The following is a 247,018-nucleotide window of genomic DNA, read 5'->3' on the forward strand; positions in this document are numbered from 1 at the left end:
AAGGTAACTATTTTTAACAGCACAGTTAATTGTGATTAATTTTTTAATCACTTGATAGCCCTATTTATGCTTCAAGTTGTGATAAGAAGAAGCTGCATACCAAATTTGGTGGTCCTAGTTCTCACCATTTAGCAGTAGTTCTTAAACAAATGGACTTACAGACAGATGGCATACAGACAGACTCACAAAATCTCTCAAATATATAGTAGGTGTCAACACCCAGGGCTTCAGTGCTCTAAGCATGTGCATTATGTTTGGGGGGTACAATCTATGGAAAGTATTAGAAATTAAACAGACAGTAAAAATAATTTGTTTCTTAATTTGCATTTTGTATAGCAAAAATTTAGAAAAGTATGATTGACTGTGAGCTGGACTGAGGAGATCAAAATTGTATATACCTTTAGTTTTAGTGTCTGGTAATGTACTTTTTTGTTGCACAGCCAAACGGCAACATGGAATATTGATACTAATAACAGTATTAACCTTACGTTTCTTGGAGCACGCTTATTACTTCTGAAGGATTGCTGAGTATGATATAGTACATACTACTAACTGGCTTGGCTCTGATTGCCTTTGAGACTACTTCTGCCCTTCGGCCTTTACCCTTGCATTTCATCAAGTCACTTACTCGTGTCTGAAATTACTTTGAGATGCTTTGTTCTTTATTCCCAGGTCTGAACTCCAGTGAATGTGTAACCAGGGCTCTTTTTCTAAATAACTCACTCATGATTTGGTAGGAATGGAGGGTTAGTCTGATCTTGCAATTGTGGCTTGGGATTTATTTGCATTTTATTGTTTATCTGTTGTCTTTTTAAAAAAATGTCACCACCTTGGGTTGGCGTATTGTCAATATTTATATATTTAATTATAGTCAAGACTGGATATATATTGTTAAGTTCTCTGGTAAGATGATCTATATTATATCTTTTCAAAATCCAGTTCAACTAGTGGTACTAACATTATTTTGTAATAACCTCAATTATGTTGATTAGATGGGTTGATTCATTTAGCACTAAATCCACTGACCTGATGGAACAGTGTTCTGAAAAGTGTAGTTACACACACAATTTAGGTTTCTTCTTCAGAATATCAATGCTTTCAGGAAAGTTGTATTGGTTAAAAGCTAGAAAGCTGAGAATTGTTTATTATTTACTACCTCAGGTTATCCCAGAAGACATACGTAATAATCTTGTAGAGGAGCTTCCTCAGCCACGGAAAATCCCCAAGAGGTTAGATGAATATACACAAGAAGAAATAGATGCCTTTCCAATACTCTGGACTCCGTAAGTATCTTAAAAACCCTTGAAAAGGACATTTCTGACTCTAGATGCTATGCATCAATCTTTAAGGAAACAGATGAGAAAAAGGTTGATTATCACTCTGGGGCATGTTACTTTTTCATATTTACATAATATATAGTTTTGTATACAGTTCATACTTTCAAGTTTGGCTTTTTTTAGGCATGCTGCTAGAGAAGGAAATATCTGCAGTAAACTTTCCCTTCTCTTTCCCTTCTCTTTGTTTTTAATATAAAGAGAAGGTGAGTCTGAAAATTGTCTTTTCCCATTCCTTGTGTATGATTCTCATTCATAGAAAGAACTTCCTTAAATTGTGGATTTGCTTTGCATTACATTATGCAGTCATTAGGCATAGCTGAAACAAGCCTTCACACTTCATCCTATACAATGAAACCATTTATACAAATAAATTATTATTTCTTTGTAGATATTATATGAGGGGGAAAATTAATTTTACTAAACTACAAACCTTCAGACCAAATGTTTGACAAAAAGCATGTCATTCATTCACTTTGATTAAAACTTTCTTTTACCATGGAGAGGTTTTTGTTTTTTTCTTTTCCCATAAAGCTGCAGTAATACGTATATTGCATGTCAATTTACAGTATATTTTAGTTACTAGATTAAAACTCTGATGAGAAAATTCTAGTTATGTTGCATGGAAAATCATCCCTCCAACCCCATGTTCTCTGCCTCTTTTTCCTTCATAACACTCTCATATTGCCCTACTTGTTTCCTCAGACTTGTTGATCGCTGTGCAAATAAGTTGTACTGTATGTCAGATTAAACTGTATGACAATCTCCATTTTCAAATGTTATAGTAAATAGTCATTAACATGCATGAAATTCAAAGGGAAAAAAAGTATTATCAGGAAACAGTGTGCTTTGTGGAAACATGATGACCAAATTATAGCCTCCTGTCCTGTAGCCTGGGAAGAGTGGGCAAAGAATCCCAGGAAAAGGGGGGAGAGAAACATGAAGTATAACTTTTGCAACACTCCCAGCTTCCTAAAAATCTCAAGTGTTCACATTCCCCAGCTCCCGTACCACCAGAGCCTAGTTATAGGGGAGGTTTTCAGCACCTTGCTCCCTGCCCCACCTAATGTAATGTCTTGTACAGTTGATTTGAATATCCTGAAAGGTGCATTTACTTAAAGCACTTACCTGTGCTCATATCTGCCCTAAAAGCAAGTAGAGATTGAATTTATCCCAGAATTAATCCTTGATGTGTCCATGAACATATTAAGAAGTTGGGATTATACCAAAACATAATGAGACAAAATATATCTAGGAGTATGTAGTTTAAAAAAACCTCAGCTCATCCTTTAATTCAGATTTAAAACTGGTGAATTTTAATATTGGCAGTGCACCACTAATTATTTTTTTATTAGTGTGCTTTGTGATTTCTGAAGTGGCATGGTCTGGGGGCAGTCAATGAGAACAGGTTCTGTGGTTTGAAATGTAACTTTTTGGGAAGATCTAGACTACCAAATGCAATGTAAAGACAATATGGAATTATCAACGAATGTGAATATCACTGTTATATTCACAACCAGTTCTACTTATTATTATTATTAATATTATGCATTTGTGTTGTATTACTGAGTCAGGATTAAAATCCCTGTGTGCTAGGAACTATATAGGTGTGTGTGCAGAGACAATCTCTGCATTGGGGAGGTTACAATCTAATATTAAACAATAGATGAAAATGGGGAAAACTATATTTATATAGGCTAGGCGTGCAAATGGCATGAGGGTTCCAAATAATTTAAAATGGCAAGGGTTTTCAGCAAGCAATACAGGTCCTTTAACTAATTAGCATGGAATGCTGGGATAGGATTTGCTGATGCTTATTTGTATCATTGTAAAATTTATATAATTTCTAAAAGATTGTATTGAGAGGCAGCAGGCTGCTAGTGCTCTTAAAAGGCTAAGAGCCCAATATTGAAAACAGTTACTCCTCTGCATTGACCCACACTTGGTCTCATTGGTTCCAGTAGATGAGTAGATGAAACCCTTAGTACTTAACACTTTGATGCTAGCATGTAATAGACTTATTTTTTGTCTCAGTGTTTGGGTAATTGCTGCAGATTCTTAATACTGTAGTGTATTTGTGATTTAGGTTGCATTTAGTAATGATAAAGTATTGGATAATAAGCAAAAGGTCTTTTCAAACAAAGTAATTGACGACAAAGAAAGGAGGAAATATTTTTTAAAATACAAAGTTCAAAAATACGTGGAGGCACAAAAGAGAACATTTTACTTCATAAAAATAGTCCCATCGATAGCTTCTTAGTAGAGAAAAGGAAAAGCAAAATGTTTAAAAATATTTTATTTTTTACAAGTAAGAAAAAAATAGTTTTTAACATTAATTTAAACAAGGAAAAATCACTGGGCTCCTATTTAAAATTTATTCAAACAGGGTTTGCCATCCACAAAAAATAGTATCTTCTTTTCCAGTGGTGGCCAATGTCAGGTGCCCCAGAGGGAATGAACAGAACAGGTAATCATCAAGTGATTCCTCTCCTGTCACCTATTTTCAGCTTCTGACAAACAGGCTGCAGACACCATTCTTACCTTCAGTGGCCAATAGCCATTGATGGACCTATTCTGCATAAATTTATCTAGTTCTTTTTTGAACCTTGTTAAAATTCCGGTCTTCACAACATTCCCTGGCAAGGAGTTCCACAGGTTGACTATGCATTATGTGAAGAAATACTTCCTTTTTGTTTAGTATCAGAGGAGTGGCTGTCTTAATCTGAATCTGCAGAAGCGATGAGGAGTTCTGTGGCACTTTATAGACTAACAGATTTATAGGAACATACGTTTTCGTGGGCAAAGACCCACTTCGTCAGATGCATGTACTTTTGTTTGTTTTAAATCTGCTCCCTATTAATTTCATTTTGTGACCCCTAGTTCTTGTGTTACGGGAGCAAATAAATAACTTTTTCTTGCTTACTTTCTCCACACTAATCATGATTTTTATAGACCTCTATCATATTCCTCCTTTGTCTCCTCTTTTCCAAGCAGAAAAGTCCCTATTTCATTAATCTCTCCTCACATGGCAGCTATTCCAAACCGCTAATAATTTTTTTTGTCTTTTTCTGAACTTTTTCCAATACCAAGATACATTTTTTGAGATGAGGCGACCATATTTGTATGCAGTATTCAAGATGTGGATGTACCACGGATTTATTTAGAGGCAATAAGATATTTTTTGTCTTAATTTCTATCTCTTTTTTCATGTTTCCTAACAATCTGTTTGCTTTTTTGACTGCTGATGCACATTAAATAGATGTTTTCAGAGAACTATCCACAATGACTCCAAGATCTCTCACAAGAGGTAATAGCTAATTTAGTTCCCATTATTTTATACAAATAATTGGGATTATGTTTTCCAATATGCATTATTTTGCATTTATCCGCATTAAAATTCAGCTGCCATTTTGTTGCCCAATTGCCTAGTTTTGTGAGATCTTTTTGAAGCTCTTCACAGTCTGCTTTGGATTTAACTACCATGAACAGTTTATTATCAGCTGCAAATTTTGCCATCTTACCGTTTACTCCATTCTCCAGATCATTTATGAATATGTTGAGTAGGACTGGTCCCTATACAGATCTCTGCGTGATACCACTAGTTACCTCTCTCCAAGAGCCTTTGATAAGGGATCTTGTCAAAGACTTTCCAGAAATCTAAGTATACTACATCTACTGGATCCCCTTGTCCACAGGCTTGTTGACCCCTTCAAAGAAAATTTGCCCCATGCTGAAATTAGACTTACTGATCTATAATTGTTAGGATCTCCTCTAGACACCTTTTTGAAAATTGGTGTCATATTAGCTATCTTCCAGTCACTTGGTACAGAAACTAATTTAAAGCATAAGTTACAAACTCTTGGGTGAATGCCATCTAGTCTTGGTGATTTGTTACTGTTTAGTTTTTATCAGTGTGTTCCAAAACCACCTCTAATGACACCTCAGTCTGGGACAGTTTAATCACCTAACTAGAATGGCTCAGGTTTGGGAATCTCCCTATCATCCTCAGCCATGAAGACTGATGCAAAGAATTTATTTCATTTTTCCACAATGACCTTATCATCTTTGAGTGTTCCTTTAGCATCTCAGTTGTCCACTGGCCCTACTGTGGTTTAGAAGGCTTCCTGCTTATGATTTATTTAAACCAAATTCTATTACTGTTTGAATTTTTGGCTAGCTGTTCTTCAGATTCCCTTTTAGCCTTCCTCATTATATTTTTACACTTCATTTGACAGGGTTTCTGCTCTTTTCTATTTTCCTCACTAAGATTTAACTTCAACTTTTTAAATGAAGTCACTGCTTCTTTTACTTGGTTGCTAAGCCACGATCACCCTTTTTTGGTTCTTTACTGGGTCTTAAACTCTGCCGCTCTTTTAAATTTACCATCTACAAATATGTAAATTTTGCACATAAGAGCGCCTTTTTCCTATCTGAGTCAGAGGCGGTGTTCAGTACAGTCTCTGCCTTTTTAGTTTCTGTGACATACTACACTAATGTCTCTGCATCTCTTCCTTGTCTCTCAAACAGCTTCATTCTCAGGAACCCTTCAGTAATTTCAAATAGTGATAACTAGTCATAGCCCACTAGTCATAGCCCTGTTACACATTAACTGAAAGAACTGAGCCTCCCTTCTTAACAAGGCCTTCTTTAACAAGAAGAGAATTCAGATAGTTTTCCTTTCTGCTGCTAAAAAAGGAGCAGAATACTTAATCCCATAAGGAGAGGACATCAGAACAATTAGTATAAAAAGGTAGGCTTGAAAGAGAGCTTGAACTCCTGGAAGAAAGTAGACTCTAGAGCAGTGGTCCCCGACTTTTTGGGGCTGCCGGGCACCTGGGGGCGGGGCCACACATGCACCACACACCCAGGGCCTGCACCACGCATGCGCCATGCGCCCGGGGCAGGGCTGGCCCTGACACTCGGGGGGTGCACATAAATGCCCTGACAGGCGCCATGGCACCACATTGGGGACCACTGCACTAGAGCATGGGCAGCCAACCTGAGGCTTGTGAGCCGCATACAGCTCTTTGATTAAAAAAAATGCGGCTCCTGCTGCTCAGGCTGGTGGGTGGACACAGGCCAGTGGTTCTGTGCCACATTCCAGCAAGTGGTACCGCTCCGGCCAGTGGCTCTGTGCCGCATTCCAGCAAGCTCACAGCCAGCCGCTCAGCACACGCGCCCCAGTTGGAGGGAGACGCACGTGGCTGTAGTGGCAGCTCCAGCACCAGGCATTAGGTTAGAGCTATGCTGGCAAGCAGGGAGCTCAGCTGTGTTGTGGGACCAGGAAAGGGCTGGGAAACAGGCGCAGGGCTCAGCAGGGCTGCAGGAGGGGGAAGATGCCGGGCGCCAGGACTCAGCTGGGCTGCAGGAGTGGGGAGGTGCTGGGCACAGGGCTCAGCAGGATGGCGGGAGGGGGGAGGTGCCAGGTCCCAGGCGCTGTGCTCAGCTGGACTTCGGGAGCCGGGAGGTACCAGGCGAGGGGCTCAGCTGGGCTGCGCGAGAGGGGGGAGGTGCCAGGAACTGGGTGTTGTGTGTCAGTTGGGCCACCCAGGGGCTGGACTCAAGGGGAAGGAGGGAGAGAGGGAGGAGCAGGGAACCAGCTCTGGACTCAGCAGGTCTGTGGGGATTGCAGGGAAACAGGGCTCAGCTGGGTTGATGGGTTTGGAGAGAGGGAACAAACAGGCAGCTCAGCTGGGCTGCAAGGGGGAATGCAGGGAACTGGTGGTGGGCTCCTCTGAGTTGTGGGGGATGGCCTTTTGGTGAGGTGCAGGGCCGGCACCACGCACCTCCTGCACCCAAATTCCCTCCCAGAGCTTGCACCTCTCACCCCTTCCCAGTGCTTTTTTTGTGATGGTATGTCCCGGGATCATGTACCTGCACCTATTTTTTCCCTGGCATGGCTTTTTTTTTTTTTTCTCAACAGCCCTACCCCCCCCCCCCCCCACACACACACACACACCCCACACCCTGGTACATGACTCTTCACACTCTATCCACCGCTATTTTGGCTCTTCATCTCTAACGGGTTGGCCACCCCTGCGCTAGAGGATAACGGTGACTAAGCTGGAAAAGGGAAGCTGAGGTGTCCTAAATGGAAAGTTGTTTCCCATGCCCATTGTAGACAATGATTTAAGAATGTGATTTTTTTTTCTTAAAAGTTCTATAAATTTCAAATGTTGGCAGGTTTATGATGTGAAATTATGAGTCTGTTACTCCTCAAATGAAGCAGCTACGTAGACATCAGTTATTTGGCACAAAGAGACACCTAGTGTTGTGTTAGGTATGAAAATGCTATTTCAAATATCTCCAGGGATGTGTTGCATTACAAGGGGTACAACCCACAGGTAGTAAAGCATGTAAAAGGCCTTTTATTCTAAAATGTAGGTATAAGGGCTGTTTATTAAATGGAAAATTATAGGTCTTCTTCTAGCTGTCAGAAGAGGCTCAGAAACAAAGTTGTAAAGATAATTCACTTGAGAGATTAATAGGCTTTTAAATACTTTTGTAAGAATGTATTAAAGTACTATACTATGTTTAGGAGATTTTTATAATGGCTGTCAGTTATATCATCTGAAAGTTGTTTTGCTGCCTGCAGCCATTACTAAGACTGAAGATTTTTGGAGCAAGGAACTTCTTTGTTCTGTGTTTGTGCAGTGCCTAGCACAGTGGAGTACTCCCATAATACAAAGAAACAACAATTTTTGTATAATAATAATTTTGGGCTGTGGTCTCTTTAGATTTCATTGAGCAGGATCAGGCCTTGTCAGTATTTAAAACCTTGGTACAGGTTTTAAATACTGAAAGAGTGTTAATTCAGTAGCACTGCTTTTGTCAATCCTCTTTCCTTAGAACGATAGCAGACAGACGGTGAGTGAAACAGCTACTCCACACTACCCGTCCAGCAAGGAAGATGGCTGAACGTGGGAATGGGGGAGGCCTCAAGCCCCACCCTTTCTGCCTGAGACCCACCGCTGTTGCTTATGGCCTCCATGGGAGCCAAGCCCCGCATCACTGTGGAGGCTGCCCCCTACCCCCAGCCTTGGCAGCCTGAGGCTCCACTTCACCCCAAGCATTGGGAGGGTGATCAGTATATGGCCCTGGCCTTTCTCTGGTCCCTTCTCCTACCTTTCCTGGCCCACCCCTCCTGGGACACAGGGAGGGTGGGCAGCCCCAACCTCCCCAACCCTTGAGCATGGGAAGGACTGAGCTTGAAACCCAGGCTGCCCCGGGAGGTTGGGGGAGCCACACTAAATGGGATGGGATGGGGTGCAGAGTATGGGCGGGGCAAGGTGGGCAGTTTGGGAAGGCATTGCCTACCCCTGCCTCTTATACCCATTGCCCATGCCATCCAGCTCAGGCCTGTTCTAGAGAGTAGAAGGAAAGTTTAGTTTCTGAGACAACTTAGTCTGGGGACTGTTGAAGATTTCAACAAGTGTTCTAGTGGCTTTTGATATTAAGTAAAACTATACTTTTGTATGTTGAAATTAGCTTAACAAAATATTCAGAAGATTAAAGTGATTTAATTTTGTGGTGCAGACACTAGGATGGAATTTTCTTCCTCTCCCGCCACCCGCTCATTGTGCAGTTAGCTACATACATTTGAGAGGGATTTCCTTTGCAGCATTAGAGTTTGAGCTAGGAATGTAAAAAAGGTTACAAACCAGTAACCATGTAAGTGATTAAAATCCCATTGGTTACATGGTTAAATGCTGCAGGCTCTCCTGGGCTGCCAGCCCCGCGGGATTGCTGGCCTCATGGGCTCCCGGCACTGCGGGCTGTCAGCTCCCTGCACTGCAGGCTCCTGGAATTTAAGCGTTAACAGGAACCAATGAGCTGATGTTTATCCGTTAACTGGTTAAACTTTTATAACCCAACGTTGAGCATGACGGTGCCAGACAAGATGGACCAGTGGTTTAATGTGTGTGCGCATTTGGCTAATATGATTTTATTTTACCAGATTGAAACTGCAGTTGTACAGGTCAATTTTCCTCTCCTCCTCTAAGATATTCATTAATATGAAGTAGACTACAGGTTGTTGCCTCCCTGGTCCAGCACCCTTAGGACTTGATTGGTCCCAAATGATAGAGTTTGCCGGACCAGGGGAGGTCAATTCCATCCCTCTGCTTATGGGACTGTGGGTTCTGCCAGGGTCAATCTGCAGACCTAGTGGACCTCCCTTGCCCCCAGGCCACTGGCTCCCAGCTACGCTGGCCAGTGCCCACTGCTGCAGCTCTGCTGTCCTGGGGCCATCAGGCTCCACTCACACTGGAGCTGCCACAGCTCCAATACCCAGGGACTGCCGGGGCTCCACTGTCCCAGGGTCACTGTGGCTGGGCTGTCATGGCTTTCAGGCACTGACACTGCCATAACTCCTGGGTGCTTGGGCTGCTATGGCTCTCGAGCTGCTGGGCTCTGCTCTGTGTGGCTGCTGGACTTGGTGACTTCCTAGTACCGCCGTGACTTCCCAGCTCCAGCACTGCCAGGACTCAGGGCATTGGGGCTGCTGTGGAAGCTGTGGCTCCGCTTCCCAGAGCCCCCAGGGCTCCACTCCCTGGGGCCACCAGGTCTTCCGCACTTTCACTACCCCAGGGCCAGTGGAGCTGCTGTGGATCCGCTGCTCTAGAGCCACCAGGGCTCCGCTCCTTGGGGCCATGAGGGCTGCCACAGCTCTGCTCTCCCAGGGCTGCTATGGCCAGCCCCATGGCAACTCAGCCCTCTGGTCCAGCAATATCCGTGATCCTGCCGGACCACAGATGTTGCCAGATCAGAGTGTCCTAGACAAGAGAGGTTCAACCTGTAGAAGGGTGAAAATTGATATATTTTATGCAATATTTTGAAACCAGAATATTGTTGAGATACACCAGAGTAAATTTAAAAAAAGGGATGTCAGCCATAAATCTGAATATAATTTCTGTGTTATCATGTTGCTGCACTATTTGTGCTAACCAAAATAAAACTAGGGAACTTGTTTGCTCTTTAATTTATAAATATCCAATCCTATTTTATTTTAAATGTATATTTATTAATAATGTCTTGTGCAAAACGCTTCACAGCTTGTCCCTTCTTGCCTCTTCCTTTTACTTACTTAAACATGCTCCTCTGAGTGTAGGAGTTTGGCTGAGCCAGTGCATAATTCTCTCCATTCCAGCATTTCTTTGATGGCCCTGTTAACTTTTGCCAAATTTATATAATTTTTGAAAAAGTTCCTTGGCTTAAAAAAAACCAAACCCTTCCATGTGTGATCAGAATTGTCTTGCTGAGGTCTTGTCTACATGCCCCAGTCCAACATAGCTATGCTTGCAAAAGCCTCGGTTATACTGGCAAAAAATCCTTTCTTGCTTACATAAGTTATTTAATTTGTGAACAAAAGCACTCTTTTGCTGGTATAAACTCATTTATTGCAGTCTTTGCATACACTTGAAAGGGTTACTGGTATAACCCCATACTGGCAAACCTTCCTAGTGTAGACCAGTTTATATCAGCAAAAGCACTTTCCTTTCAACAGTAGGGTTTTTGCTTATATAAAAATGTTGGCCTAAAAATTAATGTCCCTGTGTGAAAGAACTATACCAGCAAATTTTCTACAGTTGATCAGACCTCTGTGGTCAGTATCTTGGAAGCCTAATATATTGGTATCATGGAGTCACCAAGCCCTGCTCCCCCATTTGCAGTCGCATGTGACTCTTAGCTGGCAGGTAGAACAGAAGGTTTATTTGTTGACAGGGGACACAGCGTAGCTCAGATTTGTTGTTACAGGAACCAGGAGCAGTCAGTTTTTCTGCTGGCTGGGGGAGAAGGGAGCCTCGCTGGCCTGGAGGGCCGGGGCAGGAGCCCAGAGCTGGTTAGATGGATTGTACTAACTCACATTCCCAGCCACTGCTCACCGTCCCAGGCAGCCCCACCTCCAGCTTTGTCCTGTTTCCAGGCCCAAGTTGTTATTTGCTATCACCTAGCCCTCAGGATGTGAGAGACTGACATACTTCCACAGCGATATATACCAAAGGATACAATAAAAAATGAACACATATGAAAAGGACAAATCAAATTTCAGAACATAAGGGGGCTGGGGGGGAGGTAAATGTCTGTGAGCTAATGATATTAGAGGTGATAATTGAGGAAGCTATCTTTGTAATGTGTAAGATAGAGTCTTTATTCAAATTTAGGTGTAAAGTGTCGAATTTAAGCATGAATGACAGTTCAGAGGATTCTCTTTCAAGTGTAGTCTTAAAAGGCCTTTGAAGCAGGATGCAGGTAATCAAGTCGTTGAGACAATGTCCTTTCTGGTTGAAATGGCAAGAAACTGTTTTTTCTTTGTGATCCTGTCTAATATCTGTTTTGTGGGCATTGATCCTTAGCCGAAGCGTCTGAGACGTTTGTCCAATGTACATAGCAGATGGTCACTTCCAGCACATGATAGCATAAATTATATTTCTGGATGTGCAGGAATATGTGTTCTTGATCTTATAACTCGCTTGGTTAGGTCCAATAATGGTATCAGCAGAGTGAATATGTGGACAAAGCTGGCAACAAGGTTTGTTGCAAGGGAAGGTACCAGGGTTGGTATTAGTGTTTTCTTCCATCATTTGATCTGAGGAAGTGGGCCACGAAAGGTCATCACCTAATAAACCATCTTGTTAGTTTTTAAAGTGCTACATAGTTCTGTTTTTTGTTTCAGCTACACGAGACTAACACGGCTACATTTCTATGACTATTCCACAGCGAGTCATTCCCAGCCTCCCTCTCCTCATGCAGATAGTGCCGCAGTGCCACTCACACACGCAGATAGTGCTATAGTGCCACACACACTTACTCACTCACTCACTGCAGAGCAGCGTAAGACAGAAGGAATGGCAAACCGTGAATGCAAAACCAGAGTGAACTAAATTAGAGGTAAATTAGAGCTAAATAACAGCACAGACCTCTGAAAGCCAGGACTGGCAACTGTAAGCAAACTTTATGAGACTGTGGGAAAGCTGGCTACACCCATGATAAGTGGGCATCCAGCTAACTAAAATCATATCAGACTGCGGATGTTGCCAGATGAGAGAGAGCCAGAATAGAAAGTTCAATCTGTATTTGCAACATCAACTACAGTAATTAATTAATAAATGGTACTTAGGGAAAAGGTATGCCCTGAACAAGTGCAAACTTAATTTTGTATATCTTAAATATAATTATATACAAAACCAGTTAAATCAGAACTTTTCAGTACTACAAAGATAAAAACAAACCATTTCAATGTGGTAGTTTATTAAATATAAATGAAAGATAATGGTGACATTTTATTGTGTGATGTTCTGTCATCAGTTAGTAATAATGCCCTGTTCCTGTGATTCTGATTTTCTCAGAGATGCAGAAGAACACCATTATAATTCATATATACAGGCAGTCCCCGGGTTACGTACAAGATAGGGACTGTAGGTTTGTTCTTAAGTTGAATTTGTATGTAAGTCGGAACTGGTACATATTGTAGGGGAAACTCTAGCCAAACATTTTTTTTAGTTTTGGATAGCATAGGGAAAGGTTAACTCCCCTCTAATGTTTGTTTTGCTGTCTGTTCCCCTGTTCAGAAGACTTCACATCTATTTCTGTCCCTGTGACAAACTCAGGACTAAAGGAGTAACTCATCAAATACCAAACAGCTCTGCACCATGCTTTGAGCTAATAGCTTTATTTCCACACACCACCCAGGGTTCTAGGAGGAGGGTCCTTTTTTTGCTAACACAATGAGGCCAGCACTTTGTTTGTTTTGGTGGAGTCTTTGTTTGCCCAGGGAGCCCAGCATGTATAGGGGGAGGAGGGGCGGAGAGGCTGCTTTTGTCTGCTGTTCGGCAGCCTGTTGCTCAGGGGAGGGGGCAGCCTGTTGCTGGCAGGGGGGGAGGCGTGAGGCGTGCAGGATGGGAGGCCACGGGGGGGGGGCAGCGGGCGTGGGGAGGCACTTTTCCTCTGCCAGGCAGCTCTGCGGGATCCCTGTCCCTGTGGCCAGCTGCTGCAGGCAGAGGCCAGTTGGAGCCGGCCGAAGAGGAGGAGGAGGTGGATTCTAGGACCCAGGTGAGCGAGCCCCGGGGACGCTGCTGCGCTCCTGCAGGAGTTGCCTCACCCCGTTCGTATCTAGGGATCCGACGTAAGTCGGATCCACGTAAGTCGGGGACTGCCTGTATAGTATTTTTATTGGTTAACAGAATTGAAACAAAAAGTGACAGACAACTATAAAGTAAGTGGCCTGATTTTCTCATCAGGACTTGTAACTATTTGAGTTGCATTTATCCATTATCTTAAATTAGAAAGCTTATTTTAAATTTGCATAATAGAAATACAGACATGTTTGTCAGCTAGTAGATAAATCTGTTTAAAATCTGGCTTACTGCATCTTAAACTACACTTGGGGGTTGTTGGTTTTTTTTTGTTTTTTTGGTCTGGAAGCCTGAAAAGAACATGTAAGTTTTGAAAAGCCTTGCTTTCTTGTGATCTGAAATCTACGCATAAAAATCATACAGCGAACAATTGGCCTTCAGCATGACTTACTCAGCTCTCAAAATGAATTCTCCATGGGTATTCAGGAAGGAGGTTCAGAAGGTAAAAAGGAGTCAATGGAAGAAAACTCTGTCCCAGCAAGAGCTAATCATGAAACCCACTGTCATGAGTCACAAATCTGAAACCATTTTGACACTTGTAACACATAAGATTGGCATCTTTATTTTTAGTAAATGACCCATACAAGTAGGAATTTTTGCAGAGATGAATTCTTGTGGATTATAAGTAACAGGGAGCATTCCATAGACAGTGCACTCTACCAAATTCCTTTTCTTCTGAAAATCTTGTGGTAAACCAGCACAAGTTAATTCTGGCCAAGCCACATTTAACTTGTGTTGGTTTCCCTTCCATTCTGTCATACCCCCATCTCATAAATAGTTCAAACTAGTGATGATAGATATCAGGTAATTGAATAGGCATGTAACCTCATAAAATCTTAGCGGTTGCACAACTATTCAGTGGTCCCAGGGAGCAGGTGCAGCACCCAATGTGCTCCCGGCCCTCTGCCAACCCGCACTGCTACCTCTTAGCTGCAGCAGCACGGGATGGCAGGCAGGAGCTGGTCTGCTAGGGGAACCAGTTTAAAAACCAGCTTCCTGTGCAGACTGGCTGCCTGCTACCCCTGTGCTGCTGCCTTTGATACAGAGAAAGCAGCGCAGGGTGGCAGCAACCCCTGTCCACAAGGGTCTGAGCTCCCCATGGACAGAGACTGCTGGGAGGGGGAGCGGTGGAGGAGGCTGCTGCAAAGCAGCCTCGGTCCGCAGTGGTCTGGGCCCACCACGGACAGAGGCTGGTCCGGTAGCAGCCCCTGTCCACGGGGAGCTTGGGCCCACCATGGGCAGAGGCTACTTCACAGCAGCCTCCCCTGTCTTCCCTCCCTCCCCAACCCACGGGGGGCGCCTGATGGCAGCTGTAAGGGGCATGCAGTGTCCCCTACAGCTACCATCAGGAGCCGCGCGCCCGGCTCCAGCAGCGCCAGCCCCGCGGCGCCGGACAGCAGCACCCTTGTCCCCATGGCTGCGGGGCCCTGCACGGCCCGGCACGTGCGCCAGCGGCGCTGGCCGGGCCGGGCTAGGCAGCGCATGCGCCATGTGCCCCATGGGCGGGCCCCAGGCTTCGTGCTAGCAGCCGTGGCCGACATGCACATGCACTGTGCGCCCTGGAGGCAGGCCCGCACCCCCTGGGCGGGCCTGCGCATGTGCCCTGCACCCAGGGGCAGCGCCGCACTCCCCGGCCCAGGGCACCAAAAGGGCTTGGGCCGGCCCTGCCTCTGATGCAGAGGCTGTGGTGGGTGGAAAATGCAAGTCATTAACAAGATTAACTGGTAAGCCTAAGCTTATGAGTTAATTGTATAGTCGACTAGTCGATGACATCCCTAGTTCAAGGGCTAGCAATCAGGAAAGCACTTTGTTGGGACTTTGTTGCCAAGGAGCTGGAGCTGTGCAGAAAACCGTGCACCTCTATAGACGGCCTTTGTCTCTAGAAGTTCCACCAACATCCCCAAGCTGTGCATGCCAGGCCATCCAACCACTACCACAGAGGAGCAAATATCTTCCTTGTCCCTGACAATATAATTAATTATCTATGCAATCTCTAGTATAGTTAATGGTTTCCTACTTGGGTTTTCCCCACAACACATTTGCACTCAAGAGGCTGATATGATTTACATAAGCCAGCTATCCATAGAATCTTGTATTGCCCATTAGGATGAGTCCTGCTCCTGCAACACTTTATACTGCTGTGAAGATACAGACAGATATTGTAATAATAAAAAAACCTAGGAATTCTGATCTGAAATTTAAGAAGTTGCTGTGCTCAAATAGCATACTTTAGCTGTTTAACTTTACAGTATTGAATTACTAGGAGCCAGGGACAATAGTATCTTGCATATTGGAAGCTTGCAGACAGGTTGTAATTTTTCTGCAAAAAAAAGGTTTACAGAATGGTTGTAACTATTCTGCAAAAAATTCACAGTGTTGATCGCATACAACCATTACCAGCTGCCTTTCATACAGAATTGTTATTAATTCTTATGGAGTTTTTATGTATGTGAAAACTTTTTTGTTTCCTTATTCATACTAGCAAACAAAATCTAAACGAAGTCATAACCTGTAAATTCCCTTTTCACCTTTTCCATTCCATTAATCTTTGTGCAAGTATGTTAGCTTTAAGGCATTGACCCTTTATAGTGCTGATATGAATTTAATTCCCGTTTGAAAATTCTTGCATGTCATTGGTAAGACTGCAATGATTATCTGGACTTTCCATCTGTTTCTTGGTCACTTTCCTCAACTATGAGGGGGGATGATTGCCTGCAGGTGCAAAGAGAAATGCGGTTTGAATACTTCGAAGTTTTCAAACCAAGTGAGCACTGCTGACTCAGGAGCAGGCACTGACAGGTCATTTCTGTAGGAGTATTGGCAGTCTTCATATTTCCCCATTTAGTAAAGACAGCTTTAAAAATCATTGTGTAGAAGACCTGACAATAGTGGCAAGTGAGGAATACTTTTAGAATATGTATGCCATTGTTCAGGGAAAATCAGTAGATGACTCCATTAAGTTTGGCTTCATATCAGTTATTTGAAATGCATAAGACTGCGTAAAAGGTGTCAAAACTACCATTGTGATTTTGAAAAGAGGTTTTATAAAATGAAGATTCTTCATTACTTTTTTTTTAAGCTGGGTTGGAGAGAGACTTGCCTCTCCTCAAGAGCAGCATTTAATTGGCCTTATGTAGTGCAAAAACTTGGCAAACATGTAACTTGTTCTTTTTGGGGAAGGAACATTCATTTTGCTAATCATGTTGTGACATTAATCTTATTGCACGTAAGCTTTAAGGAGCATGTGCTTCATGCTGCCCTTAAGACCTACTTTTGAAATATTATTCTTTGAAAGATTGATATATGAAAAATTAATCTTGTCAAAAGGAACAGTGACTATTTAATGTAGAAGTACAGGTTGAACCCCCTAAATCCGGGACTCTCTGATCTGGCAACATCTGTGGTCTGACGAAACCGTGGATGTTGCTGGACCAGAGAGCCCCGGCGCCTGGGAGTGTGAGCCAGTCAGGAGTCCAGCGGTGGGAGCCCCACTATCGGGACTGGTGAGCCTTGTCCCAGTGCAGCAGCCAGTCATGGAGAGCTCTATCCCTGGCGAGCCCCATTCATCTTACAGCATTGGGGCGGAACCAAGCCCAAGCCCCATAGCAGCAGGACCAGAGACCAGTGGCAGTGGGGCTGGGGGGCCAGAGCAAAGCCAGCCAAAGGGATGGGCAGTGTCCTGGGAGGCCAGTGGCAGGGGACCTTCCCTAATCTGACAAATTCCCTCATTTGGGATGGGTCAGTTCCCGAGGGAGCCAGACCAGGGAGGTCCAACCTGTACTAAGCAATAATAGTATACTGCTTTACAGCATTTTTAATCCAAGTATGTTAATATAAATATTAACCTATTATCTTAAGACCACTGTGAAGTAAGCAGAGTTAGTTTGCAACTGTTTATTCTGACTGATTTTATAAAAAAATGTGTTTCTCCCACAGCAAGTTTTCTACATGGGCATTAAGATGCTGGTCTTCTTATGCGAGAGACTGCTGAAATCTTGCTGGTTCTATTGTGACATAGATAAATTAAAACTCAAATCTGGCCTTCACAAACAATAGCATCTCTTCTTGTTGCCTTTCTCAGACTGCCAGAAATGTGCTTTTGTTCCATAAAATATTGCTAGGCAGAAAGACATTTTAGTTGGAATGTGCTGACAAGAATGTAATAAAGATGGAACTGTATGGCAAGTATATTGCGACTTAATTGAACTAACTCTAGGAGGCAGGAAAAAAGTATTTGAAAAAATATTTTGTATTACATTGAAGAAAACAACTGCGTTTTCCTGATTTTTCTCGTAGTATGATAGTAATTAAAAGTGATGGATTGGTTGTTTAATTCCCAATTCATCATAGCGTGTATGTGAATTTGTTTTATACTTCATTCCATTTTTGTTCAATAAGCAATTAATTATTTCTATAAAAGTTACATCACTAGAGACAAAATTTGATGTTGAAAACCCCCCAAATCATTTTTTAAAGTAGTCATATGTGAAACATTTGTATGCCTACAGTAGCCCTGTGAGATTGTTCTCTCTCTTAGGTAATAATTTATTAGCCTAACTGACCTGACCAACTTCATTTCAACAGAGAGAAAGAGAAGAGAAGAATACTCCTTCAACAAGTATCATGTCTCAGCAAGAAAGACCTCAGTGATTCCTCTGGTCATCTTAGGGATGTCAGCGTGTAGTCGACTATACGATTAACCAATAAGCCCAGCCTCATCGGGTTAATTTTGTCAACTACATGCACTTCCCCCCTTGCTGCCTCTGTATCAGCGGCAGCAGGTGGGGGTAGTGAGAGCCAATGCTTGTGAGGAGCTGGCTTTAATCAGGTTCCCCATAAACACCGGATCTGCCTCCTCCACCCCCACAATGCTGCCTCTGATAGAGGCAGCAGCACGGAGGGTGATGGGGGGCATGCTGGAGCCAATATGTGGGGAGCTGGCTTTCAAGCAGGCTCCTCGTGCGTGCTGGCTCCACAGACTCGCCTTCTCCACCCCCAGCTCCTACAGAAGCAGAGGCAGCGGGAGGTGGGGGCAGGAGCTGGTGCTGGGGGGAGCAAACGTAAAACCCATTCCTCCCAGCACCAGCTTTGCAGTGCCACCGCCTCCCCCCCCCCCCCCCCCCCCCGTCACCCTGTGCTGCTGACTCAGTAACAGAAGCAGCAGTGGTGACACCAGGCAGCCAGTCTGCACAGGGAGTTGGGTTTTAAACTGGCTCCCCTGGTGGAACGGCTCCTGCCTGCCACGCTCTGAATAAACCATCCTCTGCTTTTTTGTTCCCTTATTAAGCCTAATATCAAATATGAGAATTTTGAACAAACTAAAAAATAATGAATAGTCTAGCAGCACCTTAGAGACTAATAAAAATGTAGATGGTATCATGAGTTTCTGTGGGCACAGCTATGAAAGCTCACGATGCCATCTACATTTTTTGTTAGTCTCTAAGGTGCTGCAAGGCTATTTGTTGTTTTTAAAGTTTTTTCCATTACAGACTAACACGCTACTCCTCTGAAAGTTTATAACAATTTTGGTTCATTGATTTATGGTCTTGCACTGTTCTCGTTTCTATCATTTTAACACTATTCTTGAATTATATCAGTAGGCCTTTTCGTTTGGACTGTTTCAGTCTTTGTCTCCCTTTGCTGCCTTTTCCCATCAGCATTTGTTGTTTTAGGTTATTGTGACATCTTCCTTACTTACACTCAGTTCTAACATCTGAACTCACAATTATGGTAACTATGTAAGACCCGTTATCATAACACCCCACTCCATAATTTCTCACCCACCTCTCATTGATTCACCAGTGCTCTCATTCTTCTGACCACTCAAAAGTGCTCTGTGGCGTGTTGGTAGTTCATACCCTGTCACAAGAAACATAATACTGGACTTTCAGCACATTAAACACATAGTTTTACCTTGTTGGCCATTGTACCCAAGTATGTAACGATGAGTGTAAAAGATTCCATATCATAATGTTTAACATTCCAGTCACAGTATCTAGATGAGTATTAAACAGGTGAATTGAAAAAAGAATCTCTAACCTTCTAATCTTAACATCTGCTTGAGAAAATGGTGTGATATATTAGGGATTTTCCTTTAAAATGTATCTTTTCCTTGTTTTCAAACTGCTTGGCTACGTCTAGACTGGCCCCTAATTCCGGAAAAGTCATGCAAAGCAGGTAAGTCAGAATAGGGAAATCCGCGGGGGATTTAAATATCCCCCTCGGGATTTAAATAAACATGTCCGCCGCTTTTTTTCCGGTTTGGGGAAAAGCCGGAAAAAAGCGTCTAGACTGGTGCGATCCTCCGGAATAAAGCCCTTTTCCGGAGGATCTCTTATCCCTTGAAAGTAGGAATAAGAGATCCTCCGGAAAAGGGCTTTATTCCGGAGGATCGCGCCAGTCTAGACGCTTTTTTCCGGCTTTTCCCCAAACCGGAAAAAAAGCGGCGGACATGTTTATTTAAATCCCGAGGGGGATATTTAAATCCCCCGCGGATTTCCCTATTCTGACTTACCTGCTTTGCATGACTTTTCCGGAATTAGGGGCCAGTCTAGACGTAGCCCTTATGTAAAAGCAATAGTGAAGACTTAATTCTTTTACTCTTTCATGGATTCCATTTTCTGCTTTATTCTGGAAACAACTACAGCGTAGTCAAAGATTTATCTTGGTGTTTACAAATACTAAAGCTATTATATGAGCCAGAGTACTGGAAGTCAATGATTAAATTTGGAAAATAAATAGAATGGTGCTTTACTATACAGCTACAAGTAGTAACACAGTATTACATTGACTTAACACCCTTCTTGCAAATAGTTACATAAATTCTGAATTAAAGACAAATTATTCAAATGAATGTACTTAAGTGTCTGTATAAATCCTGACTTTCATATCTGACTGGAAATTTGTGAATCTAACCTAGGCATGTACAAAACAGGTGTTGATGCAGGTTAAGGACTAAACAGTGATTTTTTTTTCTCTACGCTAGTCTTTTTCTTTAGCTTCCCAGAGCTGCTGCCACTGAATTAGATCCATCGCTGAAGGCAGTGATAAGACGATTAGTGTAGACAAGTTGTTGGAACTCTCAGTAGTTTTTGTTATCTAGCTGTAATAAATATTTTTTAAACTACAGTGGCTTCTCTACTCTTAGTGTTGTTGTAGCTTCACTGATGGAAGTACCAATGGCTCAATTTAAGGGAAAAAAAGACTAGTGTAGAATAGGGATGTTAAATTTCATTTAATCAGCTAATCGAATAGTCGATGGACTATCAATCGAATAGTCGATGGACTATCCATCGACTACTCAATTAGTTGATAAAGGGAGAAACTGCAGAGCTGCAACGGGGGTACGCTCCTAGCTCCAGAGTATTTAAAAGGCAGAGGCGCAGCAGGGGACCAGGCACGAGTCAGGAATCAGCTATTCTTGCTCACATTTGGTTCCAGATGCTGCACCTCTGCTTTAAAAGCCTTTAAAAGCAGAGGCGCAGCATCTGGGACTGGGCAGCAAGCAAGAAAGGTAGAAGGTTAACATTTACCAAGTATTAACTGCGACAGGTTGGATCACAGAGATCCTCTTGAGACTGTCACTTGATGAGCTGAGCATACCACTGAGCCCACCTACCTGCACTCTGGGCAACCCCAACTGTCTTGCCCAGACTCTGCCTTTGCTGGGGTTAAACCAGACTTTCTACTCTGGTGGTGGTGTGCCCTAGATGGCAAGTAGGCAGGCTTAGTAGTATGATCAGCCTATTAAGAGGCAATTCACGGGGATCTCTGTGACCCAGCTTGTCACATTAACTATACACAGTGTCTGGACAAAAACAGTGTTTTAAACTACTGCAGAGCTGCAGAGGGGGTAGGACCTGGACCCAGCTCAACCAAAATTCCATCCCTTCATTTGTGTGGGGGTTTTTTTCTTCTTGTTGCAGAGAGGTTGTCTCTCTCATGCAGGAGCTGCAGTTAACAATATACAGCAGATAAATTCTTCACAGGACTATTCTGTTTTTTAAAATATGTACAATATTTCTCCTCAGCCAGCAGATGAAGTTCTGAAACAGCACTTTTTAGGGGACCTAATTTCCTTTTTGAAGTAGTTAAAGGACTGGTACTTTCTTAGGTTTCACTAAAACAGTTTGTTTAAATATACAATTGCAATGTTTTACTAGGAGCGAGTGATAATGGATTTCCCTCTACTGTGGTACACCCTTCCCCAGATTTGTGTAGTTTATCAGCAAGGAGTTCTTTTTTTGGTATTAAAAAGTATCTTATAATTCTTTCTGAGTAGATCAAGGTTTTTTTAAGCTTCAGTTCTTTCTGTAGCAAAGCACTGATATCATCCTTATCAAATGCAGTATTTTTCACGGCTTAGCTTTGCCAGTGCCAAACACAGTCTGTAAAGTAGAGACTATTTCTTTCAAAAAGCAAATTACGAATAGCTGTGAAAGTCTAGTGTGACTTTAGAAAAGGCTTTAAGAACTTTTGTGTTTGCTCATGGTAGACTTTCAACAGAGACAAATCAGCTTTTGAGCTTCATTAGCCTCATACAGCTGGAAACTGGGGTTCCAATTCCTTTTGACTTTGAAACAATAAAATATAAATCCAAATTGCAGTATGCATGCAAAAAAACAACAATCTTGAATGTGTTTTCAGCCCGGTGAAAAGTTCTGTGGGACATTCAGATCTGTAACCAGTTAAACATATGCTTGACCTGCACAGACCGCCAGCTGACTAGACTGAAGTGTTAAGCTGCCATTCAAAGAGAAACACATTTCTGTGCTCAGGGAAGAGGAAGCGTTATTCTGGTGCATCAAATTATTTGGTCCATGCAAAAGGACTATGAAATACTTGAGAAGAGGCAGTTAAGAGAGTATCAGAGGCTTGTAACCCCTTTGTTTGTTCCTAGGCCTTTAGGTCACTATTACTAGTCTAGCCTAGTTTCATTGTCCAGGCAGATTGAAGTGCAAAACATAAACATCAGAAAAGATGCAACATAAAGTGGATTTTTAAATTCTTCACCTTTAATGGTTTATGATAATTTGAAAGTATAACCCAACTCTCAACGTAAAGCTTGTCTTGTTTTGTAGATGTTAAGATTTAAATATAAACATAAGTTTGGAGAAAAATGAATAGCAGTATTTAGTCATTTAAAGAATACTTTCATTTGAAGATGTCCTGTTATGTTTGTGAGTGTAGGAGCCAGTTAACCTACACCAAGTATCAAACAACTTACAAATTCCCAAAGCTATGCGGCTCTAACTCTGGTTTGGTGTATTATCGCAGGATTTAATGTGTTCATTTTTCTTTAAAAAAAAAAAAAAGCCAAACACCTATAAGATTGAAATTTCAGGCACCAGAAGTAAGGAAATTACAATACATATGGTGGTTACTGCATGTTTTAAGTAAGACATGTATTTTCTGTGCCTGTTTTACTTGATGAGATATGTATATATGTTTGTTTTCTAGACCTAAAGATTATCGGAAGACATAAAAAAGAAGTGAAAGAGGAACTGATGGCTTTCCTGATAAAGAAAAGTTCCAGAATCACATAAACTTGGAAGACCACATGCATCTTCATTATCCATTTTATGCAAAGGACAGATGTTTTTCAGGTACAAGGAAAATTTGTTTGGGGAAGATCACTCACCTTATGGAAACAGAGATAAACACCAAAACAATATTTTGATGTTACCTGTTCCAGAATGTATTGCATGAATCTGGCCTTTAATGTTGAATGTTAATAAAAGGATTTTTTAATTTCTCTCTATAGAACACCAGTTATCTTTCTGCATATTCATGTCCAATGAAAACACATAGTTTAAATATCCGTGAACAGTCTCAGACTAAAAGCTGCAGGACTTTGTGTCTCTTTTTCTCAAGGAATAATAGCGGAGAGTTGCTCTGGACATTTTACTCCCATGAACTCTAAAGTAATTGTAAACAATCTGTTTTACTGTCCTGCCAGAGCAGATGTTTTATTTGCACATATTTTATGATGTAATAGAATGCAAAGTCTAATTTTTTTAATCAAGAATTTTTGAACCTTTAAATGCTTACATGGCCTTTTTGGGGTTTCAAGAAACTTTGATTTGTACTATATAGGGAAGCCATTTGTCACTTTTGCATGTTTATTTATAACTAAATATTTTTTAACTAAATGCAAAAAACCCCAAAACTTTATCATGACATCTTTTATGCCCACTTATTCAGAAAATATTTTTCAGAATGGGATTCGGGAGAGATTTTGCTGAATGTGGCCCTAAGTGAATCTGCAGTTTCTATCTTAGCTTAGCTTAGTTTATTTTAGCTTAGCTTAGGTTTTTCCTACTGGAAGACAGACTGACGTTATGTGTCACTCTGCGTCCCACAGCCCCTTTCTCTGCCCTCAGCTGCATGGCCCCCTCTTCTCCATGTTCCGTGGAAGCTGCGAGCCATGTGGCCTCCCCCATGATCCAGCCTGCCCTGGCGAGGCCTGCAGTGGTGGCAGCCATGAGCTGAGTGGCTCCTGGGGCATGTGGCTTCCCCAGTGTTCTGGGGAGACTGCACGGCTGCCCTACTTTGTCCCGTCCCCACCGTGATCCCCTATCAGCTCTGCACCATACAGGCCACCAGGAGAAGTTATCTCCTTCCCGACAGTCCCTCCAGGCGGGCAGCTCCTGGAATTTAAATTGAACCATGTTGCTCCTCCACTGTCTGGGGTTGGGAAGGAGGGGCACATGGAGAGCCTGGGGGGCTCGGGAGGGTGCACACTAAGCCATGCTGAAGGCAAGACCTCTCGGGCTTCGGTGGGGGGCACACCAGAGCCATGGGAGGAGGGGGTCTCGGGTATAGGGAGGGGGCACGTAGGAGCTTCAGGGACTCAGGTGGGGGGTGGGCAGCACATGGGAGTTGTCTGACCTCTCATGGGCTTGGGTGGGTTGGAGCACACCAGAGGCGAGGGGGCCATGCAACCTCTTGGGGATTGGAGGGGCTTGTGGGGTCTTGGGTGTGGGGAAGGGGCATGCAGGAGCCGCAGGGAGGAGGTGGAGGCACCGGGGAGCCGTGCAGCATTGTGGAGTGCAGAGAAGAGGGGCGCGAGGGCTCTTGTGAGGGGCATGGGAGCCACGCAGCCTTGTGGGGACTGGGGCAGGGGCACGCGGGAGCCGCAAAGCCTCGCGGGAGTTCAGGTGGAAGGAATGGGAGTGCGCAGGACATGTGCACCATCGCCAGGGATGGGGGCACATGGGAGCCGTGTGGCTTCCCCCTCGCAAACAGAGCCATGTGGCCTCCCCCCTTGTGGACAGAGGGAGAGGGTTGGGCACCATGCCCTCCTTTACTTCCCACCAGAGGGAGAGGTCTGGCCAGCTGCGGCCTCGGCCCAGACCAACCGAACCCCCTCCACCCCTGCCCCCGACAGCCAGAGGGAAGAGAGCTGGGCCAGCCTCAGTCCGGATCAATTCCCCCTCCCCTGAGGAAGAGCTGGGGCAGGCCATGGCTGCTACACCTCAACCTGACCCTCCCCAGCGGCCAGAGTGGGGAGAGCTGGGGCTGCCTACCCCTATTAAGGGGGGTTGGTGAGCATAGTGAGCAGTGGGGTTCTGCCCCCTAGTAATATTGTATTAATATTAATACCAGCTTAACTTAAAAGTTAATCAATACTGTAAGCCATGCACTTAGTTTAAGGACATTTAAGTAATATCCAGACAGAATGAAAACTACTAGTCTAAAAGTTCCCAAATTGTAGCTCATAGATCACTGTTAGTCTGCTTTTACTTTCCAGTAGTCTGCTAAGAGCTGAAAGGTGGCAAGTGCTGATTCTTCCTTACTTTTACCTAATAAATTGTGTTGTAATTGTAATTTCAACTGAGTGCTTTCTTAATACTTTTTCAATACTATCACCATTCATTCTAGTGGGAGGTTATATCATTACCAATGGTAGGGAGTGATGGGTTCTACAGACACTTCATGGTGCAACATTAGGTTAATAAAGAGTACCGCACAGCTGGAGGCAGGCCAGAGACGAGAGCCTGCTTCCAGTCTTCAGCTCCTGGAGGGTTGGTTGAAGGCAAGATTTTCTTGGGTAATCAATGGGTCTCCTTTCAAAAGGACGGGAGGTCCAGGCACTGAACCACTAGTGTGGAACTATCCATTTAGCTTCTGTGCTTGGTTAGGGTCACAGCTTACCAGGAACCCTCTGACGAAAGAGCCCTACCACACCTTTGAAACAGCTCAGGTGTTTTCATTTCTTTGTGTTTGTTGGGAACCCTGGAGAGGGTGGACTGTCTGAGAGTCAGCTAGGGGAATGATCCTCCTACAAGAGGATCAGGATAACAATGTCTGGGCACTGCAAACCAGAGGCTGTGAGTGTGTGCAATGGCTCCATATTGGCCCCCACATGCCCTGCGATATTTACACTGTAACAGAGAGGTGGTGTCCGTCTGACCCTTGCTGCCTTAAAAATAAATGTTGATACTCTGAAAAATTTGAGAAACCCTGCATCTGGTCACAATTTTAGTGCAAATTGTCTGTTCATTGCTCAGCACTTAGTTATCCAGGAAAAAATATGAAGATCAGGCACAACCCCAGATGTACATTTCTGTGGCTTAGAAAAGGGCAAACCTGGATGACAACTCAACACTGGGTTGACTTCAATAGAGAAAGAGCCCACTGCTACAACAGAAATCCTACATAGGACACCAACTGTGAAAACCAAATAGACTGCATAGAATTATTTCTCTTTCCCTTCAAACCAAAATCTGCCCTTCAACTCTAAGGAAGATTAAGTTGTTTTACTTAACCTACATAAATGTAGCATTTTTCTTACTGATCCCAAACAATGAAGCTGAAGATGAGCAAAATTAAAGCAAAAATTCTAAGGGTCTGTTGCAGCAAATATTTTATTCCCACAAACAACCCCTTTGAAGTCAATAAGGCTACATGTGTACACAATGCTCCAAAGTGAAGGGGAAGGGTGGAATTAAGCCCTTAATCTAGTATTGCTTTTGAGGTTGAGGGTGCTGGATTGTATGAACGCCAATTTTTATTCCTTTAGTATGTGAAGGAAATTTTGGCTCTGTTGTCTATAGCCAAGGCATAAGTGAAAACACATTTTGTTTTGGTTGAAATGTATTTTTCACATCAGCCATTCCTTTGGCATTTAAAGGCACTGTCTATACTACCAGGTTATTTTGAAATAAGCTTATTCCTCTTCACAAGCAGGAGTTATTTTGAAATAACAGGCTTGGTAGTGTGGATGCTCGTCTTGTTATTTTGAAATAAGGAGTGGAGACCTGCTCAGAGGGACTTATTTTAGGAAACATTCTTATCCAGTGAACTTGCAGCCTAATTTCACAGTCCATTACTGCATAATAAAAGTATGTTTTTTAAAAAAGCATCAGACTTCTTGAAATAAGCCTTTTTTGTGTAAGGATAAAGTATATATTTTATAGTTAGGCACTGGATGTTTCAGCCATTCATCCTGTGTTAAATACTTCACAATCAGCAACTGTAATTTATTAGACCGTCTGGCAAATTCTGTAACTCTCTTAGGATTCAAATGGATTTTGGAGGAAACGGTGAGCCTGTGCATCTGTCTTTTACTTTTTTTGGCAAGTGCACACATTCAAAATAAAATATTTTTATACCTTGTTAGATGGGCACTACCATTTATTTTATCATCAGAAGACATGCTAGTTTACATATATTAACCTGCGTGTATAGAGGACTTTGATTATGGTAAGCCAATAAATCTCAACAATTTTAATATCAGGTCTGTATTTACAGGCTCAAGTTGTAAACTACAATAAATTAATTCATAATGTGATACATAACCAAAGTCATCCTCTAACTTGTATATTAAAAGGATTTATGTGCAGGGGGGGAGCTATAGTAGTTGATGCTACTATTCGAAGAATATGGAGCAAAAACATACCTAGCATAGTAATTATATATTGTAACTGTGAATACCATACATGAAGCAAAAAGTCCTGATAAATCTCCTCATTATGAGGGAGTCTTGAATCTATATCACTATTCTGAGATAGTTATTTGAATTTACATAATAGTAGGGTTATTAATATAAGGGCTTCAATAGTTTCCCTTGCAGAGAAATTGAAATACATTCCCCCTTTCTCTAATATATATATAATGTATGTATGCAATGGTTGAGATTATCAAACAGATCTAAGGGGTTTAGACACACCTATTAGCATTAATGGACAATATGTCTAAATCCCCTAGACTGCTATCACAAGCACAGTCTATGCATGTAATATGTTTGTATATAATATACACAACTAAATACTTCACATTAAAGACATCCTGAATCTTTTATTCATACAGCTCTTGTTAACCAGTTAGAAACAAACATTTCGGTTTCATTTTAGAAAAATCCCAAGTAGACCTGAACCAATAATAGAATATTACCTACTGCCAGTCACACGGAGGAGCTGACTGTTTCAGTCTGGGGTGTAATTTTGAGTACATTTAGTTAATGAGCCATTTTCAAACTGGTGTAGCTCCGTTAACTCCGAGGGCACCTTATAAGCAAAGTATATGCTGTAAACTATTGGTAACATCATAGTGTATATGGCTTTAGATCCACTTGTCTAAATAACACCCTTTCATCAACAACTGCAAAATACAGAACACATTATTGAGCTTGTGGAAGGTAGACAAAGATAGTCTTCTGATCTTTTTATAATTTCTGTGTGTCTGGTTTTGGAGCTTACATCCCAAGGTACAGGCAGCTGGGACAGGTAATTAATTCCCACTGTTTTAATATGCATTTTTTGAAGAGGTGGGGAAAGCTCTTTCGAAAGGTAAATGTGTAGGCTGGGACTTGGTTTACTGAGGTGTGCATATGAGTTACAGGAGTGGTAATGCAGACCAGAAAAATTCCATTTTAGGAAATGCACTTGAGTGGATTTCAGCTTATTCTACAGCGCTGAATCCACAGTTTAAAGCTGATGAATAGCACTCTGCCCTGAATCTGACTATACATTTTACTGCTCAACCACTCTTTGTATAGGCAACATTATATTATTCCCTAGCCTTGAAGCTACAGTAGCATGAATTTCTTTCTAACTCAGACATTGGAGGCTATGGCTTTTGAGTAGATTTATTGGGTCCTTCCCAAATCTCAAACAGAGATATCCTCTCTCTAAAATATCTCTACAAAGTTCTGATTCGTTTTTGCTACTGTTTTTCTGGTCATGCTACTAGCAAACTAACTTGAATACATTTAGTGAGACTTCAGAATGAAGATAAAAATTCTGAAATTCTTAAATATTTAAATACTAGTTAGAAAAGGTTCAAATGTTAGCACTAAGAATGTTTGTGTTTTCCATTTTGTTACAATGAAAGATGTATATGGCCATCGTCAGAACATTAAAATAAATACTAATGTGTGAAAATACTTTAGTAGCCTACCAGCAGCATACAAACATTTTTGGCTGCATTATTAGATATGTCAGAGTCAATGTGCATTCTAAAGTTATTTGCTAGGGCCTAATCCCAATAAGGATTTTGCCTGATTAAGGATTGTAGAATTAGGCTCACTATGCCCCAGTATTTTAAAAAAATGATGTAACTGACCTCTAACATTTTAGTGCTGTACTGGTACCTATTTGCTATATTTAATTAGCTAACAACAACTTGTAAAGGGAGCTGCCTGGATATGCCTCTCTCATAATTTGTTAATGATCTATACATAAGATCATGAAATCAACTTCAAAGGTGTAGTTGGGAAAATTAATACCTCCTAATTTGTCTGGAGGAAAAAATATTTTTGCTAGTCTGTGTGAGGCAGAGACTTGAGGATTTTCTGGCAAGGAATTACTGTGTAAGAATGTGCACATGTTCTGCCATGAAAGGTCAATTATTCTTTGCCATTCCACCATTCTTATGTAAAATGAAAGAAGTCCCAGTGAGAAATTTACAGTGCAACCTCTTCAGTTGCCAGCTTCAGAGCTTACCCTGACCTAATTGCAGGAGAATGTAAGAATTAGAAGGCTAAGAAATAACAATGCAGCAATTAAAGTTCTGAATGTAAACATATGGTTTATCTTACTTGAAAGAGCACTGGAAGATGAACCAGGAATGGCCGTATTCCTGGGGTGGGCAAAAGGGCCTCCCCGGGCTGGATCCAGCCCACGGAGACCCTGCTGCTCCCCCGCCCCCAGGCCAATTAAGGCCTAGGAGCGGAGGAGCGAATGAAGCCTTCTCCGCTCTGCCACCACTCTGAGCAGCGCACAGTGGGAGCAGTGTGGAGAAGGCTTTACTTGCTCCCCTATCCCCAGGCCTTAATTGGCCTGGGAGGCAGGGGAGCACGCAAAACCTCTTCCCACCCTGTCAGGAGCACATGGTGCTTTGAAGTGCCACTCGCTGCTCTCAGGGCAGGGGGGAGAGTGGAGGAGGCTTTGCACGCTGCCCCGCCCCCCAGGCCAATTGGCCTGGGGGCAGGGGAGCTGTGGGGTAGCGTGCCAAGCCTCTTCCAGGCATGGATACCTAGTGGGAAGGGAGGGCAAAGGGGCTCCCCCACTCCCAGACCAATCATGGAGCCATGATTGGTCTGGGGGTGGGGGAACCCAGACCCTTCCCATTTAGGCCTCACCCCTTCCTGTTTAGGCCCCGCCCCTTCCGGGGTGGCCTGGTGCTACTTCAAAAATTTTTGAAGTGGCCCCTGGGCAAAAATTATTGCCCACTCCTGACTTGCTCCTATGCATACAGGCTCTGGTAAATTAAGGCTTAATTTTGGGCCAGAGGTTTCTTCAGACTGTATACAACCACATTGTAGACTAAATGCCAATGATTCATCTCTCTTTATCTTGAGTCTTCCCTGGGGGCCACAAGCAAAGACTGATTGTCCTTAGCTGGATGAGAATGCAAACACACTGGCCTTTTTCAGGGGAAGGAAGACAGTGTTGAACAATAACCATGGTATCAACTGCTTCACTTTCACCATGCAATCTCTTGGCCCAAACACACAGGCATTTAAGAAACATAAGAATAGATACAACATAGAAAAGACAAATCTTATCAAACATGGATAAGAATAAAAAATGGAGTAATTATTAAATAAGAATTTTTTTAGGGCCTGGCACAATGGAGCCTTGGTCCATGACTACGTACTATGCTTCCCACTCTCCATCCCCCCTGTTTTGGTTCATCTTTCAAGTTGTGATAGAGAAGGTGCTTGAATGGTCAGTGAGCCCCAATGTTGTTCACCTGGTGCCCCTGATTGAGGAGATAATGGGCACATATGTGAACCAACAGACAGCTTTTAGAATTCCCAGTTCTGGGCACATGGAGCACATGAGTACAGTAATTCCTCATTTAACACTATAGATATGTTTCAGAAAATGATCATGTTAAGTGAAAACGTGTTCTGCGGGGTCAATTTTCCCATTGAAAATAATAGAAAAGATGGGGGTTGCGTTTCAAATGGTGGTGTCTGTTGGGACCGGGACATAAGGTTGGGGGAGAAAGTATTCTGGATTACAGCAGGGAGGGGAGATGTTTGGCTCTGGGGAAGGGAAGGGGAGGAAGAGGATTGGGTTGGGAGTATGCCCCTGTGACGGGTCTGCCGGGACCCACACTGCGTCCGGCGGGGGGGGGGGGGGGATCTCCGGGAAACGGCGCGGCGAGCCCTTTGCCACTTTGCAGGGAAGCAGGGAAGCCCTGCACAGCCGCCGGCGATGGGCTAGCTGGGGAAGCCCAGCCGTCAGTCTGCAAGCGGGGGGTGGAGGAGAGGGAGCAAGGCGTCCAGTAAGAGGGAGTCAGAGGGGAACGGCGCAACGAGTGGCAAATCCTCCGCCGCTTTGCAGGGAGGCAGGGGAAGCCCTACACAGCCACTGGCAATGGGCCGGCTGGGGAAATTGTGTTATTTTGGGGATGGTCATGTAATTCAAAAAACATTCCCTAAAAAAAATCGTGCTATCGCGAAAACTTGCTAAGTGGGCACATGTTAAATGAGGAATTACTGTACACAGAGAGAAGGACCTCACATCATGCAGAATGTCCAAGTGCTACAAGGTAAGTAACATTCTCTCTCTTAATTTTACAAGAGGTTATCATAATTGTTGCTTATTCTGGTCAGACGTCCAATTTGAGTAATATTTGCTCTTTTACATGTATCTGCATTATCATAGATTAAAGTATAGCATTATGTGAATTGATTTCTGTCTTGACTGGCTGCATTATTTGATGATCAAGTTGTCACAGATTCCAGTCCTTTGATATGGGGTTGGTATCTATATGCAGTGGTCTTCTAATGTATATTATATTTAATTATATTACATTATATTATATTTTATATTAGAAGCAAGAGGAAAACCAAGGACAGGGTAGGCTCATTGCTCAGTGACGAGGGAGAAACAGTAACAGGAAATCTGGAAATGGCAGAGGTGCTTACTGACTTCTTTGTTTCAGTTTTCATCAAGAAGATGGATGGTGACAGGATGCCTAACATAGTGAGTGGTAGTGGAAATGGGGTAAGTTTAGAAGTTAAAATAAAAAAAAAGAACAAATTAAAAATTACTTAGAAAAGTTAGATGTCTTAAAGTCACAGGGCCTCATAGAATGCATCCTAGGATACTCAAGAAGCTGATAGAGGAGGTATCTGAGTCTCTAGCTATCATCTTTAAAAATTCATGGAAGCATGGAGAGACTCCAGAAGACTGGAAAAGGGCAAATATAGTGCTCATCTATAAAAAAAAGAAGTAAGAATAACCCAGGAAACTACAGATCAATCAGTTTAACTTCTGTGCCAAGGAAGATAATGGAGCAGGTAGTTAAGGAATTCATCTGCAAACACCTGGAAGATAATGAGATAAGTAACAGCCAGTCTGGATTTGTAAAGAACAAATCATGCCAAACCAATACGAGAGCTCTCTGATAGGATAACAAGTCTTCTGGATAAGGGAGAAGCAGTGGACGTGGTATTCCTGGACTTCAGTAAAGCAGTTGACGCAACCTAGATGGGGCTACTATAAAGTAGATGCATAACTGGCTGGAAAACCATTTTCAGAGAGTAGCTATTAATGGTTCACAATCCTACTGGAAGGGCAAAACAAGTGAAGTTCCACATGGGTCTGTTCAATATCTTCATCAACAATTTAGATATTGGCATAGAGAGTATGCTTAAGTTTGCAGATGATACCAAGCTAGGAGGGGCTGCAAATGTTTTGGAGGATAAGGTCATAATTCAAAATGATCTGGACAAACTAGAGAAATGGTCTGAGGTAAATAGGATGAAGTTTAACAAGAGCAAATGCAAAGTACTCCACTTACGAAGGAACAATCAGTTTCACACACAGGCTACGTCTACACTACGATTTTTCTTGGAAAAAATATGCTAATGAGGGACTCATTTGCATATGTTGTGATCTCATTTGAATATTTTCTGCTGCTCCGTTTTTGTGTTGTGTTTTTGCACGAAAACAAGCAGTGTGGACATTTTCTTTTTGCGCAAAAACCCCTTTTCCTGCAAGATTGGTAAACCTCCTTTTTTGGGACATAAGGATCTTGTGGAAAAAAGGGGGTTTTGTGCAAAAAGAAAACGTCCTCACTGCTTGTTTTTGTGCAAAAACCCCAGTGTAAAAACGGATTGGCAGAAAATATGCAAATGAGATCACAACTCATGCAAATGAGTCCCTCGTTGGCATATTTTTGCCGAGAAAACTCGTAGTGTAGACGTAGCCATACAGAATGGAAAGCAACTGTCTAGGAAGGGGTACTGCAGAATGGAATCTAGGAGTCATAGTAGCCCACAAGTTAAATACGAGTCAACAGTGTGACACTTGCAAAAAAAGCAAACATGATTCTGGGATGCATTAACAGGACTGTTGTGAGTAAGACACAAGTCATTATTCTTCCGCTCTACTCTGTGCTGATTAGGCCTCAATTGGAGTATTGTGTCTAGTTCTGAGCACTGCATTTCAAGAAAGATGTGGAGAAATTGGAGAAGGTTCAGAGAAGAGCAATGAAAATGATTAAAGGTCTAGAAAACATGACTTATGAAGGAAAATTGAAAGAACTGGGCTTGTTTAGTTTAGAAAAGAGAAGACTGAGAAGGGGACATGAGTTTTCAAGTATCAGCAGTTACAAGGAGGAGGGAGAAAAATTGTTTTCCTTGACCTCTGATGATAAGACAAGAAGCAATGGGCTTAAATTGCAGCAAGGGAGTTTTAGGTTGAACATTAGGAAAAAGCTTCCTGTCAGGGTGGTTAAACACTGGAATAAATTGCATGGGGAGATTGGGGAATCTCCATCACTGGAAATATTTAAGAGCAGGTTAGATAGACATCTATCAGGAATGATTTAGACATCGCTTGGTCCTGCCATGAGGGCAGAGGACTGCACTCAATGACCTCTCAAGGTCCCTTCCAGTTCTAGTATTCTATGTTCAGTGTCCACATGCTGTATAGTTCAGTCAATATTACACATTCTATCTTTTGATTTATATTTAGTCTTTTATACCAGTATTTCTCAAAGTGGTCTATGGACCCACTCTGAAAAAGCTGCTATCAGGCTGCTCTGGTTTGTGTACTTAGCAGCTTTGCAGCCAAAGGGAGCTGCAGGAGGTGGCTCCCCTTGGCTGCAAATGGCGAACTGCAGCCAACGGGAGCTGCGAGACTCTTTGACTGTGGAGCCAGTAAGTAAAAAAATCGGAGTGGCCCAGTAGCAGCCTTCTCAGAATGGGTCCACGGACCACTTAAAGAAATGCTGTTTTAAACTGGTAGTTTTCAAGTAATAAATAGAAATTTAACTTCAACTGTGTACATTTTGTAGACCTTTATATTAAAGGAACAAAACAAACATATCCCAGCCTACTACTTTTGTCATTATGGTACTGTACTGAAGGCAAAAATAAATGACTTTTAATTACTCTACTGGGGAGAGTATCTATATTCTGTCTTTACACACTGCCATCTGAAGTTCACTTCAAATATTTGGAGCTAAAATCAACAAAATGGAGTGTAAACTTACAAAAGTTTTCATTTTTATTTGTGTACAAAACAATTGGAATATTTTCACAATAATTTATCAGCATGTTCCCATAGACTGCTATTTGTTTTGAATAGCTACTGTGGTAAAAAATCCAATTAACATAAGACTTCTTCGTAAAAGGATTTAACAGCCAGATATAAGGAGAGCTACTGGGAATGCAGTCTTTTCAGAGGTGAATTGAGGAAGGTTACTCTGCTAGGAAAGCAATTTATCAAAATATTAATGGAACGAATCATACGGAGAAACATGGACAGCAAGGTATTACTGAATTAACTTTTCTGAAATGTCTTAATTACACCTGCTATTGTGATGCATTTTTTTAAGATACAGTTTGAGCAGTATGTTTAACAGTACACAACAATCTCAGAGGTCTACAAATGACCTTTTCATCATCTTCTAGCACCAACCCACTAAAATACTAATATTTTCTGGCATGCAAAATAATTACAATTATTTGTTCTGCGGAAGTGGTTGTGTATAATTTTTTCCCCTTAACATATGAGCCTGTAACAATTTTCCATGATGATAATTTATGTAATTGGACACAAGCCTAAAATATATGCACATAAACTTTCCTTTTTAACAGTTCCTTAAGAGTGTTTTTTAATTTCCCTCTTGCGTGCTGGAGAGTTCACGCTTCTTTTTGATATTTTCCTTGCAAAGCGACTAATTCCGGGGGATCTCACTTCTTCAATGGTTTCCATCTCTTCCCGAACAGGGGTAAACTCTGGTTGAGGAATACGAGGTTCTGGATAGGAGGACTGGGGATATTGGGCTGGTTGGGGGTAGGACCCATGAACTATATATTGCTGTTGCTCACCATCATAAAGTTCCTCTGGGTCATAGATTTGGTAGGAGTTATGTGGCAATTGCACTACGGGGATGTCTTGATCAGTTGCATCACCGTATCCACCTTAACCCACCACCAGCGAGAGTATTCATATGGTTAGCACAAAAAGGAGGAGGGGAGCAGAAAATTAAAGTAATAATTAGAAAATTGGAATATTACATGTCTCTTTAAATACAATATCTTTAATTCACAAAAAGGAACACTGAAAACATTTAACACAATTAATAAGCAGGAGAGATTGGAAACAAAAACCTATCCCTCAACAGCCAAGTTAGTTGGAAACCATCACCAAAAATTACACCATTGTGCTTCATTACATATTAAGCCAATTTATTTGCTTTACCAGATTCCAATTATGTCCTAAATCTATGAATAATGGACAGAAAGGGTCAGGCAAATTTTAATTTTAACAGGACATGGAAGCTCAGTGCATATACAGCAGTTACAAAAAAGTCCATTAGTGGTGGTCAATATTGTTGATAAAAAGTAAAAGGCAGTTCAATATCCATTTCTGACCTTCAGTAAAATGAAATGAAAAATGCAACCTGAATGAGCCTTTCACCTTCTGGAGTGGAAGCCATTGTAAGGGATTGGGCCTTAAAACAGGAAATGAACAACAGGGGTGGGGATAGTGAGAAGAAAAGGATGGGAAGAGACGGACAACAAAAACATACATGTCAGTAAAACATAGAAACTGTCTCATGAATTTCATTTGTAGTGACTAATATTGTACTCAAGCAGAAAATTAAAGTTCAGTAACATGACTGTCATAATTCCTGTTAATTCCCCTTCCATTGCCATTATATATTGCAACACAAACCATTACAGTACAGGCACCCTAAATGTTACAGAAGGAATTTTAGAACAGATCCTGTCTTCTGCATTATGTTTCATTGGTTAATGATGAGCACGTGCATCCTCCTTTAGGTTACAATATTTTTTTGTTTAGTAGAGTTCATGCTTTCATGCTCTATAGAAGCACATGAATGAGGAAATGGTAGTTGAAAAGACTACAAATATAAAACTCCACTGTCACAAACATTAGAAAATGGACACTCAACAAACAAAACACTCAGTTGACATGTAGTAGACTCGTAATCTGACAGTGCCACAAACATGTACAAAACAATACATTTCATTAATGGTATAGGCCTTCTGGGTTTGATGTGAATTTTCTTATTTCCTAAGGTTACACTCTTCTCAAAGTAAATCCATATATTAGAACAGAATTAGACCTTTTTTTCCCAAGGAGTATCACATTTTAATGCAAGGCTTTATCAAAGGTCTCCATCTTACTTTGACTGCTAGTAAAAGTACTACACTTCCTTTTCATCCTACCCCACCTACAAAGCTGACTCCTGAAGACTGGATAAAGACTACTTACGCAGATGAAATGTACTCACCTCCCACATCATACCCAGCACAAGAAGAAGGATCACAGTAGCCAGGCTGGCCAGAGGGACCCTGTGGACCAGGAACGCCTGCATGACCAACTGGGCCTCGTGGGCCAGGGGATCCTGGTGGACCTGGGCTGCCAGTTCGACTTTCACCAGAAGGTCCTGCATAAAGTACAAGAATGAAACAAATAGCATCCCCAGGAAGAGAACATCCTACATCACTAAGTACCTGTTAGGATATCATGGCTCTGAGAGTGTTGTACATGCCGAGAGAGGCTGCTTAAAATTTCCCCAGCAAACTGGGGAGAATTGTGATTTCCCTACTTCTGATGAGCCTCGCATCCTCCCTGGATACTGCTAAGGCGTCTTTGCCAGACAGGGGGCTTTTTAGCCTGAAAGTTTATTGTAGTACTTCTGATGAGCATAAGTGTTACAGCCAAGGCTCAGCAGACTGCACCAAGTGTCAGATTGACCAGGCTCCCTTACCTCCTCCATTTCATATTGCACACAGAACACTATGTCTCTCTAGCAATCTACTCAGTGGGGGACATCTCTGCCCCACTGGTGTCAACCTATTTTTGTTCAGTTGATCCAGAATTCACCCTGTATCTTTAGCCCAGTGTTTCTCAACCAGTGCTACGAGTACCGTTAGGGATACTCGAGAGTATTCTTGGGGGGGGGGGGGGAGGGATACATCAACACAACTGAAATTTGGAGAAAACTGAATTTTTGTTTGAAGTTTTACAGTGCTTTATTACTTTTGTACTTTTTACACCCAAAAATGTCATTGTCCGCCTAGCTACAATTAAGTTGTTTAAACAAATGTGATGCAATATTAGAAAAAATTGTGTGTGTCTGAAAACTGTAGGTACTGGGGGTACTTTTTTTTAAAAGGGGTACTTTATAAAAAAAGGTTGAGAAACACTGCTCTAGCCCTCAATCCTTTATTCCACAAAAACACATATCCTTTAGGCAAGCAGTTTATTGCATGCAAACAGAGACTATGTGTGTGACTGACAGAGGGTCATCATGTTGTGATGCTGGATTGTGATGACACAAGCATTGTGACACTAAGGTGCCCAAAATAGATTTGGAACACAAAGATTCCTGCTGTGTAAACCCTCAAGGTACTACACAGACACCTGAAAAAATCCCAACTGCTCTGCAACCACTGATGGGTTACAGCTGTGTGTGAACCTATGAGCTCTAGAGAGTGATAACTTTACCTGGAGGCCCTGGTGGGCCTCTGGGTCCTTGTGTTCCGACACCTGGGGTGCCTCTTTCTCCCTTCTCTCCTGGTAAACCTATTGAAATATTAACAGAACACAGCTTGAACATAGAGTTATGTCTGATAATTACAAAAGAATGGCCATACTGGATTCATAAGCTGTCTGCATGCCTCAGTAGTCTTTCCCCAGATTGGCATTTGGTATCAAAAGGCCTAGGACAGGAAATGTGGGGTTCCCATCTCCCGCCCGCTACAGGCTAGAGGTGGGGGGGACCTAAGGCCCAGGGGCTGGATGCAGACCCTGGGTTACTTGGATCTGGCCCCCAAGGCTTAGGGCCTCTCTGATCATTGGGGAGCCTGTGCTGGCACTCCTGCTGCCTCCCCACAGCCCCTGCTCCCTGACTGATTTTTCTGTGGGTCAGCAGCCTTCGACCCCCAACAGGTTCCCCACCCCTGGGCTAGAGGAAGCACTATCTCTGTAGGGCTCTGCAGCACAGAACAGATAGATCACTTCATGCTTCACCAACTCCCTGCCTCCTACCCCACCGCCTGTGCAGGTCCTACACCGCCCTTCCACTGGCGGGCATCCTCAGTGGGCACTGCAGCCCCTTTAAGAGCAATGAAAAGGAGCTACAGCAAGGGACAGAATCTGCTCCCAAGAACAGGTAACAAGGCCCAGTATGATGTCACCAGTTCCATGCATCTCTGATGTCCCCTCCTGCCATAGCACTTGCACCTCTTCCAAACATGGCGAAACATTCCCTGAAGAAGTGAGCTCAGTATCTGACCTAGGTCATAGGAGACCACATAGCCATTAGGCTAGAAAAAGCCCTACGTTAACATATTTATTATCACCTGGACTACTCCTAGAGCATCCTTTCATACACTTGTTCTAAATCAGCTATCCCAATATAAGTAAATAATGTAGGAATGACCATACTAGGTCCAACTAATGGGCAAGCTTGCCCAGTAGCCTGCCTCTCAACAGCAGCCAATTCCAGATGCTTCAGAGAGTCACTAAAGCAGTGACTGATCCATCCTCTGTCGTCCGCTCCCAACTGCTGCCTTTTGGAGGCTGGGGCACCAGAACATGGGGTTGCATCCTGGACCATCTTGGCTAATAGCCATTGAAGGACCAAGCCTCCAAGAACATACTCACCTAAGCCTTTTTTGAACCCAGTCATACCTTTGGCCATCACAATATCCTCTGGCAATGAGGTCCACAAATTGAATGTGTGTTTTGTGAAGTACTTCCTTCTATTTTTAAACCTGTTGCCTCATCATTTAATTGGATGATTCCTTTCCCTCAGATTCTTGTGTTATATGAAGGTGTAAATAACACTTATTCACTTTCACTTAGTCACGATCGTATAGACCTCTATCATATATTCCCTTAGTCATCGTTTTTCCAAGCTGACAAATGTCATCTAAAGAAAGAGGTTGTGCCCATGAAAGCTCGTGATATTATTTATATATTTTTGTTAGTCTCTAAGGTGCTATAGGAGCATTATTTGTTTTTAAGTTTTTTTTAGTTACAGACTAACATAGCTTTTCTAAGCTTAATAGTCCAAGTCTTCTAAATAATTCCGTCACTCATTTCCAGTTTCTGGCAAGCATGAATTTATCTAATTCTTTTTTGAACCCTGTTGTAATCGTGGCCTGCACAATATACTCTGGCAAGGAGTTCCACAGGTTGATTGTGTGTTGTGGGGAAAAAATACTTCCTTTTGTTTGCTTTTAAACCTGCAGTTTATTAATGTCATTTGGTGACCCTTAGTTTTATGTTATAAGAAGGAATAAACAACTCTTCCTTATCTACTTTATCCACGCCTGTCATGATTTTATAACCCTCTATTATGTCTCCCCTTAGTCGTCTCTTTTCCAAGCTGAAAAGTCCCAGTTTTATTAATCTCACCTCATATGGCAGCCATTTCATAATCCCTAATGATTTTTGTTGTCCTTTTATGAAAATCTTTTCCAATTCAAATATATCTTTTTTGAGCTAGGTGACAAGATCTGCACACAGATATTGTGGGCGTACCATGGATTACTACAGAAGCGATATGGTGTTTTCTTTTTCATTTTCTATCTCTTTCTTAATGATTTCCAACATTCTGTTCACTTTTTTGTCTGCTGCTGCTGCTGCACGAGGGGATGTTTTCAGCAAACTATTCACAAAGACACTAAGATCTCTTCGAGGGGCAGCAGCTAATTTAGACTCTATCATTTGATATGTATACGCTAAGATTGTTTTCCAATGTGCATTACTTTGCTTTAATCAACATTGAATTTCATCTGCCATTTTGTTGCCCAGTCACCTAGTTTTGTGAGATCTTTTTGAAGTTCTCCTCAGTCTGTTTGCAACTCAACTATCTTAAGTATTTTTGTATAATATGCAAATTTTGCCACCTCATTACCTCTTTTTCCAAAGCATTTATGAATATGTTGAATAGGATTGGTCCCAGTACTGACCACTGTGGATTAATACCACTATTTATGTTTATCTATTCTGAAAACTGACCTACAAACTGCATGGAAACTTTTTAAAGACACCATAATAGAGACTCAACTTAATGAATACCCCAAAATAAATAACAGAGTAAGAGAACCCAAAAATGTCACCATGGCTAAACAACCAAACATGGATTTATGAAAGTTAAAATCTTTTAAAAACTCACTACCATTAAAAATGAAATGTTGCTTTTTAGCTATGCATAGGGATGAAATTCAGTGCCTGTGACCAACTCACTGCCTGATGGCTGTAATGCAGTGCCATTTGTTCTATGTCTAGGGGTAACATTAGAGTAAGGTCTATGTCAGAATATATTAAATGTGTAACCAAATGTTCCTTTTAGCATTTGAGGAATATTGCCAGAGTTTCCCCAATCCTGTCAGCCCTGACCTGGAAATAGTAATTCATGCCTCTATAATCGCTAGACTTGGTTACTGTAATTCTTCATTTCCTGAATTGCCTGCGAAGTGTATCAACAAGCTACCATAGCAGCTCAGCAGCTAGCATTCTGAGCACTTCGTAAGTAACTCCTACTCCGAAGTCCTCACACTGGAGTCCAGGATGATATCACATTCATTTTTAAAATCTTGCTCTTCCCACGACCCAGGGGCTGGGTTCTGCTTTGCTTATTTGATATTCTTCCCTTGGCTTTCTAAGACCTTAATGCAGGAGCTAGTGGTGATCCCATTGTTTAAAGTAAAAATCGCGAGGGTACATTTTTGCAATGTCCTAAGTCCCCTTTTAAAATAACTTTGTTCCGAGGATCCCCAATCATGTTGAAAGGCAATGGGACTTAAGTGCCTAAATCATTCAGGTATTTTTGAAAATTTTACCCGTGCTCTTTCTGCTGCACTACTTAGCAAAGCACCATATTGCCTGCTGCTCTAAGGCTTGCTGAAGTTCTGTCCCTTTTGTACCTCTGAGCTGAAGATTTGTCTTTGAAATCTGACATTTTGGTTACCATGTAACTTTCCATTTCTTTGTGAAATGCCAAGAAACACCTTGTGCGAATGGTTTTTATTGTACTGGGTATGTGGGAAGTAGTCTTAGATCGAAGAGATAAGCTACAACCCACATGCTAATTCCCATGGGAGCCTGCCACATAAACATATTAATTAATATGTATTTGATCAGGGGCTGAATTCCTCCTGCTTTTAAAAATGAGTTCTTCATGCCAACTTTTAGCTCTGGATTCCAAATGCAAAATTTTTGAGGTTTTACTGCAATGCCACAGCAGCTGCAAAAAAGGGAGCTGAACCCTCCATTGCACTCTGTTAGCTTTGCTGTGAGTACTGCAGCAAGGCAAATGCATTTAAACTGCCACAGACTAGAACAGAAATCCTCACTGTGGCAGGGGTGGATGTATGACAGCCATCAGAACCCCTACATCCCTCCCTGGTTCTCCACAGCACATTCTATCTGCCTGCCGTGGTTTGCATCTTGAGAGGCAGCAGAAGCATTTTACAAAATAATGATTTGTTTGGGTACCGGAGCAGCGACAGCACTGGCTTTAAGAAGGGAGCTAAAGGGGAGGGGCGCACACTAGGGATATTGGCAAACATTTATTTTTGTAAACATGTAACCTGTTTTTCTGTGTATAAAAGCCAGACCCATCCTTAGGGGTAGCAAGCAAGGCAACTGCGTGGAGCTCCATTCCTCAATGGGCATTGGATAGCTAAGTTGCTCAGGCTTCAGCTTGTCTTGGGTGATAGGGATTATGGCCCCAGGCTGCAGTTCTGTCCAGCAGGACTTTGGTTTTCTGCCCTAGGCCCTAGCAAGTGTAATGGTGGCCATACTTGACAGACACCCTGAAACCTGCCTGCAGCCCCTCAGACACTCCCAGAACTCTGGTTGGGAACCACTGCCTTAACACAATAACCCTTCTCCCCCTCCCCCAAGATGCATGGTCCCTTTCCAGATGCGTAGGCTCTACACATGCCTATCACAACATATGATGTATGTCATCCAATGCACTAAATGCCCCAATAACAACTATATGAGTGAAACCAGACAATCACTTTAGTCTCAAGTGAAACACAGAAAAAAGAAAAGACAAAAACAAGCTCTCTCATGTGGCTCACTCCCTGTCTGACCTTTCTGTTCTTGTCCTCAAAGGAAATCTGCAGAACACCACCAAAAGACAAACCTAGGAGGTTAAATTCTTAACTTTGCTAGACATTAGACACCCCATCTCAATAAAGACACTGGATTTATGGATTACAACAGCTTAACCTACTAATTCCCCTTTTACGGCCTATGACTGTAGAGGTGTTAGCAGGCCACTTCAGCTTGAAAAGTCTGTTAGAAAATGCATTAGCCACTTACGCTAAACCATCTGTCTCACCTTGTATTTAGCTGTGATGCTCCAGGTACCTTTCCTGGATGCAAAGAAGAGTTCTGTGCAGCTCAAAAGCTTATCTCATTCAACAACAGAAGTTGGAGCAATGAAAGATATTACCTCACACACTATATCTCTCTGCAAACAATAGAAGTACATGTTTGTTCTGGAAGTAAATGCTGGCAGTTGGAGCCGATAAAGTCTGCACGAATCATTACTTTTGTTCATGAATGTGACTATCCCACAGTAAACATCTGGAATCTATGTGTCTGATTAGCATTAACACCATTTTAAGCTTACATTAAGTCAGCAATAAAATTGTGTTTCAGAAAGCAACTGCCATAAGGGCATTCAAACCACAACCCTTCCCACACTCAATTATTATTATTTCACGTGCATACACACACACACACACACACACGTTCTCAAGTGTAATTAAATGAAAAAGCAATGGCAAATTTGAAACAACATACACTGTGGGCTAAACCCTGAGGTCCTCACACACACACAGTTTTTTTTTTAGTCTTTACTCAGACATAGTGTCACTGAAGTCATATGCATGGCAAGCACCCAAAGCAGCACAGCAGAACATGGGAAAATTTATCTACTTCAGTTGCTTGTGACCTAAACTTCCTCCTTAGCAAGGAGTAAAAGCTGAGACTAAGATAGCCTCCTCCCATCCTAAAACTCAAAAAGAGGGAGCCAAAGAGGGGAAAATGCTCTCTTATGGAGGAGAGTTCTCCAGAATTGTCTGTTGAGGGTGGAATTCATATATTCAAATATTCACTGAGTTTAAGTTTGAAAGGGATACACACATCATCAGGTAGGCTATCTTTTCTATCAGAGGCCATTAAATGTCACCCAGTTTGTGTTGAGCCCAATAACTTGTGTTTGGCTAATGCATATTTTTCTAAAAAGGCAAGCAGACCCAATCTGAAAATATCAAGATACAGCCTCTTCCCGAGTTACAAACAACTTACGGACCAAACACTTAGCTGTAACTCGATCCGTTCATAACTCGGACCCCAGTCAGTTACATAGCGACCGCACTGTTCATAAGCGCGGGTCACATTCATAACTCAGGGACCACTTTTACAACCGCTCCATGGGAACTTTGGTTGTAAATGTGAACGGGCGTAACTCGACCATTCGCAACTCGAGGACCAGCTATATGGCAAATCCACCCCTTCCACTAGTAGTTTGTTCCAATGGTTAATCACCTTCCCTTTTACAAATTTGTGACTAATTTCTAATTTGAATTTGTCTGGTTTCAGCCTCCAGTCATTGGTCTAGTCTGGTTTCAGCCTCCAGTCATTGGCTCAGCCTCCAGCAGAGATTGCTTCTCTGTCAAAGTAAAGAGCCCTTTACTATTCAGTATTTTCTTTCCATGCAAGTGGTACCTCTTTTGTGTGTCAAGAGAGATGATTTGAGATGTTTCAGTAATCATGTCCACATTAGTTCCAGTATCTATGTCCATATTAGTGAGCTTTCAGAGTTACTTGGTGTGAGTCTGAGATGGCAGTTGCATATGATCAAAGCAAACACTCATTTAAAATGTGGTCTACAGTTTGTGATAATCACACTGTGCATTGTCTATCTTCTCCCAAAGGGGTAAGGAATAACAGCATTTGCCACGCAATGTACTAAAATGGCTCAATGCAGACCACTGATTCCATGGCAGGTTGAAGAGTGGAAGTTCTTCTGCAGGGCCAGCAATGAAGTGTGTGTTTGGGCCACTAGCATTATCCCAGAACTCTTTCCAACATGCCTCAGGATTGAATGATGACACTTTGAGAGCTTTAACTCAACCCCAAAAGGCTTGTGAAATTTCAGATGTGTTTTCAGAAGGTTATGGAAAGCCTCATGAATTTAGGTGGGCTATAGTTTGGTTGTATTCATGAGCTGTATGCATGTCTCTCCAGATTCTGGATGGGGGTATATGTGTCAGACTGGGTGACCATTGACTAGTTGTTGATATTAATCTTCCAGTTATGATTCTCATTATGGAATTAAGATGCACATCCAGAGATTTGGTATGTGAGCTGCCCACCAAGACTGGTGCACAATATTCAGTGACTGAGAATACCAGTGCTAGAGTCATTGTTCAAAGTGTGGGTACATCTGCACTCCATGTCGTGCCTGCACATTTTCCAGATGGGGTTTAAGAGTCAAGTGTTGCAACCAGACATTTTGCACAGGACTCATTTCAGACCCATGGGCCACAAAAAGATGACAGTTAACTGTTCTTTGGCAGCTTTGTTATTTAGACAAAAGGATAATAGCAAAGTTTTGAGGAGTTGGGGGTGAAGATTCCAGTACTGTAAGTCTTCTGCCATTTTGCTGGGGTGAGTGGAGAGGGCATAGCCGATGATGGTGAGGGCTTTGCCTTATACAGCTGGAGCGATGTCATCAGCATAAATAAATGAACTTATGCAAAATTGTGTAGGGTAAATCACTTATTGTTGAACAGTAAAGGAGCCAGCATGTATGCCTTGAGGCAAACCATCATTGTGGGTGTGTATTTTGCTGAGTTGCCCATTCAGCAGGACAGCATATCTCTAGTGGTATATCATTATAGCCAAAAGTTGCATAGTGCTATGGTATTTGATGACTGCTGATGCCTGGAGCAATACATACTATATCATAAACAGGGTATACATTATAGAAGCACAAGGCTCATCTAGTCTAACCCCATGCCAAGAAGCAGGATATATTGGATCTAAAAATCTGTCATCACTGTTCCCATTTTTAGTTTCCACTGGAAGCCAACCCCCTAATGACTAGTAATGGAGAGAACAGTGTTGCAGCAACTTCATCCCAGTCTGAAACCAAACTGTTCCTCGGGCAGGATGACCTCAAACAGAGGTAAGATGGACTAGTGAAACCCTCTCCTTTAATTTGCAAATTATGGAGAGGAAAAATATTGGGCAATAGTTAGTGGCCTCCTTTGGTTCAGTATTCACCCATTGTACTCAAGTCACACCTCAGTCTTCCTTTTCATAAGGGAAACAGGTTGTCTACTATGCTCTCTAGCATAAGTAGTGTGCAGAGCTCAGAGGCAATTAAAGTAGATTGTTTTTCTGCACTCAACTGTGATACATTAGGTGTTTGTGATGGCACTGGCTTCTGAAAAAGGAGGTACAAAATCTTGAACTCAAGTCTCTTACAGGAAGAATGAAGTGATCATTGCAGGCACCATGTCTGCGAGTCCAAGACAGTTCTCAAGGTCTCACTGTCTTTGATGCCAAGGAGGAGAATACTCTTTTTATCTAAGGAGCTATTGTCCATGTTCAATGTGTGCCCTTGACATTTTAATTAGCAAAACTTCCATTGACTCAATGGGCCCTGAATTTGGTCCTCAGGGCTTCAGACATATGACTGTCCAATATAATAGGCTAACACAAATCCTTTTAAGTTAAGCCAGGCAACCAACTAGGTTTAAGCACTTGGCAGTGGCTGGGTTTAAGACACTTTTAGTGACAGCTCAAGCAAAGGGATTTTAATGAGACTGGGACAGAATTAGCACAACATACGTTTTGTACAGCCGTGTGAGACATTTTGTGAAAGAGAAGCAGTCTCGCTATAGATATAAAGAGAGTTGTACAGCCAGAAATTCTGAAAGCAAGTGCTGCATCTGTGCATATTTTGCTGCTGCTTTTGCTGTGAAGGGACTTTTTTAGAATTATAAATGCACATAAAAAAAACCTTAAGATTGCAATGAGACTGCACTTACTTATTTCTCTCTTTGGTTTCTCTTAACCACTCAGAAGCAAAGACATTAGCCCATAGGTCACATGCTAAACAACTACTGAACACAAAAGCTGAGGATACAGCCAAAATAAAACTTCTAATCTCTGCTGTGAATTGTTATTTTTGCAAATCCAAAAGTCATACAAAGTATGGTAGCCTACTACATTTTTATGAATAATACAATTCTGATAAATAGTATGAGATTGGTTGGCATTTAGAATTGGTAACAGGACATCTGACATTTCATCCCAACAGCCTTGGGTGACTGGAATGATGACTGACAGAATCTGGCTCCTTCTCATGTCCAACTTAATTGGCCACTAGGTTGGTGCAAGCCTCTGATTGGTAACTATAGCATTGTTAGCGGGACTCTCTATGGCTGCATCTAGACTGGCAAGATTTTGCGGAAATACTTTTAATGGAAAAGATTTTCCATTAAAAGTATTTCCACAAAAGAGCGTCTAGATTGGCAAGGATGCTTTTGCGCAAAAAGTGCTTTTGCGCAAAAGCATCCATGTCAATCTATACGCGCTTTTGCGCAAGAAAGCTCCGATGGCCATTTTAGCCATCGGGCTTTCTTGCGCAAAAAATTAAGGAGCCTGTCTACACTGGCCCTCTTGCACAAGTATTCTTGCGCAAGAGGGCTTATCCCTGAGCGGGAGCGTGAAACTATTTGCACAAGAAGCACTGATTTTGTACATTACAAAGTCAGTGCTCGTGTGCAAATTCAAGCGGCCAGTGTAGACAGCTGGCAAGTTTTTGTGCAAAAGCAGTTGCTTTTGCGTAAAATCTTGCCAGTCTAGACACACTCACTATGTTTGTGCACATATGTTGACATCTGTATTATCTTTTCAATAAATGCGGTAAATTGCCTCTTCCCCTAAAAAGATCCCATATGCTTTCTATAAGCATAACACACTGGCCAGGGATACACTACAGATCATACTTCTCAGTCAGTTGGGCACCATCCATAATCAGCTCAAGAGGAGGTGAGCAATCTCTCTCAACTACCCTTCCAAAAAAAAAAAAAAGAAGCCAACCTCCAGGGGCAGTAGGACCCAGTGGGAGCAAGAGAAGAGGAGATGCTTCCTCTCTGGTGCTGCAATCACAGCTTCCCATTCCATTCCCAGCCCTGCTGATACCACACATAGCTAGCTCCACATTGCTCCTTGAAGTCCCATTCCTCAAAGTTGAGCAGTGGGCAGGGTGAGTTTGAGTGGCAAGTGAGAGAAAGTGGCACTCTCGCCCCATGGCACACGTACTCTGGCTACCTGCTTCCATCAGTATTGAGCAAACACAACTCAAAAACCAGCCATGGGTTCTTGCTGTGATCCCAATGACTTGAGGTCCTGAAAGTACTAAGGGTGGACTTTGTGCCTCAGGGAATGAAAAGACTAAGGAACACTCTACCAGATAAACAGATAGGTCTTTGTCTCTACTTTCTGTGATTTTCAGTAACTTATAGTATATTTTCTGGTTTTAGATAGAGGGGCTTGCTTTCCAGAATTACTGATCTGGCACCATTTGTGAACATTAAATTAACTTCAGGTAAAAAATAAATAGAATGCTGCTAAGAGCATGCAAAGGAGGACATGATGAGCATCAAGATGTGCTAATGGCTGGCTGGAGATTTTTACCACAGAATTATGAATTGTGATTTGCTAAATAACAAATAAAAACGAAGCCTCAAGACTGATCAGAGTCGGTTTTGGTTCTGTTTATTCCCTCCTATGTATTGACCCAAGAGAGTTAGGCTATTTCAGTCTGGAAGCAGAAGAATTTTCATTTGCTGCTTTTAAACAGGTGGGACAGGGACAGAAGTGAAATCTGGGAACATATCTGAACTCTCCATTCTGCAATCAGCTTTACAGCCAGGAAGCTAAATATTTTTATTGCCCTTCCACAGAAAGCCAACTTTTCCTTGTTTGTTGATTAAATTAGCCTCTTAAGGGTGCAGGATCTGTGACCTCCTATGGAACAGATGTCTCAGAAGGCCAGGGATGTTTCTGCTAAACAAAATCTTAACTCCACAATTAATAATCAGGCTGAGATTAATTTCACTGGATATAATACATTTTTCTTCAAATCTCCCTAGCTTCTCACAAACTCTGCCCACCTCGTCCCATGATTTACTGTGCTGTGTTTCACAGCTTGGCTAACTGTCCTAAAACACATACTCAAAATCAAATATCCAATTATTTTGATTTTTTTTAACATTTTATCATAAAACATTTGATCCCAGTCCTTAAAGCAATCTAGTTTTAGCCAGAAGGCACACAGTAGCAGTATCAATTATTGGTATTAATCACGTCTAGTAAAAGTCTCTGAGGTGCTCCAGCTGACTGACTGTTGTCAATAGTGTGCTTAATAGATCTTTGCTTTATTTCCAAATCCAAATTAACAAAACTGCTCTCCTAAAGTGTATCTTAGTGCAATACTAGCAGCTGTTTCCATCCCCAGCAATAATTAATCCCCCCCCTCACATTTTTTTCCTCCCCCACCTCCCTCCTTCTCTTATTTATTCTTGGTTCTGGACTTCCAGCACTCTGGTCATCTGAAGAAGTGGGCTGTGCCCACGAAAGCTCATGATACCATCTACATGTTTTGTTAGTCTTTAAAGTGCTACCAAACTATTTGTTGTTTTTAAATTTTTCCTGTTACAGACTAATTTGGCTACCCCTCTGAAAAAATAATCTCACATTCTTGGGCACTATTTTGTTATCACAGACTATTACTTCTAGGGTACGTCTAGACTGGCATGATTTTCCAGAAATGCTTTTAATGGAAAAGTGTTCCGTTAAAAGCATTTTCGGAAAACAGCGTCTAGATTGGCACGGACGCTTTTCCACAAAAGCACTTTTTGCGGAAAAGCGTCCGTGGCCAATTTAGAAGCGCTTTTCCGCAAAAAAAAGCCCCGATCGCCATTTTTGAAATCAGGGCTTTTTTGTGCAAAACAAATCTCAGCTGTCTACACGGGCCCTTTTGCGCAAAAGTTTTGTGCAAAAGGGACTTTTGCCCAAATGGGAGCAGCATAGTATTTCCGCAAAAAGCACTGATTTCTTACAGTAGGAAGTCAGTGCTTTTGCGGAAATTCAAGCGGCCAGTGTAGACAGTTGGCAAGTTTTTCCGGAAAAGCGGCTGATTTTCCGGAAAAACTGGCCAGTCTAGACACAGCTCTAGGGTCTCCAGCATTTCTATCCTAACTGTATTACCCGTACTGTATTTCACAGATTAATTTTACAATCAATAACATTATTTGTCCCTTATTTTAATAGGATTTAACCCCTGTGCAATTTTTCAATACTCTAAGAAATTGTGCAAAGATTTACAGATCTCTGGAGACAGCTCTCTTGCAACAAACATTCATTTTCTTTCAGTCATCCCCTTTCAGTCAGTCCCTTGTTTGTTCTATCTTTCCATCTCCCTCCATTCTTGTCTCCTACCCCCTCTTTCCTGAAACCCATGAACAGTGTCTGTCATTGTTCATCTTGAGCACAGAAATCCATTACAGATAAGCTAACACTGAAAATCTCCTCTCCTTTTATACTGCAGTCATTAGAATTATGGCCTGGAGGGCTTAGAGACTTGTGGGGGAGGAAGGGCGGCAAGTTCAAAGGTCACACTGAAATCTTCTCCTCAGAACAATATAATATTTTTTTCTGGCTATCGAACACAACATCTGACCTATTAAGCTCCAGGATATGAACAGTCATTGAACCAATTTTTTTAATAAATGCCACTTGTTGGTTATTGTAATAACAAGAACAATGATACGTGGTTCTTCAGTAGTGCCTTCCCTGTGAGGCTCTCCAAACACTTCACAGACACTTACTGATTTAGTCTCACACCATGAGACTATATCTATTATTTCTGAAGTGCATCAAAGCATGCTGGATGTCTCACTGATTGGAAAAAGTCAGGCCCCCCAGAGTTTGCTATTTAATTAGACAAAACAGACTGAGGAAAGGACAATGGGACACCATATAAATACAGGTAAAAGGATGAAGGGGAAAATTGACAAGTGGCTGGTTAATTGCACAATTTCATTATTTGTTTTCTCCCACCTTCTTTATTATCATCTCCTTTTTACCGCCTGACCCTGACCCTCCTTCTGTGCCAGTACCCTCCTTCCCTATCTGATGTGTCTCACTATAGTATTATAATTCATGAACTTCTAGTCCAATTCATTTCAAATTTAATAGGAAAATTTTACCTTTTCCCCAGAACTAACTTACGACTTTTGAAGCTGATAGTCTTTGACTATAGTTCCTTCATTTGCAGGATGAAGGGCAAAAGTCAGATTTCAAAAGGAAACACATTTGGAGTTTGTAAACTTCCACAGCTTCAGAATTCTGCAAAAATGGAAGCCTTTTTCACCATGTGCATCTCCATATGATCATCAATTCTTAGTAGGGATATGATCATCAATCCCAAATGTCATTCTTCATCACATGGGGCTGTGTCTACATTGGCACCCCTTTCCGGAAAAGGGATGCTAATGTAGACTTCGGAATTGCAAATTCCGCGGGGGATTTAAATATTCCCCGCAGCATTTGCATTTACATGGCTACCGCTTTTTTCCGGCTTGGGGATAAGCCGGAGAAAAGCGCCAGTCTAGACGTGATTCTCCGGAAAATAAGCCCTTTTCCAGAGGATTTCTTATTCCTACTTTCAAGTAGGAATAAAAGATCCTCCGGAAAAGGGTTTATTTTCCGGAGAATCACGTCTAGACTGGCGCTTTTCTCCGGCTTATCCCCAAGCCGGAAAAAAGCGGTAGCCATGTAAATGCAAATGCCTCGGGGGATATTTAAATACCCCCCGGATTTTGCTATTCCAAAGTGTCTCATTAGCATCCCTTTTCCAGAAAGGGATGCCAATGTAGATACAGCCATGCTGTAAAAGTTGCATTAACTTGGTGACTAGCAGTCCCCATATCTTGCAGTATAACCCCAACATTGCACCTTGGGACCAGAAAACTACATTCACATGATAAAATTAAGTCAGGTCAGCAATGCAATCATACGATAGCAGCATGTATTCAGCCCACCTCTTTCTCCTGGTCTTCCTGGCTGGCCAGGATTGCCGGGAAATCCAGGTCTTCCTGATGCTCCTTGTTCTCCCTGCGGCCCAGGAGATCCAGGTCGACCTGGTTCACCAGGAGGTCCAGGGATAGTTCGTGTGGAGTCAGACTGACTTGGAATCTGGTTCAGAAGTGAATTATATCTAGCCATGTGACCTGTGTGTGGGAGGGAAAGATTCCACCAAATTTAAGACAAAATGGAAAATCTGGCCCAGGGGTGTTTGAAGGGGTAGGTTGGGAAAAGGGCCACTGGAAGGGGAAGAAGTTCAGACTGTGGTCTATGATGTATGCTAGATGTGGTGATGATAAAGTGTGTCTCTATGGCTGGAGAAGTAGAGTGTGTATACTCTTAGGGTATGTCTATCCTGAAGTCAAAGTACCTTAACTCAGCTTTTGGTGCTCTCTACACTGCAGGAAGTTGAAGGAAGAATACTCTCCCTTTGATTTCCCTTACTCCTCATGAAAGCATGGTTACTGGCATCAACTGGACTGCCCCTCTTACTTCAAATTAGCTGTCTTAACTAGACCGCTAATTCAAAGCCTGGAAGATTAACAGCAGCAGCTTTGATCCTCCTCTGTAATGCAGACATACCCTTAGGTAGCCCAGAGGGCAAGCACTGTTTGGTGGCTGTGGGTACACACTCTTAGGGTTTCTAAACTACCACCCTAGTTTGAACTAGGGTGGTAGTGTAGACATACCCATAGAGTGCAGGCACTCTTCAGTGGTTTAGAAAATACTCTGTTAGAAGGTAGCTACTGTTCAGTGGCCGAGTGTACATGCTGCCAGAAGGTAGGTACTGTTTCGTGGTAAACAATATACACTCACAGAGGATAGGTACAGTTTGGTGGTATTCAGTATACACTGCTAGAGGGTAGGTACTATTTGGTGATTTAGGAAATACTCTGTTAGAAGCTACACACTGTTCAATGGCCTTGGACACATGCTGTTAGAACTGTTTGGTGGCCCAGTGGATATGCTGTTCGAGAGTAGTACCGTTTGGTGGCCTGCAGTAAACAATACTCTTAGAAGGTAAGTACTGTTCAGTGGTGTAGGGGTTCCTGTGTTGGACAGTAGGTACTGTTCAGAGGTTAAGGAATAAGCTGTTAGAGGTGAGGTATCGTTTGGTGGTATAGGGGATATGATGTGGGAGGGTAGGTATTCAGTTGCCTAGGGAATGCTCTGTTAAGGGGAAGATATTGTCAGTTCAGTGGCTTTTAAAACACCAAAAATTTGAACATAAAGTATATTGATCTACTTACTTTGGATGATCTGTTCACACACCTGACGAGCAACTGCACGCACCATTGTCTGGGACTGAACATCACCCTGGATAACAACAAAACACAGCAGCACACTGCTCTTAGAGCACTTTTGTCTTGAATGAGCACAGAGCACCTGTGGGAGGTATGTCTTTATGGTCTCTCTATGTTGCAATTGAGGAAAATGAGGCACAAGGATTTTGTGACAAGAACGGGAAATAAAAAATTCCTGTTTCCATACAACAAACAAAAAAAGATCCTGGGATATGCTCACTGGTGCATACACATCATGTTACTTTCTTGTTAAATTTTTATTAATATTTAGAGAGAGGGATGGAGATCAGTGAAAAGGAAAAGTTTGTCGGATTAGATCTAAACTCATCCATGACTAAGAGTGAGGGAAGTGTAAATAACTAGAGTCGAGGGGTAATGGGACAAAAATCAAATTGACATTTACTTGTGGCTGTTAAATAGAGTACTTACCCGCTCACCCCTTTCTCCCTTTACACCAGGAGCACCCTGTTGAAAGATTAAACACAAAGTTAATTCTCACATTTCTCTCTAGCTCCAAGCACTTTATGTTTGCATCTCCAAATATGTGAGCATTACAGTAAAAGTAAGGAAAGTAAAAACTGAGTTTTGAAATCCTGTATAACCTGGCGAATGGCCAGCAATGTTCTCTTAAACATGCTCTTTCCTTTTCAATACTCAGTATTTCTCTTCTACGTGACCAAGTATCTGATGGTTACTTTTCCCAGCTGTTTTCTCTTTTCCCACTTATCTGTTCCTCATTTCTGGTCCCGAGTCTGGGAGGACTCATCCTTCCTAGGCCAGGTGTACACTAAGGGATAAAGTCAACCTAAGACATGTAGTTCCAACAACATGAATACTGTAGCTGGAGTCAACATACCTTAGGTTGTTCCACATTGCCCCCGCTGTAGGAGGACGATGGAAGAAACTCTCCCATCTACCTTCCTTACTCCTTGCAACTTGGTGGAATACTGGAGTCAATGGGGATGCCAGCAGCAGTCAATTTCATCATCATTTATCCTTTGGGCTCCTAATGGAGCATAGGGCCTCCGCAGTCATTCTCCATCTCTTGCGATCCTTAGCGATAGTCTTGATTTGATCCCACATTAAGTCAGCTGTTTTTTCTTCGTCCAGGAATCTTCATCGCCATGTTTGTTTGGAATGTCCCCTTTTCCTCTTTCCCTTTGGATTCCATTCCAACGTTTGTCTCATGATACATTCCTCACAGTTCTTATGCAGGATGTGGCCTGCCCATCACCATTTTCTCTTCTTAATCTGAACCTCCATTGGTTTCTGATTTGTTTTGGTCCCACAAGGTTTCATTTGGCACTCTATCATATCACTTTAGCTGGAGAATCTGTCTAAGGCATTTATTGAGCGTCTGAATTCTTAGTGTTGCTCTGGACAACGTGCCACACCTCCAAGCCATACAGCAGCACTGATTTCACATTAGAAGTGAAAATGCGTAGTTTGCTTCTTGTTGAAATGGCTCTTGTACCCCAGATTGGTTGTAGTATGGCAAAGGCTTGTTGCGCCTTTCGTATTTTTGCACTGATGTCCTCTTCAGTTACCCCATTCTTGCTGATAACACTCCCCAAGTACACAAACTGGTCAACCTCTTGCACTGCTTCACCTTCCTCTGTTGTTAATGTGCATCAACTTGGTCTTCTCTTGACTAATCTTGAGGCCCACTCCCTCTGCTTTTTCCTGTAGGTACTCTTCTCTTGCATGTGCTCTAATTTATCTGCGAGCAGGGTTAAGTCGTCTGCAAACTCTAGATCATCAAGTTTCCTAGTTTGAGTCCACTGGAGTCCCCTTCCTGAGTCAGCATATGCTGTTTTTGTGACCCAGTGTAAGACAATCAGGAAGAGTAATGGAGAAAGAAGGCAGCCTTAGCGTACACCTGTTCTCATAGACTCATAGACTTTAAGGTCAGAAGGGACCATTATGATCATCTAGTCTGACCCCCTGCACAGTGCAGGCCACAGAATCTCGCCCACCCCTCTTAGAATAATCCTCTCACCTATGTCTCAGATATTGAAGCCTTCAAATACTTTGAAGGCCCCAACATGCAGAGAGTCCTTCAGCTGTGATCTGTGCCCAATGCTACAGAGGAAGGCGAAAAACCTCCAGGGCCTCTGCCAATCTACCCTGGAGGAAAATTCCTTCCTGACCCCAAATATGGCGATCAGCTAAACCCTGAGCATGTGGGCAAGACTCACCAGCCAGACACCCAGAAAGTTCCCTATAATGAATGGTCAATTAGTTACCAAGATCATGTTATTTCATCCAACCATCCCCTTATCATAGAATCATAGAACTGGAAGAGACCTCAGAAGGTCGTCAAGTCCAGCCCTCCGCTCTAGGCAGGACCAATCCCATCTAAATCAACCCAGCCAGGGCTTTGTCAAGCCGAGACTTAAACACCTCTAGGGATGGAGACTCCACTACTTCCCTAGGTAACCCATTCCAATGCTTCACTACCCTCCTAGTAAAATAGTTTTTCCTAATATCCAATCTGGACCTCTCCCACCACAACTTGAGACCATTGCTCCTTGTTCTGCCATCTGTTACTACTGAGAACAGCCTCTCTCCATCCTCTTTGGAACCTCCCTTCAGGAAGTTGAAGGCTGCTATCAAGTCCCCCCTCACTCTTCGCTTCTGCAGACTAAACAGACCCAAGTCCCTCAGCCTCTCCTCGTAGGTCATATGCTCCAGACCCCTAATCATTTTGGTTGCCCTCCGCTGGACCCTCTCCAATGCGTCCGCATCCTTTTTGTAGTGGGAGGCCCAGAACTGGACACAGTACTCCAGATGTGGCCTCACCAAAGCCTGGAATTGTGACCTGGAATTTTACTAGACCCACTAAATCAAATTCCAGGAGATAAATCTCCACAGTGTCGATCTCCTGGTAAGTGAAAACAAACCCCTAAATATTGAGAGCTACTGTAGCCAATAGGATAACAAAGTATTATGGAAACATAGAGGGACTTATGTTCCCTTGCTGCTAAGTTCATCTTCCTCCTCGAACTGTATTCTGTAGCCTGGGCTATCTCTGAAATAAAATGCAGGCTAACAGCAGTGGAGCTGAAATCTACTGCACGGGTAGAAATGTACCTGCTTTTGATCCTAGCCATTGTGTAGTTCAGGTGGGTGTAATTCTGTTTTTCAGCAATTTTTGACCTCTCCAGTTTGTTTTTCCAATATTGCCAAGACTTCAGGGCCTCACATGACCCTCAGACTCTACACTTTAGACAAATTTCCAGCTCATGTGCCCATACTATTGTCATTACTTAAGTTCCCGACAAGTTTTAAATCTCACTAAATCTCTTCACTGGGCACTTAATTATTATACTGGTTGAGTATGATGAAGAGAGAGTTAGTCTATGATCTTTGCTTATATTTTATCATCAGTCAATATAGTCTGATTCAGCCAAATATTTCAAATGCTTCTGTTCGTATAAATCACTGAAGCAAATGGATGTTTGAAAAAAAAAATCTAACATTATTCTACAAACAAGCCAGACGAGCAGCTGGACAATATCAGATTCAAATACTGTTTGAAACATAAGATTATGACATACATCATGATCTATGAAAAAGTATTCTTAAGCAGGCTACATAAGGAAGCAAAATGTTAAATACATAATTTATTAACTCAAAATATTTAGCTGAATAGTTACACCAAAAAAGATCAACTGAAAAACTGCAAAATTGTCACTGGTGTGGAATTTATACCATCATTTTATAGGGGGTTTTTTACTTAAAATATTTTCTTTGATGTATAAAGAATCTTGACATTTAAATGACAGAAAAATTTAGCATTAGATCCTGAGCAGAATTAAAGGCCCACTGACATCAATGGGAAAACTTTCTGTAATTGAAGCTTGCAATTACATTTTAAATGTGTACCTGATTCTGATGTCATTCACTCCCATGTAAATCAAGGAGACACTCACAGAAGTCAACAGCATTACGCTGTTTAAAACCAGTATAAATAAGATCAGAATCAGGCCATTTTGAAAAAGTGCCATCTTTGTGGAAAATGTCAAGTCTAAGAAAGCAGCACATTTTATTTTCCTTAGTGCAATTTGGAAGGGAAAGACAATTAATCAGCTACACTCAGAATATGAATTCCTGTCCTGTATGCTTTTAACCCTTAAAAACAAAGTCTTTTCTTGATACTTTCCTGCATATATTTCTGCCCAGTATTTTAAGTCGGGCCAAAAACTAAACAAAAACTAAAGTAAACCAACAGTGGGATGTTTTCTTTAGTCATTAATTGCAATGAGTGTGAAGGTTTCATGAGCAAATGGACCACTACTCTTTGTAGCTCTTTGTTATGGATAATAGTGAAGATTAGAATTGAATAGCACAGCATTGCTAATATATTAGGATGTTGGCTTACTTACAGGGGGTCCAACTCCACCTTGTGGCCCAGTGTTTCCCATAACACCTGGAACACCAGGAGCACCAGGTATTCCCTATATGGAAAAAGAGAAAGCAAACAGTTATAACTGTAACATCCAACATCAATGAGTTTTTGACAAAAAAAACCTTAAACACGATTTTTTTACTGTATGGGCAGTATCCTAGCTGCAATAGTTCCACAAGGGTGCACTGGTAATTTGAAAAGTGAGACTGAATTCCCTTCTGATTTCTGAAGCCATAAGATAAAGCATTTATTTCTATTGTGTTTTCCTTTAAAACACAACCATGAAAATATAAATGAATTCCAAATTAATAATCCTTATTAAAGACCAGAAAAAAGATTAATGTACAAATTAAAAAAAATTGTGAATTAAGACTGCCAGCAGATAGCCTCCCTCTTCAATTCCCCATGAAATTGAAACAGTTTGGAGAACCCAACACTATTTGGAGAACCCACTCAATAGGCACAAGTAGGCGAATAAGAATTAAATTGTAGCTGATCTAGATGATCTTTGCACAGTGATGAATATCAATTCATGTAATGCATTAGTTAATGTCAGCATAGTGCTGCAAATAGGTAAAGAAACAGATGCTAAGCAGTACTTATTTATTTAGAACTAGAAGACTTACCCAGTGTAGCCCGGGTCTGGGACCATCCTGGGGTGGCGGGGGCTACATGGCCTGCCCACCAACTTCTCCCTAGGGTTGGCATAGTGTTGGGGGGACATGCGGCCTGTCCACCAGCTTCTCCTTGGGGGGTGGGGTGCTGCTCAGGCTGCCCAGTTGGCAGGTACCATGATGTTGACCAGCAGCTGCTCTCTTGTGGTTATACCCCTCCCTTTCCATTTGATGTAAAACAATTGTATTCCATACACATCCCATTGTCCTGGCACAACCAAACCCTGAGCTTGCTTTAAGTTATGGTAAAAGGAAGCTTCATGCCAAATTTGGTGGGCCTAACTCTTACTGTTTAGGAGGAGTTCTTGAACAAACAGACAGACAGACAAACTCTCTAAAATATACAGTAGATTATGGAAATAGCATGAAAGGACACTATTGCTGTTATTCAGCTAGTAACATTCTTTTTTTCAATGTGGTTACATAATTTCACGAAGGAGGGCTCAATCCTATAATCCATAATCAGCCAAACCTCCCATCGACTTCAGCATCAAATCTCAACCCAGCACTTGGCCTGAGTAATCAGGGAGCTGCTGAACAAAAAAAAAAAAAAGAATCTGCCCCTCCCCAGACTGCTGCAAGATTATGAACCAACCATGTGGAACATACTGCAACTTAATGTTCTGGAATCGTTGAAGGATTTCCACAGCAATGGATCCTTTGGCCTTACTTCTTTCCCTGCCCCACCTATGCCCCCATGCCATCCCTCCATATATAGGGTAACCATATCTGCTCTACTACCATGGCACTTCTTGTGGCTATCGCACCAGAGCACCCATATAAATCCTCAGATTAAATTTCCCAAATAGATTAGGTTCATTGCCTCTTTCCTTTTGGATTCTCATCTGATCACAATGCTACTGGCCTATGCTTATTAGCTGATTGCTGCAATAACCTGGAGAAGGACTAGTACTTTTTAGCATGCTCATGTCTTGTGAATTGGAACTAATTTTTAATAATAGTTATGCATTTTAATGAAAGGCAGGTGGGTACTTTGTATGTCTCAACATAATGGTAGCATCAATTCACAATTTCCTTCCTTTAGTTAAACTTAAAACCTTTAGTTACTTCAGATTGGTATCTTACAGGAGTGAAAAACAAAGTGGTAATGACAGTAAAAGTAGCCAAGGAATGAAGGTGGGAGGAGAAACCCAAAAGATAGCAGGTGTACTTTTACTTTCTAAATATTTTACTTTTTTGTCACTACCATGTAAATAATAGATTGTTTTATGTCCTAATTTCGGCCAGTTTTAATCTACTATATATTTGAGAGAGTTTGTCTGTCTGTCTGATGGTTCAAGAACTCCTAAATGGTAAAAGATAGAACCACCACATTCAAAATACAGCTTCCTTTTATCATAACTTAAAGCAACACAAAGGTTTGGTCATGCCAGGAAAATGGGATCTGCCTGGGATGGGATTGCTTCTCATAAAACCATACAGAAAAAAGACAGAATCACCAGACAGGTGAAAGGGGATGACTGGGAGTGCATGGGGGCAAACAAACCTCAGCCCCAAGCCTCCCAAACCCCAGTCACTTTAGGATGTGTGGGAGCGGAGGCTGAGGCCCCCACCCCAATTCATGCAGGAATATAGCTGGCCATTCCCCTTTGTCCAGGAGCGGGGAAAGTGAAGTTTGCTGCATTCCTTACTCTGGCTGGGGAGTGCAGGGAAAAGATGAACTGGACCTACCCCAGCTGAAGGACATGCATCCCGCCCCTGGCTGTGCCTGCTGGAGCTACAGTAGCCATGGAGAGGTGCTCTCCAAGCTGCTGCGACCAGAGATAGCTGGGGTAGTCTTCTCTCTCTGGGGAAGCCTGCATCCCCAGGCCAACCCCAGAGCAATGAAATTCAAATAGACATATATATTTTCGTTTTATTTTCCAAAAAACAAAAATTGAGTTAAGGACCTGAGCAATGCTGGGTAAATCTTCTAGTAAAATAATAAAGTAAAAGCCCTTGCACATTTCTCAGTGGTACAAGCCTTCAAATAAAGAATTCAAACCACAGATTGTGAATGCCTAAGGTGCATAGAGATTTCTATCCTATTCAGTGTTAATAGCAACAACTTTAAAGTCAGATTTTGCCAACTTTTATCACATTGTGTAGTACCTGACCCACTGATTTTATGTGCCCTTCTTGCAAAGACAGTAATACACAACATGAGTTAAGCTGGCAGAATCTGACAATTAGAGAATATTTAAAACGACCACAGAAAAATTGGCCCACAGTTCTCTACAACCCAGATACAAATCTCACTGGTAAATATGTCACTTCTAAATAAGAGGCAGATTTATAACTCACGAGACAAAATTTTCTCCTCAGATGAATGTGCACTGCGTCCACAAAAGCCAGACTCTGGCCTCTAGATTCTCTCAATTGTTTTGTGACATGTCTGAATACATTCTACAGAGCTTCAGCTGCAAAAATTGGCCCACAGTTCTCTACAACCCAGATACAAATCTCACTGGTAAATATGTCACTTCTAAATAAGAGGCAGATTTATAACTCACGAGACAAAATTTTCTCCTCAGATGAATGTGCACTGCGTCCACAAAAGCCAGACTCTGGCCTCTAGATTCTCTCAATTGTTTTGTGACATGTCTGAATACATTCTACAGAGCTTCAGGGCAATGAACTCTTGTGGCTCAGGTCAGAGAACAAATCCAGACTGGACCTTCCCACAAGAGGAGAGTCTCTGCCTCATCTCAATGCCAAGGGGTATTACTTCACCCTACACAATGCTGCTATTTTACTTACCACAAGATGGCAGTCTATTTATTGAGTGACTCAATCCCTCTTGCCATGGGGGAATCTTTATCTCTCAAGGTGATAAAGATACACTGCACCGTAGGTCGAAATAAGATATACAATTGGAGCTACGCAAACTGTGTAACTTATTTTGATGTTATTTTGAAATAGCTTATTTCAAGATTTGGCACTGTCTACACAGCACTTATTTCTAAATAAATCGCTATTCCAAAATGTCCCTTAGTCCTCGTGGGATGAGGTTTAGAGGGACATCGGAATAGCGAGCCAGTTATATTTCAAATAATGGGCACGCTCAAAAGACACAGAATAGCTATTTTGGGATACCTCCAGTATCCCAAAATAGCACTGCAGTGTAGACGTTGCCAAGGTAAGAACCCAAAGAACTGGCACAGCATGGTCAGCTCTCTGCCAAGCTCATGATTAATCAGAGTTCTAATCTGCAGTGCAATCAGCTATTTAGCCCCAGCTGGCACAGAGCAGACACCTACAATCCTGAAAAGACCCCAACATATACAGTAATGAATCCCACACATATAGTACTTACCACTGGCCCAGGAGGACCTTGGGGCCCTGTGGGTCCGTCTTTGCCAGGCAGACCCTGAGGAAGAGGAGCACATGCAAATTAATCAGTAAACTTCTTAGAAGAGTTAGACATGCCAAGATTTTGAGAAAGAAAGAAAGAAAGAAAGAAAGAAAGAAAGAAAGAAAGAAAGAAAGAAAGAAAGAAAGAAAGAAAGAAAGAAAGAAAGAAAGAAAGAAAAATTTAAGTGGGATAAAATGGGCTGGAGCTCTGCAAAGGGGTGGATTTCTATAACTAGGTGGATGAGAAAGATTGCTTAAAATTCACAAAAGAGCATTCTGAAAACTCTTATTAGAGATACCTGAACTGGAGCCCAGTCCTACAACTCTTCTTCACACAGATTGTTATTCATATGACTATGCCCACTGACTTAATGATGAGTGCATTATCAGAAGGAAATTTCATTGTCCAGAAATAGTGCATAGCTTTATTAGATACCACAGAGGCCCTGATTCAGGAAGCTGTTTAATGAGATTTCATCAGGCTTACTTATGTGCATGAAATTACACATTTAAGAACCCCCCTGATTCAGAGACAAAGACTAAAATTGCCCTCCGTATTACAAAGCAAACAACTCATGACAGAAAGTGTACAAATGTAGAAGAGGAAAGGATACTTATGCATATTAAACATGTAGCACATTTTTCATTAACTTACTCTAAATCATAACCTCATCAACTGTTCTGATAATGAATACAGAACCAGTATTTAGAAAAATTTACTGATTCTGAAAGCATTTATATTTGTCCACCAAAAGGCTTCCAACCCTAACAAGTTACAATATATTGTATCCAACCTTAAAAAAATAAATCACATAACGCAGATTTTCTTCTTTCCCTTCTCTACCACTTAAAGTCTGAGGATTTTAGCAATGGCTAGGTGATAAACTACTAGAAGCAATTATAAGAACTAAAGAAAAAAAGGAATGGTGATGTTACAGTGAAATAAATGCCAATCTACCTGAATCTACTTTTCAAGTCTATATAAATACTAAATAAATAATTTTAGCTAATTTTAAATCAATATTGATTTATACGAGGCCACAATTTCATCCAAAATATTGGAAGTCTGTCCAAGGGTCAGAGTGTCCATGCTACAAGTGTAAAAACTGCCACAGTTTCCTTCCCACCCTGCCAGTAAAATGGCAGGAACTAACAGTCAGCTTAGAAATGCTGTTTTTTCTTTGAGTGTAATGTTTTTAATTACACTTCATTTATTCCTGCTGAGCAATGCTTCTTAGTCTTCGCTACTGGAGAATGTCTCCTTCCATCTCCTTAAGGTGCATTTCTCTTGGCTCCGTTTCTGTATCTCTTGGCCATTTAAAATGGTCTCCTACTGTATTTGTTAGGTGTGAAAGCTGCTGTTTATAATATAAATTAAGTCAAACAGGTCTGTCTCAAGGAGCAGGATGGTGGTGAATATTCTTTGTACTAACCTACAAGTTAAAGATATATACCGGGGTGTTTGTTTATGCTACCATAAGGATTAGTCATTTTTTCAGATTATCTGGCAGCAGCTATGTGTTTTAGACTAATTCTGAACATATCCAGGATGAGGTGGCAGTGAACTGGAGGAATTGCTGGAAAAAAATGGAAATGTATTTCTATGGGCTGCTTATGCCACTAATTTGGAGTCAGTAAAAACAATGTGAGCTCACAGAATGGTACTCAGAACAGTAAAACACTGGGACACTATGCATTGTTTTATTGAGTTCTTATTTAACATTTTAACTTAAATAGTGCCATCTTTTGGACTTACATGGAAATATAGCATTATATTTCAAATGTGGTCATATTTAGTAAACCTTTTCTGAATTTGTTCCACATACTCATGTGTCCAGGAACCAGATATTTCAAATTTACATGCATGTAGGAGAGCTCAATCCACACTAAGGGTGTGTCTAGACTACAGGGTTTTGTCGACAAAAGTTCACTTTTGTCAACAAAACTATACCTGCGTCTACACTACTGCCAAGTTCTGTCGATATAACGTCGACAGAACTCGGCAGTTTTGTCGACAGTGGTAAACCTCATTTTACAAGGAATAATGCCTTTTGTTGACAGAGTTCTGTCGACAGAAGGCGTTATTGCATCTACACTGTCCTTTGCGTCTACACTCTCATGTCGACAAAGCGACTTGCTTTGTCGACAGAACTGGCTGTACTGTAGACGCTCTTTGTCGACAGAAGCTTTGTCAACAGTCTCTGTCAACAGAGCATCTGTCGACAAAAGCCTGTAGTCTAGACATACCCTCAATGTCTACATTTCAAAATTACCCCCAACTGTAGAGAAGTTTAGAGTTAACTGCCAATCAAAACTTACCATCATTATTTTGTGGGACTGATTGAGTTCAGGGCATATTTTGCCAGAGGTGCAGGTAAGGGGATGTGCCCTGGTGCACAGCTCCGGCAAGAGCTAGCTGAGCCAGCAGAGAGCTATTTAAAGAGCTGGCAGGGACCCGGATTGCAATAGGACAGTACCTGTAAGAAATTCTAAGTTATTTTCACCCCTGTATTCTGCTGTGGAACTCAAATTATGTATGGGGAACATGTCCATCAATGGGGGGGCAGGGAGCAAAGGGGGAAACTACAGGGCCCGGGGCTCCCAGCTGCCGCTACTGAGGTTCTAAGGGTTGTCTGTGGGGACAGGGGGCTGCAGTGCACTCTGGGAGGCCCTGAGGGCTGGCCGTCCACCAGTCTTGCCCACCACCCTAGGCACCTCTCTTTCTGGGAGTGCGGAGCCACTCTCTGCCATCTTGCTCAGGGACCCAGCAAGTCTGTTGGCGCCCCTGCTGGAGAATCAATGTCAATGATGTATTTGGGGGTAAAATGCTGCATTAGGAATTAAATTCACCCATGTGCAGAGGGCAGAATAAGACTTAAATCTCACTTAAGACTGTGGGTAGCATTCTAATCCCAGGGAATTACATGTGTTGCGAGTTTTGCCACAGAATTCAAAGGAGCCAAGATTTCACACTTTGAACATACATGGGGCTTAGCACTTTCTTTTTTTTTTTTTTTTGCCCTCAGCGGAAGGGTGATTTTCACTCTAACAGCAAACTATAGAGTCCTTCATGCAGGCAAAATTCTCACTGAATTACAGTAGTTAGAATTAGTGAGCCCCATCACAATATTTACTCACGCAAAACTGCTATGTGTGTCTGAGCAAAGGCTGCAGAATAGTGTCTAATGGCAGGCTTGTCTGAATACGTAGAATAAACTGAAACTCAGTGCCCATATGATTGAGGCGTCAAATAATTATTTTTGCCAGATCAAAAGCTGAAAAGCTAGCACTTGTCCCTTCTCAAATTTCACCAATTTCAAAGATTTTTGAAGTTATTTTGCATTAGTTTTTACCCTTGTGCTAATTCACAGTAACTGTGGCAGGCCTACGACTACCCAGTTAATTCAGTAAAATAAGGGCATCCCCATTATAAGTCACCCCAGTATACATTCATCCCACACTAAAGTCATTGACACTTGTAGGAACTGATGAATTATAAGTCCTCCCATTCCCCGCTCTTACGTCATGCAAAAAAAAATAATTGTGTAAATGGAAGTCAGTCGTGGGGAACAAATTCCCCACTTTAAGTTGTTTCACTATAAGTCAAGTTTTTTGGAGTGTATCTTGGACTTATAGCGAGGGCAGCTTTTACTACAGACTACCTCAGTAATGTCAATCTGCATCTGTGAGGTGATTCATAAAAGGGCTCAGTGTTGTTCTGGTTAAATAAAGCTAATCCAGGAAAGGACTAGTGAAGTGATTTCTGGAATCTTTTGCTGCTCAGAATACACATCCTTCATTGACTGTAATGGCAACATTTGGAAAGTCAACAGTGTGAGCCAAACTAGACCAGTTCTGCTTCACAGCACTTAAACACAGTAACACCCGCTTAATATCCCCCCTCCTTTGCAGCACTACAGGTGAAAGGGAATATATTTGTATCATCCCCTCGAAGAGCTAATAGGCAGCAAGTTTCTCTTTTATTTTTCATAGTTTAAAATGCAGAAGGCCTTGCATGGTATACTTTGCTAATCACCTGAATGTTTTCCTCCATTGTTTATAGTCTGCTGCTAAAACTTGTCTTGAAAATAAAAATTTGCTACCTTACCAATCATCGTTTTCTGTTCCACACACAGAGTGGAGCTGGTAGAAGTGTGCCACCATGGCCCAGATGAGAAAGCTTTAAAGGACCTGAAGGGTTAAATACACTTTCCCAGCTGGGCTAATTCTGGCAAGCAAGGTAAAGCTGCCCTCCCACCTGTTCCTGAGCTACTAAGACAGCCATGGAGCAGCTCCAAGGAAGGTCATTACCAGACATCACATCTCATCTTCTTGGCCACCTGGTGCTCAGCAGCAACAAGGTGAAGTGCATGCAATAAAGCAGTTGCCTCTGTCCAAGGCTATATGCCTATCTGCCAAATCATACTTGGCTGAAATCCCAAGACCAGAAGGTTGTTCTTGTTTCTCTGCCCAAGAGAAGTCTGGTGTGTAGAAGGAGACCAGAAGAAAAGGGGAAGGGGGGGGGGGGGGAGGGGAATATAAAAAAGCCACCAAGGAACAATGAGTGATGACAAAATCACAGATATTTGAGGGTAGGGAATTACTCAAATGAGCTGAGGAATGGGAGGATAGAGGAGGCACAGTCTCTCCTCTAATATCTTGCATGCAGGAGAGACATACCTAGTGCAGCATCCCTTAGAATGGTACTTTCTGACCTTACTCCTCCTTTGGCTACTAGCTCTGCCCTCTCCAGGGTGGCTTGCATCTCTCAGGAGAGAGTAAGTACTGTAAGTATGACTGGACTTTGTGCAGAGGCCATGAGGAACATGGGAAAAGAAAGCGCCTTTCTTTTTCTGCTTGCACACCTGCACAAGGACTAATCACAATCTTGCTCTTAACTTCATATCTCTGGCAGAAAAGGAAGAATTGAAAGGACAGGGGAGTCCAACTGGAATATATTTGTGTGAGGGGGGCTCACCAGCACTTTAATCTCAATTCAAGCATGCAGTCCTGCACAATTCAACCTAGTCCCTTTGTGCATGACATAGCCATGTCCAGGAGAGTGACTGTAAAAGCAGCACATATTGCCAGTCCTAGAATAATCACTCTAGTATGGGCAACTATAGGTGGAGAGGGAGGCAGCGAAAGGTTCCTTAATCCTTGAACATTTTCACAATGATCACATCACCAAGAATAAAACAGGCAGAAGCTATGTCGCCTTTCCCAACATCTTTATTTCTTCATTTATAACTGGAGGACTAAAGGTGAGCGAGGGGATTGTTCTCAGAATTAATCTGAAATTCAGATTTAGTCCAGATATCAGATTTGTTTAAAAATCTATCATGGAGGCTCAGAGTTTGTTTTATTAACAGAAAACAGATCTTTAACTCTGTTCCAGCCTTTAAAATGAATTTTAATCTCATGTCAGTGCATGAACAGTCAGTCCATTATGAAATTGATTTCTGTTCATATTTTATACACCTGATTCGAGGAATATACTCTAATTTTTTCTTTTAAAAGGAAACTACTGAAAGCTATGAATAGGAAAGAAATAGTATATATAATTTTAAAAGACCTTAGATAAGCAAACCAAGGATTAAAAACCCAACAACCCAGGGGAAAAAGTTTTGAATAAAAAAAAATTGTAGTACTGAATAAAAAAATAAAATAAGTGTAGAAAAGGAAGCAAAATCAGAGACTCCGATAAATAATGATTAGAAGCTTTGAGTATTAGAAAGCAAGACAAAGCAGAAAGGAAATAAAAGTGAACCCAAAGGGAAAACATTTTTTACGGACATTTTAGAATTAACGTCATACCAGCAATGATTCAGCAAAATGTCCCATTAGAATTTTGCAAGTGCTTTGATGAATCAGGTTCATTATGCCTCAGTCATTTTAATTATTAATTAACATTTAAAAAAAGTGATGGCCAAGCTAAGAATAATATGGAAAACATCAATTCTAATATAATTTTAGTTTTAGAGTATAGGCTCAAAAACTGTTTCAGAGGTTGGCTTACAGAAGGAAGCTTTGATAAAGAGACTATTATACAAAAAGGCAATTTACTTCTTTCCAACTTTCCAGTTTCCCTTTGCTAGTGCTGTGGTTACGCCTGTCAGAATTATAGCATACTCTATTGACGATGAGCTTTCCCTTCAAACAGACTGTGCAGTGAGATCACTGGACTGGATTCTCCACTCTTTCATGGGAGTTTTATGCCAGTTTCACTGAATCAGTGGAATTACACCAGCATAAACTAATGCAGTAGAGTAGAGAAACAAGACCATCATTCTGCATGTATAACATCACAGTCTGTTGCCATAGAAATCACCGTAGCATGACAATATAGCGCAAATGCCCAACACCGCACAATACAGAACAAATGTCCATCATTCCGTGTGTATAAAAATCAGTCTGTTCCCATAGAAATCACTGTAGCATGATAATATAGCACAGACACCCAATAATAGACCTGATTCTATAAGATCCTCAGAGCTTCCTGAGAAATACTGAACATGTTTAACTGAGGGACAATCATTGCCTCAAGAGCAGGGGAAACTAAACACAGCAAACAATTACGATCATTATTGAAAACGGAGACTATATTTAATTTCCCACCCTTAGTATAGACCACACTGGGACTATCTACAGAATAAGAGTTACATGCCTTTCCCCTCACTTAAATCAAGCTTTTGTCTATGCCGTCCTTTTTAAAAAAAATATCCCACTGTGGCTACACTCCCAGTTTAGCACCCCAGGTGGCACCACTAGTCTTGGAACTGCTGTCTGACATGTTGAGGATTAAACCAAGCACCCCTGGACCCAAAAGTATAAGCATCTACCATGAGTTAAAAAAGGCAAAGCTAAGTGGAGCTGCAGTAGCCTCATCCCTCTAGGGACTGGGCACAGAAAAGAACCTATGACACATTCACTAGAAGGTTACACAAACAAGTCACTGGAGACCACTGGCATTTTTATCACCACGTCACTTAAGTATGTCTACACAGTGGGGCTATTTTGGGATACTGGAAGTATCCTGAAATAGCTTCCCTGCATCTTTTGAACGCACCTGCTATTTCGAGACAGGTCTCGAAATAGCAGGTGTGCAATTTCAGCATCTCTGTAACCATTGTTCCATGAGAGTTAAGGGATGTCTCGAAATAGCGCATTATTTCAAAATTTGGAGCTGTGTACATATGCCAAATTTCAAAATACACTATTTCAAAATTAAAATTGAAATAAGATATGCAATTTGCAAATTGCGCATCTTATTTCAAGTTTAGGGTGCTGTTTAGATGCACCCTTAGATTTGCTCTGAGCAAGGTCAGTCAGGGCTGTACTTATAAGAACTCATCTCAACCATCCACAAATTTTAAAAACTAAGAACTAGGGGTCCCACAACTGGGTTTACCCCTTTGGTTACAAGTTCTTGTCTGTTTTTAAATGAGAAACCAGACTCCAACTGGACATTCAGCTTTCTCTTAAACAGCTAGGGGCTTTGATCTCCAGTCTCTGGGAACACACAAGCATCACACAAAGGGCACAGTGCCAAAAAGCTGGGTTTTTGCATATAGCCATATCCCCAGGAAACCCACAACACTTTTTGTCTGCGCTGGTCTAGTGCATTTCAGTATAGTTGTTTGCTCTCCTTACATTTGCCAGGTCTTGACTGTGCTAGTGCCATCACTCAAGAAATGGAAATGAGAAAGAGAAACTGGTTTGTTTCACCTTACCCTTTGACCTTGAGATCCATCCCGTCCAGGTGATCCTGATGCTCCTGGGACACCCTATGAATGACAAGGGGGCAAAAAATCAGACTGGAAGCAACCCTACATAATACTGTACAGCACAACCCTCTTTGTCTGGGCATGACATTAAATGCCCCCGGGATAAATGGAGCTTCAGATACTCAATAGGGTGACTCATAGTAGGATCATATTTATGATTCTGGCAAGATGGACATGCAGTGAAATACTCAGGGCTTATTAATATGCACATAAAATTAACCTTTTCAATTTTAATAGATTATTTAAAAGCAAATTAATGTTTACAGATGGCACCACTGTATTTCTCTAGTTTTAGCTCAATGGAGTTACATTGGTATAAATCAGAACCTTAAACTAAATCACTATTTCCATCTCTCTCTTTCAGTTTTTGTAAAGGCATGAGTTACCATATTGTCTGAACTTGGTGCAGTAATAGCAGAGGGGAAACCCTTGATCAAGCATCCAGTCCAAATAAATGAGCTATGTCTGGCAGAGTTCCACAGAGTTCAGATTAAACCCTTCTTCTCCTCCCGTGGGCTGCTGAGAGGCATTGGAGTTGATCCCAGACCACGCCTGCAGCCACAGGCATACAAAATAATCCAGAAGGTTGGAGAGATTGATTTATGAGGAAAGATTATGAGCGTTAAGTATCAAGGAAGACTGGAAATTGGGAAACCTGCTAACGGCTAACAAATATCTGAAGTGTATAAATATCGAGGTGGGAAAGGATTTGTCTAAGTTGATTGGAACAAGACATTGTAGCCAGGAGTAATATGATTAAACCAAGAAATGAAAAATGTAGGTTGCACATTAATAAAATTGACAACAGCAGGAATTGAGGATGTTGCACACCCATCGTAGGGTACACAGAATCTTGCAGGGTGGGCGAGAAAACGTAAGTATTTGATTTTTGAGTGGCAATTAAAAGAGCCTCCTTTTATGTTCTTGTTATCTCTGCATCTGCAACATTACAGGTTCCTATGAAGACACATAAATATTCATCAAGAGGTAAATATAACTGGACCGCTTGGAAATAGTGACCATAGTGTAATAAAATGCAACATTCCTGTGGTGGAAAAAACACCTCTGCAGACCAACACTGTGACATTTAATTTTAGAAAGGGGAACTACATGAAAATGAGGAGGTTAGTTAAACAGAAATTAAAAGGTACAGTGATAAAAGTAAAATCTCTGCAAACTGCAGAGAATATTGAGGCGATCTCCAAACCTGAGCCATTCTTTTAGGTGACAAATCTGAGGAATTGCCCCACATTGAGCTGTCATTATAGGAGGTTTCGGGACAAATTGATAAACTTAACAGTAACACATCACCAGAACCAGATGGCATTCACTCAAGAGTTCTGAAAGAACTCAAATGTGAAAATGCAGAACTAACAACTATGGTTTGTAACCTGTCCTTTAAATCAGCTTCCATACCTAATGACTAGAAAATAGCTAACATGAGGCCAATATTTTAAAAAGCCTCTAGAGGTGATCCTAGCAATTACAGACTGGTAAGTCTAATGACCAGGGCTTGACAAATAATGTAATCTACTTGCCTGTGGCGAGTAGATTACAACCCGGAAGGGCCGGCGCAGAGCAATCTGCGCATGTGCAGAACGATCTGTGCATGTGCAGAACGCAGAACCATGTGAAACCGCGTGGCTGGCGAGTAGGGCTCGCCACCACTTGGCAAGCCCTGCTAATGTCAATACCTGGCAAATTAATTGACACTATAGTAAAGAATAAAATTGTCAGAAACATAGATGAGCATAATTTCTGCAAAGGGAAATCATGTTTTACTAATAGACTAGAGTTCTTTGAGGGAGTCAACAAACATGTGGACAAGGAGCATGCAGTAGATATACTGTACTTAGATTTCCAGAAAGTGTTGGAGGGTTCTTCACCAAAGGCTCTTAAATAAAGTAAGTTGTCATGGGATAAGAGGAAAGGTCCTTTCATGGGCTGGCAGCCAGTTAAAAGAAAGGAAACAAAGGGTAGGAATAAATGGTAAGTTTTCAGAGTGGAGAGAGGTAACTAGTGGGGTCCCCCAAGGATCTTCCTTGGGACCAATCCTATTCAACTTATTTATAAATGATCTAGAGAATGGGGTAAAGAGTGAGTTAGCAAAATTTGCAGAAGATACCAAACTGCTCAAGATAGTTAAGACCAAAGCAGACTGTGAAGAGCTTCAAAAAGATCTCACCGAACTAAGTGATTGGGCAACAAAATGGCAAATGAAATATAATCAATTTGATCAATGTAAAGTAAAACACATTGGATAAAATAATCCCAACTATACATACGATATGTTGGGGACTAATTTAGTTACAACTACTCAAGAGAGAGACCTTGGAGTCATTGTGGATAGTTCTTGAAAACATCCACTCAGTGTGCAGCAGCAGTCGAAAAAGCAAATAGAATGTTAGGAATCATTAAAAAAGGGGATTGAGAATAAGACAGAATATTTTGTTGCCTCTATGTAAAACCATGGTATGCCCACATCTTGAATACTGCATACAGATGTGGTTGCCTCATCTCAAAAAAGATACACTGGCATTCGAAAAGGTTCGGAAAAGGGCAACAAAAAGGATTAGGGGTTTGGAATGGGTCCTATGTGAAAAGAGATTAAAAAGACTTGGACTTTTCATCTTAGAAAAAAGGAGACTAAGGAGGATATGATAGAGGTCTATAAAATCATGACTGGTGTGGAGAAAGTGAATAAGGAAAAGTTATTTACTTATTCCCACAATATAAGAACTAGGGATCACTAAATGACATTAATAGGCAGCAGGTTTAAAACAAACAAAAGGAAGTTTTTCTTCACTCAGTGCATAGTCAACCTGTGGAACTCCTTGCCAGAGGATGTGATGAAGGCTAGAACTTTAAATGGCATTCAAAAAAAGCTAGATAGATTCATGGAGTTTAGGTCCATCAATGGTTATTAGCCAGGAGGGGAAGAAATAGTGTCCCTAGCCTCTGTTTGTCTAGAGATGGACGACAGGAGAGGGATCACGTGATGATTTCCTATTGTGTTCCCTCCCTCTGGAGCATCTGGTATTGACCACCATTGGCAGAGAGGATGCTGGACTAGATAGACCTTTGGTCTGACGCAGTATGGCCGTTCTTATGTTTTTATGTACCAGAGTGCAGCATACGAGGTAGTCAGATAGCTCCTTGCTCACAGTTGGCGTCACAAAATTGCACCTCGGATTATTTGTTGGCACAAAAAGAGAAGCTGGCTCTTCAAAGTCAGGTCTTAAGTGATTTTCCCTGGGCACACAAATCAGTTACCAGGCCACAATAGATCTCAGAGGTTTAATTGATTCTAAATTGTTTGCCCTTTTAACTACACCACAGTGCCCCTCAATATCTTTGAATATTGACCACACCCAACACAACGGTGGCAATTACACATTCAAATATTACCCACTGAATGCTACTTTAAAGCTATAATATAGGGCAGTGGTCACCAACCGGTAGATTGGGATCTACCAGTAGATCTTGGAGCCTCTGACAGGTGATCCTGACTGGTTTGGCCAGGAAGATATCAAGCGCTGGCACTTCAGCTGCCCCCCTGCCCACTGTAACGCTGCTCCTGCCCCTACCTTGGAACTGCCCACCCGGGAGCCTCCTGCTTGTTGTGCAGGGTGTGGGAGGGAAAATGGGAGGTGCTGATGTCAGGGTGTCCCTCCTCCTCCACTTTTGAAACCCATCTCCAAACTGAGGCTATGTCTAGACTGCAGGCTTCTTTTGGAAGAAGCTTTTCCGGAGGAGATCTTCCAAAAAAACTTCTTCCGAAAGAGAGCGTCCACACTGCCAAAGTGCATTGAAATAGTGATCTGATTTTTCACCACATAGCGTCCATTCAGTGTGGATGCTATCTCACATGTAAGCTGTGATTGCTACAGGCACAGTGGCCACCAGGCACCTGTGCTTTTTCCTTTTCTATCAAAAGAACTCCCTCTTCCCCATCTACACACACCTTTTTCCAAAAGAGCTCTTTTGGAAAAAGGCTCCTTCCTCGTAGAAAGAGGTTTACTAATGTTGGAAAAAACCCTCTGTTCTTTCAATTTTTTTTGAAAGAATGTAACTGCAGTATGGACTTATGTGAGGTTTTTCTGGAAAAAGGCCATTTTTTCTGAAAAAACTCTGTAGTGTAGACATACCCTGAGAGAAAGGGATAGGGGGAGCTTGACAATGCAAATCTCTGTCACGCTCACACAGTGTGTGTGTATCTGTCATTCTCACAAACACTGCCCTTCACTCTCATCTCCCAACCCAACACATACGTGGGGGGTTGTTACTATTTTTACTGCTTGGAAAGTGGGTTAGTTTTGGTTTTTGACTGATCTGTGCATTTCATCATTTTCATTTCTCTTACACTTACATGTAATTCTTTGAGTAGCGAGTTCTAACACGCCTAACCTGTCATGTTTGGAGTAATTATCCCTGTGGTAATTGCTGATCCTGCAAGTGGATGGCATGTCTCTGCAGCCCCTGAGAGAGGCAGAGCAGGGGGGTCTCCACATGCTGTCCCTGCCTGCAGACACCACTCCTGAAGTTCCCATTGATCAATAACAGGGAGCCGTGGCCAGTAGAAGCTGTAGGCCCAGTGCCTGTAGATGAGGGGCAGCACACTGTGCCATGGAACCATTGCTGTACATGCCAGCTGCTTTCAGGAGTGGTGCAGGGCCAGGGTAGGAGTAAACCTGTCTTAATCCCACTGCTCCACCATCTGGAAGCCGTTTCAGTTAAACAATGCTCAGCCAGAGCCTGCTTCCTGAACTGTCCCAGTCCTGAACCTCTTCCTGTCCCAGACATGAGTCCCTCTGCACCCAAACTCCTTCCCAGAGCTTGCACCCTGAAACCCCTCCTGGACCCCAATACCCTGGGCTAAGCCAGGAGCACCAGCGGCCCGTGAGCCTAGGAGAGCTAGGCAGCTGCCTAGGGCGCCGCTGGCCCGGGCGCCCGATGATGACGTAACGGCCATTGACGGCCGTGCAGGCAGGGGCGCCGATTGTGCCGCCCTGCCTAGGGCGCCAGCTGCTGAAGCCGGCCTCGGGTCGCTCCTGACCAGGAGCCCCTCCCACACACCAAACCCCTTGACCCAAAACCAGCATCTGCACCCCAAGTCCCTACCCTGCCTGGTGAAAGTGAGTGAGGATGAGGGAGGAAGAGGGATGGTGTGAGCAAGGTGAGGCCTTGGAGAAGGGGTGGAGCTGGGGCAGGGCCTCAAAGAAGGGGCAGAATGGAAGTGGGGCAACAATATTTGGGTTTGAGGTAGATCTTACATTGCACTTAAATTGGAAAAAGTGATTTTGTGGGTAAAAAGGTTGGACACCGCTGATATAGAGAATACCTGTTGGCCAGGGAGACCACGATCACCTTTCTCTCCTTTTTCACCTGGTGTTCCCTGGGGATCAATAAATCACATGTAGTTAAACACATGCATTCCTGATTTCCTCCTAATTTCAAATGTTCTTTTCAAAACACAGCGCAAAAATTAACCACAGATTCATTTTTTCTATTAAAGAATATCCCAAAATTGTATCTGAAGAATTGGTTTGCAAAAAAAAAATCAATTAAATCTTTAGAGATATGGAACATAAAGAAAAGGAAACTCAGATTCAAAAGCTTTTAAATTATCCTGGCAAAGTGATAAACTTTATGTTACAAAGTGGACACATCTTCTTCTTCTTGTGAGAGAATTCGTTTCTCTTTGAGACTCAGGGAAATGTCCTATAGCAATGAATTCAACAGAGCTCTATAGAAATAAAAAAAGATTATATATATATAAACATGAGTAATAAAGAATATCATTTCTATAGGATTTTTTTAACCAGTAAATAAAATTTCACAGCAGGAATATAATTCTCTATTAAACTCTATACAAAGAATTGGAATTTATTCTTATAGCACATATACCCTTGGTTATATGCTCTGTTAAAAACACTCATTGCCCATGCCACTAGTCAGGCGAGGTGTGGCAGGCTTTTTTCTTTCCAGGTGCTCACCTTTTTATGGCCTCTCCCGCCCTGCAAAGATCTGTCCCTTCATTGACGTGGCCCTCTGGCCAGGCCACACATTCAAGTCCTCCTCTTTAGGGGGGATATACAGAGGGTCCCACAACAAGATAGCCTTCTGGATTAAGCAAGGGATTGACTTTCCCTAAACTTTGGGCTTCATGGTTAAGAGACTTCTATAGCTGGCCCCTCTTCAGGGGCTAGTAGGGGAACTTGGGCTAACCCTCTCCAATGAGTTCTAAAAGATTCAGCAGCAAGCAGCTAAATCTTGCACCCCAATCTGCTATGGGTCTGCCTTACTGGATTATTTCCTACTAATCTGCTCTCTTCCCAATAGGTATAAGTTGCCAGCTTTCACATGCTTTAAATAAGCACTCACTTTTCACAATAAGCCAAAAACTAAACAAATCCCATTTCAAAACAAGGCCAAAATAAGCTATGTGACTACAGAGTGCCCTCACTATAAGTTGCCCTGGTATACATCCGTTCCGCACTAAAGTCGTTGACACTTGTTGGAAATGATACATTATAAGTCCTCCCATTTCCTGCTCTTAAGTCGTGTAAAAAAAAACCCAGCAATTTGCACAAGTGGAAGTCAGCCGCAGGAAAAAAGTTCCCTGCTTTAAGTTGTTTCACTATAAGTCCAAGTTTTTTGGAACGTATCTTGGACTTACAGCAAGGATGGCCTGTACAACCCCCTGGAGTGCAGGCTGGGTTCTGGGACAGGGGTGGGCCCTCTATGCATCCCTGAACTCTCTCCCCCCTTCTCTGCCTTTGCCCTCACTTGCTCCTGCTTGCTGAGAGTTGATCAAAAAAAGAAGCAACAAGCCCAGTTTCTGCAGCTTTTAAGCATTTTTGGCAAACCATTTTTTAGTCTCTTCCCTTCCTGTGTGGGGTTTGTACTGCCCATCACAAGAATAATTAGAATAATTTCCTTTGAAACTGTTTTAATTATATTCCTGCTATTGAAATCCAATAGATTGGTTAAAAATGTGGTAGAAAGAATATTGTATTCTATTAAACTTCTTTAGATTTTCTACAAAGAAAAGGATGGGTTGATAGTCCTCAGAGACTATGTATATTCATCTACATGACATTTATTATTACATATTGTCATACATTATATATTATCTATTTTTATAAGGAGACTTGGCAGAATTCAATGTTTTAATTTGAAACATTTTTTGCTATTTAAATTTACACAGTTGCATATAATTAAGATTTTAAGCTGCTTTTTATCAATTTAAATTTTTTCCAGTTGCAGAAAATTATCAGAGGGCCAGAGAGTGGCGAGGTCAAACAATCATTGTCATCTAATGACAGTTGATGCTGAAATGCAGAAAAGTTAAACCTTTTATAACCATTAAAACACAAATTGCCAACATCACATATAAAAATGCAGGCAGTAGGTATCCTAAAATCAAACTCCAATGCATTCTCCAATAGCATTTTTCTTACTTTATTGCTCTGTAAATTTCTGTTATGGATGGAAATATTTTTCATCGGTTTGTGTGTGATGTTCACTGATAAAAATCTAATCCTTCCAAGCCTTTTAATAAGATAGCATGGGGATTGGTAGTGCAGGTTTTTAGCACCGCGAATATATCTCAATATTGGCACTGAGAAACCAGCCACTAAGACAGTATTTCAGGCTCTGTGCCTACTGATTCACTCCCTGACCTTTCTGTAAGCCTGCCAACAGGTGTACCAGTTAGTGTCAGTTAATTTAGATGATAGAGGTGGTTTTGGTATGTAAACATCTCTCCGCCCAGAACAGGACTAATATAATAAAAGTCACAGAATATCAAACAAAAAACAAACAAACTATGTTTTAAGTGTTCCTGCCACACACTCCAGCTCAAAGCATTTTTAAAAACTTTTTTAAACTAGATTTGGGTCTGAACCAAAAACCCATGGGCCAAACTCTCTTAGGCTACGTCTACATTGGCCCCTATTTTCCGGAGGATCGCGTCCAGATTGGCGCTTTTCTCTGGCTTATCTACAAGCCGGAAAAAAGCGGCAGCCATGAAAATGCAAATGCCGCGGGGGATATTTAAATCCCCCGCAGATTTGCCTATTCCAAAGTGCTACATTTGCATCCCTATTACGGAATAGGGGCCAATGTAGACGTAGCCTTAATGTTTAGTGAACTTCAGATCCAAATACACATCTTAATGTTGGAGCTAGTTCTTACCCATGATCCAGACACCTCAGACATTGGATCTCAAATGTGCAGCTCAGTCCAATCTCTTGTTTTATCTAAACTTTAGGAACAATCTAAAGTGTGGGTGCTGGCAAATTCCTGGGATAAAAATAAGTCCACAATTTTTCATTTAGATCTTACTGGAAGTCCTTGAATAGAAAGTCCACTTGGCCCTTGTGGTCCTGGAGGCCCTTGGGGTCCTGGAGCACCAACTTCACCACGAGGTCCATCTAGACCCTAAGACAACAACAGGGAAAACATAAAAGCCACAGACTCCTACTATACATATGAAGGGGGTATCTGTGCAGCAATAAATACCAATAGACTCAACTGCACCTAAAAGATAAGTTAATACTGCTGACAGGCCAAGAAGGCTCCCATTTACAAAGGCTTGATTCCTTTAGGAATGCAAAAATCCAGAGATATATGCTGACACAGATAGCAGCAGCACTATGCATTTTACTGCCCCTCACCCAGAAACAAACATGATGTGTCACCAGTATGACCCAGGAGATCAGAATGCTGTTCACACCCTAAACACCAATGGTATTTGACTACCCCCCTTTCTTCAAGAACATAACAGACATTCTAGATTTAAGCTCATACACACATACAAAAATCTAGATTTAGACACAAACAGACAAAAGCAAAAAAAAAAAGTGCATGTTACAAGTATAGTCATAGATTACCTTTGGACCTTGATCACCATGCTGACCCTTAGGGCCTCTGACACCCGGACCACCCTGTAAATCACATGATTAATATTATGAGAAAGGTCAATCCAACAAAAACTAAAACAAACAGTTCTTTCTTTTTCCTGAATCATACAGATTATTCTATTCTTGTAAGCCCCAATTCAGAAAAGCAACCCTATTTGGGCAACTATCTTGGTGTGTGCTTACATCTGATTTATTCATTGGGGTTTAAGCACATGCTTAATAGCAGTCCTATGAGGGATGGGCTTGAGCTCAGGAAAGTACTCAAGCCTCTATCATGGCCTATAATACACTAACATCCAAATATTGCTGCAGACTGTGACCCAGCTGGATACACAGGTAAACTTTTTTATTGTTAAAATGTTCTCTACATATGCTCTTTCAAATATCATCACAGTCTTAAAGGCCCATTTTCCAATTACTCTCATAATATTTTTATCAGACAAAACCGCTGTATGACCCATTGGGTTTGCTATGGCTTAGTTTCAGAGCCATCCAATTTCTTGCTCCCAATTTCTCCTTTTTCCATTTTCTTCACTGATGCCTGAATTTTTTAATCATTTGTTAACCACCTTCAGCCAAAATCCTCTTTTGTTAAGAGGATACTATAGCAGGCTGGAACTGTGTATTTCACAGGATGACTGTCTTGAGTGTTTCAGAGAAGTAGTCTGTTTCAGCAAAAACAAGGAGGACTCCTATGGCACCTTAAAGACTCACAAATGTATTACAGCATAAGATCTTGTGGACTGCGGCTCATTTCATCAGATGGAAGTGGAAGGTACAGTTTGTCAGGGATTTATACAGAGATGGGAGTGTTACATCAGTGCTTATGAGGGTAATTCAATCAGGATGGATGTGGCCCAGTTCCAACAGTTGATAATAAGGTGAAACTATCTAAAGAGTAAAATTACTGTATAATTACTGCTTGTAATGAGCTAGCCATTCTCAGTCCTTCTTCATACCCATTCTGATGGCGTCAAGTTTGCATATGCCTTGAATGTGTTTCTGATATACAACCAAGACATCCTGCCCACCTCATCTACTGGATGATTTTAATTAAATATTTATTTTTAAGTTTTTATATACTTTTAATAAAATATTCACTCATTGTCTCCCTCTTCCTGGCCCTTTAGATAATGTTTATCTTCTTAGACAATGAGTATTCCAGGGCTGGTCTTTGTGCTTGTAAATAATCTAGTACAATTAGACAACACTCCTCCTAAGGGTTTGAGGAGGTGCTACAAAATATCAAATAGCTAACAAAACAGTATAGCAAATGGAACTACTAAGTAGATAAAGGTTTACAAGCCAAGCCAAGCCTAATATTTACTTTGAGGCATAAGAAATCAGTGTCCTTTGATGCACAAAGCCAATATATGTAGTTATATATAAACATTATATTTTAGCTATGTTAAGGTTGCAAAATCAAGCACTTGTAAGCTAAGAAATGCCAGAATTAAAGCCACGTATGCAACTTTTCTTCTGCTTCTTTGTGTATATATACACACCACAATAGTTTTTAATTACATGATCACAGAATATTTTCCCATCCCCCTCCTCAGCTCCAAGTCTCCACAGTTCCACTCCCTCATCTGTTCCACATCCCAGTCCTCACCGCTCTATAAGTACAGCTCCCCCTGGCTTGAAGGAGTTTCCATTTAATAGCTCTTAGCAAACTCACTATAAAAAAAGGTTGTAACACCACTGCACTCTTTCCCTGGCTCCTCATCCCAATCTTGTCCAGCTACCTGTCTTCTGCCCCAACCCCTCCTCCTCATAAGCTTCTTTCTCCTCCTGCAGCTTGGGCAACAGCAGCAGATAAAGCACTGAAAGCATAGGAGAGAAAGAGAGAGAGAGAGTCTCCCTGCTTTCAGTTCCTGTACCCAGTGCCACAGTGGCTTCCAGAATGAGCAGTTGCATTGATAGTCCTGATCAGCCTCTGAAGCCTGGAGATGGGGCATATTTCACTAAAATTCTAAAATTTCTAAAAAGCTCATCTGAACTAAGATTTTCAGAGGCTCATAATTAAGTCAAAATTGGGTGAATTTTCATAGGACAGCAAAAGGCATGTCCTTGACTGCTGGACAACAACTTTAACCAATTTCAAGTCATTGTTCTAAAGTGGGGGTTTCAAACTCCAGTTTGTGGCTTGAAAGGGCAAGCCAATATCTGTCTGCAAGATGCTTTGTTTTCATGTGCCTCATCATGTGCAGGTGATCGCAACTCCCATTGGCTGCAGATTGTCATTCCTAGCCAATGGGAGCTGTGGGAAGTTATGCAGACAGAACAGTCAGTTTTAGGGCAGATGAGCATGGCTGTTACCCTGAGTGCCAACTTACAGGGGGCACCAAACTGTGATTAGCTGTCCTTTCCCCCCCCCCTTTTTTTTTATTTGTTCAGCCACTAAGGTCTGGGGAAGACCAAAACATTTTCGCTTCTGTTCTCAATTCTCTTTTGAATAAATTAAACAGCTTGAGCTCTTTAGCATGTCATTGCAAAGCATTTTCTCCAGCCCTCAAATATTTTTGGTGCTCTTTTCTGCATTATCTCCAATTTTTCAACACCTCTTTTACAAAGTAGGCACCAGAACTGGATGGAGTATCCTAGTATGGATTTCACTTGGCATGGAAAATTTTAGTCCAAATGTTTAGTCTGGCAAAATTACAAGCAACTGTAAACATGGAAAATGTCAGGTAACCTGAATTAAAGACATCACTATATGTGTTACCTATAAATTATATATTTTCTAAAGGGAATAAATGAAAAATATCCAGAAATTTCTTCATAAATGGTTGTGGATAAGTATAAAAAAATGAAAGGTCAATTTTTTAAGCTGATCTTTGAAATTTGTTGCACATAAGAAAAAAATCTTGGCTCTAAGAGAAAAATTCACATGAGGCAGGAAGTTTCTCTTTATTTCCCTGAAGCAATGTTAAACCAGACAGCTAGCACATGTAAATTTTGGATTCTTACTTGGCTCCTTAGAGATAAATAGTAGTTTTCTAAAATATTTTTTTAATTTCAGCTTCTAACTTCTTCCAGAGATTACATGTCCTACCTGACAGGCCAACAAATAAATATACATACTTCAGAACATCTAAAGACTAGGATAATAGGAGTCCTGTTGCAGTTAGATTATTCTCATGCTTTATTTTGGGTGTAGTTACCAAGTACCTTTGCTACTGAACAGTATTCCATATTATGGTTAAGAAGAGTAAATTATTTTATTGAAGATATGGTCTTTGTGATCACAGATATCTGTACGTAGGATTAACAACAGAAGCCCTTCTAATCAAACCTAATGTTACGCAAATGTCACGGAAAACTTTTCATCGTACTGAAAGAATTGATAAAAATTAATCAGATTCACTTGCATTTTCATTTTCCCGATCATCTAGGTGTCTTTTTCCTAGGACACTAATTTAATTTGTGTACATAGGAAATTAAACTTCAAAACACAGTTGATTGCTCTCTAAATTAAAACAAGACAATCGATTTTTTTCTATTGTGATAAACTAGACTTTTTTGTTTGTGTGACATCTGTTATCTCCAGTGAAATATTATCATAAGAAAGAAAGCTTCCTGTGAGTTCTTCAAGTTTGCACAGCTATAACTTGAGGGTTTTAAGGCTTGCACAAATGAGACCTTCACTAAAGTTAAGATTCTTTTATCTTGCATATCTAAGTTTTTCTCTTCATTATGGACTAAGTGGTTAGAGGCCCAACTTCAACAGATGACTACAAAAATAATTTGCCTCTGGAAATAATTGAGAGAGATCACTAGAAGTATTTAAGAACAGAATATACATCAGGGGAAACAAAGTAAATTAAAATCATGCTTCAGGCAAAACTGTTTGGATGAGATAATCCAGGAGGTCTTTTCCAACCTATGATTCTATGAAAAAAAATGTGTTTTTTAAATTTATGTACAAGCTAAAGAGACAGAAAGATCCAACTCTGTGAAAGAAAATGTACTTAAATGAAAGTATTAAAATTTATTACATGCCTTCCACCTTATTATTTGTATTTTCTTAAACCTAGAGGCTGTGTCTACATTGGCCCCTATTCCGTAATAGGGATGCAAATGTAGCACTTTGGAATAGGCAAATCCGTGGGGGATTTAAATATCCCCCGCGGCATTTGCATTTTCATGGCTGCCGCTTTTTTCCGGCTTGTAGATAAGCCGGAGAAAAGCGCCAGTCTGGACGTGATCCTCCGGAAAATAAACTCTTTTCCGGAGGATCTCTTATTCCTACTTGAAAGGAAGGAATAAGAGATCCTCCGGAAAAGAGCTATTTTCCGGAGGACCGCGTCCAGACTGGCGCTTTTCTCTGGCTTATCTACAAGCCAGAAAAAAGCGGCAGCCATGAAAATGCAAATGCCGTGGGGGATATTTAAATCCCCCGCGGATTTGCCTATTCCAAAGTGCTACATTTGCATCCCTATTACGGAATAGGGGCCAATGCAGACGTAGCCTTATTGTATAATAACAATTCCCTACTTTACAATATTCTATTTGATTAACTTATATAGTGCCCATTTTTTCACATTTTTACATATAAAATGTTTTAAATACTCAAAGAAACAATGGCACCCACACTGGGTAGCACCTGGATCATCAGTAATACAGCAATAAAAACTCAGCAAGCAAAAGGAAAACATAGAGGAGTTACCCACCATGTAGTAACTTTTGTTCTGTGCAATGTGCTATCTCAGTGTATAGTGCACTTCAGCTTGGACAAATGTTCCATGTGCTCACAACTGCAGATTTTTCCATAGCACTGCAGAGTCCATGTGACACAGACATGTGCACCCACTCTGCTTGCACTTTGCACCAATGGAGTAAAAAGGGCTCCCTTTTCAATCCGCAGTTCCCAGTATGGGAGGGTAGATAGTAGGTTACACATAGGATTAGCACACCTTAAAGAACTCATGTTACTGGAAGATAACTCCTTCTTCTTCCTCAAGCAATTGTCCCTCTATCTAGTGCACTTCAGGTGATTCATAAGCAGAGCCTTCATCAGGATGTGCGAAAGGGGGACTAGAATATTATGATACAACACACTGCAGAACAATACCGCCCAGAGAAGCTCCAACTACTTGTATCAGTGCTTAGCATTCAGCAAAAGTCTGAACTGAATTCCCAGCAGCTGCTCCACAATTGTCAGTAGCAGGAACATCTCAAAATGCGTAACTGGAGTCTGCTTACCTTATACTGAGGTGTCGTGATGTCCACACAGCAGGAGGCCAATAGGAGCAGACATCCCCATCGGCTTCCTTCACTCCTCGCAGATGGAGGAGTACTGGACAGCGGCAGGGGCTGCCCTCAGTGTTTGATTTATAGGTTTATACTAGACCCACTAAATATAATGCCAGAAGATTGACCTCCAGAGCATCAATCTTCTCATAAATGTAGATGTGCCCTAAGGGAAGCTACCAAAGCTGCCTGAACTCTAACTGAATGAGTTCTTATGTCACTGCCAAGTGATATATCGTTCATCTCATACCAAAGTAGGCTGCATCCAGAAATCCATTTTGACTGTCTTTGGGAGAAGATGACCTCACCTTTTATACTGTCACAGTTTAGGGTATCTGCACCTGCCTTCCTTTTCCACTGGCTTGTAAGGGTACCCACTCTAGGCTTCTGTCTCTTCCTCTTTTGGGCAGAGACTTGCCTCTCTCCTGCTCTTGATCTGGGGTTTTCCAGGTGCAATTCCCTGCCTATATTTTCTCTCTTGGAAAGCTGTAAACAGCTTTCATTACCCAGGTCACTGGATACCACACTACACTTTATAACCGTGGTCACCAACAGGTCGATTGCGATTGACTGCTCGATCATGAGGCCTTGACCAATCGCTCGTGCGGCATCCAGGCCTCCCCTTTATTTCCCCCCCACCCCCAAGAAGCCCCACTACCTACCGCCAGTGAAAATGGAGGTAGTGCCGGCTTCCCGCGGGTGGACAGAAGTCTCACACCTCAGCGCCACTTCCGGGGGTTACGGAAGTGTGCTGGCTGCTCTGCTGGGTGTGCTGGAGGAGGAGCATGGTGACTTCCCTGCACTGGTGCAGGAGGGGTGAGTCGGCCCTGGGGCGGGCATGAGCAGGGTTTCCCTGTGCCATGGAGGTTTGGCCTCAGGGCAGGCGCACGCAGGGGCTTCGGCCCCAGGGCAGGCGGGCGCGGGGTTTCTCTGCACCATGGGGGAGGTGTGGAGGGGGGAGTTGGGCCCAGAGAAGGCATGCACCAGCTTCCCTCTGCCGGGGGGAATCCTGGGAGGAGGCAGATGCAAGGGACTCTGCTTCCACTGGCACCCTGCACTCTGTCCCCACTCCCCTGCCCCCTGTTCCCACTACTCACTTTTCAGTTCCCTCTGCCCAGCCACAGACCTCTGTCCCCACTCCCCCTTCTTCAGCTACAGAACTCTGTCCCCACTCCTGTCCCCACTCCCAGAACTCTGTCCCCACTCCTCTGTCCCCTGCCAAAGCACCCACTAGCACCCTTCCCCAATACTATGTCCCCTGTTCCCACCAACACAGTTGGGGCCACATTAGTGAAGCTTGGGGGGGGAGGGGGTTGGAGGAGGGTTTTTTTTGCATCTCACTTGTGTGGCCCCAAATGACTTTTCTTGGGTCAGTGATCCCTGACTCAAAACAGGTTCCCTGCCCTTCTCAGAAATAAAGACAATGCAGAAACTTTTTCTTTGACATAGTATTTTATTTAAAAATGAAGCCTGGGCAACAAACCTCAAATTGGGGCCAAGCCCCCATCTGGCCACACCATCATAACACTCCTGCACTCCCCTTTCCCCCAGACCCTACATCTGAGCCTATCATACACTGGAACCCCCTGCCCTGAGCCCCTCACATACCCCAACCCAAATTCCTGAACCCTCACATCCAAAAGTCTGTGGCTTGCTTAGTACCCTAACCCTACATCTGACACCAACACTGCCCGGCCTGGCGCCCTGTCCCCGAGCCAATGTCCCTTTATCCACCTTCTCCTGCATCCAGATTTCCTCCCAGAGCCTGCACTTCTCACCTCTCCCCGCACCCAAATCCCTCATTCCCACCCCAGAGCATACACATCCTGTCTCAACCCAGCAAGGGTATGGCTAGACTGCAGGAGTTTTTCAGGATTCTGGAAATACCCCAGAAAAACACTTCCGCATCAAGGGATGCATTTGTTCTTCCGCTTCTTTTAATAGAAGAGCAAACATGATCTTTCGGTAACCCCTACATTCCTTTTTCCAAATGTTGGAAAAACCTCTTCCTACAGAAGAATTGGGGGGAAAAAAGCAGCAATACAAGGCAAGTGATGGAGAGGAGGAGAATAAAGAGGACGGGGCTTCAAGGAAGGGGCAGGGCTTCAAGGAAGGGGCAGGATGGAAGATCTTGGCTTGTTCTGTCATTTAAAAAGTGATCTTGGGAGTAAAAGGTTGGAGACCACTGCTTTATAAACAAATAATTTTATTCCCAAAGGCGGAAATGTTATAGAGAAATCATATTAAAAACCAGAAGTCACCCCAACTCCAACCTCGGGCTCTGGTAGATGTCAGTCCTTCAAAACCTGTTGGTTCATAACACTCTCAGATTCAGATCCATAGCCATCATGAATAGTTCAGTCTTTCCATTAAATAGCTTGGGATCATTAATTTTAGATTCTGGGAACAAGTAATCAAAAGACATTGCTCCTCTCTTCAGAGCACAGTTTCAAAGGGTTGCTCTTTTGTATAACTAGAAGTGGAAATTTGCATTTGCCTCGCCCTAAATATTCCCCAGGCAAAATACTTGACTCTGTTTGTCCTAAACATTCATTCTTGTTTGGTACATTGTTCAATGCAGTCCTCGGAAGTTCATAACATTCCCAAGCTTAACAGACTTTGAGTACATAAGACAGATACATGAGACTTAATATGGACTATTTTCTAGTTCACCAATTAATACAGAGCAAACTCTAATATAGCTCAAAGAAACAGATCAGGATGCTTTCCTAGCCTACTGTACGAGAACGGCAACAAAATTCTACTCTTACTTATGGTTCCAAGTGAGTTTCTGCCTCCAAATCTTCCTCTCCTGATGCCATTGTGATAACTGAGGGGCTCACACCGTTACTTTTTTAAATGTCAAGCTAAAATGTATTTTACACACAAGGTGCAAAATGACTAGATCACTGGTTCATTAAAAATGTAGCTACCATTACACACTATGTTATATTACACATTAGATATATGGAAAAGAAAATGACAAAAAGTATAAAATAAGTAGACTAAATTAATGCCAACAAAATAGAATAGATTAAAATAGATGATTTTAGATCAGGCCTAGGCAAAATACAGCCCAAGGGGTGGATCTGGCTGCCTAGCCACCAGATCCAGCCCACAGAGGCAGTAGGGAATCCCAGGCAGGCTCCCTTGCTTACCCTGCAGCCCTGCATGCCGCTCAGAAATGCAGTTGTGGGTGCTCTTTCTTTGAGTCTGGAGGGGAGGGGGGAAGATTCAGACATTGGCTCCCACCCCCAGCATAACCCCATTGGTCGGTTTCTGGACAGACACTGGCCAATGGGAGCTGCCTGTTTGAATAACAGGCAGCCACAAAGCACAACCATCTTGTTCACTAACTCAAGCCCATGGCCGAGCAAACAGAAAAATGTTAAGCTCTGCCACTCTTCAGCTCTGCGGGCAGGTTGGTAAGTCTCCTGGTGAGAACCTGCCTTTGGCACCTCAGCCCCTCCCTTCCCCAATCCTCTGCCCCACACTCCTGCCCTGCTACTCCACACGCACCCATACTCCCTCCCAGATCTGGCACCCCAATCTCCTGCCCGAGATCACAATCCCCTCCTATCGTAGGTCACAAGTTTCCTGCCCTAGGACACAACTACCTTCTTCACCCAAACTCCCTCCCAGACCCCATTCTCCCTCCAGCAATCCTTTACCCCAAGCTCCCTTCTGTACCCAACCTTCATCCCAGACCCTGCACCTCCTCCATTAATACCATGGAAGAGTGCAGCCCTCGGCCACTTTCCAAAATCTTCAGAGTGGCCTCCTATCAAAAATTATTGCCCATCCCTGTTTTAGATAAACCACCAAACATCAGTGTTATTCTAAAGCACTGGATTACTGAAAGGAAAGAAACAATTTACCCGGGACTTATCCTGTTCTATGCCATTGGCCTGCTATCCTCTAAAAATACATGTGGTAATATAATTTTCATTCACTAGCCAGCATAACAGGCACATTTTGTACTAGTAAAAAACAAGAGTAGAAGAAAAATGCCTATTGCTGTTGAAAAGAAGCATGTTTTGTAAAGGTCAGGGAACAAATCCAACTAAGGAGTCACAGCAGGGATTAATTTGATCCTAGAATCCTAGTTGGAATTAATTCCACTTGATTGCAAAAAATCCCATCAGGTGAAAAGTGTTTCTTGAAAAAGAATGTAATAGTATCAGATAATTACAGCCCTCAAGGGCTAGTCCTGCAGTCCTTTCACACACATTACTCCCATTGACACCAGTGAAGGACTACAGGATAAAAATCATATTGTCCTTAAAATAGTGAGAATTTTGACTGGATTCCTATATGCACTTGAAATGAACTCTGGCTGCTCAGACACTGAAAACATGTTCAAGAACAATTCATTCCTGTAAGAAGATTAACCCCAAAGATGCTGTCAGGATAAGTGTCTGCTTGGATCTGCTGTGCATGTGTCTAAAGTGCAAGTAGGGCTAGTGTCTAGTCTGATTTGTGCACTCATGGCTTTCCTTCATGAGTCAACATTCTTTGCTTTATCGCAACAGCTCTTCTCCTTTTTCTCTGTCTCTTTATACCACTGATATCTTTGTGTTCACATAAACGTATTCATGAATTCCATACCTGAGGATCTCGTCTCAAGCAATTTACATGAAACTCTCTATGCCTCTTCAGTGACAGTCCGAAGAAACTAATCATCAGGTTTAGATGGCAATTTAAAAGAAAAATCACATCCAACGTTTGTAAAATTGTTAGTTTAGGGACCCTGGTAAAAAACCCAAATCATATCATTGCAAACAAGAATTATCATTTTAAACTGCTGAAGGCAAATTGTAGCATTTAGCCCTGTGATGGGCAACATTGTCCAGTGAGTGGGCCACTTGAATAGCTCTCCTTTATCTCAGTGGTCCACAAGATTATCATAATCAAGACAGTCTCACAGGATAGGGTAGTTTTGCTAACTGCGCTTGCATACCTAGAATTTGTGGGGTGTACCAACTGAACAGTATCAACACTTTGATTAGATACAGTGAGAGCACAAGCTCTCATAGTCAATGTTATGTGCAATCAGCACATACCTCCCTTCACGTACCCTTGCTTTAGGTGCATGTCATTTTAGTGAAGCTGGTAGGAAAAAAACTATGTGGATGGAAACCAGTGGAATGCAGCAACCCTTTGCATAGGCAACAGTAAACAAAATGTCTCGTGGGCCACACATAGATCCCTGATGGTCCACAGGTTGTCCATCGCTGATTTAGCCACCAGCCTAAATAAGAATGCTACAGAGATAAGGGAGACAATGTGCCATCATCTCTCTCTGAGCAGCCTGATACAAAGGAGACTGTAGGTTGCACCATTTTTTAGAAGTGCATCCAACCTGCTCTGATACAATGTGAAAGGAGAGCAGGGCCAGGTACCCCTTTTGTTACCCTGTGTGATCCAACAGCCCCATGGGAGGAACAGTCTTTCAGTTCTTCCAAACAAAGAGACTATAAGAGTTAGGCTGTAATGCAGGCCATGCAAGGTGGGAAAGGCTTCTTTCATCTTCCTATCCCACATCCTCTGCATCTTCCTAAGGGCCAGCCACAATCTGGCCTTTAATTCCTACACCTATTGTTACTGATCAAGTATTTCTGAACACTAGATTCCAAACATTAGATAACACTATGGCAGCTTTAAAAAATAGTGTAAACTGGGTAGCATTTGCATGGCATATTTCTTAACTCTAGAGACAGAAACCAGTTTCATATTATTATTTGTATTACTATAGCACCTAGGGCCTCTAGTTCATGGATCAGGACCCCACGGTGCTAGCCGCTGTACATACACAGAACAAAAACAGTCCATCTTACTGCCTTGAAGCTGGGTTATGCCACAAGCATTTGGTTAACTTATAGAGTTAGTTTTTTAGAGCATACAGCATGAGGTCTTCACAAGCATAGTGTAGTGAATATGCAACTCTCTGACAGCTGTAATTTGTAATAATTAAAACAGCACAGTATGTCCCTTTTCCGCATCAAATAAGACTGAAGAATAGAGTATCGGGTACATCTGAGTACAAACATGAATAAAACCTTACCGGTGGTCCAGGAGGTCCAAGTGGTCCTTTACTAAATTCAGAACAGGAGCAAGAATGAGGAAGAGATGGACAACTTTCCTCATCTCTCTGAGGAGAGAGCAAAATAGTAAGTCTATATTCAAAATATGAAGTCAACAGCTGTGGATGTATAACAGATCAATATAAATATTGAAGGGAAAATTTAAAAACTCCTAAATAATTTGGGGGTACGAGACCCATTGACTTTCAATGGGATTCATGTTCCAGACACAATTAGGTCCTTTTGAAAATCCCACCCATTGATTTCATGAGGATATTAGCAAAAGCATTTGGTTTGGATGCAAGAAAATAAACTACAATGTTAGTTTAGAAAAATAATTCTTACCAAAGCAGGAAGTTCGCAGCATTTGTCTCTATTGGCCCAGGAGGTGGTACAAATAATGTCAAACATCTGCAACTGGAACTGTTTAAAAATAAGAATAAAGTGCAACATTCAATGTGGCAAGTTCAATGAAAAGGAGAGACATTGCGAAGGGGTCCCATTGCTCAGGGCACGCAGGAGACTGATGACAGAAACATTCAAATAGATTTAAAGTGGCAGGTGACAAACATACAAACTTTAATATAAAGGTGGTGGTTGGGGGAAGTGGGGGGGTGAAGGGATAGCTCAGTGGTTTGAGCATTGGCCTGCTAAACTCAGGGCTGTAAATTCAATCCCTGAGGAGGCCATTTAGGGATCTGGGGCAAAATCTGTCAGGGATGGTACTTGGTCCTGCTGTGATGAAGGCAGGGGACTGGACTCGACTCGATGACCTTTCAAGGTCCCTTTCAGCTCTAGGAGACAGGCATCTCCATTCATGAAAGTATGGGCTTGAATGGCATCATCCCCATCCCAGCTCCCAAGTGCCTGATTCAGCCCCATGTTGCATCCTAAACCCCCTCTGCCCGTACAAGGGGGAATGAGGTTACAATCAAGGAGGAGTACTGCTGTGAAAACTAAATACTTCCTCTTGTCTCACAGGTCTTATGCTCAGATTTAGCCTGGAACCTGTTCCCTTGCAGCAACCTGTTCCCTTGCAGCCTCTTACTTGCACTGAGAACACATACATACCTCAAGCAGTGACAATATTTAGTGATGTTAATTGACCATTTCCAGGTTTGTTTTATTTTTTAAATTAACTCTTTTTAATCCTTATCCCCAGCTACCAGGGCTCTGGGATGCCATGAGGAAAGCAAAAAAGCAACAAAACACAACACCAGACACCTTGCCAAACACCTTAAGAGGGAAAAAATTCCTTCATGACCTGCTAAAATGATTGGGTTAGACCTACAGCAAACTTGGAAACCCAGCTCTGATGGCTACCCCACTTACATGGCAAAAGAGATGGGGCTGCTTTCAAAAGCAGGAATGGCTGCTGTGTGTCCAGCTTTTCTTTATACACAAAGTGGAGGGTTGGTGGAACCATTTTGTTTCTTTACCTCTCACAGTTTGCTAATGTGGGCTAAAGCAGGTGAAATTCTGCTCCATTCTCCCAAAATCAAGCCCCACTGTATAGTGTTCTGGATGTAGAGACAGGAAAAAGGCAGAGGAACCTGGTAATTGAGCCCATCCCGCCCTCCAACCAGGATCCCAGAGAGTGGCCATTCCCCTGTGAGATGAAACACCTCACCCCTCCAGCTAAGTAAGGAAGAGGAAATCTTAAGGGGCAGGCATACCAGGATCTATCCTAAATGCAAGAGTTCACTATGGTGGCTCTTCTCACCATGAGACATTTTAAAATGGTATAGAAAATGCTGACTTAATGCAGAAGTCATGGACTGTGCAAAATGACAAAGATACCAGATAAAATATTCAACTATAAGTAAGTGAACCATAGAAACAGAATTAAATGCAAAGATAGATCTCAGAAGGGTACCTCCTAAAGGTGATTCTATTTCTTCTCACCAACAAAACCTGTGTTTTTTTTAAATTTTTTTCCTTGTATGATAAGAACATAAGAACATAAGAATGGCCATACTGGGTCAGACCAAAGGTCCATCTAGCCCAGTATCCTGTCTGCCAACAGTGGCCAGCACCAGGTGCCCCAGAGAGGGTGGACTGAAGACCATGATCAAGCAATTTGTCTCCTGCCATCCCTCTCCAGCCTCTGACAAACAGAGGCCCAGGACACCATTTTATCCCCTGGCTAATAGCCTTTTATGGACCTAACCTCCATGAAATTATCTAGCTTCTCTTTAAACTCTATTATAGTCCTACCCTTCACAGCCTCCTCTAGCAAGGAGTTCCACAGGTTGACTACACGCAGTGTGCAGAAGAACTTTCTTTTATTAGTTTTAAACCTGCTACCCATTGATCAAACAGGAGTGGAAATAAAAATGGGTCCCAAAGGCACAAGAACAGAGCTCAGAAACTTCACAAATAATGAATCAGTGTATGGAGTAACATAATATTTTCCATAGAAATTGCAATCCTTGTCTAGATACAATGGCTTAAAATAGGTTATTCCTCTTACTACTCATCAAGGGCCCAATTCTGTGGGCATTTGCCCATATGTGTGGCTTTGCTTACAGATTTGTCCTACCTATCTCACATGGCTGGAGCAGCCCCTGCCAACCATAGTGGGTGGGGAGGCTATTCGCCCCCCCTTTTCATCAGTCAACCAGTAAAACACTACATTTAACAGGTTAACCAATTAAATGGGATTTTACATCCCTACTATATATGCACACACAAACTTTCATTCTCTCCAGACTAAACAATTCATAGATCCACAGTGATAACATATTTTGTTGTACAGTAAGGAATAGACACAATTATCTCAGTTGCTTTATTGTGTTCATTTAAATGCTGAATGAGTCAGTGTTCGGACTTTATAAAGTTATGTATGTGGGTTGAGTCTTCTGATTCATGCTAAATTACTTAAGAAAGCTTTGTTTGCCACTGTTAAACATTTATTCATAGCTCTCAGCATTCATAGCATTTTAGCTTTCTGAAGCTCTATTCCTGCAAGCAGACCCATGCAGACAAAAGTGTCTGCTTGTACTGATATCAGTGAAAAATTGCAGCCCAAAGTTGTTTCAGATTAGGTAACCCTATTGCAATTATATTCGTAATCCACATAAATTAATACAAAGAGTACATAGTGTATAGTTGTTACACGGTGTTAGGTGAACTAAACACATAGGCTAGGGCCAAAATGAACAGTTAGGTTCATTCAGTCCAAGTGGAGGGCTCAATTATATGACCTACAGCTTACAAAGAACAATATGATTCAGAACATAAGAACGGCCATACTGGGTCAGACGAAAGGTCCAGTTAGCCCAGTATCCTGTCTTCCGACAATGGCCAATGCTAGCTGCCACATAGGGAATAAACAGAACAGGGATCATCAAGTGATTCCTCCCCTCTCACTCATTCTCAGCTTCTGACAGAGGCTAAAGATGCCATTCTTACTCACGAGAACTAGAGGGTCACAAGGTGAAATTAATAAGGAGCAGATTTAAAACAAAGAAAATCTACTAGCCTGAGCCCCCCAGGCTATGGTGTGTGAGGGGAATTCCTTCTCAGTCAGAGGCCACATCAGTGAGGGGTGGTTTTTTTTTCCTTTTTGCTTCTCATTTGTGTGAGGCCCCTCAACTGAAGAAAGGTTCCCACCCCTGATTTAAATTGAAATGGAAGTTAAATATCTAAATACCTTTGCTCTAGATCTAAGGGTACATCTAGACTACATGCCTCTGTCGCCAGAGGCATGAAGTCTAGACATACCCTAAGTGACTTGCCCAAAGTCCATAGGTCTTCTGAGTCCTAGTCCTGTGCCTTTACCACAAGGCCAATCTTTCTCTCTTAGGCTATGTCTAGACTGCAGGCTTCTTTCGAAAGAGGCTCTTTCGAAAGCATCTTTCGAAAGAGCCTCTTTCGAAAGATCGCGTCTAGACTGCAGGCGGATCTTTCGAAAGAGAAATCTGCTTTTTCAAAAGAGAGCACCCAGCAAGTCTGGATGCTCTCTTTCGAAGACGGCCTCTTTACATTGAAGAACGCCTTCCTTCGAAAGCGGAACTTTCGAAGGAAGGCGTTCTTCCTCGTGAAACGAGGTTTACCGCCATCGAAAGAAAAGCCGCGTTCTTTCGAAATAATTTCGAAAGAACGCGGCTTGAGTCTGGACGCAGGGGAAGTTTTTTCGGGAAAAGGCTACTTTTCCCTAAAAAACCCCTGAGTCTGGACACGGCCTTAATGGGATGCTCAGATAGCTGCTATTCAGCATGAATAAGAGGGTCAGACATGGAGCTTTAAAAACTGGTGACTGGACATTTTCTTGCTGTTGTCTGCAAGGGTATTATACACATATTAACACACTCATTAGGGCCCAATTATTTCATATTAATAAAAAAAGGAATGATGTGTTGAGTGCACTATTACACTCCTATGTGAATTGCCATGTTTTCCATGTGAATACAACTAAATTTTTCAATGAGTGGGTGGCTTGTAAAATGACTTATCTTTTACAGATTTCTAGATCCAACAAAAGCCACCATTTCTTTCCCTTACCCCCGACAAAGACCTCTTTAATTCCCAACTTTTCTAAGTTTGCCTTTGTCTGGTACTACTGGAATATGGCACAAAGATTGTTCTGTTTAATTGTCTTTAGAGGCAGAAAATTCAGTCACCATTATCCATACGCCTAAGGCCTAATGAGTTTCCCCGCCCCCCAGAAATCTATCCTTTGGGTAAATATATTTTTGACTGCACTTTGTTTTTAAATACAATCAGAAGTGATACATTTTAAAGGATGAACCTCTATCTCATTCAAACCAAGCCTGGGGCTCAAGGCTAGGACAGTTAAAGAGAATGCCCTAATCTGACTATACAGCTGATAAACTGATAACCCTCCATGTGCCACACACTTTCCCTTCCAACAATAAAACTCAACCAGAGAAGTCAAATGGTGAAATTCTGGCACCTCTGAAGCCAATTGGAAAACTCATATCGATTCAATAGGACCAGAACCACTTCCAAAGAGAAAATTTGGACAGATAAGGACAACACATTGATATAAAATCAAGTATTTTAAAACAGATCCCTCTCCTGGTCAGAGTAAAAATTTGTGTAAACATCAGCTTAATTTAAATTGGGGTAAAAACCTAACAATCAAGAACATTCACATTCTAGGATCCCTACTGTTACCCTAATAAACAAAAATTAGTATCAATAATTATTAATTGAGAACACCCAAGCACGCTGCATAAATGTTAAGCTTGATGTAACACACAAGTTTTCCTGGTGCAGTTCACTGTGTAGTGGCACTTAGACCCTTTAGAGAGAAAGAAAGAATGAATTTCCTCTGCAGCCTTGGCTGAGCGCCAGCTGGCTTTCGGTTCAAACTGTAGAGGCTCATGCACTAAGCTCCCCAGAAGTCCAAGGTTCTTGCATGGAGCAAGACCCTAGTGGGAGTTAAGACACAAAGGGCCAGATCCTCAGCTAGCATAAATTACTGGAGTTCCATTGGCACCAAGGCAACTATGCTGATTAACACCTACTGAAGATCAGGTCCAGAAACAGGAAGCTCACTAAAAGTCAGACTTGCTTTTCTTTGCATTAAAATGCCTAGTGGAATTTGTTCTGTTCTTAGCAGATGGAAATTTTGATTCTATACTTGTGTCTGATTTGAGAATTAAACAATTTTGTTTGACGTAGAATGGAGCTACCAACTGCCTCCGCCTCAGAGCACAAAGCCCCAGATGGACCCCTCACATTGGCTGAGAGAAGAAGCAGTAACACCTCCTGGGGACCGAACTACCTCCCAACCCTTGATATCCTGCAGATCCCAGCTGCACTTTCCCAGACTTGGGTTGCGATGGCTCCAGATTGGTAGTGGCCGTGTTGGTGGGGGAATCTTTACTACCTCAGAAACCCTGAGGATGTTAGCAATTCTGGATTCTATAATTAGTTTTGTGGGATGAGAAGATTGATTACTGCATGTGGAAAAGTAAGGTCCCTGAGCCAGGAGTCTGATGACAGTTAATCCCCAGAAGCACTTTTGCAGACCTGGACTATGTGGCACTTGAGAACATTTTCCATAAGGGAGCAAAGGAATGCTGTACTCTTGCACTTGACATCAGCAGGGACACATCCTTTCCCCCAGACAACAACAGACAATGGGAGATCGCTCAGAGCTCTGGTAGCCACTCAGTTCTGTGCGGGCAGGTACCATAAGGAAAGGGGGAAGTCAGTAGAGAGATGGACCCAATGTACTTCTTCAGACTCTGCAAGGTCATTTATAATTTTAGATATTTAAATGTTTAATATTTTTAAAAGAGCTTGGCGTGCTGTGAGAGGCACCCATGGAAACAGTCTGTGCAAAAATTATGCACTTATGTAACATTGGGGGAAGCAAGTGCAAAGCCAGAAAATATTAAAGGGCCCCAGGGGATGATGCACACAGGGATGTTCAGAATGATAACTGAAAATAATGTTTAAGTGATCTAGGACCCACAAGTTATGCATATTGTTAACTTGTGTAATGAGGGCTATTTGAGGCAACAACCATCCCTTTCTTGGACAGGGCCTTGCACAAAGGGACTCACTAGCGTGTGAGTATAGGTGAGCAAAAAAAAATTAGTTAACCACAATAATCAGAAATGGGTTTACCTCGAGTGAGGCTGGCAGCAGGTTTTCACAGAATTTCTGTAACAGTGTAACTCTCTCACTTCTGAGCTCACACACTACTTCTGCTAAAAGCACAATTGTGTGGCTATTGCATGCCGAACCTTAGGAATTTTATTATGGTTTAAAAAATTGCCTTTGTTTCACTTACTGGTGCAGAATTGTCCCTTTGTCCTCTGGATCTGACCATTCTTCCCAGCACTTCTATCCCATCTGAAGTAATATTCCCTGCTGCATTAATTGTCTTTTCACTGACTTGCTTGCAGTCAATAATAATTTTGGCCATAGTCTTGCTGATAACAACATGTAACTAGGCAAAAGAAAAGACATTTGAAAACACAGAGAGGAAACCAAAGAATATGGGTTATCAGACACAATGAGCATTTTCAAAATGAGTTGATCATATTAGTCCATAACAGATACTCCGTTCAATTAATTAAGGGTATGTCTACACTGAAAAGTTAGTTCGAACTAACGGACGTTAGTTCGAACTAACTTTCCTAGGCGCTACACTAGCGCTCCGCTAGTTCGAATTTGAATCGAACTAGCGGAGCGCTTAGTTCGAACTAGGTAAACCTCATTTTACGAGGATTAAGCCTAGTTCGAACTAGCTAGTTCGAATTAAGGGGTGTGTAGCCCCTTAATTCGAACTAGTGGGAGGCTAGCCCTCCCCAGGTTTCCCTGGTGGCCACTCTGGCCAACACCAGGGAAACTCTATGCCCCCCTCCCGGCCCCGGACCCCTTAAAGGGGCACGGGCTGGCTACGGTGCCCGTGCCAGGTGCAAGCCTGCCAGCACCCAGCCAGCAGACCCAGCACCTGGTACGGCACAGAGCCACCCACCAGATGTCCCCCAGCCCACCCCCTCTTCCCGGGACCAGGCTGGCGGCTCCCGGGAGCTTGCCCTGGACCGCAAGAGGCGGGCACCTTCCTGGGCTAGTGCGGACATCGTGGACCTTGTCCACGATCTCCGCACTAGGCACAGGAAAGTGGCCGGCTAGGGCAGGAGAGCTGCCAGCCTGGCCACCCAGGAGCAGGTGTGCATGAAAATCAAGGGGGTCCACTGAGACCCCCGACCCTGAGCCCTGAGCTTACAATGGCCGTCCTGGGTCAGACCTAAGGTCCATCTAGCCCAGTAGCCTGTCTGCCGACAGCGGCCAACCCTAGGGACCCTGGAGGGGATGGACCGAAGACAGTGACCAAGCCATTTGTCTCGTGCCATCCCTCTCCAGCCTTCCACAAACTTTGGGCTGGGACACCACTCCTACCCCCTGGCTAATAGCACTCCATGGACCCAACCTCCATGACTTGATCTCACTTCCCTTTAAACTCTGTTCTAGTTGTAGCCTTCACAGCCTCCTGCAGCAAGGAGTTCCGCAGGTTAACTATTTGCTTTGGGAAGAACAACTTTCTCTTACTAGTTTGAAGCCTGCTACCCATTCCTTTCCTTTGGTGTCCTCTAGTCCTTCTTTATGGGAACTCAGGAAGAACTTTTCTGAATGCACCCTCTCCACCCAACCCCTGCTTTTAGAGACCTCTATTCTGTCCCCCCTCCGTCTCCTCTTTTCTAAGCTGAACAGTCCCAGTCTCTGTAGCCTCTCTTCATCTGGGACCTGTTCCCAACCCCTGATCATGTTAGTTGCCCTCCCCTCTCCCAGCCTCTCTCTTCCCCTCTCCCACCTCCTTTTCCCAGTCTCCCCCAGTTTTGTTTAATAAAGACAAATTCCATTTTTGAACACAATTGTCCTTTATTTTGTACATCAAGAAAAGGGGCTAGGGAAGGGTAAGTGGAAGGAGGTGAGGGAGGAATGGGGTATGAGCCCCCGATGGGGAGGACTGGGCTGGCTCTGCAGGCTTCTGGGGGTGGAAGCTCTCCTGCAGCCCCCCAATTGCCCCCTCTACCCAGATGGCAGCCTGCGGCAAGTGCAGCCGGGCTGATGGCCGAGTGGTGTGATGTGCCCAGTGTGGGCACTCAGGGCACTCCAAGCCAGGACTGGTTTTCAAGCAGGGCACCCCTTAGAACTGTCTGTCCGGGGTGGGGGTCGGGACCCTTTAAGCGCAGCCCTCGGCTAGCCTGAGACAGCATCTCCACGCTCTAAGTCCTCCTCTGATGCCCTGCCGGCACTGCTTCCGGCCATCCATAAGCCCTGTTCAGAGTCCACTCAATGTGGACTTGCTAGTTCGAATTAGCAAAACGCTAATTCGAACTAGTTTTTAGTTCTAGACGCGTTAGTTCAAATTAGCTTAGTTCGAATTAACTAATTCGAACTAAGTTAGTTCGAACTAGCGCTGTAGTGTAGACGTACCCTCTGCCTCCTTTTCTGCAGGGTTGTCATTTCCTCACCCCTGGGCAAAGGCTCCATATAAGGATTATTCACCACCTGAATCCCACTGAGCCATGGATTGATGTACTGCTTAGTGAAGTGCAGGTTTTGTGTGAGCCTGCCTCATAGGACTGTCTTTTACCCAAAATGTTATGCAGAGATTCACAAATGGACTCTACCAAAAATAGTCGTAAAAGCCATTAAATAATTTTGACAGAATCATCAAATAAAAGCAGTGTGAATAAAAGATCTTTACATTAAAAGATCAAGGTGAGAAGCATCTCTCTGCAGCCCTAGTGGACCCAGCTAGGGGAGGGGTACCTGTCCCCTGGCTGGGGCAGCTCCAGGTTTATCTGGCCCCAGCATGAAGAATGTAGTAAACTGTGCACTTTCCCTTCACTCCATGATGAAGGGGAACAGCTAGCAATGTTCCTGTACGATTTGAGGGGGGTGTTTCAATCCACTCCCCATACTCACTAAAAGGTGCTTGGGAGGTGAGAGACTCAGGACAGGGGCAGTCCCGGATGGTGGGGGGAGTGCCCCAAACCAGTCCCTTTCACCTGTCTGGTGATTCTGTCTTTTTTCTGTATAGTTTTCTGAGAAGCAATCCCATTCTAGGAACATTCCATTTTTGTGGCACAGCCAAACTGAATTTGGTGAATTTGTAGCTCTTACAGTTTAAGAGGAGTTCTTGAACAAACAGACTGACAGATGGACAGACAGAAAGACACAGAAAAATCTTTGTTCTGTATTCTTAAAATCTGTCTGTCTCTTAGCATAACTAACCTTATGGAAACTTCCATAGAATATTTTCTTTATTTCAGGGCCTTCAAATGTAACAGTTTGAAAATCCCCTCTGTAGTCATAATTAAAGAAAATCAGGGTTTTACCATCATCTGTAAAATCAAAGAGAGACAGTAATTCTCGCTGTGTGAGGAAAAAGCAGATAAATTATTATTTGTTAAAAGTCAACATTGTTCTTCATAATGCAGACAACAAAACTTTCAAGATAGTTCTTGCACTAAAAAACCTGGCACTATAGAATTATCATTTGTATTTTAGGTTCCCCAAACTGAAAATCATGCAACTATTTATTCCTTTTAAGGAAAGAAAAAGCTTTGTTACTAGTAGTTCCTAAATCAATGCTTTATCATTTATAACATACAATTCCTCTAGATAAATCATATTTATAGCTACATTATAATGTAGACGCCATAGTCAGTTGGAATCCTTCATTGGAAGCAGCTGTGGAATTATACCCCTGGGATAAGTCTACTCCAAGATTTGGGTTTTCAAAAGAACCTAAAAGAGTTAGGTGTAGAGCTGTGCAACAGATGAGAATTTTGTTTTTATTAAAAAGATTTTGAAATCTGGCTTTGTTCCAAATTGCAACATATGCAGAAAAAATTTGAAATTTCCAATCTCTCTATACATTAAAAAAAAAAAAAACGTATCCTGAGGGACGACAGAGTGATGTCATGTGTCACTCTGCATCCTCTCTGTCTGCCCTCAGCTCCTCCCTCTGCCTTCTCCCATGCTCCGTGGAGCCATGAGCCATGCAGCCTCCCCCAGGCACAATGGAGAAGTGGGGCTACAGGGAACCGGGGGCAGGGGAGGAGTGCTGTCCGTTCTGTGGCGCCTCAGGCTGCTTCAGAGTGAGGAGCGGTAGGCCTGGGCTGGGAAGCAGGTGGCTGGGAAGCCAGGCAGCCTGACTCTGCATGTGGCAGCTGCTTTGCAGCCTCCCTCTGCAGGCTCAGTCCTGGGTGCCTTGGGTCACAGCCAGGAACTGCTTGAGAAGAATAGAGGGAAGTGAGGCCTCTGCTTCTCTCTCAGGCAGTCAGGCAGCACTGGGGGGATTGGGCCCTGGGCAGAGACGTGCCGTAGCCTGGAGCAACTCGCAACCTGCAGAGATGCCTGTGTCCCACCCCACACCCTTGGTTGCGGGTCGCTGGTGGGGGAAAGGAGGGGTGAGTTAGCCCTCTGCCTCCTTCTGCAAACAGGACTCCCAGCCCAGTCCCACAATGCATAGGGTGTGCCAGGTTCCCTCAGCACCACCTGCGTGGAAATGCCCCTCCGGGCACCGGTGGAACCACCCTCACTGAACCCCTCCCAGCTCCGTGCCACATGAGCTGGGGGTTAACATCCTCCCCACACCCAGGCTTCCCCCCCCCCCCCCACCGGCTTCACGCAGCTTGAGTCAGAGTGTTAGTCCCCTCCCCTCACCACACCACCCCCATTGGGCCTTTGCTCCCCTCCCCGGACTCCATGCCACACGGGCCAGTGGTTAATGCCCTCCCTCACACACTTCTCCACCCCCCCATTGGACTCCATGCAGTTGATTCCCTCCGTCAACTGCCCTCTGAGGCATCATAAAGGGGTGGCCCAGCAGTGTTCAGAGCAGCTGCCAATCCACTGGTGCTGATTCCTTGCTGGTTAGGTTGTCCGTTCGTGGGAAGGGACAGGGTGTGTGTAGGGAGGGAGGAAGGGGGATAGTGTGTATGTTGGAATTGATGGTGCGGTAAAGAGGGACAGTGAGTGTGGGGGGATGGGCAGTGTGGGGAGAGAGAGGGGTTAAGGAGGATCAGTGGGTGTAGGGATGGAGGCAGGGGGTAGGGATGGAAGGAGAGGGATGGGCAGCGTGAGGAGGGGGAGGGTTAGGAAGGATGGGTGGGTATAGAAATGGAGGCAGGGGGATGGGAGTGTAGGAATGGAGGACAGAGGTAGGGGTAGGGATGGAAGGAGGGAGTGGGCTGTGGGCCATGAGCTCCAGACTCTGGCTCTTCCCCCCAGAGACGGGGGGTTGGCGAGTATAGAGAGCAGGGGGCACCGCCCCTAGTAAATGTTTAAAAAATATATATATTCTGAAACCATCAAAACAGTATGCTTTGACATTCTCAGAACTTTTTTCTTGCTTTTCTCCCAAAATAAAATTCAGGCAAAACGGACCCAATTTTGTCAAGTGTTTTGATTTTGATGGAATTGCACATTCTGATGAAAGATAGCTCTCAAAAAGTTTCTCTGGATGACTCTAATTAGGTGCCTATCTCCCTCTGAAATTGTACTTGAGTCTTTTAAAACCCCCATTCTAGCTGTCCCATAGATGTAACCTAGATGAAAGGCTCAAGCAGAGCTCTGTGACCAGATAATATTCAACATCCTCATTGATTTCAGCCTAATCTATCATAGATGATGTGTTGAATTGATTTTCTAAAGGCACTGAAAGCATACCACATTCTGCTAGCTGCTACTACCAGGCCCCAAGTGGTTCTGTGAAGCCATGAAAGCATTCTTGCTTTGTGTTCAGGCCCACTAACTGGGGGAACGGGGAAGGGAAGGACAAAGAGTGCAGCTATCCGAGGGCTGGGAGCTCCTGACAGCTGCTGCCATTACCGCAGGAGCCCTGGGCCCTTTAAATCGACACTGGAATGCCCGGTGGCTCTGAGTGCTGGTGAGGGGGCTCGAGGGAAGGCTGCCCTAACCCTACCCCTTCTGGGATTGCAGAGTCAGTCCCCACTAAGTCACCTGACTTAGGGCCCGGTGAGTCTGTCGGCTCCACTGTTTGTGTCTATAGATAAATCCAAGAATCGACTTACTACAATCTCAACCATGGATATGAGATCAGCATACACAATGAGGAACACGACAGTGTTTCATGATCACACATGGTTTCTAACATTCATGCTGTATCTGAATATCAGTTGTGGCACTCAGCAACATACTGGTAAGACCCTTAAGTTATGCCTACACTGAAATTAGACACCCACAGCTGGCCTGTGTCAGGTGACTTAGGTTCATGGGGCTCAGGCTAAAGGTCTATTTAATTGAGGTGCAGACATTTGGGCTGAGGCTGGAGCCCAGCGTGTAAGACCCTGCAAGATGGAAGAGTCCCAGAGGTTGGGCTACAGCCCAAACCCAAACTTCTACACCTCAGTTAAACAGTCCCTTAATCCAAGTTTCACCAGCCTGAGTCAGCTGGCATAGACCAGCCATGGCCATCTAATTGCAGTAGAGACAAGTCCTAAGAGACATGGCTTCAATTCCCTGCTCCATCATAGATTTCCTGTGCAATCTTTGGAAAGTCATCTGCACCCAGATTGTTAAAGGGATTTAAGCACGGCAATGGTGTGCTGCAATGCCTAACTTGTTAGGAGCCTAACTCATCTTCAAAGGTGTTTTAGGCTATGTCTACACTGCAGAGTGATTTCAGAATAAGCTATTCCAGAATAGTTATTCTGAACTAGCTTATTTCAAAATATTACATCTACATTAGGGAAGCCTCAAAATAGTGTAGACATGCTATCTCGATTTAGAGCCCCAGGAGAAATAACTTAGAATGGCTCTGGTGAGGAGCTATTTTGAAATAGCAGAAGTGGAGCATCAACACACACCTTATTTCGAAATAGCTATTTCGGAATAGGCGTTATTCTTTGTAGAATGAAGTTTACAGAAGTTGGCATTGAAATAAACTGTCTGTTATTTCAAAATTATTTCAAAATAACAGAATTGCTGGGTAGACGTTCACATAGTTATTTTGGAATAACAGTCATTATTCCGAAATAACTTTACTGTGTAGACAAACACTTAGGGTATGTCTACACTTGCACCCTAGTTTGAAGTAGGGATGCAAATGCAGGCATTCGAAATAGTCAATGAAGCGGGGATTTAAATATCTTGCGCTTCATTAGCATGATCTCGCCGGCGCGCTAGTTCGAATCACAGCTGATTCGAACCAGGAAGTGCGCGCCAGGATGCATTAGTTCAAACCAAACCCCTTGGTTCGAACTAAAATTACTCCTCATCATTCTAATGAAACACGGGATATTTAAATCCCTGCTTCATTGACTATTTTGAATGCCTGCATTTGCATCCCTAGTTCGAACTAGGGTGCAAGTGTAGACATACCCATAGAGATTATATGTCCTAAGTGCCTAAACCCTTTTAAAAATTAGACAGGCTCCTAAATCAGTGAGGCATTGCAATGCTGAGCCCAGCAAAGCCTAAATATGTTTAAAATCTTGGGACTTATTTTTTCTAAGAGAAAATATTTCTGTTATTTCCTTTTTCAAATATTTGGGATCTGTCCCTGTACTGCAGTGATGGGAGTCACATAAATAATTAAATAATAATAATAATGCTTATATCTTTTCATCAGTAGATCTCAAAGCACTTTACACATCATTATCTCTGTTGTAGAGATGGGAACCTGAGGCACACAGAAGTGAAATGAAAACAGGAAAACAGGCCAGTGGCAGAGCCAGAATAGAACTATGGTTTTCTATTCACTGGGGAACATTGCCTTGAGTAATAGTATGATCTCATTAGTCTAAATCAAAAAGTAATTCTATGACCTCTTTGATCCAATGCCAACTGAAATCAATGTGAGTTTTCTAAATAATTGGGTAGAATTCAAATCTTAGTTATACCCATCCATCTAAAAATCTACAGTTACTCCAGATGTACACCTATAATTGAGATCCTAAATTTACTAATGGACTCCAGATGAGATTAATATGTGATTCTATCTAGGGAAAAACAGCTTCAAATTTTTGATAATTATTTGATTAATATATTCATTACTTAAGCCATCATCAATGTCTAATTTCAGTATTTTTTAATCATACCTCCCAACGGGACAAAAAAGCATGCCATAAGATATAAAATACCTACTGTCCAAAATAACTCCAACAAGTGGCTCGTATTTTTCATTTAAAATCTCCCACAGAGCAAATGGCTCCTGGGGTGTATCAGGGAGTATTCGGAAGAGAAAAGTAATGGTGTAGTCTGAAGGAAGCCCCTCAGGGTGCAAGTATCTGTAACAGAAAGAATAGTCTAAGAATTGAAGTAATCACAGTTAAGCTGATTTAAAAGCATTCTTCATTACTTTAGACTTGTCTTTTAAAATCAAGACCATGCATCAATATGAGACAAGTATCATTATACAGTAGAATCTACTCAACCATGATGTAAGTCAGAACAATGCTACCCTTGGGATTTTTCCAAATAATTTAATTATAAACTTGATGGTGCTTTACATTTTTGAAGTGATAATCTTTGTTCTACTTTATTATTTTAATTAAAAAAGGAACTAAAATACGAGTTTCATTTTAAAAATTGAGGGCCTAATCTAGAGGTCAGTGGGAGTTGAAGGTATTCAAGGTCAAGCCATGAATTATATTAAAAGCTTCTTTTTTAAAATGCACCCACTTGTGAGATTTTTGATAATCTTAAATTTAGTAGGTGATGAAAATATAAATGACTTGAAAGACCCATAATAATAGACCTTTCCTTTCTAGTTAAACCACCTTTAAACCATTGATAGAAAAGCAATTAACTGATGACAGAGACTTTTGCATGAACTTTTATAATTATTTTTAGAATGTATTTTTAGACCCTGCCCCCTCAACAAAACCTGGGAAAAGCCATCAGCAAGAAAGCTCCCAGGAATATAGTCCCAACTGTGGCAAAACAAGATAATTTCATAAAAACACTGAGAAGGTATCTACATTAAAAAACTATTTTCCTGATGAAAGATTCTTCTTCTGTACTCGTTTCAGCCCAATAAATGCTTTTAGTTAATTTCTGCAGGGTAAAATCCAGTAATTGGCACAAAGGCGTAAAAACTAATTCATTCTTTTCCTCTGCTGCTCTTTTGCTGGTTCAACGCTTCTGTGTGGGGGAATGAATGTGGAGGAGCCATGGAACATGCATAGCACACCAAGCAGGGCACAGGCAGGTTAAGGGAAGGTCAAGAGTCCCTCCCATCACCCTTCTTCTGCATGAGGGAGACAATAAGTACTCAGTGGCAATTCTTTACTTCCCCCTGTGTGCCTCTTCATAGGATCTAGTCCTAGCTCTCAAGCTGTGTAGTGGGTCCTGGATTTAAACAGAGGCAAACTGTGGTGCACTTCCGTACGGCACATAGCGCTTATCATAGGAAGTCCCACTGCAAAACAGTGGGGACTATTCAAAGAGTTCAGTAAGATTGAACATGAATAAATTATCACAATGCGGCCCTAAATTTGTATATGCTAAATTGATAATCACCATATTGCAACCTGTCTTAAAATGGCTCATGTCTCAAGCTAAAAATTGTCATTGTGCTCACTTTGCTTGGCAGTGTAAGTCTGGAGTGGAGTTAGGTCAGGACTTGGCTATCCAAGAAATATTCTTGCAGTTCAACTTAGAACACACACTGAAATTACATGTTGGTTTCCACATTTTTCTACCATGGAAATGCTAAATCTAAAGTAAGTCATGTCCTGAACTGGGCATTAGGATCATAATATAGGCATTAACACTTACTTAGTAGGCTGGGAAATTAAGGCATCTTTATGCAGTCTGTAACATGGATAAGCATTAAAAGTACCAGGTTCCATAGATACTCCTTCGACTGTCGAAAACTCCTTTTCAACCAAGCCAAACATTTCCATCATTTTAAATCCTGGAAAGCATAAAAATATTAAACATATCCTTTTAAATTCATTATGTTAAGGGACAAATTGAGCTACATAGAGAAGCTTCATATCACCAGGTAGTTAACAGCTGTTTTTATAATGGAAAGTAAGTAATTTATTATCTAAATGTGTGAATATCAGTAAATGAAAGTGATTCCACAAATGCAGAATCTATTATCATAATACTGTACCTGCTAAACTGTTGCCATCCTTATATACCAATGGGCAGGCTGGAAAACAATTAAAAATACATTTAAACTTAAAAGACTATTAAATATTTCAAAACGTATCTGTTTTATTTCTTCGTATAAAGAGCAAACTAAAATAATCTCTCCTAAAGGAGGTCTTCTGGTGAATCAATAGACATTAATAGACTACATATCCAGTTCTGGGAATCTGAGAAGTAAACCCACAGCTAGACCAAGCAGGGCTGCTCCCTCAGTATGCCCTGCAGTGCAAGTCGGCTAGTATGGTTCAGTACGCCATGCCAGCAAGACATTTCTAGCCAGCACCCTGCCCCCAGAGCTGCCTTTCCTCCAGATCTGTCTGTAGGGAGCCCCACAGGAGAACAGCTGGGGGCAGTATGGCAGATGGAGGAGCTGCCAGCACACTGCTCCTTTCCCGGCTGCACCTCCCAGCGATGAAAGGAGAAGAACCCTCAGTCCCACCACCCAGCCCTGTTCTCCAGTAGGACTGCCAGTGTATGGAGCCGGGGAGAGGCAGCTCCCTGGAAGGGCAGGAGTAAGTGCTGGGACTTCTGCACCTTTCCCTGCTGGCAGGGGCAAAACAGGGAAAGCAGAAGAACTGTCAACAGCTCTTGTACCACCTTCAGCACAGGCAACTGGAGCCTGTGAAGGGAGGAGGTACAGGGATGACCACCCAGAGGAACAGGGAGGGGGCATGAGGAGGCACCCCATTTAGCAATTAAGATTTTGGCCAGGGCACAGGGAGGTGATGCACCTCTAGAATGCTACCATGAGTCACCTATGGCCCCCAATTCCCCACCCCTAGGAACGTGAGATGAGTATGGGGAGGAGTGCAGTCACGTGGAGGGTTACATGCCCCTGCTTAAGTAAATGTTCCCCCCACGACTGCTCATACTGGTAAGAAATGTATTTTACTGGCACCACTAGGTCTGACTCAGCTCTCCAGCGGAGCATCAATGACTCAACTCTCAGGCATGCTGCAGCAGCCTATCCATGAGCAGGGCCAAGTCAAATAGCCTCAGAGCACGGATAGCAAGGGCTTGGCTAGGAACCTTCCTGCTGTCTCATGTTGTTACCAATTCTCCAGCTGTCCAGACTGCCCTGAGGTCTGTCCCCATTCCTAGGGTTACCAGGTAGCTTCAACAAAAATACCAGACACACTTGATCTCAGAATGGAGGTAAACCAGCTGGTGGGAAGCAGAGCTGGCAAGGGTGGGGGGCAGCAGGGCTGGCCGGGGGAGATCAGGAGGAGGAGGAGGGGGAGAACCGGCCGGTGGGAAACAGGGTTGGTCGGGGGGAGCGGGGCTGGCTGGGGGTGATGGGACCGGCCAGTAGGAAGCAGGGCAGAAGGGGGTCAGGGGAAGCGGAGCTGGCTGGGGAAGATGAGGAGGAGGGAGAGGGGGAAAACCGGCCAGTGGAAAGCAGGGCTGACCAGGAGGGGGTTGGGGGAAGCGGGGCTGGCCAGAGGGTGGAGCGAGGGGAGAGAATCAGCTGGTGGAGAGTTGGGCTGGCCCAGGTGCTCGCAGATCCCGGGTTCTGCCCATCCCGTGCACGGTCCTGGCGAAACCCGAGCAAGTCTGGCCCCGGGGATTCCATCCCACCCTGGCCCCACCTCCCTCGCGTAGATGCATATTGCCTGGATGGTAGACACACTCATGCAGCATGAATGTATCTACCAGGCAGTTCACAACTACATACTGATATTTCTAATAATAATAAAACTTACCTAATTAGGAAATAGTGGACATTTTATATGTCCGGTATTTTCCCAGTTTGTTTCTCAGACAGAACCCCCAAATACCAGACTGTCCGGTTCAAAACTGGACACCTGGCAACCCTACCCATTCCTTGTCCAAGTCTTTTCTGTGCCCTATTTTGGATCTCCCTGATCTTGCCCTGCACTGCACCTGCCTCTTGACTGACTGACTCCGATTCATCTTTGACCTTTGGCCTGCTTCTGGACTCTGACTACAATCCTGATTTGGCTTTCCTATGGACTCTGTCCTAGACTCTGACCCACAGCCTCTCCCCAGGCCCTGGTTTCAGTTCAGTATTGCCCTCTGTCTGGTCCTGAGTCGGTGTCTGGATTCAACCACTGTCAGCCATGACAACCTAGAACTGAGGGCCTAACAGCATCTCATGCGGCACCAGTAGTTGTTCCAAGCTAGCATACAAATTAAAGTGCACTTTTAAAAATGTTGACCTGAATGTCAAATAAATAATATTGCTGAGTTTGCAAAGGCCTGGTCTAATGATGTATAATGTTGAAACTGCAACCACTAAGAAGTAGACTGTACGGATTAAGAAAGGTGCATAGCAATACAATAAAAGCAACATTCTTGTGCAGCCAGTTCTGAAAGATTGCAGAAATTCACGTTAGCTACATATAGGCCATTTTCTAGGTATCAATATAATAGAACATAATAAGGGTATGTATATATGGAAATGTGGAAAATGCTCTCTGATAATGCCCTGGACCAGAAAGACCCTCTTTTCCTCTAGCCATAGAGGGTCTAGAAAAATGACACCCCCTGGTTTTGGACGGGTGCCAGCATTATAGCAGGAAAATCCTTGCTCCACCCTTTCCCTTTGGGCTGTAACTTTTCCAGTTTGTGTGCTCTGCACATACTAGAATTTGGTCCTGGGGAATACATTTTACAGATGTTGTTTAAATAAAGAATGTTTAGTCAACATTAAACATAAAATAGGTTAAAGGTCTATACAAAATAAAAAGTTAAAAATTGTAGACCAAAAGTCTTCTCTCATTTACCCTGCTGTAAATTCAGAGCAACTTCTTTTTGCTCAAGGAGTTACTCTGGATCACACCAGTATAACAGATGTTCCTGAATAATTGCAACCAGAACCTCATTAGTCTCATACCACAATAATATTGTAGCAATGAGATCTACAAAGATATTAGAAAACTGGCTGTATTTTTCAATGGTATAGAAACAGAATTTTTGGACTAGAAAACCAAATTATAAAAAATGAACTCCTTATTTAGCAGGTATTGAATGTTGCACAGGTACAAATACAAATCAAAATGGCTAACTTGCTGATGCAGTTTCACAGACAAAAGTGATCAGTTCATCTTCAATCTTTTCAAAGGCATCAAAATCATCCACAAAGAAGACATGTCTTTCACTAGGCTTGCTGCCAATGTTAACTAATTCTGAATAATCTGCATCCGCCACACCAATAGCAAAAATGCTGAAACCTAAAAAAGAAAAAGGAATGTTCTCGTGATTTGTTCATTCAAAGAGCGGAAATCAAATATAAACATATCATTTCCTTTGGCTCCTTTCCTGGCTAAATGTACAAATAGAAAAATTCTTAATTTTCCTACAATGCATATGAAAAGTCATGCATGTATCCCAAGTAACGCACTCAGCAGTTCCAAAAGAAATCTCATGGTAATATTTTTCCTTTGGCTATTTAAGCACATGCATAAGTATAATTCTCTTTGACTTCAATGGGATTTAAACAAATGCTTAAAGTTAAGCATGTTCTTGCGTGTTTTGCTGATTTCTTCCATGTTTAAATTTAAGCATCCGTTTAAAATGCTTTGCTGAACTGATGCCTGAGTGCATTTCAACAACAACAAAAACCAGCTGTATAGTATATTACAAATACAAAGCACCCAAATCAATTGCCTTGATTTTTTGAATAGATTTAACTCTATGCAATAGAAGTGGAGTTTAAATGTCACTTTTTATACTGGTTTATTTTCATTTCAGATTAATCAGTGATTAAACCCCACAGGTTGAGCCTGCTCCACAATTTCCTCTGATGGGTCATATTTTGAACTGGGAGCCTGATCTTGATTATGAAAATGGGAGCAAATCTGGCTTGCAAGTTTGAGGAGGAGCAAACAATAATTATTCATCAAAAATATTTCTTGATTCTTTCCTTTCCATGTTCTGACAATAAAAATGACCTATCTGTAATGTTCTGAATACTGGCAAAGCCTGCTTTAGTCCGTGGGAGTCTTTCCATTGACTTCAATAGGCACTGAATGAGGCCCACCCACTCACCCATGATTTTCTATGGCCAGTAGAAGGGCTTTCCTAGGAGAGGATTCCAACCTCTGAATACCTTTCACAGGTACACCAGAGTTTCACCATAATAATTCTTATTATTTGTATTATAATAGCACCTACATGTCCAACCTAGGGATGTTCAATTTTGACTAATCAGCTAATCAAATAGTCGATGAAGTTTCCATTGACTACTTGATTAGCCGATAAAGGGTGGAGTGGGATGCTTGCTATCCCAGCTGCGCCTCTGCCTTTTAAAACTAGTAAGAGCCCTCCACAGCTTACTGCATTTAAAAGGCAGAGGCGCAGTGGGGAGCCTGGGGCGAGCCATGGCGCCATTTCCCCCGTTGCACCTCTGCCTCCCCTGCGGAGACGATGCTGGCGGGAACTGGCTTTTACGCCAGCTCCCCCAGAACTGGCTCCAGTTTCACACCCTTGCTGCCTCTGAAAAAGAGGCAGCAAGGGAGGAGAACGCAACTAGTCGAGTAGTGACTCAACTACCCAATAAGACTAGGCTTATCAGGTAGTCGACTAGTCGCTTATATCTCTAGCCCAAACCATCTTTGTGCCAAGCATCATTCACATGCATTGGGCAGGTTCATTCTACAAGGACAGGTCAATCTAAACTACGCAATCTGAGTAGCATCACTCAAATTGACATAGCTTAGATCTACTTACTGTAGAGACCACACAGCAAGGGACTGTCAGAAAAAACGCTTCTGTTGACTCCTCTTATTCATCTTATTCTGCTGGAGTACTGGAGTCAACAGGAGAATGACTGGCAGTCGATTTTGTGGGTCTTTACTAGACTTGCTAAATTGACCTTCAGTGGATCGATCACTGCAGCATCAATCCACACCAAAGTGGAGACTCGGGATGTTAAAAAAGTGGATAATTGGGTAAACAAGTAACTGTTGAAACACTGAGCAGTTACATGGTTATTTGCACACACAGCGCTGAGCATCAGCCAACTCCGTGGGAGCCAGTGCTCACCAGGAGCCAGCTATTAAATTAGCTCCCAGTGTGCACTGGCTCATGCCTGCCGCTCCATTCCTGGGTGCCAACTGTTGTCCTGCGCTGCCGCCTCTGATAAAAAGGCAACAGCGTGGTGTAGCAGCCGCTTCCCGGGAGCAGGGTGAGGGCCTGCTTGTAACCATGATTGTTAACCATGACTGTCTCTCTAGCACAGTGGCTCACAACCTTTCCAGATTACTGTATCCCTTTCAGGAGTCTGATTTGTCTAGCTTACCTCCAAGTTTCACCTCACTTAACTACTACCTGCTACCAAAATATGACATAAAATACAAAAAAAATCCCAGTGCACTATTGCTAAAAAAATTGCATAGTTTCTCATTTTTACCAGATAATTATAAAATAAATCAATTGGGATATAAATCTTGACCATACATTTCAGTGGATAGTATACAGAGCAGAACGAACAATTTTAGTTTGTATGGACTTTGCTAGTATTTTTTATGCAGCCTGATGTAAAACTAGGCAAATATCTAGATGAGATGAGATGCCTAACATGGATGAGAATATGATTTATAAGATTCTGTCTGAAAATACTTAAGCTTGTGAGCAGTCTGCATGATTTTAAAAACATGCACAAATATTGAGCTAATAATACTAATACTAATACTAATAACCAGGGCTCGCTGAACCATGGCAAGCCCCGCTCGCCAGCCGCACTGTCCGGCGATCTGCGCATGCACAGATCGCCCGAACCCGGCTCTTCCGGGTTACAATCTACTCGCCATAGGCGAGTAGATTGTATACTTTGTCGAGCCCTGCTAATAACTACAAATAAATTATATAAAATGATACTTATTCCCTAGTGGAATTCAGAGTTTCCCAGTATGTGCTGTCTGCTTTAAATCTTACTTGGATTAGATTTATAAAACCTTTTGTGGCAGAAATTATCCATATTGAATGTCTGGGCTTAAACAGGGATGATGACGATGGAGGAGTGGGAAAAACTGAAAATGCAAACATTTTCTAATATATATGTTACCATCCAGTTGCATCTCTCTGGAGACTTTGTTCACATCATCCTGTGATCGTCCATCAGTAATGACCACCAAAACCTTAGGGATGCCCCTTCTTATGCCTGAATCAGTAGTAAACAAGGCCTCCCTTGCATGCTTAATTGCTTTGCCTGAAACAGAATAAATCCTTTATGAAAATAATCTGGTTTATGATAGATTTTCTGTTTGTACTTAATACACTGATAAAAGAACAAAGTCCCATATAAATTATTAGGTCAAGATTTTCAAAAGCATTTTCCTAACGCCAAGCTTCAAAAGCCATGTGTAGACACCGAAATAGGTAGCCTGATACTGGAAAGTGCTAAGAGCCCAGTAGCAAACTCTGACTTCAGTGAGAGCTGATGTATACTTGGCTATTTGGAAAATCAGGCCACTTCGATAGGTGCATAAATATAGATTTAGGAACCTAAATTTGACTCTGCCTCTTGACCTTTGGCTTCCTGGGTAGAAAAATGGAAAGGTGTAATTGTGACCATCACAAGTGGTCAGTGAAGTGTAAGTAGCCAGATGAAATCGGGGGCAGGGATAGTCAGTGGTTTGAGCACTGGCCTGTTAAACCCAGGATTGTGAGTTCAATCCTTGAGGAGGCCATTTAAGGTTTAGGGCAAATCTGTCAGGGATGGTACTTGGTCCTGCTATGAGGGCAGGGGACTGGACTTGATGACCTCTTAAGGTCCCTTCCAGCTCTATGAGATGGTATATCTCCATTAAAAAAAAAATCTGTGACATCTGAGAAGATAAACCCTATGGCTCCAAACAACCTCATCAGTACTCAAGCTGAATTCCCTCCTCACTGGCTAAACAAAAGTCTGGTTAGAATTAGTTATCAGTCAGCCTTCTCCCTCCACAAAGACCCCAAACCCTCCTCTGAGACTTAACTCTCCCCTCTCATAAAACAGACCTCCCCCTTCTGCTAAAACCCCTGCACAACTTTTCTCTTTGGGATGAAATCCCTCACTTTTCCTCCTGCCAGCATGAATCCACATCAGTGTTTTCTATAAGCTGTCCAGGAGAAATTCAAATGCTGCCCCACTGATTAGCAGAGCTCCTGCCCACAACAAGTTTTGTTTCTCCTGCTGGCACACATTCGCACATGGCTCAGTGCACATAATTTATTTCAACGCATGGATGGAAAGGATTAGAGGGAACATTGATCCACATTACTTCCCGTCCCACCTTCTCCAAACCCCACAGCCATTTGCCTTTGACAGACCATTTCCCCTTCACTGATCCCCAGCCCTCTAGTTGTATTAAGGTCCCAAAGTGCAGAGTTACATCACGTGGGCAGTGCAACCAGGAGATCACCAGGGCTTTCTGGCCATGATGACATGGGGCATTTCAGAATCTCACTTGACATCCTCACTGCAAACTATCTTCATCACCACTCTTCTTGCACTCATGTCACATGGCCTTATCCTGGCAAGCGTCTTTGCAAACAGAGGAGTAACTTCTGTACAGAGAAGGGTCATACAAAACTGTCTCACAGCCTGCAACTTCTCTCACCTGTTTTAGTGTTTCCTCCTTTGTATGCTATTTGCCGAATAGCTTCCAGAAGAGTCTCTTTGGTTTTGTACAGATTCAGTTTAAATTCTGTCCTGGGATCATCACTGAACTGAGCGATTGCAACCTGTATACAGAAAACATGTTAATTAGTAACCACCGCTCAAAGCACGTGAGCTCATTTACATCAGAATTATTTGGACCTTTGCACTCTCCTTCACTTACAGCCATTTTTATTTGTTGATTTATTTGTTTATCTATTTTTTAAGATTTCACTATTTTGCTCTCACTATTTCACAGTTTTGTTCTCTGCAGCATTGGCTACTGGCTATCACTTTCTGGTTTCACTAGGTAGTAGACAGTTTTTCCACTTTGGCAAAAGAATTCCCTACCCAGCCCAAGGGCATAATCCTATACCAAGTTGCTCATATATGTAGTCAATCCCATACCAAGTTCATTCAGAAATAGTTGTCTATGAGTAACTGAGATTTGGACTGAAATTTAGGAAGTATTAGAAATAACATGAGAACCTATTATTCGGTTATCTCCTCTCTCATATATGCTGCTGTGTGGAGTCCTGCCCTGCCTTAAATTAGGCATGAATTTCTGTGGGATTAGGAACTATGTTTAAAAAAAAATTGTGCTGATAGGAATAAAAAATTAAGAGGAAGTAAGAACCTAATCTTCTTCTATGTTTGGAAAGTGCCTAATACCTTTTGTGTGCTATTATATGTTAAATATTAAACAAAATTAACACAGCAATATTTACACTCAGCTGTATTTTTAAAAGGTTATAAAAGCTCTTCCTGAGCACGTTCAGTGTTTATCATCTTTTCCCGTACAAGTACTTTAAAACATGAGCATGGTAATTATTGTAAATATTGTGCTTTATTTTATTTCACATTAATGCTTAGTCTAGAGCAGATGAATTAAAAACTAAGAAAAAAATAAACTTACAATTTTTAATGTGAGTGAAGGCCAAGGGTTGAAATAAACACCATACAAAGGGGCAGTACAAGGCCTAATTATTACTTAAATTGTGAGGACTTGAGAAAATTGAAATATTTTTAGGCATTGTGCTGTCTGTCTTGTGTATCATCTCACCCTCTGGAATATATAAAATAAGATACTACAGAGGAACAGCTGCCAGAACTCAGTTTGTGTTTTCAAAAGAAGTGTAAACCACACTTTGATTGGTTCAGTTCTAGATACTAGATACAATTGTTTGGCTACTCTCTCTCTCTTTGTATTTATTACCTGAGTTCCATCAGGACCAATTCTGTCCAAAGCGCCAACTGTGCTGTACAGGAATCCAATTATTTTATTGAAATTGTCATCTCCAATACTCCATGACCCATCCACTAAAAACACGAGGTCAGCCTTGGCAGCTTTGCAAACTGAGGAGCAACAAATATTTTGGAAGTTACTTTTCGGCCATTGGTAACATCTTTGTTAATACTCACTAAAAAGGCCTCAATTTAGCAATTAGGTCTGCTGGCATGGACTCCCTAGTGCATCCAGAGTAAACAGGATTCTGCATGGGATGAAGCATCTACACTAGCAGATGTGACTATATATCAGATGTAAAGGTCCTAACGGTGCTTAAATATTTTGCTAAACATTTTAATTTTAAAATAATGAAGCACGCACATTTATACAAGGACACAATGAGTTGTTATAGAAGGTAACATTGTGAGGAATCCTCCATTCCCAGACTGTGTAACTGCTCTGCAGAAGCTCATCCAGCTGACAGACTTGAGTGAGCTCTGTAACTCCTGAGAGGTACAGGTAGCCAGTGCAAGGGAATAAAGAGGAAACTTTCATTCCTTTACAGCCCAATACAAGCAAACAATCTGGCCTTGGGATCTCCTATTCCATGGCTACCTACTCCTGCAAGCTATTTGGTAGAAGGGCCCCATGGAGCTGAGGTCCAGCTCACAGAGGAGTTACTCCCTACAAGGTTCTTTGGAATCTACTCCCTAATTTGCACAGCAATTGCTTATGGCAAGAAAATGGGCATAAATTGAGGTTATCTCTGAATTTTGTTTTTACCCCGCACGGAAGAAATTCATCTAAGAGCTCATCTAGACTATGGGGAAGATTCAAAAGAGGATATGCAAATTCCCACGGAATTTGTATATCTTCTTCCAATCTTACTTTCAAAAGCAGAGCTTTAGAAAGTGAAAGTAGTCATGGTGCGTTTTTTCGGCATCCCCCCTTTTTTGAAATGCTGCGTAAACCTAATTTTTTTAGGAAAAGCAGCTTTTCGAAAAAGGGGAGAAAGATGCTGAAAAAAATGCCTCTTGGCTACTTTCCTACTCAGTGGTTTGAGCATTAGTCTGCTAAAACCAGGGTTGTGAGTTCAATTCTTGAGGGGGGCCATTTAGGGATCTGGGGCAAATCTGTCAAGAATGGTACTTGGTCCTGCCGTGAGGGCAGGGGACTGGACTCGATGACCTCCAGTTCTAGGAGATAGGTATATCTCCATATATTATTATATTCTATTTCTTGCAGATTTCAGCTGAAGTGTACTCATCTTCGGGTATATTTGCTGCCGAACAGTTCTATTAATTGCATAAGATCCCTTTCTTGCAGTATCTACAGAGGAGTTCCTCAGCTGGTTTAAAATGGCATAGCTCCACTGACTTCAAGTTGAGGAGCTGGCCAACAATAAAACACTCTGAACAGAAACATGTATGAGACTCTATATGAAACTCAGGGTCGAATATAGGAGATTAAGAAGCCAAAGGAAGCCTTTATTTAAACAGGAGAGTTGTGAGTATAGTACGTGCACATGACAATATTTGAGTGGACTAGACAAATCATGTTGTTTTATGAGTCTAACAACTTCTAGGATAGTGGTTTTAAACCTGTGCATTGAACTGTGGGGTTTGATGAGGGGATCTGTAGACTATGTCTAAGATTTTTAAAGAGGTCTGTGCCACCATTCAAAATTGTTTAGGGGTCAGCAAATGTTACCACTATTCTAAGTTATACACTGATCTACAGTCAAATTTGCCTGTTGACTTCTGTTGCAACATATTTAAAATGTGTTAATGATTGACCATTTATATGCTTTGCATAAATTTACCAAGTCCCCAAACAATAAAACACAATTTAGGGAAAGTTCGTCAATGCATGTAAATCAGCTCAGATCCATTAGTTTCCATGGAGCTACATCCATTTACACTAAATAGGAATCCAGCCCTGGAAATCCATAAAAGTGCTACATGAGTTCAGTCTATTTTAAATCTATAAACCCAACACTTATTTACCTTCTTTTGCCGGAGGGATTGTAGGAGGTGGAACTGTTGTTGAAGGAGGGGTCGGTGGTTGAGTTGGAAATGGTACTGGAAATTAAAAGAAAAGAACACCAAGGAGAAATCTTATCTGAAGACACTTTCACACATTTCCCAGTTATTTGAGGTAGGGCATTTTCTTCTTTTTTGTTTTGTTTGCAGGTATATACCTACACAATTATGCAATCCAAAGGCCAGCATGGATTGATTTCATCTACTACTGCAGCTACTACCAACTAAGGCCTAAATTGTGGCTTTGCCACAATCTCCTTGTATGATACAGTGTGTTCTGCTGTCCCAGAAGTAGGGAAGCCAATTGTGACAAAGACACTTTCCCCTACTCTGACAGGACATATCTTGCACAGGCCATAGACTTGGTGCAGTGTCCATACCCTGTTGTGCTATGGATAATTCTCCTTTCCCTTCCTGATTTCCTCCCAACCTGGCCAATAAGAAAAGGAACAACTCCTCAAAGTCTGGTTTCCCCAGCATGTGTTATATACAGTACAGATAGCTAGCACAGGGAGAGGCTTTCCATCGCTGTACAGTCCTGTGTAGGCATGCAGAAGAAACAACAGTCTGGCCCTAAAGCAACTGTCCCTTAGCTCATCTGGTAGAGATTGGTGTTTTTTCAGCTGGAAATCAGATTTGTAGCTCTCTCTGTGTGTGTAATATTGAATCATTGTGCCTGTTGCTGCCTGCAGTGCATGATTTGTTACAAGGTTACTATGCACAAGGAAAAATCATGGAAAAACTATATTCCTTGTCTTTTACTTCATGTAAAGATGCGTCTCTAAATGGCATGCTCCCAGAAATGAGGCTGAACAAATCATTGGCTACTCACAGCTTTGCTGTGGTTGTGACAATGATTGAATAAAAAAGCTTTGTTAGCAAATTTCAATATAGTTTTAGGCTGAGTTCAGAGGTAACATGTAAATACTTGATTTCTACATTTATGACTGAGGAAAAATTCCCAGCCTTGTCAGTCAACATTCCTTCCAGTATTCTTGTAATGCACGGAACCACATCCGATGCAGTTAAATGTTGTTCCTTGGGGGAAAGTGTATTTGATATTCCCCACAATGTATACATTGTGTGTAAGGTTACAGGAGGTAAGGGCAGTTGCATAAAGCCGTCCTTCAGAAAGGATTACCAGAAAGACTTCAATATAAAGGGATTTGAACTCCACAGCTACATCCACTGGGCCCAATCTCACTCCCGGGCTGAAATTGCACATAGTGCTAGGATGGGTCAGGAGACGGAAGGGGAGGCACAGCTGGTGAGGGGCTTCTCCAGCAATATGGGGGATGGAACCGTGGGTGGCCTGGGGGTCCTCTGGAAGAGGGCTGGTGCTAAGGGTTTCTCCGGGCTTATGGTTCTGGCTGAGAGCAGGTAACAGGGGTCCCACTAAGTCTTCTGTCCTGGGGCCCAAAATTCCTGTCAGTGGACCTGGTTTAAAGTGAGATAGGGAGAAGAGAGAGTGGAAGCTGGGGAAAAAAGTGTTCTGTTTCCTTCCCTTCATCCTTTGTTTTGTCTCACTACATTGTAAGCTCATCAGAGCTGGAACCTGCCTTCTTCTATGCTTGTGAGGCATCTAGCTCACTTTACGCCCTTAGAGGAATAATAATGGGTACAATTTTCAAAAGAATCCCAGTGACCTACGAGCCCAAGTCCCACTGACTTTTGAAAAAAATTTCCAATGACAGCTTCAAAGATCTGAATCTTTCACTAGTTCTCTGTGTTTTGGACACTTGGTTTTCTCTGCTGTCCATGTTTTGAAATCCTCTTTAGTGAGTCATTGATTTTACAGCCAGAAGGGACCACTTGTGAACTGAGCTAAAACATCTTCTCCCTGCTTTGTTAGAGGGCCGTGTCTTCTACCCCATTCCTGTGTGTAGTTATTAGCTCCTGGGAGAAATGCATAGCTATGAGTGAGAATACTCTGGAAGAAGCAACCCTTTGAGCACAATTAGGAGAAGAATAATTAGAAGCCCCCCGTAAAAGAGTAAAAAAAAATTCCCAACCACCCTTTGGCCCCTGTGTGATTACTATACATTAGTTCCGGCCTCTTCCCTTACTAGTGAGGGGACAACCAACGGTGATCATGAGGTGGCTGAACTTTAAGAGACTTCACTTACATGTTGTTTCCATGATGCTTACTCCAGGGCCCTCTAACTCCTGAAGTTGTGCATAGACACTGACTTTATACTCAGTGCCAGGCGTGAGCTCAAAGAAGCAATGGCTAGGTGTCCCTCCACCAAGGATTACTTCTTTCTTTCTCCCATCTGGAATTACAAACCATTAGAACAGAATGTGATCTACCATTTTACAGAATGAATGTGTCATAGAATGGCCTGAATCTGGAAGGGAATGTGACAGGAAGTGAAGTGGCTATAGGAACGCTCTATTTATTAATTGTTTTGTGCCACATGCTGCCTTCAGTCTGGATGAAATTCATGCCTGTGCAGAAAGGCCCATCAAAAGGCCTGGGCACCATTTAATGCTCCTAACTCCCAATCAGGCCTGCTGGCACGGCAGGGCAGGGCAGGACAAAGGGGGCCATTGCCCCAGGGCCTGGTGATTCAAAAGGGCCTGGGGCTCCCGGCCGCCACCATTGAAACTGGCAGCGGCAATGCCCAGAGCCTTGGGCCTTTTAAATCCCTGCCAGAGCCCCATGCTGCCTGAGGAGAAGGGAGTACCACACGGCATGCTCCAGACAGCACTGAGAGCTGGCTGTGGGGAGGCTGCAGCCTGGGCGGTACTGAGGGCTGGCTGCCCCAAGCCCAGCCTCTTCTGACTGGGGCCACCTTTCTCTGCCCTCACCCCAACACACACACGTTGCCCAGGAGCCAGGGGAGGCTCTTGGCTCCCCTGCTCTCAATAGTGCTTATGTAGAATTCAAGTGGTGTCTCTGCAGATTCACTCCCTGTGCATTAAAGCCCTGATCCAAATGCTGTTTAAGTTCATGGGGATACTTACATTGACTTCAGTGGGCTTTGGATCAGGCCTTGAATGAATCACAGATGCCACTGAGAGTTGTGCTATATACTGGAATCAAATTTTGTTCTCAGACTGGGCATCTTGCTCTCATCTTGCATTCATTAAGTGCAGGAAGGACCTAAGCAGTAACATCTTTAATATTTACTGGGCTCTGAGGGGAATTTTGTTTAATTCTCAACTGGAAGAAAGAATGACTATATGGGCATTGGAGAAAGGGTGGGTACTGAAAACTAACTGATGGATGTCTTAATAATTAACATAAAGCATTTGACAGAAGTAAGCATCCGTAAGAGAAAAAGGAGAGTTACAGGGAAATGAAAGCAAGTATACTACACATTCTATGCAGTATTCATTAACCATGCCAATAAGTCCCGTTTGTTGCCAAATAAAAACCATTTTATGCATATCAGACTGAGTAGCAATACTATGAAGATAATTGACAACTGGTTGAACAAGAAGCAGAACAAGCTGGACAATGAAAGCTCTTCATGACAGATATTAACAAGGAGCTCTTTTGTTCTCTCTCAAATTAAGGCTTTCAGGCTAGGTTAAAGATATGTCTGGCAGTGCTACATAATAATGAATAGGCACCAAGGAAGCAGAATTTAGGCTAATTCTCAGGTAAGAACGAAATTTGCACGTCTTGTGCCAAAAAAGATCTTTACTTTAAAACAATTTGTCTGTATTTCAGGCCTTCAGATAAACCTTATCTGAATCCATCAACTGTACAATACAACGGTCACTATCTGACAATCAAATTGGCACCTACAGTCCATGTTGTCTTTGGTTAACTTGATTAAGTCTTACTAGCTGCACTTCTCAAGTTATTCAAGGTTTTCAAGGGTATCATGTTATGAAAGCTAATTGTTTTTCATCATAACAAGGCAGTGAGTTTCTACCAGGGATGAGCAAATTAGTCTGCATACATTTATAGCTCACCCACCCACCCCAATCCTTACCTGAATAAGATAAAGTCCACTGAACTTCCATCATAGGGCTTTTCCCTAAACAGGCATGGTTGACTGGCATTATGAGATCTAAGTGGATAGATCCACTCTATCATCTGGGTCTTTATGAAGTAACCAACTGAACCAGATTGCTGGCACTTAACATTAAAAAAGTTGTAGAGCAGTTTTTAAACGAAGGGCTGGGGGGAAAGGCGACAGGTGAGGAGCACATGGATTGTACAGAGACATCTCTTAGAGGAGGGTTTATTAATAGAGATTCTCTAGTAAAGAGGAGAGAATGGAAGATGATAAAGTATGGGTAAGATCAGATCTGAAATAATCAAATAAAAAAAGAGTCTAACACATCAGGAAATGGCAGAGAAAAAGTGACGTTTTTAAATTGCTTATACACAAACGCGAGAAGTCTAATAAAAAGATGGGTGAATCAGAGTGCCTAGTAGTAAAGGAGGATATTGATATAATAGGCATCACGGAAACTTGGTGGAATGATGATAATCAAGGGGTCACAATCATACCAGGGTACAAAATATATCAGAAGGACAGAACAGGTCATGCTGGTGGGGAGTGGCACTAAACATGACAAAAAAATTAAAATCAAATGAAGTAAAAATCTTAAATGAACCAAAATGTTTCATAGGGTAGTAATTCTATACTCGAATAAGAATATAGCAGTAGGGATAAATTATCGACCACCTGACCAGGACAGTGATAGTAACTATGAAATTCTAAGGGAAATTAGAGAGGCTATCAAAATAAAAAACTCAATAACAGTGGGGGATTTCAGCTATCCCCATATTGACTAAGTACCCGTCACCTCAGGTCAGGATGCAGAAATAACATTTGATGCCTTAAATGACTGCTTCTTGGAGTAGCTGGTTCTAGAACCCACAAGGAGAAAGGCTATTCTTGATTTAGTCCTAAGTGGAGTGCAGGATCTGGTCCAAAGGGTAAATATAACTGGAAATAGTGACCATAATGTAATAAAATTTAACATCCCTGTGGTGGGAAAAAGACCTCACTAGCCCAACACTGTGGCATTTAATTTCAGAAAGGGGAACTACCCTAAAATGAGGAGGTTAGTTAAAGAGAAATGAAAAGGTACAATGACAAAAGTAAAAACCCTACAAGCTACATGGAAACTTTTCAAAGACATCATAATAAAGGCCCAACTTAAACGTATCCCCCAAATTAAAAAACACATAAAGAGAACCAAAAAAGGTGCCACTGTGGCTTAAAAACCAAGTAAAAGAAGCAGTAAGGGATAAAAAGACATAGTTTAAAAAGTGGAAGTTAAATCCTAGTGAGGAAACAAAAGTAACAAATTGTCAAATTAAGCGTAAAAATACAACAAGAAAAGCCAAAAAGGAGTTTGAAGAACAGCTAGCCAAAAACTCAAAAAAATAAATAGCAAAATGTTTTTTAAGTACATCAGATTCAGGAATCCTGCTAAACAACTAGTGGGGCCCCTGGATGATTGAGATGCCAAAGGAGCATTCAAAGACAATAAATTAATTGCAGAGAAATTAAATGCATTTTTTGCTTCGGTCTTCATAGCTGAGGATGTTAGGGAGATCCCCAAATCTGAGCCATTCTTTTTAGGTGACAAATCTCAGGAATTGTCCCAGATTGAGGTGTCATTAGACTTAACAGTAACAAGTCACTGGGTCCAGATGGCATTCACCCAAGAGTTCTGAAATAACTCAAATGTGAAATTGCGGAACAATTAACTGTGGTTTGTAACCTATCCTTTAAATCAGCTTTTGTACTAAGGACTGGAAGATAGCTAACGTGACATCAATATTTAAAAAGGGCTCTAGAGGTGATTCTGGCAATTACAGACTGGTAAGTCTAACGTCAGTACTGAGCAAATTAGTTGAAACTATAGTAAAGAATAAAATTGTGAGACACATAGATGAACATAATGGCTATGTCTAGACTGGCAAGATTTTCCGCAAATGCTTTTAACGGAAAAGTTTTCCGTTAAAAGCATTTGCGGAAAAGAGTGTCTAGATTGGCACGGACGCTTTTCCGCAAAAGCACTTTTTGCGGAAAAGCGTCCATGCCATTCTAGACGCGCTTTTGCGCAAAAAAGCCCCGATTTTTGCAATCGGGGCTTTTTTGCACAAAACAAATCTGAGCTGTCTACACTGGCCCTTTTGCCTGAACGGGAGCAGCATAGTATTTCTGCAAGAACACTGACAATCTTACATGAGATCGTCAGTGTTTTTGCAGAAATTCAAGCGGCCAGTGTAGACAGCTGGCAAGTTTTTCTGCAAAAGCAGCTGCTTTTGAGGAAAAATTTGCCAATCTAGATACAGCCAATTTGTTGGGGAAAGTCAACATCGTTTCTGTAAAGGGAAATCATGCCTTACTAATCTACTAGAAAAACTTAAACAATGAATAGTCTTGCAGCACCTTAGAAACTAATAAAACATATAGATGGTATCATGAGCTTTTGTGGCTACAACCCTCTTCTTTCCGAAAGCTCACGATACCATCTACATATTTTGTTAGTCTCTAAGGTGCTGCAAGACTATTCGTTGTTTTTTAAGTTCTTCCAGTTACAGACTAACTTGGCTACCCCTCTGAAGCTTTTAATTTACTAGAGCTCTTTGAGGGGGTCAACAAACATGTGGACAAAGGGGATCCAATGGATATAGTATACTTAGATTTCCAGAAAGCCTTTGACAAGGCCCCTCACCAAAGGCTCTTAAGTAAAGTAAGTTGTCATGGGATAAGAGGGAAGGTCCTCTCATGGACTGATAACTGGTTAAGACAGGAAACAAAGGGTAGGAATAAATGGTAAGTTTTCAGAGTGGAGAGAGGTAACTAGTGGGGTCCCCCAAGGGGCCATACTGGGACCAATCCTACTCAATCTATTTATAAATAATGTGAAGAAAGGGGTAAATAGCGAGGTGGTAAAATTTGCAGATGAGTCTAAACTGTTCAAGCAAACTGTGAAGAGCTTCAAAAATCTCATAAAACTAAGTGATTGGGCAACAAAATGGCAAATGAAATTTAATGTTGATCAATGTAAAGTAATGCACATTGGAAAAAAATAATCCCAACTATACATACAAAATGATGGGGACTAATTTATCTACAACTACTCAAGAGAAAGATCTTGGAGTCACTGTAGATAGTTCTCTGAAAACATCCACTCAATGTGCAGTGGCAGTCAAAAAAGCAAACAGAATGTTAGGAATAATTTAAAAGGGGATAGAGAATAAGACAGAAAACATCTTATTGTCTCCACATAAAACCATGGTACTCCCATATCTTGAATACTGCATACAGATGTGGTCACCTCATCTCAAAAAAGATATATTGGCATTGGAAAAGATTCACAAAAGGACAACAAAAGTTATTAAGGGTTTGAAATGGGTGCCATATGAGGAGAAATTAAAAAGACTGGGATTTCTTAGTTTAGAAAAGAAGAGTCTAAGGGGGGATATGATAGAGATATATAAAATTATGACTGATGCGGAAAAATGAATAAGGAAAAGTTATTTACTTGTTCCCATAACATAGGAACTTGTGGTCCCCAAATGAAATTAATAGGTAGCAGGCTTAAAACAAACAAAAGGAAGATTTTCTTCACACAGTGCATGGTTGGCCTGTGGAACTCCTTGCCAGAGGAGGGTGTGAATACCAGGACAGTAACAGGGTTCAAGAAAGAAATAGATAAATTCATGGAGGTTAGGTCCATCAATGGCTATTAGCCAGGATTTGTAGGAATAGTGTCCTTAGTCTCAATCAGAGGCTGGGAATGGGTGACAGGAGAGGGATTACTTGATGATTTCCTGTTGTTTCACTCTGTCTGGGGCACCTGGCATTAGCCACTGTCGGAAGACAGGATACTGGGTAGATGGACCTTTGGTCTGACCAGGTCTGGCTATTCTTATGTTCACTGCTTCCCATCCTCCATTCTCTTGGGAGCCAGCCTGTACGTCCATTCCCACACAATTCAATGGGCTGGAAGCAGCAGATAAGGAACCTATAGGAGTGTTTCTATATCTTTTTTGGTACAGAAGGTGACTCAGTTGGGGACTGGAGAACAATGGGTTTGAAGAGATGACATTGAGGATGGACAGCTGTATCTTAAAATGCTTTGGGGGGGGGGGGGTAGGGGGAAGGAGAAGTCTCTTGGATCTCCTGCTAGATACAACGTAGTATCTGGTAGGGGTGAGCTGGACCCTGTGTAGTTACAGAGAAAATCACAAAGCTGTGTGGAAGAGGCATCTGCAAATTTGAGGGTACAGGGCTTTAAATGGCTCAGATAATGTGGGAAAGTATCCAAGCTTTTATTTTAAGGTATCCAAGTTTCCAAGATTTTATTTATTACTCTAATGCCAAATCTTTTGTGGCTCATTCATTTCCAGTTTCTGTATAGTTCTGCTCTTCTCTGTTTATTTTAAACACTGCCATTCAAGTGCTTTTTCAATTTTACTATTTGTAGGAGTGAAAATTTTGTTTGCAAACTTCATTTAAATCCAATCCTGTGGCTCTCTACAAACAGAACTCCAATCGACTTTAAAGCAGGGTGAATATGGAACAATGCGCTAACTTACCAACAAGAGATTCTACAACTATCCTGTATGCAGTAGCATGTCTGTGAAGCTGCCACTGAGCACAAATACTAGTCATGCGCACTTGATATACATCCAGATTTGTCACGCCCAGGTACACTGCAATTGAATATAGAAACAAATAGAGTCACTGCTACAATAAAAATGCCAGGACGCAAGAAAATTCTGCAATATACTTATCCGAAAATCAGAAGAAAAAGTGAAAAAAATGTGTGACTACTTTTATTAATGAATTTTAAAGAAAAAATTGTAATGCAAAAGCCTGCAACAAAACTAATGCCAAAAAGAACATCTAATAAAGGAAAGAAAGCAGAAAGATGGCATTTAAAACTTAGTCCACAGATATGAAATTTGAGAAGGGCCAATAAACAGTGTTAATAATTCACATAAAAGTAAAAGCGGTATTGATGTAACAATACTGCTGTCAAAGCTGAATTTAAGGTTAAAGTTTCCATGATGTACAGCCTAACTCAGATGATTTCAAGGGATTGCCTGACCAGAAAAAAAGAAAACAGACTTTTATTATGCACGTTTATAGTTACTAGAGTTGAATGATAAGAAACGATATCAGCTTTATGACTCCAGCAGGAAACATTTTAAAACTTTATACTGTCTAATGAAAAAAGGCTTTCCTTTTTTCAGCAAACAACTAGCTCAAAATACATGGAAGAGAAAAATAATTCCATTTGAGGATTCATTCAGGGACTTGTGGGAAGCTAAAGTTACAATGGAAAAATGGTTTGCAGAGATCTGAGCAGCATGAAATCATTCTTACATGTTTTGGCTGTGCCTGTAAGGGCATCACTGAAGCCTGTTGAGTATGAAGCAAATACTTTAACACTATAGTCAGTTCCACTGAACAGATTTAGAACGAGAATGGTGTTAATGTCGTCTCCCACGAATGTTTCTAGTGCTGGTCCAGGGACTGAAAAAAAAAGGAGAATATTTTGTAATTAAAGAAATTAAACAAAAATAATAATCTGCAGTCAAAAATAGGTTTATTCCTATAAATATAGGTTGTACCTCTCTAAACTAGGACTCTCTGGTCTAGCAACATCTGTGATCCAAAAGGACAATAGATGTTCCTGGACAAGAGAGCTCAGGGCAGGGGAGTTTGGCAGCATGGTCGGAAGTCCCGTGGCAGTGGGGTTGGTGATGCAGATGGGAACCCCATGTCAGGGAGGCCCTAAAACCCTAATTTAGACTGTTGTGCTGCTGGGAGCCCCATGGTAAGGGAGGGCAGTGTCTGGTAGGCCTGGCGAACTCCAGAAGCAAAGCAGCTAAAGGCAAGGGACCAATCGGGACTGGAAGCAGAGATGGAGTCAGGAAGCAGCAGCATGTTAGGGGGTCAGTGGCAAATTCCTGGTCTGGCAAATTCCCTCATTCGGGACCAGTCAGGTCTCGAGACTGCTGGATCAGGGAGGTCCAACCTGTATTACTTTATTATTACTTGCTTAGCCCCAGTGGTGCCCTCAGTGCTGTACATGAAATTGGAGACACTCCATAACCAGAACAACTTACAGTCTAAGACAGAGACGTGGAAGCCAGCACATACTGAGGAATCCAGATGTGGAATTCATCTAGGACTCAACACTGGCACTTGCTAAGCCTGTTTTGTGCTTCTCCAGTGGAACAAAGGGGACTCATCACTACCCTACATAGGCAGCTAAAAATTCCCTTGGCTTGGAATCATAACAGGATCTGAGGATCCCCACCCACCAAACAAGTCCCTGCAGGGCTATTGCAAACCCACATCATTTAAAACAGTTCAGGCTGCTCTAAACAATGCTAGGAACAGTGTAGAACTGGCACCAGGATAAGAGCTGCAAACATTGCTTCTATCTTAACAGTACTCACTGCCTACAGTTTAGGATGCAGTATAGAATTCAGCCTTCGGAGTGTTTTTCTTTTTAATTTTTATTTCCTCTCCATTACAGTAGTAAACTCAGTTCTTATGGTCATCATGAAATAAATGTTTCTCAGATGGGTTTGAATGAGGGAGTGGCTTGGCCAAGTGTGAATTGTCTTAAGTTAGGTATCTACAGTACAATATCCAAAAATTAATGCATCCCAAATTACAAGGTACTTTGAAAAATTGGGTCAAAATCTCTGGGAACGATTTTGAAAATGTATCTTGATAGGCTTTCAGAGTTTCAGTTGCATCAGTTATAGCTTTTTTTGTTTTAAGTGTGACTTTTAGCAATAGAGATTAAAATTGAAGAAGTAAAAATAAAAGTCAAAGCAACTAGTTTTGCAAACTCACTATTGATAGGTTTGTAGACAATTCTGTAGCCCATTGTTGGTGATGGAGGGGCATCCCAGCTAATACGTATGCGGTTGTACCATTCATCTGAGACCCTTAAATTTCTGGGGGCAGAAAGAGGCACTAAAAGCAAAACAAACTGTGAGCTTCCTTATCTGCATTCATTACAAGCACCAGTATAAAATATAGACATGCATATAAAAATAATAACCCAGATTACACATAACTCTACATAAAACTACCAATTCTGCCCTCAAGTGCACAGGCACTACTCTCAAAAGTCCAGAGGAGCCATGTGTCTGCGAGAGGATCTGGGCCTGTTGAATCATAGCAAGGAGTTATATCAAGGATTAATTTGGACTGTTGTCGCTATCAAATAAGTATTGTAATTTCAAATCAATACTCCGTGATAATTACCTTTCATGTGTATATTTCCTTTCAACTCAAAAGCATCCCCAAGTGCTTTACAAATTTATGCCTTGATTCTGCAAATGCTTATGCTTGTTAAACTGAAGTCAATTGGACTTACTTAAAGCTAAGTTATGTATGTAAGTGTTTGAAAGTGATATAAAAATTATGTACAGAGATATCATCCACTGCTGATATACAGGCACCTATCAGGTGGGATATACCAGCTGTTTAGCAGGTTAAATTTGGTTAGAAAGAATGTAGTGACCTATATTGGCATGTTGGTATAACTAATGCAACAATTATTTTAAAAAGTTCAACAAGGTCTTTAACAAATGCAAATGGTGAGGATCTTTTGAAAAAAAAATCTCATTCAAAAGAACTCTCTCCAACATCATAATGCTTGGGACATTGATTTGTCACTAACTAAAACTAACTGAACGTCACCTGTGGCATCATCAACATCACTTCTTACAGAACTTAGAATCTTCGGTAGACTTCCAAACCAAGAAAGGATTGGCTTTGCTCCCACTGAGTTTCTGCTGACAGTGCCACAGCACACAATGAAACTTGATTTAAAAACAATCAGATGTTTCAGTCAATGCAGTGGGACAAATATAAAATTCCATCTTTAAATTGAACACGTTTTAATTTGAACTAAAACATCTGCACAGACTGAGATAACAAAACAAAACAAACCATTCTTACTCAGACCCTCCTGCCTGATAAGAAACAGAATGTTTGTACTTACAGGTTTTTCCAGGAGCTGAGAGACTAACTCCTTCCCCATCAGAATAGATGGGAGTGACAGTAACTTTGTATATGGTATCCGAGAGCAGTGGCTGAAGAAGAAGATTGTTTTGTCTTCCAGGTACTATTACCTGTATGGTCAGAACAACAAAAACAGACAAGGTTTTTTTTTAGGTTCTTAAATCCTTTTATAAACACGTATGATCTCTGCCATTATATACTTCTCTCACTTCTGTTCAGCAGTTTGTTCCTAATCGCTTGGTTTACATTTTAAATATGATGGTATGCTTTATTGCTGACAACATGTACCCTCCCTAAATAATCAGTGGACCTGTTCACTGTACGTATCCAAGAAAGCAATGTACAGAAAGAAACTGCCTATGATAGACAGCTAGATCTGCATGTATGAGCTATCATTGTGTAGTAAATCTCTGAGTCAATATTACTTTCAAATATCCTTTAGATCAGTTATAGTAATCAGAATATTATAATTAGTGTATGATTAGTATATGGTATATAATAATATAATTATAATTTGTTATTCTTATATATTATTATTCATTATTATAGTAATCAAATATTCCTTAGATCAATTATATTAACTGCATGGTTATTATCCAAAGAGTGGTTTCACTATAAAGGCTAGGGAGATATTTTGGTTACTCTTGGTCTAAAAAGGGATTGCCCAACATTGTAGATTCTAAGTAAGGCCCATCTAGATGTAATAAGGATTGTTCTTTATTCTATGAAGCACTTAAACACAAGTTTTAGTCTAACCTCAGTGGGACTAAAGCACTTGCTTAAGTGCTTTGCTGAATCAGGACCAAAATGCGAGGTCCTGAAGCTTTATCATTTACTTTTATGGGCATGTGATCCAGCTCAAAATTCATAAATCTTTTTAACAGCTAGAGATTTTATATCTCTACTAACATTTTCTTTTATTTTAAAAATAATAATCAATCACTGACTATTAAAAACAGAGACATATATATATTATCTAATTGCTTTGGTTTAAGCTTTCACTGACCTGAAAAAAATAAATCTGGGATTTGAATTTAAGAAACTTCTGGCTATATCAGATGAAATAGAAGATTGCCCATTTTGCTTTATATTTTAGCTATTGCCATGGACTATTGTATCATATGTGCTATATAGATCTATAAAGCTTTTGGTACAGCCACAAAAGAAACCACTTTATTTCAATGGTTAAGTTTAAGATAATGGTTTTGACATCAAAGATGCAGCAAAAAAATCATTTTCTACAAAAGCTTATAAAAGATGGATGAAACTGAAAAGAAACAATTACATGATTCATCTTTTAGTAGAAAAAGATATTCAAGTAGTTCTTTGCCTCACTTATTGATATAGACAGAAAAATAAAATGGAAAAAAATGGAAATGTAGACTCCAGGGAATATGAAAATATATCCAGTATGCCGAATCCATTTTTGAAACATAAATAGGAGTAAACTGCATAACTGAAAACCCCATCAGATGACAGAATGCGAGTGAAGGAAGCTCATACATGAAATAACACACTTACATTTTGAAGTAATAACTTGGAGACATCAGCCTGTATGATACATTTTGCTCTATTAGTTGTAAAACCCAAAACTTCAATATTTGACTTCAATAGGAAAGTCAGGGGTACATTATTGACAAACCTATGCACTCAAAAATCATTACTCAGCCCCCAAATCTTATGCTACCTCTGGGCTTGATTGCCTAGCAACCCAGTAAGCTCAGCTGGGCTCAATAAACCCCGAACTACCTAGTTCATGCCGCGTCTAGCGGACATTTAAAAATGGCGGCGCCTGGCAACATGCAAATGAAGCCCTGGAAATTCAAATCCCGGGTTCATTTGCAACTCCGGTTGACTACATTGCCACCCGAGTTCGAACTAGGGTGGTAGTGTAGACATACCCTTAGGCCCTAATCCTGTATTTCACATTGCACTGGTAGATTGCTGCACCTGCATGGAACAGTTTGAATAGGGTTCTGCACAGACACAGCAGTCTGCCTACCCTGCGTTAATTGAAGGATTAGAGACCAAGGTTTTGTCTACTCTGCCAATTGAGTGACAAAACTTCTGTCATTCACACGCGCTTTAACCCCACTTCTTCTGAAAGACAAAAGTTTTGCCAAGGCAAGTGGCCGTGTAAATGGCTCATTGTCGGCAGGAGTGTTCTTCTGTCAACAACGCAAACCCCTCTTCTAAAGGGTAGAAGTATTTTGTCAGCAAAAGTGCTGACAAACAGGGTTTATACTGCCCAACTTTTAGTGATATGGCTGCTGCAGCCATTCCATACACAGGTCGTCCACTGACTTCGAGACAGGATAGGTGTAGGATTGAGCCCTTTTTTTATACTAACCAAACTTTCACAGATCCTATTAAGTCATGCTAAAGAAACCATACAGACCATTCTTACCACTTCCTCAGCACGGTCGCCTTTACTAGTGAGGTAGGTCACTCTGAACTGGTGAACATTGTAGTCTGAAATGTCCCATTTCACTCTCAAGCTTGATGTTGTTTCATCATCTATAACAAGGTTTCTGATTCCTGTTCGAAAAACTACAAACAAAAAACAAATGTAACTCAAAAGACTATGTCACAGATCCTATTTGAAGCATGCCTTTTGAAGTGTGTCACTCAATGATATTTTGCATTAATTATCACCAAACAACAACAGCCACACCACATTTCTATAGAAATAATTATGGGGGTTTGCCATGTATTTCAATAAGAACAGAACTAAGCCCAAAAATGCTACCAGGAATGAATGGATACTGATCTTATGGAGCAATGACTATTATATAGCTGTCCCCTACAGTTTTATTTATTTATAATGCACCTTTCCTTGGATCTCTAAGGGCTTTAGAATAGTTAGCCACTTAATTGACTCTTTCAATAAGCAATTTCCTCCTTCTTTGTCTCTTCCTCATCCCCTCGCCCCCACCTTCTGATTCTATGTAGCTGATTCGTTACTGTATAATTTGTTTACTTCTTCATTGTATCCCTCTCTTACATAATGGTCATGCCAATTCACTTTCAGAATATGATCTGAAGAAGTGGGTCTGCCCCACAAAAGCTCATCACCTATTAAACCATCTTGTTAGTCTTTAAGGTGCTACATGATTGCTTTTTTTGTTTTACCAAGATCAGACTAACATGGCTACCTCTCTGTTACTTTACACCCGTATAAAAGCTCAGTGTGCCTTGACAGACAAGCAAATTGTCTGATTCTTGGTTTTTTGTACAGGGCCTAAAGCACTTTAGAATACATTTTATTGACATTCATTTCTTTTACCTGCTGTTGTGGGTCTAGAGGTTGCAGTACTACTAGTAGCAATGCTGGTAGATAGTGTAGTGGTCCCTGCAACTGAAAAATAATATACTATTAATTAACATTTCAGAAAGATCTGGAAGCCATTTGAGTACTCTTTTAATGACAGTAATGGAAATATTAATATTTTCTGATATTAATAACTATGATGCTGAGCCAACATTCCTTTATGCACCCATTTTATTTAAGAAAATTAGTCTTTTCAAGAGCACTACATTCAATGTATAAGAAGTTATTCTGAAGAGAATGAAACCAGGAACGTGGAAGGCATCGTGTTCAATTAGAAGCAACAGAAATATTTATTTTTATTTGACAGTGATATTTATATTCAGCTGTGCATCTGGGAATACATACATGCAAACATTCTATAGAGTCTATACTCTAAATACATTCTTATAAGACGAATATCTACTTAAAGCAATATGAACACATATATGAAATGGTCTGGTCTCCAGCTTTGAGTTTGTCAGTTCTTAGCTAATGTCTGTAGCCTGACAAGAGCTGGCACCTGGCCTGCTAATGTCATAATGGGCTTGGTGCAGAAATCATTGGATGAGAGTCTGTGGCCTGTGTAATACAGGAAGACAGACTAGCTGATCTTAGTGGTCCTTTCTGGCTTTAATATCTATTAATTCTATCAGTTCAGGATTGGGGCATATTGGAGGCTTTGCATGGTTACGTTTTGCATTGCTGCTTAAATTCAAAGAGGACTTTTGGACTTGGAGGCTGAATGAAAGAAATAAAACAAAGATGCAGGAGAAAAAAATCCTTTTTTTTTTTTCTGTATGAACTCTCCCAGGGTCAGAGGCAACAAACCAAAAGCCAGAGATTCTCAAGGGTCTATCCTGAAATACACTGAATTGACAGCTCACTACAACTCAGCCATTCTTATGATTTATATTACAGCTCATTTGGGTCTGCTAGCTTTAACCTGTAAATAAGTCTCTTATTTCTTTTTCCTAGTTAATAAATCTTTAGATAGTTCATTACAGGATTAGCTATAGGTGTTGTCTTGGGTGTGATTGGTCTCTTGGGACTAAAAGCAACCTGAATACTGTGTGATTTTAGTGATCATTTATCACAAATTCCAGTTTGTCTGGATAGTTGAGAGATTGTGGAATCTAAGGAGACTATATGTGACACTATGCTAGAGTCTATGGTAAGACTATTATAGTGATCCAGAATGTCACATTTGTTTTTGGCTTGGTAAAATCTAATTAAAGAGCATACAACCAGCCTGGGGTGTCTGCCCTGTTTTTGACAGTCTACCCTGAGGCGAGCCACTCCCAACAACATGACATCAATGTCTTCTTTTTGAACAATAGAAAGACATACAGAAAGACAAAGATTTAAAGACTTCTCCCCTGGCTAAATTGTTCCGATGATTAATTACCTTCAATGTTAAAAACCTGCACTTTATTTCTAGTCTGAAACGTGTTTTTATTAAAATATTTAATTCCAAAATGAAATCAACTATAGCTTTTAATTACACATCTTGCCCCAGACTAAATATTATCACCTAGGACCAAAGAATGTTAAATAATCTGTGAGCCAAAGATGTGTAACCTGAGATAGTCTAATACTGCCTAAAATGGGAGGGCAGCCAAACCTTTACAGGCTGGAAGCATTCAACTACTCTATATTAAATAAAAACACACACACAAATGTCTTCAAAGCCTTCATAATAAATCATTGGATTTTTTTAGTGTTAGAAGCTCCCCAATGTTTATTTTAGTTAGCTTCATACATTATACTTTAAAGTAGCTAAAGCTCTTTCAAACAATACAAACATTAGTTTTTGTCTTACGTGTTGTTCCAAGAACAGCAACAACATCACTTTCACTTTCATCACTGTAAACTGCCAGCAAAGAAACTTCATACTCCGTATTGGATAACAAACCCTCAACAACATGTGTGTCCTTGTCTCCACTTAAAACAACCTAAAAAAACAAGAGCAAAAACTAGAGAGACCATTTTTTTAAACTGTTGCATTTGATTAACTTTATAAAAAAAACTTTATTGAATTTCAGGAATGATAGAATTTCAACACCTAAAATCTACAGTCTGATATGCCATATTTTTCACTAACAATTTGTTCAGTTCATAGATTGAGATTAGAGTTATTCTGCTCCAGTTTTACTGTTCTGCCATGTAACCTTATACGGTGACCAATACGAATAACTTTAGCTTATAGTTAAGGTTGATCAAGTTTGTTTAATTTGAAAGCAACCACTAAAACTCAAGGAACTGAAACCTTGGATTCCTAACTCAAACAAGCACATCGGTCAACTCAGCAGTCTTGTGACACAGATCATGGTGTGTATAAGAGGCAGGAGAAAGCAATGCCTTCCCAAACTGCCTGGCTGGCCCCACACACACTATGTCCCCCTCTCCTCCACCTATTCAGTGTGGCTCCCCCAATCTCCTGGACTTCAAGCCTGCCAAAGCTGGAGCCCTGCTGCCAACCCACTGAGGATCGGGGAGCCTGGGACTGTCCACACTTCCCATGCTCCGGGAGAAGTGCCAGGAGTAGGCTGCAGGCCCGGGATGGGTTCCACCAGCACTCCCAATGCTCTGGGAGGAGGGGAAGGCCAGGGGAAGGCTGGGGCCAAGTGCCTCTTGCCATCTCAGTGCGCTGGGGTGGGGGCAGGGCTATGGGCTGCCCATGCTCAGAGGATCCTGTTCCTACTATTGGGGGGCTTGGCTCCCACAGGGGCCAGGAGTAGCAAGGGTGGGGTATTGGGCAGAAGAGGCAAGGCTGAGGGCTTGCCTCCCCCAATCCTACATTCACCCACTGCCTGTGTCATAGACCCTTTCAACTCCAAAGAACACCATCCACAAAACACATATCCAGTTCCTCGATGTTTTCCTCAATCACAGAACTTTTGCTCTAATCTCCGCAAAATTAAGGTACTTGAGCAATATATATACTTGTGGTTGAAAAGCCAAAAATGTGTTATTGCAATCTAAGAAAATATCAGGCCAGAGTTCAGAGTCTGTGTTTGTGTGAGAATTTGAGGAATTGAGGGTTTTGTAGAAGGGAAATTAAATGTAGTTTTTTGTTGCTGAATTGAAGATTACATGAGCATCTTACCTGAGCTGTACTGAAGATTACGTGTCTTAAGTAGTGATCCTCTTATTTTTAGTGATTGCACTGGCAAGGAATGCATTTGAACAACATTAATTGTGTGTTTTTGTGAGGGGATTTTCCTGTTTCTTCATGTTTAAAAATGTAATGGGAAGTATGTAATTTTTAAAAATGTAATGACAGACAGTCGGTGCAGGATGACTGAGAGATGGGGGCAGCGGGGAAGGAGACTTTGTGCGTGTTCCCCTCTCCCCCAGGCCAATCAGGGTTTGGGGGCGAGGGGAGAGCGTGAAGTCTCCTATCACCCTGCAAGGGTGACTTAAAAGTCAACTGCCAGGGGCTGCGCAGTTGGCGGTTGACTAAGCACAGCGCTCCCTTGCAGAGTGGGGGTAGGGAGTGAGAGACTTCACATGATCTCCCTCCTTAGGCCCTGATTGACCTGGGGATAACAGGAGGGAGCACGCCAAGTATCCTCCCACCGCCAGGGGCATAGGTACCTAGAGGGAACTGCCAGCTGTTCAGAACAACTGGAAGTTCTCTCTGGGGAGGTCAAAGACTTTGCATCCTCCCCCACCCCCAGACCAATCAGGGTCTGTGGCTGGGGAAGCATGGAAGTGTCTTGGCTCTGCCCCTTCCGCCTGAGGCCCCGCCACTTCTGGGGCAGCCCAGGGCTACTTCATAAATTTCTGAAGTGGCCCTCAGTCAAAAAATTATTATCCACCCCAATCTAAGGGAAAACAAAACCACCCCTGTAATGAGAACCAAGCAAAGCCGTTTGTTCAACATACAATGCTTTTGGAGTGCTCAATCAGTATAAGTAGCACAATATACTATGCACAAAAACACATGCAATGTGAACATTTCTTAATAAACAAAGAGGCGCAGATCCAAGAAAAATTTGCTGTGGTGGCTAGTAGCCCACAAAACGAATCACAGACTTCTTGGACTCTGCAGAAATGGAAGCTGTTCCCAATTCAGCATGGAATGGATCTGGTCTACCAAAGCCACAGAATGCCAAGCTGGCACGCTGCACAACACACTCCGTGGCACAGATACCTTTAGGCAAAATTCAGACATAAGTCTGAATGAGTCTACATGGAGTCTAAGCTGGTATAGCCAACATCCTCTTCCAGCTTCCCCACTCATCCATAATACTTGTCTAACCGAGACAACTAACAAGCCAAAGGGCCAGAGAGAATATTACTAGCAAATGAACTAATTGGAGAGTGTAACAATGTATACTCCTTATTCTTACATACACACAAGGAACTATCCTTGATCGTATGGATTTTAAATCTTATTCTAACTCTCTGGGTAAGTTACACCATCCTAGACTCTGGTACACGTTGGGTGTACGGTGTTGTAAGTTAGGTCTTATCCATCACTCCCTGAATTTGGCTTCATAATTATACGCAGTTAAATGGCAGCAGCTCTTGGTGGTGGACATGCTGTATTAGTGGATACCTGATGAGGCAGTTGGGGAAGCAGTTTAAAGAGTCAGCAGCCTGGAGGTATTGTGCTATTCTTGGCCTGACCCCATTATAAAGGTAAACTGAGAAGAACAAGAAAGGAGCCTGGGCCATTTTCAATATTTTCAAATATAAAAACATTGGAGATCTCCAGAATTATTTCACTAGGAGGGGCTGAAACACTGGAGTGAGTTATCTATGGAGATGGCAGAATCTCCATCCTAGGAGGTTTTTAAGGCCTGGCTTGACAAAGACCTGGCTGGGATGATTGCATTGGGATTGATCCAGTTTGGGCAGGGGGCTGGACTAGATGACCTCATGAGGTCTCTTCCAACCCTCATCTTCTATGATTCTATGATTTTCCAATGAATGAACATTCTCCCCAAAGAGATATGTGGAAAATAGGAAATAGAGAAAAGAGATGGAGAAAACAGGAAAATAGTGAATAGAGAAAAGAAGATGGAGAGAGAATGAGACACAGAGAGATGAAATATATGCAAACAAAGGTTAAAAATATGAGCAGAAAGGATAAAGAAAAAATAATCCTGAACTAGAGGACAAAACAAAACATTTTGAAAGAATGAAACAATAATTTAAAAATGTTGCCTAAGCACAAGCACAGCCATAGAGAAAGAGATGCATGATGATCTAGAGCTAAAAGTAGAGCAAAGGGAGAGAAAAGGAAAGAGGAAAAAGAGAAACACACAACACTGCTGTAATTTATTAATTATGTGTAAACTTTGTCAAATGTTTTGAATCTATGGTTTTATAAGAGGGATTACTATTACCAATTAATTAAACAAATCTAGAATGTATTCTCATCCCTTTGCTGGGCTTGTCATCCTGCCTCTGCAGTAGTTATCTTGTTTTATCTTCATCTTTTTGATTGGGAAGTGGAAGAAATCGAGCATTCCAAGAATTTGGAGTAGCAGAAAATGGCAAGGCTGGTTCTATAGTGATTAGCTATTTAATGTCTAATGTGCCAATTTCCATGAGTTCTCTTCCCTCCAGGTTTATTTATAAAGAGAGGCTGAAAAATTGGTTCCATTTAACTTTGGAAGGCTTCATGGTAAGCCAGACTGTCCTCTGAATAAGTCAAACTGCCACAAATCAGATCATTGCAATTTTGCTTTGCTTAGTAGACAATACATTTTCTACAGCTTTGGACCTCTCAGAGTGGAATATATTCCCTCTTCCATTTGTGTGGCATCCACATCAAGCCCCACGAGAGTCAAGAGAACTTACCTCTTCAGATGTACCCCCATTCAGTGGTGTCCATGCCAATTTGTAGTGAGCAATATCAGAGGACATAGGCTTCCAACTGACTCTAAAACTGTCTGTTGATACTTCATCTACATCCAAATACTGTGGGGCTGGAACTTTATCTGCAAAACAACATTATGCAAAAGAAAAAAGAAGAGGAAGTGAAAATACACAGAAATCTTTAAACTACACTAATAGCTGATAGTCAACAAGCCCTTTGTTTCAATACTTAGGTTTCATTTCAGTTGCTGGGTTTAGTGTGCAGGTGCTGGGTGATGTTGGTAGCCCGTGATATATCGGAGCTCAAATCAGATACTCTGGTGGGCCCATCTGGCCTTAAACTCTATAACTTTGTGATTTTTTAGCTGTAGGTACCTACATAAAATATAACATAGGGGATAGCTACCAAAGGTAACTCCTGTTATATTCACACTCAGTGATTCTCAAGGTATTTTCACCTGGATATGCTTACTCAGCCATCTGGTGAGCAGTATTTTTATTATCCTGTTATTAATTATTTTACATTAGTACCTCGAAGCCCCAACCAAGATCAAGATGCCACTATGTTAAATCACACAAACACAACACAGTTCCTGCCTCTAAGTGGCTCACAATCTAAATACACAGGGCAGGCAAAGGTTAGGAGAAATAAAATATGTACTTAAGGTACATTTACACAGCAAAAACAAACAAACAAAGAAAATCTCCACAGCAAAGTGTTTCAGAGACTGGGTCACCAGACTTAGGTTAAAAATTAGTGTGTAAATGTTCAGGCTCAGGCACAATCCTGAGTTCTGAAACCTGCAGATGCGTGGGGGTCTCAGAACCTGGACGTACACTGCCAGGGATACTGGAACAATGTGTATACAGGTGATGCTGAGAGCCATTGAACCAAAGTGTAAATCCTGTATATAATGAAAACCACTTCAAACCAGGGGGTGTGGTAGCACTTCCCACACCCCCAGTTACAGCAACTACGTACAGTGCTATTTTTCACCCCATAGTTTAAGTGTTCCGAGCCTGAGTCATCTGACTCTGAGATTGTCTGCTGTGATTTTTGTGTGTGTGTGTGTGTGTGGACAGTCCTTCGTTAAAAGTGCCAGCAATAATGGATTTTCTAGCCCTGGAACTCAATTCCTGAGAGTGCTGCTATTTAGAGGCCACATTTCTGCATCATAGCACGTGGAGAGAGCAGACTAACTTGTGGAAGAGTAAAATCTTTTCACATCCTAAGTCATAAATGCAAATCCCAGATAGACTAATAAATGTCAGTCTGGTTCTAAATCTCCTTTTATTTCTGATTTGAAGCTTGACTCATAAAACAAAATGACAGCATATTACATGAGAAACGCATGTTCTTTGTGAACATAAAACGTGGTTCATTACATATATGTTTTCCGTTCATTACTTCCAGACTTCCTGGGAGCAAATGGATATCCCTTGATGATCTGAATGCACAAAGTGGAGAGCATTCAGCACTTCTTCACAACTGCTCGGCACCTTGTTAGATCAGGCCCGTAACTTATTTTGAACAAGGGTGTAGTGACTTGCTAGCATGGCCAGTGGGTGAAGCATCTTCTGGGGAAGGTTCGTTCCCCATCCTGCCTCTTCTACCCATGGCCCCGCTCAGACTCTATTCCCACTCAGCCCAGGCACAGGCCACCCTTCTTGCCCTCTCCCTGCTCAGTTCCCTGCCATCATTTTCCACATATCTCCACTTCTGCTCCCTTCCTCACCAGGCCCCCCACCACCCACCATATCCTCCTCACTTCCAGACCCTTCCCAGCAAGGGTTGGGGATTGAGTAGGGATGCAGTGAGGACAAACGGAAATGAGGAAAGGAAGGATTCATCAGGCAGCAGTGGGTGGTTGGGATCCTGGGAAAGGGCGGAGCAGGAAGGGTAAAAGGTAGGGCAAAGGCAGGGCTATCATGGTCCAGGCATCCAATTGTGGGGCGGCAGCCACTGCAACAAGGGAAACTTAGTCTCCCCATGCCTATTATACCAACCCATGCTTGGTAGCTTGTGTAGGCTCAGTTCACTCCACATACCAGCAGCTCCTTGCATCCCTCCATTTCACCTCACAACCTCATTGTGTGTCACTCTCCCATACCCCTCTATTTCAGGGGACTCCCTGTAATCCCCACCAGTCTACTCCCTATCAGGAGTTCTGTGTGTTCTCTCATTCCTCCCACTTCCACTCATAAATAGGGTATGTCTACACTACAGCGCTAATTCGAACTAACTTAGTTCGAATTAGTTAATTCGAACTAAGCTAATTCGAAGTAACGGATCCAGACTAAAAAACTAGTTCGAATTAGCGTTTTGCTAATTAGAACTAGCATGTCCACATTAAGTGGACCCTGAAGCGGGGTTAAGGATGGCCGGAAGCAGTGCCGGCAGGGCATCAGAGGAGGACTTAGAGCGTGGAGATGCTGTCTCAGGCTAGCCGAGGGCTGTGCTTAAAGGGACCCGACCCCCACCCCGGACAGACAGTTCTCAGGGGTGCCCCGCTTGCAAAGCAGTCCTGGCTTGGAGTGCCCTGAGTGCCCACACTAGGCACATCACAGCACTCGGCCATCAGCCCGGCTGCACTTACCGCAGGCTGCCATCTGGGGAGAGGGGGCAATTGGGGGGCTGCAGGAGAGCTTCCACCCCCAGAAGCCCGCAGAGCCAGCCCAGTCCTCCCCATCGGGGGCTCGTACCCCATTCCTCCCTCACCTCCTTCCACTTACCCGTCCGTAGCCCCCCTTCCTGATGTACAAAATAAAGAAAACGTGTGGTCAAAAATAGAATCTCTCTTTATTGAACAAAACTCGGGGAGACTGGGAAAAGGAGGTGGGAGAGGGGAAGAGAGAGGGTGGGAGAGGGGAGGGCAACTAAAATGATCAGAGGTTTGGAAGAGGTCCCATATGAAGAGAGGCTAAAGAGACTGGGACTTTTCAGTTTAGAAAAGAGGAGACTGAGGGGGGATAGGATAGAGGTCTATAAAAGCATGAGTGGGGTGGAGAGGGTGCATCAAGAAAAGTTCTTCATTAGTTCCCATAATAGAAGGACTAGAGGACACCAAAGGAAAGGAATGAGTAGTAGGCTTCAAACTAGTAACAGAAAGTTGTTCTTCACAAAGCAAAGAGTCAACCTGTGGAACTCCTTGCTGCAGGAGGCTGTGAAGGCTAGAACTAGAACAGCATTTAAAGAGAAGTGAGATAAAGTGATGGAGGTTGGGTCCATGGAGTGCTATTAGCCAGGGGGTAGGAGTGGTGTCCCTGCCCAAAGTTTGTGGAAGGCTGGAGAGGGATGGCACGAGACAAATGGCTTGGTCACTGTCTTCGGTCCATCCCCTCCAGGGTCCCTAGGGTTGGCCGTTGTCAGCAGACAGGTTACCGGGCTAGATGGACCTTTGACCTGACCCAGTACGGCCATTGTAAGCTCAGGGCTCAGGGTCGGAGGTCTCAGTGGACCACCTTGATTTTCATTCACACCTGCTCCTGGGTGGCCAGGCTGGCAGCTCTCCTGCCCTAGATGTCCACTTTCCTGTGCCTAGTGCGGAGGTCGTGGATGAGGTCCACGATCTCTGCACTAGACCAGGTGGACGCCCGCCTCTTGCAGACCAGGGCAGGCTCCCGGGAGCCGCCAGCCTGGTCCCGGGAAGAGGCGGAGGGCTGGGTGGCAGCGGGTGGCTGTCTTGAGCCGTGCCAGGTGCAGGGTCTGCTGGCTGGGTGCTGGCAGGCTTGCACCTGGCACGGGCACCGTAGCCAGCCCGTGCCCCTTTAAGGGCTCCGGGGCCAGGAGGGGGGCAGACGAGTTTCCCTGGTGTTGGCCAGAGTGGCCACCAGGGAAAGCTGGGAAGGGCTAGCCTCCCACTAGTTCGAATTAAGGGGCTACACACCCCTTAATTCGAACTAGTAAGTTCGAACTAGGCTTAGTCCTCATAGAATGAGGTTTACCTAGTTCGAACTAAGCGCTCCGGTAGTTCGAATTAACTTTGTAGTGTAGACATACCCATAGGCCCTCCATTTTATCTCCCCTGCCATGGCAAAGGGTCTGTGTCTACCTCCATTTCTCCTCATTCCCTCATGACTCCCCTCCCCTACCCCAGGGTCTGGCATTCTCTGCATACATCCCAGCCACTGCTCTCCCCAGCCCCCCTTGATGTCTTGCTTTGGAGACAAATAGTTCAATATTTTAAACTCCATTGGGAAGAGCAGAGATGAGTGAGGAGTGCTGTTATGCTAGACAGTAATGAGTGCCCTCAACCAGTCATTTCACTTATAGACAATTGCAGAGGTACTTGACATTGTGGCTGTGCTAAACAGATGATATGACTTCACTGTGCCTTCTCTTTTGCCTCCTTTTCATTTTCTAATTTTTCCAAAAATCAATAGAGTTCTGGCCACTCATAACTAAAACAGTCTCTGAAATCTTGGAATTGACCTGACGTATCATTCAAATGTTACCATGTTACACACAGATGGAGTAATGCCATAGAAGTGAGTGTATGATCTGGCAAACTCTGACAAAAAATTATTTTACTACTTTATTAGATATAAAGGGTACAAAATATTGCTGCTTCTGTAACCTTTAGTTCCTTGATCATACTAGTATTTTAATTATGTCATGGATTACTTATGTAAGCAATTGTTGAAGGACTAAAAAGTTTGTCATGAAAGAAGAATGCAGATGCTCATTTCCAGGTAATGAATGCAAACTCAGAATGATTTTACACAGCTAGATAAGAGATTACGCTATAGTACCTATTTTTGCAGATTCTGCTAAGAAATTTACATGGCTAAAAAAGAAAAGGTTAATTTTAGTTTAGTTCAGCAATTTTAGATTTACAAAGCCTTCCAATCCTGATATTTTTACTTAACATTGAGTAATCTGACAGCACAGATTCTACTTGGCTGCATTTTAGCAGAATGATGCTCCCAAATGTATAAAAAAGAAAAAAACACCCCAATAGCTTGAAATCACAGTTGGAGAGTGTCACAGGTACTGGTCTTGCTTTCCAGAAATGTAAGTGTAGATCGAAAGTGTTCTTGGAAAGCCTTCAAATATGCAGTTAGACTTACGTGTGGTAAAGCTGCCAGTCAGTGGTTCTGACTGTCCTTCCTCATAGAGGGAAAAAATGGCAACAGTATACTCTGTATGGGATGTCAGCCTTTTCAGGGTGTGTGTTGAAACACGACCAACTTCCACCTGCAGAATTCATAGTCACATACTAGGAGTACAGAAAACAAAACCCTTTTACATAATCAGTGCCTGCAACTCAACTGGCTAGTAATGGATTTGGACAGAGAATGCCATGCAATTACGTAAAGAACTACAAATTATATAATTATATGCAAAATTTACATTACGTAAGAAGGTAAAGTCAAGGCCATCAAATCCTGTTAAAAATGAGCTAGTCTAGATTGTAGCAAACTGTAGGAAACTGGAGGAAGGAAGAACACTTTATGTTTAATATTTGTCATAAAAAAATGTGTGTGGTGTTGCTATAGCCATGTTCGTCCTACAATTATAAGCAATACAAGGTGGGTGAGGTAATACCTTTTATGGCACCAATTTCTGTGGTGAAAGCTTGTTTCTTTCACCAACAGAAATCAGTTTAATAAAAGATATTACCTCACCCCTCCCAGTCTCTGTAATAAAAAATGACGACAGTTTTCTTTGGTCTTCAGCCAGAGCACATTTAACTAGGCATTACCGAGGACATAAACCCCAGAAAGCTGCATAAGCTGGCTATACATCAGGCCAGACTATTCAATGTCATGTCAGACCAGGGCACAAAGAACAAGACACAACTCAAAAGCAACCAAAGCAAAGTGGTAAGAATATATTGTCTATTTTATGAGAAAAAATAATTGTAGAGTAACAAACAGGTGGAGAAAAAACTGTATATCACCACACATTATAAATCATGCTCTCACCACATAAAATAAGCATATTACATTTCTATTCATCTGGGATGTTCACATACCAGGGTGATGAGTTTAGACAGACATTACAAACCTCAGAGATGTCCAGATTATAAATAAACTATGGAATGGGATCAGGTGAAGTTTGATTTATTGACAAACGATGAATACCAGGGAAAAACTACTCACAACTTTGCCACCCATGAATTATGTCCTCTTCCAAACTTGTGAGTAACCTGTGCTAGTTTAATATGGATATTTATCCCATTTGTAAAAAAAGGTCTGATAACTCTAAACTGGGTGGGGAATCTAAGGCCTGGGAACAGGATGGAGGCCCCGGTTTGCCTGGGTCCGGCCCTTGAGCCTCGGGGCTCCCCGCAGTATTGGGGAGCCCACACTGGTGAGGGATGTTTTTTTCCGTTTCTCACTTACGTACAGCCACCAACTGATTTTTCGGTGGGTCAGTGGCCCTTGACCCAAAAAAGTTTCCCCACCTCCACTCTACACAGTCATAGCCACCGGCTGATATCATAGGCTTTTATATATCTTATTTGTACAGGATTGGTCCCATTTACTGCAACCATTTATTTAAACTTCTTTCATATATTTGGGTTGATTTTTGTATTAAGATGCTTCATTCTATTTAGAGAGCCTGCTAATGGTCCTTATGCTGATGAAAACTATAAGGAATGCTCTTCTAGTTACAATGAAGATGTTGTCAGGCTGGAAAACTGAGCACAGGTTGAAACCCCAAAATCCAGGACTCTCTGGTCCAGCAACATCCATGGTCCAGCAGGGCCATGGTTGGTGCTGAACCAAAGAGCCCCAGAGACTGGAGCAACACCGGGGCTAGAGCAACACCAGTTCAGCCAGGCAGCATTCGGGGAGCCCCTGTGGTGCTGGCAGGGGAACCCCCGGCATCAATGGGGACAGGCAATGGCAGGGGTCCCCAGCCTTGGCTAGGGAATCCCTGGTATCAGCAGGGACAGGTGCTGGCTGGGGAGCTCCTGGCCTGGATGTGGAACCCTAACGCTAGTGGAGCCAGGTGGCTGAGAAGCCCCCACCCTGGCCAGGGAACCCCCAGCATTAAGGGTGCCAGGTGGTAGCAGGGGAGCCTCAGCTTTGGCTGGGGAACCCCCGGTGTCAGCAGGGCTAGGCAATGGCCAGGGACCTCCTGCCCCAGCCAGGGAACTTCCAGCATTAGCAGGACCATGTGGCTGGGGAGTCCTAGCCAGGAATCTGGAAACTCTCCAGTGGCAGCAGGGCCGGGATGACTGGGCAGCCTCTGTCGGGAAATCCCCTGGCTGAGGCAGGACTGGTGGAGGTAGGTGGCCAGAATCCCCAGCGGTAGCAGGGCCAGTCCTAGCAGCGAGGTGGAAACCGACAGGAGTTTTTGCTCCTGTTGCCCTCCCGCTGCGGGGACGGCGGGAAAACTTAAATCAAGATATGTCTACTCCAGCTACATAATTAACATAGCTAGAGTTGCGTATCTTAATTCAATCTTCCCCTTTAGTGTAGGCCTGGCCCAAGTCAGCTGGCATGGGCCAGCCCACAGGTGTGTGCCTGCAGTGTAGACATATCCTGAGAGTCCAAGTCTGAAATAGGTTGTTAAAGTCAAAGTGATATCCTGCCTAAAGAAAACATTCATAACTTATTCAGTATGAGCCAAATCCTCCTTCTGTTGGAACTTGATTGTTCCGTTTACTTTACTATGTGCACAAGGAAGGAGTGTGCACCCAGGTAAGGTTTTGCAGGATCTGATACATGTGTGTGTGATGCACTCTGAATACATGTTCTATATTAAGCATAATGTTCCATTCACAGAGCTTGAAAATTATATGTAAATCTTCTGTTACCACTTGAAGGATCTGATTTTGTTACAGACATTACACTTAAGAATACGGTATATTATTAACTGCTTACCTCATTGGTTTCTGTCCCATCAGTTTTAACATACATAATACGATAACCTTTTACTTTTTTGGAAGCAGGATCCCATGTAATCCTGGCAGTGCTATGTCCAATGTCTGAAAATCTCAAATTCCTGGGTGGACTTAAAGGCACTTGAAAAGAAATAATTACAATAATTAAAACAGGTCTGTCTTTTATTTCATGCACAAAGCACATCCTATCTTGACAGTTAACATGAAACATTTCATTTTAAAAATTATACTATTAAGCAATATGACTGACAATCTTGTATCTATACTTTTTTTAGTTTAGATCACTATTAAAAAACATAAGAACATATATAAATTTAACAATTGTGTAGTGCCATTGATTTCAATGGAACTGCATTTGTGCTTAAAATTAAGTATGTGATTTAGCAGCTTTGCTGATCAGAGGCTAAAGCACTGGCAAATAAAGGATACATCACTGCAGTTGAATATTGAATGGATAGAAATGGAAGAAATGAGGATACTGCTTGTTGCTGGATAGCAGAGTTGGATTTATACTATATAATATTTTTCCACCTGTACATTTGGATTTGTAAACTGATCTGTGTTAACTATGTCTCTACTCCATGTGTTTGTTGGTGGTAATGGAAACTTTTAAATGAATATTTGGCAGTTTAAAAAGTAGTCATCTAATCAAGAAACAGACAATGCTGGTTGATGTTTATAGCTAATCACACTGGGTATGTCTACATTTGCACCCTCTTTTGAGAGAAGGATGCAAATGAAGATATTCAAAATTGCAAATGAAGCCAGGATTTAAATATCCCACGTTTCATTTGCATATTTTCATTATGGCGCTATTTCGAAATAGCGCTATTTCAAAATAACAGACGCTATTAAGATGCGGTTATTTCTAGAGAAAAATCTTCTCTCAAAATAACCCTTATTCCTCATATAATGAGGTTTACCAGTTATTTTGAGAGAAGGGTTTTCTCTAGAAATAACCGCGTATTAACAGTGTGTTCTTTTGAAATAGCGCCATAATGCGAATATGCCAATGAAGCGCGGGATATTTAAATCCTGGCTTCATTTGCAATTTCAAATGTCTTCATTTGCATCCCTCTCTTGAAAGAGGGTACAAGTGTAGACATACCCAAAGGGAATTGCAAGTGTTAAATGCAAATATACCATAACAATTCACATATGGGGAATATTTGACCTCAAAATTCATTTTTCACATATATTTATGTTAGTGATTCTTAAACACTCATGCAAAAAATAAAAATAAAAGAATGGCAAACATGGTACATTCAAATGATTATTAGTGAAAATGTTTCCATTATTTGTTCAGCTCGAGTTAATACCAAACTTCATTAACAAATCCATTACATTACCTTAATATTTTACTAATCCAAACTCAAAGAAGACTAAATGTACACTGTACATGCTCACAGAATACTTTATTTGGGAAGTTTCAGGGCTGACGAAAACCTTTTTAATTTTGTAAAGACCTTAGCAAAAGGGGAAGAGGTTTCTAAGGTGAGAGGATAAGTGTATTCAGGATAGTTTATCTTCAGCACGTAAGAAAGTTAGGCAATAGCCTTCCATAGCTCAAATGGAACATCTAACCAGAAGTTTCACCAGTTCTTGGGCAGAGAGGGAGCTGACTACATCTAGGGTATGTCTAGACTACATGGCTCCGTCAACAGAGCCATGGAAACTAGTTTACCCGGCATAGGCAAAAAAAGGAAAAATAAGTGATAGGGTTACCCGGCATAGGCTGAAAGGAAAAATAAGTGATAGGGTTACAAAACAGAAAGGGATCCTACTTGTTGAAGCCCCATTACAACCTGTTATAAATGTGATCTGTTATAAACATAAAGAACAGAAGGACCTGCAAGAATTTCTACCTGGAGGCACATGCCCTCTTTTTAATTCCATTAACCAATCTCCCACCCACACGGGAGAAATAACAATGGTCCAAAAACAGCCACCTGGCCACTCACAGGCCACTTCCTGGTGTCTCGAGTATTATTAATTCTGGATCTCTTTGGTTTGCATTCCTCCATCATGATCCATGTGAACTTTACTTTCTTATAAGAGGGTTTCCCTGCCTCCTCTATCCTGTCACTGCATTTTTCCCTTCCATCCCCAACCATCTGATGTCTAACTGCTCTGTTAGCTACCTGCTCCAGCCTGTACAGTAGTCTGTGAAGAGCTATGTGCCCCAAGGTAATACATAAAAAATCACTAAATACATGAACTGAAGAAGACAAGTAATTAGTGGATACTAATAGTGTCTTCACAGCAATCAAAGCCTAATCTGGTTAGCCATTTTTATTTTAAAGGTGAACAGTCAGAATCTGGTTCAAGTGTCAGACTGAGAACAACCCTTACATGGGGACCAAAGGGAAAACAAGACATCTCTCTTCCCCCTTGTGTAGCCATGAGTACTGCTCACAAAAGCAGTTTCTGTGAGCTAGGAAGAGCTGACGCTATTCATTCCTGGGCTCTCTGGGAAACAAGATGCTAAAAAGGGAGAGAGAAAAGGGAGGGAAATGGCAGGGCAGCAGCATAAAACCACAACATAACCCTAGGTAATAATACTAACATATGGCAAGATTCTGCCACTTCACCTAGGCCTTGTCTACACTAACCCCTGCTGTTGATCTAATCTACATCACTTCAACTATGCAAAAAGCGTAGCTGAAGTTCATGTTCTTACTGTGGCACCTTCTGTGCGCTAAGATTGGCGGGGGATGTTCTCCCATTAATGCCAGCCACCATTCTTGTCCTGGTGGAGTACCAGCATCAACAGGAGAGCATTCACAAGTCAATTTATCATGTCTAGGCAGACACCATAAATTGATGGCCAGTGGATCGATTGCTGCAGCATCAATCCCCAGAGAAGTGGAGACAAGCCCTCATGCTGAGTAGTATCTTCCTGTGCAATTAGCTCCACTAAAATCAGGGGGGCAGCACAGGACACTACCCAAAAGTGTTAGAATCTGGTCAATGGAACATAGGCTGTTTCATGAAAAATTAAATACCTGGCCCTGTAATATATACTACTCTGTATTAATAAATAGCAGTCAGCATCAGGAATCTCTATAATTTGCCCAAACCAGAATGCACAATATCATCTCCTCTCAGTTAGTCCTCTGTACAGATAGTAAAATCTGAGATCTATTTTCAGACACACAAAGACTAGCAGAAGTTTTATTAATGTTGTATAGTGAATACAGATGTGTCTGACCTACATGTTGTTTCTTGTCCTGTCAGAGGATCACTAGCTTCTTCTCCAAACATCGCATAAACTGTGACTGTATATTCTGTGTTAGGCAATAATCCATCCAGCTGAATATCTGTCAAGGCCTCTCCAATTTTCATCTAAAAGTAATATGAATAACAGACACATTATTCCTAAACTAGCTCATGAGGGGGAAAAAATAAGCCAGTCGCATTTTTGCATAGGAGACAAGTATTTTCAATAGGACAGAGCATATTTTTATTAAGCTGGTAAATGCCATAAAACTGAATAAAAACAACAGGCTATAATGTGCTCATTTAGGCTCCAATTCAGCAGAGCACTTAACTTTGGCATACAATTAAACCTCTGAGAGTCAGTGGGACTTTTCATATGCTTAAAAGTTAAGCACGTGCTCAAGTACCTTGTTCAACAGGAACTTCAGAGCACTGTAGTTAAACTGGAAAAGAGTGAGGTCAAATCTTGCCCTGTGTTGACTCAAAAAAAGTTGTTCTGCTAGACCTGAGTACAGCACTTGGCCCAGTGTGAACAGGTTTGTTATTGCCTAGAGCAATGAAATACCTACAGTTGTCTAAAAGACAAACACCGCACAGGAAATGTTTCACATGAAGGTGGAGGGGATAAAAGCCAAATAAGCAACAACATAATCATCCTCTGCTGTAGCAGAACAAACAATCCTCAACCTCTCTTCAATATTCATCTATGCCTAAGAGATTGTTGGATCTGTATTTCAATGCAGTGGAAATGAATGGCTTCAAAATGACTGCTGAAGTGAGAATATTGCAGAAAGTGGAAAGGATTCTGATGTATTAATCAGAAGTCTGTCTACAGGCTGAGGCTTGGTTTTCCTTTTTGCTTTTTCAGGTGTGTACCATTTTCCCCTTAAGCTCCCTCAGTAGGTGCCACATTAACAGGAGCTGATTTATTTATTGAAAGATCTTTCGACAGGGCAAAACTCAGTTCTGCTGATGTCAGACAATTTTCAATGAGGCCCCATTTTCAAGAGGGCTACATGATCATAGCTATTCATTTTGCAAAGATCAGAAGTCTATGAGAATTCTCAGAGGCTGACTACACCCTTTCCAGAATGTTGCATGCACTTGCATGCTGTCAGTGCTCTTGCTTGGCTAGAGTCCTTATTTAAAATGCTCTTAATTTCACATACAGTCAATGGAGCATAAATACATTTTTAATTTTAGCCCTAAGATTGCACTGGCTCTATATTAGTGGTTTCCAAAAAACACTAGTATTTCTAATGACAACATAATATTCTGCCTATAATTTTACTACTCGAGAGCTGTACCTAAGTCTGTTGTTCTTGTTCTATTCAAAGTTATTCACATTTAAAATTAATCATTTTAGCTCTTCTAAAACTAACTTTAAAACACAAAAACAAATAAAAACCCTTTGACATTAATTAAAAATAAAAGTTAGAATTAAAACAAAGCATAGAAATGTCATATTTACTAATTGAAGATGATTTATTTTCAAAAGTCCAACTGTAAATAAAAAGACTAAAACTTCACATTCTTCTAAATCGACTTTTCAGAAAGATCAAGTCACTTGTGTTTTGGTTTCTTTTTTTCTGTTTGGCTGTGTCTAGACTGGCAAGTTTTTCCGCAAAAGCAGTTGCTCAGATTTGTTTTGCGCAAAAAAGTCCCAATCGCAAAAATGGCAATCGGGGCTTTTTTGAGCAAAAGCGCGTCTAGATTGGCATGGACGCTTTTCCGCAAAAAGTGCTTTTGCGGAAAAGCATCCATGCCAATCTAGACGCTCTTTTCCGCAAATGCTTTTAACAGAAAACTTTTCCATTAAAAGCATTTGCGGAAAATCATGCCAATCTAGACGTAGCCTTTGTGGTTTTGCCTTCATGCCATGATACAGTATTGCCTCATGAATTATTCCAAAAGACTCTCTTTCACTGAGCTATAACTTGTGGCATGTCTTATGCAGTAATGAAGTTAAATTTGAAAATACCGATGATTAAAAATAACTACTTGGCATTTAGTTTGCACAGAAAGTCAGTAACATGTATGGTACTTGAAAAGCAAGGAAACAGACAAGGTTTAAAGCTAAAGTCCATCTGACATTTTGTTTCTTAAATTTTCTGGTTCTGAATAACTAGGATCTAAAGGAAAACTAAAGACATCACCTCCTTTTCATCTGCTGCCAGTCCCTCCGTGAGGGGAGCATATAGGATCATGTAACCAGTGGCACCCATTACTGCACTCCATTTTGCTCTCATGCTGCTCTGTGATACATCATACAATTGCAGATTTGATGCCATAGGCAAAGCAACTGCAACCAAAAGAGGTACATTTGTTTTAGTTGCCTCTAAAAAACTCTCACTATCATTACATCAATTTTTTGACTATAGGGACACAAAGGAATGTAGTGAGGTAAACACTTGAAACACAGTTTGGACACAAAGGAATATAGTGAGGTAAACACTTGAAACAGTTTCACATAATTACAAAAGACAATAGAAAGATCTCAGAATTAGATGAGAAAAGAGCTATGCCATCCATCCTAGCCCCCAGACGGGGGTGAATTGTTCTTACAGGACATTTCTAGTGCCATGCCTCGGTCAGATTTTCAGTGCTACAAGAGAAGGATTTCTAGCTTCCCCTTGGGAGAATCCTCAAGAGTATAATAGATGTAGTTGGACCACACCACTCCAAGCACAGGTCCCATCCCACTTCTCTTCTAGATCTGCATGGGCATGAGGGTTGGCAGTACAGAGTGGGTAGTGTCACCATTAAGGATAAACTACATAAGCAGTTACATGGGCATTGAATTTTTAGGGTAGCTTTTGTCTAGCAATAATCTCCCCCAGATACAGCATGGGAGGTATATTCATGGTGAAGGGACAAGGTCAAGCACAAGATGGCTGGGCTATGTTCTAACCACATAGGGTTGTGCTTGGAGTCCTGGGTAGCCTTAATTAGTCCAGCAGCATGTATCTATGGGGATACGTAAATGTAAAGAAGGCGACAGTGATCCCACAGTAAGTGGTACAGCACATCAGAGGCCTGGTCTACACTGAAGGGGAAGGTTGACCTAAGATATGCAACTCCAACTACGTTAACTGCATAGCTGGAATCAACGTATCTTAAATCCCTGTTCCTACAGCAGGTGGTCAACAGGAGTAAACGTTCTCGTCACCTTCCCTTACTCCTTGAAAGGAGCAGGAGTATCAGCACCTACAGGGGTGCCCTCTGAGTTTGAGATAGTGTGGTTTTACTAGACCTGCTAAATCAAACCTGAGACGATTGACTACGGCAGTGTCGATTTTCCCTGTAACATAGACGTGCCCAGAGTGTGTGACTAAGTAGGCTGAACTAAGTCTCTAAATGGGATGAATATGTTGACACATAAAATTATGGCGGTACCACTGGAGCACAGCGCTAATCTGGGTCTCTTTTTAAAGTGAAAGTTCTTATTTAATTCTTCAGAATAGCCCTCTATTTTGTATTTATCCGATTGTCCGCATTTGTTCCTTTGGCAGGAATATATCCCAGTGCCTCTCTGCTGCTCTTCATGTCAGCACTAGGGCCCGCAGTAGTGTTATTAGTACAGTGAGTTGCTACTGGGCATAACAATTCAGCTCCCATTGGCCAGGAAGGGTGAACTGTGGCCACCAGGAGCTGCAAGCAGCTATACTTGTGGATGCTCAGGTAAACAAAGCACCTGGAGGAGCAATTATGGCTAACTCTGGTGAACAATGTCCAGCTTGAAGGCTGGTTATTGCCCATCTTGCCTTACGGTACCTCTACACTAGCTCGTTAGTTCGAGCTAGGTAGGGTAATTAGGACAAGCGGAGTTGCAAATAAAGCCCGGGATTTAAATATCCCGGGCTTCATTTGCATGTTCCCGGGCACCGCCATTTTAAAATCTCCCTTAGTCCGAACTCCGTGCCTGCGGCTACATGCGGCATGGAGTAGTTAGTTCGAATTAAAGATCCTAATTCGAACTACCGTTACTCCTCGTGGAATATTTAAATCCCGGGCTACATTTGCAACTCCGCTTGCCCTAATTACCCTACCTAGCTCGAACTAACTAGCTAGTGTAGACGAACCCTTAATCTCATTCAGGCTCCCATCATCTGACATCTTGCTCATCTACTGCAACATCCTTTTCTCTGGCCTTGACAAATACAGTCTTGCCCAGCTCATATCCATTCCGAATGTTGCTGGTAAGATCATTTTCCTAGCCTGTCATTTTGATAATGTCACCCCCTTCCTTGGTTCCCTCCACTGGCCCCACCTTCTCTATTGCACCAAACATAAGCTACTTGTCTTCACTTTCAAGGCCTTTCATGCCCCATCCTCACCCTCCCTACCATCTCTCAATCAATATGGAGCCATCGACTCTGGCCTCCAATTGGCCCATGATGCCAGTCTTCATTGGCCACTCATTACATTTTCAAACAAGCACTTTCATCCTTTCTCCCATGCTGTGCCTCAGGCTTGGAAAAAGTTTCCCATAAACATCCGCAAAGCTACCTCATTATCCTTCAAACTCCCTACCCCCTTAAAGCTCTCGTTTCCCATTATGCCTACAAAAAGTTGGATAACAGATAGGATGCTGGTGTGCTGGAACTCTTGTCCATCGTGCTGACAAATACTGTCTCATTGTTTCCATATAGTCCCTCATCTGTCCATTTCTATCTCTTATGTCTTGGTTTATACTTAGTTGTAAAGACAATCTTTTTGTTCTGGGTTTGTAACAAGTTTAGCACAAGGGGGTCCTGATCCATGACTCAGGTCCCTAAGTGCTCTGATAAAACAAGTAATAAATAATGAGAGAGACAGAAGAGGGACAAAAAGATAGGGAGAAAGAGCAAGTGCTTCTGTTATAATTACAAATGTTAAAACTTTAAGTGCATATTAGTTAATTTGCAGCAGGAGTAGACACCTAATAATGCTGCTAACTGAAAAAAATTAAATTAAGAGGAAATTTTAACGTACCTATAATAAATATAGGCATAAGGAAAGAACACATATTTGCAAGAATTTCAAACAAATATACATTTAATAGTTGTTTTGCATTTTTCAAAGTGACTAAAAGGCTCCTCTCTTACTTTTCTGTATTTTAGACATTGATAGCACGGAATATATTTACCTAAACATCACATTACTGTCAGGTCATGTTTAATGCTAGTTTTCGCATTTGTGGTTAATTTTAATCTATCAGAGTCACACAAGAAGGAAAAAAATGTAAAGTATAATTTTTTACAGATTTTAACTGGCATGGTGAAAAACATTTTCAAATTGCAATTATTTTGTTACCTGGAGTGATTAATACTTATACATTTCAGACTTTTAGTTATGACACTAAAAGACTCACTTATATAATGCTTGCAGCCATACCACCTTGGGCTGTGATCTGATCGGATCTCAGAAAAATAAGCAGGGCTGGGCTTAGTCAGAACTTGAAGAGGTGACTTCAAAGGAATACCAGGTGCAACAGGAAATGATGTTATTGGCTCAGTATGTGACACTCTTTCCAATGAATCAGAAATTAACCTATACCTAATATGGTGTTATGGAACACAGTGCTGCTAGAGATTCACTTTTTTTGGATGAAACAACAGGCCAAAGTTTTGAAAATATGTAACACAACCCCCATCAAATTTTTTGTAAATTTGTGAGTGTTAGCTTCGATTTTTCTGGCTGAATCCAAACTAGATAATTGCATTCCACCTAACTAAATTCCACCCTGTAGTTTCAACTGGAAAAGTGATTTTTCCCTTCCCTGTGTAAGGTCTGTCATATCGCTGGGAGAAAATGACAGCATTTGGGGTGAAAATATTTGAATTAAATAAAAATTATGTTATATGACTTAGAGCAGGACCTAACCCTCCAAGTTACTTATATGGCCCCCATTGAATATCTGACAGTGTTACATGTATTTATCCTTACAACATCCCTGTGGTAAGGAAGTACAATTATCACAGATGGGAAACTGAAGCACAGAAAGTCTATGTCACTTCCCAAGGTACCTTTGGAAGTCTGTGACAGAGCAGGAAATTAAACACTGGTCTTTCCAGTCTCAAACAGTCCTCTGCACTAAGAATGTTAAATAGCAGTTAGTAAGCTAATTGAGTAGTGAATGGAAATTCCATTCACTACTCATTTAGTCAGTAAGAGAGTTCGCTGTGGCTCTGCTTTTTAAATTTAGTAAGAGCCACCAGGCCCTGACTACATTTAAAAGACAGAGCTGCAGCGGTCTGGGACCAGGCGCGAGCTGGGACAGTTGAGTCCCGGTTTGCACTGGGTCTCCCACTGCACCTCTGCCTCCCTGCAGAGATGGTGGTAGGCGGAACCAGCTTTTAAGCTGGCTCCCCCCAGCACCAGCTCCTGATCCCCTCACTTGCTGCCTCTGTATCAGAGGCAGCAAGAGGGGGGTGGGAGTGAATAGCCAAGTAGTGACTCGACTAGGGTACATCTAGACTACAGGCTTTTGTCGACAGAAGTTTTGTCGACAGTATCTGTCGACAAAGCTTCTGTCGACAAAGAGCATCTAGACTACATCCAGTTCTGTCGACAAAGCAAGCCACTTTGTCGACATGACAGTGTAGACGCAAAGGACAGTGTAGATACAATAATGCTTTCTGTCAAAAGAACTCTGTCGACAAAAAGCGTTATTCCTCGTAGAATGAGGTTTATAGCCATCGACAAAACTGCTGAGTTCTGTCGACATTATGTTGACAGAACTCAGCAGCAGTGTAGACGCAGGTATAGTTTTGTTGACAAAAGTCCACATTTTTCGACAAAGCCCTGTAGTCTAGACACACCCCTAGTGACTTATATCCCTACTATGCACTGAACTATCCAACCTCTCTTAAGAACATAAGGCCAAACAATGGAAATAAGGCTGTATGCCTAAACCATAAAGTTGAGAATCAGCTGCAGCTCCTAAACTGTTCCAAAGGCCAGGAATGTTGTGATTTAGAGTCTTGGTTTGGCCATTACAGAGAGAATGTAACTGGCTGAAAGTTCAGTCGAGCTCTGAATACAAACTTCCCCAGCATTTGGGAGCATTTGGACCCTTAGTTCAAGCTCAAATCTACTTAATGAATGTCAGACAATACTAGTAAAAATTGCTGAAGAGAAAAATGAGTGGAATCTGCAGCCTTGCTTACACTGAGACGTGCTCACTCACTATTACTGAGTCATGGCCATAACAAAATGAGTTAGGATACTTACGTGTAGTTTCAGTGCCACGGAGGCCCTCGCTTGCAGCACTTACATACACAGCAAACACAGCTATCTGATATTCAGTTAGAGACATCAGGTTTTTCAGAACGGCTGTTGATACACTTCCATCCACCACTACCTGTTTGGGGAAAAGAAAATGAAATAAGTTATCAAATAAATCAGTCTTTTTACTATTTAATCCAACTTATCTTATCTGTTATCCTAGCTAGCATATTTCTAAGACAATCCTTGGAATGATACATAAATGTTACTATATCTATGTTTAACACAACAAAAATGAGATTTGTATCTTAGTATAAAGTACAGTAGCTAGACAACAGAATGCCTCATATATGTACAGTAGGGAGTCTTAAGGCAAAGCAGCACTTTGAATCAAAGGAAATGTTAAAAATACAATTAACATAATCGAAATTAAGAATATGGTGTAATGGTCCCATTCTGATATATTTATTATGTAATTCAAAATTTAATTATAGTACTACTGAATGCATACCCCTATGTATCCACAGACACCACAAGAGCAAAATCCCCCAAATAAAACAAAATACCTTCCCAAAAAAAACCCATGCATTTAACCTCACCCTTTAATTATACTGATTTTATTGTCCTGCCTCTACTCTCCATTCCCTTCCCATCCTGTTCTGAAAGTTGTCTGATTAAGCTGTAAACATCTTCATGCGGTGTCCTTGTTTGCATTCCTACCTCCAAAACACTGAGTAAACTGCTGGTGCTACACAAATAATAAATATCCATCTGACCCCATATTAGTAAGTTTAAGGCAGATTCCCAGCTCTACATCTGTGTTTTTCTTTTAATGAGTTATGTTTCCAAAGCTCAAACTCTAACCCTTCTGGCCCTTTGTGGCTCTGTGTCCTTTGAAATAGCACCATTCAGAGTTGGTCAAATAAGAAAAGCAAGATGTATAAATAAAAACACAGTTTACATATTGGATTTTAGGTCCTTTTCGTGAACATCTTAATCACAGGCTTAGGTATATACAACCTGTGGTAGCCAGCTTCCAAGCCTGAGCCAATGGACTCGGGTTGTGGATTCATGTCACCAAGCTACAAATAGTTGTGTACATGTTGCAGCTTGGAATGGAACTCAGGTTGTGAAACGGCTCTCAGAGCACATATTCTAGTCAAAGCCACAATTTACAGTTCTGTCTACACGGCTACTTTTAGCACAAACATGCAAGTCCAAAAGAGCTGACAGACTTTGCCAGGCCCTGCACAAGGTGGGTCAGGGCCAGTTCTGGCTCCCCCAGAACGGGCAAGGCCTCATGCAGAAGGGTTAGGGCTGTGGACTAGCCTCGCCCCACCAGCTAGCCCTTCAGCACCACTCACCCAGGGCTCCAGCGATAATTTACAGGGACCAGAACTCTGGTTGCTGCCATTTCCACTGTAGCAGCAATCAGGAGTCCCAGGCCCTTTTAAATTTCTGGGCCCCAGGCCTTCTTTGCCCTCCCCTTCTCCCCAGTCCTGTTGGTGGGCCTATGCAAGTACATAAGTCTGAGTCTGTTGGATGCAGAGATTTGCTCTCACGTGCTACCCCATAAATGGAAGCAGCATCGGGTCTATCAAGTACCAGCATTCCTATCTGGTAAATTCTTTCTATGTATGTTTACTAGAAGTTTGCACAGCCATGAGGCTGATAGGACTTTCTTTCCCCTCCCCTCCTCTCCCCTCCCCTTCAGCTCATTACCTCCTCTGGTTGTCCTCCTCTAGTGGGATAGTACACAACTCTGTATTTTTCCACCTTTCCAGGTGCATGGGTCCAGCTAACACGGAATCCTCTGGCTGTTACCTCTGATGTGACCAAATCTGTAGGAGCTCCAAGAGTGGTAACAAATGTTCCTATGTATGAGATAATATAAAAAAAAATTATCCCTGTAAAATAATTTTGTTTTTGCTCTAATTGCTGAGTTCTACAAGATCTTTTATCATTAGAAACTGAATTCACTGGAGATGTTTATTTAGGCAGTTTTTAATATAACTAGCTAAATCTATTAGGGTATGTCTACACTACAATGTTAGTTCGAACTAACGGACGTTAGTTCGAACTAACATTCATAGCCGCTACACTAGCGCTCCGCTAGTTCGAATTTGAATCGAACTAGCGGAGCGCTTAGTTCAAACTAGGAAAACCTCATTTTACGAGGATTAAGCCTAGTTCGAACTTACTAGTTCGAATTAAGGGTGTGTAGCCCCTTAATTCGAACTAGTGGGAGGCTAGCCCTCCCCAGCTTTCCCTGGTGGCCACTCTGGCCAACACCAGGGAAACTCTATGCCCCCCTCCCGGCCCCGGACCCCTTAAAGGGGCACGGGCTGGCTACGGTGCCCGTGCCAGGTGCAAGCCTGCCAGCACCCAGCCAGCAGACCCTGCACCTGGCACGGCACAGAGCCACCCACCCGATGTCCCCCAGCCCACCCCCTCTTCCCGGGACCAGGCTGGTGGCTCCCAGGAGCTTGCCCTGGACCGCAAGAGGCGGGCACCTTCCTGGGCTAGTGCGGACATCGTGGACCTCGTCCACGATCTCCACACTAGGCACAGGAAAGTGGCCGTCTAGGGCAGGAGAGCTGCCAGCCTAGCCACCCAGGAGCAGGTGTGCATGAAAATCAAGGGGGTCCACTGAGACCCCCGACCCTGAGCTTACAATGGCCGTCCTGGGTCAGACCAAAGGTCCATCTAGCCCAGTAGCCTGTCTGACCACAGCGGCCAACCCTAGGGACCCTGGAGGGGATGGACCAAAGACAGTGACCAAGCCATTGGTCTCATGCCATCCCTCTCCAGCCTTCCACAAACTTTGGGCAGGGACACCACTCCTACTCCCTGGCTAAGACTACTCCATGGACCCAACCTCCATGACTTGATCTCACTTCCCTTTAAACTCTGTTCTCGTTGTAGCCTTCACAGCCTCCTGCAGCAAGGAGTTCCACAGGTTAACTATTTGCTTTGTCAAGAACAACAACTTTCTCTTACTAGTTTCAAGCCTGCTACCCATTCCTTTCCTTTGGTGTCCTCTAGTCCTTCTTTATGGGAACTCATGAAGAACTTTTCTGAATGCACCCTCTCCACCCAACCCCTGCTTTTAGAGACCTCTATCCTGTCCCCGCTCCATCTCCTCTTTTCTAAGCTGAACAGTCCCAGTCTCTGTAGCCTCTCTTCATCTGGGACCTGTTCCCAACACCTGATCATGTTAGTTGCCCTCCCCTCTCCCAGCCTTTCTCTTCCCCTCTCCCACCTCCTTTTCCCAGTCTCCTCCAATTTTGTTCAATAAAGACAGAGTCAATGTTGGAAGAAACGTTATCTTTATTTTGTACATCAATAAGAAGGGGGGCTAGGGAAGGGTAAGTGGAAGGAAGTGAGGGAGGAATGGGGTACGAGCCCCCGATGGGGAGGACTGGGCTGGCTCTGCGGGCTTCTGGGGGTGGAAGCTCTCCTGCAGCCCCCCAATTGCCCCCTCTCCCCAGATGGCAGCCTGCGGCAAGTGCAGCCGGGCTGATGGCCGAGTGCTGTGATGTGCCCAGTGTGGGTACTCCGGGCAATCCAAGCCAGGACTGCTTTGCAAGCGGGGCACCCCTTAGAACTGTCTGTCCGGGGTGGGGGTTGGGACCCTTTAAGCGCAGCCCTCGGCTAGCCTGAGACAGCATCTCCACGCTCTAAGTCCTCCTCTGATGCCCTGCCGGCACTGCTTCCGGCCATCCTTAAGCCCTGTTCAGGGTCCACTTAATGTGGACTTGCTAGTTCGAATTAGCAAAACGCTAATTCGAACTAGTTTTTAGTTCTAGACGCGTTAGTTCGAATTAGCTTAGTTCAAATTAACTAATTCGAACTAAGTTAGTTCGAATTAACGTTGTAGTGTAGACGTACCCTTATATATTTGAGATAATTTGTCCGTCTCTCTGTCTGTTCAAGAACTCCTCCTAAATGGCAAGAGCTAAGACCACCAAATTTGGTATACAGCTTCCTTTTATCATAGCCTAAAGCAAGGTCAGGGTTGTGCCAGGAAAATGAGATTGCTTCTCAGAAAACCATACAGAAGAGAGACCGGATTTCCAGGCAGGTGAAAGAGCTTTGTTGGGGGCACCCCTGTGGTCTGGGACTGCCCCAGACCCAAGTCTCCCACCCCCAAGCACCCTTTAAGCTCCCCCTATTCTTATGGGAACATTGCTGGCAGTTCCCTTTCATCCTGGAGCAAGAGGAAAGTGCACAGTTTGCTCCATTCCTCACTCTGGCTGGAGAGTGCAGGGGGCAGATGAACCTGTGGTGAGAGAGGGCTCGGGTAGTGATCATTCCTCAGGGTAGCCTGCATACTGAATCCCTCATGCCTGCAGAGCAACGAAGTGTGTATATTTCTTTTTCTTTTTTTTTTCAAAAAAGAAAAATTAATTGAGTTAAGGATCCGAGCAATGCTAGGTAAATCTTCTAGTAATAAATAAATAAATCATATACATACAGTTCACAGTGGGACCAGGCTTCCATTGGTTTATGTGGAAAACTTTACATGCAACACACACAAAGGTTTCAGCATAAACACTGTAACAACTGTAATGGTTCTCCCAAATTTCTTGGCTCTCCATGCATTCACTCCCTCCCCAGGTGCTTCCAAACACTCTTCGCAAGTTCCAGAACCACCCAGGAATCCCCAGAGCTGTGAACCTGCTACAGATCTCAGCAAGGTAGCGTCTCCCCCTGTGTTCCTTGGCAACTCTGCAGGTGGGGTAGCGTCTGAGGCCATGTCTCCACTTACAGCGTCAGAGATCAATCTTTTGGCATTCAGTTTAGTGGGTCTAATTAAGACCTGCTAAATCAAACGTGGAGGGTAGCTCTAGTGCCTCACAGTTGCAAGGAGTAAGGGAAGCTGACGGGAGCATTTGTTCAATGAAGATGACACAAAGCTTGGCTTAAGGTAAACCAAGTATTTTACGTAGCTGGAGTTGAGTACCTTAACCTGACCTTTCTGGTCTCATATAGATCTGACAGGACTGAGCAGCCATCTACTTCAGCAAGCCCTCCCCTTTCCCCTCCAAACACACACACAGATTTCATTGGTTCATGAGCCTTTTGATGGCCATCTATTCCAATCCACTGCTCACAGATCCCTTTGTCATCTATATAATTCTTAGCAGTCCCAGGGGAGAAGAGAGAAGTCTGTAATGCAACATCTTTTCAGAGCACCACTGCAGATATATGCACAACCTTCCTCAGTGGGGCATTTTATATGCTTAGGGAAATGCATGTGGCATTTGCACAATTTTTACAGGCCAGTTCAAATACATTATTCTGGAACATTTTAAAGGTACTTTCCCAAGGAGTGCCATTCCTCTGACAAATTTCAACATTCTACCCCTCACATTTTCAGGTGCTCAAAAGGTCTGAAGATCAGCAGAATTTTTTTGTGCTTGTATCTTTTCCCCCCACCACTTCTTCTTGTACTCCAAAATGCTGGGTGTGGTGTTTCTGTGATTTTGTTCAGAGATTTTAAAAGTTCAACTTTATATAGAGACCAAGCCTGGGAAACTTCAAATTGAAAGGTGAACGTTTGGAAAAGTTATGAGACTAAGGAAACATGGAATTAGAATGGAATCCAGGGCACAGCCTTAATTAGCTTTACTCCTTCTCTTGCTATAGTTCATCGCAAGCCTGCACACTGGAAGAGACTCTCTTTTTAACTGTTGCGACCGGTGTCTTTGGTGGGGCAGCCTAGCTATGTCTAGACTGCAGGCTTCCTTTGGAAGAAGCTTTTCCGGAAGAGATCTTCCAAAAAAACTTCTTCCAAAAGAGCGCGTCCACACTGCCGAAGCACATAGAAAAACCAAAAGACAGCATCCACACTGAATGGACACTATCTCGCATTTAATCTGTGATTACTATGGATGGAGTAGCCACCAGGGCACCTGTGCTTTTTCCTCTTTCCTCTTCTTCTGAAAGAACTTCCTCTTCCCCATCCACACAAGCCTTTTTACGAAAGAGCTCTTTCAGAAAAAGGCTTCTTCCTTGTAGAAAGAGGTTTACCAATGTCAGAAAATCCCCTCTGTTCTTTCCATTTTTTTTTTTGAAAGAACGTGATTGCAGTATGGACGTAAGTGAAGTTTTTTCAGAAAAACAGCTGTGTAGACATACCCCTAGTGATTAGGTCCCAGAGTTAGTCGGCAGAAAAGAGGGTGAAGACCTCTGCTGCTGGTGCCCTACCTAGAAACTCCAGCCCACTGTATGAATATAGTCTTGTGTTTGGGGTGTGGCCCCAAGAGTCCAGATTCTCCCCTCAGCTTGGGTTTTAGCAGGTTTCCCCCTTTAAACCGGTGTGGGTGGGGTTGGAGGCTTACGTGCTCTAGTGGCTGGCCAAGTGGACAGGCTTTGGTTCCTGTCCTGCAGACAGCAGGACCATGCTCATGTCTCCTTTCTGGTCAGCCTCTAACTGAACCCAGCTCCTTCCTTTTATCCTGCCTCCGAGCCTGGCATTGGCTATAGATAAAGCGGGGAGGGCTAGCTGAGCCAAAAGGCTTTGTTTCACCTCTGTAATACCAAGCTCTCCTCTCTTCACTCCTTCACACCTGTTCACGGGTGATAGCTACAGCAGAATGAATGCACTTTTTTTTCATGTCACCTAACACTATAATAACAAAAGACAAATTACTATCCTAGAACTAAGCAAAAGATAAAAGATATTGGCACACACATGAAATATGCTCCAGAAAAATACCTTCTCTTGATATTTTGGTGGCAAAATATACATAGAATGAGTAAAATGTCAGAAACCAGTTAAAAAGTGTCCCTATTCTAAAACTGGATTTGCTGGTATAATATCATGATCAAGCAAAGTAAAGTTATCTTGTTTCTTATTTACCTTTGATTTCCTTTTCCTGTTCTTCCACTCTTGAACACACTGTTCTAGTAAGACTTTCAACAATGGTGTTCATATAACTAAAGTCAGCAACATTGTAGACGTGAGTACTGTCTGGTTCAGAGGCAATTTCTTTGAGTTCATTTATATCTGCATTCTTCACACCTTACCGTGGAGAGAAAAAAATGTTTGCAACAAAAGAAATCAGTGTGGGTATGTCTACACTACCCTCCTATTTCAAAACAGGAGGGTAATGTAGGCATACCGCAATTGCAAATGAAGCCCGGGATTTGAATTTCCCGGGTTTCATTTGCATAAGCCGGGCGCCGCCATTTTTAAATCCCGGCTGGTTCGAACCCCGTGCCGCGCCGAGCATCCCACCTGGCAGCATGAGATTTTATGAGTGGTGTACATCTGCATAGGCCTTGATACACATAGCAAAATTTATTCCACTCATGGATAGAAAAAATTAGGGGAACATTGTTAATGACATCTTTTAGTATTCTGATGATACTAGCATATATTTGCTAAAATGCCAGTTACATTTACAGTCTGGGGATACTGAAAAAAGTTTATATTTTCCAAAGTATGTTGATGATGCTTAATCCAGATAGAAACATAACAGAATACTGATAAATACACTAGATCAGTAGTTCTTAAGCTGTGTGTTTGGAGTCCAAAGTGGGTCAAAACCCCAGAGCTGTCTTAGAATCGCTAGGGCCCAGAGCCAAACAGAAACCTGAGTCCCACCACAAGAACCAAAACCCAGTGGCTTCAACCCTGGACAGTGGGGTTAGGTTACAGGCTTGGGCTTTGCTCTCCCCTCCTCCCCCCCACCCCATCTCTGCCCACTTGGGCTCTGGTTTCAGTCCCCTCTTCTGAGGTTCTACAACAAATTTTGTTGTCAAAAGCGGCTCCAGATGCAATGAAGTTTGAGAATACCTGCACTAGATAGACATAATGCAATAAACAGATACATTAGAATGCGTACCAATGGCAAACAATTCAACACCAGCATCACGCAGATTTTTAGCAGGTGGAATAACATCATCTTGGGATTTTCCATCTGTGATCAATATACCAATTTTGGACACATTGGATCTTGCCCCTGCTTCAGGCTTAAAGCTGTTCTCCAAAATAAAAGTTAAGGCAAGACCTAAAACAAACAAATAAACAAACAAATAAATAAATTTGTCCAAAAAATACCCTGCCTATGTAACATTGATATTTTTATTGATTTTTTGAAGTTTAATTTTCTACACAAAGAATGCTGAAAAGTCTCCTACTGAATATAATGTAGCAAAGAGAACAAATTTTCACTTAAAAGTGTACTGTTCCAAATCCTCAACAACCTTCCAATCAATAAAATGATTTATAACAGAGAATAGAAACTCGTTTGAAATTAAAACAGACTACTTGGCTATTCACGTGCCTTATGTCACCAGAGAGAGAAGGTGGGTGAGGTAATTTATTTCATTGAGACAACTTCTATTGGTGAGAGAAAACTTTTTGAGCCACCCAGAGCTCTTCTTCTGTTGGACAGAGGTTTGGTCCAATAAAAATATTACCTCACCCCCTTCTTGTCTCTCTTAGGGTATGTCTACACTACCCTCCTAGTTCGAACTAGGAGGGTAATGTAGGCATACCGCACTTGCAAATGAAGCCCGGGATTCACTCGTGGAATGAGGAGTAACGGTAGTTCGAACTAGGAAGCCTAGTTCAAACTACCTAGTTCGTGCCGCGTGTAGCCGCGCAGCACAGGGTTCGAACGAGCGGGGATTTAAAAATGGCAGAGCCCCGCTTATGCAAATGAAGCCCGGGAAATTCAAATCCCGGGCTTCATTTGCAAGTGCGGTATGCCTACATTACCCTCCTAGTTCGAACTAGGAGGGTAGTGTAGACATACCCTAAGATCTTGGGAACAACATGGATACATCTACATTGCATATTATCCCACTGGGAAAGTTAGAGGATTTCATCTATCAGTAAATTAGGGTACCAGTTCAATAAAGGACTAAAAACATGCTTACTATTAACACTGACTTTCCAAGCTTGAAAGCATCAGGACTATTCACATGCTCAAAGGTAAGCACGCATTGAAGTAATTTGCTGAACTGGTATTTCAAAGAGTAACATATAAATTCTGTGTGACACATTTTTAGAAATTCTGGTCAAATTACAGATATGTCTGTAATGAAACTGCCTTCAGTTGTTTTGTCAGCAGAAGTCACTGAGACAGGAAATCAGATTGTTAATTTCATGCCTGAACCTGAAAAACCTCCCTGGAGTGGTTCTTCTAGTTTTGCTGAATATGGGACAGATCCAGAGCAGTTTTCATTGCCCTCAGTTCCCACTGGAGTCCCTGGGAGATATCTGTGCTAAGTTTTATGGGGAAAATTCACCCAGTACTGAAGTCTTGCACAAAACCCATTCACCACTTAACAAAGGCATTAAAGTAAGTGAGAACTTAGAAAACCCCAGTTGACAAGTACAATCTTTTATTTTACATCTTTCTACATTCACAAGCTGAGGAAAAGCTTATATTAAACAAACATCAAAAAATTGATTGTTACTGATTTAAGGGAGACAACTTGGCTCTAATTTGGAAGTTATTGTGAAGCTATATGAAAAGAAGTTAGGCAAAAGCCACCTCTAATGTCAGAATATAGTAATAATAGTGGATTTATTACTTGCTTTTTTATATTTCTATCAGGCATCAGTTCTGTTATAGTACCACTAGATAGCCCTTCTCTCCCAGTCCAAGTATAATAATTTCTTCTACCAATACAGTGATTGGTGGAGGAGAAAATGGAAAACTTTTATGCCTTTCTGGGGAAAAATAGTTTGGCAACAATGTATGTAATGCCATTTCTGACTCAATCACTCTGCCATTCGCCAGACAAGAGAGCCAGGACTATTAAGTGCTGCACTGATGCTATGGGATTCAGCGAATATACATTTTATCATGTTGACAAGTATTTCGCAGCTATCCACTATTAAATGTTCAAAGTGCCAAGCATGGTTTCAATACCATGAAGGTTAATGGGAGTCCATAAGATTCCTTATGGCTGCAGCTCCTTCAGATCAAATTCTTAGGCAAACTTCAAAAATAAACACAAAAATAAACACTTCAAAATGCACATTGTCCCATAAGAAACAGAACAAGCCCCCAATACTTTAAGCCAATGCAGCTTGGCATATTTTGGAACACATGGCTAATGCAAAAATACATACTGTACCTGTTAATGTATTCCCGCCCTTATATGGCAGATTACGCACTGCATCCAAAACACCATCCTTTGTACTAAAGGCATTCAGATGCCACTCAATTCGGGGATCTCCGCTAAACTGAGCAAGTCCTAGTGAACCAGAAATAAGTACTTTGCATGAGATTCCTTTTCACATAAATACACCTCACGAACCAGAAATAAATACTTTGCATGAAATCCTTTTTCAAATAAATACACCTCACGAACCAGAAATAAATACTTTGCATGAGATTCATTTTTTCCTGTATAGGCTTTCAGTAGCCTGTTATCACAACAGGGCTCTTTAATCTAAAGAAGAATTTATTACTCCCCAAGTCATTCTGGATATCAATTCCACAATGTATTTTCTAGGGTTTTCTTTCAAGTGCTAAGGAATTTAAGTAAAAAGTAATGTGCTTTTTTTTTCAGGCTTTCTCCCCAGAATTCATTTCATGAAAGAGAACAATTTCATTAAATGCCTCCTTGAAGAGGTTAAGATGTAAGTAGCTAAACAGATATAATATATTGTTCAAATTGATTTTAAACATGATAGAAACCATCTGTTGGCACTTTCTTCATTTCCAAATTCCTCTTACTGTAACAGCCGGATCCAATGCCAATTGAAGTCAATAGGAGTGCTTCTGTTGACTTCAAAAAGTACTGGATTAGAACCTGAGATTAATATATGGTCACTTTTGGAAGAGATAAAGAGACACAAAAGTGAGGAAGCAAGTTAAACAGAATGCAAAGGAACAGTCAGAAGGATGAAATGCTTGTAGATTCATAAATCTCATATGAACTTCTTATAAACAACATAGGAGAAGTTCAAATTAAATGTATACCCCAAAATTTAAAAAAGACCAGTAAGAGTACCCAAAAAATGTCATCATGCAGGCAGATACAGGCAAAAAGGCATCTTTTAAAAATTGGAACTCAAAACCAACTGAGGAAAACAGAATGGAGCATAAACTCTGGCAAGCCAAGTATAAAAATATTATAGGGCAGGTCATGAAAGAATTTAAAGTGCAGCTCACTGAAGACAGAAAAACTAGAAGATAAAAGTACAGCAAAAGCAGGAAGCCTGAGAAACTATCCAAACTATAGGAGCGGGGCACTGGGTGCTTGTGGTTCTAAAGGAGCATTTAAAGAAGACAAGGCTGTTGTGCAGTCCTTACATTAATTCTTTGCTTTGGTCTCCCCTTCAGAGGATGTGGGAAGATCCCCACACCCAAGCCATTATTCTAAGGTGATAGATCTGAGGAACTGTCCCAGACTGAGGTGCCAATAGAAGAGGTTTTAGAACAAACTGATCAATGAAATAGTAATAAGTAGGGCTGTCAAGAGATTAACAAATTTAATCATGATTAATCACATGCGCCTCCCCTTTGAAAATCCATGGTGGCGTTTAAACAGGGCACTGCTGCATGGATTCTGGGATCAGCTAGAGTCCCCAGCTGACCCCAGGCTCCATGCAGCGCTGCCCCTTGAAGCTGAGACTCCCCGGTTGATCCTGGGTTCTGGGGAAATGCCACGTGGAGCCCGGGATCAGCTGGGGAGTCCCCAGCTGACCCTGGGCTTCACTGCCCCTTTGACACAAGTGGAAGGGGCATTTCTAAGTGGCAGCCACCGCACAGCTGATCCTCAGCTCAGCTGTGAGGTGGCTGCCTCTTTGAAATGCCACTTCTGCGCATTTCAAAGGGGCAGTGGAGCCCAGGGTCAGCTGGGGACTCCCCGGCTGATCCCAGGCTCCACGTTGCGTTGCCCCTTTGAAGCGCAGCAGCAGCAGCACTAATGCTTAAAAATTTAACACGTTAATCCTGGACTGCATTAATCACAGGCATTAATGCATGTCAATTGACAGTCCTAGTAATAAATCACCGGGATGGCATTCACCCAAGAGTTTGGAAAGAACTTAGATATGAAATTGTAGAAGTAATAATTATGGAATGTAATCTATTACTTAAATCAGTGGTTCCCAACAGCCAGTCCACGGATTGGCCACGGGCCTTGAACCCCCATCTGCTGGGCTGCGGCACATGGCCGGGCCACATCCCCAGCTTTTATTTAGCCCCACCCACTGGGGCTCCCACGGAATTCCCTTCTGACCCACTTCCCCAGGCAGCAGCAGGGTGAGTGGGGCAGTTGGCAGCCCAGTGTGAGTGTCCCCCTAACCTCCAGCTATTTCCAGCCAGTGGGTACACACATTATTATTATGCATTATTAAGTGCCTAGGAAAATATGAATGTGTAGAATGCGTCTGCCCTCTCAGACTTGTTAACTGCTGCTCTTTAATTCTGGTGCAATTGAGGCAAAAGTTTTAACCAGAGAATACTTTTTAACAAGTATTAGCAACTATTCTTTTTAAAATGTGCACAAGCAGCAATTTTTCAAATTCTTGCTAACCAGCATGTCCTGCCTCCTTTGATTTGCCTGATAAACCATGGGCTAAAATTACCATAATGAATATGCAAATATTTCAGTGCTGGTCCGTCAACAGTTTTTGAATGAGTTTGCTGGTGCATGGTATAAAAAAGGTTGGGAACCACTGACTTAAATCAATCTATGAACCAAAGGACTAGAGGGTAGCTAATGTAACACCAATTTTAAAAAAGGATCCAGAGGCAGCCCTGGCAAGTGTAAGACAACAAATGGTCTGGCAGCACTTTATAGACTAACAAAACGTAGATGATATCATGAGCTTTCGTGGGCACAGCCCACTCGTCATCTGAAGAGGTGGGCTGTGCCCATGAAAGCTCATGATATCATCTGCATGTTTTGTTAGTTTATAAAGTGCTGCCAGACCATTTGTTGTTTTTTCTGTTCAGACTAACTCAGCTACCCCCTGAAGCAAGTGTAAGACAGTTATCCTAACGTCAGTACCAGGCAAATTGTATTAAGTTATAATAAGGCATAGAGTTTTTAGACACAAATGTGATATGTTGAGGAAAAGTCAACACAGTTTGGTAAAAGGAAATCATGCTTCACCTCTCTATTATTTTTTGAGAGACTCAAGAGATGTGGACAAAAGTGATCCAGTTGATACAGTGCACTTGGATTTTCAGAAAGTCTTTGACAAGGTCCCTCACCAGAGGCTCTTAAGCCAACTAAGCTGTCATGGTAGAATAGGGAGACTTCTCTCATGGATCAGCAGCAGATAGGAATGAAAAGGTTGGAATAATTGGCTAGTTTTCACAATAGAGAGATGTAAATAGCAGGGTCCTCCCAGGATTTGCATTCAGAACTGTGCTGTGTAACATATTCTCAAATAAGCTAGAAAAGAGAAGGAACAATGTGGTGGCAAAAATTGCTGATACAAAATTAGTCAAGATTATCATCAGCTCTGGAATTAAATAAGACATATAAAGGGATCTCACAGAACTAGAACTCATCTAGTTTTGTGAGATCACTTTGTATGTCTTTGTAGATGATCAATGAAATTCAGTGCTGATAAATGCAAAGTAGTGCTCACTGGAAAAGAAAAAACCCATCTAGACATATAAAAATATGGTTTATAAATTAGCTGACAAAAAGAGAGGGAGATTAGCCTCATCGTGAATAGTTCTCTGAAAACATCCACTCAATGTGTAGCAGCAGTCAAAGAGCTAACAGAATATTAGGAATGGGATAGAAAATAAGACAAAAAATATCACAGTGCAATGATATAAATCAGAGTTAGGAACCTTTTCTAGGTTGGGGGCTATTAACCAAAGAGAAATCAGTCAGGGTCCAAAAACCTCACAGACTTGGCCCCCAAGAGTAAAAAAGAGAGAGACATTAATTTCACTCATTCAACTCGGGATGCCAGGGCCACCTTGGCAATGGAACCCCACAGAGAGGGTGGCACCACAGCTCAGGACTTCCCCCAGGTCTGGATTAACTCTTCTGAGGGCCCCAGGCTAGCGGATTTTGTGAGACCCCTCTAGACTCTGGGTTAAAAAATTAGGGGTTCGGTGTGTGGGATAGAGCTGCCAGGGAGCAGGGTGGAGGGTGCAGGGTCTGCATAGGAGGTTGGATGCAGGAGCAGGCTGGGGGTGAGGGTTTGGTGTCTGGGTGGGAGATAGGATACAGGAGCCGGTTGAGGATGGGGATGCAGGATCTAGATGTAAGATAGGGTGTATAGGAGCAGGATGGAGGTGCAGAGTCTGGGAGGGAGAGAGGGTGAAGGAGCAGACTGAGGGTGGAAGGTGTGGGCAGGAGGGAGAAGGCTGGGGATATAGGGTCTGGGCAAGAGGATGCAGGAGCTGGTGATGGTGGGGGTGGATCTCAGACGGAAGGGACAGAGGGTTTGAGGATCAGGGTGCAGAAGTGAGCAGGGGATGTAGATTGGGAGGTCTGGAGCAGGGGATAGGGGTACCTACTATGTGCTTGCAGGCACAGATCCCATTGGCTAGGATTTCTTGCCAATGGGGGTCATGGGAGTGAAGCCTGCAGAGCAACACAGGGGAAAGAACTTTCCTGTGATCCATTCCCAGTGCAGAGCTCAGGGCTCTCCTTACCCCAGCAGCTGGGAGCAGGGGTTGGCACTCCAGCCATGCAGGGAAGGGGCACCAAGGTTCAGTGCCGCAGCGCATGGCTGGAGCATCAGCACTGGCTCATCCTGCTGCAGATGGGAGAGGAAGCCCAAGCCTCGCCGGCTGGATCAAGACAAGCTACATGGAAAGCGACACAGGCCGTAGGTTCCCCACCCATCACATAAATCCATGGTACTTCCACATCTGAATACTAGTTCTGGTTGCCCTCGCTCATAAAATAGATTAGAATTAGAATAGGGTACAGAGAAGAGTAACAAAAGTGATAAGGGGTATGGAACATGTTCCATATGAAGACCGATTAAAAAAACTGTGAGCGTTCAGTTTAGAAATGAGTCAAGACATGGTCAAAGTCTATAAAAATCATGAATGGTCTGAAGAAAAAAAGTGTTATTCTCCCATCACATCAGACAAGAACTCAGGATGTCACTTCAAAACAAACAAAAGGAAGTGCAGCTTCCCATTAACACACAGTCAGCTTGTGGAACTGGTTGCCAGGGGATGTTGGGAAGGACAAAAAACCCTATCATTAGATATGTTACTTCAGGACAGATCCATCAGTTGCTATTAGCCAATAGGGTCAGGGATGCAACTCTGCTCCTGGCATTCCTAAACCTCCAACTGCCAGAAGCTGGAACTGGACAAATGGGGATAGGTCATTCAAATTTCTGTTCACTCCTGCTGAATCAAGATGCTGGGCTAGACAGACCATTGGTCTAACCTAATATGGCTGTTTTTATGTTGTTATATTCACACACCTTGTGTAGACTGATCGGGTCCAATCTTATAAGCATTTCATGCTTGTTACTTCCAGTGATTTAAATGGAAATTCTGTGTATATAGTGCTTTTAGGACCCTCATATTTTTATTCATGACAAAGATGTACAAATAGGGTATGTCTACACTACCCTCCTAGTTCGAACTAGGAGGGTAATGTATGCATACCGCACTTGCTAATGAAGCCCGGGATTTGAATTTCCCGGGCTTCATTAGCATAAGCGGGGAGCCGCCATTTTTAAATCCCCGCTGCTTCGAACCCCGTGTAGCGCGGCTACACGGGGCTCGAACTAGGTAGTTCGGACTAGGGTGCCTATTCCGAACTACCGGTACACCTCGTTTCACGAGGAGTACCGGTAGTTCGGAATAGGACCCTAGTCCGAACTACCTAGTTCGAGCCCCGTGTAGCCGCGCTACACGGGGTTCGAAGCAGCGGGGATTTAAAAATGGCGGCTCCCCGCTTATGCTAATGAAGCCCGGGAAATTCAAATCCCGGGCTTCATTAGCAAGTGCGGTATGCATACATTACCCCGCTAGTTCGAACTAGCGGGGTAGTGTAGACATACCCATAGGGATTAAGTTCATTACTACCTTGACAATCAAGGGGATTTTGTTGTTTTCTTGGTTGTTTTAACTCAATTGTAAATGTACAGAATTGCAGAATTTTCTTTAGAATCTTTACCTATTCTTGTTTTCTCAGAACCCACGTTGAAGGCACCAACCAGATTTTCCAGGAAAAGCCGGACGAGTCTGAAGTTGAATCTGCCTATGCTCCATGAGCCATCTACCAAGATCACAATGTCTGCAATTGCTGGAGTTTTACATGTGAACTGATTTTCTGTAAATCATAAAATGAAAAATAAAATTTAATCTCAACAATACTAATGCAATGAAAAGTTTGGGTTTTTTTCCTTCTAAGTTTAATATCTCTGGGTATGTCTACACTACCCCGCTAGTTCGAACTAGCGGGGTAATGTATGCATACCGCACTTGCTAATGAAGCCCGGGATTTGAATTTCCTGGGCTTCATTAGCATAAGCGGGGAGCCGCCATTTTTAAATCCCCGCTGCTTCAAACCCCGTGTAGCACGGCTACACGGGGCTCGAACTAGGTAGTTCCGACTAGGGTGCCTATTCCGAACTACCGGTACACCTCGTTTCACGAGGAGTAACGGTAGTTCGGAATAGGACCCTAGTCCGAACTACCTAGTTCGAGCCCCGTGTAGCCGCGCTGCACGGGGTTCGAAGCAGCGGGGATTTAAAAATGGCGGCTCCCCGCTTATGCTAATGAAGCCCGGGAAATTCAAATCCCGGGCTTCATTAGCAAGTGCGGTATGCATACATTACCCTCCTAGTTCGAACTAGGAGGGTAGTGTAGACATACCCTAACAGACAATATAGTATTTTATAGACCATAAAAAGGATGCTAAGCAAAGTTATTAAAATATACTAATAATATATTGCCAGTACATTCTACACTCTTATTTGATTGTATACAATTATTTTTTAGAAAAAGTATTGATTACTTAAAAAGAGACTGTTCCAGGAAAAAAAAAAAAAAAGCATAAACTGATATATTAGTACAATAGTATCAAATAGCAGTTCATGTTTACATTTTGATTCCTGGGGATATATGCACTGGACTAGACTGCACAGAATATAGATTATGTTTACCATAGTATGTATGAAGTAGGATAGATCATAGAAACATAGATACTTCTAAAAAGCTGTACCAAGTAGGCAGGTCATCAGCTGGTAGAGAAGGATAGAGTTCTGTTGAATTCAATTCAGCTGAGAATCTGGCCCAGTCTCTTATACAAGCAGAAAGGAAAAGTGATATATATATAAATGGAGAGTTACAGAAGACAAAGTAGTGATGTCTGTTAATATTCTTGCTGGCTTCATTAAATTACAGGGAAAATGGAGGAAAGTGGTAACAGGGAAAAGGTAACAAAGTTAAATAGGGTTTAGAGTCACTCACAGGCTAAGACAACAGGACGCCTTTAGGGTAAGAGATAAATATAAAACTGTTCCTGACATACTAGGCTAGACAAGTGAAACTGCAACATTCAACAGTGAAAGTTGTAGGGAGGCAGCTGAGAGAAGGCAAAATGATGCAGCAGATTAAGCAGAAGAGTGGATGGTTATAACATCTCACAGCCAGGGGAAAATCATGGAATTTCATGGCCAGAGGAGGGGCTGAAATGGATTCAGAGATGGAGAGAATGTTTGTGGTGCGGGACAATAGATACTGATAGACAGCATGGCCGAAAGAAGGAAAATGAACGGGGAGCTGTCATGCAAGTATGTCAAGGAAATGCTGGATGTCTGGCAGCAGCAAGGAATAATCTTTTTTATGTTTGAAAGTAGGAATGTCGCAAACTCCTCACAACATTCAATGGGGAATGGGATGAATGAGGACATGTTGGGGATAAGTGAGTCAAAAAGTACAGAAGGTCAACGTGCACTATAAACTGCCTCCAGGGGTATGTCTACACTTACCACAGTATGCAGAGTACATATGCTGCACCTCTAGCCAGCACAGGTCTCAACAGCGGGGAGAGGCACGGCTCAGGTGAGCAGAATAAAGTGCCCTGCATCCCTGAATCCCTCTTGCAGTGGTTTGCAAACTATTGAGTCATGAGTGATGACCCCCATTTTAATAGGATCACCAGGGCTGGCAACTTGAGACTTTCTGGGGACCACAGTCCAAACCTCACCACTCTGCTAAAGCCCAAAGTCTGAGCCCAACCACTTGGGACCAAAGCTAAAGCCTTCTGCCATTCTTAAGTTGCAGGTCCACCTCTTGGGGATGAAGCCCTTGGGTTTGGTCCCCCTGCTCAGGTGATGGGGCTCATACTTTGGTCCCTCCCAGCCACTTGGGGCAGCAGGCTTAGATTCAGTCCTGGGGTTGTAAAGTAATTGTTGTCAGAAGGGGGTTGTGATGGTGCAATGAAATTTGAGAATTCCTAAGGCTGCTCTCTCCAGGCTCAAGCATTGCATCTCACAAGTATACTGCTTTATTTAGCTACCAGAGCCTTTTCCTGCCACTGGGAAAGGGTCCATTGCAAGGATAGGCTCAGGCACAGAGGAGGAAGAAAGGACGCTGCTGGGGCTTTTCATTTCAGACAGTACACAAGCAGCTGCAAGCTGTGCTCTACATGCCCCCATAAGTGTAGACATAGCCAATGATAAAGGAATCTGTGTCTTTGCACTGGGGAGAGAGGCTAAGTAGACAGCAAGGTGAGTTTCACTTGATCTGATGAACAATATGCTCTGATTTGCATCACCAGTTTCCTCAGGAGCCACAAGGTGAAGTTGAAGTCACAAAGGCTTTTCAGATATCAGCGTGAGTAGTGCAGAAAGTGGTATGAGTGAAGCACAATACAGATTGTTCAAGTGCTGATAAAAAGATAAGGTTATTAAAATGAAGGGTTAACAAGAGAGGACATTCAGTGAGAGAAAAGGGGGAGCACATATTAGCCCCTCAAATGCCTATATACCATTGAATGTGATTACATACCATATGTTCAGCAGCTTAAAACAACACTAACATCATACCATTAATGTCACTACCATGATTATCCTGAATATAAATACATTCTGATGTGCAGAAGGATTAAGAATAGCAGCCAGGGTCACCAACTTTTTTAACTGGACAGAATTAGCAGCCTTGTTTCAAATGTGATATAATCACAGTGGTTGGCAAGCATGTTCCATAAAGTTAACACTAATTCACTAAAAGTATTATGTAAGGATGAAGGTGTTTTTCCTATACTGTATACAATTAGCAGCATATAATGGGTTATGTACATGTGAATGAGCTAAAACAAACCCTTTATTTCAGATTTTTGCAGTACTAGACAACAGTATTTGAGTTGGTAACATATTTTAGTGTATAAACACTAGAAAAACAGTAAATAGCTAGAATGTGGTCATACTGGAAAAAGTGAACATAAACTGGAAGATAACTTCAAAGTTCCTATCCTTCTGCCATTGAAATCAATGGCAAAGTTTCTGTCAACTTCAGTGGGATTAAGATTTGACATTTTATTATTTAACTGTAGCTGATATCTTCCACAGCCTGGCCTAAACATATGTATATTTGCCCATTTATGCTTCCTGTTGATCAATTTGCATTCCTTGCTTTCTCACGAAAATGGGGTTCAGTTCTACCATTCTTATATTGAATGGGACCTTCCTCCATGAGATGTTCTATTAGTTTCAACAGGAAAATAAAATGCTACTCAAACCAAGTTTGCATTCAAATGGTTACACTGCAGCACAGATGTGATGTGACAGTGTGATTCATGGAGATTTATCCATACAACACAATTAAGATAATAGGATTTATATGGCTATAGTCCTTCTCCCACTTTAAAAAACATGATAATAACGGTTTCAGAATCAATCTATTTCTCACTTCTCATGCATGACCAAGTTTTTGAATAAGGTCTTTTCAATCCTGTAGATATTACTTTCCAAAAAAGCGATTAATTGAACTAAGAAAATTAATTTACAGAAGCAAAAGCATAAAGAAAAGAAAAACATTTTTTTCAATATTTTATTTCCATATAATCAGACCAGGGTAAATAGCTGTATCAAAATAATCATTTGTGATTTGATCCAGGATTGTACTGAAATGTCACAGAATGTGAAAATATAGTTCACTCTTCATAGCTGGGATGCACTTGTGGGAATTTTTTCTGCATAAAACATTTAGCTTTTGTTACTTCTTTATACCCGCTATTTGTTTATGTTTTCTCCAGTTGAATTTAACAGAAATTGTAGGAACTTCCCTAAAATGGAATAAACAATAGTGAAATATTAAAAGAAGTCTTTACATTTTAACAGGAATACAAACTCAACATCATCCTAGCTTACAGTGTTATTGTGAAAGAGACAGTGAGATCAAATACATTTATTCTTTCCTCTGACCAAAACACAAGATTTAGTCTTTCTTTAAAAAAATCCCATGATTTTAAGTCAAACTCATGATTGGGGGGGGGGGGGTTCATGACCTTTGAACCATTGTGGGTGACAAGATCGATATTTTCTGGATCTCCATGCATAGAGGGATAGAGAAAGGAAGGGGTTGCACATGGTCATAGCTCAGCCTCAGAAAGAACATTCTAATTTGCATACAGTTTTGAATGTATTTTGTAGAATTACATGTGATGTTTTACACCCTTGTGACTTGACACTTTGCTCTGATTTTCAAGGATACCCAGTTCTTTTTCTGCTAGGAGAAGTGAAGGGTTATAACTTGTTCTGAGCTTGCACTATATCATTTCCTTTCTTATTCCCTGTCACAGTGGGAAAATAGACTAATGTATCAGGAAGAGGAGGAGAGTTTAAGCAGATAGCAGTGAGTGTACAATGTGAATGGAAAAACCAAGATACCTTAGTTCACAGTGTAACAAAGTACAAATGGAAAGAAATTTGATGACAGATATGAATTAAATGTACGGTGGGAATAGAGCAAGGATGGAATGTGGAAGTCAGTCCAGCACAGTACAGTCTTTTATTTTAGATGGCCATCGTATCTATATCTAGGAAATATTATTCTGGCATTATTATTATAGCACTGTGATGGTAATATTTTTGCATTGAGATCAGAGTCTAATACAGACCATATGTCAAGGCAAGGATCAACCAGATGTACAAAACACAGATGACCCTTTATTGAACCAAATCTAAACATTGCTTAAATGTGAAGAACTCAAATGTTAGAGCATTGTTAGGTTGTAAGACAAGCCTAGCAAGCTCATCCCAGATCCACAGGTGAAAATAAGGCCAGCTCTCCCCCATGCACCTATCTCTGTCCCAGAAAACTCCTTTAGTTCAAGAAGCAGTCATACAAACTGCAAGGGCACTTGGTTTTGTTTTCAAAAGTATATCCAAACATAAATACAGCGTCTTAGTATTCAAACCAAAGACAATCAGGGATATTGCTAGACTCCGAATTTTTAATAAAAGTTATAACAAGAAACCTAGAAACTTGAGTAACTGGATTTGATGATAACTCTTCAGATCGGTGGCAGGCTGCCAGCAATTCTTTTTAACCATCCTTTGAAACCAGCCTACAAAGCCAGCTAAGTGTAGTTTCAAAGCAATCAAAGATTTAGTTAGTTTACAAACTATTTAGGATTCTTACTTGAATCCTAATAAGAATTACTGAATGTATATTTAATTTGAGAGATGGGATAAAATAATGTTTTCTGGTTGAATTTTAGTCCTTTTAGCCATTTAATATTCCCTTTGTGAAGTGCATGAAATTTGAGAAACTCAAGAGGACGTCTATACAGCAGTGTTATTTCGGAATAACTGGCGTTATTCCAAAATAACATAGTCCGCGTCTACACTACAAGCTGTTATTTCAACATAATACTGAAATAATGTCAAGTGGGAGGACTTCTCATTCCGACTCCTGTAACCCTCATTTTACGAGGAGTAAGGTAAGTCAGAGGAAGAGTGCTCTTCCTTGGACTTCCTGCTGTGTAGACAGCGCCAAAAGCCAAAATAAGCTATTTTGACTTACGATACGCAATTGGCATAGACATGTAGATGTGCTGTGTACAAATGCCCTTACAGATTACAGTGACAATTCTATTTCTTTTCACTCTTGCATTTGAATGTATTGATATTTTAAATGAAACAGCTGTTCTGAGGATTAACAAACAACTTTCAACATACTTGACGACAAGCTTATATATATGGACGCATTTATTCATAATTTCAGTGCAACAAATATGTTACAATTTAAAAGACACATCTTAATTGTGCTCTGAAGGGAATTAGACATGCCATTCAATTATCATTCAAAAGTGTTGAGTGTCACGTGTTTTCAGACCTGTTTCAAAAAATTACTCACAGATATCCAAATAAACCATTTTAAACATTCCAAATAAAACAAGAAGCTTCAGGGGGTAGCCAAGTTAGTCTGTACAGGGTAAACTTAAAAAACAAAAACTGGTCTGGTAGCACTTTATAGTCTAACAAAACATGTAAATGGTATCATGGTGCCCACGAAAGCTCATGATAACATCTATATGTTTTGTTAGTCTATAAAGTGCTATCAAATAAAACAAGGTTGCTATGTAATTAAGTAAGAAGAGATATGGGCCATATTGTGCTATCAATTTTTCAGTGGAACTCAAGTGGAGGACTGTGTTGAAAGAATCATGTCAGCATATAATTCATTAGAAGAAAATGGTTTTTAAATAACAGTACAGCACATTGTAAGTCCCTAGATCACATTACATGATTTATTGTATATAATTAGATAGATATTGTTAATATAAGCATGTATAATATATGTAGCCATATTTTCAGAATTATTAATTTTGCATATCCAATGTAACAAACTTTGAGTGACAGGTTAACTTCACTGAAGTCACAGAGAGTTTTGCTATTTACTTCAATGTGGCCAGGATTTCACCAGTTCTGCTTGATCTGGCAAGATGCTGAAGTCAATAGGGCAGTGGATCTGCAATACTTCTGAAAATAAGGCATTAGGTAGCTCACACTGGGTATATTCTACACTAGGAAATTATTTTGAAATTACTAAATTTGAAATAATAACTCCCAAAATAATTATTTCAAAATAAGCTTATTCCACAAGAAAAGCAGAAATACAGATTTCAAAATAACCAGCCCGTTATTTCAAAATAATGGTTTTGGTAATGTGGACACTACACTTCTTATTTCAAAATAAGGGGAGTTATTTCAAAATAACTCCCTCGTGTAGACCAGGGCATTGGTGTTTGCAAAGTACTTTGAGATCCTGACTGAAAGATACCATGAGACTGATCTGGCAATCTTTATGCCTACATCCGAACTAGCTAGTCCGTGCCGTGTGTAGCCGCGCGGCACGGGGTCCGACCTAGCCGGCATTTAAAAATGGCGCCGGCCGGCTTTATGCAAATGAAGCCCAGGAAATTCAAATCCCGGGCTTCATTTGCAACTCCATATGACTACATTACCCCCCCTAGTTCGAACTGGGGGGTAGAGTAGACATACCCTGAAGTACTTCACTAGACACTTCCTCAGTCCGATATTGCTTATAACTATCCTTTACTTAGGGTCTTTTGTGGTGGTTTAAAACCAAGTAATAATTCTCATATACAAGCCTATTTAAATTAGATTTTTAAGAGTAGACCTTTATGGAAAAATTCTGTAGAATTGAATACAAAATGATTGTTGAACCAATCTATACAATTGAACAGAGAAACATAATCCTCCTATGGAATTCTGTGGGATGGTTAACTAAAACTTACAGAAAGAGCACTATTCTCTATTAATGCTATAGATTTAGAAAGTAATTTCTACAGAATTTCAGTGATTCCAACAGGACTTTTCCATAAGGGTAGCTTTTATAATACGGCAGAGAAAGTGACAGGTCCTATATCTGAATATCTTTAGTGTGGCATTTAATATAAGAGAGAGTTCAAGTTTACCAGTGTGATTAAGTCATTAAGTCAGCCAACACTATGGAGACTACAGGAATCTGTATGTTGACTTGGTGCATGGTTTGACTCATCTTTAGTTACATTTTGTAAGGGCATTGAAAAATATAAAAATGTAGAGTTTGTAAAAGCATAATTTACATGGTGATCTGCTATCGAGTGTTAGCACAAATGGTTGTTTTCCAGCATAATGCAGGGACTGGACAGCATCACTTCAGTATATGAATACCAATGATGAACACAGTTGCCAGAAGAAAGGAGATTCTCATCACGATGCATTGAGCACCTAAATTTCTGAGCTTTACTCTTAGTTCAGTCAGTGGTTGGCTTTCCATGTGGTGTCTACAAGTCACTATGGACAAAATTTGCAAGTTTGGGTATCTAAAGAGAGGCACTTTTATATCCACAGGCACCTAAATAAACATTGGCACTCAGAGAGCAGAATGATGGGAACCACATAAGAACACTAAAGACGAGAGTAGGTGGTGAAACCTCAGAGCAGAGCATCACAACTAAAAATAGCTGTAACAGAGAAAAAGTGTCACTAACCTTCCTGAATTCACCTGACCACACTTGGACTCTGGGATTTTGCTGACCTCACACAACAACCTAGGAGTGGGCTACAGCAGAGTTGAAAATGGAGTTAAAGGGACATCCATCTGTTGAACAATCACACCCCAAGGAAGGAAACTGAGGCAAAAAATTGCTGCTCAAAAACCTCTGGGCAAATGTTTAATTATTGTTTGCATATTTTTGAGTCATTGTTGCAATGTTTTTCCAAATTAATGCTGTTTCCTTCTCCTCTTATTACAAGTTTTCTTTGGTCACATGCAGACTCAGTGCCTTCAAGTATGGAAGTATTACCTTTTAAAGGTACCCTGAAAGGCATTTACTTTTCCCAGATTCCTGGGTGAGAGCTTAAGTTAGTTTGGTTTTGTAATATTAGGGGAAACCCTTATATATTGAATGCAGCTGTGAGTGGTGCAAACAGCACCTAACAGAAAGATTACATCGTTATTAGGCTGACAGGCAGAGTGTGTTTGATAGAGATAAAATCTGAACATCTGAAGTTTTTTTGCTTTTACAAAACCAACCAAAAACAGTTGCCCTCACTGAAATATGTTGATGTACTATAAATCTCTCTCCAACTATCTGTAGACATAGATAGATACATCATTACTGCTTGCAACTCCACTTTATTACTACTTATTTGAAGACTAAAACACTAAATATTATGAAGCTCTTAAAGCAGAAACATCTGCCACAGTGTGACAGCACCTGTCTGCCCTCTAGGTATTGAGCTAAATTGGGATATTGCACTGGAAAGTTCTTAGGGGAGCAGGATAGATGAGATAAGAGAGGTATTTCACAGGTAAGAGTTGATTACCCTTCCAGAATGATACCATCCCTATCTTCCATCTTTAATATCTATCACACATCTAATTTTAAAACAAAAGTTCCAAATATGAGTTTTCCAGAAAAAATGAATTTTCCCTTATATTGCTTCTTATATTAGCTAAATAAACTGAACTGAAGCAAGATACCTGCTGAGGTTAGATTTGCCTGTGAAGCTGCTGACCTACAGCAACCTTGCAAATGTCTTGACATATGCTGCTATCTGTCATCATTCTCCAAAATGTTACGCATATCAAAAACTCTATTATTTTCAATGGGCAAAGTTATTCCTGCACATAAACATCTGGGCTATGTCTAGACTGGCCAGTTTTTCCGGAAAATCAGCCGCTTTTCCAGAAAAACTTGCCAGCTGTCTACACTGGCTGCTTGAATTTCCGCAAAAGCACTGACTTCCTACTGTAAGAAATCAGTGCTTTTTGCAGAAATACTATGCTGCTCCCGTTCGGGCAAAAGTCCCTTTTGCACAAAACTTTTGCGCAAAAGGGCCAGTGTAGACAGCTGAGATTTGTTTTGCGCAAAAAAAGCCCTGATCGCAAAAATGGCGATCAGGGCTTTTTTGCGCAAAAGCACGTCTAGATTGGCCACAGATGCTTTTCCGCAAAAAGTGCTTTTGCGGAAAAGCGTCCGTGCCAATCTAGATGCTCTTTTCCGGAAAATCATGCCAGTCTAGACGTAGCCCTGCAGAACTGTGCCCACTGAACTCATCCACTTGTAGTATGGAGCCATCACTACAATATAAATGAAAGTAAATTCAGAGTCCAAAGTAAATTAAATCTTCCCTAGCAGATTAGGCTTCCAGCAACAATCTAAAAATGTTTCCTTCCAGTTATGGAATATCAATCTTCAGCTAAGAGAACTGAGCTCAACAGAAGGAGTGACATGGAAAGAATGGACTGGAACCCTACATGGTCAGAGGTCCTAATGTGGAGGTGAAGACCTTCCCTTGCAGACTGGTATTTGGTGAAGGATGATATTAATGGAGGTGCTAGCCTCCAAAATATCCCTATCACACAGAAACAAAATGAAAATTGGGGGTGGGGCTGATAAGGATTAAGAAGATTCCCTCAAGAATTAGATGTTAATGCAGAAGACCCTCTCCCCTAATCCTGAATATTCACAATTAAATGGCAGGAGATTGGTCCACCTCCATGAGAGGAAGACAGGGTTGCCCAAACCCTCAGCACCACATCTCCTAGGTAAAGTTGTGTTCAATCGTTCTAGACTTCAGTTGGCTTCTGATCCCTCTGAATCCTCCCCCCCCCCACACACACACTTGCAGCTATGCCCAGCTGTCACAACTCTTGTGCACTGAACAGCCCCAGTTGCATGGCAGAATTACACAAGTAAGTCCTGAACATATACAAACATGTTACTGTCTAAAGAACCACCAGAGATGTGCGTTCTCATCTTTCTGACCACTGCCAGAACTCTATTTGATAGAGGCTGCTTTTTTAAAAAGGTGGTTTTTTTATCGTTGACAGCAAACTAACATACCAGGTTTATCTAGAGCTATAAAACACCCATCATCATAGTATCTTTCACCAACCAGAAGATGATGGATATTTCTCAACTCAGAAAATGAAAATGCCTGCTTGCTCTGAAAAAGCATATAAAACTTTGCATGCTGTTACTATTACAATGTCTTATATGCTTAAATATAAAGCAAAAGTTCTGTCTGTCACTGACACTATACCAGTGGTCCCCAACATGGTGCTCATGGGCGCCATGGCACCCGCCAGACCATTTCTGTGCTCCCGCCTAGTGATCAGGGCCAGCTCCTAGGCGCGCAGCGTATGAGCAGCTCCACCCTCAGGTGCACGGTGCAGGGGCTGTGCCAGCCCCTGGGCACGCAGCACAGGAGCGGCACTAGCCCCAGGTACATGATGCATGAGCGCTGCCAGCTCCTGGGTGTGCGGCATATGGGCATCCCTGCCCCTGGGCACGCAGCACAGGAGTGGTGCCAGCCCCAGGCATGTGGCGCATGGGCTGTTTGGCCCTGGGTGTGCAGCATATGGGCGTCTCCACCCCAGGCACACGGCACAGGAGTGGCGCCAGCCCCAGGCGTGTGGCGTATGGGCAACCCCATCCCTAGGCGTGCGGCACAGGAGCGGTGACGGCCTGGCAGTGCGGCGCATGGGTGGCGCCAGCAGCGGTCACGCAGCATATGGGTGGCCCTGCCCCCGGGGTATATGCGCGGCCCTACCCCTGAGCGCTTGCACAGCCCCACCCCCGGGTGGCCAGCGCGTGAGTGGCCCCGCTCCCAGGCACCCGGCAGCCTCAAAAGGTTGGGGACCACTGCGTATAGCCCATGTTCAATATAGATTAACTGCTTTATTGCTTTGCTTTGGAGACACTTCTTTGTACAGCTATGTAAATCTATCTAAGATGATTATGTGGCCTCCACTACTATCTGAGCAGCTCACAATCTATAATGTATTTATCATCACAATGCCTTTATGAATTAGGCAAAAGCTATTATCCTCATTGTACGGATGGGGAATGTGATGGACTAAATGACCTGCCCAAGGTCACATAGGAAGACTGTGGCATCGAAGAGATTTGACCTCTGCAATCCCAAATCACAGACTAGTGCTCTAATCACTGGACTGCTCTTCCTCTCTGCAGAAGTGCACATGAAGAGCATCCTATGTATTTATTTATAGCTCTAGTGCTAGATTGAAGTATGAATTAAAGTGAAGAGGACTGGAAACATCCCATCCCAGACTATAATATGAAGATATTCACAAGTTGCTCTTTGACATATGATGTCAGGTTGTGGCACAGAGCCATTCGGGTGTTAATATAATTCAGAATTAATGTTATAAAGTAAATATATATATAAAGAGAAAATTTACTGTGCGCTCTTGACTGAAATCTCCTTTCCTCTGGCAACTGTGTTCATCTATGATATTTGTGTAGTAGAGGCTGTACTAGTACATAATGTAAGTCATTTGCCACATGCACATGATCTCTTGCTAGTGCTCAGTCAACTACGATATTTATGACAAGTATCAGAGGGGGAGTCATGTAAGTCTGTATCTGCAAAAAAACAACTAGGAGTTCTGTGGCACCTTAGGATGTGTCTACCACCCTATGCAGGTGCCACTCCCAGCCCTGTTCCTCTCCTCTCCCATACTCCACTTTCCAACTCCTTCCTCTCCTCTCCCAGTTTCTTTCCCCAGTCCCTTCCCAATTACATTTACCCCAATTAAAAAAATAGAGTTTCTTGTTCCAAAACAAAAAGGCTGTGTCTAGACTGGCAAGTTTTTCCGCAAAATCATGTGATTTTGCGGACAAACTTGCCAGCTATCTACACTGGCCATTTGAATTTCCACAAGAACACTGACGATCTCATGAAAGATCATCAGTGTTCTTGCGGAAATACTGTGCTGCTCCTGTTCGGGCAAAAGCCCTCTTGCGCAAATCATTTGCGCAAGAGGGCCAGTGTAAATAGCACAGTAATGTTTTCCGCAAAAAAGCCCCGATCACGAAAATGGCGATCAGGGCTTTTTTGCGGAAAACCGCGTCTAGATTGGCCACAGACGCTTTTCCGCAAAAAGTGCTTTTGCGGAAAAGCATCCTGCCAATCTAGACGTGCTTTTCCGAAAATGCTTTTAACAGAAAACTTTTCCGTTAAAAGCATTTTCGGAAAATCATGCCAGTGTAGACGTAGCCAAAGTGTAATTTATTGTCTGTGCTGGAAAGGGAGAGGAAGGAAGGGCAGGGGAAGGGAGGAACAGCACAGAGGGGAAATGCATAGGCCCCTTGTGGGAAGGCCCAGAGGAGAGTGTCACTGGGGTCCTTGTGTAAAACTCTCCCTCAGAGCCTCACAGATACACACAGCCACCTGATGAGCTTGCCGGACAGCAGCCGTATGCGGCTGTTCAAAGGCCCTGCCAATAGGGTCAGCCTCTGCCTCCACCCTGGCAGGAACGTATCCCCCTTTGCTTTCACAAATATTGTGAAGGACACAACAGGCTGCCACCACCTGGGGGATGTTCTGCTTGCCTAGGTCCAGGCTGGTGAGGTGGCAACGGAATCTACCCTTTCAGATGCCCAAAGGCACCCTAACAACAATCTGAGCCCTGTTGAGCCTGGCATTGGAGCATCCCTTGCTTTGGTCCAGGTATCTAGTGTAGGGCTTCATTCGGCAGGGGAGCTGACGGTAGGCTGCGTCCTCTACAATACAGATCGGCATGTCCACATCCTCAACCCTGATGGTACAGTCAGAGAAAAAGGTGCAAATCGGGGTTTCTCCTGGTGTGTGGGGCGGGGAAGAGGTGGACCAATGCGGCTAGTTCACAGACATCTATGTTCATTTGCATAATGGCGGCCGCGCGTTCTTTCAAAAAAAGGCTTTTCAAAGTGAAGTCGCCAAAAAATAGGAGTACAGGAACTTTCGAAAAAGGGGGAGGGATTTTCAAAAGAACCACGTCTAGACAGTGGTTTCACTTTCAAAAAGCCCTCTTTTGAAAGAACGCGCGGCCGCCATTATGAAGTGCGAAAAATTCATGAGGGATAAGGGATCTTTTGAAAAAGGCTTTATTTTTCGAAAGATCAGCATCTAGACTGGCGCTTTTCTCCAACAAAGCTCCGTGCCGAAAAAAGCAGCACCCATTTTTATGCTAATGAAGCACAGGAGATTTAAATCCCTGCTTCATTAGCAATTGGGATACATCTAATTTACATCCCTTTTCCGAAAAAGGGATGTAGTTTAGATGTAGCCAGAATGTATTATTCCTCTTTCTTGAGCAGAAAAGAACTTTGTGTATGTAGTGACTGGAGAACTGAGCAGGTACAATTGCTAGAAGATAAATGGATTGAAAGAAGATTTTGTTCACTTATGTGGAAATAGAGAAAGGGAACCTGACACATTAATTTGAGTGTGAAGCAGTTAATTGGGTTTAAATCTGACCAAAAACTGGATGATCAGAGACTTGCAAGTGGCTATCCAAGAAAATTTGAGAAGTTTTGTGGAAACCAAAATAGTGAGTGAGTGAGTGAGTGAGTGAGTGAGTGAGTGAGTGAACATTGCATTTTAAAATTAAGTTCTGATATGTTTATAGTAGTGGATATACATTAGTGATAAATCTGGGATGGGACTGTCCCGGGGAGAGGCAGTGAGGTGAGGGTACCAGATACATTTGAAAATATTTCTCTGGATAGGAGGGGGAAAGTCTACCTGTGCTGAAGAGTTTTAATCTGGATTACTGAAACAGATGTGGGAATTATTGCCCAACTGCTAACATTCAGCCATCTAAAAACTGATGGAAACCAGTGAGTGTAATAGTTCAGGGCTTCTTGTTCTTCTTTCTGGAACAATTCGAGTGGATAATTGTTCTGGGTGCCTGCATGAAAGAGCTAAGACTTACACCCCTTACCCAGGGACAGTGCCTCCTGGAGTCAAAAAACATCTCAATAAATCAGGAAAGCAGAATCATGGGTGTGGTGCTGACCCTGTGAAGTCTGTGTGAGTTTTCCTGTATTTAAATGTGCACTCCTAGAGCAATCCTATTATGTAAGTATTTTCAAACATAAAATTCAGGGATTAATTTGCTTTTGTCCTTTGTTTGAAAACTCCATAAGTAAGTTAAGAACATTTTCTAACAGATTTTAACAGCATAAGGTACCTGTCACATACTCTGCTGTCTCTCACAGTGCCAATAGTCAATTTTTTAAAAAAAAATTATTGTTGTTCATTAACAGCTTTACCTTAAGATGCTGGGTTGGATTCTCTGCTCCACCAAGTTCAAAACTAGTCACAGGTTTGCACTAGAGGATTCTTCTTTCTGAAATAGGAATCTCTAGGTATGTCTATACTGCAATAAAACAACATAGGGGCTGGCCCATGTCTGTTGACTTAAGTTTCCAAGGCTGTGGGGTTACAATGCTGTGTAGGCATTCAGACATGGCCTAGAGCCCAAGTTCCGGAATATTGTGCCAGTTAAAACTGTCAGAGACAGCTTAGTTCCTTCCCGTACCACCTGCCCACCCTATCTCTAGTATAAAGGAGTGAAGGGGACATGACAGGAGAAGTGTACCATGGGGCTCCACTACACCTAATACTCCACTGACACAGGATCTGGCCACATATACTAGAGGTGGAAGTTAGAACAGCAAAATACCTACACTAGCTGCTACTGGCCACATGGCGGAGGATGAAAAGACTGCATTGTCCTGCAGTAACGGGCTGACTTGGGGTCATCAACAGGCGGGGAATGGTAAGAGCGGTGTCCTCAGCCCCCTGTGAACCACTCTCTTGGGACAGGGTGTGCAACAGACCACAACTTTCTCTGTTTCTCCATGCTTTGCAGATAGGATAATTTCTGCCTCTACTTCTTGTCTCCCTGAAAGGTCTCTACTGAAATCTGGCTCAAGCACCTTCTCTCTCTGAGGCAATTCAATACTTTCTTCAAATGTTATTAAAAGCTGAGCTTTTTCTCCCTGGGCTTTTTCACTTCTTAAACCTCTAAACCAGGGGTCAGGAACCTAAGGCCCGGGGCCGGATGCAGCACCTGAGTTGCCTGGATCTGGCCCCCAAAGCTTAGGACCTCCCCCACCATTGGGGAGCCTGCGCTGGCACTCCAGCCCCCTCGCCATCTTCCCGTGAACCCCAACTCAAAAAAGGTTACTCATCCCTACTCTAAACAAGTGCATTTTCCTTCCCTAACACTCTCATTTCAAGCATTCTCCCGAAGACAGGTCAGATCACTACCATTCATATTACATCAGCAGAGCCAGTTTACATTACAATACATGCTAGTGAACTACTTTCCAGTAAGCTTCTTTACATGCTGTACTGAATGCGAAGACTTAGTGGCACTTTGGTATAAACAAAAGCAAAGTGTATTAATTTATACAGTGTTAAATAATTACAGGACAAACATACAGGGTATAATGTAAAGCCCTCTGAAATCAATGGAAAGATTCTCAGTGACTTCAGTGAGCTTTGAACCAATAACACTGATCTTGCATTACCAGGATACAGAATAAAATGGAACTGGAAAGCTGGGAGTCATGAAACTGTCTATTTAGTGCAGAAAGATTATTTGAGGTCATATCAAGCTCTTCTTGCCCCTGCTTGTTCTGCATGTCACAGATAACTGCTGGTGGAAATAATTGCCTTAAGAAAGGAGGGTTTTTTTAAAAAAGAATTTAGAACCATCAGGATATTATGTTGTATGTTCAATGCAGAATGGTTTTTCTTGTATGGCTATATAGGCTGGAAATGTTTCTGTTGACTAGCAGTCACATTACCCTCTTAGTCTGCTAAATTACTTTTTGTTAATCTGTAAAGAATTTCTCTTGCTCTCTCTCACACACACACAAAATTAAAACATCTGAAATATAATGTGTGTAACTACACAAGCCCTTTGCAAGTGTTTGCATAACTACCTGATTTTTATGTACAGGGTCTGTCTTATGCATGAAATGTAATACACTATGTCAATTTCATATCTGCGCCAAGTATGAAAGTAATATGTTTAATACTATGTTTTATACTATAATGAAAGGAAGGGCAGAAATTAGGCAAGACATTCTGTTTCATGCGGGTTCAAAAGAATACTTTCACTTATTTTTCATATTTTAAAACCCCGTTTAAAGCTGAAAAATAGAACAGCAAAGTAAAGAAAACTTTTTATTGTAAATAATCAAATTCAGTGTGAAGAAAGTTGACTTTTACTTATTTAATAGTTATAATTGCCATCAATGCAAGATAATTATCTTGGAAAACAAGTGGAAAAAGTCACTTATCTGTAATGAAGAAAAGGGTCAATGTAATGGCAGACACATATTTAACTAGTTATTATTATGACATCACAAAATCATATTTTTTTGACAATCTGACCTTCTGTAGATGGATGTGGTTTACTCCCATTTGTACCTTCTTTACCCTTGACCTTGGATTTACTTGATGTTTCCTTCTTCCTTTCTAGATCTTTTACTACAATGATAAGAGGAAAGATATCAGACTGGGAAATGTTTAGTTAAATGTATCATATTCCTCCCCCCACACCCAAATCTTCATGCAACATTTGTAGAATTTGCTGAGGCAGCAATTGGCAACTGGATTGTTTGTTTTCTAATCTCAATCATGTTCTTGGTGGGTATTTGTCTACATTCCACCATCACTATAGGGTTTGACAAGTGTGACCCCTTACTTAGGAGAGTCCCAGCACACACACATCAGTATTAGGACCTAAGTTGAGGGGCCTTTGGAGATAGAAAATCTATCCACTTGAATCACATGAGCATGCAAACCTCCTGCTTCACTAGCCCAGAAAATTGGTAAGGCTGACTGGAGAGTGAGAATGGGTCAGGATAGAATTCCTCTCCAGTCCATGGAAGATGGTGAATACATGCCAACTGCTATATCCCTCCATAAAGGTGCAGCTTAAACCCCATGCCTTAGGCCACCACCTCCTCCCTGCCCTCGAGGGCACCACATACTCCCAATGGAATAGGGCATGTCCATAGCAGAGACTCCAATTATGCCTAGCCCTAGCATGCACTAGCCAAATGAGGAGTGAATATGGAGGCTCCTTACACTATTTCCCCATCCACCTCAGACAGAATTCAGTCTGTTTAGTAATTCCCAACATTGCATTAAAGGCCAGAGGAATCATTATGATCTTCACGTATCAGAAGAGTAGCCGTGTTAGTCTGAATCTGCAAAAGCGGCGAGGAGTCCTGTGGCACCTTATAGACTAACTGAAGTGTGGGAGCATAAGCTTTCGTGAGCAAAGACCCACTTCGTCAGATGCATCTGACAAGTGGGTCTTTGCCCACGAAAGCGTATGCTCCTACACTATGACCTTCACACCACTCTATTTTTCCCACCCAGAATTATTCTGACAATACCATGTATAAAGACCATGTGAATACAGTTAACTATGCAGAGTGTAGTTTCTCTATAACAAAACCTCTGAGAATTGTTGTAGGAAATTAATTGGTGTTAGCCAATGTGACAGTTGCGTGGATGTTAATGATCTAATATGCCACCTAGAATAGCTTTGAGTCTTGCCAAGAAAGATCTGTCTGTTTCCTGTGCCAACAGATATAGAACAGAAAATAAATTCCTCTTAGATTAAAGCTTTTCCCTTTTTTTAGGGCTGAATTATGACCAGGATTAATCATTATTTATATTACACAGTGCATAGAGGCCCCAGCCAAGATAAGAGCCTCCTTGTGCTAGGCATTAGCAAACAGTAAGAAAGACTCTCCCTGCCACAAAGAGCTTGCAAGATAAATAGATGTGACAGGTGAGAGTGGAAAGGAATTATTATTATCCCTGTTTTGCAGAACTCAGGCCAGAGATATTAAGTGATTCACCCAGATTCCCTGAAGATTACTGTAGCAGAGCCAGAAATTAAACACAGAACAGCTGAGTCGCAGTCCAGTGCATAACCACGAGACCATCCTTTCAATCTCTACAGTGCTGCACTGGGAGTAAGGGGGTAGAAGCCTCCATTTTAGTGTTGAAACCCACTTTGTAAGTCCAAGTGTGTGTGACCTGTGGGTAAGAGGGGAACTGCCTTTGCACGACTGCTGTTCTCCTACCTCCACCTTAGAACAGACGGGAGGCAAGTGCCTGAATAGAGGTGGAACACAATTGGAGTGCCGCCTGCACTACCATGGCTACACTTCTATTTTTAACATTTGCTTCATCAAAACAAGTGTGGGTCCATGTTCCCAAGTCAGAAATTACACCTCCACCTTGAAGAGGAGACGTACTCTCAGAGTCTTATTCTGGTTTCACATTTTAGCCAACCAAATCTTGCACTGTAGTAAAAGGGGGAGAAAGGACTTTGTGATTTGGTCAATTGCAAGTGTTGCTTGAGTAAGCTCTGACAGTGCTGAGCAACCTATCAGGAATTTCTGATTGTGCTCAATAGCCACTGACTCCATTAGCTTTTGTAGATGTCCACACACAAGACTGGTCTCACTAAAAGGCAGGTAAAAAGCAAAGTAACTCTGGCAAAGAGCTGGCCATTCTTCTATTCACACTACCCCAATGGAGTTGAAGACACTGTTAAAATATTGCCTTCATAAAACTTTAAAAGCCCCCCAAAAATATCATTCCCATACTTGCATGATGGTAAAATTGAATGTGGAAGTGCATCTGTCTAATCTATTTTTTTAGGCTAAAACTCCATTGCAAGGTCTTCATTATTTTATACCTTTTTATTCTACTGTAATTTGTAAGCTATAAGAATTACATACCTAATCATGTAAAAGAAAATATAAATTGTCCTAAAAATAACAGACTACTGCAAAGTTGTTAAAAATTTATAGGCTTGGGGGATGGGACTTTGTACATTAGCTAGAATTCAGAGAGTTTAAAGGGTTCATGTGTTCTGTCCTTCTAGTCCCTCATGATTTTATTCTGGCTCTCTCCTCTCCTCCCTAAAGGTGCCTTGGAATGGTTGAATTTCCCTCAGATCCAATAATTAGTCATCACTTTGTCATGGTGGAAAAAAAAACTTGAAAAATGCAACGTTTTTTTAAAAAAGAAAGGGCTTCGATACACACTGTATCTGGTTTCATTCATTAAGTCATTACACTGTCAAATTGGATCCAAGTCTCACTGAAGCCAGTGAAAACATGTTGCAACTAAAGAAACAATATATTAAATAGAATATAACCTTTGCATTCTAAAAAATCAAGCTGCCAGATCTGCTCTTCCTGTGGAACCCAGCCAGTTATGAACAACCAGACCTAATACCTCAGAAGCTTGAGTAGCAATTCCATAGGTTTCTCTTTAGTGTGAAAGTAAACTGTGGTTTGATCAGTTTTGCAGCCAGTGCTATTTAAAATAGTAAATTCAGGCACTGGGGGATGGCCTTGACATGGATTCTACCTCGAATTATCACCACTTGTTATTGTGTGCTGGATAGGATAGGAGGGTGGGTTAGCAATTAGAGCAGGGGTTGACAGACCCATCACACAGGAACCTGAAGTACAAGCATCTCCAATATTAAAAATGTTCACAGATGGGCTGTGTCTACACTGGTATGAATTTCCGGAACTGCTTAAAACGGAATACTATTCCGTTTTCAGTTTTTCCGGAAAAGGAGCGTCTACATTGGCAGGCTGCTTTTCCGGAAAAGCCTCTTTTCCGGAAAAGCGTCTGTGGCCAATGTAGACGCGCTTTTCCGGAAAAGAGCCCCGATCGCCATTTTCGCAATCGGGGCTTTTATCCGGAAAAGACTACTGGGCTGTCTACACTGGCTCTTTTCCGGAACAGTGTTCCGGAATAAGGACTTATGCCCGAGCGGGAGCAGAATAGTTTTTCCGGAATAGCGGCTGATTTTGTACAGTAGAGCATCGTTGCTTTTGCGGAAATTCAAGGGCCAGTGTAGACAGCTCGCAGCTTATTCCAGAAACGCGGCTGATTTTCCGGAATAAGTGGCCCAGTGTAGACACAGCCATAGTGTTTTGTAACAAGGGGATTCAGGAAAAATTACATCCCTACCCCCAGGCTATCTGGCCTTTGGTTCCATAGACCAAATCTGTCTTGATCTGTCTTTAATTGAGTTTCAGGAGGACCTGGCTACACTTAAAATGCTGCAACTGCTGCTGCGGTATATCAATGGAGACACTACCTATGCCACTGGAGGGGTTCTCCTGTCAGCACAGGCACTTCACCTCCCTGAGAGGCAATAACTAGGTAGTTGAGAGAATTCTGCAATCAATTCAGCACTGTCTACACTGGGAGTTAGATCAATTTAACTGCATGACTTATTAGTGCAGATCTTTTACACCCTTCAGGGATGTAGTTATATTAACCTATTTTCCTACTGTAGATTAGGCCTGACATGTAAATCCAGGCAGAATCAACACATCTCAGACAAAACACATTTATCAATTTCTGTGTATGTGTCGGCGATTTGCAGGATCATGTGCTGAACAGATTAGGCCAAATTCTTAACTAGTATAAACTGGCATAGCTCCATTAAACAGAGCTATGCTGACTTACACCAACTGAGCATATGGCCTATTAAAAATTCAAAGATTTAAGATTTACCCATTGCCTCCCTCACCTCATGAAAAAGATAAAATACATGCTTTCTCATTTCATTCATTTCCTTCCACTCACAATTCCCTTTATATAAGACATGAGCTATTTTTACAAGAGAAAGAAGAAAATTAGAAACACTGAGCAATTAACTTTTTTTGTATTTAAAATCCCTACTTCTAAGATCTCTTGCATGATATCTGATAAAGCCAGACTTTGTATTACCACATGTACTTCACTGAAGTAAACAGACTTGTGCCTTTTTACACTAGTCTGAAATTGTCTCTATGTTCTCTATTGCTCTAAATATTTATAACATGCTTATCTCTATGGCACCTGAGTAAATTACAAATGTATAGATTGAAGAAATATTTGGTAAGACAGTGCTGTATGTGAGATCAGATATATACATGTAGACACATACTTCTGAACTGCCCTTGTGCTGCCTTGCTCTCTTGGTCTTTATGGTATGTAATAATCTGAACAACATAGCTTTGATCTGGAATAAGGCCTTGAATAATTGCTTTGGTTGCACTGTTTTGAAGAGTTAGTTGATTGGTTTTTCCACCTGCAAGGAAACAAAAAGAGAAATAAGATCAGTAGCATAGTACAAAAAGTGAGTGCTCTAATAAGATAAATTGCTACATTTTAAACCACTTAAATATATATTTAAACTACATTAAGTATGGGACCAAAGTCCAGTCATTCATCACTGGTTGGCTGTTCCAAACCCATCTCCCTTTGGAATGACAGAGAGGGCTAGGACAGGGTGATAGGGCATCCCAGAAAAGCAAGGAGCTAGGTGGGTTGATATACTGTAACCTTAAAAGGGTGGCCCCATTGGATGTAAATCTTCTCCAAGACTTAATATGAATAACAGGTAAGACCCTAGGTATGTACACATGTGCAAACTCACACACACAAACACACAGACAAAGGAAAGACCTCCAGGAAATGGAGGTCCTGGAAAGGGAACACAGTGAGGCTGCGTCTAGACTGGCATGATTTTGCACAAATACTTTTAACGGAAAAGTTTTTCCATTAAAAGTATTTGTGCAAGAGAGCGTCTGTACTGGCATGTGCCTTTGCACAAAAGATTTGCTTTTGCGCAAAAGCATCCGTGCCAGTGTAGATGCTCTCTTGCGCAAGAAAGCTCCGATGGCCATTTTAGCCATCGGGCTTTCTTGCGCAAGAAATTAACGTTGCTGTCTACACTGGCCCTCTTGCACAAGAATACTTGCGCAAGAGGGCTTATCCCTGAGCGGGAGCGTCAGAATATTTGCGCAAGGACCACTGATTTTGTACATTACAAAGTCAGTGTTCTTGTGCAAATACTCGTGGCCAGTGTAGACAGGCAGCAAGATTTTGCGCAAAATCATGCCAGTTTAGATGCAGCCTGAGTGAGATACAGGATGGGAACTGGAAAGCCACACAGGATATTAAGCCATCTGAACTTGCAGATTCTTCTGTGGGAATCAATCTATTCAAGGAGCAGTCTGGAAACTCAGCCCCAGTTGAGAATGAGGCCATGAAATGAGAGGCTAGAGCAATAGGACATCATGAGATAGACCTTGACTAGAAATGAAAGGAGATCACCAGAAGGCCTCATTGACATCAGGAGCATTCCAGAAGCTCTGAGGAAAAATGTTGTAGTGATACTCTGAGGTACATATCATAGAATGAACAACTGGTTCCACGGACTATTGGCAGATACTAGCCTAACACCATGAAGCCTGGAAGAGACTGCATCACAAGCAGTCACATCTGAGAGTTGGACAGTCATACCTAAATATCAGACCCATGGGGATAACCAGGAGATTAGTGCAGAATCAAGCCAGGATCAAGGATAAGGGCTCTGTGGGTGTAGCTGACAGCAGAGTCATGGGTCAGAAGCCAAGTGGAAGAGCTAATGAGGAGATAGAGATATACTCAGGGGCTGTGTCTAGACTGGCCAGTTTTTCCGGAAAATCAGCCGCTTTTCTGGAAAAACTTGCCAGCTGTCTACACTGGCTACTTGAATTTCCGCAAAAGCACTGACTTCCTACTGTAAGAAATCAGTGCTTTTGGCGGAAATACTATGCTGCTCCCATTCAGGCAAAAGTCCCTTTTGTGCAAAACTTTTGCGCAAAAGGGCCAGTGTAGACAGCTGAGATTTGTTTTGCGCAAAAGTGCGTCTAGATTGGCCACGGATGCTTTTCCGCAAATGTGCTTTTGTGGAAAAGCATCCGTGCCAATCTAGACGCTCTTTTCTGAAAATGCTTTTATCGGAAAACTTTTCAGTTAAAAGCATTTCCGGAAAATCATGCCAGTCTAGACATAGCCAGGAAGTAGAACAGGGGACAGAGCCAAAGGTATCAAGAATGAGAAGGGCATGAATGAGAATGGGAAAGAGCAGGCAGGGACTGGATGGAAAAAAATGCGGAAAGCAGGATCAAGCACAGCTGTGGCAGGGGATGCATTGAACAGCAATTGAACCCTGGCTGCTAATGGGTAAAGTAGGAATTTAGATCTGCCCTCCATCAGTCAGTACTCACCAGGCTCAGCTGTGCCCAGAGACTTGCCAGAAAACAGACCCAGATAAACCTGAATCTCCAACCCCCACATGGAGAGAAGGGAAAAAGCAATTTGTAGTGAGTGGCAGCTAGCGGTCTGGACTTCAAATGAGGCCAAAACAGAGCAACTGAAACTGGGAGGGGCAGTTTATAAGAGCAGGAAGCTGAAGAATTGCAGGTAAAAAAAACAATTTGGGAGATAATCTGGCCAAGCACACTTCAAGGGGCAGCAGCTCTAAAGGGGTTTTGCTGCAACAGGCCACTCAAGACATGGGAACTAGCTGTAGGAAGAGTCCCAGTAGTTTTCAAGTACCCTGGCTTACAGGAATAAGAACCAGAAAAGGCTGATCAGCCTTTAAGGAGTCTTGAATAGGGTTAGAGAACTGGATCAAAGCACAAAGAGATACAAACCAAAGAACATTCCTGAGACATGAGGAAAGAGGTAGGAGGAGTTCTATATGGGGCACCAGAGGTGTGTCTACATTGGTGCGATCTTGCGCCAAAGCGGCTGTTTTTGCGCAAAAACATGTTGCCTGTCTACACTGGCAGGGAGTTCTTGCATATGTACACTGATGTTCTAATGTATGAAATCAGTGCTTCTTGCGCAAGAACTCTGATGCTCCCGCTCAGGAATAAGCTCTCTTGCACAACTGGCCAGTGTAGACAGGCAACATGAATTTCTTGCGCAAGAAAGCCCGATGGCTAAAATGGCCATCGGAGCTTTCTTGTGCAAGAAAGCGTCTGCGCAAGAGCATCCGTGCCAGTGTAAAAGCACATCTCTTGTGCTAAGGTACATGCCAGTGTAGATGCTCTCTTGTGCAAATACTTTAACGCAAGAGTTCTTGAGTTAAAGAATATTTGCGCAAGATCATGCCAATGTAGACACAGCCCAGGTGTATTATAACTAAGCAGCTCATTGCGAAGAGGGAAGGAGGCAGGCAAGCAGAGAGCAGTCCACAATCTCAAAACTTAAAAAGCAATCTTTAGCATGAATGAACTGTGAAGACTCATCTGGCATTTCTGAGTCTCCCATGGTCAGTGGCAGAGTGCAATCCCTGAACAAATGGCTTGAGTGAAAATTTCTATTTTTTAAAAATACTTGAATAATAGTCCTCAAAGGACATATTAAATGCATTTATTTTAGTTAAGTTTTAGCAAAGCTTTCCTGGCTGACCTCAGAGATGGACCTGCCAACTGTGAGAAAGCACAAGAGCAAATTCCTCCAACCCCCTCACTAAAGGTCTTGTCTGGATTACTCAGATCTTGGAGAGCTAACCACTATGTATGGACTTCTGCACACTCTACACAATTCCACAGTATCCTTTTCAAGCAATTGATGTGGGCAGGAGAGAATAAGAGGTCTCTGCCTAGAAAAAGGGAATTCCCGAATGATTAATGAAGCACTTTAAAGCCAAAGGAGAGATTAGAAATCTAAAGAGTCAGATTTGTTTGCCAAAAGAAGCTCTGCAGACTCCACTGGCCTAGAGCTGATTTTGTCTAGATCCAGCACTAAGCAGCTACCCATTGAGAATACTACAAAATTGAAGCTTGTGCAAGTTTAAATTCCTAACAAATAACTGTAGATTCAATTGCACGTACATGGTTTCCCTTTCCCACTCTTTGTCCCTTTTGCAACCTGTATTTGTAACACAGATTTAACTGCCACTAACTATTTTCCCTGCAGCTAAGGCTGGAATCAAGAGGTAAGGCAGAAATACTACTCCTAACTATGTTGCTAACTCACTATGACAGCTGATAGACCCAGTCCTGCAAATTTGTACGTATTTTACTCTCAGGCTTTCTCTCACTGGAGTCATGTATTTATGCATGTAGGATCAGGCCCAAAATCTATAAAGTAGTAGTTTGATTCCCTTTGCTTGGTCATTAGTTTTTAAAAACAGTCTTACATCACAAATGGATGTCCCAAAATATCCATCCTGTCACCACAATTTGTCAGCTTTTATAGACTATTGAGCCAAAGAAAAGAAAGTGTTATGGTTTTAGATTTTTAGAGGACTGATATCAGGTGTTTTAGGAACTTCTGATTTTAAGACAAGTTTTTTCATAAAAATGAACAGATTTTAAACTGCTGACCGCAAGGGGTCAGCAATATAAAAGTTATTGAAGCAACACATTCCTTAACACAACCACTACTGTGTACTCTTTCAATAATGCATCTTTTAAAAAAGTCATCATGAGCAATGTTCATTAGGAGCCGTGACTGGGTGTTTGCCCCGCATGGTCATAAGAAGGATTAAACCCAGCCTGGGAGAGGGCTGGGGTTGTGGAGCAAGCAGCTGCAGCAGACAGCAGCCAATCAGGGCCCAGCTGAGGGCCGTATAAATAAGGGCTCTTGAGACTGAGAATGAAGACTCACTCACGTACGTTCCAGCTGTGGAGTAGGAGAGACCTGGCTTCCAGGGAAGCTAGAACTTTCTGAGACAGAGCAGTGCTGGGGAAAGGCAGGCACAGCTGGGGAGCTCTCTCCAGGCAAATTCCCAGGCTGCAAGGCATGGGGCAACACCTAAGTGTACCCAGGAGTGCAGGGAGGCATCCAAGGCAAGAGAAGATAGCAGGTCCACACCCCTTGCCAATAATGAGTGACCATGTGACTGTAGTTTGCCCCTGACATAAAGGGCTAGATGACAACTGGCAGGAGGGTCACTAAGACAAGGTGGGTATAGGGTGTTGGAGGTTCCCTCAGGGGTAGGACTCCAGAGTATGGGGGCACTGTGGCAGGGCAGTACCCAGAGGGGAGAGTGCTGCGGTCTAACAGGGACACAGGTCCCAATGTAAGGTGGCAAAACCATTAAGACCTAAACAGGTAACAATGAGAGAGACACTGGCCAGAAGGGGGTGCTCCAGGGCTGAATTGAGCTGCTTCTCTGAATGACCAGCAGGAGGCACTACAGCAGCAATACTCACCATGCTACAGGAACCTGTTTATCAGATACAGACACTTGCAGAATAGCAGAGCACATAGCACAGAACTGCTTGCGGCTTCTGCTCAAAACAGCCTGGTAGCAGCATTCCTCCAGAGTGTAGTTCTTTATAGTGAATGTAGCCCCACTCCTAAAGATTCTGCACTGGGGTTCACATCATTGTGGCATAGAAAAGGCAAACATGGCCAAAGACAGAGGAAGTGAGCAGCCTAACCTGCCCCAAGCAGGATCCAATAACTGCTAAGAAGGTACTTGGCGGCTGCATTTTGTGTATTTCACTACTACTGCCCCAATCCATATGCAAACTCCGAGAGCAGGGTGGCAAGCAGAAGGGTAAGAGGCACAGATGTGGAACCAACAGTGTATCCTGCTCATTACTGCCCACCAGTGCTCAAACACTCCCTTCTCTGTCCTTTTGCATATCACTACTGGACTGGGTCCTAATAAAATCTACCACTGCTTTAATTGAGTGTCACACTATCATGTTGTAAATTACTGTGAAGATTAATATTTATTAGAGTCCCTCTGCTCTCTGCTGACTACCAAAGCATATCCACATTCATGCTATCAAAACTGTGTACACTCTTTTTTCCTTCTGGCCATTCATCCATTGGAATTTAATATCTTTTAGCATAATAGCTGACTTAATTGCTTCATGACATACATTGTTGCAACTTTTGCTCCTCTGGGAGTTTTGGCACATTTTGATTGCTTTTATATGTTGCATGTAGGTTCATTTTAAGATTGAAAAGCTTGCCTGGCTCAGACCAATGCAACAGTAAAATATGGGGAAGAAAAGGAATCTATTGCTCTCTTGTCAAGAAATTGCTATAGCTGGTCAAATACATCATTGTCCAATCTGTAAGATTCATTATATATAATCTACTTGGAAGAATAAAATATAACAGCCAAGTGCAAATGCAGTTTGAAGACCTCATATTTATAAATTTAATATGAATACACTATAGACTACATGTGATAGTTATTCTAAAATAACTAAGCTATAGTTTAGTTCTCTTGGTGCTAGGAATAACAGTGTAGATATATTGTGAAAATTTGTTTCATGTTTGTTCAGCAGCATAGTTTATAAACATACCCGCTATAAGGCTTGGGTAACTATAGAATAAGTGCTATATGAAGGAGGAATAAAACATCATGCATTGTGGGGAAGATTGCAAACTAGTGTAAATTCTCTTAGGTTCATTGACAATGGAATTATAAAAAATTATGCCAGATGACAATATGCCCTTGTGCGCCTCTTATTTATTCACTTCCCTTGTTCCAACTGCCCAAAATTCCATGTACATTTGCATACTTCTTCCTCCTACTCTCTTGGGCACTTGCCATTTCCCTGTGTATGGCCAGAACAGAAAGGGGATGCTCAGAGGGACAGGACCAGAAGAGGAGCCTTCCACCGATAATGAAACACAGGAAGTATCTGTCAATTTACTTCATCACCAGAATGCTCCAGAAATTTGCATTCACACTGACCTCCCCCTGCACTGTGGCAAGTCAGATGGATCTCGCTCTTGCTGGACAGCCAGAGCTCCTGGTTTTCCTGAGCCAGCTCAGTCTCCCAGTTATGTGGAGTAAGATCATCAGCCACAAAGTAATAGGAGGCTACTTTCTTCTAGAGCACTAAGCACCATGCCAGCACCATCAGTGGATCCAAATTACCCAAACATGCTTACAGACAAATGTAAATATTTTTACCTTCACTTGGAGTGACAAGAAGCTTATATCCAGTAAATTTCCCTTTAGGGGCTTTCCATGAAATCTGTACACTGTCATGAGTGACTAGATTATATCTTAGTCTTGTGGGAGGAGCCACTGTAAGGGAAAAAAATAAAGAGATCTTACTTTAAAATATTTATCGCTTTAATCTTTGTATAAATGTTAAGGAAAATACACAGGCAAACACACGCACACAAGTTTGACAACACAAAGGATGCAAGTTATTCTAAATGTCACAAAGAAAAGCTTATTAGTTTGTAAAATAAGATTAATCCCCAAGTTGCCTTATTTCCCCTGATGACATAGCTTTTATATTTATAGGGGGTGCGGGGGAAACCCAAAACTACTGATCTTACAAAGGACAGAGACAAATGGTGTTAGATGTTAAGATTCTAGTTTAGCAAGCAAAGCTGGCAATCCAAAATGCTCTTTGTTAATGTGTAAGAACTAAAACTGATCTTCTTGCTTATTTGACAGTGTATACCTTTCCTAGCCCTTTATGACAAATATTATGGGTTTTTCATTTAAGTCATTCAGGGCCAAATTTTCAAAGGCTTGTGTGGGCACAAATGTTCTTCTTGCAAATATGTTTTAGGCCATGAGCGGGGACAGGAAATAGCACGATTTTCATTAGTAAATGGCGAGTTGCAAGAATGGAGCATAAAGCTGGCTGGGGTGTGGGCATGGTTTCAATAATTAATGCACATTCATCCCTAACAGAAACCAGAACTGCCTTGTACCCCTGCATGGCTGATGTAGATGTACAGAGGTGAGCCAAGGCTTAGGCAAAAGACAGTCCAGGCACTGTAAGTGGAGTCAGCCTCTACTCTTGGGCTATCCACAATAGTTCAGAATAGTATCAGTTGGAAAGAATGGAAACATGAGGGTACTGTGGGAGGAAGTGTCAGGTGGTGTTTCAGGGGCCCAGGAACAATCAGAAATTCCAGACTTGTGCGCTCTGAGATAAGCAGAGGTGGCTGAAGTAGAGGGAGGATGGGAAGGACAATCAGGGCTTCCCATTGGAGTCAGCAAGGCAGCTGCATGCCTGGAATACTTTCCACTGTGTGCGTCTGGGCATTCAGCAGCAGTTTAGCATACAGTAGTGATTCCCTATTAGCTTACCCTAAAATATCATTAGTAAGGTTGCCAGTTAATTGCTGCTAGCTCATGTGATTAACACAAAATTAATAATTTTAAAATTATTCATGATTAATCAGAGTTTTATTCGCACTGTTAAAAACAGAATATCAGTTGACACGCATTACATGTTTTGGGATGTTTTTCTACATTTCCAAATATATTGATTTCAATTAGAACACAGAATACAAAGTATACGGTGCTCACTTTATATTTTTATTAAAAATATTTGCACTGTAAAAATGATAAACAAAAGAGAAAGTATTTTTCAATTCACCTCATGCAAGAACTGTATGGTAGGCTCTTTATCATGATAGTGCAACCTACAAGTGTTTTTGTTACATAACTGCACTCAGAAAAACCCCAAACACTGTAAAAGTTTAGCACCTACAAGCCTACTCTGTCCTATTTCTTATTCAGGAAATCACTTAAAGAAACAAGTTTTTTTTCCATTTATGGGAGATAATGCTGCATGCTTCTTATTTACAACATTAACTAAAAGTGAGAACAGGTGTTCGCATGGAACTTTTGTAGCCTCCGTTGCAAGGTATTTACATACCAGATGCGCTAAATATTCTTATGCCCCTTCATGATTTGGCCACCATTCCTAAGGAAATACTTCAATGCTGATGACTTTCATTAAAAAAATAATGAGCTAATTAAATGTGTTATTAAATTCTTTCGGGGATAATTGTATGGTTCCTGCTCTGTTTTACCTGAATTCTGCCATATATTTCATGTTATGGCAGTCTCAGATGACCCAGCACATGTTTATTTTAAGAACACTTTCACAGCAGATTTGACAAAATACAAACTAGGTACCAATGAAAGATTTCTAAAGACAGCTACAGCACTCGACCCAAGGTTTAAGAATCTGACTTGCCTTCCAAAATCTTAGTGGGACTGAATTGTGCAACATTCTTTCAGAAATCTTAAAAGAGAATCACTACAATGTGGAAACTATAGGACCCAAACCACAAGAAAAGAAAATCAGCCTTCAGCTGTGGCATCTAACACAGATGATGAAAATGAATGGGTTTTGGTCCACACTGCTTTGGACTGTTATTGAGCAGAACCTGTCATCAGCATGGACACATGCCCTGTGGAATAGTGGTTGAAGCATGAAAAGACATGAATCCGTAGCACATCTGGCTGTTATGACTTTCAGGTGACCATTGTAAACAAGAAGCAAGGCAGCATTATCTCCTGCAAATATAACCAAAATTGATTGTCTGCATGATTGGCTGAACAAGAAGTAGGATGGAGTGGACTTGTAGATTCTAAAGTTTCACATTGTTTTATTTTGTAATACAGTTTTTGCACAGAATTCTACCTCTGTAAGTTCAGCTTATACATTAAAGAGAGTCTATAGAAAATACTATTACTTTTGTTTTTATAGGGCAAATATTTATAATAAAAAATAAATTTAAAAAATTGTAATAAAAATAAATATATTTGTACACTTAGCATTCTGTGTTGTCATTTCAATCAACATATTTGAAAAAGTAGAATACATCACAAATATTTAAATAAATGTTATTCTTTTATACTTTAACAGTGTGATTAATTGCATTTAATTTTTAATCACTTGGCCCTGATCATTAATGCTATTGACTTGTAACAAGTTGTGATGGCCCAGATCTGCATGTAGAGCCTGAATGACGTGTGATCTATGAAAACTGTCCTATCAGGAGGTTGGGCAGGGGAACAGCACACACTACAGAGTTAGGTCAATGGAACACAGTTTAGATTGACCCAACTGTGTATGTATCTACATTAAAATGTTGCTCCTGCCAAAGTAACTCACTTGTGAAGGTGGAGTTGTGAAGGTGGAGTTATTAAGTTGGCATAACGAGAGACGTAGTGCTTAGGTCAATGTAATTAGGTCGATGCAGCATCAATGAAGACATTGTGTTGCTTACATGGACGGTTTCTGGCTTTCAGAAGTCTTCCTACAGTGCCCCATGCTGATTGTTAAATCAGTACAGGCGCTCCTGGTAAGAATGCACACCACCAAAACAAAATAAACATAATGTGGACATGCAAAAGCGATTTAATTACTGCAATGGCTGTGCATCAAAGTAACTTAAGGTGACTTAATTTTCTAGTATAGACATACCCTCAGCGAAAAGAAGAGGCATTGCACTAGCTCAAGGGCAGAGGTACCTGTTCCCAAGCCCTACACTAAATGGTTTATTCCAACAATTGGTTCTGTCCTGACTATAACATTGGACATACAGCCCAAGGCTTCTGACATCGCAATTCCAAATGGATATGGCAGCAGAAGGTGGCTTCCTCCTGCCACCACACAACTGGTCCCCAGACTTGAAGGCCCAGGAAACAGCACAGCAAACACCATGACTTAGAGGTAGCAGATACCTTTTCTTTCTATTATCTTTTAAGAAACGTAATAATGTTTTAATCTTTTTTTAGTTGTCGGCTAAACATGTGGTTTCTGGTCCTAATTTATATGATGAGCTAATATTTCTCTTCTTGTCTGTTGTTTCTGTCTATGATTCACAGACAGATGCCTTGAGTGCCAGAGTCCACAGAGAGAAAGATCTGCCCAGACACTCCCTTCAGGCCTTATTTGTTCTCACGTTTCAGTCAATGGAATTGTGGCAATTTACACCAGCTGAGGATCTGGACAAGAATTTTCTGTGTTTCACTGTCAAATTGTCTAGTAGTTTTCCCCCCCTATTTGTTTCATTTTTAAGAGCTGAGAAAAGCCAGCTAATATTTGTATGCGGGTTTTCTTGTTGTTGTTGCTACAATTGTTTCTAAATGGTATCAACACTTTGGAATGTTAGAAGTCATCAATATGTAAATTAAAGTTTAATGGAAAAGCTTTATTTCCTGCTACTGTATCCATCTCATTAGTGAGGGCCTATTCTAGCAGAGTGGACCAGCCTCAAGTATTTTCCCGCCTAAAGAGCCAGAGGCAGCAAGGGAATGTGGAGAGCCAAGACCAGCTGCTCTCAGGACAGTGGAATTCAAGGGAGAAAAAAAGCAGAGGGAGAGTGGGAAGTAAGGGGCACAAAAACAATGCGTGTCAAAACAGCATACCACACTTTTCAAAATCTCTGCAATGAGCATGCATACAAACTTATGTGCTCACGCATACAATGGACATGATCTGGACCACCCTAATCTCCAGACTGTCTGTCCACCCTAATGGGACTTTAAAAAATAGACATTATCCAATGCAGAAGCATAAGCACCTATAAGTACCACTACACACACAACTAGTTCTTTGAAAATGTGGCCCTTGCTGTTTTGTTACTAAAAGATCAAATGTGAAATATTGTGCTAGGCAAGCTACTGCAAGAACATTCAGCATACTTGTAAGAAAATAACTGATGCTGTGGCAAAAGCTTTAAAAGACAGAAAGGCTGTAGGATTTCCGTCTCTAATTAGGATTACCGTCTCTAATTCATTCTCAAGACTCATTATGATCTATGCATAGCTCAAGGACAGAATCCATCAATGCTGAATGAACCTAGAGTGGTGAATCATGATTACTAGTTCATAAAAATATGTAATTCCAATTATTTGCTTTTATAAAGTAATAGTAAATAATCTTTGGGGAAACTGCTGTAAGATTCACAGGGATTCAGCTAAGCACAGAACTCTAATAACCAAGAATACAAATGCCAATTAAGTGTGTCCTATACCAAGGGAAAAATGAGATATATGAAGCCTCTTTTTTTCCCCATGTGTGACCTATAGATTAAAAGAGCACTTTCTAACAAAGCAGTGTAGCTCTGACCTACTTGCAATTAGCCATCACCAAATCAGGAAAACTTTCAAACTCCCTACAAAACCAGACACATGTCTGACAATAACAAGCAAAGAGGATATAATCACCAAATGTGTTTGTGCTTACTTTAGAACTACAATATGATAGACTACAAGACTTGTGCCAGAATAATCTTTACATAACTAGCAGATCTTTGCTATCCACTTATTCATTTTTGTCTATATAGGGAGGAGGAAAACATTTCCAGACAATAATTAATCATAGAGAGAAAAGAAGAGTTGTTCACCAAACATATTTAACTATATCTTAGTTATGCAAAGATTAGTGTTCTGGCACGGAAAAGTACATATAACTAAGGAAGTTAAATCTAACACTTGGACAAACACAACAAAATATTTATGGGAATTACTATGTGGTCACCAACCTGAAGAGGAAATCTTTATTTCTGAGGACCATTATTGTCTGTGGAACAAAATTTCACTTCTTGCAGAAAGAAAAAAAAAAGAATTCACACCGAGTCTGTTAACTGATAAAAATCAGTAGCGAGAGCTTGTTAAGGGGTTTTATGAGAATGAGCAAACAAATGGCCATCAGCAACATTAGAGCAATCACCCAAAAAGAGATTAAAGGCAAGTTCAAGGCTTTGGTTTATGCGGGTACATGGAAGTCAGCTATTTTTGTTAGTGCTCCAAATACATTATTCTTGAGAACAAACAGAAAAACAATGACATACTCAATATTCCAGAAGGAGGACAAAAATTCTCAAGTATATAGCTGTCAAACTATGAAAAGTCGGAGATACTATTTACACCATCTAGATTCTAATTTTATACTGTTGTAAAGATAAATCTTGGTTAAACTAAACAAAGTAATAGTCCACCAAACTTATCTGGCATATATACATTAGCAAAGCATGGAAATTCTCACAATATTAGTTATGATTGCCATCTTGTACATGTAAAAACAAAATTTTAAATTAACTCAATTATTGTATAGATAAATAGGAACTCTATGGAGAGATATATTTCCTTAGTGGTGATGGTTGGCCAATGTTGTTTTGCTGAGAGTAAATCTTTTATTATAGACTGGATAAGGACCTAAAATATTGTAAAGTAACTTTATCTGTTGAGCAAGAAAGAAAATCATAACTAAATTAAGAGTGTAATTAAATATTGAGTAAAAACAGAGGGATGATAAAAGATTTGGATGGAAGCTATTAAATGCTTCACATTAAATTGGAAGCTCAACAAATAAAAAGGATAAAAACATTTAAAAAATCAGTGACCGACAAAGAGTAATTGGATAATTCATCATTAAGGCAGAAGAATGACTCAGCAGGGTCTGTTTCTCTAAAGATAGCACTCATAACAAGAAAGTAATATAAATTAATGTGTGGAAAAGGGGTCATAGGACTGGGATAAAACCTCAAATGTGAAACCAGGACTTTCCAAACATTTTCTCCCTTTTCCCTAAGGAATCAATTTACAGTTCTTCCCCAAAGTGTTTATGTGAGTTGGGGCTAGCCCCCATTTTTCCTGCACCTTGTTACAATGTGCTGTTTCTTCAATTGATCACTCAAGCATACTATATGATTTATAGTTAGCCAGCTGATACCAGGAGGAGCAAGTGAACAGTTTATTGCAAGGAAAAGGAAATACTTTGTCAACAAAAGTCAAAAGGGGGGATTCAGATTACATGGTACTACTTTAAACATAGCAAAAGAATATTCTCTACTCTTATTTCATGGATTATGGATCCATATAGTCCATTATTCAATAATGTGATGGTGCAGAATACATGGAAGTTGCATTTTCTGAGACCTGCACTTGATTTTAGTGTGAAATTTGTGTCCACTACTAACATGTACAGTACTGATTATGAATAAGACAGAGAATATCTTATTGCCTTTATATAAGGTATGCCCACATCTTGAATACTGCATACAGATGTGGTCGCCTCATCTCAAAGAAGATATTTTGGCATAGGAAAAGGTTCAGAAAAGGGCAACAAAAATTATTAGGGTTTTGGAACGGGTCCCATATGAAGAGAGATTAAAAAGACTTGGGCTGTGTTTACATTGGCAAGATTTGGCGCAAAAGAAGCCGCTTTTGCACAAAATCTTGCCGCCTGTCTACACTGGCCGCAAGTATTTGCGTAAGGACACTGATGTTCTACTGTATGAAATCAGTGCTTCTTGCGCAAATACTCTGACACTCCTGCTCAGGGATAAGTCCTCTTGCGCAAGTGTTCTTGCGCAAGAGGCCAGTGCAGACAGGTAACACCAATTTCTTGCGCAAGAAAGCCCGATGGCTAAAATGGCCATCGGAGCTTTCTTGCGCAAGAGAGCGTCTACACTGACACGGATGCTTTTGCGCAAAACAAATCTTTTGCGCAAAGGCACATACCAGTATAGACGCTCTCTTACTCAAATACTCTAAAGCAAAAACTCTTGCGGTTAGAGTATTTGTGCTAAATCTTGCCAGTCTAGATGTAGCTTTGGATTTTTCAGCTTAGAAAAGAGGAGACGGAGGCTACATCTACAATGCAGGCTTCTCGCGCAAGAACTTTTTGCAGAAGAGATCTTCCGCAAAAAGTTCTTGCGCAAGAGCACATCCACACTGCCATGTGCTTTTGCGCAAGAGCGTCCACACTGCCATGGACACTCTTGCACAAGAAAGCTCTAATGGTCATTCATAGAAAGGCCATCAGAGCACCTGTACTTTTTCCGATAGGGGTTTCTTGAGCAAGAAACCCCTGTTGTCCGTCCATATACGTCTTTTTCTGCAAGAGCTCTTGCGCAAAAAGGCTTATTCCTCCTAGAAAGAGGAATAACTCTTGTGCAAAAAGCCCTGTCTACTATACTTTTTGTTGCGCAAAAACGCACTTATAGTGTGGACACCTCTCGAGTAAAAACTCTGTAGTGTAGTCATAGCGTAAGGGGAGATATGATGGAGGTCTATAAAATTATGACTGGTGTGGAAAAAGTGAATAAGGAAAAGTTATTTACTTATTCCCACAATATAAGAACTAAGGGGTCATCAAATAAAAATAATAGGCAGCAGGTTTAAAACAAACACAAAGACATTTTTCTTCACTCAGCACACAGTCAACTTGTGGAACTCCTTGCCAGAGGATGCTGTGAAGACTAGGGGTGCATCTACACTGCACCATTTTTCCAGAATAACGGCTGTTATTCCGGAAAACAATAATAGCATCCACACTATAGTTGTGTCATTTCAAAAGAAAATTGAAATAACACAGCTTTTTCCAATGCTGCTAAACCTCATTCCATGAGAAATAAGGCCTCTTCTGAACTTTTTCAGAAGAGGGTGTGTATGGATGCTCCACTGCTTTTATGTTGAAATAGCTCCTCACCAGGACCATTCTAAAGTTATTCCTCCCCAGTGCCTCCTGGGGCTCTAAATTGAGGTATCATGTTCACATTAGGGGAGCCTGCCTCAAACTAAATTTGAGGCTTCCCTGTAGTGTGGATGCTCTATTTCGAAATAAGTTTTTCTAGAAGATATCTTCCAGAATAGCTTATTCTGAAAGAAGCTTGCAGTGTAGACATATCAGACTTTAACAGGGCTAAAAAAAGAGCTAGATAGATTCATGGAGGTTAGGTCCATCAATAGCTAAGATGGGTAGGAATTATAGCCCTCACCTGTTTGTCTGGAAATGGATGCCAGGAGAGGGATCATGTGATGATTACCTGTTGTGTTCCCTCCCTCTGGGTCATTTGGTATTGGCCACTGTCAGCAAACAGGATACTGGGCTAGATGGACCTTTGGTCTGACCCAGTATGGCCGTTCTTATGTTCTTATGATTATGGCTTTTTAAAGTACAGTAAACTTCCGATAATCCAGCACCTTTAGGACCCATGGGGTGCCGGATTATCAAATATGCCAGACTATTGGAAGGGGGGGCTATGAGGGGTCTGGGGTGGGGTGAGGTGGGGTGGGGTGGGCGGGATGCCCTGGACTTCCTGGAGTCAGCCGCTGGTCAGTTTCAGCAGCGGCTGAATCAGGGACGCCTGGGGCAGAGCAGCTGGGGTGCTGCTGGGTTGGTCCTGCAGCCCCGAGGGGAAGCACCACGGGACCAACCCGGGAGCACCCGAGCGGCTCCGCCCCCGGCTACCGCAATTCAGCTGCTGGTCAGTTTCAGCAGCGGCTGAATCGGGGAAGCCGGGCACAGAGCAGCTCCAATTGTCCAGCAACCGGAGCACTTCTGGGTTCCTGATGGTGCCGGACCATCAGGAGTGCCGGAGCGTTGGATGCCAGACCAATGGAGTTTTACTGTATTTGCTTTTCAAAGCAATTTTGGGGATTTACACATACTTGGTACTAAGATTACTTTGAGGTACATCTGCATCAACAAAGCTGTTTGGAAAATCTGAGCCATATGTAGTGACAATCAGGGCCAGACACCCTATGGGGAGAAGGGATATGGACCCTCAAGAATAAGCAACTGAATCAACTGATTGTATACAATATTACTTTACAAAAAGTATAATCGAATAAGGTATCTGATAAAAACTGGCGACACAGAGCTCCTGAAAATCATTGTATGATGGACATATGGGCTGTGTACAAAGAGTTACATATGTGTGCTGGAGATATATCTTTAAAATGTGTTTGGGAGACATAAACCCAGCCTGTCCTGGACAAAGAAATGTGTATTGAGTTGTCTGATTGACTTGACTGCGAGCAGAGGAGAATAAAAGTACATTTACACATAAGGTAAACAAAGCTCTTCAATTAATAAGCAGGGAGTGATTCCTTCCTGGCTCTAGGGGAAGTGACAATGAACTGTGAGTAACATAAGGGAACAAAATGACATTTTAGTTATCCACTGCTTAGGAGAGATCATAGAATCATAGAATACTAGGACTGGAAGGGACCCTCATGGCAGGACCAAGTACTGTCTCTAGACCATCCCTGATAGACATTTATCTAACCTACTCTTAAATATCTCCATAGATGGAGATTCCACAACCTCCCTGGGCAATTTATTCCAGTGTTTAACCACCATGACAGTTAGAAACTTTTTCCTAACGTCCAGCCTAAACCTCCCTTGCTGCAGTTTAAGCTCGTTGCTTCTTGTTCTATCCTCAGAGGCCAAGATGAACAAGTTTTCTCTCTCCTCCTTATAACACCCTTTTATATACCTGAAAACGGCTATCATGTCCCCCCTCAATCTTCTCTTTTCTAAACTAAACAAACCCAATTCTTTTAGTCTTCCTTCATAGGTCATGTTCTCTAGACCTTAAATCATTCTTGTTGTTCTTCTCTGGACCCTCTCCAATTTCTCCACATCTTTCTTGAAATGTGGTGCCCAGAACTGGACACAATACTCCAACTGAGGTCTAACCAGTGCAGAGTAGAGTGGAAGAATGACTTCTCATGTCTTGCTAACAAGACACTTGTTACTGCATCCCAGAATCATGTTTGCTTTTTTTAAACAGCATCACACCGTTGACTCATATTTAGCTTGTGGTCCACTATAACCCATAGATTCCTTTCTGCCATATGCTCTGGAACATCATTAGCACACTAGCCCCACTTCCCAGATGTGGGGAATGCTAGCTGTTTTACTCATTGTGGAGGAAGGGTGTTCCTTGTGCTTTCCCCTCACCTCTGTGCACCTACTCTGAACAGAAATTTAGCCTCCAAATATTAAAGCCTCCAAATGCTAAAGACGGGAAAATTTTCCATAGATGGGAAAATGCATCTTGTGTTGTGATCCTGAGAAAGTTGGATCTCCTGGACAGGAGGGCTAGAGATACGGTTAACTTGAGCAAACTGCCTAGGCACAGATAGTAACTAGCTAAAATTAAGTCACTAGATGCTATGTTTTATACTCAAATCTTTCTTTTTCTCTTGCTCAGTATTGCTTACATTTCTGTTCTTTGTTAATAAACTTATTCTTAATTTTACTATAAACCATCATAGGCTACGTCTAGACTGGCCCCTTCTTCAGAAGAGGCATGCTAATTTCTAACTTTGGAATAGGGAAATCCGCGGGGGATTTAAATATCCCCCACGGGATTTAAATAAACACGGCCGCCGCTTTTTTTCCGGCTTGGGGAAAAGCCGGAAAAGAGCGTCCAGACTGGCGCGATCCTCCGGAATAAAGCCCTTTTCCGGAGGATCTCTTATAAGTAGGAATAAGAGATCCTCCGGAAAAGGGCTTTATTCCGGAGGATCGCGCCAGTCTGGACACTCTTTTCCGGCTTTTCCCAAGCTGGAAAAAAAGCGGCGGCCATGTTTATTTAAATCCCGCGGGGGATATTTAAATCCCCCGCGGATTTCCCTATTCCAAAGTTAGAAATTAGCATGCCTCTTCCGAAGAAGGGGCCAGTCTAGACGTAGCCTTAGTGTTGTTCTATTGAAGTGTGAGTCTTCAACTAACCTAACTTGCTGGTATGTGCATTGTCACTTGGAAGGCAATGTATTTAATAATTTCTGAGACTGCTCTGAGATTAGAACTGACACTGCAGAAAGAGGGCTCTAGGGGAAAACTGGGGTTCACTAGTCATTGCCTGCAGGGTAGGTTTAGACTGGCAAAGTCTGGAGAAGTTTGCTGGCAATGCAGAGCCTGGAGTGACAGGAAGCTGACATGCAGTTTAGCAGTAGCCAAGTTCTCAACCTGCAGAGGCAGAAGGCTAGTTAGAACAGTAGCTGATAGTTCTGGGAGTCCTGAGCTGAACTGAATGTCACATATATCTCAAGTGTAAGATATGCAGACACATATATAATCACATGCTTCACTTTGATTCATTAATTCACAAGCATTTGGAAGCTAAATTTCTGTTCAGAGTAGGTGCACAGAGGTGAGGGAAAAGCATAAGGAACACCCTTCTTCCACAATAAGTAAAACAGCTAGCATTCCCCACATCCTGGAAAGTGGGCCTAGTGTACTAATTATGTTCCATAGCACCAAGGGAGTGTGATCCCCCATGCAGGGGCACCAGAACAGGGGAGACTGTGGGGGGGCATGGATCTCCCATTTTTAAAATGGCTGAAAGGGCAAGCAACTGAGGGGAAGGGTTGGAGAGAAGTGAAGGGAGGACTTGGGGGGAAAGAGGCTTGGGGAGAAGGGGCAGCCAGAGGATGGGACTACAGTTAGGGTGCCTGTGGTCCCACACCTTTTTGGACGCTTCCACCGCTCCTGTCCCCAAGCATCAGTCAGCATCAAAGATCATTTGCAGGATGAAAAGCAATGTCAGCAGCAATATATTCGCCTGTTAAGCATGCTCTTTCAGTGACCCCAGAGTAATTTCTATCCTCTGGAGATAGAAAACCTAGATGCCTTCTGCCTATCCCCAGACCACGTTCATGTATAAACATGCAACCCAATACTCCTTGCAGTGGAAAAGAGAAAGCCAAATTCTTCTGTTATGCCTGTGCAATTGCAGCTGAAGTGAAAGGGATTGCATGAGCATAGCATATAAGACATAGAAACACAGTGCAAACACAAAAGGGTGCATGAATGATTATGACACATGGCCAACCAAGAGCAGCAGGGCCTCATATAATTTAGTAATGGTTTTAGCTACAGTTCCGACAAAGCAGCAATATGTATTCCATGCAAGTTCAGTATCCTACAGCAGAACGATCATTCTTCCCACAGTCATTTACTTAAAAGTAGGAACAGCAATATTTTATAATGACATTTAAGTCAACAGAACTGAGTTTTTTCCTATAACCCATTCTCAGACATTTTAATTCTAAAGATGAATAACAGCAAGCTTCCTCCTAAGATGCTACAGTTCAAATAATGTGTGAAAACATGTCAGGAAAAACGAGACCCTGATGATGCTCCCTTTGAAGTTAATGGCAAATCTCCCCTTGATGTCAATAGTTTTGGACTATTCCCATAGCAAAGGAAAACTATTGTATACCTAAGAGGGGAAACCCTCTTCTGCACATCAGAGTGATTTAATGAAAAAGCACTGCTGTCTTATATATCAGTTACCTTGACCCTGAGCAGGACTGATGAAATGAACTGTGATCACTAAAAATGCCCAGAAGAACTGGCTCCGTATCTTGTATTGACAAACCTTCATCCTGAACACATGTAGAATCAGCAAGTCTGAAAACATATAAACAGAAATATTTATCGAACCTGTAAACTTAGGCCATTCGCTTACATGAAAAATCAAGGTTCAAGTCATAGTTCCATCATGTCAATGGGAGTTTTGCCATTGACTTCAAATGGGACCAGGATTTCACTCACAAACACTGGTTCGTAACTTGAGCACTTTTCTTTGGGAAAGGCTGAGGAATTATTTGAGCATTTATTTCACTTTCTAAAGTTGCATTCTGACAAAGCAACCACCAATCTCCAAACCTTGTCAGAATATACATCAGGAATAGACCTCTTTTGACCAGCCACTTGTTATACTGAAGAGTTGTCATGGTTAGAAGCACTTGCTCTCAAATGCACTTAAGACACAAATATGAATTCATCATCTGAACTTAGCCTATAAACAATTTACACTACTATAGTTGCTAAAATTGTAGACTCGCTCATAAATGAAAAAACAGCAATCAAATACTTGATTATCTTTAATTGTCCATCAAACACTTATAAAGGCACAGATCTAAATACAACTGTGGTATATATGTTCTGCTTTGCAACTTTGCCCTCTCTCCCTTCTATCTCACTTCTCCCCCACCAATAAAAACAATTTTAAAAATTTCCTAGTGACCTGTACTGATTGGGTCACCCCGTGTTTAGGCTCTCTTAACTACTACCCTTTCACATGAAAGCTCCTAACCCTCACCATTTCTTTTTATGACCCAACACACTCCCCTTTGCCAACACCTAAGAACAAAGCCCTCTTGGGTCACGTGAATGGTCATCTAGCCCAAAAGCCTGTTTTCCAAGGATTGCCAATGACAGGTGCTTTAAAGGAGAATGAATAGAACAAGGCAACTGCAGAGTGTTCCATCCCCTGTCATCCATTTTCAACTTCCGGTAATTGGAGACTCAGGGACACCCAGAGCATGGGGTTGTATCCCTGACCATCTTGGCTAATAGCCACTGGTGAACCCATCCTGTATGAAATTACCTAACATAGCATTCCAAAAAGAATTAACTGGCAAAAACTAATTTATCTTAGAACCAGACCAAAGCCTCTTGTCTAGCCAAGTTTTACACTAGCTTTGATTTCTCCGTTTCATATATGCCTTCTTCCAATATTTTTTCTAAAAAGACTGTGGGTAGTAAACACTATGCCTGGTAGTGTTTACAAGATCATACCCTTAAGGCAGCTCCACACACAACTTTTGAAATAGTGATACAGTTAAAACAGCATAACCCCCTACTGAGTGCAGCTATATTGCTATGAAGGTACTTAAATGGGTATAATTTTCATTATGTACCAAAACAACCCCCTATATGCCAGCAGAGTAGTGTCAACACTATGTAGGTGTTTAAACACAATTCTAGTCCTGGTTTGAGAGCACAAAGCCCTAAGCTCCTCAAGATTTGGAATTAGTCACTGGGCATGTTGTCAGAGCCATGAGCTTTCCTGGGCAACACCCACTTCATTATACGAAATGAATCTCCAATTCATCTGATGAAGTAGGTTTTGCCCATGAAAGCTCATGATTCTATATATTTTGGTTGGTCTCTGAGGGCTTGTCTACACTACAGAGATCAACGCAACTAGTGAAGACCCACAAATTCGAACTGAGAGCGTGCTCCTGCTGGCGCCAGCAGGCAGTCCTGCTCCTCACAAGGGAAGGGAAGTCAACAGGAGAGTGCCCTCTGCTGTGTGGCTGGTGCCAGAATGCAATTTAGGATTCTTTGACTCCAGCTATGTAGTTAATATAGCTTGATTTGCGTATCTTAAGTCGACTCTCCCCTTTAGTGCAGACCAGGCATAAAGTGCCACAAGCAGCAGCGGATATAGGGCAGGGCGAGCGGGGCGGCTGTCCCAGGCCCCGCGCTTCAATAAGCCCCGCGCCAGCACCAGGTGCGGACTGGCCCAGCAGGATACTGGGAATTTCCTGGTGGGCCATCTGCTGAAGGGCCAGCTGGCGGCTGCTGGAGGAGGCGAGGCGGGGGATTGTGGCAGGGTGCTGCAGCCCCGCACTTTTGAAATTCCCCAGCGCCGGCCAGTATGGGCCACGTGGGGCTGAGGGAGCGCATGCGCGTCGTGCTGAAACGCCGCGCAACAGCTGAGAGGAGAGACGCCCGGGCGTGGCGTGGCGTGGTGTGACATCACGGCCCGGGACTTCAAAACCACGCGGCCCAGCATTGCACCGCTCAGTTCGGCACGTGGCCTGGAGCCTGGGCTGGGGTCACGGCCGTCCTGCACACTGCAAGGCATAAGGTGGATGGCAGAGGAAGGGGCTTGTGCTGAGGGGAGGGGGGCAGGTCAGGAGAAGAAAGGGGAGGAGAGACAAATGCCAGGGGGCCAAGTGGAGACAATGAGGAAAAGGGCAGGAGGGGAGGTGTCAGTGGGAGGGGGGACAGGGTGATGCTGGAAGAGGAGAGGGTAAGGGCATTGAGGGCTAAAGGGGGAGGGGGAAGTGCTGGGAGAAGGCTTGAAAGGAGGAGTGGGCATGAGGAAGGCGGGGATGGAGCAAGGCATGTGTGAAAGCATGGGGGCAGAGGGTGGTGAGGGGGTGGGCATCAGGGAAAAACAGGGCAAAGGGCGCAGGGGCAGTGAGGGAAGGGGGAGGCACCAGGAGGGTGCAGGGGGGAAGGGAAGGTGCAGGTGCCAGGAGATTCTGGGGGTGAAGCAGAAGGGAAGACACCTGCAGGGGAGGGACCAGCACCAGAGGAGAGAGAGGGCAGGTGTGTAGAGGGAGGTGTTAGGAGAGGGGATGAGGAGGGGGTAGCTCACATGATCAGTGTTGGGCTACTGGAGGAGTGGACATGGGGGGGACCCCTTTTTTCTGTTTTTTCTCCAAAGGGGGGGGAGGGGCTCCGCGATATTGTGCTGCCCTTGGCCCCGCAAAACTCTCAGCCCCTGGCCACAAGACTACGGGGTGTGTATAAAGTTACCGGCTAACCCTGCTAGCCTCTGAGCACATAACTAGATGACAAAGGAGAAATACCAGCCGGCAGCTAAACACCTGAGGTGAAAGCAAAGGGACTGAAAGGTGGGTCAGTTTGGATCAGGCTCAGTCTGACATGAACGCGGAAGCTGAGGGGTGATTTCTGTAGCCCGCATAGACCACCAGGGGGTTACGGGTAGGAAACACAGTAGCCTGGCACCCAGGCACGCATGGGGGCTGCAGGCTGGCTCGGTCCACGTGTCACCCCGCTGGGGGCGGGCGGTCCCTGCAGAGCCTAGGCGCTCGCACAGCACTCGCCAGCCGCGGCCCCGGGGCGCGAACGACTCTGGCCGGCGGCTCCTTTCCCCGCGCGATGGAACTGGGCAGCGCGCAGGGCTCGCGTTTGGCCCCCCGGTGCGCAGCGCGGCAAAGGAGCGCTAGGGGGTGCTGGAAAAGCCTCTGCCCTCCTGGGACCGGCGAGCAAAGAGAAAGAGGAGGCAGCCCTCGAGTAGCAGGCGAAAGCAGCGAGGGGCTGCGACTGCACCCCCGGAGCACCCAAGCCGGGCGCGGGAGACAAGAGGCACTGAAGTGCGTGCACCCGGCGAGGCAGTGAAGCGCAGGGAGAGACGCAGATAGAGGATGCCACGTTTCGCAGAAGATTCGATGGGCTTTTCCATTTCAGACCCCCTTCCCCGCTGGCAAACCATCAATCACAGTCACCTCCCAGCACTGACTCTTTCCTGCGCCTCTTTTGCTTATGTGGCCAGCCAAACGTTGCATCCTGGAGGTGGCAGATAAGTATCGTGATCCTTAACAACCGGGGTTGTTACTCACGTTCTTGTACCAGAATCACCCGCTTTTTAAACTACTCCCCCACCCCATGTAAAAAGAGCGTGACAATAAAATCAAACAGACCTTTGTAGTCATGAGTGGTTTAGTTGCTTGGCGAGGAGGTGTAGCTGCCTGGGAGTAATCACTCTTTGCTAATACACGCTCCTTCTTTCACTCTTTAATGTGGGTGTTACTCTTGCTCTAAAAAGTTCCCTTCCACCCTCCAGCCGCTCGTTCCTTCACAGCACTGGATCTGATAAGAAGAAGAAAGGGGGAGAGAAACAAGGCAGCCAATTATAAAGCAGAAGGTGGAAGGAAGAAGAAAAAGAGGGAGGGGAGGTTAGAGGAGTCATTGACATCCAACCCACCCCTCCCCAGCCAGCTCCAGCTCGGGATGTCAGGGAATGAATCCATAGGCTAGTGCACTGCACTTCCAGGTGTGTTCTGAAAATGTGAACTGAAGGCAATTTACCCCTTTGATTTAAAGGAAACATTAGATGCTGGTGGGGGGATGGGATTAAAAGCACGTTTTGGAGGTGGAGCTCAGCCAACCTTTACCCCCATGCTGAAGTTTTTTTCATTGTGTCAGCTATATGATGTCTCTTCCTTTGTGTTTTGTTAAGTTTCAAATGATATCTTCTGCCTCCAAAGTTACTTATTCATGTAGAATTAAATCTTTTAAAAGATGCCTAATCAAGGCTCTTGGTGCCCTAACAAATTATTCATAATACAATAAGTTTCTTCTACTATTTGGAATCCTAATATTCTTGGCACAAATTGTAATAATTTATATCCAAACAAGCGATGTGGTCTGTCTAGGGTCCCAATCCTACAGATTTATACACAAATTACTTTACAGACAGGAATATTTCCACTGAAACCACTGAGCTATTATTGCTTCCCAGGGAAGTTCTTTAATTCACTCCCATTCAACATCATATTGCATAGCAACTGTTAAACATATTCAAAGGGAAAATACAGAAATGTGAGGATTTTAGTCTCCTTATAGCCTTAAACTTTCTGTTAGTTCCTATATAGACGTCTGTCCATTATTGCTATCTTTGTATTCTGCTACATGGTGGGAGGTGCAATACCTAACACTTTATGTCACTTAAGAAAAAAATCCCTCTCCATTATGCGAGCCCTCTAGGAATAATGTAACGGTGCCCTGGGCTCCAGTCATTTTCACAAAAAATTACACTGAACATTAACTGTGGAGCCCCTAAATTACTTGTGCATTGGGAGTGAGAGAAAATATACAGGAAAGGGGGAGAGAGGTGGACAGATTTAGTTATAAATCCCTGAAGCCTTTGAAAAGGTGGGGAAAGAAAGCAACCCAGTATATGACTGGCTGCGGCTTTTTGTGCAGTACATACTGAAGTTGGAACTCATCTGAAGGCTCTTCAAGGAGCAGAGTGTGGCTCTTTTTGAAAAAAATCTTACGACATGCAAAATACATGAGCACCCTCATGTGGCTGCATCCAGCCAGGATCCTGTACACAGCCGGAGAGCAAGTCTCACCTATCGTTGCACTAGTTAAACATTGGAACAGCCTGTAAACAAATCTACACTTCAATTTTAAGCCACCTGTTTACAGCAGAAATCGTTTTTAAAAATCCCTTCCATGTGTAGGAAGCATTTATTTTAAAGGCACACTGCATAGTTAAAAAGGCTGGATCTGCATCTAACCTCACATTTTTTATTGCATAACTCCATTGGCTTTATTTTTACAGGTTGAACCTCTCTAGTCCAGCATATTCTAGTCTGGCAACATCTGTCGTCCAGCATGATTTTAGTTAGTTGTATGTCCGCTTATTTTGGGTGTGGCCACATTTCCTGCAGTCCTGTAAAATTTGTTTACCGCCACCATTCCCGGCTCTCATTTTTCTGTGCTGTTATTTAGCTCTAATTTAGTTATACTCAAAGTGTGGTCCATGGACCACTAGTGCTCCATGATAGTCTTGTAGGTGGCCACGGGCTCGGGGCTTCTCCCCCTCATCCACGTGTAGAATAAAATTGTAGTGCATCAAGGCATGTGCAAATGTGCACCACCAGTAGAAACAAAAAATCTAGCTGTGGGTGCTCTGCTAATCAGCTGGGTAGCATTTGAATCTCTCCTGAGAGTCCACACAAGCACACAGATTACAGGGAACACTGCTGGAATGCCAAAAAGACTGTCTGTGTCTCCAGCATAACACTGTTACAGTGCTTTCGAAGTTCACTTTTGTACCTGGGTTGGTAAGATCTACTTATAGAACATATCACCAATTTAGGGGGCTTTGCCCTGTTGACAATTTCCCCTGAGATTGGCATCATGGTCGTGACCCTCTTCAGACAGGATGACAGGCACCCACTGCTTAGGTGGGACACCTACGTTGCAATCCTCCTGGTCTAATGACTGAGTTGGTTGTCTACCGTAGAACAGCTATGATAGGAGAGATTGAGGAAGCCCCGCCCCCAATCAGAATATCCAACATCTCAGCATTTACAGCATGTTCCCTAAGAGGTGAGATGCGCGTGAAACACAAAGGAGGGAGAGAGAGAAAGATGCCCTTTTAAATACCCGGACATCACTTTGAGTACACTGCCCTTTGAAGTGGACTGGCACTCATCAGTCTGAATGCTGCTTGCTCAGACACAAGAACAGCTGCCAGCAAGCTCCCTCCCTATCATTCTTGAGCCCTGTGGTATACCCCCTCCCTGGGAATATGGGAGACACTCTGACATCAGCACCCCTCTTCTCCTGCTCTGCACAGCAAGCAGGAGGCTCCCAGAAGCAGGTGGCCAGGGCTCCAAAGCAGAAGACAGGAGAAGCACATCAGTGGGGGCAGGGGAGAGAGACACCTGAAGAACATTGCACTTGATAGCCTGCTAGGTGGCTAGCCAACCACACAGCTTAGAGGGAACATAGGTATACATCTAAGTTAGTTCCACAAGAAATGCCATAGCCACCTAACCTGCTTGACTTCAGGTGGCAGGTTACAATTTGTGTATCTCTAAACAGGATTAGGTGCCAATTTCTGGGAGAAGAGTGGGGCTTAGCACATAGCCCTCAATGGCATTTACTTTAGGTGGCTCCCTGCCTAGCATTCTGGCTTTTGTGGATCACTCTTAGCTCCTATTCATTGTAGAGGGAGCCTAGGTATCTGGCTTAGGCTTTGTCAATTTCAGTATTGTCCCTGTGGGCATGTCTCCACTGAGGAATTATTTCAAAATAACTCCCTTTATTTAGAAATAACAAGGCAAGCATCCACACTACCATGCCTGTTATTTCAAAATAATGGGCTTGTCATTTCAAAATAATAACTCCTGCTTATGAAGAGGAATAAGCTTATTTCAAAATAGTTATTTTGAGAATTATTATTTCAGAATAAGTTATTCCTAATTAACCTGGTAGTGTAGACGTAGCCTGTGATTTTCTAGGCATCTAAAGTTAGGCATTGTGATAGTCAGTATTGCAAAGCCAATGTCCCTTCATGGATCCCACCTGAAGTGTGACTGTGGAAAATTAAAAAGGATGGAACAACCATGAAAGAGTGGAAAGGTTTGGATTAAGAAAGAATGTGACTGAAAAGCTAGTTGTAAAACTGAGCCAAATATTGGATACATGGAAATAGTATTTATGTCAAGCCACCCAGCAACTTGTTGATAAACTCTGTTGGAGAGAGAGGGTTTGCATAATTATAGACTCGACAGTTTTTAAAATGGGTGCTTTTGCATTTTTCTCAAACAATCTCCTTGATCCACAGGTATAAAATTAATCTGTTAGTTGGCAGTGATGTTCATCTTGGAACTTGTTTATTTTGTATTTCAAAGAAAATGGCAAACAATTTGAAATACACCAGGCCTTTACTATAATGAGAGAAGCCAAATGAACAGTGATGTGTGCTCCTATCTTGAGAGACCTGAAAGAAGGCCTGGTTTTTGCAGTGTTCTAAAAAACAGTCCCTTGCACAGTATCTCAAGATAAGACCCCAAAAGTAAACACATCAAAATAATCATTAGCCACTTTTAAAAATCTTGACCAGAGTGTTTTACTAAGATTTGCAAAAGTAGGCCTTATTGCATAGCTCCAATTAACATCCCTGGGATTTTAATTTTGTTTCAAGAGAATGTCAGAACACACACACAATGAAAAAGCTAAAGTTTGAAATAAAGTTACAGTGCACATGACTTCTACCTTCAATTTTGAAATTCCGATTAACAAACATGACAGTTCCTACCAACACTTTTCTGAAATGGGTTTGCCCCAGTCAATCTGAAAGCATTTGTGATAATTACGTTATGTATGAAGTCATATGCTCAGAGACTTGAGGATGCTTTAGAAATCAAGTTTTATACCTCATAAAAGGGATTTCATTTAACCCATTTCAAATCAATAGCAAAAATTCAATTGAAAAACATAATTGTGTTATATCATATTTGATATAATGGCCATGTATACAATTTAAGTTTCTTCTCTATAGCTGCTAAGAATTTTTTAAATTATTTTAGAACTTGGAAGCATGAATTAAAAGACTTTCTTTCATGGGTAAGGATTTTTCTAATGCGTGTCTCCATGTAACAACAGCTGTTTCTCCTCTGTCATCTGTTGATGTGGCTTTTTAATATGTGTGAGAGTTTTAGTAAGAAAGTTACTGGCTATTGGTTGAGATATTTCTTCGATGAATCACTTAATTTTACTTAATAAATTTCAGAAGTCTTTGTCTCCCTTTGTACTTTGTGAGTAACAGGACTGCTGGATTTATTCATCTGGAGTTTATTACATAGGATGAGGTAAGGAAAAGTGATACAGAGAAATAGACAAGATGATGATGTAGCAACTCAAGTGTTAATGTTAATGTATGGTTATTGATGCTGCAAACATGGGCAAGAGAAAGGAGACTAGAACACTAGATTATGCTCCACTCATATACGGGGTTTTTGCATAGACTCAGGCAAAGAAGTGAATTGCATTACAGCTATTAAGGGAACTGTAATGCTCAAGAGTGGAGGGAGACCACTTGGAAATCCATCAGAAATTCTGTGAGGTGGCCCATAGAAAACACAATATTGATTTACATGGACTGAAGGCCTGACCTCTGAAAGCACTAACAACTAGATGTGATGTTATTTATTACCACTGGTAATTCCCCCGATTTCAGAGGGACTTTTCCTGGTTAGTATTATAGAACTGATCTTAAGCCCTGAAGTCAACAGGGGAGTTTTCCCCTGATTTAAGTGAACTTTAGATCAGGGCTTATACTCATTACATCAGGCCCATAACTTTTTTCTTTTAAAAATGAAAGCTTGTGAGAGCTTGGAGCAATGCCAACACATTCTCTGTAATGTATACAGTGCGCTATGACATGAGTCAGTTATTCTAGCACTGCTCACGGGACACATCGGGAACGATACACACTTCTTTCCAGCTAATGCCTGTCTTATGGTATCATCTATTATGTTGGAGGCTAAAGGCCCATAGAGAAAGTTTCTCTTTTCCCTGACTTGGTAAAGCAGAGTTCCCATAGCAGATGCTTTGGTTAGCAAATCAGATTCAATCTATTTTAATCATTGTTATTGCACTTCTACATGTAATAAAACAGGCTTGTATCAACTCAACCAGTCACCATCCTTACTCTGCAGCTGATTAGTATACAACCATTTATCTTTGGTTGTGATGAGTCAGTAATATGAGGGAGACAGCACAGATGGTGGATTACTTGTCTCACCTGCCAAAGTTCTTCATAAGTTGATCCGCTACCTGTAAAACTCAACACAAACTCCACAATGCAACCCTCAAACCCAAATGAATCAACACAACCATCCACACAGCAATACAATCAGCTCCTACAACCCCTCATTGCAGCACACACCTCTTTTCACCACCTGAACAAATCAACCCAAAATCCCACGGCACAACCCCCACAGACACAAATCAACATACACAACAACCTCGCATATCCCAAACATTTCCATTTTTCTTTTCTGGATAATGTCAGATTATTGGTTGAACTCTGATGAATTTTGCCATTTATTATAACCCCTGCTGTTTTGGTTTTTTCCGCAGTTCCCTCAATCTATTGCAGTGGTTCTCAAAGTGTGGTCCATGGACCATTAGTGGTTCATGACAATCTTTCAGGTGGGCCATGGGTTTGGGACTTCTCTCCCTCATCAGGGAGCCCAAGCGGGTGGTCCAGCCTCACAAGTCATTCCCTCCTTGTGAGGTTGGCTCCCCCATGCAGGAGAGAGCTCTGAGCCTCACAGGCTGACCCAGCTTGTGGGGGGAGGAAGCAGCTCCATATGCTGCTACTCCCTTCTCTTCCAGCTGGGGAAACAGCAACACAGGAAACCACTCACCTGTAGGATTTTCCTTCTGCTCCCATTGGCAATAATCTCGGCCAGAGCCCCGCCCCAGCCCATTCCTGCAACCAGCGTCCCATCTAGACCCTACACTCCCACCTCACCCTGTACCCATTTTGTCATCATGTGTGGTTGGCTGCTGGTCCATGGAAAAGTTTGCATTGAACGGGATGGGCCACAGGCCAAAACATTTGAGAACCATTGATCTATTGGATTCGATTTTGCTCAGGTTGTAAGTGGGCATCCATTATGAATCATACAATACTCAATTTTCAAATGACTAGCCAGAGAGTGATGAGTCTCTCTTCCTCCAGCCTGACAGGAGTACATACATCACTTTATCATATTCTCAGAAGGCAATGCTCCAACATAGCAGTTTGGAGTTGGTACCTTTTGTCCACTGTAGCTGTACTAATAGAGAGGGGTCCACATTTCCTGTTAAATATGTAAGGCCCTAAAATCCCATAACATCCTTTGTCTGTGACAGAGTAGGGTGAGGGTTTTTTACTTGTGAAAGCAATGGGAGGAGTCGGGTTCTTCTCCTCTTTGCATTAGTACCTCTCCTACTTCTGTGTCTAATGCATCAGTGCCCAGTTCAAACTTTTTGTCAAAAATTATTTTGTGATGATAGCCATGATGCTGCTGAAAGCGCACATCTGCTGTAATAGTTAACCAAACTTATAAAAGACTGGATTTTTTTTTAAGGCACAAGCCAAATAATGAATTCCACCTTTAAGGGATCTGGGGAAATCTGGCCCTGGCCTATCCAATGACTAAAAATGGACTGTGGCCATCCCTATTTTACATGTGGATTCTTTTACTGTGAGCCCTGCATCTCTGAGTTTCTTCAACACAATTCCCAAGTGGTTTTTATAATCTGACCATGAATTGCTGAAAACTGCAGTATCTTCAATGTAGGCCCATGCAAAGTCCTCCAACACAGCTAACACTTGATTAACAAGCCTCTGAAATGTGGCTCCTGCATTTATTAATCTAAAAGGTAACACCTGGAACTAAAAAAAAAAAAAATCACAAATGAATAGTGAAGGAGTTTTATTTTCTGTGATTTGCTGTCAAATGGAATTTGCTAATATATTTTGTTAAGTCAAAGGTGCTCAGGTATTTAGTTCTGGACATAAAATACGCATCAGCAATTGTGACGTCTTTAAACTTTCTGTAATCAATGCAAAATGTTATGGGTCAGTCCTTTTTGGGACTGTGACAGGGTGTACCAGCCCCGCACAGGGAAAGCTAGACTTAAATAGGCTCATCTGGCTGAAGAATTCCTGCCCCCATAACCATGCTGGGTATGCTTAGACTGCAGCCCAGGTATAATAGCCTGGAGAGAGGCTCAGTCAGGGCTGGCTGCTGAGGAAGCAGAAGGTGCTACTGGAATGCCTAGAGGTGAACTGCTGCAGGGACTCAAGCTGGGAAGCAGCCAGTGAGACACACATGCCCCAGGTGAGGACTGGGAGGAAGGAGGTGCTGCTGGAACTCCTGTAGGTGAATCACCAGAAGGATCAGCTCAGGAATCCAGCCAGGACACCAGTGCTACAGAAGAGCTGGAGGAAGGACCTTGGAGGAAATTCAGCTGAGTATGGTAGGAAGTAGCCCAGGGTGGGAGATTGAGTCCTGAGAAGTATGTTGTGGATGGATTCCCTGCTGAGCAAGCAGTGGCCCACACCTCTGCTATTAGGGCCCTGGGCTGGGATCTGGTGGTGTAGGGCCAGTCTGGGCCTCCCTACCCCTTGGCCTCACCACCCTAACCAGTGGGGCCTGCACCTGCTTTATACTGACTCCAGCTACTAGGCTGCACTGCCCCAGTGAGAGGGGTGATGATTAGTGACTCTGGCTATGAGGCTGCACTTCCCCAAGGAGAGGGCTGTTAATTTGTGGTTCCCTCCTCTAGGATGTGCTGCCCTAGCAAGCTGAGTGTTGAGTACTAACTGCTGCAGTTAGGCTCTTTGGTCACAAAAGGAGGACTGAGGGTTTAGGACTGAAGAGAAATTGCTGGATGCATGGGGTTGTGGTGTAACTTTAAGAGCCTTAGGGACTTGAGTACCCCTCCCCCGCAGGGAGGGGTGAGTGTATACTCTTCAAAAGGGACCCATAACAATTGGAAAAATACCAATACCTGCATGGACCAAGACTGGTTTAACATAAGGGTGAGAAGCTGATCAGACGGTCATCAGGTCCAGCCCCCTGCCCAAGGCAGGACCAATCCCAACTAAATCATCCCAGCCAGGGCTTTGTCAAGCTGAGACTTAAAAACCTCTTCTACCACCTTCCTAGGTAACCCATTCCAGTGCTTCACCACCCTCCTAGTGAAATAGTTTTTCCTAATATTCAACCTAGACCTCTCCCACTGTAACTTGAGACCATTGCTCCTTGTTCTGCCATCTGTCACTACTGTGAACAGCCTTTCTTCAACCTCTTTGGAACCTCCCTTCAGGAAGTTGAAGGCTGCTATCAAATCCCCCCTCACTCTTCTCTTCTCCAGACTAAACAGACCCAAATCCCTCAGCCTCTCCTCATAGGTCATGCACTCTAGCCCCCTAATCATTTTGGTCACCCTCCGCTGGACCCTTTCCGATGCATCTACATTATTTCTGTAGTGGGGGGGCCCAGAACTGGACACAATACTCCAGATGTGGTCTCACCAGAGCTGAATAAAGGGGAATAATCATGTCTCTAGATCTGCTGGCAGTGCTCCTCCTACTATGCCATTCATCTTCTTGGCTACAAGGTCACACTGTTGACTTATCCAGCTTCTCATACACTGTAATCCCCAGGTCCTTTTCTGCAGAACTGCTACTTAGCCAGTCGGTCCCCAGCCTGTAACAATGCTTGGGATTCTTTCATCCCAAGTGCAGGTCTCTACACTTGTCCTTCTTGAACTTCATCAGATTTCTTTTGGCCCAATCCTCTAATTTGTCTAGGTCACTCTGGAAGTTATTCCTCCCAGTGCTGCCTGGGGCTCTAAATCAAGATAGCACGTCTACATTAGGGAAGCCTGCCCCGGACTAATTTTGAGTCTTCCCTGCAATGTAGACATCCCATTTTGAAATAAGCTATTCCGGAATAACTATTCTGGAATAGCTTATTTTGAAATAAGCATGCAATGCAGATGTACCCCTAGGGTGCCATTTGGGCCAGGGCTGGTCCTGTCCTCAGTACATAGTCAATATGCTGCTTTTAATTTTAAATCCACAGTCCAGGGAATTAGAGCAGGAAAGAGGAAACGTGGAGACGTTTCAACTTCCTCAGTGCTTTGCCATGTGCTTGGAATGTTACTGTCCCAAACACAATTCTCAGCCCAGCTAGTGGACCAGACCAGTTATCCCTACCATGCAGCATATCTACCTCTCCCCCTATCTTAGTGTCATCTGCAAACTTGTTGAGAGTACAATCTGTCCCCTTATCTAGGTCATTAATAATGATGTTGAACAAAACCAGTCCTAGAACTGTTTTGTTTTTCAATTATCTCCATGTATAGCACACCTTTATCTCCTTACAAATTTGGTCCTGCATTTTTCCAGTGGGATGATATGCTCTGCTGATGGCAGGCTATGGTCCCACAGCATTAATCTTAAGGAGTCAGACCTGATCTGCTGGGAAAATACCCACTAGTGACTGTACCCCACACTCTTAACCTTCGCCTTTTCAGCTAGAAACTCTTTTACATACCTCAATAATCTCTCGTGAAGTGTCACTATGGTAGAGTACAGGCTAAGACACTTTGCAGAGGAGGATTATCATGTTTACAAGTATTTCTCGGTTATGATACTACTTTATCCACAGTCTATGGAGTAATCTTGCTGAAGGATCTCTGCATATTGTAGGTGACAACATTAATCCTTTCCGCTATCTCGCATTTCAGTTGTGATTACTGTGGATGGAGTTGCCATCAGGGCACCTGTGCTTTTTCCTGATGGCCTCTTTTGAAAAAATACACTCTTCCGCATCCACACATGCCTTTTTCCGAAAGAACTCTTCCAGAAATCTGCTTCCTCATTGAACGAGGTTTACCTCTGTTGGGAAAATCCCTCCATTCTTTCAGCTTTCTGTCACAAGAACTCAATAGCAGTGTGGATGTAAGTGTAGTTTTTCCGGGAAAAACTATGCATTGTAGACATACCCTGCGCCTTTACAGTGCATGGCTTCCTTTATGCTCTCTAGAGAGGGTTTGCATTTTTGTGTAGCAAATTCCATTTGGCTTTGACTTGCCTGAACAGTGGTTGTAGGCAGGAAGGTAAGCTCTTCCTACCCCTTCCTTTGTGACCCATTGCTATTCTCTGTCAATAAGTAAACAGAGGCTTCTCCTCCACTGTCAGCTGCCTTTCCTGATCAGACATATCTCTGGGAACATAGGGACATATTCCCTTTTATCTACAGATTGTCATCCCCAACCAGCATAGCAACTGGGAAATTAAGACCTCTCGCTTTTGAAGTTCCCTTCAAGCCCTGCTACAGGCACCATGGTTTTAAACTGTCCTAAAGCTACTAGTTTTACCTCCTTCAGAAGACTATCACTCTCCTGTCCCCCTTCTTTTCTGACTAGTTTCGAGTATGAGTGTCTGTCACGTTACTGAATTTGAGGGAAGCAGCCAGATTACTGCTGCACCCATAGGTGGGGGTGTTGGCCCCAAAAATGTATAAAAGGGGGCCATGTGAGGTGTTGAATAGAAACTTACTGTCTGCTAATCCTATATATGCTAGTCATGTGATTGTATAATGTCTGTGTGTGAAGTTATAAGCATGTACTTTGTATGGATACTGAATATTTCTCTGCATGTGGTTGAGCACTGGGCAGAGCCTGGCCTATGGACGTGCTAATTAGTGAGGCTCTGTGGGACAATAGCATTCAATGGGCCAAGGACACACCTCGGGAATGAGGCCTGACACCTAAGGGCTACCAGCAGGAAACACAGGGATAGGCTGCTGGCCAGGTGACCTGCTGCAGCCAAGATGAGACCAGGAAGGATGTATAAAGAGGCCATGTGGCTGACTCCATTTTGGTTCTCAGCTCAGCACTTCATCCCAGAGGCAGCAGTGCAGGGATCGAAGAGCCGGAAAGAACTGTGGACCCATCCTGACCTAGGATGTGCAACAAGGACTTTTAAGCCAGTAGCTTTGACATCTCTGCTAGAGCCTGCATCGAGAACTGGGAGATTCAATGCATATAACGTATGATACTTTAGCAACCTCACTCTCATGCTTTTCTTTATTGTAGTAATAAACCTTTAGATTGTAGATTCTAAAGGATTGGCTCAGAGTGATTTGTGGGTAAGATCCAGAGGGTAAATTGACTGGGAATCCGTGGCTGGTTTCTTGGAACTGGACAGAACTTGTTCGAGGTAGGTGGGATTGGGTTCTAAGACCCCCCCCCCCCCCACCACCACCACCTGTGTATGAGGCCCGGGGCCATCTGGGGCACGGATATTGTTGGGGTGTCGGAGGGGTTTTGCTCGTGAGGCTTCAGGCAGACAGCTGAAGTGCTCCATGGGACTGGTTTGTAGTCTGTTTGGGAAGATCTCCAGTCTGGGGGCTATAAGGAGTCCCAAATTTGAGCAATTCGCCCTGAGCGCCCGGTCCGTCACAGTGGCTACCACCTTTGGCAGTCCTGTATGCAGGGTGTGTGTGAAGGTTGCGAAAACACCCCCATTGTCCCTCCTCGCCCCCAAGTAAGCATGCTCCGGCCAGCCAGGAGAAAGCAGGAGCAGTGTGCTACCCAAGCCTCCCTCCCCCATGCTCTGGTCAGCTGGGGGAAGGCTGGAGCTGATTTCCCTGCTTACTTGGGGGACCATGGGAGGTGCAGTCATACCCTTGTCCATATTTACAAAAAACCCCACACCCCTTGCAGAAATTCCTGTGTACAGGCCTGTCTGCTGCACACTACCATTTACCTTGTTTATAAGCACTATCTCCACAGGTCAGACCCTAACAAAATTAACTAGACCTCTGTCTGCCACCATTTCAGTCTCTGACTTGAGGGCAGCTGCATTAACCTTGCCTGATCAGGGAGGGTACATCTTCACACTGCACCCGGAGTTCAAAATAAGCTATGCAATTTGAACTACGCCACTTGAGTAGCTTATTTCGAGTTAATTTTGAAATAACTTATTTCGAAGTTTGGCGCTGCCTACATAGCACTTATTTGAAATAAATTGCTATTCCAAAATGCCCCTTACTCCTCGTGGAATGAGGTTTACAGGGACATTGGAATAGCGAGCCTGTTATGTTTTGAAATAATGGGCACACACAGACGCGGAATAGCTATTTCGGGATACATCTGGTATCCCAAAATAGCACTTCAGTGTAGATGTAGCTGGAGTGAATTCGGATTCATCATACCTAGGGCAGTACCCTTTCATGTGATCAAGGGATTCGCATAACTAATTGTAAGCAGGGCCTGAAAGAGCACTCTCCTGCCATCTAGTGATGCATTGGGGGAACAAGACTTTGGGAGCAGACCCTATTTGCACAGCCATCCCTACTCTATCTCAGTGCTCAATAGAAACATTGCCAAAGGCAGTCAGGACCAAGGGTCAGAGCAGGGTCAAATCAGAGGCTGGGAGCGCCAAAGGAGTTCATAGTGAGATTCCTGGTCAGAGTCAATACCAAGAGTCAGAGCCCAAGGCAAGATCCAGATCAGAAGGCAAAGTCCAAATCAATTTGCAGTTAAAGCTAGGAGTAGAAATGGTCGACAGCTACGGGAGATCCATATTGCTGCGTGAACTCGTCTTGGAATTCCTCTTGAAATTATATAGGGTGGGGAGCCAGTCAGGTGCCCCAAGGCTGCTGTCTGTCAGTCGCCTTGAGGCAGGACTTCTCATAGCCTGTTGTTCACAGGGTCACAGGCTACAGCTGGTTACAGTTGTTTCTGGGAGGCAGCATCAAGAGGCTGGCAGCTCTGCAGGCCCAGCTGTATACCCACAAGGCTTTTACACAGATCTCCTTTGCCAAATGACCAATTTCGGCGGGCGTTGGGTTATAATTCACATTGGAAGGAAAGGTTAATGAAATGTTATCCATGTAGTATGAATAAAAAGCAGCAAAATTGTATTTAGCATACCCTGATTGAGGGGGTCACCTTCAACTGAGCCTCACTTGCCAAGCCGTGGTAAGGATGCCAGATCCCACTGGAGAGAAGGAGGTGGAGGGGGTCAGTGTTCGTACCTGCTGGTGTGAACTCTGAGCTCTTGACACCCTTTGACCTTCCTCCTGCAAGGAGGTTTAACAGTAGTTCAAATTAGGAGCTTTAATTCGAACTACCTAGTCCATGCCGCATGTAGCCATGGGCAGGTAGTTTGAACTACGGGGCATTTAAAAATGGCAGTGCCCAGGAACATGCAAATGAAGCCCGGGATATTTAAATCCCAGGCTTTATTTGCAAGTTTGAATGCCTACATTAGCCACCCTAGTTCGAACTAGGGTGGCAGTGTAGACATACCCTAAGAGCTGAACTACAAGGGAATCTCCAATCATGGCATTGAAGAAGTGACATCAAGCAACCACCAGCAGCATCAGAGCCAGTTGCAAGGTGGGCAGCAAAAACTGCAGCATTGCTCAACACGTACACCTGAAAAGTGTGGAGAGGGTGACGGGTGGACTCATGTGAATGCACCTCTGAACTCTAGGTCTTTGCGGACTCAGAACAGCCAGCTGAGTGGGATGCAGCAGAGGGAAAGGGGAGTGTCATGTTAAAGTTAAAGGAATTTTCTTCTTGGAATTTCACACCACAAGGTTGGCCACTGAGGCAAAGGACCCTGGTCTTCATACTATGGAATATGTGTTTACTTATGGTCACTTGCTTTTGAACCGGGGTTGTGATGTTTTCCCCCACTTACTGCTGGGTCTCCTTTCAATAAAAGATTTTGTTATACACAGTGCTTGAGTGGAAAAGGTTTGCCTCTTGGAGGTGCCAGATTACTGGCTGGGGGCTTGAGCCTGTTCTACTTTATATTGTTAAGAGCAACCTCCACATAGTAAACCTATTTCTCATTGCTGCTGACTTCATGTGGCACAAAGGATATGGAATACTTGCTTGGCCCTTCCTCTTGGGCTTGGGGTCTGGTCACTAAGAGGATGCTGGGGTCACAGATATTTTGTTTCTGAGGAGGAAGGGGATAGGAGGGAACTAACTGTTAATCCTTTTTTAGGCCAGGTTTCTGCCCCTTTAATGGTCTTGCTTATATAAATGCATACACAAGGCAGCTGCTTCTACAGATGCTGGAGTTCTCTCACACAGCTGGTTTCACTTCCTCAGAGCAGACCACAAATTTCTGCTCCATAGCAATTGGCTCTGCTGACTTGTCACGAATTTCTTGCCCTTTTGCTCTTTATCCATTTGCTCAACATATTCTCTCATCTTCGCCATATATTCCCAGTGACTTGATTTATCAGCCTGCAGTTTCCGCATTTGAGGTGGCATGGCTCTGCAGTGATTTGAAACCTTCTTCTGCACAGATTCATTGAAATGAGCATATTTCTTAGCCTTGCTTACATACATATAATTAAGTGCTTCCAGTCAATACTAGGGGGAGGACAGTCCTGTTCTGTTCATCAAGGATTTATGTACCATGCATATTCTTTCAAAGATGTCTAGATATTCTGCAGGGCAGTCAGTCTCTCTATAAGTCAGGTACAACTTGTACCTGTGATTGCTGGTGAGGATTGCCCATGTGCTGAGGTATCAGTTCTGTAAGTCCAGGATGCTCAAAACATGCTGCAACTCTTTGGTGGGCTGCATGGTCTCTAGCAGTGCTTTTTTTGTGATGGTACTGCCCTGTACTCAGTACCGGCACCTCCAGATGCAGTATCGGCACCTCTAGTCAGAGCTCAACAACTTTTCCCCTGAGTACCAGCATTTTTTTTTAACAAAAAAAGCACTGGTCTCTAGCATCTTATGCTTGGTTTTCTGTGGCCACCTGTGTGTATTTCCTGTCACCTACACCACACCCATAGTGATGCTTCCTACAGGCATTCTGGGTTGTGAGACATCCTCAGTACCACCAGTCCTAAGCAGGAGATTCTTGGCTGTTCCCACTGGATCAGCTCCCAGAATGCACCAGCCTCTGGAACCACAATCACTATCTCTAAGGGTATATCTACACTACAGCGTTAATTCGAGTTATCTTAATTCAAATTAACGCGTCTACACACAAAATGCAGTTCAAATTAGCATTTTGCTAATTCAAAATACTGCATCCACACTGACTAGACACAGACTCGGATTTAAGGCCTGCCAGAACCAGGTCAGGCAGGGCATCGGGTCAGGCGTGTCTGCGTGTGGCTGTTGCCTGAGGCTATCTGAGGCTTGTGCTTAAAGGGACAACCCCCCACCCATTTTGCCCCCCCTCCCCCCGCCCCTGCAGCCAGCCAGTTCTTAGGTGTCCCTGCTTGCTTGCCTGCCTCGCAGCAGGACAGCAAAGCATTTGTGTCTCGAAGTGCTTTGGTTGCTCTCACTGGAGACATCATAGCACTCTGCAACATGGAGACAGAGCTGCCCGTGGGCACTCTGGTGCGTCTCGTGGATGTGTTGCCATCAACCTGGGTGCACCTGCTGCAGGCTGACATCTGGGACGTCTATCAGGGGGCTGTCAGTATCCAGAAAGTCCTGTGGGAGAGCGTCCACCCTGAGGAGCACTCAGAGCCTCCCTGGTCTGCCCCACTGGGGGCTTGTGCCTCATTCCACCCTCACGTCCTTCCACTTACCCCTCCCTAGCTCCCCTGCCTAATGCCAAATAAAATACATGTATTTTCATAAACGCAAACTGTTTATTTCACAAAACTGCGGGCGGGGGGGAATAAAACCCTGGTGAGACTTGGGAAAGGAGTGGGGAGACGGGAGGAGAGAGGGGAGGGGGACACCTGGGAGGAGGGACCTGGACGGGGGAGGCAAGGGGAGGAAGGTGGAGGAGAAGCTCAGGGTTGGGAGTCTTGCCGGCCCTCCTGTCTCGCAGCACTGCACGTGCGGGGGCATCGGTGTCTCCAGGGGGGAGCAGGTATGGCAGGTGGGGGGGGGGAGAGGAAGAAGTGGGAGGGGAAGCAGGAGTGGGAGGAAGAATGATAGCTGGAGTGGCCACAGAGGCTGGAGCAGCAGCAGGCACCTATCTCTGCACCAGGGTCTGCAGGTGATCCCGTATGGCATAGCCCTGGGCAAGCAGCTCCTGCAAGCCCTCCCGCCGCAGCTGCAGGTCTTCCTCCACCCAGTGCTCCTGGCAGCAGACCTGCCTAGCATATAGTGCCAGGTGCTCCCGGTGGTACTCCTCCAGGTGGCAGGTCATCCTGCTGGCCTGGGTGCGGGAGGCTGTCCTGCGCAGGGTGGTGCGCCCTGCACCCGCAGCTGGTGTGGCTGTGGAGAAACCAGAGACGTGCTCTGTTATCCCTGGGGACACAGTGGGTGAAACCCAGCCCCCCTCTTCAAGGCAAGGACGGCAGGTCTCCACACCGTTGTGTCCTGCTATCCCTGGGAGTGTGAGCTGGCCCAGGACTGTACCCATGCCCCTGTGCTGTATATAGTGTGTGGCTTTGTCTACACTGGCAAGATTTAGCGCAAAATCTTGCCGCCTGGCTACACTGGCCGCGAGTATTTGTGCAAGAACACTGACGTTCTACTGTATGAAATCAGTGCTTCTTGCGCAAATACTCTGACACTCCTGCTCAGGGATAAGTCCTCTTGCGCAAGTGTTCTTGCACAAGAGGACTGTGTAGACAGGTAATATCAATTTCTTGCGCAAGAAAGCCCAATGGCTAAAATGGCCATCGGAGCTTTCTTGCACAAGACAGCGTCTACACTGGCACAGATGCTTTTGTGCAAAAGCACATCTTTTGCGCAAAGGCACATGCCAGTATAGACACTCTTACTCAAATACTCTAACGCAAAAACTCTTGCGTTTAGAGTATTTGTGCTAAATCTTGCCAGTCTAGACGTAGCCTCAGTGTGTGGGGGGGGGAGGGGGAAGGGAAGATGTGCCCTGCCTCTGCATAGAGGGGGCTTCTGGAAAGAGGGCATTGTGCAGTGTCTCTCCCTGGGGTCAGGAGCATGTCATGTGCCTTCATTACATACATGTGTGTGGGTAAGAGGCCAGGATCTCTGTGTGGCAGGCAGCTGGGGCCACATGCCCCAGCTGGTGTGGCACATGAACAAGTTCCTGTGGGATTTGTGGTCAGCAAGGCCCACACACGCAGTCCTTGGGCTCCCTCTCACATGTTGAGGCCTCCCCAGCGTCGGACGACACAGGCGACAGGATGCTTCATCCAGGCTCCTAGGACTCCTGGCCATCATCCTCCGCCTCCTCCTCCTCTATGCCCTGGTCAGGACCCTTGGCCCCAGAGTCAATGACCCTTATTTCAAGAGGGATAAGGGATCTTTCGGAAAAGGCTTTATTTTTCGAAAGATCAGCGTCTAGACTGGCGCTTTTCTCCGACAAAGCTCCATGCTGAAAAAAAGCGGCAGCCATTTTTATGCTAATGAAGCGGGGGAGATTTAAATCCCCGCTTCATTAGCAATTGCGAGACGTCTAATTTACGTCCCTTTTCTGAAAAAGGGATGTAGTCTAGACGTAGCCCATATGTCTAATTTCTACAAAGTGTTCTGACCACTAAACGGACCATATTTTCCTTAATAGGTATGAAAAAGGGAAACTTGCAGCATATTCAGCTAATTTTTAATCACAAGGTTATAACAAGAGGGGGCAGTATCACACCACATTCACTCTTACTGTCACCCGGACTAGACTTCCTGCTCTCTGGAATCGCTGAGTGAACTTCAGCACTGTCACTGATAGAATATTTTACAGGTCCTCAGTTTTTAAAAGCTTTGATTTTTAAAGACACTTGGTTGTTTGCTGTGCATTGCAAGAACCCAAGAATGAATTCAAGGAATGCTGCCATGGTCAGTGGCCATGAAGACAGGCTGTGCTCAGATTATCAAAGCTAACTCTCAGAAAAGTTTCTGTTAAAAGAAGAGAAAAAAAGAGACGTCTGTTAAGAGATCATTCCAAGGGAAAAATCCCCAGAGTCAAGCATCATGAGTTCTGGTACCCTCTGGCTTCAGTTCTGAACTTATACTATCCTAACCGATACTAAGCAGGCAGAAGAACCCAAACAATCCACAGATGCAAAGGAAATCTCAGGGGAAGCTTGGGGCATAAGGCCAATTTTAGTTAGTATTAAAAATTATTTGTTTAACAATGCTAAGCCACAGAAGGCAAGCCCCAGAGCAGATGCTTAAGGAAATGAGGCATTATTTTCCCTGTGTAGCCCTATAACCTTTCTGCCAGTAGCAGCAAAGAGGGTTTCTTATCTCAGAATTCTTCTGAAAACTTCACCACCACCAGTTCATCCATCCAGAAGCCTAGAAAAATTATCTATCCTGGGTGCAATTGTTGCAGCAAAGGCAGCAGAATAAAGTTGGGAATGCTGGCAATTAACCAACTAATAATAAACTCCAATACCCAAGGAAATCTTGGCAAGTTTTAACTCCCTGACTGTGAGCAGGCCTGCCAATGGACCGGGGGTAAAGCGGGTAACGGCCTGGTGGCTCAGATGATTTAAAATGACCCCGCTTCTCCCGCCCCTCTGCTCTCAGCCAGCAATGGCAGCACAGCAGTGTGGGCAGGCTGCCTGCCTGCCTGCCTGCCTGCTCTCATTCTGAGTCACTTCCAGAAGCAGCTGGTAACATTCCCCTTCCTCTTATCACAGGGGTTCCCAGACTTCCCCCCGAGGCCTTCCTGTGCAGCTGCAATCCACTTTTTATACTTGAGGAAAATGACTAATTACATGTTACATGTCCCAGCAGGAGCCAGTACTCAGAGGGAGCATCTTTCCACTCCTCTCCTGACCCTGAACTTCAGTGCTGTGGCCCGGGGCCAGGTGCTGTCCTTCGACCCCATGCCAGTGCTAAGTGCCCCAGCCTCCTAGGCTGCTGGTGGGTGGATGACTGAGGTCCCTTTTTATGGTAGGCACAGCACATTCCAATGGACCCTGGGACTGCCGTAGTGCCAGCTGGGCCTGGTTTTCCTGCAGCAGATGGGAGAGTGCCCCCTTTCAGTTGGGAGGAGACGGGGGCAGAGAAAGGAGGCAGAACCTGTTACCTCAGTCAGAGCAGGAGGTCAGTCTAAACCTGAGGCAGCGGAATATGGGGCCCAACACTGAGACTAGTCTGGTTCGAGACAGATACTGATCACAGATGGATCATGGGAGGTGGTGGGGGTAGGGGAGGCTGTAAATTATAAACAGTTCAGGGTGTTTTGGAAAGGGTGGATCAGCCATGTTGGGGAGGGTTTCTGGGGTATGCATTGGAAGAAACACAAAGTTTAGGAACATGTGGCAGCTTGCATTCAGCTATTTCCAGTTGGTTTGTGAGGTCAACAGGCCGCAGGACAGGAAAGCCATAAAACAGGTACCCACCATCTTCTTCCCCATAATGGAGCACTGTGTGGGTGTGTCTAGACTACAGGGTCTTGTCGACAAAAGTTCACTTTTTACGACAAAACTATACCTGTGTCCACACTGCTTTTGAGTTATGTCGACATAACGTCGACAAAACTCAGCAGTTTTGTCAACGTATGTAAACCTCATTCTACGAGGAATAACGCCTTTTGTTGACAGAGTTCTGTCGATAGAAGGCATTATTGCATCTACACTGTCCTTTGCGTCCACACTGTTATGTTGACAAAGCGGCTTGCTTTGTCAACAGAACTGGATGTAGTCTAGACCCTCTTTGTCGACAGATACTGTCGACAAAATTTCTGTCGACAAAACCCTGTAGTCTAGACATACCCTGTCTGTCTTGACCCTTCATCTGGGCCTGTTTGTTGGTGCAGCAGCATTTGAATCCCTGCACTTACATGCTTAATGGGGAGTCCAATCTGTGTTCTCATTGTTCCTTGTTAGGACTCTGTTTGGATCTCTACAGTATCCTTTTGTAGAAAGGCTGAGATGCCACTCGGCATTTCCCCAGAACTTTCAGCACAGACAGACTTTTGAGTACCCTGACCCTGACACACCGTTGAGCTCTCTGACTAAGAGCTTCCAGGTCACCTTCTGCCATGGGCTCAACTTGGGACTTGCCATGGGTACATGAGACATGTACTGGGAGATGCTGGTCTAGATTTACCCTTCCCCAGTCTTCCTGGAAAAGAGTGTACCCACAATCTGAGTCTACCAGTCCCCTAAGCCAATCTACCAGGCAATACCTGTGGTCATGGTCATGGTCATGCATGGCCTTCTCACTGCAGTTTTGGAGTAGACCCCACTGCTTAATTCCACTATAGTAGCCGACTATAATCATGTTCCGTGACTGAACACTGTATTTAATGTGCCCAGGCTGGTCACACCTTGACACATACCACAGGGCACTGGTCTACCACTACAACTATTTTAGCTATACTATGGAGCTACCCAGGACCCTTCTAAGTTATGTGTGTTTCCCAAGCTTTGATTGCTCAAGGTCTTTCATACTTGCGAACTAACTTGGATCAACCCCCATTAAGCCCCACCCAGTGTACCGTATCCCCCCGCTGCCTCCACCTGAAAGAAGGCTTCACCTTGTTCCACTGCTTTCCCAATCAGCTGAAAACACCTTCCCCAACTTTGTGCTCCCACCAGCAGAATCTTCAGGAACGGCTCCAAGACAAGCTGGCCCATGATGTCCTTTATCGAGCTGTTCTTTGGAAATAGACACCGCATCATGAGACCTCAATGTCTACTCCATTACATATGTTCGTGCCCCTCATGGGAATGGTTCTAACTGAAACCAGTCTGCATATGCCTCAGGAGTTAGATCTAATTAATCCAAAACTGCCTCCATCGCTACCAGATAAGAGTTCACCTGGTCACCATTTACCTTCCAGTAAGTCTGCAATAGTAAATAAGTGGACTGCAGGCCAAATCCAGATGCTTTTGATTAAGAAATCTTTTTATTTACTTATCATTGTCCCCCCCCCCCCCTCCTGAAATCTGGACATTGACTATACCTTAACCAAGACATTTGGACCTTGACAAAATATAATTGACTGCCCTATAGGGTAACTGCTCTATGAGGGTATGTCTACACTATGGGATAAAGTTGAATTAAGATACGCAACTTCAGCTACGTTAACTGTGTAGCTGAAGTTGAAGTATCTTAACTTGAGTTTTGGTGCTGGCCACACTGCAGGAAGTTGAAGGGAGAATGCTTTCCCTTTGACTTCCCTTACTCCTCATGGAAGCAGGACTAGTGGCATCCACTGGAATACCCCTTTCAGTTAGAATTAGTGTGTCTTCATTAGACTCACTAATTCAATCCCTGGAAGATCAACAGTGGCAGCTTCTCTGTAGTGTCGACATACCTTATAAGTCCAGCTGTCTGTAGGCCAGCAGTTGTAGTGATTCACATCACATGAGGGCTCTTCTCTTTTGAGAGGAGTAGGACATTCTGCTCAGTTCCTGGGCATACACATTCCAAAACTCAACCTGTAGTCCTGGAACATGCAAACGTGCATTCAGCTCTGAGGTGGGAGCAATCTATCTGAACAGCCTTACGTGGAGTGGGGAGTGGAAAACCAGGGTTGGTTGATTTATCAATTTGTTGAAAGTTAACACTTATCTTGCAAGGTACCACAGAGTTCTTCCTGCTTTTACCGGCAAACAAGCGAGCAGCCCACATACCATTATTACAATCCCTCAGGCAATCTGCTCAGCATCTCCTTGTTCTTGGCTTTCTTGTAGGCAGAGGATGGAGTATTGAGCTATTCCCTTGATCCCCTTTTCTCTCTCCCATGGCTAAGTGAAGGAGACTTGATTACTCCTTGAGATAGGGACAATCTTCTTGCTTTATACTGGGCTGAGTGCCAAAGCTGCCCAGAATTGGGGGTGAGGAATCAGCTCCATAAAGGAGTTTGATTCCTCTTGGCCTGTTGCTGATACTGCACAAAGCAACAATTTGGGGCTATGATGACTCTACCTTGACCTCCCATCCAGCACATCATGTTTTTGGGCATTCAAACAGAGACATTAGATAAAAACATAAAACACTCATGCTGGAAGGTTGCAATCTGACCTGATACTTTTTATTTTCTTAGCATTCAGAATGATAAAACAGAGAGAGGCAAAGCAAGATGCTCCCTAGAACAGACAGGTGCAGCAAATTTCAATTTACTGTAACCTGTCTGTCCACAAACTGATTGCAGCTCATATGCTTCCTGGCCGAGCCTATAGCCTGCAATTGCAACCAGGAACACCCTGAGCACTTAAAGTCATAGTGCTACTCTTTTAATACAGTTTTCCATTAACCACACATCACAGGCTGAAAACTGATGAGTGGCTTCTGTGGGAGAAGATGAGGAAGAGTCAGGATGACAAACACATTTTTACCCTGCACTGCCTGAAATTATAGAGGGAAATGTCCCTGTGACAGATATTACAACCTCATGCAGTATCTTTGGGGGTTATTGTATTATATCTCTGAGTTGTTTGGTTATGATTGTGTTTTACTCCATGGGGAAAGTTACCACAGCTCTACAGGAACAAAAAACTGTGTGCACGTTTGGGGGGGGGGGGGGGAGTTGATAAGGCAAATCAATGAGATGAAACAACTCTAGAGAGCAATCACCACAGTGAGACTTGCAGAGTTTCAAGATGGATTTTCCAGAGACTAGAGGTATGTCTACACAGCAACATTATTTCAAAATAACTTAGTCCACGTCTACACAGCAGGCAGTTATTTTGAAATAATGTTGAAATACTGTCAAGCTGGAGGATTTCTTACTAAAAATCCTGTAACCCTCATTGTACAAGGAGTAAGGGAAGTCGGAGGAAGAGTGATTGAGATATTGATGAGTTTGTTGTCTTGAAAGTCCTTCTGGAATGTATCCAAAGCATGGATAGATTATTCGTTCCTTTATTCAGAGCTTCAGTTTGTAGAGAAGTTATTTCAGAGTTGAGAAGCAGGATTGCAGTCAAAAATCTTTTGCCACATGGCTTGTATTTCTTTGTTCCAAACACAAACTCCCAGCATATGGGCATGGAAAAGCTTGGAGTTCTGCCAATAGGCATGCCCCTACCTCTTTTGCTGAATCAGAAGCTGTAGTCCCTGGCTTCTTCAATGGGTTCATTATATAGCTGATGTCCCTTGATGTACTATCAAGCAGGCTTAGTTCTGATGCCTTTTTGTCTGGTGATGTCATCCAGAAACAGCACAAGTTTTGAAATACAAATAAACCATACATATCTATAACTCACAATACATATCTGATACAAACATACACAAGATTATCATACTTGGCAAATTATAACTTTTTCACTGATACTTTACACGGCATATCTGGCACAGTACATTGCAATTTTATAATATTGGTATTAATAATATGAATGGTCTCACAAATCAAAACAGTGTCATAAAAGAAAAAGCTGAGTTTAAACTCACTCAGGCCTTCTTTCTGATGCAGCAAGTGTTTCTGTCTAACAGCATGTCTACACTAACTCAATTTGATATAACTCCTAATTTTACAAATTCGAAACAGCATGTCCACACTACGGGGAAGCTGCAAAATTAGTCTGAAGCAGGCTCCCTTACTGTGGATGCGCTACCTCAGCTTAAAGCACCTGAAAGCACTGGGGAGTAATTAGGTCGAACGACTCTGGGGAGTAGTTATTTTGAAACAGCAGCACCAGAGCGTGCACACTACCACTATTTCAAAATAACTATTTTGAACTTAGCATTATTCCCCAAGGAAAGCAGGAGTACACATTTCAAAATAACCAGTCTGCTATTTCGAAATAATGGGCTTGGTAGTGTGGACGCTTCACTTATTATTTTCTAACCTGTGTTCCTAGAGGTAGGTTCAAAATAACTCCCTAGTATAGACCAGGACACAGCATTAATAATGAGAGGTCAGTCCACAAAGGGAAGCTAGGGATACTAAAGACATCAGCCACTAGCACTTGAAATACAAAACATGATTTGACTTATAAAGTCCTTTTTTATGGTTTGGAAATACTCAATGTTTGTATCACGATAGAAAATGTTTGGATCTCCTACTGACAAACTGTATGTTCGGACTTCTTTTCTCTCTATTCCTTAGTTGGAGATAATACTGCAGAGTATGTGAGTGACTTAGCATGTTGATAATTACAAAACACATTACATGAAGTAAATTTTTTTAAATTAAATTTAAAAACACATTACATGAAGTAAGATGAACTATGATTTTATTCTCTCTTGTTCTATGCAGGCTCTCATACCATGCCCATCACCTTTCAATCTCAGTCATGATCCAGGTTTCTTCACCATATCTTATCTAAGTGAGACAGATCCATTGTATCTAATCTATCATATAATGGGCTGCCCCTCCCGCACTGGTCACGGGTAGGTATAGTTTGAGAGAGAGAGAGGTTCAGGCATCGGAACTGAAAATGTGTTCTTCAACTCTCATGGTGGCATGTTCTGCTATCTGAAAATTCTGTCTGAATGATGTTTGATGGATTTTTGGCTAATGTGATCTTGCTTCATTTCTGATGTATTTTTATATAACTACACACACACTAAATTGAACCTGAGGAAAAGTTATCTTTGCTTTTGCTACTGTTTCATCATTTTAAATAGGTGCACATTTGCCAACTGATATTACAAAATCACTCAGCAATTTCAAAGGATATGTACAGAAGTCCATGGAAGTTAAAATACAGTTCTAATCTGAAAAATTATTCTGTATAGAGAGCCCTGTCGAGCCCTGTATTTATTGTTTGTCAATAACTTCACATCAAAGCTGCTTACTATACAAGTTAAAATATGTTAGGCTTTTCAAAAACACTCAAGCGAGTTAGGACTTATACACTTACCTGACATCAACTCTTTGAAAATCTCCCCCATTATTTTTTTATAACAGCCACACCTGCAAACTCAGTCTGGAAGCTGAAAGTCAAGCTGAGCTGTTTTTGGTTAGTGCATCACCAACAATAGTAAGATTCCTACCAATGGAATTAACTTAAAATTTTCTAACCTATGTTTCTAGAGGTAGGTCCCTAAATCTATGTTTAGGTACAGTACCTACATAAAAGTGGCCTGATTTGGGATCCTGCTCCCATTGGAATCTGATCCTGCTCACATTGGAATTAATAGCAAAATTCTCATGCCATGTCTATATGGCCTCTGGAAATAAGCCTCCCAGCCCGAGTTCACCGACTTGTGTTAAGCCGGGTTCACAATAGCTCTCTAAAAATAGCTGTGGAGATGGTGCTTTGACATTGAAGTTTGTGTTCTCAAGACCCCCCACCCCTCAGGTTTCAGAGCCTGCGCTCTACCCCGTGCTCCAATGTCTACAAAGCTATTTTTAAAGTACTATCACATGCAGTGATAAACATGCTTTCATTGACTTAGTGGGATGGGCCCAGTCCATTTTAGAAGAGCCAAGCATGCACAAATCTTGTTGAAGGTAATGGGTGCTGGAGGTTTTCCGTGTGAAGCCCTAATCTTACAAGTTGCTTTCTATTGGCTGTTCCAGTATTTAGAAGCCTAATTTAGGCAGTCAGTTTTGAAAATGTTGACTTTAGTTAACTATAAGTGGTGGTGCATGAGCCAGAATGGAATCCAGCTCATGACCACAGAGCTGCTTTTCCTCTGCTCTGCCCTCTACACAGTGGGAACAGAGATATCAAATGCACAGGTGGGTTTTACACAACCATTTTCCTGAACTTGACTGCACTTTTGAGTTCAGTCTTGTTGCTTAGATCATGTAGTAATTTTTAAAAAACAAACTGGATAGCTACTACAGACCTGCACAAAAATACCCAAACTGCTCTTACCTTAAATGGATAGAGCATGTTGCTGTAATGTGTAGCATCTTTTAGATATTTTTCCTGATTTTAAAAATGATACATAACAACCATGCTGTAGTTCTATATAGTGTTACTGCCAGAGGGAAGAGCACATACATTCAGACCAGTTGGCTTTAGGGCATCTTCCACATGGAGGCCATATTGTAAAATACCGTGTGTCATTTTTAAGCAGTGGTCCGGAACCAAGACTGAAACAGGCAAACTCCCGTGTCTAAGTAGAAACTAGTTTCAGTTGACTCCCAGGGTCACCAGTGCGGTTGTTAGTGATATCTCAGGGTCTGGAGCATCTGTCCAACATTCCAGATTTTGTTAAATCAAATTCCTAAATTAGTCATGTCTTCAGATTATGCCAAGAAGTGATATTACACATGAATTAAACAAAGGTAAGAATCTATTTGCACTGTCGCTGCAACAAGCATCCACTGCCTTTTTGTCACCCTTTTTTCTCCCTCCTTCTTCCCAAGAGTAGATTATATTGCCATGATTGCAAATAAATGTCAGTACCTGCACTGTTCACTGTGAAGTAATACATGGCAAGAAACTCATAAAGCTGCATCCTGTGTATGACAATGACTCGGGTTTACAAAATCTCCCTCTAAGTATGTATTTTTTCCTTTTGTCCCTGATACAATCAGCTGGTTAAATACAGGCCCGGATTCTGAACTCACTTATACTAGTGTAATTCCAGTGAAGCCAATGGAATTCAGACCTGTATGCTGGGGGTATGTGAAGGGTGAAAAAGCACCCCTTATGATTCCACAAGTAAGCATGCTTCAGCGCTGCCCGAGCCTTCCTCCCCCATGCTCTGGACAGCCCTGGGAAGGCTTGGGCTGATTTCCCCACTTACTTGGGGGACCATGGGTGGTGCATTCACACCCTTGTGGTCCACATTTACAAAAAAAAGCACCCTCCCCTGCCCCAGAAATTCCTGCATATGGGCCTGGAATTATTCCTGATTTTTGCTCGTGTAACTGTGATCAGAAGCTAGCTGTAAATGTGTTTTATTCTGATGTCATTTAATCTATTCTCTTGACTATTTCAAACAATAAACCAACATCACATGATTAGTTAAGAAAAATCTGAGGGCTTGTTCCTGTAGGGCTTTTAGCATGTCTATAGCTTGATGCATTTGAGTGGCCCTAGAAGGTCAGTTGAGATACTCACTGGCATTCAGTTACACAGGAGCAGGTGCGTGGATGCAATTTGCAATTCACTTCCTTTCAAACTGAGATAACCTCTCCTTTTATCTTCTCACAGTCAAACAGAATATAAGACCTTAATGTACGATAGCTTGTCTCCTTTTGAGTTCTGCCTATTTATCTAAAGAGATTGTAAAGTCTTACAAAAGTAATCTCTTGACAATTTTACTTTTAAACACCCATTGGCTTCGTCATGTTCCCTACTGCACTAGGCAGAGATGTATCAGCTATTAACACGCCCTGAACTGCATGTATTATTTACTGCATTTAGAAGGTACAATTTTCCATGAACTGTAGGCTGTTTTTGTGGTTTCAGTATTTGCTTGAGTAAACATTATGTTCTCTGTACAACATGTAGCTGCTTGCGTAACTTGGCATTCCGTTGTGCCTCAACATCCTCCCACATGCTCAATTTAACAGTTGCACACCCTTCTGGAGATTTCGAGCCTGATCCAAAGTTCACTGCAGTGAACTGGAGTATTTACATTAACTTTGGCGAGCTTTGGCTTTGTCCCATTAAATCTGGCACTAGCATAGACTCTAGAGGGAGCCTGTTGCAATTCAAAGCAAAGCTTCACAAACAGCTGCTACAAAGGAAAGAGAGAAGAGAACATTTACACAATAATCTGCCTCAGAAGCCGTCCAGTTCATCAGGGATGGCAGGTAGCTGGGAAAACAGAGAAGGTGTCTTTACCCAAACCAGGATCAAGACACAGCACCCCTTCATGGCTGTAGGAGGCTCAAAATGTGTCAGAAATAGTGTGTTCCAGCACCATGAAGATGAGTGCTGGCTCTCCAGTGAAGAGGGAAGGGGGTAGCTGAGGAAGCCTCATGTATAATGAGTAGGAAGTCTGTAACAGAAGGAGGAATGAGAGAGGAAGAGTGGTCTGGAGGACAGAGCACTGTCTTGAGGGACCTGGTTTCAATTCCCTGCTCTACCACAGGCTTCCTTTGTGAACTTGTGCAACCTACTTTGTCTCTGTCCCTTAGGTCCCCATCTGCAAAATGGGGATAACAGACACTTCTATTGAGGATCAATGAGTTACTGATTGTGATGTGTCTGTTACTGTGGTGATGGGAGCCCATATCAATACCTGAGATGCATAGGATACCTCTGTAAAGCTGAGAGCCAAAGTACCTGTCATGGGTTAAAGTGGCAGAATGATACTAAAGACCAACTTGTCATGCCCCTGCTGCACAGTACTGGGTTCATAATGGCGTCAGTGGTGCCATGGCCCAGGCTCAGAGTCAGCAAGGGGCCCAGCATCCCTCCCCTGGCTAATGGCAGCTCTCCCTGGGGCTGGTGGGTAAAGAGGGAAGTTTGAGTCGAGCTGGGGGGAGCTAGGGCATGTTTGGCTATCCACCCGCTGACAGGAGAACATGTTAGTGCCTTGCAGAAAAAGGGCTCAGGGCAGCCCTGCTGTTGCAGGCCCAGGTCTTGCAAAGCAGGAGGCCATATAATGTATCTGGCCTCAGCTCTCCCCCTCCCACAGTGGCTCATATGCTTGGCAAAGTGTGTGTGTGGGAGGGGCTTGGAAGGCTCTAGTCAGCATTTTCTGGCTGCTGAGTGAACAGCTGAGCTCCCTCATGGTGCTCTTGTGCAGATGGCACAGCCCCCACTGAGCATGCAGCACTACTGGCAAGAGGGCACTGTGCACCTGCTCTGGTATGTTATTTCAATGTAGAGGCAGAGCTGGGTGGTGGAGTGTGTGGGGATCTTGGACCATGCTGCATGGGAGGTGGCACCCGGGGGACACTCACCCTAGACAGTGGGTGCTCCTAGCACCAAGTCACCCCCTTTAACCTGGACTCTGCCGAGCAGCTGGAGCCCCAGTGTTCCATCCCCCCACCAGCACCTCAGGAATAATTAGAGCTTCCTGCCCTCTGTCTTCTGGGCCTGATGCAAAGCTGGATTTGGCCAAATTGCAGCCAGGTGAGGCCCAGCCCAGTTTGGCTGAGTCTGGAGAGGAAGAGGGGAAGATCGACAGGAGCGGTAGCTCTAGAGTAAGATAGTGTGAAGGTTCCCTTTTGGTGGGAG

The 247,018-nt window shown here is 42.5% G+C and overlaps 2 protein-coding genes and 1 long non-coding RNA gene across 8 annotated transcripts in view; 1 reads left to right on the plus strand and 2 right to left on the minus strand.

The window, feature by feature from the left end:
- MRPL13 (mitochondrial ribosomal protein L13) overlaps positions 1-23,222 on the plus strand; it is a 46,070-nt gene extending 22,848 nt beyond the window's left edge. The window contains exons 6-7 of one of the 2 annotated variants that reach the window (XM_075920178.1): positions 1,162-1,283; positions 22,928-23,222. In XM_075920178.1, coding sequence (XP_075776293.1) covers positions 1,162-1,283; positions 22,928-22,952 — 147 coding nt within the window. In that variant the 3' untranslated portion in view covers positions 22,953-23,222. Of the gene's footprint in view, positions 1-1,161; positions 1,288-22,927 lie in introns of those variants that run through there. The other variant, XM_075920179.1, reaches the window with a different exon arrangement.
- Positions 23,223-34,429: 11,207 nt separating this feature from the next.
- Positions 34,430-218,094, minus strand: COL14A1 (collagen type XIV alpha 1 chain). 5 transcript variants are annotated; one of them, XM_075920176.1, is made up of 50 exons: positions 217,984-218,094; positions 217,700-217,868; positions 213,747-213,863; positions 200,852-200,968; positions 194,069-194,212; positions 189,475-189,570; positions 172,425-172,580; positions 166,428-166,547; positions 164,180-164,344; positions 163,192-163,353; positions 158,046-158,197; positions 156,330-156,459; positions 151,271-151,416; positions 149,111-149,240; positions 145,876-146,015; positions 143,107-143,233; positions 138,019-138,158; positions 134,024-134,156; positions 132,181-132,252; positions 131,293-131,444; positions 128,875-129,004; positions 127,716-127,838; positions 126,228-126,377; positions 125,435-125,551; positions 119,034-119,180; positions 116,872-116,946; positions 114,854-114,993; positions 113,600-113,723; positions 112,063-112,206; positions 109,064-109,228; positions 105,997-106,035; positions 105,654-105,792; positions 104,019-104,161; positions 99,138-99,247; positions 96,181-96,339; positions 89,754-89,831; positions 89,390-89,476; positions 78,043-78,096; positions 77,495-77,590; positions 74,487-74,540; positions 69,092-69,145; positions 61,321-61,374; positions 57,308-57,379; positions 53,349-53,384; positions 52,866-52,932; positions 51,573-51,761; positions 37,924-38,001; positions 36,704-36,859; positions 35,817-35,896; positions 35,228-35,363 (listed from the first exon to the last, which is right to left on the minus strand). In XM_075920176.1, the coding sequence occupies exons 3-49, from the start codon at positions 213,835-213,837 to the stop codon at positions 35,859-35,861; spliced, it is 5,391 nt and encodes a 1,796-aa protein (XP_075776291.1). In that variant the 5' UTR covers positions 213,838-213,863; positions 217,700-217,868; positions 217,984-218,094; the 3' UTR covers positions 35,228-35,363; positions 35,817-35,858. The 5 variants fall into 5 exon arrangements, with proteins under 5 accessions (XP_006137569.2, XP_014436292.2, XP_014436294.2 ...); XM_006137507.4 differs by lacking the exon at positions 35,817-35,896 and having other exon boundaries at positions 34,430-35,363; positions 131,302-131,444; XM_014580806.3 differs by lacking the exon at positions 35,817-35,896 and having other exon boundaries at positions 34,430-35,363.
- LOC142826952 (uncharacterized) lies at positions 176,288-189,468 on the minus strand. The gene is made up of 2 exons (XR_012901242.1): positions 187,338-189,468; positions 176,288-176,540 (listed from the first exon to the last, which is right to left on the minus strand). It is a non-coding gene; the product is annotated as an uncharacterized LOC142826952 (long non-coding RNA).
- Positions 218,095-247,018: the final 28,924 nt, after the last annotated feature.

This window comes from Pelodiscus sinensis, chromosome 2 (assembly GCF_049634645.1).
Source record: "Pelodiscus sinensis isolate JC-2024 chromosome 2, ASM4963464v1, whole genome shotgun sequence".
NCBI classification, from domain to species: Eukaryota; Metazoa; Chordata; order Testudines; family Trionychidae; genus Pelodiscus; species Pelodiscus sinensis.

What these genes read in the sequence shown, in the direction of transcription:
- COL14A1 (XM_014580806.3), bottom strand. Translation starts at nt 213,837, where the DNA reads ATGAAGGTTTGTCAATACAAGATACGGAGCCAGTTCTTCTGGGCATTT. An exon ending in GCTGCGAACTTCCTGCTTTG is followed by an intron (nt 89,477 to 89,753) that starts GTAAGAATTATT and finishes CTCTCTCCTCAG; the next exon opens with AGAGATGAGGAAAGTTGTCC. An exon ending in TTTCTATTCAAGGACTTCCA is followed by an intron (nt 74,541 to 77,494) that starts GTAAGATCTAAA and finishes ATTGATCCCCAG; the next exon opens with GGAACACCAGGTGAAAAAGG.